Source organism: Macaca nemestrina, chromosome 15, assembly GCF_043159975.1.
Source record: "Macaca nemestrina isolate mMacNem1 chromosome 15, mMacNem.hap1, whole genome shotgun sequence".
In the NCBI taxonomy this organism is placed as follows: Eukaryota; Metazoa; Chordata; class Mammalia; order Primates; family Cercopithecidae; genus Macaca; species Macaca nemestrina.
The window spans coordinates 8277859-8564158 of NC_092139.1; the positions used below are offsets into that span (position 1 = coordinate 8277859).

Genomic DNA, 286300 nt, shown 5'->3' on the forward strand with positions numbered 1-286300 from the left:
AGGATAAAGAACATGTCATCTAATCTGGGAGCCCCTGGTTAGCACATTTGTCTCCAAAACTCCAATGGCATAGAATGAATGAATTCTTTCTCCCTTTTCTTTTTTGTTAACTTAAAATAATAGAGACGAGGTCTCACTGTGTTGCCCAGGCTGGTTTCAAACTCTTGGGCTCAATCAGTCCTCCCGGCCGAGTGCGGTGGCTCAAGCCTGTAATCCCAGCACTTTGGGAGGCCGAAACAGGCGGATCACAAGGTCAGGAGATCGAGACCATCCTGGCTAACACGGTGAAACCCCATCTCTACTAAAAAATACAAAAAAATAGCCGGGGGAGGTGGCGGGCACCTGTAGTCCCAGCTACTCGGGAGGCTGAGGCAGAATGGCGTAAACCCGGGAGGCGGAGCTTGCAGTGAGCCGAGATCCGACCACTGCACTCCAGCCTGGGTGACAGAGCGAGACTCCGTCTCAAAAAAAAAAAAAAAATCAGTCCTCCCGCCTCAGCTTCCCGATGTACTAAGATTCCAGGTGTGAACCACTGTGCCCGGCCTCTCCTTTTTTTTTTTTTTTTTCCTTTTGAGACAGAGTCTCGCTCTGTCGCCCAGGCTGGAGTGCAATGGTGCGATCTCAGCTCACTGCAACCTCTGCCTCCCGGGTTCAAGCGATTCTTCTGCGTCATCCCTATTTTTTTTTTTTTTTAAATCCAACTATTGACAAATGTAACTGCTAGTTTGGTAGAAGGAAAAATCAATATATGGAACCTTTGAAATGCAATGAGTGAAAGGACTCTTGTGAGAGAATCAGATGACTCTAGAATACACCCCTCCTAATTGAATCATTTTACCATTTAAAAACTATCATTAAAGCCATCTTTTGTAATATATCAAAGATAAAAAGCAGTTCTGTATCTTGCACAAATAGATACTATAGAGAACAAGAGTTTGTATGGAAACGACGTCAGCATCTTATCCCAGATTTCCCTAGCTCCGTCATCCACCCGCGGCCATTGCACGGAAGCACGAGCTCATCACATACTATTTTGTAGCTTTCGGTGCTCTTCTCACCACCCACAGCTCTAGAGGACGTGAGAGGGGCAAAAACAAAACCATCACTGCTATGGCTGCTGGTCTCACATTCACTTTTTCTTCTAGTGAAAAAAGAAGCAAGATCTCAAACGTGGAAGTTCTTTTCTTCAGAATACTTTTATTAGTTTGCATACAGTTTGTCAACACTCAACTTTTTTCTCTCCTACTTTGACACACAGATCCATTCAGCTAGAGCTTTCTTCTCCCCATATGTCATAGATCGTGACACGGTGTGGATCTGTGGGCGTCCCTGACCTTCGAAGCTTGAGGTTACTGACATTGCCTGTTGCCATGGCACCTTTAAGACTCCGCACTGTGGACACAAATCTCACAAGCTCCACCTCGAGTTCGTGTAAGGTATTGAATGTACAGTCTTTGTTGAGGGAAGCATTTTGTTTTTTCTTTAATAGAGAATGAAATTGGCCGCCTCGAAGGCCAGGACTCTGCTTCTGTCAAGAAAGATACTCAAGGTCAGTAATATTGTGAACTTGGCTGGTTTTGACACAGTTCATGTTACAACAGCAGACCTGAGTAGTTGCTAGGAAGTCCATACTGCCCACAAAATTGAAAATATTCACACCCTCCCCGGCCCTTTACAGGAAGGGTTTGCCGATCCCTGCTCTCATCAGTTTGGACACAGTATTATGAAGTGCTGGGTCTTTCTACGGGATAACACACTTTCTCTCCCCTTCCCTTTCTATCTGAAAGAGTTGTTTGTGGTCACTCTGAGGACCAGCTCAAACTACCTTACACCTTTCTCTCTTCAGCACAAGTCTCATATTTTGTTGGGATAATGATACCATTTCCATTTAGCTCAGGATTTCGTAGTAGTCAAATACTAGCAAAAATTTAAAAAGCAAGGGACAGTGAATCTGGCCCTGCAAATAATTTTGACCTTCTGAAACACACCGTAAGTTCTTGAATCTATCCTACATTTGAAAAAATCCATCTAACCAGAAAATCTGTGAGCCAGTAAGCAGAGGTCATCTTCCACTGTTTGTCCCAGTATCTGTGGATCTGGGGACTATTGTCTTCACGAAGGATACATCAGGAAGTGAATTTGCCAGCTTTGCCCAGGACCATGAGTTAGGTTCATTATATGTAACAGTCCCGCCTAGACTCACTAGAACATCCGTTTCCCTGAGACTCCTGAGATTGAATCAATATGGTGTAAAAAAAAAATGGAGCCATGCTTACCTTATTCTTCTCATTGTCTCTTTGAAACTTAAGTATCACAAACAGCACAACAACAAACAAAAGCCAGAGCCATTTGCTCCCAAGCCAGCCTTGGGCGTGCTCTGGTTGATTCTGCTGAATCCGAAAGTGCCCTCCGTACGGCACCTTCCCCTGGGGTTCGCTAGTTTTCTCTCTCCGAGAAGAGAACATAGAGGCATAGCTGCAGGTGAGGCACAGAAGCAGGACCAGGAACCATTTCAGCGTCCACATGGTAAGCAGAGATGGGGAAGGGAGATGCTCATGATGGGTTTGCTTGCCCTCGCAACTGGGAGACTGGGCACCTGGTGCCAGGCCCTTGGTGATGTCACAGAGGCCCTGAGCTGAGGCCACCCTGGCCATTGTGATGATTTCAGGACAGAGGTTAATGGGGCTCACAGGGGTCACCCAGGAGGAGGACTCAAAGGGAGATGGGGGCATTTCCAGCAGGCAGTGAGAGAGAGAGGATGGGCATGACGGGGTGCCAATTCCCTGCCAGGGGGCTCTTTCCAACCCTGGAGCTTTGCTGGGAGAGCCCATCATGTTTTTGTTTTTCATTTGTTTGATGCAGACATTTTGATGAGCAGAGGGAGATGCCATGTGGCCTGTGGAGCTGAATTAAATGGGAGAGAAAGGTATTAAACCACAGGCCACCTACAAACTCAGAGCCACCTATGTGGTTTTTTGGTTTTGGTTTTTTTGAGACGGAGTTTTGCTCTTGTTGCCCAGACGGGAGTGCAATGGCGTGATCTCAGCTCACCACAACCTCCACCTCCCGGGTTCAAGCCATTCTCCTGCCTCAGTCTCACACGTAGCTGGGATTACAGGCATGTGCCACCACGCTTGGCTAATTTTGTTAGTAGAGATGGGGTTTCTCCATGTTGGTCAGGCTGGTCTCGAACTTTCGACCTCAGGTGATCCACCTGCCTCAGCCTCCTAAAGTGCTGGGATTACAGGTGTGAGCCACCGCGCCCAGCCCACCTATGTGTTTTGTTTGGCCTACATTGTTTTTAAAAATTGTCAGTACTTAAATATTGGGGGGCATTTCACTTTAAAACTCCAAATTCTGGCTTCTTTTGAAAATATGGGAGGTCCAGAAACACTGGGTCCACACCCTCATAGAACCAGTGTCTCTGCTGCAACCAAGTGAAGCCATCCTGTCTGTGGCCATATTCCCTCCACAGTCCCCACCACTCACTGTTACCTCACACCATCATTGATCGTAGCAGTGTGTGCCCACCCTGGGTTAAGAGTATACTTTGGGCCGGGTGTGGTGGCTCACACCTGTAATCCCAGCACTCTGGGAGGCCAAGGCAGGTGGATCACCTGAGGTCAGGAGTTCGGGAATAGCCTGGCCAACATGGTGAAACCCCATGTCTACTAAAAATACAAAAATTAGCCCAGCATGGTGGCATATGCCTGTAGGCCCAGCTACTTGGGAAGCTGAGGCAGGAGAATCGCTCTTACCTGGGAGGCAGAGATTGCAGTGAACTGAGATCGCACCACTGCACTCTAGCCCGGGCAACAGAGTGAGACTCCATCTCAGGAGAAAAAAAACAAGGGTATACTTTGATTAAAATTGTGATAAGAACAGGAAGGTTTAGAGACTAGCACGAGGGGACTGCTCTAAACTAGGTTATTCAGGAAGAATTTCCAGAAAAAGATGGTTGAGTAGAGTGGGGGAGATGATTAGGAGTTGGTGGGTAAAATGGGAAGGGGCTGAATCCCCCAAGTGAGAAGGAACAGCTGGCTTGACAACTGAGGCCAAGGCTGGGAATAAACCTAGGACTCCACAGTATACCAGAACCCATGAGTTCTTTAAAACGACATGAAACAAGAAATCCTGGGTGCTGGAACGCACGGCTTGTACTTGTTCCCCTGGGTCATCTGTAGAGCTGTCTTCCTGAGGAAGGCTCTGATTCGCAGATTTACTCCCGAGGAGCAGAACTTTATGCTGCATAGGAAATAATCAAAGGTCTGCTGGGCACCTTCGCTGTGGCTTAAAGTACTGAGCTCTGTGGAGCGACAAAGTAGTTCTGCAAGGCTATGGCCGGGGCGGTGGCTCACGCCCGGAATCCCAGCACTCTGGGAGGCCAAGGCATGCAGATCACCTGAGGTCAAGGAGTTTGAGGCCAGCCTGACCAACATGGTGAAACCCTGTCTCCACTACAAATAAAAACAAATTAGCCAGGTGTTTTGGTGCACACCTGTAATCTGAGCTACTCGGGAGGCTGAGGCAGGAGAATCGCTTGAATCCAGGAGGCAGTGGTTGCAGTGAGCTGAGATGATGCCACTGCCCTCCAGCCTGGGCAACAGAGTGCGACTCTCTCTCAAGAAAAACCAAAAAATAGTTCTGCAAGACTATTCTAGAAAACCAAAAGGGGAAAATGGTGTTGGGCTGTGCTGCACAGTTTCTTCCCCCCTGAGCGTGGTACAGTGTCGGCTGGGGCTTGGGGCTTCCTGCCAGAGACTGTCTGTGCAGGACGGAGAGATGCAAATCTCCGGGTTGATCAGAAGATGGGCACTTCTCTGCTTACAAGTGCCCACTCAGCTCGGCAGCTACTGCCTGGAATTAGGCCCACTGTAGAGGCAGCTGCCCTGATGACCAGGGGTGGCCTCAGTTTGGAGGTCTGTCCTTGGCATCACGCTGCTCCCTGTCCCCAGTCTTCCCCATTCCAGCAGCTTTGAGGGATGGCTAATTATTTTCAGGGGCCCCCTGTGTCATTTTTTTAGAGATAGGGTCTTGCTGTGTCACCCAGACTGGAGTGCAGTGGAATGATCTTGGCTCACTGCAGCCTCAATAATTTTTAGTTTTTGTTTTTTGGTAGAGACAGGGTCTGGATAATTTTTATTTAGTTTTTGATAGAGACAAGGGTCTCTCTGTGTTGCCCAGGCTAGTCTCAAACTCCTGGGCTCAAGCAGTCCTCCTGCCTCAGCCTCCCAAAGTGCTGGGACTGCAGGCAGGAGCCACAGCACTCAGCCAGCCTGTGTCTCAAGTCGGCTGGGAAGTTTGGTGGCTGTGGAGCAATGGAGCAGTAAGGGGCAAACAGACGTGGTTTACAGGAATGGCCCCAAACAACAGAAATGCTCAGTTTTGCCACGTGATTTTGTTATTTGGAAATGTTCACATCTTTAATGGGGAATCACTTTTTCCTATATGTATTCAAAAGTCTAGAGCACTCTCCAATAGAGCAGAACCAGTGGGAAAGCAGATCAGATCTTTGAGCCAAACTTCTGTCTGGACTGTGGGGTGGGGTGGCATTCCTTTCATTCATTTTGGCATGGCTTTCATTTCATTTGTTGGAACTGAAGTGCTGTGGTGTGGCGGGAAGTCAGGGGCCCCAAACGGAGGGACCGGCTGAAGCCACGGCAGAAGAACATAAATTGTGAAGATTTCATGGGCATTTATCACTTCACCAGTCAATACTCTTATAATTTCCTATGCCTGTCTTTAATCTCTTAATCCCATCATCTTTGTAAGCTGAGGATGTATGTCGCCTCAGGACCCTGTGATGATTGCATTATCTGTACAAATCATAAAATGTGTGTTTGAACAATATGAAATCTGGGCATCCTAAAATAACAGGATTAGAGTGATTTTCAGGGAACAAGGGAGATAACCATAAGGACTGACTGCCTGCAAGGCCGAGCAGAACAGAGTCATATTTCTCTTCTTGCAAAAGCGAATAGGAGAAATATCGCTGAATTCTTTTTTTTTTTTTTTTTTTTTTGAGGCGGAGTCTCGCTCTGTCGCCCCGGCTGGAGTGCAGTGGCCGGATCTCAGCTCACTGTAAGCTCCGCCTCCCGGGTTTACGCCATTCTCCTGCCTCAGCCTCCGGAGTAGCTGGGACTACGGGCGCCCGCCACCTTGCCTGGCTAGTTTTTTGTATTTCTTAGTAGAGACGGGGTTTCACAGTGTTAGCCAGGATGGTCTCGATCTCCTGACCTTGTGATCCACCCGTCTCGGCCTCCCAAAGTGCTGGGATTACAGGCTTGAGCCACTGCGCCTGGCCTGAATTCTTTTTCTTAGCAAGGAACAGCCCTGGGAAAAGAATGCATTCCCAGGGGGAGGTCTCTAAAATGGCCACTCTGGGAGTGTGTGTCTCATGCCGTCATAGATAAGGGATGAAATATGCCCTGGTCTCCTGTAGTGCCCCCCGGCTTGCTAGGATTGGGAAATTCCAGCCTGGTGAAATTCTAGTCAGACCGAAATTCTAGTCAGACCAGTTGTCTGCTCTCGAACCCTGTTTCCTGTTAAGATGTTTATCAATGACAATGCGTGCACAGTGGGACATGAAACCTCAGCAGCAATTCTAATTTCTTTTTTTTTTTTTTTTTTTTTGAGACGGAGTCTCGCTCTGTCGCCCAGGCTGGAGTGCAGTGGCCGGATCTCAGCTCACTGCAAGCTCCGCCTCCCGGGTTTACGCCATTCTCCTGCCTCAGCCTCCCGAATAGCTGGGACTACAGGCGCCCGCCACCTCGTCCGGCTAGTTTTTTGTATTTTTTTTTAGTAGAGACGGGGTTTCACCGTGTTAGCCAGGATGGTCTCGATCTCCTGACCTCGTGATCCGCCCGCCTCGGCCTCCCAGAGTGCTGGGATTACAGGCTTGAGCCACCACGCCCGGCCAGCAATTCTAATTTCACCCTGGACTTGTGATCTCGCTCTGCCCCCATGTGCCTTGTGATACTTTGTTGCCTTTGAAGCATATGATCTCTGTGACCCACACCGTATTCGTACACTCCCTCCCCTTTCAAAATCGCTAATAAAAACTTGCAGGTTTTGCAGCTCGGGGGCATCACGAAACCTGCTGAGGTGATGTCACCCCTGGAAACCCAGCTGTAAAATTTCTCTCTTTTGTACTCTTTATTTCTCAGACCGGCCGACACGTAGGGAAAATAGAAAAGAACCTATGTTGAAATATTGGGGGCTGGTTCCCCTGGTACTGTGGGAAATTGAATAGATGCTATTTTGGAGAATTTCAACATCTTTTCAATTTTCTCCTCCCAGCTCCCTCCTTGGTGGAAAGCAGCTTGGGTCCTGCGGGTGGACAGGGGAGGAGGGAGAGCTAGGAGATGCTCCACTTTCCTCTTGGGCACAGCACCTGAACCCGTGGTCTCGGCGCCCTGGGTGGGAGCCTGCCGGAGCTGCCACTGATTCCTTCATTTGGTAAGGACTGAATGGGGAGAAGGTGCGGTGTGGCCAGGCAGAACTGCGATTCACCTTGCGGCTTTGGGCCTCAGGCACCTCACCTATAAAGTGGGGGATGGCCATCTTCCCATCACAATGGGTGGCTGGGGAGTCCCAAGGGGAGAAGCCTGTCAAGGGCTTGGCTGTTCAGTGAGCCCTACAAGCAATGCGAATGATCAGCCCTCCCCAGCCGCTGGTGTACTGAGGCCTCATGCCCAGCAGGAGCACAGATCATGGATACCTTCTTCCCTCATGCTGGCCAGGAGCCTTGAAGAGTGGTGCCTTAGCAAAATATTAAAGGCTGGCTAGAAATCTCCAAGGAAGCACTGATCCCTCCTGTGTGGATAGTCCTGAGGGCAGCTGGAGGGAAGCCCACAGCCTGTTTATTTCAGAGAGGCCCAAAGCAGAGGACTTTGAGATGCTGAAGTTTTTGTGTTGAGGATGCTGTGACTCAGTTACCAGAAAAAACTGGACACAGTAAATAAACTCAATGCAAAATAAAACTGATTCAGGCTAACATTAAGAAAACTGAACCTGGTAAAAATAATGGTCATTAAAAGAAAAAAATGCCTCACGATGGTAGAAGCTATAATTAGTAAAATGTGACTAAAAGGATTAAGTTTTCTCAGTAAAATTAAAATAGGGAAGAAGAGATAGTGATAGAAAATAGTGTTATCCAATTGAAGAAGGAACTGATTGTTGTGAAAATAAATTAACACAACAGGCAGGGTAGCTCACACCTGTAATCCTAGCACTTTGGAAGGCCGAGGTGGGCAAAGTGCTTGAGCCCAGGAGTTTAAGACCAGCCTGGGCAACATGGCAAAACCCCATCTCTACAAAAAATAGAAAAATTAGCCGGGTGTGGTAGTGTGCACCTATAATCCCAGCTACTCGGGAAGCTGAGGTGGGTGGATCACCTGAGTCCAGGAGGTCAAGGCTATGGTGAGCCATGATCATGCCACTGCACTGCAGCCTGGATGACAGAGTGAGACCCTGTTTCAAAATTTAAAAAAAAAGAAAAAGAAAAAGGGAAATAAAAACAATAAGAAAATGGTTGAATTCGGCTGTATAGAAAATTGGGGAAATTAAATGGCTAATTCAGGTTTGTTCTGGAAAAGTCCATGACAAAAATTCATCACTTAATGTAATTTTTATTAAAATGCTCTATACTCACAATGTCAAAATATCCTTGGGGCCAAACTTTCCCATCACTGTGAAGCCGGGAACCACACAGGGTTTGAGAAAAAGCAGGGCCACACATGGTTCTCCCTTGCTGACCTCTCCCTGGAGTTCTCCCGACGTGTCTGTCTCCCATAGAAGCTGCCTGCTCACCTCCCACCATTCACCTCCCACAGGTCCTTCTCCTGCTTCTGAAGGAAACCCAGGGCCCCGGGGTCTGGTTTAGAGAACCAGTCACTATCTCAGTCATACCACCGTGTGCAGAAAGCCACGCAGAGGCCTGGGGCTCTTGGTTCTTCATTAGGAGTCTCATGAGACGTTCCACTAACTACTGACGTCAACACACATTATAGGCAGATAAAATGCACCTCTTTTTGGGTACAATTCTCCCTTTACCATCTGCTCGAGGAGAGAAGGGTGGGTTCCTCTGACTTCATGGAATGACTTCTATAATCACCAATGCAGTGGCTGCAACGTTCTTACCCAAGCATGAGCAGAAGGTAGAAAAGATAAAAACACAGAGGAAAGAACAGGCAGACCAGCTTTATTTTTGAACCCAATCACTGGGTGCCCAACTAAGACTCTGCTATCTTCAAAATGATGAGATGGGGCAGACTCCCCTAATAGTGTTTAGCTAGACCAACAAGGATCCTGGCTCCTCCCAGGGCTGTAGCAGAGGGACGAGGCTCTTCAAAGCTTCTAGTGGGCACAGTGTATTTGAAATCCATCCTTTCTAAAGCCCAGTTTCACTTGGCCTACTTATTGCTGGTAGCAAAATCATTAGAATTGTAGTCAATACTTGCCAACTCTGCACCAGTGAGGACTCTGGAGTCTCTTGTTACTGCAAGCATAAAAAGTGCAGCCCACAGGGCTTCCTGGCCGTGGAAAGGACCAAATGCACCTGCAGGTGGAAGCAAGCGTGACCTCGGGCCACTGTGCGGCCCCTCCCATGTCCCCCCTGGAACCCACACGCCTCACAGCAAGAGTGACCACACCATCTCGAAGGCTGGCCAGGACAGCTTTATGACACAGAGCTAGAGAGAACACACAGCAGTGCACTCAGAGGTGCACAGCGACCTGCCTACGTGGAAACTAAACAACCTTCGGGGGCAGGAGCGGTGGCATTGTGGGCTTCAGAAGCAGTAGGACGTGTGGGTGACCCAGTGGGCGGACTCCTCCTTGGAGCGCTTGGCGGAGCTGTGAGTGGTAAAGAGGGACTTGTAGGCCTCGGATTCTTCACTGTCAGCGATGGACCTCTTTGTGGCTCCACACAGCGGCTTCCCAGCTTTTCCAGAAAAGCTCTCATTTGTTGCTAGAAAAATGAAGAGTCAAAACTGTCAGGGTTGCGATAAAGATGACTCTAAACTTCGCATCCTCAGAAGGGAAGCGTGTCAGTCACGCTGTCCCAGACGTTCTCTTGCTGGCTGTGTGAGTGCTGATGGACATCATCGAAATTGCCAACTCCAGCAAAGCAGACACAGCACGACACATCTATCATTTACTGTCCCACCAACTACTTGCTCTGTCGCAGACACTGGTCCCAGCCCCACGAATGACTTAGGTTGTCCCAATGAGGCAGGGCCTGCGTTCCAAGGGAGGAAACAGGCACAGGAACCTGAGTGGCCATCCCATGTAGAGCTGGGATAGGAGCCTGTCAGCCTCCCTGGATGCTACTTAGAGCACAAGATCACACATTCTTAACAATCAATCTGTATTTTTCTTTTTGTGAAATAAATGCTATTTTCTTTGAGTTAAAGAGAGTGAGTTTTAGGAGAAACTTTGATCCTTGGTCAAGAGGCAGCAGAGAGGGGACTCTGAGAGCCACACGTGGAGCCCACGAAAGCCCCAGGGGTAAAGAAACTGGGAGCATTCCCCGCAGGCCCTGAGCCACAGTCCCTCTGACAGTCTCTGTAACATCTGAGCCAGTTCTCAGCACAGCCTTTTTTGCTTGGCACCAGGCGCTTGCTTACTCAAAGGAATCTAAACAACTAGCATTTGTGCCCAGACCCCATCAATCCTGCCAGGGCTCCTGATGAGGGTGTGTTCAATATTTCTTAGTTACCCCCCTAAAGAGAGTTCAGTGCGCTCTCTGGAGACATGACACAGGACAGGCTTGGATTTCCCATCCGCCCACTCCCGTGAAACCTGGACTCAGCCACCTGGGTTTCCAGCCTTCTCGAAACAGCTCCCTGTAGCTGCCACAGGACCCACCTGCGCTTTTGGGAGCCAAGTTGTTTTTCTTCTCTCTAGAATCAAGGCTGGTTTCTTCAGGCTTCCCTGTCTTAACTTTTGATGGCCCTGGGGCTTCTGTAAAAGAAACAAAGTAGGCAAAGCGGAAACAATGCAAAACAAAGCATGAACATATTAGCAGATGGCCTTAGAGTCGTATTTTGCTAAAACAAGGATCGCCTGAAGGATCTTACCTTCACTGACATCTGGTTTTGAAACAGACTCTGCTGCCTTGGGTTTCTTTGTTTTCTATAAAAAGAAAGAATGTTGGAGGACGTGCTCAGATTCACTCCACTTCATCGTCAGTATGGCTGCCCATTGTCCCGGGGGCCCTGACTGACCGGCCGATGCCAGTCACATGAGACAGGCAGTCACCTGAAGAAGGCTTTTGAGGTTCTGTAACTCCTGAGCGTTCATCCTCTGCATGTGACTCCAGTCGTGTACTTCTGCCTCACACAAAAATGTATCTGCACAGAGCTGCTCGCTTTTATATTTACATCTCCCAAATCACATTTGCAAAAATTTCAAATGAGGCTGACAGATTTCAGTAATAAGGGCCAAGGTTGATGGTGACAATTGTATACAAAAGCACACTTAAATGAATAACATAGAGTATATATGGGTATGTGAAGTCCAGCCAGCATAAACACGAACTAAACCTTGCACATTCCACTAACTTTTTTTCAGAGTTGTCAAACTGCTTTGGTATTTGTTATTCAAGTATAAGGCCTTGAAGTTTACATTAAAGACAGTTGAGCTAATTCTTCTAAACTCAAAACTACTCCTTTTAGATTTCCAGACACTAGAATGCTGTTACTCATAATAGTTATTTTGATCAGCAATAATAAAATAAACCATTCTACAGTTACACAGCTGTGTTGGAACTGATTTAATCGTAGAAATGACACGTAGGACTATGGTCATTCAATTTACTTTAAAATGCAATTTCCTAAGCATCCAAAAGGTGGCACTAAAGATAAGCAGCCTGATTACTTCAGCCATCCCCCAGCACCGAGCATTAAAGACAGACCTCTCAGGCCTTGAATCTGTAACACATACATGCAATGTGATTTATAACAGAACATAAAGACATTCTGCGCATCTCACACCTGCAATGCGAGCACTCACATCTGTGAAAACTGATACTCGGGCCTTCAAACAAGTAAGAGACCACTGTTTATTTCTAAGCCCTCCATTCATGGCTGAGGTTATTTGAAAAGCACAGGCAAGAAGGAGTTAGAGAGGAAATGTTATATCTTGCTTCCAGCTGCAAGTGTATTTGGGAAATATTGTGGTATCCTGGCAGCAGTAGCTGTGAGGTATTCCCAGAAGCTCTGGAGAATATTTTGCAGAGAAGGGCATGCTAGTCCCACTGTTCTTTCAATTAACTTGGCAGGAAACCTGTGACAGAAAACTCACGAAAGCAAAATGGTCAAAGGGAACATGAATATTTCTAGTAGCTTCCTTTAAAATGCATTCTTTCCCCGTTGTGTGTGTGTGTGTGTGTGTGTGTGTGTGTGTGTGTGTGTGTGTGTGTGTGTGTTTGAGACAGAATCTCACTCTGTTGCCCAGGCTGGAGTGCAGTGTTGCGATCTTGGCTCACTGCAACCTCCGCCTCCCAGGTTCAAACAATTCTCCTGCCGCAGCCTCCAGAGTAGATGGGATTACCGGCGTGCCCCACCACATCCAGCTATTTTTTTGTATTTTTAGCAGAGATGAGGTTTCACCATGTTGGCCAGGCTGGTCTCGAACTCCTGACCTCAAGTGATCTGCTTGCCTCGGCCTCCCAAAGTGCTGGGATGACTGGTGTGAGCCACGGCACCCAGCCGCCCTTCTGTGTTTTTCAAAACTGAGCTTGATCAATGGTAGCAGTGAAGAACAGGGAGATGGCTTTTGGCAACTGTGCTTAATTAAAAACTCCTCAAACTTAGTTTCCCCCTTTTTTTCCCTCTTACAATAATGAAATCATAGTAATTTAGAAAACCAACTTAGAATTAACACATTTTATATAAGATATACATGTATTTACTTTTCAACCTTAACACAGCATTTAAACGGCCAAGTGGCTTTTTTTTTTTTTTTTGAGAGTCTGTCAGGCTGGAGTACAGAAGTGCGATCTCAGCTCTCTGCAACCTCCGCCTTCAGGGTTCAAGTGATTCCTCTGCCTCAGTCTCCCCAGTAACTGGGATTACAGGCACATGCCACTGCACCTGCCTACCAAGTGGCTCTTTAAATAGTTCTTATGAATGCTGTATTAACATCTTATAATATTGCTCCATGCAGTATTTCTACTGGCATCTGAATTCAAAGTTTGGGCACAATTCCTTGAACTACAGAGCCATTTTCAGACATTATTTTCTATGTAAAGTAAAATGATGAAAGGAGAAAATACAAACGCTTTTGGCTCTTTCTGATCATTCTGGATCCATGCGTAATGATAATACTGCTACCATGTGCTCAAGCCTCGGCTTCTTTAAGCCTTACAACCATGAATTACACATTATTCCAGGGTGATACGGTCCTGTCTTATCTGTTGTTATTATTATTATTTTTTTTGAGATGGAGTCTTGCTCTGTCACCCAGGCTGGAGTGCACTTGCGTGTTCTCGGCTCACTGCAAGCTCTGCCTCCCGGGTTCACACCATTCTCCTGCCTCAGCCTCCCGAGTAGCTGAGACTACATGTGCACGCCACCACACCCGGCTAATTTTTTGTATTTTTTAGTAGAGACGGGGCTTCACCGTGTTAGCCAAGATAGTCTAGGTCTCCTGACCTCATGATCCACCCACCTCGGCCTTCCAAAGTGCTGGGATTATAGGCGGGAGCCACTGCACCTGGCCTGTTATGATTTTTTAAAAACCCCAAACCTCTGAAAAATCTTCAGGTACTCCATCATTCTCGCCTCAGACTGGCACTGGTAAAACGCACGCCCACGTGAGGGCAGGCGATTTGTTTCATAATTTTATGTCCTCAGCCTACTGGAGCTCATTTTCTAGTACTTCAAGCATTCTTTTGCCTTAGTTCTGATCACATAAAGTTTTCTCCCTAGCTTATCCTGAACTTAACTTTTTTTTTTTTTTAAAGAATAAGAAACTTGCCACTCACCAAAGGCGTGTATTCCACAGCTATCATCTGTAAACATGAACACGCCCTGCTAGACGGGGAATCGCCAGCGCACGGAAGAGCTCCTGGCGGATGCGCTGTCTGGGGCCTGCTCGCTCTGCCACGTTACTCAGCAATGGCTTCCCTGTTTCTGGGTGCCAGGCTCCCTCCCGGACGCTGAAGCTCCACGCTCCATAAAAGACCCTCCCTCTCCCCGTGAGAGGGCTCAGGAAGGTGAAGGATTTGGCCCCCATTTTTGGGAAGGCTACTCATTAGCTCCTTGCTATTCAAAGTGCGACCCTGAGGAGTTGCATCCACATGCCCTGGGAGTGGGTGAGACGCACAGGCGCCCAGGCCCACCCAGGCCTACTGGAGCCCAGACTGCCAGGGCACTCCCAAGCACATTCCAATCTGGGCAGCAGGGGAGCCTTACATTTGCTGGAATGATGGTAACTTTTCATTTTTCCTTTGTTTTGCAAGCTATGAGACCCGAGTATAAATCAACAGCAACGGTAAGTGACAGCAGCAGCAATGGTGTAGCTGCCTTTCCCCAAGGGCTTGCTGGGGCCGTGTCACTGTCAGTGCTTTACGGCCATGGTCTCTGGAGCTTGCTGACAGCTCCATGCCCTCACATGCTATCACTACCCCACCTCACTGATGAGGAAACTGGGCGGGGAAGAGCAGAGCCGTTGTGCCCACCACAGCCAGGCAGTGCCTGAGCCACAGCTGGAATCTGCTTCTACAGTCCAGGCCCTTCTAGGTTGTAAAAATTGCCTTGATCATGCAAACCCCTAAGTAGCTGCCAGCTCAGTTCAGTGGTTTGCAGTTGGCTCTGGAGCAGAGATGGGTGCTGGGCAGAACCTGAAGACTCCCATTACCTTTTCCAGCTTCGCTCTCAGCCTTCTCTCCTCCATCCTGGCCTTCAGCACATCCACATCCTCCTTGGTGCCATTGAGCACGATGACATCATCCTCCTGGAAGGCAGCCCCACACTGGAGAGGGCAAACAAGAGAGGGCAGATTCCATCACCACTCAGTGGGGAGGTCACGCTTCAGTCCCCCACTCTCAGCCCCAAGCAGTGGCCCCCAGACTCCTATTACTGGCTTTCTGGTCAAAGCCTTGGTTTGGAAAGTTCCTGCACACAGCAAAGGGTCAGCACAGCAGGTTAAGAGTGCTTTCACTTGCAAGGCTGGTGTCTGGGAACCTGGATTTTGGGAGGGTTCCCACCGTTTTTTAACTGACAAGAGTAGCTTGGCTCACGTGCCCAGACCGTTTCTGTGAACAATGTGGTCTCTGCTGACACCTGCCCTCCTTATGGGAGTGTGGAATTCTGGAACATGCTAGGCCAAGGGTATAAAGGCGGCTCTCAGCCAGAACACTGGGTACTGAGTCTCTCATTTGCTTCCCTGGGCGAAAACATCACACGTGTTGCAGTTTCGTTGCGGGGGGAAAGTATTCACTTCGTGCAACCCCTTGAGGGAGGGAGTGCGCATAAGGAAGCCCCACGTGGATCCTTCCAGACTCTGCTACCTGCGCCTTTCCCTGAACACCCAGCTCCGTATCCATACCACACTGCTGCAGTGAATCTCAGGTGAGTACAACCATATGCTAAGTCTCGAGTCTTTCTAGAAAACCCCCAGGCATGACGGCAGCCTTGGGGGTCCTCAACACACTCCGGCAGAACAAGACTGCGAGCAGGGCCCAGGCCACCCTGACAGCATCGTGGTGGTAGAAACGCACACCGCACACACTCAAAGGCATGCCCACACTCACACAACTGTCAGTGAGCGAGCCACCTCGGCAGAGGCTCCCTGTGACCATGCCGTCACTGGTGGGATCCCAGCACTCTTTCTGTTTGCTCCATGGCACTAATCATGACCTGGAGTCTCGTCTTCATCACTTTGTCTATGTGGTCTTCTTCCCTGCTGTGGCCCCAGCAGCTACCCAGTGCCTGGCACAGCAGAGGTACTCAGGGCTGGGGACAGGAAAAACGGGAAAAAACGAGAACCAGGAGTGGAGGTGCCCAGTCGTGCATTTTGAATCGAGATTTCTGCCACCATCTGTCTAGGCCAACTTGCTCAGGCCACACCACCTCTCTGGGCCTGTTTCCTCAGCTGCAAAAATGAGGGGGTCTAAGACTAGGTGTGGTGGCTTATGCCTGTAATCCCAGCACTTAGGGAGGCCGAGGTGGGTGGATCATCGTCTGAGACCAGCCTAATCAACAGGGTGAAACCCTGTCTCTACTAAAAATACAAAAGCTGTGTGTGGTGGTGCTGGGTGTGGTGTGCATGCCTCTAGTGCCAGCTACTTGGGAGGCTGAAGTGAGAGATTTGCTTGAACCTGGGAGGCAGGGGTTGTGGTGAGCAGAGATTGTGCCACTGCACTCCAGCCTGGGCGACAGAGCGAGATTCCGTCTCAAAAAAAAAAAAAAAAAAAAAAAGGGGGTCTAACCCAAGTGCAGTGGTGATCCTGCTCCCTAGTGGACATTTGGCGATGTCTGGAGACATTTTTAGCTGTCACATCTGGGGTGCAGGTGCTACTGGCATCTTGTGGGTAGAGGCCAGGGATGCAGTAAGCATCATACCGTGCACAGGACGGCCCCCAACAGAGAGTTACCCAGCCAAGATGGCCCTGTGCTGAGGCTGAGAAGCCCTGGACTAGGGTTATAAACACCTAAATGTAAAAAAGGAAAGAAGAAGAATTTGTAGGAACACGTGTTTTATAACTAGGGTAGGAAATCCCAACCTTTTTTGCACCAGGGGCCAGTCTCATGGAAGGCAATCTTTCCACAGATGGTGGGTAGTGGCAGGGAAGGTTTTGGGATGAAACTGTTCCACCTCAGATCATCAGGCATTAGATTCTCATAAGCAGCACGCAACCTAGATCCCTCAAGTGCGCAGTTCACAACAGGGTTTGTGCTTCTGTGAGAATCTAATGCCGCGGGTGGAGCCCTGGCACTAATGTTCCCTCGCCCGCAGCTCACCTCCTGCTGCGCGGCCCGGCTCCTAAGAGGCCACGGACCGTCGCCGGTATGGGGGCTGGGGAACTCTGATCTAAAGCTAGTACAGTTAATAAGTTTTACTATGTAAAAAAATTACAAACTTTTACATGACAATGTCACAATAACAACAAAAACATAAGCCAAAGGCTAAGCGAAATATTCGTAGCATATGTAACATTCAAAGGATTAATTTACGGAACATACTCATAGTCACGTAACTTTTTTTTTTTTTGAGACAGGGTCTCACTCAGTCACCCAGGCTGGAGTGCAGTGGTGCCATCATGGCTCACTGCGGCCTCCACCTCCCAGGCTCAAGCCATCCTCCCACCTCATCCTCCTGAGTAGCTGGGGCTATAGGTGTGTGCCACCATGCCTGGTTAATTTTTTTTTTTTTTTTTTTTTTTTTGAGACGGAGTCTCGCTCTGCCGCCCAGGCTGGAGTGCAGTGGCCAGATCTCCGCTCACTGCAAGCTCCGCCTCCCAGGTTCGCGCAATTCTCCTGCCTCAGCCTCCCGAGCAGCTGGGACTACAGGCGCCCGCCACCTCGCCCGGCTTATTTTTTTTTGTATTTTTAGTAGAGACGGGGTTTCACCGTGTTAGCCAGGATGGTCTCGATCTCCTGACCTCGTGATCCGCCCGTCTCGGCCTCCCAAAGTGCTGGGATTACAGGCTTGAGCCACTGTGCCCGGCCTGCCTGGTTAATTTTTGTACTTTTTGTACAGACAGGGTTTTGCCATGTTGTCCAGGCTGGTCTCGAACTTCTGGGCTCAGGTAATCTACCTGCCTCAACCTTCCAAAGTGCTGGGATTACAGGCGTGAGCCACCACACCTAGCCTCGGTTTAAAGATTTCATTGATTTTACCCTGAAGCTGGTAGGCCCTGTGTTATTTAAGACACAGTCCTCTGCCCTCTATGAGTTGGGTGGCCAGTTTTTAAAGATAAAAAATGGAGAAGCAGTGAGCTTACCATTACCATCTTGTCTATGAAACTTCTGTTCTCCCCTACCTGAGGAAGTCTCTTCAAACTTTTATTTACTCTGTAGCTAACTCTTAGAAGAGCATTCTGGGTTTCTGTTTTACATCTTCTGATCTCCCAAACCTTTTCTTAGGCGTGGGGGACGCAGAAATCATGTTCTGTCTCTTAGCTCACAGTACAATGCTCAGGACATAGAACGCTAAGAGCCGGCTCTAAGGAACAGCTTCAGCACCACGTGCATCTGTTACCTAACTCACCTTTTCAAAAAACAGGCTTTCTGAAATCTCATTTACATAACATCATGAAGTGTACAATTCAATGGCTTTTACTATAGAGTTGTGCAACCATCACCATAATCTAATTTTAGAGTATTTTTATCCCTTCCAAAAGAAATCCCATACCCACTGGGGCCCACTCCATTCCCCTTTCCTCAGTCTTAGGCAACCATTAATCTACTTTCCATCCTACAAATCTGCTTCTTCTGGACATTTCTATAAATGAAATCATACAATATCCGTGTTTTTTGTGTGTGTGACTGGACTTTGGCAGAATGTTTTAAAGATTTATCCATGTTATAGTATGGATCAGAACTACATTTCTTCTTATTGCCAAATAAAGTTTCATCTACGAATCAGCTGACAAGAGTTGTTTCCACTTTCAGACTAAGAAATTCGCATGGAAGTCTTTTGTGGACAGTTGTTTTCAGTTCTGTTGGGTAGATACCTAGGGTTGGGATGACTGGTCATAAGTTAACTTTATGTTTAACCTTTGGAGGAAATGCCTTTCCTCAAATGATGAATTTCCAAAGCGGCTGTGCCATTTTACATTACCACCAGCTGCATCTGAGGGTTCTCATTTCTCCACATCCTTACCAACACCTGTCATTGTTTTTCTTTTCTTTTCTTTTTTTAAAATTTGAGATGGAATCTCACTCTGCCGCCAGGCTAGAGTCCAGTGGTATGGTCTTGGCTCAATGCAACCTGGTCTTGGCTCAATGCAACCTCCACCTCCTGGGTTCAAGCAATTCTCCTGCTTCAGCCTCCTGAGTAGCTGGGATTACAGGCACCCACCACCATGCCCGGCTAATTTTTGTATTTTTAGTAGAGATGGCGCTTCACCATGTTGGCCAGGCTGGTCTCAAACTCCTGACCTCAGGTGATCCACCTACCTCCCAAAGTGCTGGGATTATAGGTGTGAGCCACTGCAACTGGCCGTTTTTCTTTTTAGTTATAACCATCCTAATGGGTGTGAAGTGTTGTCTCATTGTGGTTTAATGTGCATTTCCCAAATGACCAGTGATGTTGAGCATCTTTTCGTGTGCTAACTGGCCGTCTGTATACCTTCTCTGGAGCAATGTCTGCTTAAATCCCCGGTCCATTTCTTACTCGTATTATTTGGCTCTTCGATGTTGCATTCTAAGAGGTCTTTATACGGCATATTCTGGATATAAGTTCTGTCTTAGTCCAAGACTGTTATGACAAAATATTTTACACTGGATAATTATAAAGTTTTTTGTTTTGATGAAATTGGACTTACCAATTTTCTCTCTTATTGCTACGTTTTTGGTGTCATATTTAATAAGTCATAGTCTAACCCAAGATTGTGATTTACTCCTGTGTTTCTCCTAAGTTACAGATTTAGGTCTGTGATCACTTTGAGTTTATTTTCACATTCAGTGTAAGGTAAGGGTCCAAATTCATTCTTCTGCATGTGGATATCCAGTTACCCCAGCACTATTTGTTGAAAAAACTATTCTTTCCACCATTGAATTGTCTTGGCCCTTTTGTCAAAAATCAACGACCATACTTGTGAGGGTTTATTTCCGGACTCCCCATTTTATTCCATTGATGTATATGCCCATCCTCATGCCAGCACCACACTATCTTGATTCGTGTAGGTAACGTGACTTCAAAGAGTCACATATTGAGTGGATCAACCAAAATTTATTTTTCTAGTATCTATGAAAAACTCTTATTAAATGTTGTAGTCACAGATATTTGAAAGTATGCCAGATAAGGTCTGTTATTAACTAAAATATTTAGTTACTCAATAAGACACTGCCTTTGAAAAACATCAAGGTAGGCAACCAAATAATCAACAAAATTCTTTAAATAACTGGAACAGTAATTTTCACAGACCTACTGTGCCCAGAGCAATAACAGATATACTATGCCCGGAATCTCTTTTGTAGAAAACATTATCAGCACAAGAAAAGCCATAAAAGTATTTTTCCTGAAGTTGCCAAGGATGTTCCAGCATCTCCCAAATGCACAGAAGATACCAACAACCACCGTTTGCTGGCCGTCCTCAGCCCACGCCTTCGCTGGTTATTTAATGCGGTTCTTGTCTCCAAAAGTGATTTTCAGGTTAGGATCAGCTTCTTTTCTAGGGTGGGTCTGGTCAATTTTCATGACTGAAGACACCTTTTTGACCCACAAATCCCTGAGGGTATGCCACAGAGAAGTTACATGAATGACTGAAGCAGGTGCCCAATCTAGCATTTAACTGGTACAGCCCTTGAAGAAAAGGAGCTTGTTTTTAGCCATCATTGTAGAGAGCTGGGCCTACAGGAGTAACAGCCTGCTCTGCTACAGGAGGTCCCCTGGGAAGTCTCACGCTATGGGAGGTCTGAGTAGAGCTTTCCCGTGGCTCTGGAAGATGGTCTCTTCCTTGGAATGAAAAAGAATCTGCAGGAACAGAACCAGGTGGTAGTTAAGGCCCAGTGGGGCCTGGAGCCACAGCTATGGCATAAAGGGCCAAGGGGTGAGGAGGAGCCCAGCGTCTGCTCCCTGTGGGTGCTGCCCCCACCTCTCTTTTTCTCTCCTCCCGGGTTTGTGCTGCTGCTGCTTTCTATCACTCCTTGCTGCCCCTCCTTCCGACAGTGTCGGGGTGAGCGGTCTCCTTCCTCTAGACCAGGCTGTTCAGAGGCCATGGACCTTATTCTGCACACAAGTGTGCTGTGTTGTGCCCAGACTTATTGTACTTTTAAAGTTGAATCGGCCACTGACAATAAGAAGTTAGGAACCCCTCACATTAGAAATTGAGTAATCTTGCTCTTTCTCTCAAAAATTCAAAAGATCCATTAATCCCAAACCCACATCCTCAAGGGCCTCAGTGGCTTGGACCTTGGTAGGAACTGCCCCTGGAGACTGGGCAGAGTCCTCCCAACCGCTAGGGGCCCCATCACTTGTTCTGGGTAGGTGCTTGACCCGAGAAACCTGAGTGCAATGGTTCATCCCTGAAGGATGAGGGAAAACAAGGGCAGGGGGCTGCCGCAAAGTCACAGCTGGTCCACAGGGACCTGCTCCCCACCTCTTTGGTAAATAACATGTATTATACCAACAGAAAAAACACCCATATCTTCCTGCTAATGCATTTTTCTTGAGTATTGTTATGGTACAGTAGAAATTATATATCCATTTAAAATTTTATCTTCATTCTTTTTATCGCTTGTAACTCAGATGTCCAAAGAATGGGGGAAATGGTTAAAAAAATCATGAAATACATTCCCAAAAAGGAAGATTATATCGTTAGAGTTTGGGGCAACGTGGAAAATGCTTATCATAAGTTAAAGGAAAAAGTAAACTAGTAATTGTATATTTATATTCATATGCCGTCTCTGGATGCTTTTTAAAAGTATTTTTAAAAAGGCCAGTAGGGAAAATGCCAAGAGGGGAACAGTGGTCAAATTAGGAGCAATATGCTAATGCATCTAGATATTTATATCACTTTAACAAATGGAACAGTGGCTTCCCAATCTTTGTCCTTACCAATAATATTAGCAATGAACAGCTGACTGCATGCATCTCTGACCTAGGAATTCCACTTCCGAGACGTGGTCATTCTCTATCACGGGATCCTGTTTTTGTTTCCTGTGCAGTACCCTATGGCTTAGAGTAAATGAGTGTCTGCATGTTTGTACTGACTTTTAAAACAGTGTGTTTCCTCCACTACACTGTTAGCCCCAAGCAGGAGGCATTTTGTCTTCATGTTCCATGGTGGGAGCCTAAGGTTCTGCCCACAATGGATACAGTGAACAACTGCTGAATGAACGAATAAGAAGAGAGCCTAAGGAAGTATTTCAAAGTAGGATAAACGGAGATGAGATTTTAAAGCCAAGCAATTCTCCCAAAACCTTGCATGAAAATATACATCCCCATCAATGAGCGTCCCCATCACACCGTATGTTTTGAAGAAAAACTTATGCTAATCTGAATGGCAAGGGAAACAGCTCCTTTTTGGCTCGGATAAAGAAACATAAAAAAACCCCACTGCATTCACAATACCTGTTTCGTAAATTATCCCTATGTCCTTTTGTTTATTAGGGATTTCATTTTTTAGTTGTTTTACTTTAGTCAATCTGTATAAGGGGTTTATACATCAAACTGATTTACCCTTTGTCCATCTATTACCAATAGAAATGGGTGGCACAGCTCCTCTAGTACATTTGCTTCTTGTGCTGGCATTTCCCGCAGCAATGTGGAAGTGTAACATTTAATGTGGGCAACACTCCCCAGCATTTCCTTAGCTGCTTCTTCCACTGCTGTTTGGCTTAGAACGGCTTCCACCTTCCAGATGTAGAATGTGAGACGAGGTGAAACCCAGCACCAACCCTCGATCCCCAGGAATGGGCCAGTATGAACAGATCAGGCGTCTAGTCCAGGTGCGCCCACAGGACAAATATTATTGTTATTATTATTATTATGAGATGTCACCTCACTCTGTTGCCCAGACTGCAGTGCAGCGGCACGATCCTAGCTCACTGTAACCTCAAATTCCTGGGCTCAAGCAATCCTCCCACCTTAGCCTCCTAAGTAGCTGGGACTACAGGTGCGCACCACCTTATCTGACTGATTTTAAAGAATTTTTTGTAGAGACACGGTCTTGCTATGTTTCCAGGCTGGTCTCAAACTCCCGGCCTCAAGCAATCTTTCCACCTCAGCCTCTCAAAGTGCTGGGATTACAGATACGAGCCACTGCACCCAGCAAGGACATGTTTCAAAACAAGCATTCACAAGATGCAGGAAGAGATGGCACAGCAAGACCTCACAAGCTGGCAATGTGACTTTTCCACACATAAAAGGACCTGACCTTTTCTGATTCTTGCTAGATAAAATCAGAACCTTAACTCACAGACTCTGAACATCACACAAATAAAACGTATGGGGTCTCCCCACTGGAAGGCCACATGAATGCCGCAACCCCTGAAGATTATGGGGACCACATTCTGTCTGTTCAATGTTTCTAATACTCTGTGCTATGGCAACAACATCTGTTCTGCAAAACAGCAGCACGTATCTCAGAGGCAGCCCACGAGCAGGCGAGGAGAATCTGTATTCATCTAACCACACATCGCGCTTAGGCGTCAAGGCACACAGAAGATAAGAAATCTCTACGGTGTGTGATCTATGTCTCTTGGTGCCGATATTCTTAATAGAGCTGTCTGTGGCAAGCCTGCAGAGAGTACCAGCAAGCAGAGAACCTTTAAAACCAGAAAAGGAAAGGATGTTAAGAAGAAAAGTACCCAGAGGTGGAGAAAGAAGGGAAGAGGAAAGCCTAGTGAAGGCGTGTCAGACCCCACCTTCACCACGTGCTATGGCGCAGACTCACCCTTGGGGACGCTACAGAGCACAGAGAAGGCTCAGGCCCTGCGTTGTGAAATGTCTGGATCTTTCTGAATGCTATTTATGGAGAAACAGGATTTTTAAGTGACTTTTATTTATTCCCTTCATGAGAGAGGGTCTGGTAACTAAATCATGCCTCCTGTATTTAAAATCATCTCAAGACTCTGACCCATGAATACCACGATTTCATCCTTGCAGTTTTCTGAATGTGAGTGGCTGTGCGCCCTTCATCTGGGTCAGGCGTCTTCTGTTGTCTCATTTTGTTTTTCAAGAGGGATCCGGTCCCAAGGAAATACTCAGAGAAGCAAAAGCAGCAACGACTTTTCAATCTGCAGGTCAGAACTAACAGGAATTAAACTCTCCAGGGACAGACGGCAACAAAACCTGCCAGGCAACTCTACTCAAGTGACTGAAGCAGGCGCTGCTGCTGGGGAGGAACCGATGGGAGAGAAAGGCCAGGCTGCGCCCTGACACCACCAGGACTCCTACTCCAGGAACCAGGGGGCTTCTCCTGGTAAGCGTCTCAGTAGCTATGCAAGACCCACCAATGGCAAAGGTTAAGCAGATAGGTGTGTGTGTGCGTGTGTGTGTGTGCATGTGCGTGTGTGTGTGTGTGTGTGTGGCAGGGTCTCACTTCTTTGTCACCCAGGCTGGAGTGCAGTAGTGCAATCTCAGCTCACTGCAACCTCTGCCTCCTGGTTTCCAGTGATTTTCCTGCCTCAGGCTCCAGAGTAGCTGGGATTACAGGCACACGTCACCATGCCCAGCTGATTTTTGTATTTTTGGTAGAGATGGGGTTTCACCATGTTGGGCCAGGCTGGTCTCAAACTCCTGACCTCAAGCGATCCGCCCGCCTCAGCCTCCCAAAGTGCTAGGATTACAGGTGTGAGCCACCACGCCTGGCCACAGGTGCACTTTTTGAAGTAAATAATGTTTTTCTTGGCTCTATGTTTTTAAAATATTAGAATATGAGTAATATTTGAAATGTAGGTGTTGCAGGTGTCTTTTTCTCTCAAAAATAGCCCCCACTTTTTGTTTAAGCCAAAGAAAATAAAAGTAGAATATTTTCCCAGTATGGCATCAACTAGATTTTTAAATATAAAATGCTACCATTTGTTAACTCCTTACATGAGAGGCAGATTCAAGATCATGTTCAAATCCTCAGCTCTCATTTTGTAAAATAAAATGTTCTATTTCTTGTGGTTGTTTTGAGTGGATATCTTAAAGTTTTCTTCTTTCCATCAAAATGGCTAAAATAATTTATACATGTTTTAGGAATAAGCTTTTTGTAAAAGGCATCCATTTTACCAGACAGCTAGCTAGCTTTTGAATGCAAAATTCATCCAACTCATATTATCATCTCAAATAACTCAGGAAAACACTGTACTAACATTGAGGCTGCTCTGGACAGCGTTCTAAGCTCCGAGAGAGAGAGACACCACATTTTCGTTGTGCGGCTACAGGGTTAAGACAAGGGAAGAGAGCACCTGCAGTTACGGTTTCGGGGCCGCATTACTCCAAGGGTGAGCACCAGTGAACATGGAGCAGCTCCTAGGGCCAGGCTCAGTGTGAAACTCACATCCTTCACTCCTGCACCTCCTCCCAGTGTCCCTGTGAGGCAGACACTACCATACACCACGTCCACAGTCAAGAACATGGACACTCAGGGAGCTTCCGTTACTTGCCTGACAGATTCTTAAGCACTAGGGCTGTGAGCCTAACACTGGGGCCCTGATTCAAAACCCATTTCCTGAAGCTAAATATGAGGTTCCTAATAAGGTAAATGCAATATTGAGCTTCCCTCAACCCCCACCCTTTTTTAAAAGTAAAGCTCTCAGAAACTTTCTTTGGGTGCTAAAAATCAACTGCTTCTGCTGGTTAAATTAATGTTAATACTTTAAAACAATAATATTCTAGAATATATGGCAAAAGATTTTGAGTTCACCTTTAAAGGTTCCCATCCATTATCTATTTACTCAGAGGAGTTTCCTTTAAAATATATACATATAAAAAATTCAGCAAAAGAGTATATATGGGATGCTGCCAACTCACCCTAAAAAGTCTCTACCACAAATGAAATCCCATCCTAACAAATTCTCAGAGACTATATCCTTCAACGAACTGTTGTGGAGGCAATGTGATATCAAACCCATATTGCTGACTTTTGCTATTGGCTGTGACGGCTTGCTGGGAGTCGGGAGAGGAAGACTGTGGAAGAATTACAAGAAAAGAAGAACACAGGCACTGGCTCTAATGAGAAGAGCAATGCGTTCTGAAACAACTCCCTGGAAGTGCTTTAACCTTGGCCTCAAGACAAAACCTTGGCCTCTGAGGCTGGAAGCGGTTTTGTTCCACTGTACACTATATACACAGAAGGCATGCATTATTATGTTTTTGGTACCATTGTTATGTTTTTGTCTCAAAGGCCAAGGTTTTGTCTTGAGGCCAAACCTCCGCCTCAAGAGCGAAACTCCTCTAAAAAAAAACAAAACAAAACAACAACAACAAAAACCCAAAATAGGCCGGGTGCAGTGGTTCACGCCTATAATCCCAGCACTTTGGGAGGTCGAGGGTGGATCACTTGAGGTCAGGAGTTCGAGACCAGCCTGGCCAACATGGTGAAACCCCACCTCTACTAAAAATATAGAAATTAGCTAGCATGGTGGCACATGCCTATAATCCCAGCTACTCAGGAGGTTGAGGCAGGAGAATCACTTGAACTGGGGAGGCAGAGGTTGCAGTGAGCCGAGACCACACCACTGCACTCCAGCCTGGGCGACAGAGACTCTGTCTCAAAAAACAAACAAACAAAAAACAAAATAAAAGGACAACAGACAAAAAACAAAAACAAAACCAAACCCTTCTTCCTATACTAAAGTCATAATACAGAGGAAGATATGACAAACTACGGCACATGGTTTATCTTTAATCAAAATTCTTACAGAAGTAGTAAAAAGCTTTACTTTCAAGAACATTTTTCTTTCCTATTCAGTTTCTATAATCAGGTTTAATTTATTTTAGAAATCTCATATAAAATGTATAAATTATGATGGTTTCATGTTTATAAAGATAAGTATTACATAATTTATAAGAATGTCTTTAAATTAGGCTATAAGGTTTCATGTTTGGGACAGAAACCATTTACTGAACCAGTGGAACACACTGCAGTCTGACATACCTCGGCAGTGGTGCTTTTTATTTTGGAAGCATGATGGGTAGAAATAAACTGTACAATGAAAATAAATACAACAGCTTTAAAAATCCACGGTCAATGTTAGTAGTTTTTGTTGGCTCAGAGTTTAAGAACACAAGGATAACTAAAAATGCTGCCTGGTTGAGGCGTTATCCAAACAGCATTTGTAAAAATGATGTGGAAAGGCAAGGAACCAGTGTCCAACCTGAGCTCAAACACCAGTCACATGTATATGGGCTTTTGAAAAATAGGAAATAGGAATAACATGCAACTTTTTTTTGTTGTTGTTTTGTTTTTTTGAGAGGGAGTCTTGCTCTGTCACCCAGGCTGGAGTGCAGTGGTGCAATCTCGGCTCACTGTAAGCTCTGCCTCCCGGGTTCACGCCATTCTCCTGTCTCAGCCTCCCGAGTAGCTGGGACTACAGGCACCCGCTACCATGCCCGGCTAATTTTTTGTGTTTTTAGTGGAGATGGGGTTTCACTGTGTTAGCCAGGATGGTCTCGATCTCCTGACTTTGTGATCCGCCTGCCTTGACCTCCCAAAGTGTTGGGATTACAGGCGTGAGCCACCATGCTGGTCAACATGCAACTTTTAATGGAAACCAAATCAAGATTCATAAACAAGAAAAACAAATACTTTCTAACAATATAAAGCTTGACATGTTACCTAATCAATCTTCTTCCCTAAATTCCAAAGAATGATCCTTGCATGTAATAATTACTTAACTGAAACTTTTTGGTCACTTTTTGCTACTGCTACACCTATTCATGTACCTCTGTAGACTCAAGACAGACAACTACATGATTGTCAAATGTTATTAAAGATATCCTTTTTAAATTCTATGACATCTTTCCTAAAAATAATTCAGAAACTCTTTTCTTTCTTTTGGGAGACAGGGTCTCACTCTGTCGCCCAGGCTGGAGTGCAACGGGATAATCAGGGCACCACCACATCTGGCTAATTTTCAAATTTTTTATAGAGATGGGATCTTACTATGTTGCCCAGGCTAGTCTTGAACTCCTGGGCTCAAGTGATCCTCTGCCTTGGCCTCGCAAAGTGCTGAGATCACAGGCACGAGCCACTATGCCTGGCCCAGAAACTCACTTTGACAGGTTTAAGTGTATAATCATAAAATTCCTCTTAATTTGTCACTTCTTTTGTTGGAAATATTTAGTCTTATATGCAGAATAATGGCATAAAATGAACTTTGAATAATGCAGAACAGGACAACGTCTATGTCTAAAATAAATATTTGAGATTTTTCATCTCCCTAAATAAGGGCAATAACATGAAAATATGCTCAACATCATTAGTCATTAGGGAAATGCAAAGTAAAACTATAGGAAACTAACATTACACACTCATTAAAAGGTAAAAATTAAAACATTCGACCACAGCAAGTATGCATGAGGCTATATAATAAATGGAACTATCATACATTGCTGGTATAACCACTTTGGAAAAACAGTTTGGCAGTTTCTTAAAGAGTTAAACACACCCTGACAAACTATAGTGACAGAAGGCATACTGGCAATTGCCAGAGATGGAAAGAACGGATGAAAAGGAGCGTAAGAACACTTTGAGGGGTAAGGGAAATGCTTGTTATCTTCATTGCTGTGATGGTTTCATGGGTGTGTATATGTAGTTTAGTGTACTTCAATAAGTTGGGGGGGAGAGTTACAATACCCTAAATTGTCTCTGTTGTTCTTTTAGGAAGCTTAAAGGAAAAATACTCAAATTATGGTAATAAGAATGCCCTTGGAGCTCAAGATATGAGCCAGCTTCGAGTCACAAAGTCTGGACTTGTCGTGAGCGCAGTCATTTGCATCTTCATTTTTCTTTACTTAAGGAATCCAACTCCTGCGGAACCAGAGGAGGAACCTGTCCATTCAGAAGTAGTAGAATGTGGCTTTTACCCAGATGAACTGTGCTCCGCTTTATTTGAAGGGAAAGGGGCGGCCCCCCAAATTGCAAAATTTTGCAAAACCCCTCATAAATCTGAAATACATGCTCATTTACACACACCAGGAAACTGCTCCAGGATTTCTCGGGGGCTGCATTTCATAACCAGACCCCTGTCTACGGAAGAGGGTGATTTCTCTTTGGCACATATTATAACTATTCATAAGGAGCTGGCCATGTTTGTGCAGCTTCTCAGAGCTATTTATGTACCTCAAAATGTTTATTGTATTCATGTTGATGAAAAGGCCCCAAAGAAGTATAAGACTGCTGTGCAAACCTTGGTTAACTGTTTTGAAAATGTTTTTATTTCCTCCAAGAGAGAGAAGATGGCTTATGCTGGCCTTACAAGACTACAGGCAGATATTAATTGTATGAAAGATCTAGTGCATTCTAAATTTCAATGGAACTATGTCATCAATCTTTGTGGACAGGATTTTCCCATCAAAACCAACAGAGAAATCATACACTACATCAGAAGTAAATGGAATGATAAAAATATCACTCCTGGAGCACTCCAACCACCACACATTAACAACAGATTCAAAGACAAACCACCCCATAACTTAACCATTTATTTTGGAAGTGCTTACTATGTACTTACAAGGAAGTTCGTAGAGTTCATACTGACTGACATCCGTGCAAAAGACATGCTTCAGTGGTCCAAAGACATCCGCAGCCCAGAGCAACACTACTGGGTGACCCTGAACCAACTAAAAGGTAAGAAAGACCCACCGATATGGATGTCTGTGCAGTCAGCAGCAACAGCAGAAGATTTACTTATTTATTTTCAGACGGAGTCTCACACTGTCACCCAGGCTGGAGTACAGAGGCGCAACCTCAGCTCACTGCAAGCTCCGCCTCCCGGGTTCACGCCATTCTCCTGCCTCAGCCTCCCAAGTAGCTGGGATTACAGGCGCCCGCCACCACGCCCAGCTAATTCTTGTATTTTTGGTAGAGACGGGGTTTCTCTATGTTGGTGAGGCTGGTCTCGAACTCCTGATCTCAGGTGATCCGCCTGCCTCGGCCTCCCAAAATGCTGGGATTACAGGTGTGAGTGACCTCACCTGGCCATAAGATTTATTCTTAACTGAAGATTTTTTCAATTCAGCTATGTTTTTTTTGGCTTTGTAAATGTTTCACATTTTGCCAGACCTTCCACTTAGTGAGACAGGAAGTTCTCTGATTTTAGGGGTCTGAAGTTAGCTGAAAGATAACTTATCTTTTGTTCCCTCTCTAGAAAGAAGTACTGGCATTTTGCATTTCCTGAGACTTTGGAAAATTCTGGGCATAAATCTTTAGAAAGTTCTTCATTTATTTGATAAATACTACTGGAAAACTACTAGTGCCAGGCATTGTGCTAAGGGCTCTGTAAGATGGAAAATATTAAAGCTAGTAATGATTTTGTGGCAAATTTGATACTTCAGATGGGTTGTCTGGGAGGCAGAGGGAAATCAGATACTATGCTTTTTTTTTTTTTTTTTTTTTTGAGACTGAGTCTGGCTCTGTCGCCCAGGCTGGAGTGCAGTGGCCGGATCTCAGCTCACTGCAAGCTCCGCCTCCCGGGTTTACGCCATTCTCCTGCCTCAGCCTCCGGAGTAGCTGGGACCACAGGCGCCCGCCACCTCGCCTGGCTAGTTTTTTGTATTTTTTAGTAGAGACGGGGTTTCACCGTGTTAGCCAGGATGGTCTCGATCTCCTGACCTTGTGATCCGCCCGTCTCAGCCTCCCAAAGTGCTGGGATTACAGGCTTGAGCCACCGTGCCCGGCTAAGATACTATGCTTTAAGTGGACTTCAGTATTTTCTTTGTAAAAGGTGGACTGGCTCCTACAGGGAGTGTGGCTTCAAACCTGAACAACTAAGCTCATCAGCCTAGAGAGTGGTGCACGATGAATCCAGTAGACGTTGGTTAGGATTTTTTAACATAATCTCATATCCATTGCAAGTTCTATTTTCAAATAATCTCCAAAGGCTGTTACAGAGAAAACACAATCCAAAGAACCCCAAGAGAATCACAAACAGCACTCTGCATACAAGGGAGTAACAAGGGATGGAGAAAGGGCCGAAAAATGAAATCCAAGTACAAAGATGGCGATCCCCAACCTTGGTCCACCCAGATGCTACCGCCAGTGTAATACACGCTCCCACCCCCAAAAGCACTAGCCTTTGATCAAATGTCACAAGTGAAACATTTCAAGGAAGGTTGGACTTTCCCTTCTACTTTTCTCATTGACTACCTCATCTAGAGGAAATGGAAATGACAGCACAGAAGAACTTGTACTAAAAGAACTGGGAAGCAGATTCCACACTGTATGCTGGTTTTGTTTGCCTCTTAGATGCTCCAGGTGCTACACTAGACGCTGGCTGGGAAGGAAATGTTCGAGCCATTAAATGGAAAAGTGAGGAAGGAAATGTTCACGATGGATGTAAAGGTAAAAAGAAAAACAAAACAAAACAAAAAAGGCTTGAAATTGTACAACTATAAAACTGCTGCCTCAATTCTAGTGGGAAAGACTGAGGACCATGTTTAAAGTAATCTGGAATTAGTGATGATCCAATCAGCATAGGTTGAGTCAATTTTTTAAAAAAATTTTATATAAGATTCATACAGAAAAGTACACAAATCACAAAAAGTATAGGTTGGTAAAATTTCCTACAGTGAATATACCCTCTGCGGCAATAGCTAGGCCCTGCGTGCGTCTCCACACAGCTTCCTACCCAGTGGCAGGAACTAATGCGCAGAGATACAGTAACTGATTTTAACCGTGCTTTTGGGCAGGGACCTCGGGTTTGACTATAGTAGACTAGATATTAAAAATAAACTAGGTTTACCCAGTTTTTCAGCTATTTAAAAGACTGGCCTAAAATAGATTGGAGACAAACAAAAAATGTAAATCAAATACCAGACTAGTTCAAAGACAAGTAAGTCCCACTGCCAACGTGCACAGCCACCCTCCTGACGCAGAGGTGCCAGGTTAGAGGGCTGGAACCATTTCCTAGTGAAGTGGTTTTTTCAAAAGTAGATATGATTCAATTAGGGATCCATTCACACGGTAGAAAAGCGACAGGTAAACAACAGGTTAACGAGCTCTGCCCTTTCTTTAGAAAGCAGCGATTCCCTGTCATTACACACGGGGGTTTGTCAGGACTAGTCAGTAAATGCTCAGAAAAAGCAGGGGGCTCGGATTCTTCCTGAAAACAGGAGCCCCTCAGGTGTGCACATGGCATAAGAAGTCATGACGGGTTGACACTATCAATAATACCTTAATGATTCAGAATTCTGAATGAAATCAGAATGTTTCAACAATGTCTGAAAAAAACCCTAGTTAGTATAAATCCTAACAAAGTCCTCATTCCCTAAAAGTAAACACTTCAGAAAGTTCTTACTGGCTTACTAGTTCACACTAGCTTCAGTACGAAAACGGTTCTCACAGTTAGGCAGTAGCGTGGCCATCCGTGGCCAGCATTCAGAGTCAGCACCCAAAGTAGGCCAAGCCCTGGTGTGTAGGGAAGTGGTAAATCTTCCAGGGTCCCAGCGTTGGGCCTGCCCTCAATCCTCACAGCAATTCTCAGGTAGAAACAATTATTATTCAACCTTCCTACTGATGTGGAGCCCAAGGCTCAGGTAAACGAAGTCAATCCCACAGGCAGAGGGAGGAGGGGCAGGGCTGGGGATCAGACTGGGAGCAACCACCTGCCGCTACTACAATGGGCGAGCTCCCAGCCTGACTCTGCGACTGTGCGTGCAGAGGGACGGCTATCCCATTAGAACCAGCAACAAGGAGTTTATTTTTAATCACCCAAATAGCAGTAACACAGCTCTGAAAATGGTCCATTTATTTGTATTCCCTTCCAGTTCAACTTCATCTGTGTCTAAATGGCACAGCTATATCGTTATAATCAAGGTATAGCTGAGCTGCTTTTCACTTACGTCCTAAAAGTTTCTCCCACTGATAGTCTTCACATTTGTAATCCTTTTTTTTTTTTTTTTTTGGAGACAGGGTCTTGCTCTGTCACCCAGGCTGGAGTGCAGGTGGCATGATCACAGCTCACCGCAGCCTCTACTTGCTGCACTCAAGTGATATTCCCACCTCAGTCTCCCAAGTAGCTGGGACTACAGGTGTCAACCACCAAGCCCAGCTAATTTTTTATTTTTACAGAGATGGGGTCTCACTATGCTGCCCAGGCTGGCCCTGAACTCCTGGACTCAAGTGATCTTGCTGCCTTGGCCTCCCAAAGTGCTGAGATTACACACATGAACCACTGCATCTGGCCCATATTTATAATTTTAAAGCAGTTAAATGTAACTCTACTGAGATTCTATCACATTGTAGCAAATATGTCTATCAGGTAAACTTTTTAAAATCATGGTAACAGCTGCCGCTTATATAGTCTTACAAACAACACTGGACATTTTGTGCATACATCCCCCTGCCCTTTTAAAAACAGTATTTCCTTAAGATAGGTTTTGTTTTGTTTGAGATGATGGAGTCTCGCTCTGTCGCCAGGCTGGAGGGCAGTGGTGTGATCTCAGCTCACTGCAACCTTTGACTGCCTGGTTCAAGCGATTCTCCTGCCTCAGCCTCCCGAGTAGCTGGGATAACAGGCACACGCCGCCACGCCCAGCTAATTTTTGTATTTTTAGTAGAGACGGGGTTTCACCATGTTGGCCAGGCTGGTCTCGATCTCCTGCCCTCATGATCCACCCACCTCGGCCTCCCAAAGTGATGGGATTACAGGCGTAAGCCACCATGCCCAGCCAAGATAGGTTTTTTAAAAGTAGGATTACTGGGCTGGTGTGGGGAAAGAGAGCAGGAAGGAGCTGGGCAGAGAAAGAGCAAGGTTTCTGAAATAAACAGACCTTCCCTCTCACACACACACTGAGGCCTCACTTCTCTGTTTCCTCACCTGCAAAATGGGAGTGATGATGGAATCCACTTCAGAGTGTTACTGTGAGAATTAAAGGGGAGAGCAGAAAGAGCCAGACATGGTTGTCAAAAGCACATAAAAAGTGTCACTGAGTCTCCAAGGAATCCAGTCACCACTGGATTCCAACTCTAATTCCCACTTACAAAAAAAATTTTTTTTTTTTTTAAATTAGAGACGAGGTCTCACTCTATTGCCCAGGCTGGTATCAGACTTCTGGGCTCAAGTCATTCTCCTGCCTTGGCCTCCAAAGTGCTGGGATTACAGGAGTGAGCCACCATGCCTGGCCTGTAATTCCCACTTCAATGTTTGTATCAAATGTTCACTCTGAAAAACAAATAAAAAGCAGTGCCAGGCACAGTGGATCACACCTGTAATCCCAGCACTTTGGGAGGCCGAGGTGGGCGGGTCACTTGAGCCCCAGAGTTTGAGACCAGCCTGACCAACACGGCGAAACCCTGTTTCTATAAAAAATACAAAAATTTGCTGGGCATCGTGGTGCATGCCTGGGGTCCCCCCAAAATATAGAAGTAATGACTTATTTAAAATCCATACCATTCTTATGAACTACTAACAACCAATGAAAAGACTTAGAAGTTCATGGAACTCAGTATCTATCGGAATTGAGATTTTACCAGGTACATGAGTGCTAGCTCATCTCCCTTGTGCCCTTGGTGAGCTAAAATTCCACGATATTCACCCAAAGCAGTAACTAACAAAGACGTTAGAAATCACTAAAAGAATGAAAGCGTCCCTTTCCACCGTAAGTTCAAAATTCACCATAAAAGCCCCTGTCAAGGCGCTCATGGAAATGCTGTTTGATGTGAACTCTGGTGAAGCCGAGGCTCACCAGTGACACTGGACAGAGCACGCGCCACTTTGTGTGTGTGAATAAAATGGGTGAGGAAACAAAGGCAGCTAGGTTTTTGTGTTTCTTTCTGCAGGCCGCTACGTCCAAGACATCTGTGTATATGGACCAGGAGACCTGCCATGGCTCATTCAGTCGTCTTCTCTGTTTGCCTACAAATTCGAACCCTCGACAGACCCGCTTGTAGTTACCTGCTTAGAGCGGCGGCACAGACTTCAAGTGCTGAGGCAGGCAGAAGTTCCCATAGAGCCACACTGGCATTTTCACCAGCAGAGTCATTTCAACATGAGACTGAACCACTAGGGGACTGTTTGCTTTCTTACTGAGTGGTATCATTCTGTTTCCTTGACTTGAAACAAGAGAACATCGAACCAAAGAAAGTGGGAAGATGATTCCTTGATTCAAATTATTCCTAAAGTGAATTCGGAAATATGCTATTGACGAGACTTTACTATTGATTACAGCCCACTTTTATAGCTTTGGGAAAGAAATCACAAGACCAAAAAAACTCAAGCTACCACTGGTGACATACAGCAATGCACTTAGAAGGCCAACTGCTTCAGTAAAAAGCTGCTGAAAACCCCAATTCTCCAAACACCTGGAGGCTGAAGCTGAAATAGGAACGACACAGCCTGTTTTGAAGACTCAGATATTACTGTGTATGAGACACTAAGAAAGAACAAACTCCCAGTGAAAATGAAAACATGCTTATCTCAAACAGTCCTCACTGGCTGCGAGCCATGTAACTCTGTTCTGGTGGTCCTAGAAAAATAATGACGAGCGTATTTCTTTGGGTAAAACGGAACTCATCTGAGTAGAAAACACACCTTGTTAAAAAGGGTGCCCCAAGTGTCTGCGGTCTTGACGTGTCGTCTCCTAGCACCTTCTGTGATGGTGGACATTCCACAGCTGAGCTGTCCAACGCTCACCACAGCCACAGGGGCTCCTGGGCATTGCAGACATGGTTACAGCGACTACAAAAGTGAATCCTTTTTTTTTTTTTTTTGGATATGGAGTCTCACTCTGTCGCCCAGGCTGGAGTGCAGTGGCACGATCTCTGCTCACTGCAAGCTCCGCCTCCGGGGTTCACACCATTCCCCTGCCTCAGCCTCCCGAGTAGCTGGGACTACAGGTGCCTGCCTCCGCGCCCGGCTAATTTTTTTTGTATTTTTAGTAGAGACGGGGTTTCACCATGTTAGCCAAGATGGTCTCAATCTCCTGATCTGTTGATCCACCCACCTCGGCCTCCCACAGTGCTGGGATTACAGGCGTGAGCCACCGCGCCCGGCCCGTGAATCTTTACTTTTATTTAATTTTAAAAAAGTAAGTTACATTTATTTATTTATTTATTTTTAAGACGGAGTTTTGCTCTTGTTGCCCAGGCTGGAGTGCAATGGAACAATCTCGGCTCACCGCAACCTCTGCCTCCTGGGTTCAAGCGATTCTCCTGCCTCAGCCTCCTGAATAGCTGGAATTACAGGCATGTGCCACCACGCCCGGCTAATGTTTTGTATTTTTAGTAGAGACGGGGTTTCTCCATGTTGGTCAGGCTGATCTCGAACTCTCGACCTCAGGAGATCTGCCTGCCTTGGCCTCCCAAAGTGCTGGGTTTACAGGTATGAGCCACTGCACCTGGCCTTAAGTTCCCTATAAATGGGCATGTGTGGCTAATGGTACCATGCTGAACAGCACAGATCTGAGACATGAATGGCCGCGATTATCTCTATTCACAGATCTGGGTCTCCTCCCTTAGAAAGTCCACAACTTTGATGCTACTGCTGCTGTTGTGGAGAACTTTATATATATCCTCTTTCTCTAAAACAGTTCATACAGCATCATATGAAACAAGTGTGTGACTGTTAAATAGCACAACATACAAGAGATTTAAAAAAGGGAACACAGGAACCAGAGGAGAGGAAATTTAAGAAAGATAATTCCAACGCAAAGTGGAAGCACCTCAGTAAATGGAAGCTTCCCATGCATAGAAATGAAGTCTAGTCACTGTGTGAAATAGCCCTGGGAAAACATCATAGCTAGACAGAAGGAAAAGGGATTTGGAAGGCAGATCCCACACATCAAACATCAAGGAACCACAGAAAATTAACACCTTTGTTTAAACAAACCTTTCTTCCCCTTGGATATCTAATCCAAGGAAAGCACATATAGAAACTATTAAGACCTTCAAAAAGAACACAAGAGCCCCATGACAGCACGCCACCGCCTTCCTACACATTTTTACAGGCAAACACAGCACCTCCAAAGGTGATAGCTGGCTACATGCTGATGGGCTGTTCATTCAGAAAGCTCAGATTAGCCACGATTATGTCCCCGGTAATTTATAACTCAACAGCAACTGAATGTAAACCCCATTAAAGGAACAATAAAAAAGCTTACATCTTTCAAGTTACTTAAAACACCAGCCTGCCTTCACTTCATTCCAATGTCAACCCGTGGCACACCCAGTCACATACCGTGAAGGGGCCCGTAAGAGCACCCGCCCACCAGCACTGTTGGGAGGGCATGGGTACTCCTGGGTGGGGAAGCGCTCAGAGGAATGTCTAACACTTTTAATGGATGAGAAAATCGAGGCACAGGGGGACGATGGGATGTTCCTGGGACCACACAGCTGGGAAGGTGGGGCTGGTATTTGGACCAGGCAGCTACACTCTGCAGTGTGCCTGCTGAGTCCCAGGAAGCTACACTGCCTTACCTTACACAAAGAAGCACAAACTGAAACAAACACCTGCCCCCAACAGGCTTAAATGCCATAATGAAGACGTGTCCTGAACAAATCATTTCAGTACGGCCAGGCCTGGTGGCTCACACCTGTAATCCCAGCACTTTAGGAGGCCAAGGTGGGCAGGAGTTTGAGACCAGCCTGGTCAATATGGTGAAACCCTGTCTCTACTAAACGTACAAAAAAAAAAAAAAAAGAAAAAAAATTAACTAGGCATGGTGGTGGGCGCCTGTAGTCTCAGCTACTCGGGCAGCTGAGGCAGAAGATTCACTTGAACCCGGGAGGCGGAGGTTATGGTGAGCTGAGATCACGCCACTGCACCCCAGCCTGTGCAACAGAGCAAGACTCCGTCTCAAAGAAAAAAAAAAAAATCATTTCAGTAACAGCGGGATAAAGTAGAATAATAAAAGTACACTAAATGCACGGTGGAATGCAGCAGCCTGAGACTGGGCTTCAGTGGAGAGTGGGGACAGCAATGGAAAACAAGGCCAAAAGTCAGAGAGGTGGGGAGGCCGAGAGGCAGGGAGGCCGAGAGGCAGGGAGGCTGAGAGACAGGCAGATGCAACAGGCCAGGGAGGCCAAAGGAAAGCAGCAGCCTCCGTGAGCATGAAAACAAGAAGCCTAGGCTCACTCTCCTGATCAGACCCTCAGTGTGTTCATGGGTACAGTAAAAGAACAAAATTAACATGTGAAAGGTGAAGGCTGCGTATTCTGTGTCTTATGTGATTCCTTGACGCTAAATAGTCACAGAGACTATAAAGATGGCAGAAGGCTAAGATAATCTGAAGAAGGCCAAAGCCTGAAAACCAGAATCAGCTGCACTGACCACTTCTGATGACACTCCTTTTCCCTAACTTAACTTTTTCTTTCTGCTCCACCTCCTCCATGACAAGCAGGTAGACAGTGTGAGCATGTATTTTTGGACTTCTGACTTTAAAACATTTACACATCCCATTCGCCTATCTACAAAGCCTAAATAAATGAAGCCACAGAGGTAGCAAGTCCAATGCTACGGATCACAACTTCAGTACTCTACATCTGCAGTGTTTTTTGTTTTTTTGAGACGGAGTCTTGCTCTGTTGCCCGGGTTGCAGTGCAGTGGCGCGATCTCAGCTCACTGCAACCTCCGCCTCCCGGGTTCAAGTGATTCTCCTGCCTTAGCCTCCCAAGCAGCTGGGACTACAGGTGCGCACCACCATGACCAGCTAATTTTTTTTTTTTTGAGATGGAGTTTTGCTCTTGTTGCCCAGGCAGGAGTACAATGGCGCAATCTTGGCTCACCACAACCTCCGCCTCCCAGGTTCAAGCAATTCTCCTGCCTCGGCCTCCTGAGTAGGTAGGATTATAGGCATGCGCCACCACACCCGGCTAATTTTGTATTTTTAGTAGAGATGGGGTTTCTCCATGTTGGTCAGGCTGGTCTTGAACTCCCGACCTCAGGTGATCCACCTGCCTCAGCCTCCCAAAGTGCTGGGATTACAGGCGTGAGCCACCATGCCCGGCTAATTTTTGTATTTTTAGTAGAGACGGGGTTTCACCATGTTAGCCAGGATGGTCTCGATTTCCTGACCTTGTGATCCGCCCGCCTCAGCCTCCCAAAGTGCTAGGATTACAAGTGTGAGCCACTGCGCCCAGTCCTACATCGGCACTTTTCAAATTTTACTGTGCATACAAATCATCCAAGGATCTTGTTAGAATGTAGATTCTATTTCAACTGGTCTGGGGTAGGGCCTGAGAGTCAGTCTTTCTTTTCTTTTCTTCTCTCTCTCTGTTAACTTTTTATTTTATTTTATTTATTTATTTTTTTGAGACAGGGTCTCACTCTGTGTCACCCAGGCTGGAATGCAGTGGAACCATCACAGCTCACTGCAGCCTTGAACTCCTGGGTTTAAGCCACCCACTTGTCCTAGCCTCTCAAGGACTATAGGTGTGTGCCACCACGGCTATTTTAAAATTTGTTGTAGAAACAGGGTCTCCCTATGTTGCCCAGGCTGGTCTTGAACTCCTGGCCTCAAGTGATCCTCCCACCTCAGCTCCCAGAAAGCTGGGATTACAGGTGTCAGCCACTGTGCCTGGCCTTGAGCGGGCATTTCTTAAAAAATAAACAAAAAAAATCTCTCAGGTGATGACAATATTGCAGGTGTGTGGGTCATGCTTTGAGTAACACGCCCATCATTTATTTGGCAGCCTGTAATCACTCTGAAATCAGTGTATTTCTTCGTATTACAAGAAGTGCATAGCACAGTAGGGAATAAAATTAATTGTTTTGGCTAGTGATTTGTTTATAGTAAACACAAAAACACCTAGCAACAACGTCTCTTTGGACCCTGTTTACTGAAATCAATGTGCATACCATGTGTTTTAGAACATGGCGCCAAAGCCATTTCCAACCCTCAAGTCTCTTCCAGTGAACTGAAAAGCCAACTGTTGGTGAAACTGCAGACCGAAAAGTGGAGAAAATGCATACCCAAAATACCACTGGGGTTCCTGACGTTCTTACAACACTGGCTTCTCTGAATTTTAGACATTACCTAAAAAGTGAAAATATTTGTTTTAGACTTTAACACTGACTCCCTTCATTCATGTTTTGTGATGCACTACAGTTCCTGAAACTGCACCATCACTTTTCTTTTTGGCAGAGTTTGGCAGGAATGGTTAGTGTTCGCCTCTTCTTACTGGGCATCCAGCTAGACTACCTTTCCCAAGCTACCCTGCAGGTGTGGCGATGTGACTGAGTTCTGGTGAGTAGAAGCCAAGCGCATCCCTTCCAGGCCTGGTCCGTAACAACCTCCTAAAAGAGATGTTCTCTTCTCTTTCTGACCAAAACAAGAGGTCGGAGCTACAAGACAGCAGCAGCCTGAATCTTTTTTTTTTTTTTTTTTTTTGAGACGGAGTCTTGCTCTGTCGCCGAGACTGGAGTGCAGTGGCCGGATCTCGGCTCACTGCAAGCTCCGCCTTCCGGGTTTACGCCATTCTCCTGCCTTAGCCTCCCGAGTAGCTGGGACTACAGGCACCCGCCACCTCGCCCGGCTATTTTTTTTGTATTTTTTACTAGAGACGGGGTTTCACCGGGTTAGCCAGGATGGTCTCGATCTCCTGACCTCGTGATCCGCCCGTCTCGGCCTCCCAAAGTGCTGGGATTACAGGCTTGAGCCACCGCGCCCGGCCCTGAATCTTTACCTTTGGAAGAAGGCTGTCCACTGGATTAGCCCCTGGAACTTTGGGGTTGTTTGTTATAGCAGTTATGCCAACCCTGACCAAAATAAAAGTTAAGATTTTCCTTATTGGAAAATCTGAAATCTGAAATGCTTCCAAATCTGAAACATTCTGAGTGCTAACTTGGTGTCACAAACGGGGAATTCCACACCTGATCTCATGTGATGGGTCATAGTCAAAACTTTCATTAATGTACAAAATTATTAAATATATTGTATAAAATTACCTTCTATATGCATAAGGTGTATATGAAATTTAAATAAATTCAGTGTTTAGACTTGGGTCCCATCCCCAAGATGCCTCATTATGTTTATATAAATATTCCAAATCCAAATAAATCTGAAATTCAAAACACTTCTGGTCCCAAGCATTTCAGACAAGGAACACTCAACCTGTACTTAGTATTATTAAACTTCAGAAATTAGAAATTAGAAATTGGAGTTTGATTCTTGATAAAAGTATATGAATTCACCATTTCCTCATTTTATAATGTTATTGTTTAGAATTTTGGGTCTAAATAAAAAGCATCTAAAAATTTACTGTAATTCCTTTGTTTTAGATATTAGAATCTGAGGGTTAAAGAGGTGAAGTGATATTCCCAAAGCCAGAGCTGGTGTGTGAGTCCAGACTGTTGTACTGGTTGTGCTATGGTTTGGATGTGTCCACTAAAGTTGATGTGTTGGAAACCTGATCCCTAATCTGTGGTATTGGGAGGCGAGGCATCATGGGAGGAGCTGGGGTCATGGGGACACTGCCTGCACGAATGGATGGATGTGGGAGTGGGGTCCTTATTAAAGGACAAGGCAGGCTCCCTCTTATTCTCGTTCTCTCTCTCCCTCCTTCCCTCCTTCTCCGTGTGATGCATTCATCATGTTACGGCCCAGCAGAAAGGCTCACACCAGACGCTGTTGCCTTGATCTTGGACTTGCCAGACTTTGGAGCTGTGAGGAAATAAATTTCTGTTCTTTATAAATTACCCATTCTTGGGTATTCTGTTACAGCAGCACAGACCAGACTAAGGTTGCATGCATAAATGAATGATTCCTACTCTAATGTGCCACTGACTGTCCCATGCTCTCTACTTTTTTTTTTTTGAGAGAGAGCCTTGCCATTATCCAGGCTGAAGTGCAGAGGCATGATCTCAGTTCACTGCAACTCGCACCTTCCGGGTTCAAGCGATTCTCCTGCCTCAGTCTCCTAAGTAGCTGGGACTACAGGCATGCACCACCAAACCCAGCTAATTTTTGTATTTTTAGTAGAGATGGAGTTTCATCATGTTGGCCAGGTTGGTCTCAAACTCCTGACCTCAAGTGGTCCACCCACCTCAGCCTCCCAAAGTGTTGAGATTACAGGCATGAGCCACCGCGCCGGGCCCCACGCGCTCTGATTTTATTACAGGCGTGAACCACCGCGCGGGGCCCCGCGCTCTCTGATTTTATTACAGGCGTGAGCCACCGTGCCGGACCCCACGCTCTCTGATTACAGGCGTGAGCCACCGCGCCGGGCCCCGCGCTCTCTGATTTTATTACAGGCGTGAACCACCGCGCGGCCCCGCGCTCTCTGATTTTATTACAGGTGTGAACCACCGCGCGGCCCCGCGCTCTCTGATTTTATTTTCTAAATTGTGTATTACGGGTTGAATTACATCCCCTCGCAAAAATCCATATGTTGAAGTCCAAGTCCTAGTACCTCAAAATGTGACCTTACTGGGCAACACAGTCACTGCAGATGTAATGAGTTAAGATGAGGTCATTAAGTCGGGCTCTAATCCAGTATTGGGACTGGTGTCCTAATCAGGGAAAATTTGGACACAAAGACGGACATGACAGAGGGAAGATGATGTGAACAGGGCGAAGGCCGGCTATAAGCCAACGAGAGGCCTGGACCAGATCCTTCCCTCAGAAGAAGCTAACCCTGATGACACCTTGATTTTGGACATTAGTCTCCAGAACTGTAAGACAATGAATTTCCGGTAATCATCCAGCTTGGCTACTTGATTACAGCAGCCCCAGCAAACTAGCAGAGTATTCAACACAGCTCTGCAAAGGCAGCTTTGATGTACAGCATACAAGTAAAAAGCATTCATTATCTCGTTCATTCATTATCTTGTTCATTCTCTGTTGGCAACGGATTTATTTTTAAGACAATTTCCTGAGGTATTCCTGAATTTCAACCAGTATCCTGTCCTAACTGCAGAAGGTTGCAACAGCCAAGGCGGCCTCCATGAGGAGCCAGGAGGAGCCTATGCTGTTCATCACCTGGTCTCTACTGTCGCTGTGCAGTCCTGACACGGCCCTGTTCCTCTTTCCTCCTGCCTCCTTCCCTTCCCTTGAAGTGCAAGGTACAGACTGTTGAAAGCTTACTAGCTTTCAGTAAAATTTCCCAAGCATCAACAATGTGATGTCAGAGTTCCCTCGCAACGCTGTGTTTCCATGGAACAGAATCAGCTTCTCTGTGAAGCTCGGCAGACAGTGTGATTTTACCGCGCACACGTCATCATGGTTATTAGTATGGATGTTTTAGGCCAACCAACGCAAAGGACAACTGTGCACCCATCTAAGAGATGGGCACTATTATGGGCGTAAGAAAAAAACTGGATTGCTTTAGATCAGTAGGTCCCCCAAGCCTGGTTACCCATTACAATGATTCTGAGAACTCTTAAGAACTAGAACTCCTTCTCCTCCTTCTGGTATTCGAAGGTTTCCCCAGTCCAGTCCAACTCACACCTCGGCCTCTCTCCCTCCTCCCGTACCCCACCCCACAGTCCTGACAGGACTAGGCCTGGATCACACCTGCCGTTCATCTCAGTATGGCTGTCCGGCTGCTTCCGCCCATGAATACTGCTGCTGCCCCTCTTCCCCCCACTAACCAATCACAGTCCCAGCAGGACTTACAACAGTGTTTTGAAAACTTCAGCCATTCCCCTGCTAACTGTACTGTCAATATCTTAGTATTTTTATTTAAATCTACCCATTGTTTCTAGTTAATTTTAACCATTAACTTTATTATTATTATTATTTTTTGAGATGGAGTCTCACTCTGTCGCCCAGGCTGGAGTACAGTGGCACGATCTTGGCTCACTGTAACCTCCGCCTCTCAGGTTCCAGCAATTCTCCTGCCTCAGCCTCCCAAGCAGCCAGGATTACAGGCGCGTGCCACCACAGCCAGCTAATTTTTGTATTTTTAGGAGAGACGGGGTTTTGCTATGTTGGCCAGGCTGGTCTTGAACTCCTGACCTCAGGTGATTCACCCACCTTGGCCTCCCAAAGTGTTGGGATTACAGGCGTGAGCCACCGTGCCCAACCTAACAGTTAACTTTATATTCCTAGGATAAATATATAAAAACAGTACTCTTTGCCATAAATATAAAGTTACCATAAAAATGCAGAGAATACCAAACAGTTTTGTGAGATCCTGCCTGCTAAAGCTCTGAGCTTAAAGTCTACTTTCTTAGGCAGTCAAAAGAGTGTTACAGACATGTGAGGATCAAAGGGAGAATTTCTCCTCAAAGCAAGCAGAAGGTCTGAAGGATAGCAAAATGGGCGTCACTGTCCTGCCAGACAACGCCTTACAGAGACACCCAGTGCCTGGCTGTGCGCCTCCCCAGGGCAGCACCGCTACCACCAGCAATCTCTCCATCCCTGGGAGTGCAACCAATAACCATGCTCTTCCTTTGAGGCCCAGAACAAATGCCCTCCCTTTATAAAGCCATTTCTCACCAGCAGACTGAAGAAGGTTCTCTGGCCCCTTAATGCCAGTATCTTTACCATCTATTTGGTACCTGGCCTCAAAAAGCAAAGTAGAGCACGATGTTTCCTATAACTTATGATTCCTGCAGGACCGCAATCTCCCTGAGCGCAGGAACCGTGTCATCCACATCTTACTTTCCCTTGGAATCTATGTCATCATCTTAATACGGGAGACATCATAAATACTTCTGGCTGAATATCAATCGATTCCCAAATGTCTTCTTTGAATTTCTTTTCTTAAAAGAAAGCTTCATAAGACAGACTCCTCATTCTAAGAAGCCTTTATTCACAGTCACCCCAAAGTGGACACAACCCACCGCCCGCACTGACCTCTTCCCCACTCACCTCTGCCTGCCTCTGGGCCTAGACAACGGGAGCCACCCAGTGTCCTCCTCCACGGCTAGGATTTTTAGAATAAAACTAATGCACATCCCATCTGGCGTAAAGCTGCCTTCTGGCTTCCTGCTGCTCTTAGAATAAAATCTGTAAGCCCCAATGTGGCCCCCAGGCCCTGCACGAGGTAACTCCTGCCTAACTCTTCAATCTCATCTATTCCCCTCGCCGGCCCTCCATTCTCACACCTTCTGTTCCCTGAACTCGCAAAGTCCTCTATCACTTCTGAGCTTTTGCACATGCTGTTCCTGCTGCCTAAGAGGCTGCTACTCAGGCTGTGCGCAGCTGGCTCCCTTGTGCCCTGCAGGTCTCAGCTCAAACCTCCAGAGATGCCTCTACCAACCACCACTATGCCAGCCTTTCTCCCTCCGACACATGGCCTCATGTCTTTCCTTCCTAGCATCGGTCACAATCGAGTCTGCCTTGCTCATCTAGCTGAGTGTCTCTCTCTCCAATCAGGATGTGGGATGCAGGAGGGCAAGGGCCTTCACGGATCTTCTTCAGCATGCTATCCCACAGATCAGTGCCTCGAAGAGGCGCCGGCTCCTAACCATCACTTAGTGAAAGCTGCTGGCTTTCACAACAGGGAGCAACAACATAGTGGGGAGGGGAATGAAATACAAACAGGGTTGATACAGGCAAAATACAGTCAGAAGCTGCTGGCATCCATGACATTAAATGAAGCAGCACGCTTTCGATGGGTCAACAGTACACCCAAGCCGGGCGCGGTGGCTCACGCCTGTAATCCCAGCACTTTGGGAGGCCAAGGCAGGCGGATCACAAGGTCAGGAGATCGAGACCACAGTGAAACCCCGTTTCTACTAAAAATACAAAAAATTAGCCGGGCGTGGTGGCGGGCGCCTGTAGTCCCAGCTACTCAGGAGGCTGAGGCAGGAGAATGGCGTGAACCCGGGAGGCGGAGCTTGCAGTGAGCCGAGATTGCGCCACTGCACTCCAGCCTGGGCGACAGCGCAAGACTCTGTCTCAAAAAAAAAAAAAAAAAAAAAAAAACCAGTACACCCAAGACACACACACATTCTGGCTTCAGCAGCAGCAGCGCCATTAAAGCAAAGCATCAGTATTTCCTCTACGTGAGCTGAGGCTAGCTCTCATGTCTAGTTACTTGCCAATCACGCGAGTATTTACTGAGGGCATGCTACATGCCCTGGAGAGAATAAGTCCTGCGGATAAAGAGATGAACAAGCCTTGTTTCCTACCCTCGAAAACTAAGTCCGGTGGGGAAACAGACACACACATATGCAACTACATGACGATGGGAGGAGTGAGATAACCAGGTGCTTGGGGAGTGGAAGGAGATTTAGCATCAGGGAGTCACAGAACAAGTAAGAACTATAGAACTGAGGCTCACGGGGAGCAGGCCTTTCAGGACAGCAGGTCCACTAGAGGAAACTGAGGCAGTGGCACGTTCAGGAAACAGCCCTCGGGTGGTCTGACCCGGACTGGCAGGCAGTAGTCAGGTGATAAGAGGTCACTGGGGTCTGTATTTCCAGCAACCAAGAGCCGTGGAAGCAGAAAAGCAACTTATGAGAGCTGATTTCAGAAAGAACAAATGGAGGGAAAGAACCCTAAACCATCTGATTCCTCAGCTATGGAGAAGGAACAAATGGTATATGTCAGGAACTCACCGTGTGGCAAACTTCCGCTTTTATCTCTTTCAAGGCTCGCTCAGAAAACACACAGCCGCAGCACCGAAGGAAGCAGAACCTGGAGAAATAACCCAGTGGGGAAATGACTATTAATCACATGATCAACTCACATTTATTCGGTTGATACAAAGGCCACGACCCACAAAGATTAAAATAGTTACATTTCACTCCATTAAAAAAAATCAGTACGTTCTCATAGAAAAGGGCCAGAAAAAAAAGAGAGAAATCAGTTATATCCAAAATAAAAAAAAGATCAAAACTGAAACCACAACCATAAAAAGTCAAAAGAACAGGAACTCAGGGAGGAAATATTTTCAATAAATATAAGACTCAGAGCTTATTTTATGAATATTCAAAAAGGTCTTAGACAGCAACAGCCAACATCATAATAGAAAAATGGCCAAAGAGGACTAACATGCAGTTCACACAAAAAATATATAAAGACCAAAGGATTCTTAACCTCAAATGTTAAAAGAAATGCCTTTTAAAACCATGACACATCAATTTTTTATCTATTGGGCAGTAATTCAAGAGATTGGGGCTGGGCACAGTGGCTCACACGTGTAAATTCCAGCGCTTTGGGAGGCCAAAAGTGGGAGGATCACGTGAGGCCAGGAGTCTGAGATGAGCCTGGGCAACATACTGAGAATCTATCTTTAAAAGAAACCTTTTAAAAAACTTAGCCAAGTGTGGTGGTGGGCTCCTGCAGTCCCAGCTACTAGGGAGGCTGAGGTGGGAGGATGGCCTGAGCTATGATAGTGCCACCGCACTCCAGCCTAGGTAACAGGGACAGATTCTGTCCCTTTAAAAAAATAAGAAGAAGAAAAGAGACTGAAAGTATCCAGCTGGAAACTGAGGACACAGGCACATTTGCTGTCAGGTGGATACAACACAGTACAACACTTTATGAAGCCAATTTGGCAGTACCAAATAAAGTGTGACTTTTAAGAATTTCTCCTACAGAAACATGCCCACAAGTGTGCAAACATACAAATGTGTGTTTAGGAAGTTGTGTAGTATAGCAAGGTAAAAAGGAAAGAGTAAGTCACCTCCATGTTCCTCAGTAGAGAAATGGTCAAATAAATTATAAACATCCAAACAGCTATTAAAAAGAAGGTAAATCTGTACTCAAGGTCGCGAAATATGTCCAAGGTAGACAGAGTAGAAGGAAAAAAAGATGTTATTAAAAACATATGGCCGGGCGCGGTGGCTCACGCCTGTAATCCCAGCACTTTGGGAGGCCGAGGCGGGCGGATCACAAGGTCAGGAGATCAAGACCACGGTGAAACCCCATCTCTACTAAAAATACAAAAAAAATTAGCCGGGCGTGGTTGTGGGCGCCTGTAGTCCCAGCTACTCGGGAGGCTGAGGCAGGAGAATGGCGTGAACCCGGGAGGCGGAGCTTGCAGTGAGCCGAGATCGCGTCACTGCACTCCAGCCTGGGCTGGGAGACACAGCGAGACTCCGTCTCAAAAAAAAATAAATAAAATAAATAAATAAAAACATATAATGTGACCCCATGATAGCTTGGGAAGAATATATGTTGATTTCTATGTCTATATGCAGAGGCGTGGAGAAGTGTGGATGTGGGTGTGTGGTGGGGGGCGGGTGGCATTAAACATCAAACAACGAATAATGCCACCACCATGGCTGAAGAGCAGCATAAAGCACTTTCACATTTCACTTTAGGCATTCCTTGAAAAACGCCACAGGACAATTTTTCTCTAATTTCCCGGGGATTATAGCAGACGCAGATTTGCCTAACCAAAATCCAGTTCATAACGCTGCACTAAATTCACTGAATGTTGTTTAGAATTTTTAAAATCCTATTTTATAGATACTTACAAATTATTAATGAGGAAGCTATTTTTCTTTTTACAAAGGCCCAATGTTTTTATTACAGTAAGTTTATTTCTACTTTTCTATATATTTAAATCTTCATTATACAAACTTCATTAAATACAGCTGGTCCTCTATACCCACGCGTTCTGCATCTGTGAATTCAACCAACCCGGATCAAAAATCTTTGGGAGGAAAAACGAATGCATTTGTACTGAACGTGTACAGACCTTTTTCTTATCATTATTCCTCGAGCAATGCAGTATAACAACGATTTACACAGCATTTATATTGTATTAGGTATTATAAGTAATCTAGAGTTGACTTGAAGTATACAGGAGGACGTGTGTAGGTTATATGCAAATACTGTACCATTTTATATCAAAGACCTGAGCATCCATGGATTTTGGTATCCACAGGGGATCTGCAAACCAGTCTCCCACATATATCAAGGGATGACCATATACAAACTAATCCAATCATCAATTTCAAGTGTGGAGGCTCTTATCAATAACAGATGGACAAAGTCAAAATAAGCAAAGCTCAATTCATTGGGTAAGAGAAAAAGGAGAAGAGACTGACCAGCAAACCAAAGGAGAAACAACAGAGGAAGCCACAATCAGAGCAGCAGGCTGCAGGGGACTCCTACTCGAGACCCCACTGTGGAGCTCGTTTCTGCTCAGTTCCTCTTCTGGGGTGAGCTACAGTTTTCTTAAAAACAAGTGGGAAGCCAAACACGAAAGGTTACATATTGTATGATCCTATGCATATGAAATATCCGGGAAAGGTAAATCCATTGAGACAGAAACAGACTGGAAATGGGGAGTACCTATGTAGTGGGCAGAGGGTTTTCCTTTTGGGGTGATAAAAATGTTCTGGAACCAGACAGAGGCGGTGACTGTACAACACTGTGAGTGCACTAAATGCCACTGAAACACAGACTTTAAAATGGCCAATGTTATGTGACTTTCGCCTCAAATACAAACACGTATATGTGTGTGTGTATATATATACATGCATGCGCGCACGCGTGCACACACACACACACACACACAGAAGTGGGACATGGTTAGGTAAATGAGTCTGGTTCCCCAGAATATGTCCTACTTGACCCCAGTGGTGGTTTAAAGAGAGCCCTAAATGGTTTAAATTCAGATTATTTGAAGAAGAGTGTAGTATTTAAAAGCAAAAGGTCCTGGGTCCTAAACTGTACTTCTCTCCAAATTCATGAAGCCCCTAGTTGTTCCATTTCAGAACAGGACAGTTAGTTGCCCTGGCAGAGTCTGCCACATGCAACGTTCCTTGGCACACTGAGAGGGTGTCCACGTACCCCTGTTAAATAAACGGACACCAATGGGCCAGAATGCTCAAGATTAAATACTGCTGGTTCAATAAAACCGTTCTTACTTATTCGAGATGCTTTGCCCCACGCCTTTCCTGAATGAAAGTAGTAAAAAATGCTACCTTTCAATATGTCATGTGTTTGATAGAAGATTCCAGAGGGCAGTCTGGACTACCAGCTACTAAGGATACAGGCATACCTTGTTTCACTGAGCTTTGCAGATACTGTGATTATTTTACAGACTGAAGGTTCACGGCAATCCTGCATCCGGCAGGTCTGTCAGCATCTTCCCAGCAGCATGTGCTTACGTCATGCCTCTGGGTCACATTTTGGTAATTCTCAAATATTTCAAATGTTTTCATGATTACTACATCTGCTATGGTGATCTGTGCTCAGTGACGTTTGATGTTACTTTTGTAATTGTTTGGGGTGCCAGGAACCACACCCATAAAAGATGGTGAACTCAATTAATAAATGTGTGTGTTCTGACTGCTCCATGAACTGGCCATTCCCCCACCTCTCTCCTTCTCAGTTCTCCCTATTCCCTGCGACACAACAATATTGAAATTAGGCCAATTGAGAACTCTACCATGGCCTTTAAGTGACCAAATAAGAGGAAGAGTTACACGTATCTCACTTTAAATCAAAAGCTAGAAATGATTAAGCTTAGTGAGGAAGGCAGGTCCAAGATAGGCCAAAAGCCAGCCTCTTGAACCAAACACTTAGCTAGGCTGTGAACGCAAAGGAAAAGTTCTTGAAGGAAATCAAAAGTGCCACTCCATAAACACATGAATGGTAAGAAAGTGAAACAACCATATTGCTGATAGGAAGAAAGTTTTAGTGGCCTGGACAGAAGATCAAACTAGCCACAGTGACAGATCCTCAAGCCAAAGCCTAATCCAGAGCAAGGCCCTAACTCTCTTCAATTCTAGGAAGGCTGAGAGAGGTGAGGAAGCTGCAGAGGAAAAGCTGGAAACTAGCAGAAGTTGGTTCATGAGGTTTAGGGAAAGAAGCCGTCTCCATAACATAAAAGTGCAAGGTGAAGCAGCAAGTGCTGATGGAGAAGCTGCAGCAAGTTCTCCAGAAAATCTAGCTAAGATCATTAAAAAAGATGGGTACATTAGACAACAGATTTTCAGAGTAGATAAAATAGCCTGTATTGAAAGAAGATGCTACGTAGGACTTCTACCACTAAAAAAGAGAAGTCAATGCCTGGCTCCAAAGCATAAGGACAGGCCAACTCTCGCTAAGGTCTAACGTGCCTGGTGACTTTCAGTTGAGCCAACGTTCATTTACCGTTTGAAAACCCTAGGGTTCTTAAGGATGATGCTAAGTCTACTCTGCCTGTGCTCTCGAAATGGAAGAACCAAGCCTGAATGACAGCACATCTGTCTATAACATGGCTTACGGAATATTTTAAGCCCAATGTTGAGACTTACTGCTCAAAAAAAAAAAAAAAAAAAAAAAGATCCCTTTCAAAATGTCACTGCTCATTGATAATGCACCTAAGTCACAAAAAAGCTCTGATGGAGATGCACAAGGAGATTAAAGTTATTTTCATGGCTGCTAACACAACCACCATTCTGCAGCCCATGGATCAAGGTGGAATTTTGACTTTAAAGTCTTATTATTTAAAAATACATTTCATAAGGCTATAGCTGCCATAGCCTTCTTCTGCCATTCCTCTGATGGATCTAGGCAAAGTAAATTGAAAACCTTCTGGAAAGAATTCACCATTCTAGATATCATTAAAAACATCTGTATTTGGCTGGCTGTGGTGGCTCATGCCTGTAATCCCAGCACTTTGGGAGGCTGAGGCAGGCAGATCATCTGAGGTCAGGAGTTTGAGACCAGCCTGGCCAACATGGTGAAACCCCGTCTCTACCAAAAATACAAACATTAGCCGGGCGTGGTGGCGGGTGCCTGTAATCCCAGCAACTTGGGACGCTGAGGCAGGAGAACTACTTGAACCCAGGAGGTGGGGGTTGCAGTGAGCCGAGATTGTGCCACTGCACTCCAGATGGGGAAACAGAGCCGAACTCCATCTCAAAAAAGAAAAAAAAAAAAGAACAACTGTGATTCATGACAGGAGGGCAGAATATCAACATTAACAGGAGTCTGGAAGAAGCTGGTTCCACCCCATGGATGACTTGGAGGGTTTCAAGACTTTAGTAGAGGAAGAATGCAAGTGTGGTAGAATAGCAAGAGAGTGAGTTAGAAATGGAGCCTGAAGATGATGGAATTGCTGCAATCTCATGATAAAACCCAAATGGATGAGGAGTTGCTTCTTATGGATGAGCAAAGAAAGTGGTTTCTTGAGATGGAGTCTGCTGATGGTGAAGATGCTGTGAATATTGTTGACATGATAGATCTGAAATATTACATAAGCTTAATTGATAAAGTAGTTGCAGCGTTTGAGAGAACTGATTCCAAGTTTGAAAGGTCTACTATGGGTGAAATGCTATTAAACAGCATCACATGCTACATACAGAGAAAACTTTCGTGAAAGTCAGAGTCAATCGATGCAGCAAATTCTATTGCTGTCCTACTGTAAGACACTGCTACAGCCACGCTAACCTTCAGCAACCACCACCCTGATCAGTTAGCAGCCATCAACATCAAGGCAACATCGAGGCTCCACCGGCCAAGATGATGACTCACTGAAGGTTCAGATGATTGTTAGCATTCTTTAAGCAATAATTTTTAATCAAGATAGGTACTTTTTTTTTTTGACATAATGCTATTGCACACTTAAAAGATTAGAGTATAAACATCTTTTTTTTTTTTTTGAGACAGGGTCTTGCTCTGTCACCCAGGCTCTGCAGTGGCATGATCATACCTCACTGTAGCCTTGAATTCCTGGGCTCAAGCAATTCTCCTGCCTCAGCCTCCCAAGTAGCGAGGTCTATGGGGCATGCTACCACGGCTGGCTAATTGAAAAGAAATTTTGTTTTGTAAAGACAGGGTCTCACCTTGTTATCCAGGCTGGTCTCAAACTCCTAGCCTCAAGCAATCCTCCTGTCTCGGCCTCCCAAAGTGCTGGGATTATAGGTGGGAGCCAGCGTGCCCTGATAAAGATAACTTTTATACGTACTAAGAAACCAAAATTTTCTGTGACTTGCTTTACAGTAATATTTGTTTTATTGTGGTGGTCTGGAATAGAACGCACAATATCTGAGGTATACCTGTACTTCTCAAATGTGGGGGAAAGCGCTTAACACTTTTGCTTAGTGAGACATCCTATGAAAAAGCATGTACTAACCCATTCAACTCTTCATATTTTTGAAAGAGGAAAATATACAGGTTGCTTACATTTGCTACACAAAATCTCAACCATGAGATTCCTGGTGCTATAGCCAGGGAATCTGTTACATATTCAAGGTAGGTTACCATTTATTTGAGCCTTGGTTGACTGATTAACCACAGGTTCCATAACTCTGCCTGCTACTGCATAACTTTCAGCATTTGTGACCAAGTGCAGTGGCTCCCACATGTTATCTCAGCGCTTTGGGAAGATCATTCAAGGCCAGGAATTTGAATCCAGCCTGGCCAATATAGGGGGACCCTATCTCTACAAAAATAAAACTTAGTGGCTGGGCGTGGTGGCTTATGCCTACAATCCCAGCACTTGGGGTACTTGGGCAGGAGGATCACTTGAGGCCAGTAACTTAAGACCAGCCTGGGCAACAAAGTGAGATCTCATCTCTACTAAAACCAAACCAAACCAAAACAAAACAAAGGATACAAATAAAACTATAAAACATAATAAAAATTAAAAATTAGTAACTAGAAGGAAATGGGATTTGCTTGATGGGAAACATTTGCCCTTTGCTTTCTGTCCCACAGGAAAAGATGATCTAAGAACTAAACTCAGGTTTCATAAGCGTCACATGAGAACTTTTCAGAATCCCACTTCACTTCAGGTTTTGTTTCCCTACCTCAAGAACAGAAGGCCACAGACTAGGCTAGGTCTTGCAGGAAGTCCTGTAGCAATGGCTGATGGAAATGAATGTGCTCATGACTGAGCACCATTTCCTCTAAGACGCTACCAAACCAAGGACACCAGAAAGAAAGCCACATGATTGCTAAGCTATGGCACCACTGCTACCAAGACCAGCATTATTCCTCCAGCCTCCCACATCATCTGTCCCAGGTGCGTCACTAACCTGTGTCGGCCATTCATCTCCAGGCCCACAACAGGGCAGATGAAACGTGCCCGCTGGAGGTCATCATGTTTGTCACCTTTAGTGTTTCCTTTATCCCCTTCCCAGGCAGGATTATCAGAAAGCTTCAGCTCTGTCACATTCTGGGAAAAACCATTAATATTTTAACAATTCATCTGATAAATAGATCATCCTTTGCCTTAACCACCTAAGTCAACAAATTGTTATTCTAGCCCTTCCCATCAAAATCTCTTCCCCATAGTTACTTTCCTCTGGTCCATAAGAAACACAGATATAATTTTTTTTTTTTTTTTTTGAGACGGAGTCTCACTCTGTCCCCCAGGCTGGACTGCAGTGGCCGGATCTCAGCTCACTGGAAGCTCCGCCTCCCAGGTTCACGCCATCCTCCTGCCTCAGCCTCCTGAGTAGCTGGGACTACAGGCGCCCGCCACCTTGCCCGGCTAGTTTTTTATATTTTTTAGTAGAGACGGGGTTTCACCGGGTTAGCCAGGATGGTCTTGATCTTGTGACCTCGTGATCCGCCCGTCTCGGCCTCCCAAAGTGCTGGGATTACAGGCTTGAGCCACTGCGCCCGGCCAGAAACACAGATATAATATTAAACCATAAATAGAAAACAGAAAACAAGGCTGGGGACATGGTGGCTCACGCCTGTAATCCCAGCACTTTGGGAGGCTGAGGTGGGCAGAACACCTGACGTCGGGAGTTCAAGACCAGCCTGACCAACATGAAGAAACCTTCTCTCTACTAAAAATACAAAATTAGCCAGGCATGGTGGAGCATGCCTGTAATCCCAGCTCCTCAGGAGGCTGAGGCAGAAGAATCACTTGAACCCAGGAGGCGGAGGTGCAGTGAGCTGAGATCGTGCCATTGCACTCGAGCCTGGACAACAAGAGAGAAACTCCATCTCAAAAAAAAAAAAAAAAAAAGAAAAGAAAAGAAAACAGAAAACAAGATCTTTTCAATTCACTGACTAGCAAGTAAATTAGTTATTTCTACTATACAAATTTTTTTAACTTAAGGAAAAGTACCTTCTCACATAAAAAATTACTCCACTAAGAGAAAGTTTTGCATGGGTTCCACCCAGAACGGAATGCTTTCTCTCCTGAGGCTGCTTCATGTTACCGACCATCTATATTTATATAATTGTTGAAAAAAGCAAAACAAACAAAAAATATATATATAAATCATTGAATAGACAGTAAAATCTGAGGCCATGGCCTAAAAGCTAAGGCAGAATATTAGCCAGAAAATACTGTCATACTCCAAGACACAGCCATTCAGGTTTTCAAGAATTTCCAACTTTACAAAGAATTTGATACAATAGCTCTACTTTCGCATTCAAGGCACTTCTTCATATTTAACGAGACCATTTTGACTTCAACACTCTAGAGAGCAGCTGAGTGTCTCCAAAGGCAAATCACTATTCATCCAAATTCAACCTAATTCTCCTGGCTGAGAATCAGCACGTGTCTCAGTGAGTTCTCCGCTCCAAGTATTTGTGGACTATCAATTGACAGTAGTGACAATCCTATGTGTTAGCATTGTTTTATTTGTATCCTTTTTTTTCTTTACCATTGTAATTTCTTGGAGATTTTTTTCTGTTAAAGATTCAACCACATAAAACTGAATATTACATGTATTTTAAGTATAGAACTGTAAGAATTAATTTCAATAACTGCAATTTTTTTCTCATCAGATGGGTAATGTGCTGATGTCACAAGGTTTGAGAGAGGCACATCTTACACATGCAAGTGAAAACCCAATCATAGCACTTATGAACTACTAAAGAATCGTCCATCACATTTTTGATGTAAGACGATTCATACTACCACAGGTTCTTCAGGAATAAATTCTCTTCCACAAGGTAAAAGACCACTAAAATCAGAATAATTTCTACAGCACTATCATTAGCTACATTTCAGAATTACAAATTTGCCTGAAACGAACATATCCTGTAATCAATCCCAAGAATTGGAACAAAAAGCCTAATATAATAATACGAAAGAAAGAAAAAGAAGGCAAAACCTAGAGCCTTAGACTGGGAGTTAAGGGATCTGGTTCTGGTTTAAGTACTTCACTAGCCACGTGGCCTCAGGTAAGTCATTTACAGTGAGATGAAGGTTTGACTAGCCTCATGGTTCTCAAATTCTTCACTACCTTTCTTTTCTCCCACTGACCACATTTAAAAAGCTGTGTCCTCTCAAGAAACTTCCTTTATCAAAAAAACTTGTTTTTTCAACTTTTATGGAAGAACTTTAACTGTCAATCAGAACCTCTAATCACCAGATGGTAACCACATGATTTAACAGTGATCCATAAAATTCTCTAATTCTACAAAAGTACCTTCCAAACCCAAAATCCAAGTAGGTGAATCTTAATTACAAAAATAATGCCTCCCAACATTAATACAGAACATCAAAATTTTCACAGCACAGCACACAGGTGAAATCACAACAGATTTATAATGAAGGAAGTACGCATGGTGGAACTCGTGGCTTGAGATTTACGTGACTTCCCAAGATCATATGTGTATTAGATATTCCCACCCACCCTGGGTGGGAATGGAATCCCAAATTTCTGAGTTCAGTCTTTAACGTGTATAAATTCTATAAAATAAACCTCAGCCACTTTTCAGACCCTCACAGCACTTCAGAATCACTAGTGTTACCTTAATGCTTTTAATGTGAGATGCTGCCTTCCCAAGAGCCTTTTCTGCAGATTTGTCCAAGAGAAACTCAATGACGGCATCTTTGTTATAAAGTCTGCAATAGTAAGTATTAGAATATTATGTCAACAAGCAACTTTCAAATAACCAAAGGAGGAAGAATAAACTGACCACAATCCAAAAGTCATTAACATTTGATAAGAGAAATGCCCTGAATTATTAAAAAGTAAATTTAACCGTTTCAACTATTTCCGAGCATACAAAGAAGGAAATTATTTATTTATTTATTTGAGACAGTGTTTCACTCGTCGCCCAGACTGGAGTGCAATGGTGCAATCTCGGCTCACTGCAACCTCCGCCTCCCTGGTTCAAGCAATTCTCCTGCCTCAGCCTCCCAAGTAGCTGGGATTACAGGCGCCCACCACCATGCCTGGCTGATTTTTGTATTTTTAGTAGACACGGGGTTTTACCATATTGGCCAGGCTGGTCTCAAACTCCTGACCTCAGGTGATTCGCTTACCTCAGCCTCCCAAAGTGCTGGGATTACAGGCATGAGCCAATGCGTCCAGCCAGAAATTAGTTTAAATCAAAGGTGGCAAACTGGCAGTTAGAAGGCTGAATGTAACCTGAACAAGGATTTTTTTAATTGGGAAATTTAATGTATAAGCACACATTTCCTATTTTTCTTTAAAAATTAAAACCAGAAGGTGTGGAATCACTAGGCCCACATCATTGAGCTGTAAAAACTGGCTGGAACTGAGTGGCAGCTCCCGCTTTGGACAGGACACAGACTCTCCAGTATTCTCCATTCCCTGCCATTCCCTCCTGTTCCTCGCATGGCTCCTTCATGTGTTTATGCTTATAACTTAGCTTCTATTGGCCCCTGAGTTTGCTTTTTTTTTTTTTGAGACAGGGTCTCACTCTTGCACAGGCTGGGGTACAGTGGTGGAATTATAGCTTACTACAGCCTCAACCTCCCAGACTCACAGGCTCCTCCTGCCTCAGCCTCCTGAACAGCTGGGACTACAGGAACATGCCACCATGCCAGGCTAATTTTATTTTTTTGTAGAGGTGTGGTTTCACTATATTGCCCAGACTAGTCTCGAACTCCTGGACTTAAGTGACCCTTCCTCCTCAGCCTCCCAAAGTGGTGGGATTACAGGCGTGAGCCATTGCGCCCGGCCCGGCCCGGCCCCTGAGTTTTCAAACCATGGATTAAATAAACCAAACTGACTAGAAGAGTGCAGAACTATGTTCAGAGACAGGGAACGATAGCCTATGCCTCACAAATCTACTTGGGATAATTCACGCTTCATGAAGGGAAAACTGCATTTACACATCAAAATTCTCCTCAAAATCACTTCATAAACTCATCTTCATTAACTGTAAAAACCATACCTGCCAAGTTCACAGGCAACTATTGGTCGTCTTAATATTTCCTGACTTAGAGTACAATAGTTCCATTGGGCTACTAATTCAGCATCTTTGTCGACCTAATAAAAAACAAAAAAATTCAATTAATTTTCATCTCTGAAAGACACATGATTCACAATTCTACATATAAAAGTATATTCGGTAATACCACACTGTAATGATTTTTCTTTTTTAAATCAAAGATAATGAAAATGACATAGGAAGTTGGGTTTTGTTTGTTTTTGAGACGGGGTCTCACTCTGTTGCCCAGGCTGGAGTGTAGTGGCACAATCTTTGCTCACTGCAGCTTCCACCTCCCGGACTCAAGCAATCCTCCCACCTCAGCCTCCGGAGTAGCTGGGACTATAGGTGCACACCACCACGCCTGGTTAATTTCCGTATTTTTTGTAGAGACGTGGTTTTGCCATGTTGCTCTCAAACTCCTGGACTCCACTGATCCGCCATCTCAGCCACCCCAAGTGCTGGAATTACAAGCATGAGCAACGGTGCCTGGCTGAAGTCAGGATTTTAAAAGTCACAAGTAATTGATACTACATCAAATAAAGGCCCATCTACATATGACATGTACAAAGAAAAAGAGTTTATATAAAATTATTAAACTATTCATGCAAGCCACATATAAATATTAACATCTGAATCTTCATAATAAATTAGGGAGGCCATACAAAAGTACAAAAGAGAAAAACAAAGTGTGTTAATTTCTAACAATGGGAAAGCCCCCTCAGTTATGGCAGATTTTAAAGACTTAAGAACTAAGACGACAAGCATTTTTTTTAAAAAGTTCAGAACAAAGACTACATAACACTTCATAAAATGTTCAATTTAACAGAAAGAAGTGTTTTGGGGCTTATTTACTAAGGGATACATCAAACTTTATCTACAGTATGAAAATCCAGACATAAGACCCTCCCTGGCCCTCGAATGACATTTCCACATACATCATATTCCATGTCCTACTCCTTCCCATTCCTGTTTTCCCTTCACTGTTAGACTGCACCACTCTTCCCCAGTCTTCACTGTTAGACTGCACCACTCTTCCCCAGTCTTCACTGTTAGACTGCACCACTCTTCCCCAGTCTTCAAATGCCAAACCTGAATAATTTAACAGGACGGCACATTTGGAAGAAAATAGGAAGAGAAAAGAAAAAAAGACAACAAAAACAATCCCGCTGAATTTATTTTATTAATTTATTTTTTGAGACAGGGTCTTGCTCTGTTGCCCAGGCTGGGCTGCAGTGGCACAATCACAGCTCACTGCAGCCTCAATTTTCCTGGGCTCAAGCAATCCTCCTCCTTAGCCTCCAAAGTAGCTAGGACCACAAGCAAGTGCCACTATTCCCCGCTAACTTTATTTTATTTTTCTGAAGAGATCTCCCTGTGTTGCCCAGGCTGTTCTCCAACTGCTGGGCTCAAGTGATCCTCCTGCCTCACTCTCCCCAAGTGCTGAGTTTACAGGTGTAAGCCAACACACCTGGCCCTCTGAATTTCATTTTTAAAGTAAAAACTGCTTAAGCACTTACTGTGTGCCAGGCACCGTGCTAAGCAGTTTCCATGACTTAACTTTTTAATCCTCAGAAAAACCCTATGAGTTAGTATTTTCACTTTTGTAGATAAGGAAAGCGAGGCACCAAGAGGTTAGGTTATATTCAAAAAGCACCTCAGAGAGTTGGGGACAGGGAGAAAAGTGACAAATCACTCCTTATCCAGGCCTTTAAAACTTGGTTCCCTCCAAAAAGCAGTAAAAAAATGTCTTTACCAGGGTCTCTCTTCTTTTCTAGGGTCTTTCATCTTTTAAGTTTTTACATATCTGTACTGAAAAGACAAGTGTTTTTTGTTTTTTTTTTCTTTTTTGAGACAGAGTCTCGCTCTGTCGCCCAGGCTGGGGTGCAGTGGCGCTATCTCGGCTCACTGTAAGCTCCGCCTCCTGGGTTCATGCCATTCTCCTGCCTCAGCCTCCTGAGCAGCTGGGACTACAGGTGCCCGCCACCACGCCCAGCTAATTTTTTGTATTTGTAGTGGGGACAGGGTTTCACTGTGTTAGCCAGGATGGTCTCGATCTCCTGACCTTGTGATCCGCCTACCTCGGCCTCCCAAAGTGCTGGGATTACAGGCGTGAGCCACCGCGCCCGGCCAGACAAGTGTTTTTTCTATGCTTTCACTCACAACACTCAATACTTCCAGAACACTTCTGACAAAATGTATGGGATTTTCCCCACACCAAGCAATTCTCTGATAGCAGCCAGATGTCTCACAATTAAACTCAACTCTGATACCACCTATTTGGATATGGCCTCAAATCCCAAAGGTTAAGGGCTCAGTCCCATAATACTGTCCCCTACCCCAAATTTAGATGCTAATCACAAGTTCAAAAGTTGTCACCCGTGCTTCTGTCTATAAATCAAAGGCTACCACAATCCCCCACTCAGGTTTGATAATCTGCTAGTGTCTCACAGATGTGGGAAAACGGTTCAGGTACCATTGCTGACTTATTACAAATACATTTTAAGGACACAAATAAATCGCAAGATAAAGAAGCACATAGGGTATAGTCTGCAAGGGTCCAAAGTGCAGGGCTGTCCCCATGGAGCTGGGGTGAGTAACTCTCCTGGCATGTGGATGTGGTTGGCAACCCAGAAAATCTCCAAACCCTCAACTTCTTTATGGAGACCCCCCCATGTAGGCATGATGGATTATTAACTCCATGCCCAATTCCTCTTCTCCCTAAAGGATGGGGGTGAGGTGGGGTTGAAAGTTCCAAGCTTCTCATCTTGGTTTGGTGTTTCTGGTGACCAGTCCCCATCCAGGAGCTCACCAAGAATTGCCTTATTAGAACAAAAGATGATTCTGTCACCCAGGAAATTACAAGGAATTTAGGTGCTCTGCGTTAGGAACCAGGGCAGATTTCACAATACTGATTTGAAATGTAAGCTCCACCAGGGCTAGACTCTGTCTTGTTCACTGCTATATCCCTGGGGCCTACAACAATGTATATATGGTAACCACTTATTAAGCATTTGTTGTGTGAATAGTGACAACAAAAATCCATCCTGCCTAGGCATTCTGGCTTTTTTGAATCGTTCTTCCTTCTTTTCTACCCTCTTCCGACACCTGTTTCTTGTGAAGCCTTTCATTAAGCTACTCCTTTTCAGCCCAGGGCACAAGAAAACAAAACTGAGCTGAACACTTTTTTGGTAAAAGCCAAAAAAGCACTCACGAATGCTAATTATCCAGCATTAGCCTGTTTAAATGTAGGTATGATCAGAGGATACACTTCATCCTCTTGGGTATTCATTCATTCTCACATTCACACATGTATTTTAGGTGTCTATTACGTGGCAGACACATGGTAGGGGTTACAGACAGGACACCCAAGGTTCCTGTCTACGTGGGAAAGAGACAATAAACAAATAACACAGTGGTAGGCACTGTAAAGAAGAGAAGAAACAATATTGGAAGTGAGGCACATTTCAGCTACAGTGGACAGATAACATCTGAGTAAAGAACTGAATGAAGTAAAGAAACTCATCATGTGACAGTCTCAGTGAAGAATATTTCAGATGGATGAATTCACACTCCAAGTTGAAGAACAAGAGGCCTGTTTAGCTAGAACAGTATGAAAGAGGTGGAGAGGGGCAGAAGATGAGGTCAGAAACACAGGCTGGGTCTGCTCACAGCGCCTGATGAGATTTTATTCTTAATGTGATGGGAAGTCACTGGAATGCTTCAAATGCAATTGTGACGTAAGGGGTTTACCTTTTAAAACAAACTCTCTGGCTCCTGAATCAGAATACATGAAGTCTCCACGTGTGCCAGGCACTCTACTAGGTGCTTTACAAATATTTTATCATTAAAAAGTAATTACTAGTGCTAACTTTGAAATTCCAAATAAGTGGATGGGAATCCTGGCTTCACTACCTACCAGCTGTGTGATCTTAGTCACTTTTTAATATCCCTGGACTCAGTGTCCCTGTCAGTAGCAAAGAAATTATTATAATTTCCTCGATTGCTTGTGAGATTAGGGATTACTCACTCATTTATTTATTCAGAATATTTACTGTGCCAGGAACTATGCTAGTTGCAGAGAAAAAAAGGGGCAGCCTCTGCTATCAAGAACTTACCGTCTAGCGGGGAAGACTGATACAAATCAACCACGAACAGCCGTGTGCAGGGTGATAAGACAGTCTATAAAAGGATGTGGTAAGGGAACAGTTTGGGAAGGCTTCTCTGAGCAAATGAAGTTAGTGTATACAAAACTCAATATACACTAGGTATTTGTATTATTGCTACTAGCCGCAGGTAGGGTTCAAATCCTAGCTCTGCCATTTACTAGCTTTGCAACTTTCTCCTTTTGAGCCTCAACTTCCATGTCTGAAAATGAAGATGACAGTATGTAGCCACAGGGCTACTGTGATAATTACATGCGATATCCCCTGTTAAGATTACTGTCCAGTGAATGGCAATAGTCAGCACTCATTGAATGTCCACTCTTAATACTGTTGTTAATTTTGAGTCCTGTGAATGGAATAAAAGACCGCAGCTAGGTCTGGAATCCCGCTGGCTCCCTCTTCTTACTTCCTCTCGTTTCCTGGGGTCGTCAAATTCCCACCACCCCCGGTCCCCAACAGCCCGCCCACATCACTGACCTTCTCAACCTTCTTTGGCCCCTTCACCAGTTCATGCCTCTTGGGGATTGTTCCCCCGTCACAACCCATCGCAGGACGGGAGTCAGAGCCAGCAGCAAAATTCTAAAGCTGCCACTTCCGGGATTTCTGGCGCAATCCTCAGCCACTTCCGGCGCACCACCGTGACGCAACGCTGGTCGCGCCGTAGCGGGGCGGGGCAGCACGCTAGTCCCCACGTAGCGGGGCGAGGCGGGGCGGGGCCGTTGCCAAGTGCCGTTGTCATGGAGAGCGTCGCTTGGAGGCTGGGCGCGGGCGGTTTTCCTTTTTCTCGTGAGACCCTGGGTTTCTGCTGCACAATCGGAATTACTCGCCCACGCTCCGGGAGGGCAGCGAGGGCGTGGGCGGCCCGTGCGCACCCACCGCGCCTTGACCTCTTTGACCCTATCCCACGACAGCTTCTGTGGCTGCGGAGCGGGCACATCCCTGGACTGAGAGCGCCTTGGGAAAAAGGGCCGCCCTCTTGTTTCTGCGATTAATGATGCCTAAGAACGGAATCTGCCGTATTAATGGACATTTTTGTGTTTAAAAAGAGAATGCATCTTTATTGAGCGCCAACTGTGACTCAAGCACTTACAGCAAATCCTGTGAAGTGATGTTACAGCAGATTCTAGGAAGTAAGACCCTCCCTAAGGCCTGGAACTTTCTGGTGTTGCCATGCATATTGTAGATGGCATGTGTGTGAAATTTTGCATACAGTTTGTGCGTGTGTGTATTTCATTCACGGTTTCCTGAAGCCCAGGCTAAAAAAAATTTATTAACAATCAAGTATCATTAATAGACGATACAATAGTTCTTATAAAACATACAGTGACGTTGTTATGCCCATTCCAAGAGACAGGCTGTATTTTATCTATAAGAACACAAATCCCTTGCTAAAAATCCATGATTGTCTGTCGGCTCTTAGGCGATTGCCTATCTAGTTCCTTTAATTATTATAAATATTATGGGAAAGTGCCTATAATCCCAGCACTTTGGGAGGCCGAGATGGCAGGAGCACTTGAGCCCAGGAGTTCCAGGTCAGCCTGGACAACATGGTGAGACCCCATCTTGAAAGAAAAATTAGAAAAATTAGCCGGGCGTTGTGGTAAGCTTTTGTAGTCCCGGTGGCTCCGGAGGCTGAGGTGGGAGGAAGGATTGCCTGAGCCCAGGAATTCAAGGTTGCAGTGAGCTATGATCATGCCACTGCACTCCAGCCTAGGCAACAGAGCATGACTCTGTCATTATGTATGTATGTGTGTGTGTATGTATTTGTACATATATATGATGGGAAAATTTCTGCATTGCCAAGAAGGCAGATCTTTATGATTGGATGTTGCCCTATTGACCTACATGAAACTAAAATGCTGAAAATATTTTTTACTTGGGAAGAGTTGCCCAGAAAATATGTGGATGTGAAAACTTAAAGGGCTATATGTCAGCTTGGGGTACTTGTTACTGTGATTAATGGGAATTTAAAAAAATCCCTTTAATTAGTTGGTCTCTGATTGATTTATGATTTATTTCTATGCTAACCACAATAACTGTAAGCTCTATAAGGGTAGGGATTTCGTTTTTATCTTATTTATTTTTTATTTTTTATTTTATTTTTTTATTTTTTATTTTTGAGACAGAGTTTCGATCTGTTGCCCAGACTGGAGTGCAGTGATGTGATCTCGGCTCACTGCAACCTCAACCTCCCAGGATCAAGCGATTCTCCTGCTTCAGCCTCCCCAGTTGCTGAGATTACAGGTGTCCACTACCATGCCTGGCTGATTTTTGTATTTTTAGTAGAGATGGGGCTTCACCATGATGGCCAGGCTGACCTCAGGTGGTCCACCTGCCTCGGCCTCCCAAAGTGCTAGGATTACAGACGTGAGCCACCAAGCCCAGCCAGGACTTCATTTTATTCCACATTGTATCATCAGTGCCTAGAAGTCTTTGGCACACTCAATGTATGAGTACATTTCCTCAGTAAACCAAAAGAAAGTACAGATTCATTGAGAAAGGGGTCAAAAGCCTAGTTTTGGCAGATACTAAAACTGGTTAATACTATTAGAATTCCATTTACTAGTGAGGAAGCAGAAGCGTGGAAAGATCAAATGACTCCTTCAAGGTCACGTGGCTAGTGAGAGACCCGGGAATGAGTGCTGGGATTAGTTCTTTCTCACAGCAAAGGACAGAAGGTCAGATACAGAACAGCAGAAACACCAGCGAGTTTAGAAAGGCTCAAACCAGTGTTCTTTTCTCATTTGGGGAAGAAAAATAAAAAATAGCGGCTCTAAGACATGACCGTGCATGCACTGAGAGATTTGTAGGCATTCTTTCACTTTGGACTCACAACAACGTTAGAAGTTAGAGGGTATAATGCCTCCTATTTTACAAATGAAAACCCCAAGTTGTCTTCGTTCAGGGTCCCACAGCTGGTGAGTAGAAGGAGTAGAAGATGAGGGGCTGTCTCCCATGAGGCCCATCTGACTTAACTGCTTCTCCAAATGCTGCTGATAAAACCCAGCAGTACAGGCTGTGCTGGTGTTCTAGCTCAGGCAGCTGGAATTTTTCTCTTCCTCATTGGTTTCCTCTTGTAGAATATTGGTCTCTAGGCTGCTCTGTGCCTCAGACTATACACAGCTAGAACTTTTGTGAGGTTTATGATCATTGGTAGCAGATATGTGTTGAGAGCTGGCTGCCATGTCAGGTGCTGTGTTCAGCACTTTACTGGACTTAAGCCATTTATTCTTCCAGCTCTGCTGGGAAGCAGATGTCATCATTGTCTGCTGCTTCTTCCAGTGCCTTGTTGAATGAACTAATAAAGGTTATTCCCTTACAAGCATCTTTGGAGACAACTTTGTCCTCGTCAAGCCATGGATTTTCAGGGAAGCAGAGGAATGAAATGATAAACAAGAGAATCATTACTCTTTAGCAAAACCAGTATTTCTTAACCTTTTGGGAGTCATTGGACCTGTTTGAGAATTTGATGAAAACTTCGTACTAAGTCTCCAGAAAAGTATTGATTAGCCCATATGACATTTCACATAGCGTATACATGTTTGTATTTTACTCACAGCCTTCTGAATCTCAGGCTAAGAACCAGTATTTTAAATGCTGTTATAGTAAGTCCTTATAGTAGGTCTCAAATATTTCAGACTTCTTTTTTTTGTTTGTTTCTTGTTGTTGTTGTTTTTGAGATGGAGTCTCGCTCTGTTGCCTATGCTAGACTGCAGTGGTGCAATCTCAGCTCACTGCAACCTCCACCTCCCATGTTCAAGCGATTCTCCTGCCTCAGCCTCCTGAGTAGCTGCAATTACAGGCATGTGCCATCATGCCTGGCGAATTTTTTGTGTTTTTAATAAAGACAGGGTTTCACCACATTGGTCAGGCTGGTCTAGAACTCCTGACCTCGTGATCTGCCTGCCTTAGCCTCGCAAAGTGCTGGGATTACAGGCATGCACCACCACGCCCAGGCAATTTTTTGTATTTTTAGTAGAGTCGGGGTTTCACCATGTTGGCCAGGCTGGTCTTGAACTCCTGACCTCATGATCCACCCGCCTCGGCCTCCCAAAGTGCTGGGATTACAGGCATGAGCCACTGCGCCCGGGCCGTTTCAGACTTCTGAGCCATGGCAAGTTTGATTTCCTGATAGCTCTGCTCATGTGCTCTTCCATAGCCGCACTTAGCATAACTCATTTTAAGAGTTGGCATTAAACATTTTTTAAACTATATGCTACGCTTTGAATGTGTCCCCCAAATTTCATGTGTTGGAAATTTAATCCCAGTGCAACAGCGTTGGGAGCTGGGGCCTGATAAGAGGTGATTAGGTCCCGAGGGCTCTGCTCTCATGACTGGATTCATGTTGTTATCTTGGGAGTGGGTTAGTGATGAGACAGTGGACTTGTTATAACATTGAGTTCGACCCTCTCTTGCTCTCTTGTCCTTCCACCTTCCACCATGGGACTATGCAGCACAAAAGCCCTTGCCAGATGCAGGCCCCTTGACCTTGGAGTTCCCAGCCTCCAGAACTGCAAGAAATAAATCTGTTCTTATTCTGTTAATGCAGCACAAAATGGACTAAGACAGTAGATATGAAAAATGTTTGAAGAACTTTACAACCATCCTTTAAGGTCAGACACAGGAAGGAGTCCCAAAGACGGTTAAAACAAAGTAGAAAACTGAGGCAAATCCTGAGATAATTCAAGATAAAAATTACTTTTAATTGGCAGTTTTAGGGAAATATTCAAAATATTCTGGCAATATACAAAACTTTGAATGAACTGGCCCCTGGCCACCGCTCCCAGCTAATGTGGGCCACTGTTCCTTTCCTTACTAGGTTCCAGCCACACTAGCCACCCTCCTCTCCTACCTCTGTGCACATGTCTTGCTGATCCTTCTCCAGGGATGCGCTTTCTCTTCATGTGTTCCCAGCTGGCCCCCTCAAGGGATCCAGCCCTCTGCTCCTGGGACCCCTCCTTGGAGCCATCTTCCCTGACCTCTCCATCCAAAATAGCACTGCTCTCTCATCACACTGCCTCCATCTTGCTTTATTTTCTTCTTTGCATTTGTCACACAAATATCATGTTATAAATATAAATTTGGACATCTTATTCACTATGGAGTTTTTTGCATTGATTTTTATTTCTTAAAAATAATTGCATCAAAATATTATTTATCTTGATACGCAGTGTTTTCGGCACTGCCTTACATTTTGCATTCCAGAAGAGCTCCTCTCCACCTCCTGCCTGGTTTTTTAAATCTCCCTCGACTGGAAAGAAAGCGCCATGCTCCAGAGCCTTTGTTGTGTTTCCTGCAGCATCTCTAGTCGTCAGCAAAGGCCTGAACAAGTAGGAGCTGCTCAATGACTATTTGAGAAATGAATGAATGAAAGGAAAAGGGTATTAGCAAGTAGCTTTGATTCACCTCCTTATAAGTGCACACACAAATGGGCAACTTTCAGAGGACTGGGGTGCATCCATAGGGAAAATATAACATTTTTAAAAAGATGTTTATAAAAAACATAGTTGCCACGAAACCACAAACACAACTCCCCACCACTTGTCAAACTGGAAGATCTCTAACATGGGCTCTTCACCACTTCCAGCCTCCTGATGAAATTTGACTTAGTTGAGGTCGAGTTGCTACCACCACACCACCCACCATTTCCTCTTCCTTCCTTGGGAGGAAACCGTACAGAATTCTGGGCATTAAGCAAAAATACTCGGCAAAAAGTTACCAAAAGCTAAAAAATTGTGTTTAATTTTATTTGAAAGTTTTTTTTCAGAAGTAATCATCTTATTAATGAGTAGAAATTCGCCCTGGAATCACTGTTTCAAAAAAAGGAAGGAAACACATTTAGCTCACGGCAGCATTTTTCATTATTTTACACCCAAGTATTTTGTATTTTGTTGACAAAGGTCTTCAATGTGGATTCATCTCAGGAAAAAAAAAGGACTTTTCGTTACATATTAGAACACGATGAAAGACTCACTTATGAACGACTAAGTTAAAGAATATAAAGCATTAGAACAGTGCTTTAGTAGCAATGTAGTAATAATTTAATAAATATATGCCACTGTTATTTTTTTTTTTTTTTTGAGACGGAGTCTCGCTCTGTCGCCCAGGCTGGAGTGCAGTGGCCGGATCTCAGCTCACTGCAAGCTCCGCCTCCCGGGTTCCCGCCATTCTCCTGCCTCAGCCTCCCGAGTAGCTGGGACCACAGGCGCCGCCACCTCGCCCGGCTAATTTTTTGTGTTTTTAGTAGAGACAGGGTTTCGCCGTGTTAGCCAGGATGGTCTCGATCTCCTGACCTTGTGATCCGCCCGTCTCAGCCTCCCAAAGTGCTGGGATTACAGGCTTGAGCCACCACACCCGGCCTATGCCACTGTTATTAAGCATAAAACATAATTTTATCCACTGCAATAAAAATTTATTGTTTGCCTCCTCACAATAGTCGCTCCTCTTTTTAATTTTCTGTTTTTCGAAATGAAGTTGCACTCTGTCGTCCAGATTGGAGTGTAGTGGTGTAATCATGGCTCACTGCAGCCTCGAATTCCTGAGCTCAAGAGATCCTCCCACTGTAGCCTCCCGAGAAGCTGAGACTTCAGGTGTGTACTATCAGGCTCAGCTAATTTTTTTGTATTTTTTTTTATAGAGACAGCATCTTGCTTTGTTGCCCAGGCTGCTCTCAAACTCCAGGGCTCATGCAACCCTTCTGCCTTAGCCTCCCGAAGTGCTGGGATTTCAGGCATGAGCCACCAAGCCTGGCCTAATCCTTCCTTCTTCCAGCAATATTCCTGACTTTTGTTAGGGGATCCTGTCAGGACACAGTTCTCCAAGGTCTCTTGCCTTTCTGCACATCTTCAGAGCAGAGGCACCAATGGCATTTTGTTGTGAACTGTCTTTTAAAGGATGTTGTCTAACCATCTTCCAACAGCCTTGGAAGATAGAGATAATGTCTCCTTCCAGAGCAGAGGTCAGGTTTGTTTGGTATGCAATATATTAAAAATGAAGGCGAGGCACGATGGCTCACACCTGTAATCTCAGCAGTTTTGCAGGCTGAGGCAAGAGAATCGCTTGAGCCCAGGAGTTTGAGGCTGCAGTGAGCTATGTTCGCACCACTGTATTCCAGCCTGGGTGACAGAGCAAGACTCTGTCTAAATATGTGTGTGTGTATATATATAAAATACATATTATATATTATATATCTCACATATATAACATCTATATTACATATCTAACATCTATATTGCATAGCTATAACATATATTACATATATAAATATGTATAAAGATGATGTCTCCCTCTGAGGCCAAGCCTGGTCAGATTTGCTCAGAGCCCTTTGTAAAAAATTGGGGATTCCTATGCTAAGGTTCCTTGGCTTTGACACAAACCCATGTGATCAGCATCCACCTGAGCCTGCCACTGCATCACCCCCTGGGACTTGGGGGACATGGGAAATGATGTGAAGGTGAAGCAACGTTGCTTGCGATGCCAGGAGAAAGAGTCCTTTGTCTCCATGCACAAAAGAACGAGCACTGCAGGCCTGACAAATATCCTTATGAAGGCCTGCCTGCGAGGTTGACCTTCGGTTGGTGCATGGAAACTTGGATTTTGGGAGGGTTCCCACCATTGCCAGAATTTATAAGAACGGTTCATTGTGCCTAAACTGTTCGTATAAACGTGATTCACACTGAACACCTGCTTTCCTTCTGGGAGTCTGGAAATTTGGTACATGCCAGACAGAGGCTTCCCACCTGATCAGCCCCCAGTAAAACCCTGGCTGCTGAGGCTCTCATGAGCTTTCTTGGTTGACAACATTTCACACATGTTGGCACAAGTGTTGCTGGGGCGAATTAAGCGTGTCCTGTGTGACTCCACTGGGGGAAAACTCTCGGAAGCTTGTGCCTGGTCTCCCCTAGATTTCACCCCAGGTACCTCTTCCCCTTGCTGATCTTACTTTGTATCTGTTCAATATAGTAAGTCACAGCTGTGAGTATGACTCTATTCTGAGTCCTGTGAATTTTCCTAGGGACTCACTGGACCTGGAGGTGGTCTTGGGGACCACTGACATAGTCTCTGATCCCAGAATCTCATGTCTTCTCTCCGCATCCACGAAATGGTGACAGGCTAACTTGTTAATTTCAGAGATGAAACCTCAGGCCCATCACAATGCTTGAAAGACCAATCCCGTTACCTCTCAGGACATATGGGAGAGTGTGTGTGGGGTGGGTGGGAATTCCAGATCTAAATGAACCTCGGTGTTCCATGCCCTGCTTACCATGGAGCTTTCGGGAGCAGGCACCTGATCTAAGCCAATCCAAGCCTAATGAAGGTCTTTTCTTCTCCTCTGGCCAAGAATCAAGAAGAGTGTAACCTGGAAAAACCACCTTGCAATCATGGGGGTTAACCCAGAGCAAGTGGGACCGAGAAACTGGTCCTGGATGACACTGTTGGAGCCCCTGAAACCAGCCAGCCGTGCGGCTAGTTTGCCCCTGGATGATTTTAAGATCTATGAGTTAATAAATTTCCTTTACTGCTTAAGACAGATTGGATATGATTTTCTATCCCTTGTAAGAGGAGTCCTAACTGATGCAGATCATGGCTGTTCAAAGAATAGGCCCCCTGGAGGGCCTCTGTCCAATTGTAGAGAACTAAGCCTCACAAAGAAGGGATCATTCTTTTAAGGACCCTGAGACTAACTCAATAAAAATATTGAGAATGTTGACAGTGTTGACATATTGAAAATATTGAACAATATTGAACACTGAAAATATTGAACAAATATTGAAAATGTTGACAGTCTCCCGCAGTCAACATTTTACAAGCGCCTACCAAGGAAAGAGTAGCAGATAGCAGTAGGACTTGGTATCATTTCAGGTGACTTACAGCCTGGAGATGTTCTTCCAAGCTGTAGAGGTGTTTATGCGCCTGGGAGACCCAGACCTTCACTTAAAATGAAGTGATGATGTAACCATGGCAACGTGAGCTGAAGACTCAGCTACAAGGAAAGGAAGAGGAGGTGGTTTGAGTTGAGGGGATGTCCGTGCCACTTTCATATCTGTGCCCAATGATGAGCATCCTGTCCACACCACGCCTTCCTGTCTGCACCACCACAGGTGATAGCTTTGTTTTCCAGTACCAATCCGGTGCCTAAGAGCATGGCCTCTACCCCATCTCCCTGCAGACTTCAGGGAGAAGCACTGGAATGACAAAAGTAAACATTGGAGGCTTCACTTGGGTGACAGAGACTTTTCCAAAAAAAAAGAATGCTGCAAATGATGTTTAAAGTCATGATTGTATTTAATATTATTAGGATGATGCAAAGGCAATTGTGGTTTTTGCCATTACTTTCCATGGCAAAAGCTGCAATTACTTTTGCACCAACCAATATACATTGTAACAGATTTGAGACAAAATATAAAATTTTTCAAACTGAGCAGAATTTATCAACCCAGAATCTGTAATGAATGAAATAAATTAATAGAGAACCCAACAGATCATGTTATGTTGTAAATATAACATCTATCTTTAGGTTAAAGTAACATAGCAAAAATATATATTTATGGGTGCAAGACACATACATAATTTGTACCACTCTCACAGAACTAATTCAATTCAAAACAACAAAGAAACTTACTCTATTTTCTAATGAACGCAATAAAAATTAACCATTTCAAAACAATTTCTCTTGTGCTTCGCCAACTTACGTTTTTCCTGGCACCTGTTATACTGTGTACGTATTTCTTCATCACTTTACTGTCTGACTCCCCTACTAGATTGTAGATTCCAAGAGGGCAAGGCCTCTGCTACACTGTTATGTCTCCAGCACCTAGGACTTGGCATGTAGTAGGCATCCAATAAATAAATGTTAAATGAGTGAATTTAAAACACGTACACGCCGGGAATGGTGGCTCACACCTGTAATCCCAGCACTTTGGGAGGCCAAGGCGGGGGATGGCCTGAGGTCAGGAGTTCCAGACCAGCCTGGTTAACATGGCGAAAACCCATCTCTACTAAAAATACAAAAATTAGCTCTTCCTTTTTCTGCCATTGTGGTGTATGCTTGACTCTGCTTCTTGCCATGTTTTCTCATAAGACTTTCAGGATTGTGATTCCTGACCAAGAAGCGAAAACAAAATCGTCCCACTCCCCAGTAGATTTGGATGAAAACTGGTAATAAAATCAAGTACAACTCCAAAAGGAGACATTGGAGAAGAACCAAGCTGGGCCTATAAGGAATTGCACATGAGACGGCACACACATTTATGCTGTCTGAAGGTCACAGTCATGTTACCACATCAAGGTGAAAATGTCGCCAGTCTCTGGAGAGTTGTACATGTTTTATTGGGAATATATTTTTTCTCTCTGAATCTCTTGTGAATGCCTTGGTTGGCTGGGTTCAGTAATAAATATGTGAGACTTTTCATTTAAAAAAAAAATACAAAGATTAGCTGGGCATGGTGGTGCATGCCTGTAGTCCCAGCTACTCTGGAGGCTGAGGCAGGAGAAATGCTTCAACTCGGTAGGCAGACGTTGCAGTGAGCTGAGATGGCGCCACTGCCCTCCGGCCTGTGTGACAGAGTGACACTGTGTCTCAAAAAACAAACAAACAAAACATGCACACATTTAATTAATCAACATAAAATATTATTTCTATGAAGTCACTTCAAGCTGATACTGCATACTCCATATATGCTAAACTTCACAAGGTCTTTACCTCATATCTGTCTCTCTCTCCTGACCCCCTGTGGGGTAAGTCAATGCCCCAGGGTTGCTTAGCCACTTGGTACTACCAGCTTTGGGTCTTTGGGTACCAGGTCTGTTTCAGCTGATCGGTGTATACCCCGGCTGGCTTTTCCCATAGGACAGAGTTGCACAAGTTGTGGGTGTGAAGCTGAGAGGTGAGCAGAGGAGGAAGGGAGGTAGAGAGTCCTCATCCCAATGTCCCTCTGAACTGCCGCGTGTGTCGCTCCAGCTTCTCAGCCTCCGCCTGGAGGTGCCCCAGCGCGGCAGGGCTTGGGTAGGTGAGCACGGCATTCTTAGTGGCCAGTGCTACGTCCTTGAGCAGGCTGCAGAGGTGACTGCTGCCGCGGAGGATCTCGTTGCGCACGTCCCTCTCCTGGGTCTCCATGCACAGCGTGTCCACCAGCTTCTGGCCCACCATGATGACCAGCTTGCTCTGAGTGATGATCTCCGCAGGCTGGCTGCTGCTGAGGCTGCCATGAAATGCGCTGATGGCTTTGAAGAGCGCCCCAAAGTAGAGCCGGCAATGTTCAGAGAGGCGGTGTTTCCTCTCAGGAGTCTGTTGACTCGAAGGCTGGGGTGTAAGAGGGCCAGGATTCTAAAGAAGGGAAGGAAGAATATAGATAGGAGACTCAATCAATGGGCTGTGGCTGTGTGTCCTTTCCCGTTTTGGCTAGATTTGCAAGACCTTTTATTTTTTTAAAGAAAGCATGGTTTGGTTTGGGAAGCCCAATACTGCAACAGTTGTCTAACAAATTAATGTTTTCAAAGCACTGTAACATATAATATATACAATCTTATATTGTAATACATACATATAATTTTATTCAATCATCTCAATAAACCAACCATAAGAAACCCATTTTAAGAAACACATTGGCAATAACTATAATTTTTTTTTTTTGAGACAGAGTCTTGCTTTGTCTTCCAGGCTGGAGTGCAGTGGTATGATCTCGGCTCACTGCAACCTCTGCCTTCTGGGTTCAAACAATTCTCCTGCCTCAGCCTCCTGAGTAGCTGGGTTTACAGGCACCTGCCACCATGCCCGGCTAATTTTTGTATTTTTAGTAGAGACGGGGTTTCACCATGTTGACCAGACTGGTTTTGAACTCCTGATCTCAAATGATCCGCCCACCTCAGCCTCCTAAAATGCTGGGATTACAGTGTGAACCACTGTACCCAGCTAAATTTTTAACTTTTAAAAATGCAGGAAAACTTGTTGGTGAGTTTTAAAACGTTCTCAAAGAACAGATTTAAAAACATTTAAAAATCCAAAAATCCTCTCTGATTTCAGTATCAGAGGTATACCAGAACCCCCAACATTTCCAGAAGAAACCAAATACCCTGACCTATCTGCCTTAATATTATTATTATTTTTTGCCTTGTTATTAAAATATTTATCATATTTGCTAATAAGGTTTCATCAACATTTTACATTCATGAATTTTATTTTGTGGAAAATGGAACTAATGTCTCCCAAATCCTATATACTCTCAGAGATTTTCAGTACCTAACTTAGTGGCCACAACTCCAGGTAACAATTGAAAGGTGAAGCGAGAAAACGCTGCCTCTGGCCATACCATTAGCACATCAGAGATCTGGAGCTCTAGGTCTGAAACTCGCTTTCTTTCCATTAAATTTCACACTCTTGCATTTACCTATTATCTCAAAATTCACAGGCCGGAAGCATTTAGACAGATATGGCATAAAACTGATTTTTTTCAGGAGGGGGTTATGTCTCCAGGGGCCAGTAGGGTTGGAGGGGAAGTTAGACAAGGAGGAGGAAAGGAGGAGGAAAGCATACTTCGAAGAAGCACATTCATTATTAGAATTGCATATTTGGAAAATGAAAACAATGATTGTCTTTGTCATAGAAAGTGAAGGCAAGATTGAGATGTCAGTTCAGATGAACTCTTGGAAGCAGGGAGTGTAAGAATGAAGCAGGTTGAGTGCAGTGACCCATGCCTGAAATCCTAGCCCTTTGGGAGGCCGAGGCAGGAGGATCGCTTAACCCTAGGAGTTCGAGACTAGCCTTGGTGACATATGAAACTCTGTCTCTACCAAAAACAAAACAAAACAAAAATTAGCTGGGTATGGCGGTGTGGGCCTGTGGTCTCAGCTACTTGGGAGGCTGAGGTGGGAGAATCGATTGAACCTGGGTGGTGGAGGCTGCAGTGAGCCATGATCTCACCACTGCACTACAGCCTCAGCAATAGAGCAAAACCCTGTCTCAAAAAAAAAAAAAAAAAAAAAAAAAAAAAAAAAGGAAGGTAGCTGGGAACGGTGGGAGGCTGAGCACTTTGGGAGGCTGAGGCAGGAGGGTATAATCCCAGCACTTTGGGAGGCTGAGGCAGGAGGGTTACTTGAGGTCAGGAGTTCGAGATGAGCCTTGCCAACATGATGACTCTCGTCTCTACTAAAAATACAAAAATCAGCCAGGCATGGTGGTGTGCACCTGTAGTCCCAGCTACTCAGGAGGCTGAGGCAGGAGAATCGCTTGAACCTGTGACGCAGAGGTTGCAGTGAGCCGAGATCACGCCACTGCACTCCCACCTGGGTAACAGAGCGAGACTCCACCTCAAAAAAAAAAAAAAAAAAAAAGAAGAGCTTAGAAATAATGAGAAGTAATGAGGTAGACATCAGATTATGAGCATCGTAAATGAAAATATTAACTGTAGGGAGGTGAAAAATGTACTATGATTCTTAACTTGGGGTGCTGGAAATGTGTAGAGATAGTTTTGATTAGTGCATTGACTAGGGACTTCTATAGGCAGTGAGCGGGCAGGATTCTGGGATGCTGAATAGTTCATCCCACGCAACGGAGAACTGTCCACCCAGTGGCCAACGGTGCCATGGACCTCCACTGAGAAGTGCTGTCACTCTAAAGCGGGGGCTTTCTAAGTGAAGCCCTTGGACCAGAAGCATCAACATCACCTGCAAACTTGCTAGAAAATGCGCATTACTATGCTCCACCCCAGACCTACTAGATCAAAAATTCTGAGAGTGGGGCCCAGCCATGCAAGTTTTTTTTGTTTATTTGTTTTCTTGAGAGAGAGTCTTGTTCTCGTTGCCCAGGTTGGAGTGCAGTGGCACGATCTCAGCTCACTGCAACCTCCGCTTTCCCGGTTCAAGCAATTCTCCTGCCTCAGCCTCCTGAGTAGCTGGGATTACAGGTGCCTGCCACCACACCCAGCTAATTTTTTGTGTTTTTAGATACAGGGTTTCACCATGTTGGCCAGGCTGATCTCGAACTCCTCACCTCAGGTGATCCACTCGCCTCAGCCTCCCAAAGTGGTGGGATTACAGGCACGAGCCACCGCGCCCGGCCAGCCATGTGAGTTTTAACAAACCTCATAGGTGATTGTGATACACTCAAATTTGAGAACCACTAATCTAAGGCGTACTTAATGTTGGACAAAATAGCATGACTGTTAGCAATATGGCAGGCCCAAAGACTAGTGTTTGGGGTTTGGTGACCTGAGCATCAGGAGGCCTGAATTCTTGTCCTAGGTTGCCTCTGAGAAGGTACGTGACCTTATCCTAGTCATTGGATATCCTTTTCTTCCACCCTCTACCCCATCTGCCCTATAACCTAAGTAAGTTTCCCAAGCTTCAGTTATTCAGGGACAGCCTTTACAACCTTTACAAGTTATACTCTTTCCATTTTCCTCTTAACTTCTACTGGCTTCATTCCTTTTCTTTAAATGGACCCATTGCTTTTACTTACATTAATTTAAAGGAAACCGTGAAAAATGGTAAATGGAAAACTACTGTCATTTACCACAAATAGAAGGAAACCAATAAAAATAAGCACAATGATAACATCTTTGACTTTTTTTTTTTAAAGGAAGAACATCAAGTGTAAAAGAGGTGTTGAAGATATATAAGCCCCAAATCAAGATTTGCTGTTGTAATCAGAAACATTAAATCAGAATGTCAAAGAGCAGTTGAGTCAGTCCTGTTTAGCCCGGTTAGTACCACCCACAACAACCTCGAAGAGCGCCTAGAGTCATTTCATTAATGGTTAATGCTTCACTTCCATTCCCTGGGGTTCGTTCATTAGACTCACTGATCTCCAGGACTCTCTTGCTAAAATAAAGAACAAAGAATCACAAAAACTAACTCTCGCCCATGTGGGTCATGGCTGTAATGTTGAGCTTTCCATAGCATGATGAGACGAATCTAGCAATAAAGCGTATGAATCAGAAGCTTTAGAGAGTGAGTGCTACAGCTTACCATGGTTCCTAAGTCTTTGTTTTCATCTAACCTTTGTTCCAAGATAGGTTTCTCTTTCTTTTCTAAGTTAGGCAATGTCTGAAAAATACAATTCCTTCAAATTACCAAATTGAGTGGTGTTTTACACTACTGTGGAACTGTTTAAGTTCACTTTAGACTTGGGCATTCTTTCTCATGTTTTCTGTTGATGGTTCTGCCTACTGATTCCTTTTCTCAACCATAGGAGACTCTGGCTGCCCAAAGGCTGAATGTTGCCTATCAACATGGCCTGATATGATGACCCACACAGCTTTGTTAGCATTATATATATGTGTATGTCAATTTTAAACATCTAAATTTCTAGAACGTGTTAAACCTCCTACACCACCAGGCATTTCAGCAGAACACAAAGGTTGGGGCCGAAAGCACCAAATTACCTCCTTGACACAGCCCCCAAGTGACTTCTGGGTTCACAGTCCTTGAACTGAAGCATCTTGCTCTATAATGTCTGAACTCATCCAGAAAAGTATTTCTTTCTGTCTTGTCTTTTATTTGTTCTTGAGACAGAGTCCCGCTCTGTGGTCCAGGCTGAAGTGCAGTGGTGCAATCTCAGCTCACTGCAACCTACGCCTCCTGGGTTCAAGTGATTCTCCCGCCTCAGCCTCCTGAGTAGCTGGGATTACAGGTGCATTCCACCATGCCCAGCTAATTTTGGTACTTTTAGTAGAGATGGGGTTTCACCATGTTGGCCAGGCTCATCTCAAACTCCTGACTCCAAGTGATCTGCTCGCCTTGGCCTCCCAAAGTACTGAGTTTACAGGGGGTAAGCCACCATACCCCACCTCTTTTTTTTTTCTTTTCCTTTTTTAGAGACAAGCTCTTTCTCTGTCACCAAGGTGGGGGTGCAGTGGCGCCATCGTAGCTCTCGGTTACCCCAAACTGCTGGTCTCAAGGGATACCCCTACTCAGCCCCCTAAGTGCATGAGCCACCACACCTGGATATTTAAAACTAAATTTTTTACAGCTGGGGTCTCACTCACTATGCTGCCCAGGCTGGTCTCAAACTCCTGCCTCAAGGAATGGATCTTCCTGTGTTGGCCTCCTAAAGCGTTGGAAATTACAGGCATGAGCCACCACACCCCGCCTCAGAAAAGTATTTCTAAGAGTAGCTAAAGTCTGGAGGCTGATCAGATGGTGAGCAATTTAAAAGAATGTTTCTACTTCCTCTTCCGTTGCTAAGAAACACACTGACAATGACTAAATTTATAACTTTCAAAAATGCAAGGAGACTTGGTGGTGAGGTTTTAAAAATCTACTCGAATAGTAGATTTTAAAGAAAGTTGAAAAATCCCTTTTAATTCCAATATCATGGTAAACTTGAACCCCAAAAGTTTTCGGAAGAAATCCAAATCAACTGACCTATCTGCCTATGCTGCCCTATCTTTATCTGACTTGTTAATAAGATTTCATCAAGAATTTTACTTTCGGCTGGGCGCGGTGGCTCAAGCCTGTAATCCCAGCACTTTGGGAGGCCGAGACGGGCGGATCACGAGGTCAGAAGATCAAGACCATCCTGGCTAACACGGTGAAACCCTGTCTCTACTAAAAAATACAAAAAACTAGCCGGGTGAGGTGGCGGGCGCCTGTAGTCCCAGCTACTTGGGAGGCTGAGGCAGGAGAACCGCGTAAACCCGGGAGGCGGAGCTTGCAGTGAGCTGAGATCGCGCCACTGCACTCCAGCCTGGGCGACAGAGCGAGACTCCGTCTCAAAAAAAAAAAAAAGAATTTTACTTTCACAAATTTTATTTTCTGAAAGACGGAACCAGTGTCTCCCCAAAGCCTATACACTATCAAAAGAATCTCAGCATCTTAGTAGCCACTGCTCGAGGTAACAATTGAAGCCCCTCTTTCGATCGCTTGGAACTCTGAACTCACCTGTCCACAGATATTTGCTCTATTTTTCTTTAACAGTTCGGAAGAGTGTTCATCTTCCCTTTGCTTAGTGGAAGGGGTACTCTTTTGGTGTGATTCAGTTTCTCTTTGGGGAGGCTGGATGCATTTGTCACACTTAAATTCTGCATTTGGGGTCAATTGCACGGTGTCTTCCTTTTCACAGTTCCGCTTAAAAAGGAGCCTTCCGTTGGCAATGACAATGGAGGCAAACCTCTTGATGTCTTCTGGAAGCATCCGTGCCACCATGACAAACCTCTCAAGGTCATCTGGGCTGTTCTGGACATTGTCAGTCACAAGAACTTCCAGAGGCCAATTGCGATTATCCAAGCTTTCCTTTGTTTCAAGCAGGATGCGGTAGGAGTTGGAGATTGTCTGCATCTGGTCCCGAATTCTGTTCTGAAGGTTACTGTCAGTGAGGTTACAGGCAGTCCCATGGACTCCTCGGGCAAAATCCAGAAATTCTCTCACAGATTCTTCTATGTGCTCAGTGGACCTGTGGATTGCGTCAATGTTGGCCTCCAGATAGTCTCGGAATCTCCACTTCCTACTGACAAAGAGCATCAGGCCAGCGACGGAGCTGACCACCTTGTGCTGCAGAGACCTCACTGTCTCCTTGGCCACATCCAGGTCCAAGGAGAGCTCCTTTGCTGACTCCTCCGAGGAAGAGCTGGAGGAGGAGTCGGTGGATGTGGTGGAGCACGAAGAAACGACGCTGGCTCTGCTGTCAGAACTGGAACCTGATAATCTGTCCAGTTCAGGAGATCGGGAAGCTGTCCGTCTGGAGAACCACGAGGAACGATGGCCCGTGGGATTCTCTGACACCTCCTTGGCTTTCGCCAGCTCCTTCCCAGCCTGAGAAACACTCGATATTGCTTTAGGGGTGTCATAAATGTTGGGCTTGGTGCTCTGCTGTTCCACTTGGGGAATCAGAAAGCTTGAAGGAACCTTGTAGCCGGCATCTTCATCCAAAGGAAATGTGTCTCTGGGTACAAGAAAGCCGTAAGAAAGAATTTCTGGAAGACCGAGTTTTTTCTGCATGGGCACATTGGTATTCAGTTGTGGAGTGAGGGACCTGGCTCTGCCACTTGGAGGATTGTGGAAAGTGGAGCCGGAACTGGGGAGAGTGTGGGGCCTTGATTCTTCTGCAAAGGTGGGGAGAGGCGTGTTTCTGACGCTGGCCTTTCCTGGAGACACTGGAGTGTCATAAACCCATTCCGATTTCTGCGGACTTGGTAATGTGCCGTAGCCGCCTTTTCTTAAGGTAGTCACTGATATCAGGGAAACACCCTGCCCCTGAGGAAGAACCACACATAGTTGCCCGGGTTAGTAGCTTTCAAAAGAAGGTACGAGTGCCTCGTTTAAATCTCATCGTCACTTCCCCGCTCAAGTTCCTTCAGTGGCTCCCCATTTCCACTCAAGGTCCTTCACAATTCTTTTGAGCCTCATTTCTTTCCACTTCCACCACGCTGACCCCACCTTGACTGCCACCATCTGCTTACAGGTCCAGCCACCCAAGCTGTTCACTTTTCCCTGAACTCAGAACACTGACTCATGCCACTGTACTTCATTTTACCCAAACTGGTTTCTCTTCTCTAAAAGCCCTTGCAACCCTTTCTTTTCCATCCACCAAACTCCTATGCATCCCCCTGACACGGCTGAAATGCCAGCTTTCTTGTAAGATGTTCCCTAATGACCTTGGGTGTAAGCGTGTCTGTGGGACACATGTGGTAGAATCCGATTATAAACATAGATCACACAGATTTCAAATAAAGTCATTCGCCCAATACAGATAAGAGTGTACTGTATCACAGCACGCCCCTGAGGTCTGTCATAATAAGAAGCCATTACACAGTTTTGCTCTGTGCCAGGCACTGTCCCAAGTCCTTTGCAGGATTATCTCACTTAATACTCTCAGCCCATAAAAACGGAGAAGTTAAAAGACTTATCCCAAACCACATAATTAGTCCTATTCCTGAACACCGGCTCAATGAGAGGTTTTACCTCAAATGCAGTAAGGTCTCTGTTATGAGGAATTTGCATTCTAATTTTTGACCAAGCTAATAACATCTTTTTTTCTTTTCTTTTCTTTTCTTTTTAACTTTTATATTTTAGTAGAGACAGGGTTTCACCATTTTGGCCAGGCTGGTCTTGAACTCCTGACCTCGAGTGATCCACCCACCTCAGCTTCCCAAAGTGCTGGGGTTACAGGCGCCTGCTACCACGCCCAGCCAATATTTGTGTTTTTAGTAGAGATGGGGTTTCGCCATGTTGGCCAGGCTGGTCTCGAACTCCTGACCTCAGGTGATCCACTCGCCTCAGTCTCTCAAAGTGCTGGGATTACAGGCTTGAGCCACTGCACCTGGCCCCAAGCTAATAACATTTCTGAGAGGATTTTTATGTGTTCATGACACCGCACCTTAGCACCTCTTCATACTTACACTTGCTTGACCGGCTGGGGGATGGAGTCCTGCCTTCTTGGGGCTGGCTGGTATGTCGTATAGCTGCTGCTTCTCTGGCTCCTGGGGAAAGACCACAAAGGCAGACCACTTGACTGTTTCTTTCCTAATGGCTACACATCACGAACGCTGCCTATTCCAGTGTTTTTCCCCAAAGGAAGACACAAATTCCTGAAGACTTTTTGGTGCTTTTGGTCATGATGCTCTAATGGTGGAAATCTAGGTGACGGGTCCCCAACCTTCCTCGTCTGAGGCAGTGCAGGGGACATTACAGTCCTAAGTTCTCCTCATAACAGGGTATACATTCAACACTGGACTTTGTGCTTTAAAAAGAGACTTCTCGGCTGGGCGCGGTGGCTCACGCCTGTAATCCCAACACTTGGGGAGGCTGAGGCGGGCGGATCACCTGAGGTTGGGAGTTCGAGACCAGCCTGGCCAACATGGTGAAACCCTGTCTCTACTAAAATATAAAAGTAAAAAAAAAAAAAAAAGATGGGCCAGGCGCGGTGGCTCAAGCCTGTGATCCCAGCACTTTGGGAGGCCGAGACGGGCGGATCACGAGGTCAGGAGATCGAGACCATCCTGGCTAACATGGTGAAACCCCGTCTCTACTAAAAATACAAAAAACTAGCCGGGCGAGGTGGCGGGCGCCTGTAGGGAGGCTGAGGCAGGAGAATGGCAGGAACCCGGGAGGCGGAGCTTGCATTGAGCTGAGACCCGGCCACTGCACTCCAGCCTGGGCGACAGAGCGAGACTCCGTCTCAAAAAAAAAAAAAAGATGTTATTAGCTCGGTCAAAAATGAGCCTGGCCAACATGGAGAAACGCTGTCTCTGTTGAAAATACAAAATTAGCCTGGCGTGGTGGCACATGCCTGTAATCCCAGCTACTCGGGAGGCTGAGGTAGGAGAATCGCTTGAACCTGGGAGGTGGAGGTTGCAGTAGGCCGAGATTGAACCATTGCACTCCAGCCTGGGCAACAGGAGCGAAACTCCGTCTCAAAAAAAAGAGAGACTTCTCAACCAAAGGTTGTGGTGGGGCTGGGTGGGGGCAACAGTGCTAATTTAGGCAGTTGCCTAAATTAAAAATGGTAATTTATCTTAAGTTCGTCTTAAAATTAAGCCAGAGGATAAATGAGATTGAGACCTAGTATGTCTTCTTTCTTTTTCTCAGTAGAAATTTTCCTGTGTTTATCACTCATATGTTTTCTGCAAACATCTAATGAGTGCCCACTAATGACCAGACACTAAGCTGGATGACACTGTGCACATCACGAGAGCAATAAAAACAGGGTGTGAAAGACTCATTTGATAAATGTGCATCTTAGCAATGACCTAAGTGCCAGGCATGGTGCTTCCTAAAAATCTGATTGTCACTCCCCTGCTCAAACTCCTTCAGTGGCATGAGATATGTATATGATATAACATATTATATATATAACGTGTACAGTAATTACAAAACATATATATTAGGATACAAAAAACAGGTTACAAATTCCAAAGCAAGGCAAGAGAGCACCAAAACAGGTTTTGCAAATAAAGAGAGAAATAGTTGGACATTGGAAGGTTTCTTTAGAGGGAGTTGGGCTGTGAGTCTCCTGAGGGCTCTCCTCAGATGGGAAATGGGGTGCGGTGTAGCGGGGGTTGCCTTTCACTCCCCAAAAGCAAACCATCAAGTGCTCCCACGGGATCATTCAATGACTTGAGTTGTCTCCCCTGAGCTTGGGGTCACAGTGGACGGGGGCTGACTCTGGCTTGGGAAAGGTGAAGAGAGAGGGTGGCAGCCATGCCCTGGATGGCCAGTTCTCAGGGTCAGAGTGGCACCGTGCTGTGGTTGGCCTGTTCTCAGGGTCAGGACCAGGGGGAGGAGAGCAAAGCAGTTACCTTGGGCACAACATTAAGAGGGCACCAAAAAAACTCAGTCATCAAGGTAAATACTATTTAAAATGCAATATTTAAAAAAATCATAATGCAAAAAAATCATCAACAAAATGTCACACTTTTACATAAAGACAGGGTCTAGTGGGGCTGGGATTAGGGCAAGGTGAGTGAAGTGAGTCATACAAGTGTGTCTTCACTGATCACTTTTGTTTTTTTTTTGAGACGGAGTCTCACTCCGTGGCCCAGGCTGGAGTGCAGTGGCGCGATCTCAGCTCACTGCAAACTCCGCCTCCCGTGTTCACGCCATTCTCCTGCCTTCAGCCTCCCATGTAGCTGGGATTACAGGTGCCCGCCACCATGCCCAGCTAATTTTTGTATTTTTAGTAGAGAAGGGTTTCACCATGTTGGCCAGGCTGGTCTCAAACTCTTGACCTCAGATGATCCTCCCGCCTCAGCCTCCCAAAGCGCTGGGATTACAGGCGTGGGCCACCACACCCAGCCCATTGATAACTTTTGCACCCAAAGCAAGCGCCTGTGTTCCTGGAGTCTATCATGGCAAAGGGAGCTTGTGTGTTTGTCATGGACCAGGCATGGCTCACACAAGAGCTGGAACAAGAGCCAGGGAGGAATGGCTCGGGGAATCTCAGGAGGATGTGGCTGGATGTGGAGGATGTGACCTGCTTGCCCCAGAGCTAAGGGAGGAGCCAGCAGCCAGAGGAGGCGCATTTGTCCACTTGGAAGGACTTGCAGGTAAGAGATGCTCAGCAAGGAGGTGAGGGGTAGGAGGTGGGGGGCAGAGGACATGGCACTTACACGAATGCCCCAGAAGAGAAAGAATCTGCTTGCCACACTGGCCACTGCTATTAGCACCCCTGCCAACAGAACCAGGTGAGCAGGGCCTTTCTCCCTGCCTGCCTCTTGCAGCCTTGCAGGAGTCTGAGACCATCCAGTGAGTGAGAAAGGGTAGAAAACTGAGATGGTGAAACAGCAGATAACTTAGGCAGGCCCAAGCCGGGCAGCAGGAGCTTTGGCTTTAAATGAACTAGAAAGTTTGATTATTGCCTAGACAATTAAATTCCTCAACTGACCTGGCGAGGCTAAAGTGACCTTTTTTCAAATTTTTTATTTTTATTTTTTTCAGACAGAGTCTTGCTCTGTCATCCAGGTTGGAGTGCAGTGGTATGATCTCGGCTCATTGCAACCTCCACCTCCTGGGTTCAAATGATTCTCCCGCCTCAGCCTCCCTAGTAGCTGGGACTACAGGCATGAACTACCATGCCCAGCTAATTTTTGTATTTTTAGGAGAAACGGGGTTTCACCATGTTGGCAAGGTAGTCTCGAACTCCTAGCCTCAAGTGATCCTCCTGCCTTGGCCTCCCAAAGTGCTGGGATTGTAGATGTGAGCTGCTGTGCCTGGCCTCAAGTGACTTATTACCCATGAGTGTCCAGGAAGTCACAGAGCCTGCTTGGAATTCTATTTAGACGGGAACTGTTGTCCTAAATCCTGGCTTCATAGTACAATTACCTGAGAGCTTTTAAAAATCCTCATGTTTGGGCCCCACCTAGACCTGATTCCACAGTCTCTGGGGTTGGGGCACAGGCACCAGGACAGCTAAAGCTCTCAGATGATTTTGCATACAACAGAGGTTGGGAGCTACTGATCTCAATAGCAGATGGGTGGGGAGAACGCCACTGCAGAGCATTTGGGTGGGCTAAGAAAGGAGCAAAGCTATTTTTTGATCACATGAAGCATGTCTTACAAATTTGATGTTCCCCTTATATAAAAACAAGTTAAAAAAAAAACAACTAAAATTTCTTCCCCCAGAGATAATCAATGTTAAGATAATCAATGATAATCCATGTTAAGACTGTGGTGCATATCCTTCAAAACATCATTTAAAAAAATGTGTGTGTGTATATGTACACACACACATACATTAAATATCTATTATAAATAATGGCTGGGCACAGTGGCTTATGCCCATAATCCCAGCACTTTGGGAGGCTGAGATGGGAGGATTGCTTGAGGCCAGGAGTTTGAGACCAGCCTGGTCAACATAGCAAGACCCCATCTCAAAAAGAAAGATAAAAAACATATATTATAAATGAAAAGTAAAAATTTCAAAATATTCAGAACTCAGGTAGTCACAATGTTTACTAGAGCAGGACTGGGCTCCATGGGTAAAAAGGAGGTTATGAAGTTGGCCTCTGAGTGGTGATGTGTATTCTGGAGGCTGAGCCCCTGGCCTCCATGGTAATGCCGAAATGCAATGTGAGTGTGAGGTCAAGAACCCCAGACTCTGGGCGCAGAGGTCTGGGTGATGCGGGGCCCCAGAACAAGGCTCACCTTCAGGACCACGGGGCCCCGGTGCTGGGTAGGCACATCGTACACCTGGGAAGGCAGAGTCGGCAGTGAGGCCCGGGCAGGTCTGGGAAGCGTGATGATGGCCTTGGAGAGAAAGGAGGAGAGCAGAGGAAAAGGAAATGTCACTCTGATGATCACAATCAGGTTCAAATCATCTCCCCAAAAGCAGAGACAGCTGGGTGGACACTGCTGAGGTAGTCACCTGGCACCCCCGATGGCAGGCTCTTCACTCTCAAGACAGCAGGGTACCAGTGGGAGGCTCCCTTGTGGAGGCAGCCTTCCTCGCAGGTGGCCCATGATCTCCTGCATCTGCCTCACCTGGGAAGTTCACCGGAAGCAGGTTAACATGCATATTCTTGGGCCCATGCGGGTTGGACGGAGTCTCTGGGTGTTGAGTGGGGGCCAGGAACCTGCAGTGTTAACAAGCTTGCCAGGTGATTCTGATGTTCTCTAGCAACCAGGAGGCTGTGACTCTGATACTGGGCTATTCATCTGCATTCATCAAGCTAGGCTGAGGCTGGAGACGTGCATGCAATAGGCAGAGGGGACCTTAAGAATGTAAGGTGGAGGGACCAACAAGGTCTGGGAGGAAACTGCGGCCTGAGAGCTGTCTAAGGACTCGTCACCTGGGCTGAGCAAGGGAAGCAGGAGGTGACCAGATGAGCTGCAGCTGGCAGCTTTTGCTGGCAGCAGTGGGAGGCAGAAGAGAACCTGGCAATGTGAAAGTGATGGAGAGGAGTGAGGGAGGGCAGGAGGGAGGGATGGAATGGAAAAGGTTAACAGGGAGCAGGTCAGTTAAGGAGTTTGAATTTTATCCTACAAAGGATGGGATTGACCATCCAATTTATACATGTATACCTTTTTTTTTTTTTTTTTTTAGGTGGAGTTTCGCTCCTGTTGCCCAGGCTGGAGTGCAATGGCGTGATCTCAGCTCACTGCAACCTCCAACTCCCGGGTTCAAGTGATCCTCCTGCCTCAGCCTCCCAAGTAGCTGGGACTACAGGCACGCACCACCATGCCAGGCTAATTTTGTGTTTTTAGTAGAGACAAGGTTTCACCGTATTGGTCAGGCTGGTCTTGAACTCCCGACCTTAGGTGATCCGCCTGCCTTGGCCTCCCAAAGTGCTAGGATTACAGGCATGAGCCACTGCATTCAGCCCCGATTTATATTTTATTGAGAGCACTTGGCCAGTCATTGCTCAAGCCATTTTGGGAAACATGGTCTCAGCCATGAAGCCTGGGTCTGTGAATGGGAACTTCAGATTCAAGTTAGTCCTCCAGAGCTCAATGATGTCAGCTCAATGGTGGGTACCACACTGGGTGCCACAGAGCAGCTTCCGAACCCAGCCAGGGATCCGAGTCCCCTAGGGAATTTTAAAATAATACAGCTGCCAAGGCTCCCACCCATACCTCCTGAACTAGAACGTCTCTACAAGCGGCCTAGGAATGAACGATCTTTTCTAGAGTAGAGGATGCTGTTTACCACGGGCTTAAAGTCTAAGAGGGAAATGAGGTCTGAGCACACCAAGGACACAGGCTGGGAAGCGAGACAGGGCCTGGAAGAGAGGACAGGGTGAAGCTCCAGAGTCCAGGACAGGGAGAATGTACTTCCCACCGGGGTCCCAAGGAGCTGTTGCTGAGTAGGGGGCTTTCTAAGTTGGCTCAGGGGGTGGTTAGGGTTTCAATGTGCGGAGCTGAGGGAGGGGAATGCAGGCGGAGGAGCAGTTTCTGAGGACTGGGTGTCCCGAGGATGCAGCACTGGGAATGTACGTGCTAGATTTATCTGTTTGTTTTTGGTGAGTGGATGCGTACGGCTTGGATGGTAAACATTAGCACACAGTGTAAAACCCCACCCTGCCATTCACCTGGCTAGACTCGCGGACACAGATAAAGAAGCTGCAATGCAAACAGGATGAACATTTCTTCCAAGGACACGCTGCAGCTGTCACATGTCAAAACAGCCCCCTTCGTTGAGTGACGACTGCTTTCTTACTCCCTGAGAAACTTGGTTCCCTAAAATCCTAGGCTCTGGAAGCACAGCTCTCCAAAGTGCTATCAGTAAGAATGAAACATCCCACTCTCGCCTGGGGGATCCGAGTCATTGACAGAGAAGCAGCCTTGATTCCCAGGCCCTCATGTAGCACCTCAGACAAGGGGTTTCCGGGCCCAGCACTTCCCATCTATCTCCGCTTGCTTTGTGGTTCCCAAGGGGAGAGTGGCCCTCGTCCAGCCTGCACACTGCCCTATTTTGCCCAGAGCCTATCAAGACACGGCTTCGCTTAGATTTCACCTAAACCCCGCCTTTCCCCATCCCATCGTGATGCTGTTTTCCTGTTTGTGAGCTGCCTCGTGGTTCCTCTGCTCTGTGATCTTCTTTACGCTCAGTAAACCTGACTTTGTTCCTGGTGGTCTCGGGCTGATTGGTCTAGGTGGACAAGCCCATCAGTGGTTTCCCATTGCATTTTGAATGAAATCCAAGCTTTTTTTTTTTTTTTTCCCCCCCCGGAGACGTAGTCTCATTCTGTCATCTAAGCTACAGTGCAGTGGTGCCATTTTGGCTCACTACCACGTCCGCCTCTCGGGTTCAAGTGATTCTCCTGCCTCAGACTCCCGAGTAGCTGGGATTACAGGTGTCCGCCACCACGCCTGGCTACTTTTTTGTATTTTTAGTAGAGACAGGATTTCACCATGTTGGCCAGGCTGGTTTTGAACTCCTGACCTCAAGTGATCCACCTGCCTCGGCCTCCCAAAGTGGAAGGATTACAGGCGTGAGCCACCGCACCAGGTCAGAAGTCCAAGCTTCTTACCCGGTCTGACAGGCTATGCCCCCGCCAAACCCAGGGACCTTGTGTCCCGGACCACGGGCTGTCACCTCCCTCCCAGTTCTCAGTTATTTGAACACACCAAGCTTTCTCCACCCACAGACCCTTTCCAAATGCTGTCCCAAGGCCTATTCCTCCCCATGGCTTCAGGCCCATTTTATTTTGATGGCTGACTGTGGGGTCCCCTATGCCTATAAGGGCAAGTCCACAGAGCAAAGGGGCTTTCCTGTGCATGACATTTCAGATGGAAGGAAGCCAGAGCCCGGTGCTTCTTGGAAAACGTAGGCCCAGTCCCAGTATGGTGATCAATTAAGGAACACGTTTGAGAAGCACGGTTTCGAAAGGTTTAGGGAGACAGAAGGAAACTCTAGTTCAGGAACTAGTGGATCCAAGAGCAGTTTCACCAGGAAATCTGGCCCTTTTCTCTTGAAATACAAGAGTTCCTTCTAAACTTAAACTGAAATCAAATATGTTCTTGATGTGGTGGTTTTTTTTTTTTTTTTAATTAGGCCAGCACATTATATTAAGGAAGTTGGGATAAAAAATAAAACAAAGCTCAAAATAGTGGTTACCCTAGTGGGGAAGTGACAGAGAGAAGGCACTGGAGGCTTCTGGGGTGCTAGTTTTGTTGTTTCATGGTCTGGATATAAGTTACTGATCTGTCACTGAGCATCTCTAGGTGAAATTTCAATAAAGTATTCATCAGAAAGAATAGTGTCAGTCACAGAGTCAGGTGAAAGAAGATGAAGGAATAAGGGCTCTGTTTTGGGGGGTGATGGAAGTTGTCCTTCATCAGCTGTGTGACTGCACGAGCAGTTTCACCTCCCTGGGAATTAATGTCCTCATTTGTAAAATGAAGAGTTGTTCTAATCTAAAGATATGCAGAGATCTCACCCAGCTATAGAGATGTCTCATTCTGACACATAGACGCCTCTCTTAGGACAACTTGGGAAAAATGACATGTTTCCACCTTCTCGGACGTTAATTTGGGCCCACTCTTAGTCTACAGACTGTCAACACAGATATAAAAAGGAGTCCGTGAAATGCCTCGCAAAAGGCTGTGTTCTAAGCCTGTGAAGTTACCTTGGGAAAACAGTTCAAAACCAGTGGCTCAGAGTTGCCCGGTCTACCACCAGTCACTTCCATTCGGAATGTATTTTCTGGGCAGTTTAGCCTCAGGGTTAATGGTTAGATGACCTGAGCAGGGAGGAGATGCCTGCCTTTTCTGTGGATCAGAAAATCCTTAACTGATTGTTAACTGGTCTTCAAGTTCTTCTAGCTCCTTCCTTCTCAGAGCAGAAGAAGAAGAGAAGTATTTAGAAAAACCAAAAGGTACAACTGAAGGTGATTTTAGAAAAGATGGGGTCCAACCTTCTCCCAATACAGAGGAGGAAGGAGAAACACAGAGGGTGTTGGGAGGTCCCCAATCACCCAGTGCAACATTGGCTGCCCCAGAAGCCAAGTGAGATGGCATTCCTGACTTGTAAGCCACAGACCACATCTCTTGCTGAGAGACTCCAAGCACAGAGAAGGCAAGAAATTAAAAATTATTATTTTTTGAGACAGAGTTTTCCTCTTGTCACCCAAGCTGGAGTGCAGTGGTCTGATCTCAGCTCACTGCAACCTTCACTTCCCAGGTGCAAGTGATTCTCCTGCCTCAGCCTCCTGAGTGGTTCGGACTACAGGTGTGCACCACCACATATGGCTAATTTTTGTATTTTTAGTAGAGATGGGGTTTCACTATGTTGGCCAGGTTGGTCTCAAACTCCTGACCTCAGGTGATCCACCTGCCTCGGCCTCCCAAAGTGCTGGGATTACAGGTGTGAGCCACCGTATCCAGCCAAGAAATTAAAACAATTTTTAAGTAAATAGGCTGGGTGCAGTGGCTCACTCCTGTAATCCCAGCACTTTGGGAGGGCGAGGTGGGCAGATCACCTGAGGTTGGGAGTTCGAGACCAGCCTGGTCAACATGGCAAAACCCTGTCACTACTAAAAATACAAAAAAAAAAAAAAAGAAAAAAAGAAAAGAAAAATTAGCCAGGCGTGGTGGTGGGAGCCTGTGTTCCCAGCTACTTGGGAGGCTAAGGCAGGAGAATCTCTTGAACCCAGGAGGTAAAGGTTGCAGTAAGCCTAGATCACGCCACTGCACTCCAACCTGGGTGACAGAGTGAGACTCTGTCTCAAAAAAAAAAAAAAAAAAAAAAAAAATTTTTTTTTTTAAGTAAATAAATAGGAAGTGAGGGAAGGAAGGGAGCAAACTTGTAGGTAGGGCAGACATGGAGGGAACTTAAGGAAGGAAAACAAGGCAGGAAATTCCCCTGGGGGGTTTTACTGTGGCCGCTTGAGAACCCTGCTCAGTGGTTAAAGGGACCCCCCCGAATTTCCTTGTGGTTTCTGTTGTTTGCTGCAGCCTCCACAAGCAAGGACTCAAATGGTTGATGCACTTAAGGACAAATCTCATTGCTAATGCCCTGATCATTTTTCAAAGTTAAGTTTCAATAGTAAACTCATCTTTCCTTTCACACGGATGTCAATCTAGCAGTTGATAGCGGACTCCACATTTTTGAAACCTTATGTTGTGTTTGGTCAATTTCGTTCATGCAACAGATATTTACTAAGTACCTTGTAGGAGCCTGGCACTGTATTGAGTGGCATGAGCAGGGAGGAGGTGCCAGCCTTTTCTCTGGATCCGAAAACCCTTAACTGGTTGTTAACGGGTCTTTGAGTGTCCTCTGGTCAACCGTCAGAGGACAGCGCATCTGTTTTCCTTTCTGGGAGAGGAAGGAATTGCTATTGATTTTTTTGTTTTTTCCTTTCATGGCTTTGGAAGAAATTCAAATTAACTTCAGCTAATGTCACTTGTTGTTCTTAAAAGAAACCTCAGCAAAGCCCTGCTCTGAGTCAGCTGCTCAGACAGCAGCTGAGCATGCCAGGCCTAGATTGGGGCCAGTTGTTCCAGAAAAGAGCGTTAGTGTCCACCTCGTCGACTGATTCAGAAGGCTCCACCAGCTTCCTCCTGGTGTTTGTAACAAGCGCCTGTGCTGGCAGCTGTTCTATGTAACAACTGTCTGGTTCTATGTCTTGTAGCCCAGGGAGTTAGAAAATGTAAAGTATTCAAAATCTTCTAAGGAATCAACACCTTCCTGTTTGAAGACAACCTTGGAAGCTGGTGTGGAGAAGGCCTGAATGGTGAGTAGCACATTCCTACGGCCCCCACAGCACATGTATCAGGGAGAGTGGCCTTTCCCTGCACACAGACCTTGCCAAGACCCTGTGCCAGAGCTGTGGCCGGGTGGGAAGTGTTATAGGAGCTGACAGCAAAGCATCTGATGGCAGGAAATGCCTGCAGTGACTGAGGCCTGTGCACATCTGCTCTGCATCTCAACACCTCATGAAGGCCAGGGCTTTGGGGGGAAATAGCGCATTCTTTTTCTCCTTCCTTACTTTAATTCTTTTCCTTATTAAAAAAAGTTCTCATTCTGCATTTGTTTTATTATTTTTTAAGACAGGGTTCCGGTCAGTCACCCAGGCTGGCATGCTGGGGCACCATAATAATAGCTCTCTGCAGCTTCAATCTCCTGGGCTCAAAAGGTCCTCCTGCCTCAGCCTCCTGAATAGCTGGGACTATAGGTGCCTGCTGCCATGCCTGCCTAATTATTTTTTATTAGTAGTAGTAAAGATGAGGTCTCACTATGTTGCCCAGGCTAGTCTCAAACTCCTGGGCTCAAGCGATCCTCCTGCCTTGGCCTCCCAAACTGCTGGGATTACAGGAATGAGCCACCAAGCCTAGCCCATTCTACATTTAATGAATGCTCTTTTTCCTCTGTTTTTAAAAATTGATACTTTAGGCCAGGCATGGTGGCTCACACCTGTAATCCCAGCACTTTGGGAGGCTGAAGCAGGAGGACTGCTGCAGGCCACGAGTTCGAGGCTGAAGAGAACTGCATTCCAGCCTGGGAGACAGAGCGAGACCCAGTCTCAAAAAAACAAACCAATTGATATTTTAAAAAATTACGGATGTCATACATGTTCAATATGACATAAAAATCAACTTCCTAATTTGTTTGTTTGTCAGATATGTATCGAACACCTACCCCAGGCCAGACCTGGTCCCAGGTGCTGGGGACACAGGAGTGAATAAAATAAAGGCCCCAGCTTACTGCCCTCTTTCACTTTCTCTTTAACCAGTTCCCCTTTTTGGGGTAACTATCCCTGGAGCGTGTTCTTCTCAGTCTCAGTGTGAGAGCACACATGCATACACACACTCATATACAGAATTCCTTTTTAGAGTTTTTTGTTTGTTTGTTTTTGAGATGGAGTTTCACTCTTGGCGCCCAGGCTGGAGAGCAATGGTGCGATCTCAGCTCACTGCAACTTCTGCTTCTCAGGTTCAAGTGATTCTCCTGCCTCAGTCTCCTGAGTAGCTGGAATTACAGGCGCCTGCCACCATGCACGGCTAATTTTTTGTATTTTTAGTGGAGACGGAGTTTCACTATGTTGGCTGGGCTGGTCTCAAACTCCTGACCTTGTGATCTGCCTGCCTTGGCCTCCTAAAGTGCTGGGATTACAGGAATGAGCCATTGCACCCTGCCTCTTTTTTGAGTTTACATCTGTTTGGTTTTTGTTTAAATAGATCTTTCTTTCCTCTTATAAATACCTCATCTTTTTTTTTTTTTTTTAACTGCATAACAGCTTGCTGTGGTGATGTGCCAAGATATGTATAACCAATCCAACTGTTAATAAATATTTAGGCCTCTTTGAGTTTTCTATGCCATAATGGCTACAGCCTCCTCATCCAGACATATATTTGCCTGCTTGTATATTTCCATAGCAGTTCTAGAAATAAAATTTCTGCATTGAAGGGGATATACTTTTTTTTTTTTTTTTTTTTTTTTAAAGACAGGTTCTCAATGTCACCGAGGCTGGAGTACAGTGGCACAATCATAGCTTACTGCAGCCTCGACCTCCTGGGCTCAACCGATCTTCCTGCCTCAGCCTCCCACTGAGTAGTTGGGACTACAGGTGTGTGCCACTATGCTGGCTAATTTTTAAATTTTTGGTAGAGACAGGGTCTCACTATGTTGCCCAGGCTGGTCCCGAACTCTGAGTTCAAATGATCCTCGTGTCTCGTCCTCCCAAAGTACTGGGAATATAGATAGGTTCAAGCCACCGTGCCCAGCCTGGAATATACATGCTAAACGTGATGTATAACTTCTTGCCTCTGAACCCATGGAAACCCCACCCTGCCGTTTGTCACTGGGAGTCCTGGTGATCCTTCATCCTGTGAAAAGGCCGCCATGAACATCTCCAGTGCCTTCCCACACAGCTCAGCTGAGCGTTCCATTTCCCCCAGACTGCGACCAGCCTTGGAGAGCTGGGGAATCACAGGGGGGGCAAGGGTGTCAACGACAAGCGGGTGGAGGCCGCTGAGTTCTCCATCCCAACCTGGTACACAAGCTCCCCGAGCGTGATCGCCAGCGATCTGGGCTCCCATTTTGCATGTTTGATCTGGAGGACACCCATGACTCTGCATGTTCGATCTGGAGGACACCCATGACTCAAGGGGTAGTTAGGCCCCTGGGTGTTTCCATACCCCTCAACCCATGTCTAGTAGTTGGAAGTATGCGTACCTGTTTTGGAAAGCTGAGAGTCTTTTCACAGATGATTCTGGCACTGGTGGGAGGGTCGGGGAATTCATAGACTTGGGCAGAAGGGGGCTGGGGCCCCTCCACCCAACTCCTCATGTGCTCATAAACGGGGCCTGGAGTGGGAGGGCAGGGTAGAGTGGGCACCTGATAGGTCTCCTCTGAGCTGGCAGGAGCTTCTTCCAGGCCTCTCAGGAATGGGGGGCATGGCCTGTCTGCAGTGACCTCCGTGAGGATTTGGAGGCGGTTGGCAGGGGCCAGACCTTGCCTTCCGTGGAGCAAACACTTCCACCAACCCTCGCTTTCTGGTACGTGTTGCTCCAGAATGGTCAAGATGTCCCCTCTGCTGAAAGCCAGCTCATCAGAGCAGTCAGGGCAGTTGTCATAAAGCGCCCTGGCCAGGAGTGCCTGCGGGTGGAGAGGGGAGAAGAGAATCTGCTGTTAGCACCATGGCCAGTGACCGCTACACCAGTCCCACTCACTTAGAAAGCTTAATGCAAATTCATAATGCCCTTCCATTTCGTTTCTTCCACTCCAGAGGCTCTTGTCCCTGCTCTTTGCCTGATTTGTTCCTTCACATCCTTGGGGTCTAAGTGAAATGTCACATCCTCAGGGCAGACTTCCCTGCATCCTGAGACGAGGTTGCACGGTCCTAATATGCTTTCATGGCCCTGTTTGTTTATGGTTTTGAGACAGGGTCTCACTCTGTTGCCGAGGCTGGAGTGCAGTGGTGAAATCTTGGCTCACTGCAGCCTCGACTTCCCAGGCTCAGGCAGTTCTCCCACCCCAGCCTCCCAAGTAGCTGGGACTACACATGCGTGCCACCACCCTGGGCTAAATTTTGTATTTTTGTAGAGAAGGTGTTTTGTCATTGCTCAGGCTGGTTTCCAACTCCTGTGTCACAGCGCTGTTTTAATTTGTGGACGTCATGACCTTTGCATATATACACATACGTATATATACGTATACAACATATATACATATATGTATGTATATGTATATATACATATACATACATATATGTATATATGTTTATGTATGTACATATGTGTATATGTATGTGTATATATGTATCTGTATGTATATGTGTGTATATATGTATCTGTATGTATATATGTATACACACATATATACATATATACACATACTATATATGATGGGTTGATACATAGATGTACACCACATATATCCTATATATATAGCAGTCCATTATATATTGTGTATACATATGGGTGTCTCTTTCTCTGTCATGTAAGGTGCCTGGCATTTAGTAAGTGCTTGGTACAGGCAGCTGTGACTGTTATTACTATTAGGTCGCTTTTTGTCTGGTTTTTGCTATTTTCCTTCTGAATTGGATTGGCAGTTCTGTGACTGCTGGGCCCACATCTCACTTGGCTATTCTGTCCCCAGTGTCAGGCCCAGGCCCAGGTACACAGAAGATGCTCAATACATGTTCATTAATAAGTGAACGACAAGAGGCTGGGCGCAGTGGTTCAAGCCTGTAATCCCAGCACTCTGGGAGGCCGAGGAGGGCAGATCACTTGAGGCCAGGAGTTCAAGACCAGCCTGACCAACATGGTGAAACCCTGTCTCTACTAAAAATACAAAAATTAGCGGGGCATGATGGTATGTGCCTGTATTTCCAGCTACTTGGGAGACTGAGGCAGGAAAATCGCTTGAACCCTGGAGGCAGAGGTTGCAGTGAACCAAGATCATGCCACTGCACTCCAGCCTGGGCAACAGAGCGAGACTCCTTCTCAAAAACAAAACAAAACGAAACAAAAACTAGTGAATGACAAAAGACTCAGGAGGTTAGTGACTTGCCTGTGGTCACAAAGCCAGGATCAAACCCAGTCTCCTAATTCTCTGACCTACGCTCTTTCAGTAAGCCACACAGTTCTAAAACAAATCACCTCGTTACCAAGGCAGTGATGGCTGAGCCCCCTTCTTGTTTGAACTTTCCACTGTAATTACATGAAGGCAACTTGTTTCTTGAGGTTTTAAAGTAATCACCTTTCCCCACCTTTTTATATCAATACATGTTCATTACAGAAAAAGAGAGAAATAAAAGAAGGAAATGAAAATTACCCATAATCCCAGCACTCAGAGATACCAATTTACACCATTTTTGGTATTTACCCTTCCAGTGGTTTTTTATTTTCTAAATAAATGTAATTACACCTTTTAAACTCATTAACCTTTGTTCACACGGTTCATAAATAAAGCAAAAGTGACCAACTCTCCCATTATATTTGTTGAAAATTATTGTGCTTCTTGCCTAATATTTCTATTCTGTTACATAAATGGAATTGGAAGACCAACTGCTGATAAAAACCGTCTTAACCAGACAAGCAGGTCTGTGTGGATTTGGGGAAACACCACCACAAGTCTATCTAAAAATCGTAAGTAGAATCAGATCCTTCACGCACCCAGAGAGACATTGAACGTCCCCCACAAAATCTAATACAGCTGAGATCCTAGGAGATCATGAACAATTTTTGTAAAGAAAACCTTTTGTTCTTTCTACAAAAGTAATACAAGTTCATTAAAGAAAAAGTAAAAATGATAATGAGCAAACAGAAGAAAATGAAAATGCCTGCAGTGCCACCACCACAGGTAACTGCTGTTAATCCTTTGGTTTTTGTATCTTTCCAGATCTTTTCTTTTGCATAGTTGTCCACATACACACCTACAGTCATTGTTAAAGTTTTAAAACCTAATGGCATAATATGAAACACACTGTTTTATAATCTGCTTTTTTCTCCCACTTAAAAATAAATTGTGGGACCGGGTGTGGTGGCTCACGTCTGTAATCCCAGCACTTTGGGAGGCCGAGGTGGGCGGATGACAAGGTCAGGAGTTTGAGACCATCCTGGTCAATATGGTGAAACCCCGTCTCTACTAAAAATACAAAAAAAAAAAAAAAATTAGCTGGGCGTGGTGGCGTGCACCTGTAGTCCCAGCTACTTGGGAGGCTGAGGCAGAAGAATCACTTGAACCCGGGAGGCAGAGGTTGCAGTGAACTGAAATGGTGCCACTGCACTCCAGCCTGGGTGATAGAGTGAGACTCCATCTCAAATAAATAAATAAATAAATTGTGAGCATCTTTCCATGTCAATAAACATTTTTCTTCAATATCCTTTAAAACAGTGACTTAGTTTTCCATTGTACGGATGAAACATAATTTTTCTTCTTGGTTTTGGACATTTTAGCTAATTGCAGGTTTTAGCTATTACCAACAATGCTGAAATTATCACCTTCATAGCTAGTATTTGCAACTCCCCTTGTTTATTTCCATGGATAAATTCTTCAGTGGGAAGTCGGTGGGTGGAAACCATCAGGGCTCCGGAGGTTGTCACGTTCCCCTCCAGCAAAGTTTCAATCCATTCACACCTCCGCCCACTGTGAATGAGACTGCACTGTTCCTTGTACCCTAATCTACCCTGTGCATTACCTCTTGGTTGGATGATGTATTTGTTTTAAAATCTTTGTCAAGGAAACTTGAAATATTTCCTAGCATATTCTTAGCAACACCCAGACTACTCAAAACTACAGAATCAGCTGCAGCCCTCATGCCGCTGAGGGGTAACTTGCAGGCAACTCGGGGAATGTGTCACCTCCCTGCTGTACCCCACTTTTAACTCATTTTTTAATAGAAAAAAGGTCCCAAAAGGAGTTAGGGGCATATGTATTGTGAGGGGCATTCCTGCCTGTAGAGATTTCCTCTCTTCTCCATGGTGAAGCAGATATCCTCAAGTGAGAGGGAAGATATGAAGCTGTCACTTGTCCGAGCCCAGTGAGTGTATGAGATGACATTGAAAAGCAGAGAGCTGAGCTACAGCCAGTGGACACTGACTGTATGTCCTGGTGTCAGGCATCCCACGGGGTGTCTCTCTGGGTCAGCCAATTATTCCTTCACAGATTCAGCAAACATTTATGGAATGTTTATTACATATGGCACTGTTGCTGTCCTCGAGTTTTTCAGGGACACAAATTTTGATCGTGCCACTCCCCTCTCTACCACCCTTTAGTGGCTCCCTAAAACCCTCTGGACAAAGCCCAAACTGTGCCCAAACCATCACGGCTCTGTGTGATTTTGCCTCTTCCCACGCTTACAGCCTCATAGGTATCACTTCCTCACTGGCCTCCGGGGCACCACCCTTTCTGAGGGCTTGAGTCTCTCATTTGTGCTGTTCTCTCTACCCCAAAGCAGTCAGCAGCTTTCCACCCAGTGAAATCCCACACATCCTTCCAGGCTCATCTTAAATGTCACTTTCTTAGAAAAAGGGTCCCTGACACCCTCTCAACCAAACTAGTTCTCCCCATACTTAGGCTCAACACCTTTGCACATCAGTACTTATCACATTAGGATTCAACTCATCCAGGGTCTGTCTCCCCACAAGAACGTAAGCTCCAGGAGAGTGAGGGCCACAGCCTCTTGTTCTGGACGGCATCCCATGGTCCAGCACAGAGTAGGGGATCTTAGCTCCTTGTTGAGTTAATGAATGAAAGAGAGGCGTGACATAACACCTCCATTTTCAAGTCTTTAAGAGGTAAGAAGTCACAAACACCAAGAGGAGCACTCCTATTTCTGTCTGGAGTAGGGTAAGAGGAAGCTTTCTGTGACCCCCTGACCACACTCTTCGATAACCTTCAGTAAGAACGACCACCAGCATGTCCAGAAGATAAACTTCAAGGCATAACTAGTCTGCACACGGAATCATTATCCCTTGAATGTGTTGGAAGAATGTGAGTGCTGAGCTTGGAGAATCCAGCAGTGATGAAGTATTTAAGGGACTAGAGTTTTAGAGTCTTATAAAGAGTGTTGATTAAAGGTCAAGACTTAGGCCGGGCGTGATGACGCATGCCTGGAATCCCAGCACCTTGGGAGGCCAAGGCACGTGGATGACTTGAAGCTAGGAGTTCCAGACCAGCCTGGCCAACATGGTGAAACCCTGTCTCTACCAAAAAATACAAAAATTGTCCAGCTTGGTGGTGCACGCCTGTAGTCCCAGCTACTGGGGAGGCTGAGTTGGGAGGATGGCTTGAGCCCAGGAGGTGGAGGTTGCAGTGAGCCAAGATTGTGCCACCGCACTACAGCCTGGGTGAGGAAGTGAGACCCTGTCTCACAAAAATAAAAAAAAAAAGGACTTACGAAAGTTACATGCTACTTTGTAGATTTTTTTTTCCAGTTAAATAGACAAATTATTGCTGTTCAGTAAAAAAAAAAAAAAACAAAACGATAATCTGAAAGGTTTATTATCTGAAACGATAATCTGAAAGGTTTATTGTCTTGTAGGTTTGTTATCTTGTAGGACTTTAACCAGTTTCATATTTAGCCTTGCAATCACACTCTAATATTCCTTAATTAAATTGCCTATACCTACCTAACACCTCAATGATCTCTTTTTAAAAATAAATTCATTCAAGTTGGACAAGCATCCTCAATGATCTTTGACCTAGTTTTAACATTTCATTGATTCCCTAGTAATTGACCAAAATTGATTAAAATCTTTGACATGAGTTCATTTTATATTTGCATGAGAGTCATAATTTTGCCTTTTTGAAAATTGTACTTTAACCATCTACATTGGGAACAAAAGGGAAAATAAAAGCCTTTGCAGAGGCTATAATGAAATAATTATGGTATATTTCATCATAATTCCTATGAAATACATTTAAAGCAATCTTTAAAAACCCATCATCCGAAATGTGCTTGCATTTTTCTAGAAATAAGATAGTGCATGTCTTTAGACAGAGCAGTTGTTGCAATATGGCAGCTGCTCTGAAGGGTCCAGATTGAACGTAGCTTAGCTGGTGGATTTGTCTATTGTAAAAGTAAGGATTTTTTCCAGAGAACAATGGGGTTTTTATGGGCATCCACAGCTGTCCAAGATGAACAGCAGCAGTCTTATTCTTGATATATGATTTATTTTGTAATTTTGACCTGCTGTCTTCAGGACAGCAGACCACATCTTCAAAGGATGTAAACTCCCAGCAAAGGAAAACTCTAAGTATGTTACCATAACACGTTTCCCTTCCATATGAATGAAACACTGTATTGTGTTTCATTACAATTGACAGGGGGGTCTCTGGACAGCTCATGCAATCAATTAATTATATCTCAGAGTTTCAGTAGCAAAGACCATCAATATTAATGTTACAAAAGAAGAATGAAATGCACGTGGAAAGTCTTGGGGAGTTCCTTACCTGGAATGGAGGGAAAACGGAATTATATTGAATGAGAACCTATTTTGTGTTGGATGCACTGAAGTCATGATATTACCTATTTCTCTGAAATCTCAGAGACAGACTTCCTTAGCCCCATTTTACAGATGAGAGAACTGAGGGCCAGAGAGATCAATGACTTGTTCAAGGTCACTTAAACTCTAACTGGTTCCTCACATCCATTCTTTCACCTTATAATCCACTCTCCAGACACTAGCCAGAATATTTTATTTTATACACATAAATTGGATCCTATTGGTCTCTTATTTTAAAAATCTCTAATTGCTTAGAACTGCATTCCGAACAAAAGGTCACCTTCCTAGTGTGGCTTCGAGGCAGGATTCGCCTCCCAGTTCGCAGCTCTACCCTCATTCGTTTCCCTCCAGTCACATTGTTTTGTTACTTTTCTCAGGTGCCCTGAGCTTGCTTCCACCTCAGACCTTTCCTTTGCTGTTCCTTCTGCCCAGAACTCTCTTCCACCAGATCCTCCTCCTCTGGTTCTCAGCTCGAGTCACCCCTTTGCAGAGGCTGCCCCTGACCACCCCACTTTCGGCTGTGCTCCGGCTCTTGTGGTCAGGCTGGGCGTGCAGGGAGCACTGGACATTGCAATAGCAGCAGCCAGCACTCATCGTGCACCCGTGTTCCTGGCACTGCACTGAGCTCTTTGTGAATAACAGATGGAAGCAGTTGACAGGCCACTGCAAAGGCATCCAATAACCATCGCAATTGTTGCTGAGGCCACTCACAAGGTATTCTTAAATAGAGTGTTAATTGGAAATATTTGTGTAGAAATTTAAGAGGTGAAGAAGGACATATGTTCACATTTTTGTTCCTTGTGGGTACACAAGCAGTTAGATTCTGGGTACAATGGAAGAACTGTTCTTAAACGATTTCCAAAAAGGACATTTTCCACAAATGCCCATCTTCATACAACAGCTGGGAGAGGGAAAAGGAAAATGAATACGCATTTGGAAGGAAGAACGTGAGAAGGATAGAGAAACAAACGTGAAGAATAAGAGGCTGACTGCCTTCATGGTGATGATAACCTCAGTGCGGAGACCTTTCCACACCTGGCAGATGCAATGTGCTCATCTAAACCCGAGCAGCCGAGGATACAGTGGTCTTAGCTGCACTTGGAGAAATCTGGGGAGCAATTCATTCATTCATTCATTCACCGAGATTGTATTGAGCATCAACTGTATTCCAGGGGCTCTGCTGGAGGCATCGTGGTGAACAAAACTGTTTCGGATCTCATGCCATGTACATGTTAGTGGAGCAGACAAATCCTAATCAAATCATCACAGAAATAAATACAGGGTTTCCACCTCTCGTAAGTGGGATGGAAAGAAAATACAAGAAGTTATGAGAAATAAAATACAGGAAGTTATTTAAAAATATGGGAAGTTATGAGAAATAAAATACAGGAAGTTATGAAAAATTATAAGTGCAGTTGGGAAGTACTGATGGGTGAGGGCTTAGGGAAAATTTACCTGAGAAAGTGGCCATGGAAGCTTCCATGGGGGTAAGGAGGAGTTAGTCAGACAAGGAGTTAGTCAGATAAAGTGTTTTAGATAAAGAGCATTCAGGCAGAGGAAGAGGAATGTGTGGAGGCTGGAGTGCGTGGGTGAGGGGGCGTGTGGGAGTGTGAGTGAGTGTGTATGTGCATGTGTTGGGGAGGCATGGAAAGTTGGAGGAACTGTAAAATGACCAGGTTGCCTGGAGAGAGATCAACAAAGGCCCTGACTCCTAACTTCCATGGCGGCTGCTGTTTATACTTGGTTACTGGGTGGAAAACGGGGTGCATGGAGCAAGTGGAAGCCAGAGAGGCGATTCAAAGCCAATTGTCCGGTCCAGCTGGGAGATGCCTGTGGCTTGGATGAGGGCGGAGGCTGGATTTCCTTAGTTTTGGGGAGGAGCTGGTGAAGGACTGGATGCAACTTGAGGTGAGGCTTGGAGGAAAAGCAGGAACATAACTACAGAGAAGAGAGGGACGCACTGCTGAACGGGCCAGGGAAAGTAAGAAGCAGAGAGGGAACTGGCCCACACACTTTCATCACCCACGGTGGGATAAGAGCCATCAGCAGGTGTGGCAGCTCTAGGCAGGAGCAGCTCAGATGAGCCAGGAGAGAAGCAGCTGCTGCAGCTTCAGTTATGCTGCTTCATCGTCCCTGTTCCTAGGATGGAAATCCCCTCTCTAGGCCGGGGTGGACACACTGCCCGGGTGACTGCGCCCACGTGCACTCGCCCACAGGCACAGCTTGCTTCTCTGCTTTACCTTCAATTTTCTTTCTCTTTAGATTACTCAAAAGAGCAAAGCTGCAGAAACTCAAGAATGTCAGGGCTGGGGGGCGGGCTGGGGGGCTGGTCCGGGGGCGGGTACACTGATTGCTCTGTTGGCCTCATTTTAGTGCTTTGTGGCGCCTGAGACTAGGAGAGATTAATGACCTAAGGTCATACAGCAGCAGGCAGCAGAGCGGGGATTCAGACTCGCATCTATCTGACTGTAGCCTGCTATTGCCAACACTCTGTACGGCCTTCCCAAGTCAAAGTCTGTTTCCTACTCTAATCTGCTAACTCTTATGTCCAAATGTGTGCAAATCCAGAAAGAGCTGGTTTAAAGACAGCTATAAGGAGGAGCAGCAAACTCAAAGGATTATAGGAGCTGCGCGAGAAATATACATGAGTGAGGCAGGCCAGGCATCAGACATTTGGGTGTGGTGGAGGCTGCGGCATGCTCGGGTAGCTCTTAAAAGATCACTCCTCAGGCCCAGTGAAGCATTCTGCTGCTGAGTCCAGCCCGCTGCTGGGGTTTTAGAGGCCCCACCCAGATTTCCTTTGCAAACTGAAAGTTAATAGTCAGGGGTCCTGAGTGTTTCTGCCCAATGCAGGACTCACTGAATGGGCAATCTTTACCCCAAAGCTCTGGTTGAGTCGTCAAGACTGTGTCTAAGCTGCCGCACAGTTTGAGGCTCTCCCTACTCTGTCCGGCTCCTTCCCTCTTTCCTGTCACGGGGGTCAGAGCAGCATCATGGCCCCATCCTGCTTCCTCCTTGTTTTATCTTTCACAGCCCGCCCCACACCAAACTCTTATGCTCCTAAAATTAAAACAGTAGTAACTATGGGATAGGAGAGTAGAGATCATGAGACCGTTTTCATCCAAGTAACCTAGAATATCATTCTTTCTTTGGGAAGGTAAATCATACAATGAGGTCACCAGTGCGTAGTGGGAGGTGGCAAATAAGGAAGTTCCCCAAACTAGTGGTGGAGATGGTAACTGTGAAAGAAGCCAGAGCAGTAAGCGATGTCTAGGCCCCTGCTCTGCACAAAGATGTAGATCTCCAAGGTCAAGAGGGACATTTTTCTTCTACTAAAATCCTTCTTGGAAAAATGTCCGTGTTTCGCATTTCGGCTTCCTTCTCACAGACTCCACGTCTTACTTTCAAGAATTCTTAGTACTCAGGCGAGGTGACGGAATGCTTCCTACTTCCCCTTTGAGGGCCGGGAGAGGACACTTAGTTGTAGAGAAACCACATTTTAAAAAATGCATATACTATAAATATCACAGATCTTTTGATACATGGGAAATGTGAATCCCTGAAGTTCATGAAGGATTTCCATGGATATAGGAGCTTTTATGTTGAGATCAGTGACATATTCTGTTATATATTTTTATGAGGTAGCTGAGCCCAGACTCAACATCAAGAGTGAGTGCAGAATGGAGAAAGGGATCTTTGATCATCTTTAAAGTCAATAGTCTCCCTTTGACTGTACTTGGAAGTATTTCATTTCATGTAAATTCAAATACAGGCCAGGAAAGAGTAAAGCAGAGAGAACAGTGTTATCTGTTGGCTTGTGAATGTTTACTTTCCATCATTTTAAAAGGACATTATGTTAAAAAAAAAAAAAAAGTTTCCAAGAGCATAAGAAAAATCCCCTCACCACCTCCATTTTATCCCAGCCACATTCTCCAAAAAGGGAAGACAAAGAAGGAGGAAGGACAACCTAAGGAAGAATCAAAGTATCTACAGACACTTCTTCTGGGAGGGATTTCTGGTGAGTAATAACATTCTGTGAAGTCACCTCTAAAAGGATGAGATATGGGTTTTTGTTTTTGTTTTTGTTTTTAAGAGACAGGGTCTTGCTATGTTGCCCAGGCTAGAATGCAGTGGCTATTCTCAGGCATGATCATGGTGCACTACAGCCTTAAACTCCTGGTCTCAAGCAATCCTCCTGCCTCAGCCTCACAGGTAGCTGGGACTATAGGCACACACCACCATACCTAGCTTAAGGAGTTATAGCAAAGGTGATCTGGAAAGGGTCCTCACTTTGCAAACCCCACATAACAATCCAGACTTCTCACACGCTCTGTGTGTCAGCTAGTATTATTTTCCTATAACTGATCAAATAAAGGGGAGAAGCTGGCTGGGTGTGGTGGCTCACACCTGTAATCCCAGCACTTTGGGAGGCTGAGGTGAGCAGATCGCTTTGAACACAGGAGTTTGAGACCAGCCTGGGCAACATGGTGAAACCCCATCTCTACAAAAAATATAATAATTAGCTGGGCATGGTGGCACACGCCTGTAATCCCAGCTCCTCAGGAAGCTGAGGCTGGAGGATGGCTTGAACGTGGGAGGTGGAGGTTGCAGTGAGCCGGGATTGTGCCACTGCTCTCCAGCCTGGAAGACGGAGTGAGACCTTGTCTCGGGGGGGATAAAAAAAGAAGGGGGAAAATCCTCTTTAATCTTTTAGATTCAATGTAGCCCCTCATGAAACCAGTCTGTTTGCCCTGAAAGGAGTGTCCATCGCACTCCAGTTATGCAGGAACTGTGTTAGTCTTGTCCACTGTTTAGCCAGTGCCTTGGGAATGAGGATGGCTTGCGGGTTCTCAACTCTGTGGCAGGCACTGGGATGAGGAGTTAGCACTGATAGCCGCATTTGATATCGAAAAAGCCTTATGAAGCAGATACTGTAAGTAACATCTCATTTAGGAGATGAGTAAGCTAAGGCACAGAGACGGTGAGAAAGTAACTTAAGGTAGCTCAGCAATCAAGGGCCAAAGCCAGGATTGGAATACAGGCAGTTTGGGGTCTGGAGTGTGCTCTTTTAGCCTACAAACCACTCTGCTTAGCACGGACTCTATCACAAGACGGTGTGGACATCTTAGCAGATACAGGATGGCAAAGTGCCTCCTGGGAGAGGGAGATGAAGCTGAGAAACAGAGACATTTGTATAATGGAGTACAATGTAGCCATTACAAGAATGAGGTAGAGCTTATATCATTGGAAATGGGACAATCTCCAATATGCAGTATTAAATTTTTAAAAAAGAGCAAGATGAGCATAGGTCTGCATTGATGCTTTTGTAAGTATAGCATCTTTCTGGAAGGTTATGTCACTCACTGAGGGTCCCTTCTGGGTAGGAAACAGGGGTCTGGGGAGCTAGAGGTTTGGGATTAGATAAAAACACTTTGAGTCCATGTTCATTTGTGCAGTTGGAATTTTTAAAACCATGTGTAAATGTTCTTTTTCAATAAAAAAATCTAATTTACAAAGGATTCTGTTCTATTGGAAGAAGAGGACTTCCGCGCTGGTGAATTAAAGCAGCTGCTTGTCATGACCGCGCAAGGCCTTTCTACTCCTACATTAGATAGAAAGGAAGTTTGACTTTGAGTCCATCTTAATCTTGGCCAAAAGCAGTTTGCCACATGCACAAAGATTTCTCACCTCCCCGAACTTCCGGGATGCTAAACATCATCAACTACTTCTCACTGGCCATCCCCCAAAGGGCCTGGACCGTGTACGGCATGGAGGATGCTGAAAGGTACTTGAGTGTTTTTTTGAGAACTGGCTGATTGTGTGAGCATTTACCTCTTCCTTGAGGGCAGGGCCACAGAGTGGAAGCCCACAGAGAGGGCAATGAATGACTGGTAAATGGGATCTAACTGCAGGTGCATTAAGAATCACAGAAGTTTAGACTCAAAGTGTTTTAAAGATTTGTCTGGCCTGGTCCAGGCACGTTGAGGAGGCACTGAGTGGATCTCTAAGCTCCTGGGGGAGGCTCGCTGCCCTTCCTGCTATCCCAGCGCTCCTCGAGCTCTCCTTTGGCCAGCTGCAGAATGATCTGGGTCCTGTGCACAAAGACCCCGGCCAGAGAGGAGGGCCTCCCACGATGGGACATGTTTCCCAAGGCCAAAGTTAGGATGTGCAGTATCAGGACACAGCAGCTGCGTGTTGCATGTGTATGATGTTGGGGAAAACATTCAGAATAACCATGTCCCTACTTTTCTCCTGGAAAACCTCCTACAACTCCTGAAGTTGTGCTGTGAGGTCTGCAGTTGAGAAGGGAGCACCAGGCAACCAGCCATCTCCTCGCTCATCTAACATTCTGTTCTCTCTCCCTTCCTCCCTTCATTTTTGCCAGCTCATTCCTGTCTTCTCTTTGTCCCTTCTGCCTCCTTCCCTCCTCTGTAATCGCCTCCCATTGACATAGATATCCAAGAAAGAACCTGTTATCTTTTTTTTTTTTTTTTTTTTTGAGACAGAGTCTCACTCTGTCACCCCGACTGGAATGCAGTGGTGTGATCTCTGCTTACTGCAACCTCCGCTACCTGGGATCAAGCGATTCTCCTGCCTCAGCTTCCCGAGTAGCTGGGACTACAGTCGCCTGCCACCCTGCCTGGTAAATTTTTGTATTTTTAGTAGAGACGGGGTTTCACCATGTTGGCCAGGATGGTCTTGATCTCCTGACCTTGTGATCCACCCGCCTCGGCCTCCCAAAGTGCTGGGATTATAGGCGTGAGCCACCGTGCCTGGCCAAAGCTGTAATCTTAACTTTTATTTTCCCCCATAAATTGCAGTGGCTTTCCATATCAATATTTACATTTAAAAGTAAAATTCCATAAGTTATGAGGAACTGCCACTTAAAATAAGAAAATGGTATATTTCATAACCAGAACTTGCTCTAAGCATTTGCAAGTAGATTAAACTATCTCTTTAATTTGTCATGCCTAATGTGGTGAGAGAATTAGTTTATGAGGTTGTAAAACTTGAGACAGCTTTGCTTCAGTAATCTGCATCTCATTATCAGAAATATTTTGAATTCTTTTAACGAGGTGATAGCTAAGTGGTTTCTTGCATCATCTCACATAAAGGACAGTTGCTTCTCTTGGAGCTGTTTTAAAAAAAAAAACTTAGCAAAGTAGTTAAGTGAGAGATGCTGAAGGGAAACTGCTGCCTTTTTTTGTGATTAATATTAATTTGCCCAATAGGCTAGGAAAAGAACTGAGTTTCTGCTTCAGCTCTGGTTTTGAAAAAGGTGAAAATTCTTGAATGAAAAGCTCCAGAATGTGCAGAAAATGATCTGAAAGTTATTTAACTGGAAGTGTGAATTGAAACTCCCTTTTCCCAACTACTCTTATATTTAAAGTAACATTTAAGGCCAGGTGCAGTGGCTCATGCTTATAATCCCAACACTTTGGGAGGCCGAGGTGTGCGGATCACTTGAGGTCAGGAGTTCAAGACCAGCCTGGCCAACATGGTGAAACCCCGACTCTACTAAAAATACAAAAATTAGCCGGGCATGGTGGTGCGCGCCTGTGGTCCCAGCTTCCGGGGAGGCGGAAACAGGATAGTTGCTTAAACTCAGGAGGTGGAGGTTGCAGTGAGCTGAGATGGCGCCACTGCACTCCAGCCTGGGCAACAGAGCAACACTCCATCTCAATAAATAAATAAATAAATAGATAGATAAATAAATAAATAAAATAAAGTAATATGTAAGCTTTAAAACAAAACCTAATAGAATAGAATATAACTTTCTAAACAAAAATATAAGGTCTCCCTTTTTGGTTTCAAAACGGGATGCAACTTTCAATTGTTTCCCATGGTGTGACCGTCATTGGGAAACCATCATTACCTGCTTCCTTAATATAGTGGGGAGCACTGGAAATAACAAGCTCTGGACCCTTTTATACAGTTAACTCAGAGTGCCAAGCAATCACATAGTTGTAGGAAATGGATGTCAGAAGACAGAAACTCAGATACTCACATTCACCTTCATCTTGATCCTTTAAAGAAATGATTTTAAAAAGTACTATCCATATCCCGGAAGACACCAGCAGAAGTCGCAGATCGCTTGGAAAGGGAAATCTTTCTGTAGGAGTTTGTGCAGGAATGCTGTGAGGTCTGGGTCTATACTTTCTCTGCAGCTGTCTTTGCCTGTGGATGTGGCCAGTGGATCTCTAAGCTCTTGGGGGAGGCTCGCTGCCCTTCCTGCTATCCCAGCCATGGGGAAGGATGGGCTGGTTACATAATATATTCTCTCCCACACTCCCATTGGTTCCCTCCCATCCAAATGGATGCACATAGCCTTCGTGGCTGGTTTATCCATAGAAACCAGGGACAAAGAAGTGAATAAACCTGGTGAACTTGCATATGAGGAGGGATATGAGAGAAAAAGAAGAACTTTAATGCAAAGAGAGTTCCTTACTTTCTTAACACCTCTAAAAATAATCCTGGAGAATGGCATATGCTGTAAATAAGCACAAACTTTAACTGGGTTCTTGAAAACTTTGAACTCTGACCCAGCCAGCTTTCAATTCTTCCTGATGATTCAGATGAAAAAGCCACACTTTAAAGGAACTTCTACAGCTGTAGGAGGCACTGCCTACTAATGGGGCTTTGAGGAGGAGGTTGTGGTCAGAAAAAAATTCCAAAGCCACCCAGTGGAAATGAGGCATTTGCTTCTCTGATAACTGAATACTGTGCTTTTCCAGTAGGTTTGGGTCTTACCCAGATCGACATGCTTTAATATACTTCCCCTACTCGTGGAAACCTTGCTAAGCTGCACTTAAGGCTTCATTTAATTGGCAATTATTTATCAAGCACCTACTGTATGTCTGACAATGTACACCAGGGGAACAGGTAACCAGTTTCCTTGATCTAAGCTCAGGATTGAAATGACACAATAAAGGTCTCTCAGGCCTTCACATAATTGATTATCATGTCTGTGGCCCAAGATGGGCCCATGTCATACCAGACTGCATTCTCCAACTCAAAGTGCTCCAGAGATCCTAGTGTGTTCATTCACAGCCTTGCCACTGCCTCCCACCGCCAAGTCTATTCCTTGCCAGCGAAGTCCCTGAGTTATTGCTTAAGATATTTGGTTTGGGGAGCTGTTGGATCAAGTTAAGGGGTTGGCAATTTCACCCTTGCACATGAAAAACCCACCGAAGGAGGAGGCAAGTAACAGAACTTCTCTGGGGTTCAGCTTCTTCACCTGAAAGTGAGATAGCTTCACAGGGCAATCGCCAAGTTGCCATCCAGCTGCAAAATCTACATTTCCCATGACTTCTTTTCTTACTCTTACCTCTTAGTTCATGAAAGCCATCCGAGGGATTACAGAGAAAATAACACTCAGGTATTTTTCCTCTCTAACTTCCTTTCCTTTTCTTCTCTCTTTCCTTGTTCTTTTTTCGTTTTTTAAGGAAAGAAGTGAGGAAAAGCGTAAAGAAAGGAGTTTTGTGTTATTTGATGGGTCATAAGCAATTATGCCAACTCCAATTAGAAGAAAACTTTGTCTAAGCATGTGTTTCTCTCTTTTCTTTTCTAGAGACAGGGTCTCACTTTGTCACCCAGGCTGGAGTGCAGCGGCACAATCACAGCTCACTGCAGCCTCGAACTCCTGGGCTCGAACAATCCTCCCACCTAAGCCTTTCAAGTAGCTAGGACTACAGGCATGAGCCACCACACCCAGCTAATTTTAAAAATTTTTTGTAGAGACACAGTCTCGCTATGTTGCCCAGGCTGGTCTTCAAGAGCTGGGCTCAAGTGATCCTCCCACCGCAGCCTCCCAAAGTGCTGGGATTACAGGCGTGAGTTACCACACCCAGCCCCCAGCCTGTGTTTCTAAAGCTTTGTGTGTCTAGCGACTGCCTGCTTCCTGTCATATCCATGTGTCACTACAATTTTTTAGGTAAAATAATAAATTGAGCCAATTAAAAAACAACTCTCCCTCAGCAATGTTACCCATGAAATTCCAGGTTTGATGAGCTAGTTTTAGTTTGTTTGAATGCACATCAAGATACACCAGTAATGTAAAAAACTGTGGTATGCACCACACTTGAAATCCTCTGGAGTGCCCGCAGTCAGGGTCCCTGTAGCGTGTGGTTTTTCCATTGGCTTGACTAGGAAGAATTCAAAGCTGGCTCAAGCTGTTTAATGTATCACAGAGAAATGAGTGAAGGTTCAGGCTTGTTCACCGACTTTTCCATTTTTCTATGGTCATTTTTAGAGGTGCTTCAGGAAAGCAAGGAGCCACTCTGTTGTTTAAGTTTTTCTTCTTTTGTTCTGTTGGTGTGAATTTATTGCAACTCACTAGGTTTGTTTGTTTAGTTGTTAATAATGGACTACACGTAAACCCATCCCAACCCTTATTTGGGATACCCAAAGGGAGCTAAGGGAAAATGTCTTATGTAACTGGCCCTGACTCCCAGTGGCTGGCAATCGCCTCACTTTGGGGAACACCAGTGTAAGAAGGAGCACCTTGAGTTGCTTGTTATTAATTACTGACTCTTGTGCTTCTATTCCCCTTTCAACTGTGGTAAGACTGTCACTTTTGAACCTGGGCTGGGTATGGTGGCTCACTCCTGTAATCTCAGTGCTTTAGGAGGCTGAGGCAGGAGGACTGCTTGAGGTCAGAAGTTCGAGACAAGCCTGGGTAATATAGGGAGAGCCCCTTATCTCTACAAAAAAAAAAAAAAAAAAATTAGATGGGCATGGTGGTGCGCACCTGTAGTCTCAGCTACTTGGGAGGCTGAGGCAGGAGGACTGCTTGAGTCCAGGAGTTTGAGGTTGTAGTGAACTACGATAACGCCACTGCACTCCAGTCTGGGTGACAAAGTGAGACCCCGTCTCTAAAAGCAAATTTCTGAACCCAAAGTGAACATTCCACAAAGCACTTTTCACTTACTGTTAACCGGATGGCAAACACCTCCAAGACACAGAGATGACCTGCTGCTCTCTTGCCTCCTATCCCTCCCTAGCCCCACAAAAGACAGACTGCCTGGGCTGTCCAGAACATGTAGAGCAAATGAAAGCTGCTCTTGATGATAAGGTGAAGCAATTGTTTAAAGGAAAAGAACAATACATTCACTAACTCATAAACCCGTGCAGAAACTCTCTGAGTGGCCAGGTAAGTGGCCTAGAATTGCCTGTGAATAACTTCTTCATGATCCACACTCGTCTCCTAGAGGAGCTTGCTTTTGTTTGTTTGTTTTTGATACGGAGTTTTCGCTCTTGTTGCCCAGGTTGGAGTGCAATGGCGTGATTTCGGCTCACCACAACCTCCGCCTCCTGGGTTCAAATGATTCTCCTGCCTCAGTCTCCCAAGTAGTTGGGATTGCAGGCGTGCACCACCACGCCCAGCTAATTTTTGTATTTTTAGTAGAGATTGGGTTTCTCCGTGTTGGTCAGGCTGGTATTGAACTCCCGACTTCAGATGATTCACCTGTCTTGGCCTCCCAGAGTGCTGGGATTACAGGTGTGAGCCACCGTGCCTGGCCTCCTGGAGGAGTTTTAAGAGTGCGGAGCCTGGCCGGGCATGGTAGCTCACGCCTATAATCCCAGTACTGTGGGAAGCTGAGGTGGGCAAATCACTTGAAAACAGGAGTTCGAGACCAGCCTGAGCAACATGGTGAAAAAAACCCCACCTCTACTAAAAATACAAAAATTAGCCGGGCCCAGTGGTGCATGCCTGAAGCCCCAGCTACTTGGGAGGCTGAGGTGGGAGGATCACTTAAGCCCAGGAGGCGGAGGCTGCACTGAGCTGAGATTCTGCCACTGCACTCCAGCCTGAGCAGGAAAAAAAAAAAAAAAAAAAAAAAAGGCAGGATCTCCCACGCCGAGAGCTGGGGATGCTGTCCCGGGAACAGGAGACCACGCACTGAGCTGAGATTGTGCCACTGCACTGAAGCCTGAGTGGAGGGTGCAGGATCTCCCACGCCGACAGCTGGGGATGCTGTCCCAGGGACAGGAGGCCACGCATGTTCTTCTCAGTGTCGACTCTACTTTTCGCAGGTGTGTGTACAAGGCTGGTCTTACCCCTGAACAAACGCTTTAGGGGCGTTATGTTTGGAAATGGTTCCTAAAAAATGTATTTCCTTCTTTTGCAACTCAAGTTGGAGTGTTCTAATCTCCCCCTCCGTGGCAGCCCTCTTACCAGCCTCCCACCTTCCTCCTTTTAAGCTATTTCCCCTTCAGGCCGATGTCATTTCCTCCCTTAGTCATCGCAATTCCAAAACAGCCCTGTTTTGATTCTACGGTTGCTTCCCCATTCCATTATCGAGTCGGCCAAGCGCCTGTCTATGCACAGACCTTTTACGTTTTGGGGTGATGGTGGCATTCCTTTAGCTTTTTTCCCCCTAAGTGTGCTCTACAGGAAATAAAATGTTCAAAGACTACAGGTGATTAAACAGGGGAACCAATGATGAGTATATGATGAATTTTTTATTAGTCATAATAATTATTTACTACATATGGAGACAGGGGACCAGGCACTTGGCCTTGGTTGCATTTAGAACAATGCCTGGCATGCAGCAGGCATTCAATATTTGTTGAAGGAATGAAAGGTACATTGTGTTCCCGAATCAAACATGGCACACATAAATAGAAGCGATCTACTCCTCGATTTACTATTTGTTATGCTCACAACCACTCCCCACCCCACACGGCAACCAGAGGTCTCAAACACCGAAAGTTTTACTTTTTCTAAAGACAGAGTACATGATTCTCCTTCATGTCCATGGAGAAGAGCAGGGCGCCACCCCAGTGGAAAATGAAGCCACCTACACTGAAGTCTCCACATTGACCAGCTTTGGCTCTTTCCTACCTACAGCCCATTTATTGCACAGCAGCCTGAGTGATCTAGAAAACATAAATCAGACCATGTCATCTCCTGCCTTAAGTGGGTTGGTGGTTTCCTTTGCAATTAGAATGGCTTCGAAGCTCTTACACGGCCGACCGGGCCCTGTTATCTTGCTAACACCTCAGATCTCACTTCCGACCACTCTCTCTCTGTTTACTCTGCTTTGACCCCACTGGTTTTTATATGGGCACTCTGCTATGCTGAATGCATTCCCACTGCAGGGTCTTATCATCTGCTGTTCCCTCTGCCTGGAATGCTTTTCCCATCTCTTGGGTCTTCAGAGTGGCCTTTTCCACCCATCGCCTCCATTAGATCCCCCTGTTTTATCCTCTTTCTGGCAGTTCTCACCACCTGAAACCATGGGTCTATTTACTCACTGTCATGCTGACTCCACTGGAATGTCAGTTCTGTCTTGATCACCCTGAACCCCCAGAGCCCAATACTATGCATTGGGTGAATGGCTGAGCCATGGATGGTGAGCTGTGTTTTCGAGTTGGGTGTTGTATCTGGGCTGTTTTGCCTCATGGAATAGATGAAGGGAGGAAGTTGCTGGGAAATGCTGGAGGGAGGCAACAGGTGTTTGTGACCTTGATTTCAATAGCAACAGCTTGCATCTAAGGCAACATCTGACCATGGAAAAGGAGGGGCCAACTGTCAAGAGAACAGGCTGAGTGGCGGCTTCGGCTGAGGCCAGGTCGGGGTTAGAGAGCTGAGAGTCAGGAATGACCTCTGTTGCCAAACACCTGCTGACTAGAAAGTAGTGCTGTTCCTATCCTCACAGCGGGGCTGCAGCCAGGGCTCCACCTGCACTCCCTGTAACCTCCCATTCATTCACACACATTACCACAAAGCATTTATTGAGCATCTACTTTGTGCAGGCACTGCCGTAGGCACCAGAGATGCAGCACGAAATAAGAAAGTCCAGGTCTGTCCCTCATGGAGTTTTGCTCCCAGAGAGGAAGACAGATGAACAAATAAAGTGAGATAATTTCAGATCTTAATAAATGAAGGTAAGATAGATGAGAGTGATGGCGGTGGGCTTGTGTAGTGGGGGAGGTGATTTGCACAGCATGGTCCAGAGAGGCCTCTGGGTGAGGTGATGCTGGCTAGAGAGAGGAGCATCCAGGACGGGGAACAGCAGGGGAGAAGGGGAAGGAACTGAGGCAGGAGAGCTGCTGGGAGTGGGATCTAATGGGCCCTCAAGGGACAGGTCAGCTTTCCGCACACGATCCCATTTGCCCTTCAACAGAGACTGAGTCTGAAATGTCTTGCTCACCACCTCAGAGATGCCAAAGGTACAAAGAGAACCTAAAACTGCTCTCCACTCACAAGTGAAGCCTCACCAGGCCTTCTTGCCCAGAAGCACTGAAGCAAGCCAAGTCCCACCACGTGGCAGACATTTCCAAGCTACTACATTTTGTCGTGTTTAAACCAATCTTGAGAATGTGGAAGATTTTACAAAAAATTCTACGTGTGCACCTTGATCTTTCTTGAGTGGGTCCGGAACCATGCCACTCAGAGTTGAGATGGAAGAGAGACAAAAAAGATTTGCTCTTTAATTGAGGCTGAATTTGAAACGTGAAAGATAATTAAGCACATTTAAATGTTCTTACAGTATAAATATTGGACCATCCATTCTTCAATAACATAATAAAGATGCTTGCTTGAAAAGTGCCTTCAGAAAACTGAGTGAGCACATAGCTGTCTTTATGAAAGAAAGTACAGATTGTAGAGAAAATACTGTGGAAAGTAGGTTTAAAATAGAATCAAATATCAGAAATTCTCAGAAAATGATGGAAAATAAGTGCCAATGCTTATTTCATTCAGTAATCTTCTTTCAATTCCTGGACATTTACTCCAGTGAGAAAATAATGTTATTAGGGGGAAAAAAGGGCTGTGTATGAAGATGCCAATTTCAATATTACCTGTAATAGCATGTGCGCGCGCACACACACGGAAGTAAACAGAATTTACAGCAAACAGGACTGAATCACTAAAGTGTATTGCAGACTCTATTTTAATAACTTGAAACTACCAAAAATCCAAAATAAGAACTTACATATAATAAACCCACTTATCTGCCTTGAACTAAATTTCTGGCCGGGCGCCTTGGCTCACGCCTATAATCCCAGCACTTTGGGAGGCCAAGACAGGTGGATAACTTGAGGTCAGGAGTTTGAGACCAGCCTGGCCAACATGGTGAAACTCTGTCTCTACTAAAAATACAGAAATTTGCTGAGCATGGTGGCACATGCCTGTAATCCCAGCTACTCAGGAAGCTGAGGCAAGAGAATTGCTTGAACCTGGGAGGTGGAGGTTGCAGTAAGCCAAGATCGTGCCACTGCACTCCAGCCTGGGCGACAGAGTGAAACTCCGTCTCAAAAAACTCCACAAAAACTAAATTCCTAGTATTTCTTGAATGGAGTTGACTAGCTGGCTAGAGTCCAATAAACCAATGAATGAGGTGTTAAATTTACCACCTTTAAGGCCAGTGTTTCCTGTCACTAATATCACGTGTTTTTAAAAAAATGTCCCCTTCTTCTGTAAAACAATTTTTAAAAAACAGAATAAATCGGTCTGGTAATTACACAAAATCTGCTACGCACAAAGGTGAAAGCAGCTCTACTGGCAACGGAGCTACTGGCCGGCAGGTAGAATTAGGAACAGCTTGCCAGAGCAGTCCCTGTTTACCATCCAGTGTACAAAGGCGAACTTCAGTGTTTTCTGAAAGGCTATCTGCGGTGGCCCTGAATGAAAGGCAGGGCTGTTTTAAAGGCGAATGCCCCAAAGCTAAGGACCACTGACATGACATGACCCCCTGAAGCACTGTGCTCCCATTTATTAAGCAATTGAGCAATAATGTAGGCATTAAGATTAATGAGATGGATCAACTGCACTAATATGAACTGAACACCAGTACCTATTGTTAGTTGCTAAAGGCAAGTTCAACAGCTCTTTACTCACAGCTCTCATTTGTGTAAAGCCTTAAAACATATATCTTATAGAAGCATTGATAGTTTCTGTAAGGACACCCAAGAAATGGTTAACTGAGGATGCCTCTGAACTAGGAGCCGACAACTTGGGTGTTTCCTGGTACTCCGTGGGTGGGTGGGGGTGGCCTATGTAAACTGAGATGACATAGGCTGCTACACAAGGGCCTGTGGACCAAATCTAGACAGATGAACATGAGCGAAGAATGATTGTACATATCTTAAGGACTGCATAAACAAACAACAATATGCAACAGAGATCGTATTTGGCCTGCAAAGCATAAAATACTATCTGGCTCTTTATGAAGAGTTTGCCGACCCCTGATCCAAGGGAGAGAATATAATGAGCTAAGAATGGGGCTCTGAGCTTACTCTGCCTGGGGTTGATTCCTGGCCTTGCCACCTACTAGCTGTATGGCCTTGGGCAAGTCAGCGAGGCCTTGTTTCCTTGTCCGTGACAGGGGAATAATATGCTTCATGAGGATGTTGTGAGGATGTAATAATAAGACAATGCAAGTGGAGCACTCAGCACAGGGCCTCACATGTAGACAACTGGTAAGGGTTGGCTACCATTATATATATATATACACACACACACACACACATATATATATTTTTTTGAGATGGAGTTTCGCTCTTATTGCCCAGGCTGGAGTGCAATGGCACAATCTTGGCTCACTGCAACTTCCGCCTCCTGGGTTCAAGCAATTCTCCTGCCTCAGCCTCCCAAATAGCTGGGAATACAGGTGTGCACCACTACGCCCAGCTAATTTTTTTGTATTTTTAGTAGAGATGGGGTTTCACTATTTTGGCCAGGCTAATCTCCTGACCTCAAGTGATCCACCCGCTTTAGCCTCTGAAAGTGGTGGGATTACAGGTGTGAGCCACCGATCCCGGCCTATCTGTATAATATTAATAGCAGAATTTCATGGGGATGCTGGGAATATCAATTACATGTTCTACGCATACATGCATGTTATTTACAAATTGCAGTGGGGCTCGGAGGTGTGCACCTGTAGTCCCAGCTACTTGGGAGGCTGCGGCAGAAGAATCACCTGAGTTCAGGAATTTGAGTCCAGCTTGGACAACAGAGTGATACCCCCATTGCTAAAAATATTATTTTTAAATAACGAAACCCCACCCAATTGTAAAGTGCTACATAAATTATTTAGGCAGAATAAGCAGCACATAAAAAGAAGTCTAAATCATAAAAAAAAATCTAGGCTATTTAGAAAAAAGGTCAATGTTATGAAAGAGAAAAAGGTAGTAGATTGTTCTAGATTAAGAACTGAGAATTGACAAACAATACCTGGATCAGAAAGACAAACACACAAACAAATAACAACAGCCAGAAAAGCTACAAAGGATCACTTTGGAAAATATGAATTGGACTGAATCGTAGAATGGCATTATTAAATCAGTGTGAATTGGACTGAATCGTAGAATGGCATTATTAAATCAATGTGAAATGTTCTTGGGGATGATGATATGTGGATATTCTTCTACGTTCTGTAGATGAATGTCCTTGTTCTTAGGAGACACATAATGAAGTTTAGGGGTGGAGCATCATTGTATTGGCCATTTATTTTCAAAGAGTTTAACAACAATAAAAACAAAGTGTGTTCCAGTGTCTAAATATATACAAATAAATGTACACAAATATGACAAAGTACCATAAACCCATGATCTAGGTGAAAGGTATGCAGGGATTTACTGAATAATCCCCACGCTCCCCATATTTTTCCAATGGTTTGAAAATTTTCAAAGTAAGTAGTTGGGGACAAAATTCTAGGGTAGCTAAGGTATTTACATATAATCTATATAAGAGAGACTATCATGGGTTACTCAGCCATAAATTCCACTAGTGACTTTTACAATTTTTTTCTTTTGTTATTTAGTTTTGATTTTTTTGAGACAGAGTCTTGCTCTGTCACCTAGGCCGGAGTGCAGTGGTATAATCTCAGCTCACTGCAACCTCTGCCTCCCAGGCTCAAGCAATTCTTGTGCCTCAGTCTCCTGAGTAGCTGGGATCACAGGCATGCACCACCATGCTCAGCTAATTGTTGTATTTTTGGTAGAGATGGGGTTTTTCGTCTTGGTCAGGCTGGTCTCAAACTCCTGGTCTCAAGTGATGCATCTGACTTGGCCTCCCAAAGTGCTGGGATTACAGGTGTGAGCCACTGCACCCAGCCACACTAGTCACTTTTATTATAATTAAAAATAAGCATTTATTTTTTTATAAGCAAGCTCCCCATTTAGTACTTGTTTCATTTCTTTTTTACTGTTCTACTTAAAATTTAAAAAGGGCATAGCAAGATGAAAACACAATCTTGAGCTTCACTTTCTTTACATCTGGGTAAATTTTTAAAATATGGTAACCATTTTAACTTTTTTTTTCTGAGATGGGGTCTTGCTATGTTGCCCAGGCTGGACTCAAACTTCTAGGCTCAATTAATCCTTTCACCTCAGCCTCTCCAGTAGCTGGGAGTACAGGTATGTGCCACTGTGCCTGGCTTCTTTTACCTTTCTAAATAGTGAATCTTTTTTGATTCATGACAGGCATGAAGTCTGTCTGAAAGCTCCAGCTTTGCTCACATAATGCACAAGTAAACATGAAAATAACATGTAACTGCCCACTGTGGGCTCAGCACAGGAGGCTACAGGCAAGGGTCTGGGCTCTGCTATTGCGAGGTGAGCACAGAAATCAATCAGAACAGTTGGAGTGGCACTGAGTGTCTTTGGGTTCCAGAGAAAGAAGGAATTAGTGGGGGCTGAGGCAGACTCACATCTTGCTTCAGAAGTTTGCTGGACACAAAATGATGGACGGTGCTGTCAACCAAGTAAGCTGATTTCTACTACAAGGTCATTTTCACCCATCTTGGATGCAAACTGGTAAGGAGCTTTACAGCACATCTATTTCCCACACTTAAACTTATGTTAAACTTTCCAATCTCAAACTCACACGTCACTGGTATTCAACCTTTGCCTTTATTAGAAAGTCACAACTAAAGCTGGTCAATACCCTTAATCATCACAGCTTGCTCCCTGCCAGAGCCCATTCAAACAGCCCCGCATCACTCACCTTGGGCGCACCGTCCACGACGCCTGTTCCCTTCATGTCGGTGATGTGGAGCAGCTGCCCTGAGCTCTACAGCTAATATCTCCGGCTTCAGAGGCAGATTATGCAATGTCACTGCATGCTTCTGGCTGGTTCTCAGAAACTGAATTCTATGGTGCTATCTGACAACACACGGGAAACGATCAAAAAGACTCTCCCAGCAGGCGAACTTTCTGGAAAGCACGATAAGAGTAAAATGAAAGCAGTGAAGGAGGGGAGAACCAGAAATACAAGCCACACTCACGCCTCATTGCCTGACGTCTCACTTTGTCTATAAGTAGAGACCGTCACTCATTTGCTATGTGAAACCACAAAAGAAGAAGAAGAAAAGAAAAACAACACTCTTCTGCTTTATAGGGCGAAGTTCCTACTTTGAAGAGCTCAGTGTATGAACATACAGCATTCTTGTCCTTTGAACTCTGGGGAACAACTCCCACCCGACAGACCAAGCTCATTTCCCTGATGAGAGGCCACTAAGCCAAATTTCCGATAGCGGTCAGCTTTTCTTCCTTCCTGCTCCCAAAAACTTGCCTTATGACAGCCAGGATAAAAGCAGTCAAGCAGGCTGCCTTAAAGGACACAGTCTCCACTCTACCCACCCTGTCAGTTGCGCATTCTCCCTGCTCGGAACCCCGTGCTCACCTCCTGGTCTTTGCTCACGGTACCTAATGATTAACATCTTCTGGGTGCTGGCTCTGCACTGAGGGCTATGCTGAGTCCCACACCTGTATTCTCTCTCTTAAATCAAATCAACCAATCGCGTGTGCTGTACTTGAAACCCCCGCTAGCTCATGCAGTTTCTCATCACTTGCCAACTCTTTCTACTTTCCTTACATTCAGATCCAACCTCTAGAGAGGACCTACAGCATAAGAGACACTGTGCAAAGTAAGTCTGCATTTTTTTTTTTTTTGAGATGGAGTCTTTCTCTGTCACTCAGGCTGGAGCGCAGTGGTGCTATCTCGGCTCACTGCAACCTCCACCTCCCGGGTTCAAGTGATTCACCTGCCTCAGCCTCCCAAGCAGCTGAGATTACAGGCACCCACCACCACGCCTGGCTAATTTTTGTACTTTCAGTGTAGACAGGACTTCACCATCTTGGCCAAGCTGGTCTCAAACTCCTGATGTCAAGTGATCCACCCACCTCAGCCTCTCAAACTGCTGGGATTACAGGTGTGAGCCACCACGCCTGGACCTGGCCTTCATTTTTATTTAGACAAAATGGTACCCATTCTTCCAAGCCAGGCTCAAGTTCCATCCCCAGCCAGCTGTGTCTCCACTCACTGCTCTCTTCTTGTCAGACAGCATCTTTTTATTTTTTATTTTTAAATTTTCTTCTTTTCTTTTACCACGCCTCTGAGACAAGTTCAACAGACAGCCTTAGCGTCTTGTCTTCCGGTTGTCCGGTGTGTAGTCCCCACAAGTCTGGGCACCAGGACATATTTTACCCATTGAAGTAGCTGACTGATTTCTGGCCGAGACAGTCCATATTTTTAAATGTTATCGTTGTTAGAAATTAACTTCCGGCCGGGCGCGGTGGCTCAAGCCTGTAATCCCAGCACTTTGGGAGGCCGAGACGGGCGGATCACAAGGTCAGGAAATCGAGACCATCCTGGCTAACACGGTGAAACCCCGTCTCTACTAAAAAATACAAAAACCTAGCCGGGCGAGGTGGCGGGCGTCTGTAGTCCCAGCTACTCGGGAGGCTGAGGCCGGAGAATGGCGTGAACCCGGGAGGCGGAGCTTGCAGTGAGCTGAGATCCGGCCACTGCACTCCAGTCTGGGCGACAAAGCGAGACTCTGTCTCAACAACAACAACAAAAAAAAAAAAAAAAAAAAAGAAATTAACTTCCAGAGCCAAGTAATTGGCATACTGCAGGTGATAGCAGATAACAGGGAGGGAACAATGACCCCATGGAATGAACACTGTTTGGTTCAAGGAGGAAATCTATAGAGATATTAAGATGTAAATTATATTAATAATAATTAATATATTAATATTATATTAAGATATAATTCAGGTACCTTAAAATTCACTTTTTTTTTTTTTTTTTAGATGGAGTCTTGCTCTGTCACCAGGCTGGAGTGCAGTGGTGTAATCTCAGCTCACTGCAACCTCCGTCTCCAGGTTTCAGGCGATTCTCCTGCCTAAGCCTCCTGAGTAGCTGGGATTACAGGTGTGCGCCACCATGCCCAGCTAATTTTTTTGTATTTTAGTAGAGACAGGGTTTCACCACGTTGGCCAGGATGGACTCCATCTCCTGGCCTCGTGATACGCCTGCCATAGCCTCCCAAACTGCTGGGATTATAGGCGTGAGCCAGCGCACCTGGCCAATTCACCTTTTTAAAGTATACAATTAAGTGGTTTTTAATGCATTCAGAGTTGTCAACCACCACTCCAAAAAGTAATTCTCTTTCAATTCCTGGACATTTACACATTAGCAGTTACTTGTTATCCCCCTCCTCCCCCAGTTCCTGGAAACCACTGTTTCTGCTGTATTACTGACTTTCATTTATGTCTGAAATTCTCTGTAATAAGGAAGGATGGATAAACTTGCCCAAGGTCACATAGTAAAGTAACAGACCCAGAATCTGAATTCAAGTCTCTTAGGAAAGACTACACAGTAACTCAAGTTCAGATGGTTTCCATCAACTTGGCAAACTCCCGGCAGTGATTCTTCCCCATACTGAAGAGCCTGCCCTTAAGCTCATAATACAGATCAGAATGCTATAATTTGCATGTTGTTTTTCTAGGGAAAACAACCCAAACTAGCAAATAAAAGACATAAAAGTCACAGGCTTTGGCCCTGAAAGTATATCAACTAGCTCCCACATAGATACCTAGTTTGATATTTTGTGAATAAGGAACTTGACCTCTCTGTCTGTTATTTGAGGCCTCTATGGTTTTTCTGAATGAAAGGTGTGAGAAACCGCCTTAGACATTTTGTTGCAATCCATTAGTATTTCAAGGCAAATGAGTCTTTAATGTGGACAAACATTGCAAGAACTATTATTCTAGGAAATTGGGTGCTTGCATAATATCCGGTTGTCTGAAGGCTGAAACAGCTGGAGTTCAAGGGAACCACGTCAGGAGGACTCTAGTGAGGTAATCTGAATGCTCTTGGCAAATGTGCTACCAAGAACAGTATTTTGGACTACATTTTCTTTTCTGAGACAACTGAGTCTGACCAATTCACTTCTATAGTGCCCGATACATGCATAGAGAGGAAAATTACTTTTGCATGTTTTTCTGTATGCTTTTTTGTTGTTTTCATGTGACTATCAAGCTCCCTGACTGCTAGCAGTGAAACACTGGGCACTCGATATTTGAATTATAAAGGACAGCTGAACACCAGACTTACAACGTTCAAAACATTAAAGGGTTGGCAGGAAGTTTCAGGCTGTAATCTCATGAAGATCATTCATAAAAATAGCTGTTTTGGTCAAAGCAGAATTTCGTGAGTTGGCCGGACAAGATAGCTCAGGCTTGTAATCCCAGAACGTTGGGAGGCCAGGAGTTCAAGACCAGCCAGGCCAACATGGCAAAGCCCCATCTCTACAAAAAGTACAAAATTAGCAGAACTTGGTGGTGCATGCATATAATCCCAGCTACTTGGGAGGCTGAAGCACGAGAATCGTTTGAACGCGGGAGGTGGAGGTTGCAGTGAGCGGAGATCGTACCACTGCACTCCAGCCTGGGTGACAGAGTGAGACTGTCTTAAAGAAAAAAAAAAAAAAAAGAATTTCATGAATTGCCAACAAATTCACCAAATATTCTGGTGCAGGGATAATACTGGGAGGGCTGGGGAATCTGCAGCCACTCTAGTCATTAGTGATTATTTAGTTTTATCACCCAAGTTTTGACCCCCAGGTTGAGAGGGAAAAGGAATTAGGGCAAGAACTGAAAACAACGATGCAAAGGCAATGCTCTGGGGACAGAGTGGGGACAGGAAGCTGGATGGAAAGGCTGAATGCTGGTGGGACAGCAAGAAAAAGCCAGACAGAAAATGATGCCCCAGGCAAGCGGTCATCACTGGGGAGCAGACAGAGTGGCGAGGAGTTGCTTGGCCAAAAGACACCTGTGAAACAGGCTTCACGGAGTCAAATATCCAGTCAGGGAGCAGCAAAGCCAAGGGTAAGAGTTCAGGTCAAAGCAATTCATGACGAAAGCTAGAGAAACATTCCAGTAGGATGGTTTTCCACAAGTTTTATTCTTTAATTCAAACCGGCCCAGTCCCTTGTGCAAGTTTTTATTTTTATTTTTTTGAGACGGAGTCTTGCTCTGTTGCTCAGGTGGGAGTGCAGTGGCGCGATCTTGGCTCACCACAACCTCTGCCTCCTGGGTTCAAGCGATGCTCCTGCCTCAGCCTCCTGAGTAGCTGGGATTACAGGCATGCACCACCACGCCCGGCTAATTTTTTTTGTATTTTTAGTAGAGTTAGGGTTTCTCCATGTTGGTCAGGCTGGTCTTGAACTCCTGGCCTCAAGTGATCCACCAGTCTCAACCTCCTAAAGTGCTGAGATTACAGGTTTGAGCCACGGCGCCTGGCCTTGTGCAAGCTTTTAAATCCTTGGTCCCATTTTATTTTGATACAGAGGCTCACTTTGTTGCCCAGGCTGGAGTGCAGTGGCTTGATCCTGGCTTACTGCAACCTCCATCTTCCTGGCTCAAGCGATTCTCATGCCTCAGTTTCCTGAGTAGCTGGGACTACAGGTGTGCACCACTACACCCAGCTAGTACTTTTGGTAGAGATGAGGTTTTGCCTTATTGCCCAGGCTGGTCTCGAACCCCTGACCTCAAGCCATCCCACCGCCTTGGCCTCCCAAAGTGTGGAATTCCAGGCGTGAGTCACCACGCCCGGCCCCTTGGTCCTATTTTAGTTACTGTTTTAGTTCTCTGAATATAATCTGTGTCTGGTAATTCCCTAGGTCCCTGCAAGTCTGATTCTGCTACTTTTGCTGATTCTGATCAGGGTGGCTTGTTTCCTCACGTACCTGTGAGTTCGTGATCCTCAGAGGTTTATCTGGGATAATTATTTGAGGACTGGGGTGAGGATGTGTTCTTGCACAGAGAATTTGCGCTGGCCTCTGCCAGATACCTGTGGCCAGCATCGGTTGGAGATTGCTTTAAGATCCCCATTCAATGTTCTCTGAGCAGTACAGGTACGTGAATTGTTCCAAACCCGCATGAGGAACAGTGCGTGGACCGAATTCTCAGGAGACCCTCCCTTGTGCCAACACCAGACACCCTCTCTCTGAAAACCCCTGAGCCAACGCCAAGCAGGCAGATTTCTCGTCTCTTTCTCTGAGGCAAGTTTTTGTCAAGTTCATCCTTTTACTGAAAGGGGCACCTTTGGGGTTCCAGGCTTTCTGGGTCTTGACCAAAGTTCCTACTCCATGAAGACTCCGAGCTTTGACTTCTGCTCAGACATCAGTAGGTTACAGGAACTGACCTACTCGAGTGCTCCAGCACTGCGAATCCTCTGGATTTGTGCTTTGTTCTGCCTCTCAGGAATTCCTTCTTTCTTGCTAGCTCAGCTAACTCTTAGAGATTAAAAACATGTTCTATCCAGGTTTGACTTGAAAGGGCTCTCGAAATATCTGGTTTGCCACCTTTTCAGAAACAGATGCCTCCTGCTTAGGAACAACGGCTTCCTCCCTCCCTGAAGTCTGTTTGTATCATCAGGTGGAAAACAAAGAGCTTTACTGGTTGAAGCGCATGCTGGAGATTATTTTCATGAAGCCCTTTAGTCACAGAAAAGGAAGCTGTATCCCAGAAAAATGACTTGCCCTACTACTTACCAAGTCAGCAACAGAGCTGAGACTGGACTCTCTCACACTGCTCTTCCTAAAGGAAACCAAAATGTAAGCAAAGATAGCATTCTCTGAATAAGCCAAAAAACTGAATTATAGTCAAGTTCTTTAAATTCATAGACAGCAGACAGGCACGGTGGCTCACGCCTGTAATCCCAGCACTTTGGGAGGCCAAGGTGGGTGGATCACAAGGTCAGGAGTTCAAGACCAGCCCAGCCGACATGGCGAAACCCTGTCTCTACTAAAGATACAAAAAATTAGCCAGGCGTGGTGGCATGCGCCTGTAATCCCAGCTACTCAGGAGGCTAAGGCAGGAGAATCGCTTAAACCTAGGGGGTGGAGGTTGCAGTGAACCGAGATCACGCCATGCACTCCAGCCTGGGCGGCAGGGTGAGAATCTGTTTCAAAAAAGAAAAATTTATAGAGAGCAGAGGAGCAAAGATACAGAGCTAAAGGTGATCCAGCTATAAAAACCTGACTTCTGGAACAAAGCACTAAAGAAAGTGTGAACAGTACCAAAGTCATAACTGCTGTTTGAGAACAGATGTTCAAATGTGGGAAATATTCAAAGTAAGTTCCAAAAAAATAAGCTAGCTTATCATTCTATAAAAAGTTTATTTCAGAAATCACATACCTTTAAAAAAAAAAAAACACAGAGGGTATAAGTTCGTATCCTGACGAGATATTATTCATTATTTGAACGGCAGAGTGTTGTGTGGTACAATTAACGAGATGCAGATGCTAAGTCCATACAACATTCCTGGCATTTACACCAGGCTCACGAGAGAGTGACCCTTGAAAAGCGAAAAAAACCCAAAAACAAACAAACAAAACACAAAAAACAAACCCACAGAAAACACCTAAAAAACAAAAACCAACCAACCAAACAAGACACAAAAAACAAACCCACAGAAAACACCCAAAAACCAAAAAAACCAGCTAATTCTGAAACATATAAAACTATCTTGATCTTTTAAATACAGGTCCTGAAATTACAGATCCATTGCTGAGACTATTCCAAAACCTGTAAAACATGGGCATTATTTTAATTTCTGAACAACTGAAAAGATTCAATGGCGTGCCGTGTGGTCATTTCAGTATGTGAGTCAAAGCAGAAGAATAGGGAAACGTTAAATCTCTGCTTTACAGTTTAATAGGTCGAAAGCAAAAGGAAAGTCTGAAAAAAGAACTGGGGAGGTTTGGTTGGTAATGCTTTTGGTAGAACCGGTTATCCTTGTTCCTATTTAGTAGGCGTCTTTTAGTCTTACGAGAGTAGCACCCACAGATGGCCAAGTTCAAATATCAGAATCAGGATGCAAAATACAACTGGAAATTGACACTCACTATGTACCAAAAAATATGGCTCTTTGGAAATCTGAGCTAAAACCCTGTGATGTAACATGTTAAGATGCTTAAGACAAGTTTACAGATCAAGGAGTTAAAATGATCCTCAAGGATGACTAAAGCAGAATTTTTACACAAACAACTTCAATAACTTCCTATAATGGGGCCAGGCATGGTGGCTCACGCCTGTAATCCTAGCAGTTTGGGAGGCTGAGGTGGGCAGATCACCTGAGGTTGGGAGTTCGAGACCAGCCTGACCGACATGGAGAAACCGTCTCTACTAACAAAAAAATACAAAATTAGCCAGGCATGGTGGCACATGCCTGTAATCCCAGCTACTCAGGAGACTGAGGCAGGAGAATCGCTTGAACCCAGGTGGCGGCGGTTGCGGTGAGCCGAGATCGTGCCACTGCATGACAGCCTGGGCAACAAGAGCAAAACTCCGTCTCAGAAACAAAACAAAACAAAACAAAACTTCCTATAATACAAAGCAATTGCTTTTACTTCAATCTATTTACTATTTTTATCAAATGATCCCAGATTATATTTCTAGGTTCTCCTATGCAGATCACAAGGTATTTGTTTTTTGGGATAAATATAAAGCAAAGTTTATGTTTGTACGAGGGGAGTTCAGAGTTCTCTGACTCTGCTAGTGCTGAATCCAGAGAAGTACTGTCATATTCTAAAAAGTTTCAAGAAGGCCAAGAAGGCCAGGTGCGGTGGCTCACACCTATAATCCCAGCACTTTCGGACGCTGAGGTGGATGGATCACGAGGTCAGGAGATCGAGACCATCCTGGCTAACATGGTAAAACCCCGGCTCTACTAAAAATAAAAATAAAAAAATTAGCTGGGCGTGGTGGTGGGCACCAGTAGTCCCAGCTACTCGGGAGGCTGAGGCAGGAGAATGGTGTGAAACCGGGAGGCGGAGCTTGCAGTGAGCTCAGATCACGACACGGCACTCCAACCTAGGCGACAGAGCAAAACTCCGTCTCAATTAAAAAAAAAAATTCAAGAAAAAGAAAACTTGTATCAGTTGGTTAACTGCATAAATCTTCTGAGAATGCAGTTACTATGTGCCCCCATGATGAGAAGTTAGTTCATGCTGAAGAGAAATGAAGATTTAAAACTACCTAAGAATGAAGTCAATCGATACTAATCATTTGTGAAGATAGGCAACACCTGAGAGCAATAGGAAGCTGACCTAATTTGATTAGATCGGATATATTTTCAATTGTTTCTCATCAAATCATAATCTTAACAGAAATGCAGTTACTAAAGACAAGTACTGCAGATATTTCAGGATAATGTGGCGAGTATGTTGAAAGATACTGTTCCTATAAATTGTCAGGAAAAACTGGCCATTAATTTTATTGAAGTGAAAAATATGTAACACTAAAGTTGCAGATCTGAGCTTTATTATCAGAATAACATCATTTCAGGATAGAATTGAGGGATTCTTGAAAATGCTTTTGATATGGCATAAAACTCTGGAGTCTCAGAGCTGCATGCCTACTTATCTGTTCAAATATATCTGGAATGGAAATACACAGAGGGTTTAGCAGAACAAGCAAGAAAGTTGACAAAAGAACCAAATGAAAATTCCTCATGACAAAAGCACTTTAATACCCTATCCTTCTTCAATCAAGAGATCAAAAGAAACGGCAAGTCCTGTATTTACAAAACTGATGAAAATCACACTGCAATAATCAGTGAATGTAGAACTGCACAGATCTGTGTTTCCAGCTTTTTCCACCATGATTGTACATCAAGGTAAAAAAAGATTCTTTTATACAAATCCAAGAAAGATGTGGACAGAGGTGGCAGCAAAACTGCCAAGGATGGTGCACTGACTTACGACTGCAGCTGAGACAGGACGTGGGGGGTGGGCAGAGTCCTCGAGAAAGAACCCTACGGAGAGGGCGGCTCAATCGGTGGTCGATCTCCGGTACCAAAACCGCGCTCTGAAGTCATCGCTGCACGTCATGAAGCCGGGGTTGGTGGGGGAGTGCACTATGCAGCGTACAATGTTGTTGTGCCCCAGTGAGAGCAGGTTTCTCCGCTCAGCTGTTCTCGAGTCCCAGCAGCAAAGACTGATCGTCCTCTCGTCGGGCAGCAACACATAGTCCTCAGTGTGGTTAAACACAGCCTGCGTTCGGTGCACCTGGCGTCCACTTAAACCCGCGCCTGCCACAGAGACCAAGAGGGATAGCTTTCTAAGTCCACATCTTAGACTGTCAGAACATTCTAGCATTCAATGTAAAAGCATTTTAAACCTGTCGAAGCGATACACCTTGTACACTTTCAGAAACTCTAAAAAAGTACAAAAAAGAAAATCAAACCAGGCACAGTGGCTCACGTCTATAATCCCAGTACTCTGGGAGGCTGCGGAAGGAGGGCTGCTTAAGCCCAGGAGTTTAAGACCAGCCTGGGCAACAGACAACAGAGCAAGAGCAAGACTGTATCAGAGAAAAAAAAAAAAAAAAGAGAGAGAGAGAGAGAGACCACCAGATTACCTGAAGCAATACTGTTACTGTCCTAATGTACTTCGAGGCTTAAAAATACATATAAAATTGATGCCACTATATTTTTCTATTATAGTTTTAAACCAACTTTATGTTTAGTACATTTTTCCATGTTTTTTTTAACTAGATGCAAAGTGCCTCATGTTTAGAAGCCCCATTACTTATTTAACAATTCTTTTGTGTGTGTGTGTGTGTGTTTTTAGGCAGAGTCGCTCTGTCGCCAGGCTGGAGTACAGTGGTGTGATCTCGGCTCACTGCAACCTCCGCCTCCTGGGTTCAAGCGATTCTCCCGCCTCAGCCTCCCAAGTAGTTGGGACTACAGGTGCGTGCCACCACACCAAGCCAATTTTTGTATTTTTAGTAGAGACAGGGTTTCACCAAGTTGGCCAGGATGGTCTTGATCTCTTGACCTCGTGATCCACATGCCTCAGCCTCCCAAAGTGCTGGGATTACAGGTGTGAGCCACTGCACCTGGCCTATTTAACAATTCTTTTACTTCCTGACATTTAGTTTATATCAATTATAAGTAATGTTGTAATGAATATCCTTTGTACAGAAAGCTTTATTTCCTTAGGAGTAAATTCCTAGAAACAGAATTACTGAGACAAAGTATATGAATATCTGCTTTCCAAAAGGAAGCCTTTTTATGACTATAAATTACATACTTTAATGTTTAAACTACCAAATAAAGTATAAAAAGGAAAATAAAAACTGCTTAATAATTGCACCCATCCGAGGAAACAGTCAATACTTTGGTGAATACCCTTTCGAAATATCTAAGTGTTAGGTGCTCACTTGTAAATTTTCTTTTTTTTTTTTTTGAGATAGAGTCTCACTCTGTTGCCCAGGCTGGAGTACAATGGTGTGATCTCGGCTCACTGCAACCTCTGCCTCCCGAGTTCAAGAGATCTCCTGCCTCAGCCTCCTGAGTACCTGGGATTATAGGCATGCGCCACCACACAAAACTAATGTTTGTATTTTTAGTAGACACGGGGTTTCGCCATGTTGGCCAGGCTGGTCTCAAACTCCTGACCTCAGATGATTTGCCCACCTCGGGCTCCCAAAGTGCTGGGATTACAGGTGTGAGCCACAACCCCCAGTTTCATTTGTAACTTAAGTCAGAGCATTTGTCATATACTATTAATATTCAAGCATATGTAGTGCAGATCTGTAAAGACAGAATACAGCTTAGTGGATAAAAACACAAACTCTGTGGTCAGATGTAGGTTGAACACTTACTAGTGATGTGACCCTGGGCAAATTACTTAACATCCCTCAGCCTTAATTTTCTCATCTGTTCCACGGGGTAGTTACAGAACCTACCCTATAAGGCTGAGGATAAGAATAAGAGAATGCATGGGAGGCTCTGGAGTGTGAGTGCTCAGCCAATGTTAGCATGCATACTTATTTTTAAAGGTGTACGTTGTCCACAGATGCGTAACAGATTTCCTTAATGCTTCTTATTGGACATCTATGCTGTTTCTAACTGTCAGCCACTCCAAATGATGTTGGGACACACAGTCTTTTATGGGCATGTGCCTGTTTGTCCAATTACCTCTTTAGGTTGAATTTCTAAGAGTAGATATAGTGGGTCAAAAAGCATGTATTTAAAATTTTGATATGATACCAAACTGTGCTGAAATATTTTACCAGCTGACTCTCTGACCAACCAAACATGATATCCTCAAATCTCTATCAATAGTAGATTAATATAAATCTTTAAGACTCCTAAAATCTGATGAACAAAACCAGGTCCCCATATTCATTTATTGGGTCTGCAGCGAGGCTGGCCACCTTTTCTTATATTTCCTGACCATTTTTCTCTTCTGGAGTCCCCTGTCCTTTGGCTCCTTTTCTCTCAAGTTTGGACTCATCTTTTTCCTATTTGAGTTCTCGTTACAGATTAAGATATTAACTCATTGTCTAACATCTGTATATATGCTATAACTACTTTCCCCCAGTCCTGTATTTTAATTATTTATATTGTTTTTATTTTTTTGCAACCCAATTTCTAAAGTTTTCTTGATAGTTTTTCCCTTTTCATCATTTCAGAAACCCTTTGAATTCTAATTAATAATAATAATAATAATAATTATTATTATTATTTTTGAGATGGAGTCTCGCTCTGTTGCCCAGGCTGGAGTGCAGTGGTATGATCTTGGCTCACTGCAACCTCCACCTCCCAGGTTCAAGCTATTCTCCTGCCTCAGCCTCCCGAGTAGCTGGGACTACAGGCGCCCGCCACCACGCCCAGCTAATTTTTGTATTTTTCGTAGACACAGGGTTTCACCATATTGGCCAGGCTGGTCTCGAACTCCTGACCTTGTGATCCGCCTGCCTCGGCCTCCCAAAGTGCTGGGATTACAGGCGTGAGCCACCGTGCCCAGCCCAAATTCTAACTAATTATTAAAACTAGGAACAGAAATCTTAACATGCTGACATGACAGGGGCTTGATCTGTGAAATGAGAAAAAAGGAAAAGGGGAATTTGCACATAAATTCAGCATAATCACATTTTTGAAAAACCACACTGCTATTCCCCACTAAAACAAGCCGATCAACCTCATACTACTATAAAACATCCAAAACATTTCTAGAGTAAATATTTAAGCTCTTGTCAGTAGGCTGGTGTGTATCTGTCCAGATATAGCACACTCCTTAAAATAGTTACAACTTCTATAGGGGGAGTACTTTCACATTTACTCTGATCACTTTTGTATTTTCTTTTTGCAACAAACACAACTATTATAAAGCAGTTCTTTATAATAAATACTTTTCAGAACAGCTTTATACAAGTGTTTCAATGAAGTCACCAAGAATTATGATAAAAATGGCTCTTCCTAAGATTTGCTAGTTGTATCAGAAGTCAGAGAGATGGCTGGGGAAGCGAACTTTGGTTACAATGAGACAAATCTAAGGCAGGTTATGCTGCCCCCTAGTGGGTCAGATGTCACCGACTCTTCAATGCAAACAACACAGTCCAGTCTCTTCCAATACCGTTTTCTTGTGATTTTCTTTGTTATGCTCATGCCAATTTTAGTGTATGATACAAACATATCTCACAATTGAGAAAACAATCAGAAGTTTTCTGAAGGTTTTCTACCAAACAGTCTTTGCTGCTACAAGGAACAGAAGACACAGTGTTTTAACATTCACTATCAAATAACCAGACTTGGGCCCTACTAGTGATAGGATCAATTTAAATAGATTTCATTATAAAAATACTCCACAGGCACTACTGTGAGTAGTTACCAATGAGACCAACATACATTAATGAGAATTCAATGGATGCAATTTTTTTCTGTCTGCTTAGCCTACTTTATATCTGCATTCAGAACTCACGTGGTTTCCATTGGGGGCTAGCTCTGCTCAGGAATGGGATAAGATCTTTCCTCTCAGCCATTCTTTCCCAAACGCATATATTAGTAATACTGAGATCTACTATTGGAAACTTTTCTCTGGATTGCTTTCACTTTTCTGTGGAAAGAGGGCAGGCCAGTCTACAAATGGATCACCAGGTTCTCAAATGTTACTTGCATGGAATCCAGACCTAGTCCACAGTGTGAGGTGCTCAGAAGAGCAAAGAAAGCACAGTTCTATTTCCAGCTCTGTCACTTACGAACTACAGCCTTGGCTAAACGACTTAACCGGTAAGTCTTGGTTTCCTCTTATCTAAGAAAGGGATAACATCTGCCTTGCTCAATGCATAGACTTACTGTGTTGCTGCATTGTGAGGTCCTAAAAGAGAGTTCTGGAAAGTGTGAACACTACAGAAATGTTAAGTAACATCAACTTCTCACTTACCCGTGTATCTGACCAGCGTTCGTCCTGTTGATATTTCCCAAAGTTTAGCTACAGAGTCTTTTCCACTTGAGAGAATGTATTTAGAATTTTTGGAAAAAATGGCAGAACAAACTTCAGCACCGTCGTGTGCTTTCTCAAAAGTTGTGATGCATCGATTTGAAACACCATCCCACAATTTGATGCAGCCGTCCTTGCTTCCAGTTACGTACATATTGGCACTAGAATTGTAATTAACGGAACATATAGCATCGGTGTGTTGATCTTGAGGATTGCAAGACACAAAACATTGAAAGGTGTTGATATCATAAAGGCGAAGAGTAGGATGCTGAGTTCCGACAAGTATAAAGTCTCCAGAAGGATGAAAAGAGATGGAGCGTAACATTTCAGCTTCCTGTTAGGACAGAGACGTTAACACAAGTGATCAACTGGTGAACAATTAAATCCAGAGGAAATGTGGAAAATATCTGGCTGATGAAAAGAATCCATAAAACAATTATTAGATATTACACAGGTATCATAAGAAAAAAAGTGCTTTTCGGAATACATGAAAGTATTTTTTGAATAGATTCCCAAAACTAAATATTTACTGGTTACATTATTCCAAAAACTATAGAAGTGAGCTTCATTATTTACAAATGAACACCGAGTAACACTCCACTAAGGATGGAGTATTATCAGACAATGACACACTCATGCATTGGTTACTGAAGTACAACTTGTACCTAAGAGCTTCTTTCATTTGCTCTAGGGCTGCAAATATTGAGTAAAAAATTAAGTTTTAATTATTTTTTGTTATTATTTAAGTTACTATTATTTATTATTATTTTTTGCAGACACGGTCTTGCTCTGTCGCCCAGGCAAACCGCGCAGTGGCACGGTCACGGCTCACTGCATGCTCAACCTCCTGGGCTCAAATGATCATCCTTGCCTCCACCTCCTGAGTAGCTGGGACCACAGGCGTGTGCCACCATGCCCAGCTGATTAAAATAATTTTTTCGAAGAGATGAGGTCTCACTGCATTGCTCAGGCTGATCTTACACTTCTGGGCTCAAGTGATCCTCCCACTTTGGCTTCTCAAAGTGCTGGGATTACAGACATGAGCCACTGCAACCAGCCTACTCTAATTATCAAACAGACAGAAGCCACAACTAAAACATTAGTATTTCTGCAATGCATATTCAAAATAGGGTAACAAATGTCACCTTGCCAGGAAACACTTAATACTTTCAACTGAATTTTTATTCCTCTAAGTTATACATTAGTGAAGCTGGTCATGTTTTGTTTATAACAGGGATCTGCAACCTTTAAAGAGTGATACGGATTCCAAACCCTCCAGAGGGTCAGATTATAAACTCTGACCAGCCAGAGGGAGCAGGTACATGAGAGCATGTGGCCTATGTGCCAACAAAATCTGATCCATCTGCCATCCGGCATGCATCCTGGTCTGTACTTGTCTCACAGGACGATCACCGAGACTACTTTTACAACGAGAACAGTTGTATAAGAGCTCATTGTATTTAAGAAAAAATGTAAAGCTCCTTTCCAAAGATTCCTACCTGAATGTATTTGAAGGCTCTTTTTGCTGATGGTTTGGAATAATCAAATAATTTAAGAGTATAGTCCCTTGAACCAGAAGCCAGGATCTGTTCTGTGGGGTGGAAAGCGAGGCACGTGACTTCATCCACATGGTCATAAAGAGTTCGAATCACTGGGTGGTTTTCCATATTTTGTTGTGCGGTCTCATTCATCATGACCTAGACCAACAAGAAGAGATGCTCAAGGTACAGAATGTGTCTGAATCCAAGTACACAATCCACAACTGCAGCAAACTAAAGCTGGTTTGAACCATACTCTCATTTTTCCAAAAATGAAAAACAGAAGGCAATCAGTAAGTATGTAACTGGAATTTTTACCTCTATTGGCATGGCACTTTTGGCCAACATCCTCTCTGTGTCAAGTATCTTTATTGAAGCATCAGCAGACCCAGTAGCTATTAACTGTCCATCTCTACTATAGGTAGCTACACGGCATGGTCCTTTATGTGATGTGACATAGCATGTTTCATACTCGGAAGCCTCTGGGGACATAGTCTGAACATCTGCATCAAATTCCAGGTCAATCCCTGTGCCAGGGGCAACAGTATCTGAACGACCAATTGCATACTGAACTGCGGTGTCATCATTTTCCATTCCTGAAAGAAATCAAAATTAAAGGCGTAACAAAACAAGTGTTTTTTTTTTAAAAGGCCAAGATAAAATTCTAGATCCAAACTGGAAAGATGCTCACCAGCGTCAACTTCCTATTTCTTGGAGTCGCGTGACACCTAATGCTTTACAAAACTGTGTATTTTGCCCATGCTATTCAAAGTTCACCACGCTGTGAGGCCACATGGCTCGCTGGAAGTTAGGCTCCAATAGACAAAGTCATTTTCCCAGGTTCTTGCCTCCAGAGTTTACTACTTTATCTACAACTACAGAAACTCAAAAAATAGTTCTGTAGTTAAATTATCCATTTTTTCATTCCAAATTTTAATATTTTTAGGGTTGAGATGTATCAGCAGCTCTGATGCTCATTAAGTTAGCTACATTGTTAACATGAATGCTACTGAAATGTTTTTGAAAGAAAGTTGATATTTAAAAAAAAGGTTTATCAAGAATATGCATTTAAAACGTATAAATAACTTGACAAATCAAATAATATGTTGATTAGTAGAGGAAAAATTAACACTATGGATCAACAAGAAAATAAAAATGACCTTGAATTTTACCACCCAGAGATAGTAACTGTTAACGTATTGGTATAAATTCTTAGGGATCCTTCCCCATGCACAGCTGTTTTATCTTTCAAAACAGTAATAGAGAAATGCTGTGTAACATGTTGTGACTCACTTGTTCATTTAATCAAGCAGAGCAAAAGCGTATCTTGGCTAATAAATATTCATCTATATAATTATGTTGTAGTATTCAATTTTATGGATATCGAAAAATTTACAGCTAATTCCATGTTGTTGGGCATTGCAGTTTGTCCATTTTATTTCCCCAGGAGAAATGCTCACAATTGGCACTGCCACGTCCAAGGGTATTAACCTGTTTGGTAATTCAATATTTTATTGAGTGCTTTCTATTATTAGCCAGGTAGGCTCCAGGATATACTGCTGAATAATACAAGGTCCTGATCTTTACTGAACTTGTAGTCTTTTTTGACAAGGGGGCAGTAGGTGGGAAGTGGGGAGGTAAGGATCATATGGGAAACAATCCAAATGATAAAGGAAATTTCAAAATGACTGTTATAAAACAAATGGGATCACTATGGCAGGGTAACCGGGAAAATGCAGGAAAGGGTCGGATTATTTTAGGAGGGGTTAAGAGAACTCAGAGGACATTTGATGTAAAATCTGAAGGAAGTCAGTAATATGACAGAGTGTTCCAGATAATGTGTACCAAGACCCTCAGGCCAGAACCAGCTTAAGGTCTTCATAATCTGAACTTTGCTTACCCCTTACTTACTGAGCTACTTCCTGAACTCACGCTGAACTACTTACTTACTGAAGTACCTGGCACGTACTAGGCACTAAAACGAAACAAGAATAATCTTGAAAAATTCTGCCATATGCAAACATCTAAAACCTTGCCATGGGATATATGGAATTGTGTTCACAATCTACCTAGTTTGATGAGATGCAGGAGCTGCTCCGAGGGTGCACAGACAGACTGAGGCTTGATTTCATTGATGAGGCCATTGGCGATGCTGATGTAGCCGTCATATAGCAGCTGACTAATGATCAGCTTGTAGAGCTGCTGGCGGTCCTTCAAGCCCACTTTGGTTCTGTACATCTTGGAGAAGAGGAAGACAGTTTCCCTGCCAGCTGCAAAAAGGGAAAACGGATGGTGAAGGGTAGAGGCTCTAGCAAATCACAGAAGGAACAGAGGACTCTTTGGTCAGACTTAATCTTGCAGGACTCAAATCCCATCGCTACCAGCTGCATTGTCTTTGGTCGCTGACCTCATTTCTCTTAAGCCTCAGGTTCTTCAGCTGTTAAGTTACTGGAAGTTAAACAAGGTGGTGCATATAGAGCCCTGAGCACAGTGCCTGGCATACAGAAATTATTCAGGTCATGTTAGCCAATATTTACGGTACAATCCCTCATCGACTTTTCTTCCCCCACCAAACTACCTACCTATGATTTTTGTTCTTTATTGCTATCCCAGAATCTTCCATTTCTTTTGTTAATTAAACATTGACTAGCACCTGCAACATGCAAGATAGCTGCTGTTTTGTCAAGGCCTAGACTGCTGGTTCCACTAGCTGAGCTGTATGTTTACTAATATCTTTTATGTTCATTCTCAAAACCTGTTTTAAGGCAACTGAGCTTGTGACTGTAATTCTATAATCTAATTCGACAGTAAATCAAAATATGAAGAAAAAAAAGCAACTGTACTATAAAAACTCAACAGAGTTAAATGCGTTAGAAAGGCTCGAAGGTGAGCTGCCCAATAAAATCCTGCCAATCAAGGTCAAAACAATAAAAATGAAAAACACAGTAAAAATCTGGAAGGACTGTGCATGCACTGATTTACAAGTGTCTAAGTTTTCCTTTAGTCTTAAGAGACAAAAAAAAACTGTAAATGGTTTCTGGCTTATTCAAAAAAGAACTCCAACTGTTGAACATGATAATCTGCTTACTAAAAATCAATGCCTTTATGTATGTGTATGTTTGAACCAATATTAAAAGGCTACAGGTGTCTGGGGACAGCAATAAAGAATAAAAGCGACCTCAGAGCCTGATTTCTTTTTTCTTTTTTTTCTTTTTGAGATGGAGTCTCGTTCTGTCGCCCAGGCTGGAGGGCAGTGGCCCAGTCTCGGCTCACTGCAACCTCTGCCTCCCAGGTTCAAGCTATTCTCCTGCCTCAGCCTCCCAAGTAGCTGGGACTACAGGCACGTGCCACCACGCCTGGCTAATTTTCGTATTTTTAGTAGAGACGGGGTTTCACAATATTGGCCAGGCTGGTCTTGAACTCCTGACCTTGTGATCTGCCTGCCTCGGCCTCCCAAAGTGCTGGAATTATGGGCATGAGCCACTGCGCCTGGCCCAGAGTCTATTTCTTATACACTGTACGACACTGATGGTGTTAATAATAACCAACAACATTAAGCACTTCCTGCATGCCAGATACCGTCATGCTAAGTACTTTGTAAGCATCAGTTCACTGAATAAAATCATTCAATGTATTCAAGTATATGAAGTAGTACATGAACATAATAAGTCTATGCTTGAGTAGAAAATCCTGGGACACAATAAAGATGATGAAATGGGTTCAAGGAGGTCAGAACACCTACTCAAGGTAAAAAGTGGCTGAGTTACTTATCCAAGGTTAAAAGCACACCAGAATTGCCAACTCCAGAGCCCTGAGCTTAACCACTGAAGGAGTTCAGGAAATGCCAGCCCAAAGCAAGATGCTTTGGCGGGCTGATTACTTTGAACTGAGGGCACTTGGAGAACAGCAGGCGGGAAGAGGCTTTCCCTGTGCTTTCCTTACCTGCCTAAAGTCTGACCCTCCAAAAATACCTCAATTGTCACGAATCCTTATTAACCAGGGAAGATTCACTTAGATCATAGGAACCAGGGAAGATTAACTCGGATCACGAGAGGAGATTAGAGGTTGACACCACCCAGAGGATCACCTATTCTGTCTGCATTAACAAACTTGATTCACCATACATTTCCTCCGTTCACCCTCCCATAACTTGTGTTACAGCTGCTGCTTACCATCCTCCCACCCGCCCCCAACCCTCTATTCATTCCTTTCAGTAGCTCAGGATGCCATGTAAGCTTTAATCATCTGACTTCAACTTCTTAGTCTCGTATTTTGTGGGACTCCTGTACATAATTAAATATCGTTTTTCTCCTATGGACAATGTTTAGTTACCCGAAAAAAATGGGAGATTCTTAAGTACCAACAGAATGAAAATCACAAGTGGGTAGTCTGGCAAAGAAAAGTTGATGAGAGATTCTACTGTTAATATCGTGCTAATATGACTTGAATAATTTCCGTATGCCAGTTCAATGCTTTACATGCACATCCTGTTTACCCTGCAGTAATCTGTTAATTTGTCTTATGGTAATTTAACTCTTAGTCTTAATAAGGTACCTAGAAGGATGGAGGGAAGCCATTTTTGGCTCCCCTACACCACTATTCTATCCGGTCTCTTCACTTCTGAGCACATGTCGGGTGTACAAATATATATATATACACACACACATTTGTGTGTATATATGTATACATGTATGTGTATATATATGTGTGTATATATATATTTTATGGTGGCCCAGTCCTAACTTCTCAACTCCCACAGAACGTTCACTCGCCAGGTAAACAGAAGCCTAATTATCCCCAATTTGCAGGTGAGCACACGGAGACACGAGGACAAGAACCCGATCCAGGACCGGTTACATCGCAGTTGGAAAGGCTAGAACACAGACGCCCCCTCACTATATGCGCCGCGACCATCTGGATGCAGAGGCGAACTAAGGACTGGGTGGGAATGGAAGCGAGGCCCTTTGAGGAAGAGGAGGGGGTGCAGGCCAAGCCGGGCAACTTAGGAAGCACAAAGTAGAGGCGCATGCCATCTTGCTAACTCTGGACTCTTCCAGTCTCGCCCCAGTTGTTTCTGTGGTTTTCGCTAAACGCCCCAGCCGACCGCACCAGCCACTCTCCCCGTGCCCCAGTACCAGCTGGTCCGGTTCTCTCGGTATCCCGCTCTCTCCTGGAAAAATGGAGGCGCGAATCCTGCCCAATCGACCGCTCCGAGCGCACATTCACTGCGCACGCTGAAAGGGCGCCAAGCCGACCGCTGCGCTATCGATCGGTCGCACTCTCGCTTGCTTTTCTCGCCATCTTACTTACTGGCACGTTCAAAAGGTTAGTTCACCCCCTCGGACTTTATCTCCAATGCGACAAGCTTGACGTCAAGGGGCTGCTGCCTCACCGATAAATGGCCGACCCCGGAGAGTACCCTGGGGCTGGCACTGCCACGGGTCTGGCTGGCCGTTGGCTCCGCCACTTCCGGGGTCTCAAGGAGCAAGTGCGCCTGCGCGCGGTGTGCGCCTTAAACGCGACTCAAGGCGTCGGGTTTGTTGTCAACCAATCACAAGGCAGCCTCGCTCGAGTGCAGGCCAATCGGCTTTCTGGCTAGAGGGTTTAACTCCTATTTAAAAAGAAGAACCTTTGAATTCTAACGGCTGAGCTCTTGGAAGACTCGGGTCCTTGGGTCGCAGGTGGGAGCCGACGGGTGGGTAGACCGTGGGGGATATCTCAGTGGCGACGAGGGCGGCGGGGACAAGGGGCGGCCGGCCGGAGTGGCGGAGCGTCAAGTCCCCTCTCGGTTCCTCCGTCCCTGGGTGTCCTTGGCGCTACCCTGTGCCCGCCCAGTGCCTTTGCATCCGCTCTTGGGCACCGAGGCGCCCTGTAAGACACTGCTTGTTACTTATTACAGCTAGAGGTAGAAGGGGTTTGTTGAGCGGTGTTGACACGCGCGGGAGGGGTGGGTGAGCGTCAGATTGGATTTTGTTCTCGGAGATCACCTGGGTAAGAAAAGCACAGAAGGTCGCTGCTGTGTTGGAGTTCACGTTCTAGTGGGTAGGGAGTCAGACGGTAAGCGTACAGAGAACTTGCAACTGGGGTGGGTGTTATAAGGGAAAAGCAGGAGTGCGGTTTAACGGGGGCCGCTTTACACAGAATAGCCTAGGAAGGCCCTTGTCCTGGCTGGATGAGTGGGTGAATTGATGAATGAGAACCTCCTTGCAGAGGCCTTCCCGGTCCGTACTTCTCAGACCGTAGACCTTGAAGTAGTTATATCGGGATAACTTGGAGAGCCTTGTTAAAAATATAGCTCCACCGAGAGCCCGGAAAATCAGAATCTCTGAGGGATAGGACCCAGGTGTCTAGTTATTAGCAAACTCTCCAGATGATTCTTTGATTTCATTGAGAACTAGGGATGCAGACCGGTGCATGCAAATCGTCTGGGGATGTTAAAATGCAGAATCTGTTTTCCTAGACCTGGGGTTGGGCCTCAGAGTCTCCATTTCTAAGATCCCTCTGGCTGAGGTAGACGTAGCCACTGTCGTTAACTCGTAATGTCTCTTCCTCTTCCTTAACCTTCCTTGTCCCTTGAATTAAACGTTTTTCAGCAACCTACTCAATTCGTCCTTCCCTTCATCTCTGCAGACATGCACAGGTCTGAAGGAGGAAGGAATAAACCCGTATAAACCTCCTGTGCTATTAGCCTAACAGCTTTTCTATTCACAGTGGTAGGATTTCTGGTGTGAACTGAATAGATCCTGTGAAAGTCATCTGGTTGCAGATTAGAGTCACCTGAAGGGCAGTCTTATTGGCGTTGTCTCCAGAATTCTGGATTAGAATCTTATTCCATTCTGCTTGTTACTCAATTTCCCTAGAAAGAAAAGTAGAATAAATTGGAGCAAATGCCTGTAGCTTCTGTCAGAAGAATGTTAAATAAATGTTGTTAGGCCTCTGTGATCTCATTAGACTGCTACTTGTAATTGTAAGGGAAGTAAAGCATTAGAGCATGTGTGAAATTAAATGATTAACACAAGTGGGCATTTCCTTGCTGCTGTTTATTAACTTTCTTACCCACTGTTTTTTCATAAGGGCTCCCGCCTGTAGTCTGGGCCTAGCTTCATCATGGAGTTATTTGCTTAATTGTAAAATGGCAATTTTAATTTTTTTTTGAGACAGGGTCTCACTCCGTTGCCCAGGCTGGAGTGTGGGGACATTTGATAAGAAACTTCAGTGAAGGCTGCGCATGGTGGCTTATGCCTGTAATCCCAGCATTTTGGGAGTCCGAGACGGGTGGATCACCTGAGGTGGGGAGTTCCAGACCAGCCCAACCAACATGGAGAAACCCCGTCTCTACTAAAAATACAAAATTAGCTGGGCGTGGTGGCATATGCCCGTAATCCCAGCTACTCCGGAGGCTGAGGCAGGAGAATTGCTTGAACCCGGGAGGTGGAGGTTGCGGGTGAGCCGAGATTGTGCCACTGCACTCCAGCCTGGGCAACAAGAGCAAAACTCCATCTCAAAAAAAAGAGAAACCTCTGTGAAATGAAAGACTGAACTACACACCTGGGGGAAAAGCCTAATAAAGGGAGCAAGAAGTGCAAATGCCTATGGCAGGGGACTTGTTTGAGGAAAGAAAGAAGCCTTGTGTGGCTGGTGCACAATCGAGAAGAGGAGATGAAGTCAGAGAGGCAGTTAGGGTCCATGTTCTGTGAGACTTCAATAGGCCTGTCTATGCAGGTTAGGAGTTTGCATTGTTTTGATTGAGTTGGGGAGCCATGGGGGTCTTCTGAACCAAGGACCAACACATCTGACTTGTTAATGAGATTATTGGCCTCAGTGTTGAGAATGGACCATAACGGGGTAAGGTTGGAAGTCGGGAGGCCATTGGGAGGCCGTTGCAAAAAATTCAAAGGAGAATTACGGTTTGACCAGGTGGTAGTAGTAGAGGTTCTGAGCAGTGATCTTGAAGGCAGAGCCTACAGAATATGCTCGTGGATTAGATGAGGGGTTTGAGAGAGAGAGAAACCTCTTAAAGGGTTATTATGCCAAGGCTTTTGGCCTGAGCAACTGGCAGGATGGATTTGCCATCAACTGGGATGAGGATATCTAGAGACTAGATTTGGGGAGGTGAGAGTGTGGAGGGATTAGGACTTCTGTTTGGGACATGTTAAAATGGAGATGCCTCTCAGATAATCAGGTGCAGATGTTGCATAGAAAGTAGAAAATGTAGATCAGGAGTTCAGAGGAGAGGTCTGGGCTGAAGAATGAATATTTGGGAGTCCTCAGCCTGTAGATGGTATTGAAAGCAAAGAGACTGGATGTACTTGGCTAGGGAGTAATTGGAGATGGAGAAGTCGTTCTAGGCGTGAGCTCAGGGCACACCCATGAACAGGGAGGTGAGAAGTGGAGAAGGGAAGCGGTTCGGTTTTGGATATGTTAGGATTGAGGTGCCTGGCAGACATTTCTGGGAGATCCTGGACAAATCCTTGGATATCCAAGTCTGACAGTCCAAGGTGAGATTGGGGCAGAAGATGCACTTTGAGAGGTCCTCATGAAGGCATTTAGAGCTGAGGCACTCGGTGATATGGATTCCTGTGAAGGTGTAGATGGAGAAGTGGAGGGTCCAGGGACTCATTCTTTAGTCACCCCAGACCCTTGATCGGGCAACAATGAGAGTGACCCAGCAAGGAGGGAAAGATAGGATGACTAGGTGGTAGATAAACCTGGAAGTGAAGTGAAGAAAAAGGTGTAAGATGTGATCAACCTTGTCGGATTCTGCTGAGGATGCAAGTACGAGGAAGGTGGAATTGACCCTTGGGTTTGGCAACAGTAGGTGTCAGCCATGAGCCTGATGATGTGGTGGAGGCAAAAAAGCTGGGTGGGGATGGGCTCAGGGGAGGGGAGAGGAGGAGTAGAGGTGGCAAGTGTGGATGGTTCTTCTGGAGCTTTGCTGTTGGAGAGGAGGGGGTCATGGTTAGCAAAGATAATACAATAAAGAGGACTATTTTATTCTATTTTATTTTTTTTTTGAGAAAAAGTCTCACTCTTGTCCCCCAGGCTGGAGTGCAATGGCATGATCTCAGCTCACTGCAACCTCCGCCTCCTGGGTTCAAGCGATTCTCCTGCCTCAGCCTCCCAAATAGCTGGGATTACAGGCGCCCGCCACCACACCCAGCTAATTTTTGTATTTTTAGCAGAGACGGGGTTTCACCATGTTGGCCAGGCTGGTCTCGAACTCCTGACCTCAGGTGATCCGCCCGCCTTGGCCTCCAAAAGTGCTGGGATTACAGGCGTGAGTCACCATGCCCGGCCTAAAGAGGACTTTTTTAAGGTAGCAGGTATGCCAGCAGGCTGCACAGGGATGGAAGTGATCCGTTAGAAGAGAGATGATGGAGCCGCAAGACCATCAGGAGTGAAGACTCCGTGTGAGAGAGGATGGGATGCAGTGCCCAAGGGGAGGTTGGCCTTGCGGGGAAAGCACATGTCTGGCCCTCCCTCATTAGCTTCGTTTGGACAAAAAGTGTAAAATCCTGTGTGTTGTGGAGGCCTTTTGATCAGGGAACTGTAACGCTGCCTATCAAGCAGCAGCACTTTAAGCAGGTGGCTTTGTTCAAATTAAAGGTTCTTCTTTTTCTTTTCAGGCATCATGGACCGATCTAAAGAAAACTGCATTTCAGGGCCTGTTAAGGTAAATTGAATAATCTGTAATCTCATTCACATTTATAAACCCACATGGAGGTTGGTCTTGTTGGGAATTCTTTCCACCTTTACTTTGGATTATAAATTTAGATCCCTTACTGTGCCCCTGGATATAAATTAGTCACTTTTCTTGTGTTCGGTAACATTTTGCTGATTCTTAGAGTAGCTTTTTGGTTCTGCTTTGTCTTATAATTGGCTGCTTAAGTTTCTATATCCCTCTGTTGTATGCAAGATAATAGTAATAATGCATCCAGCAGGAGTCCAAAACTTTTAAAATTGGCCATAAATATAAAATAATTAGAAAAGGCTACCTTGAATTACTGTTTTTGATTCTCAGTTCCTATGATAACGGCTATTTAAAAAATTGCTCTACATTTAAAATGTTTCTTTATATTTGTCTTGGAATGCCTACTATGTTGTGGACAGTGTACTAATTTCGGGAGTAACTGACTTTGAATTTGGAAGTCTTAACACCCTGTCTTTGTAGAGCACTCACACCATTGAGCTGGGGATGGACTTTTAGGCTTTCATTTCTAGCACTTGCCCCTCACTTACAATGAGCTGTTGAAGCTGGAGGAAATCTCATCCCTCCTACCCCTTTTAGTTTGATTAGCTCAGGGTGTTAGAGTTAACTTACTATTTAAGCTTGTAATACAGTACTTACAGGCGTATAAATAATACATTTCAAGGCTCACGCCTGTAATCCCAGCACTTTGGGATACCAAGGCAAGTGGATCACAAGGTCAGGAGTTCAAGACCAGCCTGGCCAAGATGGTGAAACCCCGTCTCTACTGAAAATACCAAAAATTAGCCAGGCGTGGTGGTATCGCCTGTAGTCCCAGCTACTTGGGAGGCTGAGGCAGAGAATTGCTTGAACCTTGGAGGCAGAGGTTGCAGTGAGCTGAGATCATGCCACTGCTCTCCAGCCTGCGTGACAGAGCAAGATTCCATCTCAAAAATAATAACACATTTTAGTAATAACTTTTTGAAGTGCCTACATTTGTTTCCTTTTTGTCAGTTTTTTGCTCAAGTCCATTTTGTCAATACTTGGAAAATGAAACATTGGTTAATTAACAGTATAGTAATAAGCTTATTGTGGAAAATCCTGGCCATATGAAAACTTAGACTCTTCCAAAACTTCATGAAGATAACCAATGTTGAATGTTTTGACAGATTTTTTTTTTTGGTCTTTTTCTTAAATGTATATTATCAAAGAAATTTAAATGGAACTGAGATTTTGTCATAAAGTTTTTGTATCATAGCTTTTTGCCAAATAACAAGTTAGTGTCTATTTCCAAATTATTGAGAAATTCTAGGGAGTGTTTGTCTCCTTCAGTAATGGATATTTGTTAATAAAGCATGATTTTTAGGGGTGAGGAGTTGGAGGGGGTAGAAAGTATCATTCGGGTATTCTTAGCCACATACTAACTATCCTCTGGAAGTACTGATTAAAATACCTTTTCCCCTTCCATCTCTTATCCGTGACATTCATTATTTTGCTATACTAGAGAACAAACTTTGTGAAATTCTCAAAATATTCATCTTTTGCGTTCACGAATACCAGAAAGTTTATTTTCTCTTCCATTCTAGCCTGCAGCTCCAGTTGGAGGTCCAAAACGTGTTCTCGTGACTCAGCAATTTCCTTGTCAGAATCCATTACCTGCAAATAGTGGCCAGGCTCAGCGGGTCCTGTGTCCTTCAAATTCTTCCCAGCGTGTTCCTTTGCAAGCACAAAAGCTTGTTTCCAGTCACAAACTGGTTCAGAATCAGAAGCAGAAGCAATTGCAGGCAACCAGTGTACCTCATCCTGTCTCCAGGCCACCGAGTCATACCCCAAAGAGCAAGCAGCCCCTGCCGTCGGCACCTGGTAAACTAGCTTTTGAGACTCATTGGATGGTCATTCTTTGTCGTTGTTGCTAAAAAAGCAAGTGTATATTACTTGCAGTTACTGTTTGGAGCCTTAGCTTTTATATCTGTTGAGGATGGGGAGAAAATATGGTGTCTGGGTTGAAGTAACAGTGTCTGCCCATGGGCCAGATCTGTGCTAAAAATACAGACCTGATTCTCACTCCCTTGGAAGAGTGGGGCACCCAGGGAGGACACAGCACCAATTGGTGTCCTTTTGATTGCTTGTTAGTGGGTCTGGATGTAGGGTGCTTGTAGTAAGTGACTTGAGGGACTGAGATCTAAAGTTTGGGGGAAATCCAGAGAAGTGGATGAACTGAGGCAGGCTGCGGTGAGGTCACCATGGGCATTGCTGGCCATGGTAAGGAATGGGGCCTCATCTCTAGGGCATTTGGAAGCTACTGAAGGTTTTTTGAACTTAGAAGGGAACTTTGCCTTTTAGAAAGTTTACTGTGGAAGGCCAGGCGTGGTGGCTCACACCTGTAATCCCAGCACTTTGGGAGACTGAGGCAGGTGGATCACCTGAGGTCAGGAGTTAGAGACCAATCTGACCAACATGGAGAAACCCCGTCTGTACTAAAAAAAATTAGCTAGGTGTGGCGCACGCCTGTAATCCCAGCTACTTGGGAGGCTGAGGCAGGAGAATCTCTTGAACCTGGGAGGCGGAGGTTGTGGTGAGCCGAAATCGCGCCATTGCACTCCAGCCTGGACAACGAAAGCAAAACTCCATCTCAAAAAAAAAAGTTGACTGTGGAAGTACTGAATAAATTGGAGTAGAACGCTGGATTTAGGAGTACCAGACAGGAAGGAGGTTGAGGTCAGAGATGGCAATAACCTGCTGTGTGTGGAGCAGAGTAGATGCTGTTATTTACCAACTGTCGAGTGCTCATTCCCTGCAGGCTCTGAGATAAGTGCGTGCTTCATGCGCGTCATCTCATTCAATCCTTGTAACCACTTCCTGAAGGTAGCCAGTAATTAACTCAGTTTTACAGAGGAGGAAGCTAAGACTCAGAAGCAGTTAACTTATCCAAAGACAAGCCAGGATAGAGAGGTGCACACAAATTTGAGAGCTCATTTACGATGCAGATTCATTAGAACTGGGCAATAAATTGTACCTGAAAGATGAGTAAAGAGGAGTTAGGGATGGTGATTAAATTGATATTAACTGAGTTAGTGAACTGGGGGTTGCGGGGTGCACATGTGACAGGGGCACCTGGAGGAAGAGTTTGGACCTGCATCCAAATATCTGAGCAGACCATCATGTGCTGTTCGAGTTTGCGATGTTGGAGACAGACCGGTGGAAATGTTCCATATGTTCTTGTGGCTAATGAAATAGTTACCCCAGTCCTCTGCTGCACAACTGTTCCTTGTGCATTTTGCCGAATTGGTGGCTTTTATTTTTATATTTCCCCTTGGCAACTAATATAATGGAGGGTGGCTGGCTTATGTTTTGCTACATGTTGGTGATAATTTGTACATAGGGTATAGACTGTTGGCTGGCCCACCTAGTACGGAGAAAAGGTGACGAGGTGGCAGCTTGTCATGTATGGGAAGATTGGTAATTCTGCCACAAAAGTTCTTCATTTGGAAACTGAGGCTTCAAAAGAACCTTCATAGTCTGCCTTTAATTTATCAGAGAGGGACCCGTCTATATATACGTCTGCTCGTCTTTAGAAATTCTGTAAAGACTTCACATGATGGAAGTCAGGGTGTAGTAGTCCTTTTTTTCTATAAGGAAAACTTAAAAAAAAAAAAACCCGGTTTATCATTCTTGACATACCATTAATATTTTGGTGACCAATTCTTTGATTCACCTCTATTCACAGCTTAGCTTATCCTATATCGTTATTCTAAAAACAGGTTTTTAACTTATTCCATATAGAAAATAATCCTGAGGAGGAACTGGCATCAAAACAGAAAAATGAAGAATCAAAAAAGTAAGCTTTTTTATTTACAAAGTTCTGTACTATTCTACTACATTATATCATTTTGTTGCAAATTTAGTTGTGGGAACTCTTGGGGGAAAAAATGAGGCCTTTATTTTCATTTAGAGGATATAAATGTTTCCAGATTTCCAATCTTAAAAAAAAAAAGGAATTTTGTATATTGAGGTATTTTGCTAGGGACTCAAGTGCTTTAAAAAATGGCTTTCAAGGCCTGGTGCAGTGGCTCATGCGTGTAATCCCAGCACTTTGGGAGGCCGAGGTGGGCGGATCATGAGGTCAGGAGATCGAGACCATCCTGGCTAACATGGTGAAACCCCGTCTCTACTAAAAATACAAAAAATTAGCTGGGCCTGGTGGCGGGCGCCTGTAGTCCCAGCTACTCGGGAGGCTGAGGCAGGAGAATGGCGTGAACCCGGGAGGCGGAGCTTGCAGTGAGCTGAGATTGCACCACTGCACTCCAGCCTGGGCGACAGAGGGAGACTCCATCTCAAAATAAAACAAACAACAACAACAAAAAATGCATTTCAAATTTAGAAAAAGTTTGTATGAATCTGTTACAGAAATGTGTGGAAGTTCCTCTCTGTCCTTAGAAGTAACCACTACATATGGTTTATGTGTCTGTGCTTTTTTATTGTATAAAAGTGCAAGTTTTTAAAAAATAGAATATGTTGCAGAACTGTATACTCATACGACTGAGGGTTTTGACAGTGTGATAGTTTTAGTTCTTTGTTATAAAGGTTGGCTCTAATGTCTTCCCCAGGGCTTTTCTAAAATCCTACTGTTAGTCTCTGAACTGTCTGGATTCTAGAATATACTAGGAGGAGCGAGGAATGAACCCACAGACTTTTGCTTCTAGCGGCCTAACAGAGGCTAAGAGTCTAAATCCACTGGTACTCATGCCCCAGCTAGCCTGTGGGCTCCATCCTGCTTCCATTAGTAACAGTGGCTCAGTGGCTCAGGGCTCTGTGTCCACCACCAGAGTGCTTCTCCACCCAGAGAGAATTAGCACCTCTGGGACTGGAGGGAGCGGCTGTGGTTAGTTTGAAACAGGCCCCCAGATGGTCCGGAAGCATTCCTCCCTCTCTGGTCACTTATCCTTTTTATGGTCTTCAGCGTTGTCATGGGCCTGTTCCTCTGAGCATAGTACAGGCTTGGGACATTTCCCATAGAGTGCTTCAGATCTAAAACCCGAGACTGTTCCTTGTCACTGACTCTTCACACCTAACGGCAGCTAGGGACGTCAGGGTTTCATGTTGCAGCAGCTCTTTGATAGTGGTTGTTGCCTTGGTTCTTGCTGAGGATACATATTGAGTACAAGTTGGAATATAAAATTATTTATAGAATGTGTCTACTAATTGAGAATTTGTTAGAAAAGCTTTGTTTTCCTCACATTCTAAAATGTTCAAATTCCTTCCTAGGAGGCAGTGGGCTTTGGAAGACTTTGAAATTGGTCGCCCTCTGGGTAAAGGAAAGTTTGGTAATGTTTATTTGGCAAGAGAAAAACAAAGCAAGTTTATTCTGGCTCTTAAAGTGTTATTTAAAGCTCAGCTGGAGAAAGCCGGAGTGGAGCATCAGCTCAGAAGAGAAGTGGAAATACAGTCCCACCTTCGGTGAGTTTTCAGGTTCATGTTCAAAACAATATTCACCCATGCTGCACCCCTCCCCCTCCTGTAATGTCAGCCTCCCACTGCCCAGGTCCGTGCACTCCCTCTTATGAGGCACTGTCCTCAAATGCGTGGCCCCCGTTCCTCACCTCCCGCTCCCTTATGAAAAAGATTAGATAAGCTTCTGTACCACACTGGGTTATAATCATTCTCCTGTGATTCTCCTATGCTCTTCATGTTAAAATAAAATTGTATTCCTTTTCTTTTCTTTTTTTTTTTAAAGTATAAATTTACTTTTTAGAGGGCCTGCTTTTCATAGTACCACAAAAAATGATTAAACTTGTCATCTTTCAAAGAGCACTTAAGTGCTCTGATCCTGAAAAATCACTTGAGGATTTAATGTTTTGTTAATGGAATAGTTTATATGGGCAAGTCTTTTTGGTGGATAATGAAGGGGAATGGCACCCCTTATTCTGAAGTATGCAGGGGTTGCGAGCAGCCACCTGCAGGTTGACTAGGGCTGATGGGTTTTTGTTTTTCCTTGTTTTCTTTTTCCTTTCAGTGTTTTTCAGATTTGAATCAGATGCTAATACTTCAAGTCTGGCCACATCAGGCCTGGTGTGTCTCTACCTGGCAATACCTGGCTGGGGCTGGGAGGGGCAGGCATCTTACACGGGCTGTGCTTCCCATTGCCTGCTTCCCACTGGCCACAGTCTGCACCTGCCCAGTCTGCTCAGCACCCATCTACTGCCGTTACTGATCACTGCTTTTATCTGTCACAGTGTCTGGGTATCAAACTACTGTGGCAATGCCTTTTTTTTTTTTCCTTTTTTTTTTTTTTTTTTTTTTTGAGATGAGTCTCGCTCTGTCACCCAGGCTGGAGTGTAGTGGCGTGATCTCAGCTCACTGCAACCTCCGCCTCCCAGGTTAAAGCGATTCTCCTGCCTCAGCCTCCTGAGTAGCTAGGATTACAGGCGTGCACCAACAAGCCCAGCTAATTTTTGCATTTTTGGTAGAGACGGGGTTTCACCATATTGGCCAGGCTGGTCTCAAAGTCCTGACCTCGTGATCCTCCCACTTCGGCCTCCCAAAGTGCTGGGATTACAGGCGTGAGCCACTGTGCCTGGCCATGTGCTTTTTTTAGTATGTAGATAATTAATATTCAGCTGAATTTTCCTCCTAAGAATAAAGGTGCCTAAAGGAAGGAAATAGTCTTAACTAAACCAGAGGTCCATTAATACTTTGAAATGCTTGTAAAATGAAATGTGGGTCTATGTATTTTTCTTGGAGTGGGTTTACAGTTTCAGATTCTCAAGTGGAGTTTGGAGTGTGGTTTCATGGTAAACACCACTGGTTTTACATGAAGAGTTTGTTTGACATTTAGTACATAGTCTTCTGTCAGCTCCAAACCAGGTGTTAGAATGTTTATCCTTTGTTGCAGGCATCCTAATATTCTCAGACTGTATGGTTATTTCCATGATGCTACCAGAGTCTACCTAATTCTGGAATATGCACCACTTGGAACAGTCTATAGAGAACTTCAGAAACTTTCAAAGTTTGATGAGCAGAGAACTGCTACGGTAAGTGTTCATTTGTTGTCCAGGCTAGCTGTGTTTCCTGTGTACCTGTCCTCCATAGCAGTGCACCTTTCATTCTAGTAGAGTGGGTGTTGTCTTGACGGAAGGATAGCTTAATATCAAATATTTGAAGTGGAAAAATCAAAAGAGCTTATTTGTACCATATGTACCGATAAAGTCTAGAACCAGGCAGAATGTTGTGTCTGCTTTTGTGCCTAGTTTGCACAGCTGTTTTCTATGGAAATGTATATAATGTATATAGATAGTCACCCTCATTTTCTTTAATAGATTTTTAATTTTAGAATAGTTTTTACTTTTCTTTCTTTCTTTTTTTTTTTTTTAAAGGGACAGGGTCTTGTTATGTTGCCCAGGCTGGACTAGAACTCCTGGACTCAAGTGATCCTCCACCTCAGCCTCCCGAGTAGCTGGGACTACAGGTGCACACCACTGTGCCTGGCTAGGATAGTTTTAGATTTACAGAAATTGTGAAGGCAGTACAGAGACTTCCCATATACCCCACACTGAATTTCCTGCTAATTTTCCCACTAACATCTTGCATTAATATGGTACATTTGTCACAATTGATGAACCAATATTGATATATAACTGTTAAGTCCACATTTTATTCAGATTTTCTTAGTTTTTATCATGATTAAATTGGGCTTATGGGTTTTTGAGGGGAGAGCAGAGGTCAAATGCATTCTTATCACATACCAGGGATGTAAACTCTTATGCCTTTTAACTGTGGATGTCAGCTTGATCTTCTGCCTGAGTGTTTGTCTGGTTTCTCCACTGTAAAGTTACCATTTTCCCTCCTTTCCATACTGTATTTCTTCAAAGGAAGTTACTATGAATAGCCCACACTTAAGGAGTAGAGAGTGGATGGAGTATTTCCATAAATTATCTGGAATTCTGTGCCAGAATAAGGCTGTTCTCCCTTATTTATTTCATCATTTATTTATTTAAAGATGTAGACTCCTGGGTATTTATTTTATCCCTTGAGCTATAATCCAGTACTTTATTTTGTGGTTCAGATGGCTACAACTTTGGCCACTGGGAGCTTTTTTTTCTTTTTTTTTTTTTCTTTTTGAGATGGAGTCTCGCTCTGGTGCCCAGGTTGGAGTGCAGTGGCGCGATCTCTGCTCACTGCAACCTCCGCCTCCTGGGTTCAAGGGATTCTCCTGCCTCAGCCTCCCAAGTAGCTGGGAGTACCGGCACCTACCACCACGCCCGGCTAATTTTTGTATTTTTAGTAGAGATGGGGTTTCACCAAATTGGCTAGGCTGGTCTTGAACTCCTGACCTTGTGATCTGCCTGCCTCAGCCTCCCAAAGTGCTGGGATTACAGGTATGAGCCACCACACCCGGCCTGCTCTTTTTCTTTTACCAGGTTCCTGGGAAAATCACTGCCGTTTTGTCTTGCGTGTGTGTGTGTGTGTGTGTGTGTGTGTGTGTGTGTGTGTTTGTACTTCCTTACTTTTTTTTTTTTTTCTTTTTTTGAGATGGAATCTCACTCTGTCGCCCAGGCTGGAGTGCAGTAGCGCAGTCCTGGCTCACTGCAGCCTCCACCTCCTGGGTTCAAGCGATTCTCCTGCCTCAGCCTCCTGAGTAGCTAGGATTAACAGGCATGCACCACCACACCCAGCTAATTTTTGTATTTTTAGTAGAGATAGGGTTTCGCCATGTTGCCCAGGCTGGTCTCTAACCCCTGACCTCAGGTGATCTGCCTGCCTCAGCCTCCCAAAGTGCTAGGATTACAGGAGTGAGCCACCACACCTGGCCTTGTACTTCTTTACTTTCTGATACAAGATGCTGAAGCCTCATCTTGTATATTTCCTGCTCCTGTCCTAGAATCGAACCATTTCTCCAAGGAGGCCTGGTTCCTCTTCTTGGAGAATGTTATTATAAACCAAGATCTGGGCACTTGTACTCATTGCTACTGTGGTGTCACTACTTCTAGGCTTTCAGCTGACAGAGCAAGGAAATATATGTGGATAGTAATCTGTGTATAGATTTATCCATCTGTCTCTTCATTAAGCATACCATGAATTCATACCGATGTCTTCAACTTGAATCTGTTACCACGTTTCATTCTAACTTCCTCCTGTTTACCTGTAAACTCCCACTCCAAAAGTGAGAAACCTGGATTTCACTGCCCACCATCCTTTTACTTAATTATTCAATTCCAATATACATGTATAATGGTATCGGAATTGTTAACCAGCTGCATGGGAACCAACTTTATCAATTAGAGTGCTTATGTGCACTTCCTTTGGCCTTTGTCTTAAAGACTCCACTAGTTTCCAAAGCTGCTTGGATCAAAACTTTACCCTCACACCCTTTAGTAAGATGGTTTCCTACATTTGTAATGCAGTGAGATTCTTTTGTCACAATCTGCATGCCCACGATGGAATCATTTACATTTTCATATCCTGAGATTGATTTTTGTGTGTTTGCTGTAAAGTTCTATGAATTTTGACAAATACACAATGCCATGTATCCACCATTACGATATACAGAATAGTTTCACTGCTCTTGAAAAATAATCCTGTGTCTCAGCTACTCATCCCTCCCAACTCTTCCATCTCTGGCAACCACTGATCTGTTTACAGTCTCTATTGCCTTTTCCAGAATATCATATAATTGGAATCATAACAGTATGTAGCCTTTTTAGATGGGCTTCTTCCACTTAGCAGTATGCATTGAAGATTCATCTGTATATTTTTGGAGGCATGAGAGCTTGTTCATTTCTTTTTATCACGAAATCATCTTCCATTATTTCAATATATGGAAGTACCTCAGTTTATTCATCTACTGAAGGGTATCTTGGCTGATTCTGGTTTTTGGCAGTTATGTTTTGGCTATAAACATTTGCATGCAGGTTTTTGTGAAACATAAGTCTTCAAATTAGTTGGGCACATATCTAGGAGTGCTATTGTCAGCTTATACAGTAAGACTTTATTTTGCTTTGTGAGGAAACTGTCTTCCAAAGTGATTTTTACATTCTATTTTACATTGCATTACAAATGTAGGAAACCACCTTACTAAAGGGTGTAAGGGTAAAGTGTTGATCCAAGCAGCTTTGGAAATGAGTGGATTCTATAAGACAAAGGCCAAAGGAAGTTCACATAAGCACTCTAATTGATACAGTTGGTTCCCACAGGGCAGCTGGTTAACAATTCTGATACCATTATACAATGGCAATATGGTATCAGAACCAATGAATTGAGATCCTATTGCTTCTCATAGTTGCCAACATTTGATGTCAGTGCTTTGGATTTTTGTTTGTTTTGAGACAAGGTTTCACTGTCACTCAGACTGGAGTGCAGTGGCGTGATCACCCACCTCAACCTCCCTGGCTCAAGCAGTCCTCCCAGCTCAGCCTCCCAAGCAGCTAGGACTACAGGCATGTGCTTCCATGCCTGGCTGATTTTTGTATTTTTTTGTAGAGACAAGGTTTTGCCTTGTTGCTCAGGTTGGACTTGAAATCCTGGTCTCAAGTAATTCATGCCTCCCAAAATATTGGGATTACAGGAGTGAGCCACTATACCTGGCCTAGTGTTTTGCATTTTAGTCATTCTAATGGGCATGTGGTGGTATCTCATTGTTCTGATTTAGTTTCCTAACAACATTCAATGTTGAACATCTTTTTTTTTTTTTTTTTTTGAGATGGAGTCTCACTTGTCACCAGGCTGGAGTGCAGTGGCACAATTTTGGCTCACTGCAACCTCCGCCTCTTGGGTTCAAGTGATTCTCCCACCTCAACCTCCTGAATAACTGGGACTACAGTCATGCACCACCATGCCCAGCTAATTTTTGTACTTTTAGGGTTTCACCATGTTGGTCAGGATGGTCTCGATCTCTTGATCTTGTGATCCGCTTGCCTCAGCCTCCCAAAGTGCTGGGATTATAGGCGTGAGCCACCGCGTCCAGCCTTGAACATCTTTTTATGTGTTTATTTGCCATCTGTGTATCGTCTTTGAGGCACCTGTTGGAATCTTTTGCTTTTTTGAGTTTTAAGAGTTATTTGTATATTTTGGATGCAGGTCGTCTGTCATACATGTTTTGCAAGTATTTTCTCCCAATGCATGCCTTGTATTTTCCTTCTCTTATCTGTGTCTTTCACAAAGCTGTTTTTATTTGACTTTTTTGAGAAAGGGTCTTACTGTGTCACCCAGGCTGGGGTGCAGTGGTGCAATCTCTCTCACTGCAGCCTCTACCTCTTGAGCTCAAGTGATCCTCCCTAGTAGTTGAGACTACAGGTGGGTGCCACCACGCTGAGCTAATTTTTGTATTTTTTGTATAGACATAGTCTCACCATCTTGCCCAGGTTGTTGGGTTGTTTTTTTTTTTTTGAGACAGTCTTTCTCTGTCACCCAGACTGGAGGGTGGTGGCGTGATCTTGGTTCTTAGCTCACTGCAACCTCTACCTCCCGGGTTCAAGCAGTTCTGCCTCAGCCTCCCAAGTAGCTGGGATTACAGGCGTGCGCCACCACGCCCAGCTAATTTTTGTGTTTTTAGTAGAGACGGGGTTTCACCGTGTTGGCCAGTTTAGTCTCGAACTCCTGACCTCAGGTGATTTGCCCACCTCAGCCTCCCAGAGTGCTGGGATTGCAGGCGTGAGCCACTGTACCCGGCCTCCCAGGCTGTATTTTTAATAAAAGTCCAAATGTGTCAGTTTTTTCTTTCATGATTGTGCTTTTTGTGCCTCTCCTTTTTTAAGTGATTAAAATTACTTGTTTTAAGAAGTTGAGTCTTAATTTGGGCCGTTTCTTATTGGATTGACAGCTTGATAAAGCATGTTGGATGGTGGTTACTTTGATTTTTTTTCCGTTTCTTGGTGGAGATCTCTGGGTAGCGTGGACATTAGTTTTCTTTGTTTTTGGCATTGATGTACATGGCATTTAAAATCAAGTAATTTTACTTTCAGTATCTGATGAAATCACACTACTATGGACATATGGCCCTTTGGTCTTGTCTCTGCAACAATGACATGCTGTTTTACACTTAGACTTAATCTTAAATGTTTGTGCTTCTCCTAAGTAGAAACAGATCTCTAATTTACTTTTTAAATATTAGCTAAACAAATCAGCTTCTTATTTAATTGGCAATTAATATTTCTTTATGAGTTCAGCTTTTGGGCCAGCTTTCTCTTACAGCTCAATAAGGAAATCTGTGCTCATTCATGGTAGTGACTGCCTCAGGTGCTCACATTTTACCCTTGGGTTTTTTCCTTGTCATCTTGCTTACGGTGGGTTGGAGTTTGTTGTTTTGGGTCAGTTAATCTTTTTCTTCAGTTTCTGATATTGATATCCTACTTTAAAAGATTCACCTTATATCAACCGTATAAAATTACACATGATACTACTTCTCTGTTTTCTCTCCTCACACCCAAGGCTTCAATCTAGATGGAGTTTTGGTGTGAGCAGATAGCTATTTGAAAGAAAATGAAAGATTATTTCTGTCTAGATTCCTTTGCAGTTAGAATGAATACGCATGTACCTGTTTTCCTTTTCAGATGAATTCAAATAAAACTAATTGTAGTGACACGTCAGTGACCTATCCATACCTGCAGTCTAACAACATGTGAGGTGTGGAGGGAGTAGCAGTGCCAGAGAGCCATGGCGAAACTAATAGCTTCTTGTCTGGAAATGACTGGAGGAGTGAAGTCCATTGCCTCTTGAACTTTAATGTGTGCAATTAAAGCATCAGCAACTCAAAGTCGGTGTAGTCAGAAGAGCAGCTTTCTTGTATTTGACTTCAGTTTATCGTGGTCTGAATTTTGATCTCTGGCTTTGGACTGAAAGAATGAAAAGTGTTTTTTCTGCCAGTGACACTTGGTGTTTACTTATCTGTTTAGTAAACCTTTTTGATGTTCAATCCTGTCTAGCAATTGCTTTAGAAAGGAAACTCAAACTTTAGGCAGAGCTAAATATATTTTTTCAATATTCAAACAGTTACCTGTATGATAAAATAAATTCTGGGCCAGGCATGGTAGCTCACACTGATAATCTCAGCACTTGGAGAGGCCAAGATGGGAGGATTACCTGAAGTCAGGAATTAGCGACCAGCCTGGGCAACATGGGGAGACTCTGTCTCTACAAAAAAAAAAAAAAAAAAAAGAAAGAAACATTAAAAATTAGCTGGGCATGGTGGCACACACCTGTAGTCCCAACTACTCAGTAGGAGGATTGCTTAAGCCCAGGAGTTCAAGGCTGCAGTGAGGTCTGATCATGCCGTAGCAATCCAGGGTGGGTGACAGAGTGAGACCCTGTCTCTTAAAAATAAATAAGTAAATAACATACATACATACATACATACATACTAGATTTGTTGGCTAAATCTTAGAGATAGGGACTGGAAAACTTTTCTTTTTTCTTGCTTTTTTTTTGAGATGGAATTTCATTCTTGTTGCCTAGGCTGGAGTGCAATGACGTGATCTCGGCTCACTGCAACCTCTACCTCCCGGGTTCAACCAATTCTCCTGCCTCAGCCTCCCGAGTAGCTGGGATTATAGGCATGCACCACCACGCTCGGCTAATTTTTGTATTTTTGGTAGAGAAAGGGTTTCACCATGTTGGTCAGGCTGGTCTCGAACTCCTGACTTCAGGTGATCCACCTGCCTTGGCTTCCCAGAGTGCTGGGATTACAGGTGCCCAGCCAGGCAAACTTTTCTTACAAGATAGTAACTTGGCAGGGTGCGGTGGCTCATGTCTGTAATCCTAGCACTTTGTGAGGCTGAGATGGGAGGATCACTTGAGGTCAGGAGTTTGAGACTAGCCTGGTCAACATAGCGAGACCCCCATCTCTATTAAAAAAAAAAAAAAAGATAGTAACTTTAGGAAATAAAATTAACAAAAGGACTGATTTCTTATGTACTTCTATGCTGACTTAGTGTAACCCAAAATTTAACATGCTATTTAATATGTCAGTGCAACTGCTTTTTAGTTTCTGTTTATTGTTCAGGATAATTTCTTTCTCCTGATATTCTTGAAGTAAATTTTTAGCTTTAAACAAATTCTTCTGTCACAGAATGATCTTGGTTTTAAAAAAAGGAATTGACTATACTTGAAAAGTTAATTTTATTTTTCTAAAAAAGAAAAAGGCAGTATTTACACACCTGAATCCTTAATTTGTACCAGGTCTTCGGCACTGCCTTACTTCCTTGCCGCAGGGCCGTTTGTTGCCGTATGGGGGTGTAACTGTTAGGTTGGTGCAGAAGTAACTGTGTTTTGCATTGAAATGGCACCAACCTAAGAGCTAGCTCTAACTAGCTGAATGTCTTTTCCGTCTTTCAACATCACACCAGCTGTATTAGCAAAGCGATAACTAAACATTGGGTAATTTCACTTCATGCTAACCACTATAAATTGGTTCAGTTGATTCTGTGTGTGTGTGTGTGTGTGTGTGTGTGTGTGTGTGTAGACTCATGTATAATTTCTACGATGCTTGCTTCAAAACCTGCAAAATGTGTTTTTTGTTTTGTCTTTTCCTTTTTGAGACAGGGTCTCACTCTGTCACCCAGGCTGAAGGGTGATCATGGCTCACTGCAGCTTTGACCTCCTGGGCTCAAGCGATCCTCCCGCCTCAGCTTCCCAAGTAGCTGGGACTACAGGCATGCACCATCATGCTTGGCTAATTTTTAAATTTTTTTTGCAGAGATGGAGTCTTGCTATGTTTCCCAGGCTGGCTTTGAATTCCTGGGCTTGAGTGATCCTCCCACCTCAGTCCCCCAAAGTGCTGGGATTACAGGTGGGAGCCACTGTGTCTGGCCAAAACCTGCAAACCATGTTAAATCTATGTTGTGTTCCTTTCAGAAGAGATGTCTAATATTAACTTGTGTTATACAAAATCTAAAACACAGGCTTTCAATATTTTTTTAACAGTATATAACAGAATTGGCAAATGCCTTGTCTTACTGTCATTCGAAGAGAGTTATTCATAGAGACATTAAGCCAGAGAACTTACTTCTTGGATCAGCTGGAGAGCTTAAAATTGCAGATTTTGGGTGGTCAGTACATGCTCCATCTTCCAGGTATGTAACTTTAGAGGTGGAAGTTGTTTGGTTTACCAGAGCCCTGGGAGCTAATCATGAGCCAAATATAAAATATTTTAGTGTAGATTTTGTGCTATAAGAGGGGTATGTAGCTAACCCAGAAGTACCTTGGAGTAATTTAGGCTTAATAATAAACTAGGGTTTGCAAGAAAATTTTATTCTGTGGTGATTTGGGGCTATTAACAGTGTTCTAGGCCTAGGGTTAAAGATGCTTAATGTCCTTAGAGGCTAATGAGGGGATGAATGAGTCAACAGATAGGACAAGTATATGACAGAGGTGAAGTGCCCATGTGTTGAGGGGGAGGAACTCTTCACCTCTGCTGCTTCCTGGATGAGGAGATGGGGAGATGTTCCAGAGGACAGCACCGACAAAGGTCTAGCACTCAGACTGCAGGTCATATCAGGGAACTTGAAACACCAGATTAGTTTGGTGGAGCTTTGAGGGCAGTGGTGAGAGATTCTCTTTGGTCTGCCTCTGTCAATAGTAGGGATAGTCCTTTCTTGTCCCCTGTCACAGCTGAAGCAGAGATGTCAATCTCAAAACAATTCAAATCTTAAAGAGCTTTCCACATGAACTACAATATCTTTACTGTTTTAAATTTGAGTTTAAATAAGCTTTGAAACTTCACGTGAAGTGGGGCATTTTAAAGCATACATCTACCGATCAAGGTTTGTCAACTTTGGAGGACTCAAATTATAGCCAGATGACTTAAAAATCAAGCTAGTTAAAAAAAAAAAAAGTATAGCCTAAAACAGATTATATGTGAGGGAGAAATCCTTTGCTTTTGTTACAGAGCACTTCTAACTGTTCCCAGCAATGCATTGAATCTGCTATTGCAGTCTTTTTTTTAAAAAAACTGGTTGTCATTAGTGGGAGCTGTTATCTGCTAAGACAAACCAGAATAAAGAATTATAGGCTTCATGGAATTGCAGAGTTAAACTATTTTAACCGGTTGAATTGTGATAGAAAAGATGGCTTCTTGCTTTTTGAAAAGATTGCTTACATAACCGATAGTCACTTCACTCTGAATCCCAGATGTTAATCATCATCATTTCCTGGTTATTGCCTCAGTTTGAGAACCCGCGATTCAGTCTGTTGGTGGTGATGGAGGGGTTAGATGACCAGAGTGGTAGCTTCTTAATCCTACATCACAATTCAGTAGTGACTGTGTGCTCAGTGGGTGCCAGGCCTGGCTGAACACAGCACCAGGGCTGTGACAGCGTAAGCATCTATGGTGAAGAGCAGCTGGTGACAAAGCAATACGAAACCACACGTACTGTTCTGGCTTGGTGTCTGCTGTCCCCAGCTTTTTTCCAACCTTCATTACAAAAACCTAAACCGATAGAAATGTGGAATTGGTAGTTGATGGCCTACCTGTCTATCCAGTGCCTGCGTTCAGCAGTTTTTCCCATTTAGTCAGATTGGCTGCATCTACTTTTTTGGTGAACACTTGAAAATACGTTGCAAACATCATGATGCTTCAACCTTAAGCACTATAATAGCATGCATTTCCTAAATAAGGATATTCTCCTATATACTTAGAACCATGATCACTCCTAAGAAAATTAACAGCATTGTCAGTATCTAATATTTAGTCCATGTTCAAATTTCTCCTATTGTCTATGACATCTTATAGCTGGTTTGTAAAATCAGAACTCAACCAAGGCCCATGCTTTGTATTGGATTGTCTCTGTGGTCTTAAGCCAGACCAGTCTCCCACTTTAAAGAGGACTTTTCTGATTGTGTTGCCATTTAACTTGGACCTTTATTCCCCATATTTGCTGAAAACTGGAATGGAGGTCTCAGGGCCTGAAGAGATTCAAGTTAAAATTTTTTTTTTTTTTTTTTTTTTGAGACGGAGTCTCGCTGTGTCACCCAGGCTGGAGTGCAGTGGCGCGATCTTGGCTCACTGCTGCAAGCTCTGCCTCCCGGGTTCACACCATTCTCCTACCTCAGCCTCCTAAGTAGCTGGGACTACAGGCGCATGCCGTCACGTCCAGCTAATTTTTTGTATTTTTAGTAGATACGGGGTTTCACCATGTTAGCCAGGATGGTCTCTATCTCCTGACCTCGTGATCCCCCCACCTCCGCCTCCCAAAGTGCTGGGATTACAGGCATGAGCCACCGCGCCCGGCCAAGTTAAATATTTTTGGCAAGAGTACTTCATAGGCCACCCTCAAAATTTCAGCATGTATCTACATCTCCACCCCAGTGCTGTTACAACGGGACAGTTTCTAGTGTCTTGTCATTGCGACCAGGCTCTTAAGATTCTTAGCATATCTGTAATATCCACATGCAGATGTAGAACTCCAAATCGTATTTGCAGAGAACTCTGCATGGCAACTTTTATATGGTAGTGATACATTCAATTTCTTGCATTCTAGATCATTCAGGGAGGTTCTGGAGTTGGACAGATTTCGGGTTAAGCTTGGTGGCTAGCTCTGTGACCTTACACACCTCCCTTCATCTGTTTCCTATGGGAATTTATAATAGTAGCTACTTCGTAGGGCATAGGATTTGGCCCAGGGGAAGTCTTCAGTGTTAGTGGAATCTTCAATGATTTTAGCAGCTGTTGTGATCATAAAACCAGAAGCACATCAACCTGAGCCTCCCTCTTTTTAGGAGGACCACTCTCTGTGGCACCCTGGACTACCTGCCCCCTGAAATGATTGAAGGTCGGATGCATGATGAGAAGGTGGATCTCTGGAGCCTTGGAGTTCTTTGCTATGAGTTTTTAGTTGGGAAGCCTCCTTTTGAGGCAAACACATACCAAGAGACCTATAAAAGAATATCCCGGGTAAGATGCAACTGAAAAGGACCCAGCGCATCTGCTGGAATTCTTTCCTTATCAGCCTGAACTTCAGGCCAAGATCTGAATATCTGTACTGTTTGATCTCTCTAACCTGTGTTTTGTGATGTTTTATCATTTGTTGTACTCCAGGTTGAATTCACATTCCCTGATTTTGTAACAGAGGGAGCCAGGGACCTCATTTCAAGACTGTTGAAGCATAATCCCAGCCAGAGGCCAATGCTCAGAGAAGTACTTGAACACCCCTGGATCACAGCAAATTCATCAAAACCATCAAATTGCCAAAACAAAGAGTCAACTAGCAAACAGTCTTAGGAATCATGCAGGGGGAGAAATCCTTGAGCCAGGGCTGCTGTATAACTTGTCAGGAACATGCTACTGAAGTTTATTTTACCATTGTCTGCTGCCCTCAATCTAGAACGCTACAAGAAATATTTGTTTTACTGAGCAGGTGTGCCTTAACCTCCCTATTCAGAAAGCTCCACATCAATAAACATGACACTCTGCAGTGAAAGTAGCCACGAGAATTGTGCTACTTACACTGATTCATAATCTGGAGGCAAGGTTCGACTGCAGCCGCCCCGTCAGCCTGTGCCAGGCATGGTGTCCCCACAGGAGGCAAATCCAGAGTCTGGCTGTGGGGAAAGTGACCACTTTGCCTGACGCGATCAGTTAAGGAGCTGTGCAATAACCTTCCAAGTCCCTGAGTGAGTGTGTAACTTATTGGGTTGGCCACGCCTGGTAAAGCTGTTGGAATGAGTATGTGATTCTTTTTAAGTATGAAAATAAAGATATTTGTACAGACGTGTATTTTTTCTCTGGTGGCATTCCCTTAGGAATGCTCTGTGTCTGTCCAGCACCCTGGTAGGCCTGATTGGGTTTCTAGTCCTCCTTAACCACTTATCTCCCATATGAGTGTGTGTAAAATAGGAACATGTGCTCTACCTCCATTTAGAGACTTGCTTGGGATACAGAAGAGGCCGTGTGTCTCAGAGCTGTTAAGGGCTTATTTTTTTAAAACATTGGAGTCATGGCATGTGTGTAAACTTTAAATATGCAAATAAATAAGTATCTATGTCTGCGTGGAGTACTGTGTAATTCTTTCCACCATCTGTTCATTGTTGGCCTGGAAATGAGCAGGGGCAGAGAGGAGCAGGTCTCGCCCTCTTCTAGTCCTGCCTCTTCTGGTATCTCCTGTTGGGCGTACTCCTAATACTTCGTTATATATAGTGTTTATATATTTGCCGTCTGTCCATCGACTAAAGATACAGTGAAAGTGACCGTGATGAAGGAAAAGTAGAAGTGCTGAACTTAGAGCTAGTAGAGAAATCTGCTTGCACGGCCAATGCTCAGTGCAAGAAACTGGACAGCAGGTATGTCAGGATATATCGTAACAAAGTGGCCAACATAGAGAAACTTAAAAACACGACTGAGTAAAATTGCAGTTGCCAGCCCTCTTGGGACAAAGGAGCTTCTGGTTCTCAGTCTTGAGCTGAAATGACTTTGACATTCCCAAATAGTTCTTGTGCCACCCTCCCAAGCTATAGTTACTACCACGTGACTAACTTCCCCAGTGTTACCAGTGAGACTTGGGATGTTTCCGCAGACAATCCCACACAAGCAAAGAAAAAGCTCATTGGAGTAGCACATTAATACACTGGTCACAGTGCCACTTCATCAACAACCATGGCTTACCAGAAGGAATATTAAAAAGTTCATAAAGATGTTTCACAGAATTTAAGCTGCTCAGTTTGTCAGATAAATTAGAGAAACAATGGCTTTCATTTTTAAAATAGATCAGTTTTATTCTGCTAGTTCCATAAAAATGTAAACACAAGTGTTCTGTACATCTTGCTGGTGAATTCACATAATGCTTAGTTCCCTGATCCTTTGACCTCCTCGTCCTCAGTTATTTTCTGTTTGGACCACCGGCCACAGGAGTGGAGTGGGGTTGGGGCTTAGGAGAGAGCCATGTGGCTTTTTGGTATGACTTGTTTTATTGCTTGCCCTCTCAGCACACTCCTGTTACTCCTAACACAAAGTTTGAGATTTAAGCCCTTAAACCTGTAGGTTTCATCATCAGCTTTTTCATTTTTTTTTTGCATAGGCATTACTAGGGACGTAAATGGGAGACTAGTATAGAAAGTGGTGAGGAGCCGAAGCCAACAAATTGCTTTAAACACAAGGTGAAAATGCTCTGTTCTGTCCACACAAAGAATCATCTAATACTGGTGTGAGGCATCTCACTTAGCTGTGGAGAAGTCCTTGGAATTAGATCTCAGAAAGACAGTTCTAGCTTTAAGACAGTAAAACCTTTTGGCAGTGGGCTAATTGCCTTAAAGGAAAGAAGAGTTCTATTTGAAAGACCTTGCAGGTGGAGAAACTGTCCTACAAAGATTCTTGGAGATGTTAGTGGAGATAACTGACATGGGTAGGTGTGGGCCAACCAGGAACTGTCAACAGCCTGATCTCAGCAAAACCAGGACAGCCAGTTAATAGTTCCTTCAGTTCTCTGATGGTCACAAATGTAATTTTATTTAGCCTTGTGGAAGTTCTGCAACAAATGTAATTTTAAAGGAATTGAGAGCCAGAAAGATAAATGCAACTCCTTCAACTACGTGACAGGGCAGACTGGTTAATCTGGGTTCCCGGAATGTGGAGCAAGTGCCCTGTATCAAGAGAACGGCCCAGGGGGAACGTGCATGATGCCGAACCCCACAGGACAGAATTACTTCAATCGCCTGTTCCTGACTACTGTAAGGAGGAAGTCTCAGTGTCTCAGTTTGGATCTATGCTTGGATTTCTTTCTTTTGGAGACAGAGTCTCCCTCTGTCGCCTAGGCTGGAATGCAGTGGTGTGATCTTGGCTCACTGCAACCTCTACCTCCTGGGTTCAAGCAATTCTGCCTCAGCCTCCCCAGTAGCTGGGACTACAGGCGTGTGCCACCATGCCCGACTAACTTTTGTATTTATAGTAGAGACGGGGTTTCACCATGTTGGTCAGGCTGGTCTCGAACTCCTGGCCTCAAGTGACCCGCCTGCCTCCACCTCCCAAAGTGCTGGGATTACAGGCATAAACCACCGCCTCTATGCTTGAATTTCTACTCTTAGCTAATCTCTCTAACACACATGCCCTTCATTGGGTAAAGCTGGCTCAGCAGACTAATTACACCTGCCGTGTAATACAAGCCCCTCTCTGACTTGTATTATCTCATAGTTGCCTTCCATTTGTGACAAGTGCCACGAATATTCCTTTTTAGGAAGTGATACAAAATGTTTTTTTTTTCTTGAACAGGATTTTTAACTCAATGAGACAGTGTAAACATGACAATTCTGGAATGTCTGAAGTTTGAGATAAAGATTGTCTAAGGAAAGCTAAGATTGTCTTAGCTGTTTATGTGTGGTATCCAAATTGCTCTGGAACGTGGGCATCAGGAACCATGGTTTACCTAAACAGAGGCAAATGACGCTGACCTACTTTAATGAAATCTCAGAAAAACCATCTGGAATCAGCCCCATCATGTCCAGATTGGAAGGTGTTTGGGGATCAATGAAACATACCAGAAATACTCTTCTTCCCCCCAAAACAAACGTCATGAATGTCAAAGTATTGATGCTAATTTAGATTGTGATTACGTATTAAGTTTTGCTTCATTAACCGTAGCACTGGCCGCTGTTTTGCAGAACGCTGCATATTAAACTGTAGGCAGCTGACAACAAATATCAGCGGAAGGGGGTATTTAAAAGCCAGTTAAATCAATCATTGCTTTTTAGGAAACTGAGCCAAGATGAACCCCCTGGAGCTTTTACAGACAGACCCTCGCCAAAATCTCCCACAAGGAACGTTTGTAGGCTATTTTGTTTTGAGATGTTAACCCATCTGTGATGTCTTGCTGACATTTTAGATTATACATACAAGCCCTATAATGAATAGCATTCACAAAATGTATGAGGCAAAAAATTAAAATTGTTCAAAAGCCTGATTTTTGCTGGCAAAGTTTATCCATGAGAACATAGCAATTAGCCCCCTGCCTCTCCAAAAGAAACCCTACAACCCTAAAACCAATCCAAACTGTGTAATTTAGAAGAAATAGGTTTGCAGTGTGTACGACTGAAGAGTTCATTAAGGTTTTGCAGCTGGAGGTTTAAAAAACCCCACTTTTCGAAAATATCTGACAATCAAGGGCACAGAGACTAGCGTCATGCTGATTCTCACTGGCGCAAACAGCTTGTGGATTGCATAGGCCACCACAAAGGTACTTGTGCCTGCTGCCATTTTTGACTGTACCAGGGACTCTTTAAATCCGAGTTTCAGCAGGACTGCAGACATGTCCACACCACTAGGGGGGAAGAAGCAAAGAAAACAATTGTTACAGCAAAGGATTAAACGAAGAAATTGGTTTGATTATAAGATTTACAGTATTTTTAAAAATGTAATGAAGTAGCTGAATGAATAAAAGTCTTAGCGTCCAGGTGCAGTGGCTCAGGCCTGTAATCCTAGCACTTTGGGAGGCTGAGATGGGAGGATCACTTGAGCTCAGGAGTTCAAGACCAGTCTGGGCAACATAGCAAGACCCCTGTCTCAACAACAACAACAAAAAACATAAAATCAGCCTGGCGTGGTGGCTCATGCCTGTAATCCCAGCACTTTGGGTGGCCGGGGGGGCGTGGATCATGAGATCAAAAGATTGAGACCATCCTGGCCAATATGGTGAAACCCTGGCTCTACTAAAAAGACAAAAATCAGCTGGGCTTGGTGGTGTGCGACTGTAGTTCCAGCTACTTGGGAGGCTGAGGCAGGAGAATCACTCGACCCCGGGAGGCGGAGCTTGCAGTGAGCTAAGATAGATAGCGCCACTGCATTCCAGCCTGGCAACAGAGCGAGACTCCGTCTCAGAAAACAACAACAAGAACAACAACAAAAAACCCATAAAATCAGCTGGGTGCAGTGGTGCATGCCTGTAGTCTCAGCTACTTGGGAGGCTGAGGTGGGAGGATCACTTGAGTCCAGGGAGGTCGAGACTGCAGTGACCTGTGATCGTGCCACTGCACTCCAGCCTGGGCAGCAGAGTGAGACCCTGTCTTTAAAAAAAAGTCTCAGCAAACACGTTCTTATTCACATAGAATCTTACATGACGGTAAAAAACAAATATTAATTAGTGTCAAAAATCTTACCTTGACACAACCATGTAAAATATGCCCAAGGAGATTAATGAGATTCCAATGTGCAGTGACACGCCGACAGTGCCATACTCTTGAAAAATCTTTTTCAGTTGCTGTGACTTGCTTTGCTTTTTCTCCTCTGTGCAACTGACGCTGCTGCCTGTTGTCTCTGTGGCCTGGCTGGGATCCTGTGTACAAATCAGAGAAGAGGTGATGCTTTAGGGCAGGCATGGGCAGTCATTACTGGGTTTTATACGCGCATGCAATGTTATACTCTTTCCTGCTGGATGAGAGATCAGTTACCCCTTTCCTTTTTTTTTTTTGAGATGGAGTCTCGCTCTGTCGTCCAGGCTGGAGTGCAGTGGTGCAACTGCGGCTCACTGCAACCTCCACCTCCCTGGTTCAAGGGATTCTTTTGCCTCAGCTTCCCAAGTAGCTGGGATTACAGGCGCACACCACCACACCCAGCTAATTTTTTGTATTTTTAGTAGAGATGGGGTTTCACGGTGTTAGCCAGGTTGGTCTTGATCTCCTGACCTCGTGATCCACCCACCTCAGCCTCCCAAAGTGCTGGGATTACAGGCGTGGATCAGTTACCCCTTTCTTACTCAGTGAGCCGAGTTTGAGCCAACTTAGTCACCAAGTGCAACGCAAGCCTGGAACTAGGTATGGCTGGCAGAATGATGGCTCCAAAGATGTCCCAATCCCAGGATCGGTGAATATGTCACCTTACATGGCAGAAGGACTTTGCAGATGTGATTAAGGGTCTTGAGATAGGGAGATAATCCCGGATTACCTGGGCTACATTATTACCAATGTCATCACAAGGGTCCTTATAAGAGAAAAGAGGTAGGCAGGAAACTCAGTGTCGGGGAGGGGGTTGTGAGGACAGAAGCAGAGTGAGAGATCCGAAGATGTGCTGCTACTGGAGCTGCTTATGGAGGCAAGGGCCATGAGCCAAGGAATGCAAGCGGCTTGAAGCTAGAAAAGGCAGCACATGGATTCGAGCCTCCAGAAGGACCCAGCTCTGCTGAGACCTTGACTTTAGTGCATTAAGACTCATTGTGGACTTCTGGCCTCCAGAACTGTAAGATAATAAATGTGGATTGTTTTAAGCCACCAGGTGTGTGCTCATCTGTCACAGCAGCAATAGTAACTAAAACACCAGGGCTCACAAGCTTGGGGACAATGATCCTTTAACAAGCATTTTCTCTGAGCCAGGCGGTCCTCCGACACTTTCTCCTTCCATCCTCACGCCAACCTTCAGAGGTAGATACTACTGCTTTTCCCACTTTACAAAGGAGCAACACAGGCTTGGTGAGGTGAGGTCACCGGCCTGAAGTCACCAAGATTAGAGCCCAGCCCTCCAAGTCCACAGCCTGCACATGTGACAACCATGTTATATGCCACCAAAAAAGGACGGCGTGCACAAAATTAATGCAGCAAAAGTGATGGCAGATGTACTCCTACGATCAAGATTTACACCTGACATCTGAAACACACAAAATGGGGGTGATTCTTGCACAGTACTCTACCAGGACTTGTACAGAAATCACGGATTGCATGGGACATCTGTTAACAGTTATTGAGCACCCACCAAGCCTGGAATGTGTGGGAGAAACAAAAATCCCAACACCACCCGGATTAGGGGAGGGAAAAAACCGCTTCTCAGTAAGAGAGCACTTTAATCAAAAGACTTCTCTAAGGACAGTCCTGAGGCTGGTCCCGGCAGGTGACGAGCACCTGGCTGTAAGTCAGCTCTTGTTATGGGCTCTGCAGCTGGCCCACTTTTACCCTGTTATTTTTAGAGGCATAAGATGTTTTAGAACATTGGAGGAAAACCCTCAGTGTCCTGATGACAGGTCCTTTCTGCTGAGCCAGGAGCTGAGCTTACACTTCAAAGGTGTCATTTCATAAAGCCCTCACTGCCTCATGACCCGGGAAACTTTGTCGCTCCTGTTTTGGCAGATGGATGACTGAGGCTCAGAAGGGAGGGATGGCTAACTGGCAGCATGGACTGGTGACTGGGCTGGTGACCACCAGGCCTCAGCCTCTGTGGTACTCAGCAGGCTCCCCTTTCCTGTCCTGCCAGAATGACCATTCTCAAAGGAAGGCACTTTTCCAGAACGTCCAGGCTCTGGAGGGGAGGAGGGAAGATGTCATCAGCCCCTTTCATTGGCCAGCTTATGTGACCTCCCGTTTCCTCCAAGCCTTCTGACTAGCCCTGCCACCCCCGGCCAGGATGGCTGTGGAGAGCATCGGTTCTCCCTGATAAACAAGCCCTCACCCTCCTCCAGCTGCTGAGGGAGGCTGCAGAGGGGGGAGCAGCCAGGCGGTGGGGACTGATAGGAGGCCACCTACAGCCCCTCGCAGGGCCAAACACCCATGCCCTTGATACCTGGCCCCACTCTGTCCATTCAGTGGACCGAGCGCAGCTGTCTCTGAGAGGGCCCTTTTCTTTGTGGTCTTTATTTTGGCAAAAGGCCTTTTGGCCAAAAAATAAAAATAAAAAGGCAGCGAGGATTCCAACTATAGAATGAGCAGCATCTACTGCAAGACTGTGGTAGGGGCAAGACATTCGGACACAGGGACAATCTCGGGTTAGCTGGCACCACGGCTGGTTTCTGACATTCTAGAGAACACCCGGTTACTGGACAATTTTCTTCCTTTTGTTTTGGTAAAAATACCCGTCTGTAAGCACTGTGAACCACGCATTTTCTTCCTAATCTTTGGGGAGACTAAAGAAGCTAAAAGAAAAGAATTTATGAGGGTGTGACTTGCAGGCAATGGAAAATTTTTAGACATTCATTTCTTCATGAAACACTGCCTTAAGTACCCGGGATGTGTTAGGCACTGTACTGACTGCACAGGACGACGTGACACATCTTCTGTCTGGCCATTCCAGATGAGTGCAGAGAAGACCCACAGCCATGGGGTGGAAGGAGGCCCAGTGGAGGCATCGGAGGCCTCACAGGTGGTTAGAGAGGGCTTCCTAGAGGCAGGAACAGCTGGGCTGGGCCCTGAACAATCACCAGGAGGTGGCACGGTGTGTGCAGAAGGTGCCCCTCTGGAGAGGATCCCCAAGACCTGTGTGCCACCTGTCGGACTGGAGAAGGCAAGGAAGGAAGCCGATGTGGGCAGGAGGCCTGGTGAAAGCCTGGGTCCAATCCCCATCCGCTCCTCACTGAAAAGCTAGGGAATGCTCAGGAGATGCTCGCTGGGCCGGCGGCACTACGCTGAGGCCCGCACCAGCTCATGGAGTTGTCTTCCAAACTCTTGCTGGGAAGGCGCTATTTTTGGCCCTCTAAAAGGTCAGAAAACAAGCTCAAAAGCCTTCAGGGCTCGGTCTGAGGTCACCCGGTGGTCAATGGAGGGCCCTGTCTGCACCCAGGCAAACAAAGAGGCTCCAGACTGCGAGGCCGGACGCGCTCCGGGCTAGACGCCGGCTCCGCGCGTATGGGTTTGCCATTCCTGGACCGCCAGGCTTCATTATTTACTACTATTTTTACTGAAAAAGACCCACTTGGAAGAAAGTGATAGATTTCTTGAAAGGAAAGCTGCTATGACTGCTCTGAATGAAAATCAGTTTTCACTTAGCACCCATGGAAGGTGACAGAAATGAAACATAACAAACAGCACTGTGGGTTCCTTGGCCGCGGCTTCCCTGGGGACGCCTGCTTTTCGAGTTAGATCAAAAGGGAGGAGCTGCGAGCGTCGGGAGGTGTTCAAAACACAGCGAGACTCAGCCAGACCCAGCCAGAAGGCCTGGACAACAACCCCGCGGGCAACGTGAGGAAGTTCAGACCAAGTCCAGGCCCATCTGCAACTCCGTCGGCTGCGCCCCAGCCTGGCTGAGGCTCTGCAGACCCGGGGCTCGGCCGAAGACTGAGCGACCTTGCGTAGAGCGCCATACCTTCCCGAGCCTCAGTTTCTCTGGCTGTCAACTAGGAGGAATGCTTCCTTGGCTTGTAGGGATTTGGGGTTTCGGGGACCCTGGAAGGGCTCGGTCTCGGGCAGCTACAAGTGCAAAGGCGTCCTTGGCGGAGGCGGCCGGCCCCGGGCGCGGCCCTGCGGACGTCTGGGGACCTGGACATCCCCCGGGATCAGGGTCGGGGTGGGGTGCTTACCTGGCGGCCGCGGCAGTCCCCGCGCGCCGTGCGGAGCAGCCGGGCGTATGGCCTGGGCGGCAGCAGGGCCAGGGCCAGGGGCGGCGGGGCGCAGGGGGCAGTGGAGCCCAGGAGCCAGGTGGCGCGAGGCCGGACCCGGGCGCCCACCCTGCCTGCCGGGCCCAGTAACGCCAGCAACCCGGCCATGGCGCGCAGCTAGGCGCGGCACCGGAGCCGCTGACTGGGGGCGGGTGGGCGGAGCTGACCCGGCGAGGGCCCTCCCCGGCCCCGCCCGCCAGGGGCGCCGCGGCGAGCGCGGTGGGCGGGGCTGGAGAGGCGTGTGCACATTCCCTTGGCTCACCCTCTAGCTCCCCTCCTCGGGAGAGGGAGTCTCCTCCGCCCCGCCTCCTCTCCGCTCACCAGGCCCGCCCCTTTGGGGGCGGGTGCAGGTCTTCGCAGGGTCTTGGGCTTTCTAACTGCGGAGTGTAGTTCGCGGGTTTCCTTATTCTGCGGGCACAAAGGTGGGCATAGGGCCGTGGCTTATGAGCTTTCCTCCCTGCAGAAATGCGTAAAACCTGAAAAAGATTATAGATATGTTTACGTGTTAGCTCCAAAGAAGAAAATAAATATGAGAATTGACATTAGTACATGTTTAATGAAAAGTTCTGTAAATGACCCTCATAGATTGTTGGCGTGAATGTAAAGCGAAAGATGGTGTGGCAGTTTCTTAAAAAGTTAGACATACACTAACCATATAACCCAGCAACTCCACTCCTCGGTAGCTTCTCAAGAGAAACAAGGGCTCGACACTCAAAGACTAAAATGTGAAGACACCAACGTTTGTAGAGAGCTTATAAATATTAGTCAATAATTAGGAATGTCCATAAACTGGGACACACTGTGGCACAAGCCTTCAATGGAACGCTTTGCAGCAATGAAAAGGAACGGACTACTGATACATGCATAACATAAATGAATCTCAAAGCTCTTATGCCAACTGAAAAACTCTAGGCACAAAAGTCACGCATTGGAGGATTCCACCTACACGAAGTGCCCAGAATAGGCAAAATCACAGAGACCTAAAAGATCCGTGGTGGCCTAGGGCTGGGAGTGGGAAATGAGATTGACTGCCAAGGAGCGGGAGGAACGTCTTGCGGGTGAGGGAAGGATCCTAAACCCAGATTGTGGGGATGGTGGCAGCTGTGCAACTAAAACTCGTGGGTCAGTACACTTAAAATGGATGAATTTTATGCTATGTAAATTATACTTCAATAAAGATGTTCCGGCTGGGCGGAGGGGCTCATATAATCCAAGACCGTTGGGAGGCTGAGGTGGGAGGATCACTTGAGCTCAGGAGTTCAAGACCGGCCTGAGCAACATAGCGAAACCCCGTCACTACAAAAATAAAAATAAATTAGCCGGGTGTGGTGGCACGCACCTGTAGTCCCAACTACTCGGGAGGCTGACGCAGAATTGCTTGAGCCCAGGAGGTCCAGGTTTCAGGGAGTCACGATTATGCTACTAAACTCCAGCCTGGGCGACAAAGCGAGACCCTGTCTCTCTAGAAAAAGAAAAAGAATTAGATTTTACAAAAGATGTAACATTCTGTTAGTCAACTGCAATTCAACTCAACCAAGCTCTTACACAGGCAAAGAAATGATATGAAACATATGTGCATTTAAAAATGTTTATTACATAAGATGGAGTTATAGCTGTGAAAATAACAGGGTCTGTTGGAGGGAGGTCCCAAAGTGCCCCTGGATGAGAGTGCTTCTGTTTAAGTGCCTGCAAGAAGTTGGGGAAGAGTGCTTACAGGTGCAGATTGTCTGTCAGGTTGGCCCTATCAGTCCAGCTGTGTGATTTGGAACTAGTGACTCAACCTCTCTGAGCCTTGGTCTTTTCATGTGTAAAATGAAGATGATAATAGTTTTCCCCCATGGGATTGTTGAGATAATTCTTTGACACAGTTCTTGGAAAGGGCTTTGCTCAGTGCCTGGTGCACAGAGAGGGCACACACGTTAGCTGTGATGTTGTAGAAACAGCTTGCCTGAAGCCCCTCTGTCAGCCGGTGACAGTGCCACCTCCAGATGGCATCTGATCTCAAGTTCCTCACTGTTCCCATCATTTTCTTTTTCTTTTTAGACAGAGTCTTGCTCTGTTGCCCAGGCTAAAGTGCAGTCTTGGCTCACTGCAAGCTCCGCCTCCCGGGTTCACGCCAGTCTCCTGCCTCAGCCTCCCGAGTAACTGGGACTACAGGCACTCGCCACCACACCTGGCTAATTTTTTGTATTTTTAGTAGAGACGGTGTTTTACCATGTTAGCCAGGATGGTCTCGATCTCCTGACCTCATGATCCGCCTGCCTCAGCCTCCCAAAGTGCCCACGATTTTCTTGTCACCAGGCCTTCTTCATTCATTTAAGTTACCTGCCTGGGTTTAAAGGGCAGTTGAGTTTGTGATTCATGCTCTACGCTTATTAGAGAAGAGAAAAAGATAATTTTGTTTTTCCCTTTAAATTTGACGGTAAATATAATACTGTAATTATAGACTTTAGGTTATTTTTTTCTTCTAAATGTGAAGAAACTTTTCCTCTTAACAAAATGTATTGGAGCTGCTGTCTGCCTGAACTTGTGACAGTTTTGTTTTTTTTTCTTATGATGTCAGCTCTCTTTGTCTCTCTGGAGCAGCAGCTCATGCAGGAGCTATATTTATTTTAATTTCTTCATTTTCATGAATAGATAATGTATTCTCGTGGTTCAGATTTTTAAAGGTACAAAAAGTCTACACAATGACAAGTTTCCTTCCTATCCCAGTGACCGGTTCTCCTCATTTTTTTCTCTCTAGAGGCAAACACTGTTACCAGTTGCTTGTGCATATCCTTCTAGAGAATTTTACACGTGTGCAGGCAAATTCCCACAAATGGTTTTCATCGCTATTTTTACCCAAGTGGGGCATAGTATACACAGTGTTCTTCACCTGGACTTTTTCGCTTCCAATATATTTTAGAGTTTTCCGAATCTGTACACAAAAATCTTCCATATTCTTAAAAAAGTCTGCTTAGCATTCCAGTGTATTCCAGGGTGCTGTAATGCATTTAACCAATCCCTTGTGGGTGGACAATTAGGGTATTTAGGGTATTTTCCAGTTCTTGTGATCGTAAACCATGCTGTGATGAACCAGTGGGTACTTCTATCATTTGCCTTGTCTAAGTATACCTATGTAATACATTCCTCAAAGTGAAATTGCTTAGTGAGAAGATATGTGTATTTGTAAATTTAAAGAAATGGCAAAATTTCACTCCATAAAGGTTGCAGAGTACAGCAAATGAGAGGGTTTTTTGTTTGTTTGTTTGTTTGTTTGTTTTGAGACGGAATCTTCTCTGTTTACCGGGGCTGGAGTGCAGTGGTGTGATCTCAGCTCACTGCAGCCTCTGCCTCCCAAGCTCAAATGATCCTCCTGCCTCAGCCTTCTGAGTAGCTGGGACCTCAGGAGTGTACCACCATGCCTGGCTAATTTTTGTAATTTTAGTAGAGACGGAGTTTCACCATGTTGGCCAAGCTGGTCTCAAACTCCTGGCCTCAGGTGATCCACCCGCCTGGGCCTAACAAAGTTCTGGACTTACAGGCATGAGCCACTGCGCCTAGCCAAGAGTGTCTATTTATCCTGACTCTAAATGGTGTCTTTAGCAGAGAAATGTAGGACCAACTTTTATGTTCTTAACTTGAGAATCTGACATTAAAGGCAGCCATGTAAGGCCAGGCGCAGTGGCTCACGCCTATAATCCCGGCTCTTTGGAAGGCCGAGGCAGGCCGATCACCTGAGGTCAGGAGTTCAAGACCAGCCTGGCCAACATGGCCAAACTTGGTCTCTACTGAAAATACAAAAAAAAAAAAAAATTAGCCAGGTGTGGTGGTGCATGCCTGTAATCCCAGCTACTCGGGAGGCTGAGGCAGGAGGACAGCTTGAACCTGAGAGGCGGAGGTTGTGGTGAGCTGAGATTTCGCCACTGCACTCCAGCCTGGGCAACAAGAGCAAAACTCTATCTTAAGAAAAAAAAAAAAAAAAAGGTCTTCATCCTCGTCATCTTTGCACTGAGTTGGCTGAGGAGGAAAGGGAAGAGGAAGGGTTGTTCTTGCTGTCTCGGGGTGACAGCGCCTATAGTGACAGCTACTCTGGAGGCTGACGTGGAAGGATTGCTTGAGCCCAGGAGAAGAGGTTGCAGTGAACTATGATCACACCCCTGCACTCCAGCCTGGGTGACAGTGAGACCCTGTCTCAAAATAAAATAAAATGGTACAATAAAAAATAATAATTAAAAAAGCAGGCAAGAAGTGCCTTTTAAGGTATTACAATATGAAGCTGTTTTCTTCTTTTCGTAATCTCTCTCCCTTGAGTTGTCATGGTGATTTTTACTGCCTATTTAACAGTGTCCTTCTATTTTTTTTTTTGAGATGGAGTCTTGTTTTGTTGTCCAGGCTGGAGTGCAGTGGCACGATCATGGCTCACTGCAACCTCAGCCACCCTGGCTCAAGCAATCCTCCTGCTTCAGCCTCCTGAATAGCTGGAACTACAGGTGCATGCCACCATATCCTGCTAATTTTTTTAGTTTTTATACAGATGGGTGTTATGTTGCCCAGGCTGGTCTCAGGAACATTTTTATTCCAATTCTCCTTCTCTCTTTGTCAGGTTCTACAGTAACCGTTCCAGATGAGCTCTGCCCTCAGGTCCTCCCTCCTTCCCTGGTGCCTTCCCTCTCAGCGCGAACCCTCACTCCCTTCTCCTCTGGGGAAGCCGGAGACTGACCAAGGGGATCCACCGTTCACCCCCATACTTCCCTCCAGCCACCCCTCCCCTCCTTCCAAGACACACCCAACCACCTGTGCCCACATGTCACTTCTTGCCTCCTCTCTGTTAGTTTCCAATCTGCATTCTTTATTCCAAACCCCTACTGCCCTAGCAGTGGATAATACAGTAAAAGGAAGGCCTTACTGTATCAAGATTTGGTGGTTAACATCCTGGCCTTGGTGTGAGGTACACTTGTCTTAGAACCCGGCTCTGCTCCGAACTTCAGCTAAATGACTCAAACTACCTAAGTCTCTGCTTCCTCACTTGTGAGAGGTACAAATAATAATACTTATCTCAAAGGGTTGCCAGAAGGTTAAATGAGATCTCATGTCTAAGTGCTTTTAGCACTGGGCCTGACACAGGGCACAGGACTCAAGCCATGGAAATATGGCTAGCGTTGTTTCGATATCTTTGTTTGGCCAGCCGTTTCTGTCGATGGAGAGTGCACCTCCCTCCCTACTATATTAGAGTGAGGCTGGCAAACCCCAGCTCCCACATGACCTCTAGTCATGGGGATGAGCACATGACCAAGAACACACCAGAGCACCCCATGTCCTAAAGTATCCCATGGATAAAAATGGGGTCGTGCTGTACACATGTGTCCTAACATAACGTTTTCATTGTATATTTATTTATTTATTTACTTATTTATTTTTGAGACCGAGTCTCACTCTATCGCCCAGGCTGGAGTGCAATGGCATGATCTCGGCTCACTGCAACATCTGCCTCCCAGGTTCAAGCAATTCTCCTGCCTCAGCCTCCTAAGTAGCTGGGACTACAGGCACCCGCCACCACATCCGGCTAATTTTTGTATTTTTAGTAGAGATGAGGTTTCTCCATGTTGGCCAGGCTGGTCTCCAACTACTGACCTCAAGTGATCCGTCCATCTTCGCCTCCCAAAGTGCTGAGATTACAGGCGTGAGCCACCGTGTCCAGCCTCAGGTTTTACTTTAAAGATCACGAATGTGTTTCCTGTCAAAACAATAATTATAGGACATGATTTTAAAATCCGTAGACATTTTGTCATATGGATGCACCATGATTAATCTAATCTCTGGTGATGGATATATAGGTGACTTCCTCTGTTTTTTTCTTTTTTTTTTGCTACTGTAAGTTGAAATTAACTGTCAAATCTACCAGACTTTGTCCAGTCTCCATTTTTCATGACGTTTTATAATAACAAATCCTGTTAGTAATCCTCTTCTTGAAATATTCTTGTTCATGTATTTATTCATTCATTCACCACATACTTGCTGTGTACTGATCATGTGTGTGGTTTGTGTCCATCACGCAATACCTGCTCATTCTTCTCCCTCTGTGGTTAACTGGCAGGGTCTTTGGAGCAAATAGGTCAGAATTGCCTTCCAGAGGGCATAACTACTGGCTGAGTGGCCATATGGAAATGATGTAAACTCCTTGAACCTCAGCTTTCTTTCTCTGTAAATATACAAATAATGACAAGTGCCTCAGTGACTTCCTGCAAGGATTAAAAGCAATCCTATGTGTGCAGGACAGGCAGGATATCAGTACTTGCAAGGCTCTCCTCCCTGTCCCACTTCATCCTTCTCCACACAAATGGCCTTGTAAGCCACACAGAAGGGAGGAGGGCAGAGGAGGACACCTGGAGTCCAGGCCCATGCAGACCACTTCTCAGTTGGCCACTGTGGAAGCACCAGCAATAGGTCTCTTGTAGAAGGGAAGATGTGCATTAATTCCTTTGTTCAGCAACTATTTTTTTTTTTTTTTTTGAGACGGAGTCTCGCTCTGTCGCCCAGGCTGGAGTGCAGTGGCGCGATCTCGGCTCACTGCAAGCTCCGCCTCCTGGGTTTACGCCATTCTCCTGCCTCAGCCTCCTGAGTAGCTGGGACTACAGGCGCCCGCCACCGCGCCCGGCTAATTTTTTGTATTTTTAGTAGAGACGGGGTTTCACCGTGGTCTCGATCTCCTGACCTTGTGATCCGCCCGCCTCAGCCTCCCAAAGTGCTGGGATTACAGGCGTGAGCCACCGCGCCCGGCCTGTTCAGCAACTATTTTTAAAAATTTTTTTCACCTCCTTGTGGTCAGTGTGCAATTCAACAACTATTCACTGAGCATCTGCAATGTGCTAGGCACAAAAGAAGACAGAGCAGAAACACAGGCCGGGGGCCCTCGTCCTCCACACGACAAACAAAAAGAATGCTTGAGCTTCTCCATTCCCAGGACAGAGGACTCACCCTGCCCCTTAAGCTGGTGTGGAGAACATCGCCTGTGATAACTACCACCGCCCACTTTAGGACAACCCCTTTCTCCTCCCGGCCCGTCCTTGTTTGCACTTGGACTGATTTGGATGTTTTCCTTCATTGCTTTGGGAGAGTTGTGCCTAAGAACATTGGCCGCAGGGACAGACCTGAATTGGATTCTGCCTTAGCCACTAACTCACTGTGGCACCTTAGTAGATCCCTTTGCCTCTCTCAGCTTCGTAGTCCCTTCTCTGCAATAGCGATGGTCATAGCACACACCTCCCAATGCTGTTGTGTGGCTCGCGTTGGGTGACATCTTTAGTGTGCATAGGCTAATGCTTGGCACTCGGTAGGAACTCGGAAAACGTGACTTAGTTAGACAAATTCTGATTCCTCTTGGCCAGGTTCTTGCCTGGTTGAGTTTTTTCCTTTTTGTTTCCTTGCTTTGGGGCTAAGGGCATTTTATGGCTTGGGGTTAAGAGCTGAGACTTTGGGGTCAAGGCCATCTGAGAGTGTGTAGCCTCCAATAACGATGTGACTAGAAAGTCACTCAACATCTTGGGGCCTCTGTTTTCTCCTCTGTAAACTGGGGATATTAATAGTACCCACCTCATGGGGTGGTTGTGAGAAGTAAGCGAGTTAATGCACCTAAGGTGCTTGGTACAGGGCCTGGCGCCCACACTGCCTTCTGGAAACTAACCATAGAATGTGCTATAACCATTTTTGGTTTGCTTCGTTCACTCATACTGAGAAGAGCGTGGAAGGTTTTGGGGTGGGTGCCGGGGCGCAGTGCACAGGAACTGAGCTGTCCAATTCGATGAGCCCGCTCAGGGAGAGATGCTACTTATAAAAACACCACTGTGGCCAGGGTGCAGTGGCTCATGCCTGTTATCCCGGCACTTTGGAGACTGAGGTGGGCGGATTGCTTGAGCTCAGGAGTTTGAAACCAGCCTGGGCAACATGACACAACCCCGTCTCTACCAAATATACAAAAAATTAGTCTGGCGTGGTGGCAGGTGCCTATAATCCCCAGCTACTAGTTACTTGGGAGGCTGAGGTGGGAGCATCACTTGAGCCTGAGAGGCAGAGGCTGCAATGAGCCGGGATGGTGCCACTGGCCACTTCACTCCAGCCAGGGTGACAGAGGATGCTCCATCTCAAAACCAACCAAACAAACAAACAAACAAAACCAAAAAACCCAACCCCCCACTGTGAAAATTGGTAGCTTATTGGAGGATTGAGGTGCTAATACGGTATTCTGACAATCTTCTCTGCAGTGCTTTTGAGATAAGGGATCAATTCTCAGTACTTAGAAAGGACCTGGGTAACTGGGAGTGTGAGTTCTGAAGGTATTCTTTCTTTTGTACGATATCTGCAGAGGCTGCTAATGACAATGTCTGAAGTAGTTACTAATAACGATCTAAAGCATACTGACTCATGTCTGAGAAGCATGGCGATTAACAGGAAATAAAGTCCATATCTGTAAAGCAAACCAGTTCCTGTTCTATTAGCAATTGTAGAGCTTTTAAAAGCTCAATTGTTTTTTTATTATAATACATGAAGCTTGCTCATTGTTAAAGAGAAAATTCAAACAACATTGGGAGTCGGTTTGTTTATTTATCCCATAAACATGTTTTGAGCGCCATCTCAATGCCAGGCACGATGCTGGGGACGGCTGTGAACAAGAAGGACAAAGAGCCTGTGGATCTTATGCTCTACCAGGGAAGAGATGTTGAGGAAATATAATGAAAGACAAAAATCCCCTGCCAAGGCAGGAAGCCCTTCCGTGAAAGTAGAAGAGAAAGAACACAGTGTTATCAGTGAATAAATATTAAGCCAGAATGCAATGCACGTCACTGGCAATCTGCTCAAAGGCTGCAAAGACAGCAAGAAATCTCACCCTTTCATGTAGCCAAGCAGATACGATCCATTATATCCGTGTTCCCGAGATCAACAAAGCCTCAAGTAAGGGGATTTGACAGCACATTTGCCACACATAACTTATCTTACAATCACTTGGTAATTGGGGTGGCCGATTTGTGTTTGCTAATTGTCATTATTCAAAGGAATAATACACTTCTTATACCTCTGTGACAAGGACGTAGTTATAACTTGCAGCTAGTCACCTAAATTTAATTCTAGACTGGAAGACAGGAGGATGACCTTCCTTGATGTTTACATTTCAAAGTGAAGGCTCTTAGACCCGTAAGAGAAAATTCCTGGGTTGTAAAACCGGCAGGACACTTATCTAGCCTTTAAAGCGATTTACATCTCAAAAGTCCAGAGGAAGAATGGATCATTACATGTTTTCTCAAGGAAATGCTCTATGAGAAAGAGGGGGTCTTTTTCTCTTTTTACATCAGAGAAAATTATTTTATTTTTCTTTTGCAATTTGTATTCACCCTTACAGAGACAGGCATTAAACAAATAAATATGTGCTATAATGAGGAAGCTGAGCAAAGGCCCAGAGTGTGACAGGAGATGCTCCGAAGGGCAGTCAGGGGTCTCACTGAAGAGCGAGCACCACTTGCCCAGAGCCTGGAGAGAGGGACCAGGGGAGGCGCCAGCAGTGGCCAGTCAGCTGCTTGCGATGTGTGTTTCCAGCCGTGTTGCTACATATGAATGATCATACCTGGTTGTTGCCGTGTTTGATTTTCCCCCCAAATGGGATTAAAACATGTTGATCTGTATTCGCTTATTCACCCACTGTCCTATCGGGATATCTGTCCACGCTGGTAAAGGCAGAGGGGCTTAACCTTTCTTTCTTTCTTTCTTTTTGTTTGTTTTGAGATGGAGTCTCCCTCTGTCGCCCAGGCTGCAGTGCAGGGGCGCGATCTCAGCCCACTGCAACCTCCGCCTCCTGGGTTTAAGGGATTCTGCTGCCTCAGCCTCCCAAGTAGCTGAGATTACTGGCACGCACCACCATGGCTGGCTATATATATGTGTGTGTGTGTGTATATATGTGTGTGTGTGTGTATATATACACATATATATACACATATATGTGTGTGTGTATATATATACACAAGAGAATTAATGGGTACATGATGGGGTTATTGGGGGGATTAAATGCATTCACACATGTAAGGAATATATGTATTGTATTTTCAGTAGAAACGGGGTTTCACCATGTTGGCCAGGCTGGTCTCAAACTCCTGACCTCAAGTGGTCCACCTGCCTCAGGGGGATTACAGGCATGAGCCACCTCACCTGGCAGCTTAATCTTTCTTTACATGGCTGCCCTGCATTGTGCTAGAAATGGTTCATCCCTTTCCTTAGTGGATGAACGTTTAGGCACTGTTGCCTGGAGGGTGACGGCATGAACACTGGAGTGAAGCTCGGACTGAAACTCAAGTTGCACCACCTGCTTGCTGTGTGACACTGGGCTGGTTACTTAACCTGTGCCTCAATTTCCTTACGTGTGAATGCATTTAATCCCCCCCATAACCCCATCATGTACCCAGCACCCCATATCCAAGATGGATATAGTAATACTGGGAACATGATGGGATTATTGGGAGGGTTAAATGCGTTCACACTTGTGAAGTGCTTAGGATAGTGCCTGGCTCAGAGCAGACCTGTATTGGTGTTGGCTATTACTATTATAAAATATATTAAGAATTATTGATTGTTAGCATGCGTGATTCTCCTATAAGGGCTTGTAGCTCTCGTATCATTAATTCTCTCACCAAGTACTTACAGAGTCTGTGATCTGCCCGTTACTATGCCAGGCACTGGGTGATGGGGTGGATAGCTTGGCCCCTGCTTTTATGGAGCTTAGAGTCGGGTGTGGATGATGCACAACAAACGAACAGTCAAGTGAGGAAAGCATCATGAATTGTGGTGACACTGGGTGATCAGAAAGGCCTCATCCAGAAGGAAGCACTTGCTGTGTGGAGCGGGAGAAGGAGCTCACAGGGTCTGCGGTGGGAAGGGGCTGCCAAGCATGTGGATGGCATGGGCGCATTTCCAAAGGAACAAGAGAACTTGGCATGTCGGGAGGTGGGGGAAGCACTCTGGGAAGGCCAGCATGGCAACAATGCAAGGAGCATGAGATAGCTTGAAAAACCTGCCGGAAGCCTGATCTGCAGTGCCTCATGGCCATGTGGATTTCAGCCTAGCTGCAGTGGGTAACTGTTGAGGGGTTTTAATCAGGGGAATGACACAATCCAGTGATGCTTGCTGGGTAGAAAATGAGTTAGAGGAAGCAACACAGGAAACGGGAGACCCATTGAGAGGGTTGTGCAGAATTCCGGGTGAGAGAGGATGTGACTCGGGCACTGGTGGTGACAATGTTGATGGCCTGGAGATGGGACGAGGAAAGGAGGACCCACGGAGGCCCTGGAGACTTCACGTCCGAGCACCCAGCTGGATGGTCAGGCATTTATGGGAATTGCTGCCATGTGGAAGTAAATCAAGACTGTCCCTTTGAACAAGTTGTATTCCAGAGTTGGTGTGAGACTTCAGTGGACGTGTCGGGAGGCAGCTAACTGGTGAGAACTCAGGGCTCCAATCTTCTCTAAAACCACATCTTAGTCAGCTCCTCAACACTGTGGGCCAATGCTCAGACCTCAAAATACAGGGACATTGTAAGGTGATGTTGATTCTCAGATAACCAGGGAGTGGGGTATATCTCTCTGTGTGTGTGTGTGTGCGCGCGCGTGTGTGTATGTATGTCCTGTCTCCCATTTATCCTCCAGCAATTTGGAAGCATTGCTCAGCAACCTCCCTCAGTCAGCCTCACGAGGTTGCAAAGGGCAACACCTGGGAAAGCATCAGGTTTGATCACAAGCGTGGTGACCCAGGTCAGTGTTGGGGAGAGAGATGGCTTGGAGCTCTGGATTCCAGCTCGCCCCTGCCCCCTAAAAAAAAAATCTTACTGGTTTCTCGGTGTGGCAAGTGAGTGATCTGAACTCGTCAGTTCCACTCAGCTTCTCCATGTTCTCTCTGTAAGATGGGGACAAATACCCAGGGCCACCCTGCCAGCATGGCAATAAGGAATGTCATAGAAGGGTGTTGGTGGGGGTGGTGGGACAGGTGGAGAAGAAACAAAGCCACTTGATTAGTTTAATTTCTCCTTTTTAATAGATAACCAACAAAAACAGCAGGAAGTGGGGAGAGATTTGGTCTGCCAATATCTATACAAGAAGAAAACCTGGCATTTGAGTTCTGGTCCTGCTGCTTGCTTGCTAGTGGACCTTGGATTAATTACTTAATATCTCTGAGTTTATTTTCTTATCAGTGAAATGGGGATAACAATGTTTTTGACTTTATGGGAATGCTTGACATTTAAAAACGTTCCAGCTGGGTGCAGTGGCTCACACCTGTAATCCTAGCACTTTGGGAGGCAGGCGGATCACTTGAGGTCAGGAGTTTGAGACCAGCCTGGCTAACGTGGTGAAACTCCGTCTCTACTACAAATACAAAAATTAGCCAGGAGTGGTGGCGCATGCCTGTAATCCCACCTATTCGGGAGGCTGAGGCAGGAGGACTGCTTGAACCCAGGAGCCGGAAGTTGCAGTGAGCCGAGATTGCGCCACTGCACTCCAGCCTGGGTGACAGAGCAAGATTTGGTCTCAAGAAACAAAACAAACAAACAACGTTCCATACACGGAAGAGTCTTAGTGCTTGGGAGATAGTAAGTGTATAGCCCATGTATCAGCTGTCATTTACTATGATGACAGTGAAGACTACCATTTGTTATTATTGTTATTACATTACTATTATGCAGAGGAGTTTCAGGCCTAATAATAAGAGCTGCTAATCAGGCCTAGTAATAAGAGCTGCACTTTCTATGCCAGGCTCTGAGTGCTTGATGCAGATGGTCACACCCCTATGGTGTTGGAATGATCACCATTTCGATTTTGCAGATGAAGGAATTGAGGCTTGGGGAGGTTAAGGGAGGATGGGGGCAAGGGGGGATTCCTGGGATTCTACCCGACGTGGGAGGCTTCCTGAGCCACGGCTGGCCTGGGAGCTGAGTTTCTTGCAGACCCCATGCCATTCAAACGGTTCCCGTCCGCATTTCGAGCACGCTCCGAGGCTGAGTTGCGCGCTTGTGCAGGAAGGCAATCTGGATCTGATGGTTGCAGGGGACCGCAGAGCTCGACTTCGAAGAAGCGGGTATTAGAGAATCAGGGCTACCCCGGCGTCCCGCTTGGAGGTGAGCGCGGGTCCTGGCGGGGCGAGAAGCGGGTCCCGACACCGGATGACTTTGCACCAGGCGGCCGCGCCCACGAGGTGGCGCCGCAGGCTCTGCCAAGGCTCCGACCGCGCACGGGGAGGCGCAGCTCAAGACTTCGAGGTTTCGCGGAGTCCCAGCTTGTACAGGCAACTCCTCGAGACAACCTCGGGTAACTGATCCTCTGGACCCTTCGCAAGCCACAGATTTGCCTCTTTTTTGGAAGCTTGTCATAAATTCATCAGGCTTGGGCGCTGCAGAGCTAAACAGGGAACTAACATTAACTACTCTTCTATTTTCTTTTTTTCTTATTTTTTTGGTTACATCAAAATGAGTCCCCGTTTATGCACTACGTACGACTTGACACAATATCTTCAAAGAGAAATATGGCAACATAGCAGGTAGTTTTACAGATGGGGAAACTGAGAGATTATGAGTGGAGTGGAACCAACAGAGAACCCAAGGCTCTCTGGCTCGCAAGCTGCCTTTTTCTAAATCTTGAGATTATTGAATAACCTCTCCGTACTCCTGCAGATTCTTGCACCAGCTATTGGCTGGGGAAGGAAATAGGGGAAGTAGAGGGAGAGATGTTCTGAGAAGTGAAAAGTGATTTCTGGGTACGGCACAACAGTTGTGTTCATGGCTGGGAGTGGCTTTGGGATACGTTGAGGAGGGAGCTTATTCTGGGATCAGGAATGACAGGCGCTCCCTTGCCCAAAGGCCCAGATGGTCGTATGAATGAGTGAAGCAGTGAGGACAAGGCTTGTGCAGGAGGAACACACCCTTCTAAGGAGGGCAGCTGCTTCTGGGCTCTAGCGCATGAATACCACTGGCCAGGTGGCCTGACCCACATCCACTGATTTCTTAAGATAACTGTGTGGTTGATTGCAAAAATGGCCACAAATTCTTTCCCTCCCATCCAGGGTGGAGTCTCTTTCTCCATTCCTTGAGTCTGGGCTGGCCTAAGACTTGTTCTGGCCAATAGAATACAGCAGAAATGATGGCATGTGCGTTTGAGCCCAGCCCTCAAAATGTCTTGCACCCTTCTGCTTTTGTCTTTAGAAACTGTGACGTTATGTGAACAAGCCCAGGCTAGTCCGCTGTAAGATGAGACCAAGTAGAGCATCTCAGCCGAGGACATCCTTGACCAGCCAGCCTCATCTGATCTGGCAGCTGACTACAAAGGCGCGGACAAGCACAGCTGAGATCAGCCAGGCTGGCCCCGACCAGCAGAACCATCTGGCTGAACTCAGCCCAAATTGCTGAACCACAAAATCAAGAGAGAGTAAATGGTTGGTCGTTACACGGAAAATGCTAACTGATCCAAGCTGAATATCTGGGTTTTAAGAAGGTAGAATTTCCTGATTTTTAAATGTTGGCAATGAGTTTAAAAAGAAAATCTGCAGGTCAAACCAAATATTTCTGAATTCTACATGGGTCCCTGGCAATCACCAGTTTGCACACAATGCTCTAAAGCAGGGGTGTCCAATCTTTTGGCTTCCCTGGGCCACATTGGAAGAAGAATTGTCTTGGGCTACACATTAAATACACTAACACTAACAACAGCTGATGAGTTAAAAATATCACACAAAAAACTCATGTTTTAAGAAAGTTTACGAATTTCTGTTGGGACACATTCAAAGCCCATGCAACCCTCGGGCCTTGGGTTGGAGAAGCTTGCTATAAAGTCTACAGAATAGGAATGAATCTTGCTTGGCTGCTTGCAACAAATTTGGCATATGTAAGTCTTAGTAAATGAATAAATACTAATAGAATGTGAGTGCATGGAATGATTTCTTGTGAATTCTGCCAAAGTGCATCAGTGTATTTAGGCTTTCCTCTTGGGGTATGTAACCGTGGGTGGCATCCTTTATTCAAGATGATCTCTGGTCCTGTTTAAAAATAGAATCTTAGCCGGGTGCGGTAGCTCACGCCTGTAATCCCAGCACTTTGGGAGGCTGAGGCAGGTGGATCACTTGAGGTCAGAAGTTTGAGACCAGCCTGGCCAACATAGAGAAACCCCGTCTCTACTAAAAATACAAAAATGAGTTGGGCATGGTAGTGGGCACTTGTAATTCCAGTTACTCAGGAGGTTGAGGCAGGAGAATTGCTCGAACCCATGAGGTGGAGGTTGCAGTGAAAGGAGATTGCACCGCTGCACTCCAGCCCAGGCAACAGAGCAAGACTCTGTCTCAAAAGAAAAAAAAAAATAAAGAATCTTTATGCTTTAGTAACTGCAAAGTTTGCTGAGGTCACCCACTGCAGTGGGCCTGGGCACAGCAGAGCTTTAGCTTCTAAACATTGATGTGATTTAATAACTTCAGCTTGGGCCGGGCGCGGTGGCTCAAGCCTGTAATCCCAGCACTTTGGGAGGCCGAGACGGGCGGATCACGAGGTCAGGAGATCGAGACCATCCTGGCTAACACGGTGAAACCCCGTCTCTACTAAAAAATACAAAAAAAAAAAAATAGCTGGGCGAGGTGGCGGGCGCCTGTAGTCCCAGCTACTCGGGAGGCTGAGGCAGGAGAATGGCGTGAACCCGGGAGGCGGAGCTTGCAGTGAGCTGAGATCCGGCCACAACACTCCAGCCTGGGCGACAGAGCGAGACTCCGTCTCAAAAAACAAAACAACAACAAAAAAAAAAAAACAAAAAAAAAACACTTCAGCTGGTGAATAATCAATGGGCATTGAAAAGAGCTGGGAAATGATTATTTTGAACCAGTGTCCCTTAGAAGTGCTAAGCGAGGTAGCAAAAGAAACTAGACTCTTCTTTCACGCCAGTTTTTTAAGATTTCTAAGTTATTTTCTCCTCACTGAAGCTGTTAAAAACAATCTTGGTCCTAAATACTTGACATAATTAAACAGATGTGATTCTCTTAGATTTGCAAAATTAGAAAAAATAAAATAAAAAGCCTAAAAAAGTAGGAGTGACCACTAATACTTTCAGGTGAATTTTTCTCTGGGTTATTCACTAGTGTGTCTTTTACAAGACAGAGAATGGATTGTAATTGTGCATACTTTACACAATGGAGTTCAGCTTGCCATCCTCTAACTTCAGACTTGGAGAATGCTTGGCTCATTTGTGCTCATAAATGCATTCAATGTCATTCCTATCTCACAAGCTGTGATCACTTGAGCTAATGGATTGAGGGAGAGAAGACCTCAGGCTTTGGAGCATGTTTTCTCCAGTTGTGAAGTGGGGATTACCTATACCAGGATTGCTTGGATGGGGGCAGGGAAAGGGCTTCTTCAAAAAGCAGATTCCTAGGTCCAGACTAAAGTCACTGATCCAGAACCCCTGGGGCTGGAGCCCTGGGAACTATGGTTTAACCACTCATTAGGTGACTGTCTGCAGTGTACCAGACCAGTGAGGAAGTAGGCAGCGTGGTCCAAGGGTGAGCTCAGGACAGGCCTGTCCTCTGTCAAATGTCTAACTTAAAGGTGTCAGTTTGATGCTGACCTGTGGCCTAGAATGTGCAGAGTTGGCTTTTCCTTTTGCCTGTAGGATCACAGAGCATTTAGCAGGCAGTTAAAACCATGTCTTAGCATAGGCTGAAAGGACCATCTCTAGTTGACAGTGACCCATCTCTTTTCTTTCTTTCTTTTGTTTTTGAGATAGGATCTCACTCTGTTGCCCATCCTGGAGTGCAATCACAGCTCACTGCACTCGACCTCCCAGGCTCAAGCAGTCCTCCTACCTCAGCCTCTTGAGTAGCTGCGACTACATGTGTGTACCACCATGCCCAGCTAATTTTTTTTTTTTTCATAGAGATGAGGTCTTGCCATGTTGCCCAGGCTGATCTTGAACTCCTGAGCCCAAGTGATCCACCCACCTGGGCCTTTTCAAGTTCTGGAATTATAGGCATGAGCCACCATGTCTGGCCAAGAGAAACCCATCTCTTCATCTGGTTTAGGATATTGCCATTTGGAACTATCCATGCACTATGAAATACAGCCCTTTCGCAAGGTGGCTGACTCCACAGTAGTAAAACTGCCTTTGCAAAAATTGTAACAGTGAGAAAATTATGAGAGTGAAAGAGATCTGATCTAACCAAGTCTCTCTTGTCCTTCAGCTCCAAACTGCCCTCGGTCATTCCTGGGTGTGGGCCAAGCTAACTTTGGGAGATTTTAGCTTATAGTTTAAATGATAATGGTCCTTCCCAAAACAAAACTGCCTTTATAAAACCATTAAAAGGCCACAAAGTTAGGATTTTGAAAGGGGCTTAAATTCTGCTATGATGTCAGTGTAGCTAAATGACAACCAGCCATTGTTCCAGAGTTCACAAGATTTATAACTTCCCCAATTACTCCTATAATAACGGCACTATTGTAGAACCTAAGATTGGCCTTTTAAGATGTCTTTCCAGGGCCAGGCGCAGTGGCTCACGCCTGTAATCCCAGCACTTTGGGAGGCCAAGGAGGGTGGATCACCTGAGGTCAAGAGTTCGAGACCATCCTGGCCAACATGGCGAAACCCCATCTCTACTAAAAATACAAAAATCAGCTGGGTGTGGTGGTGGGCACCTGTAATCCCAGCTACAGGGGAGGCTGAGGCAGGAGAATTGCTTGACCTGGGAGGTGGAGGATGCAGTGAGCCGAGATTGTACCACTGCATTCCAGCCTGGGCAAGAAGAGTGCGAGACTTCATCTTAAAACAAAAACAAAAACAAAAAACGTCTTTTCAGACTTTTGCATTTCTGACGACCAGATGATTTCTGTGATTCCACAACAGTTCAACAGCACCCATTCTCTAGCCCCATGGTCACCAAACTATCTTTAAAAAAACCCTGGCCTCTAAATTTCAGGGGAGGCTGATTTGAGCAATAATTAAACCCTGGTCTCCTATTTAGCCAACTCTACATGTATTAAACTCTTTCTCTCTTGCAATTCCCATCTTGATAAATTGGCTGTATCTGAGCAGTAGGCAAGATGAACATGTCAGGTGGTTTCAGTAAACTGCCACAGTTATTGATTTCTGTGTAACAAATTACCTTACCTTACCATGACTTAAAATAATCCAAAATATTTATTATATTTATATATTTCTGTGGGTCAGGAATTCAGAAACAGCTTAACTGGGTGGTTCTGGTTCCAGATTTTTCGTGAGGTTGCAGTCAACCTGTGGACTACGGCTACAGTTGCCAGAAGCTTTGACTGGGGCTAGATGACTCACTTCCAAAATGGCTTCATTTACATGGTGGGCCAGCTTGCTTGATCCCAGGAGGTGGAAGCTGCAGTGAGCTGTGATCATGCCACTGCACTCCAGCCTGGACAACAGAACAAGACCCTGTCTCAAAAAAAAAACAATGCTGTTTAGAAACATAAAAGCAAAGGACTTATTTTTAACAAAAGTTGTGAAGTAGGTGGAGAAGTGGAGAGAAGGGAATGAGAGTTAGAAGGCACCTTACCAAGGCTGAGGGTCCAGAGATCTTGTGGAAAGTTGATAGAACAAGAAATAGAAGGTGGAGAGTATCATCTTGAGTTCTAAGGTAATCACAGAGGAAGATGTGGGGTGAGATGGGAACCATCTGAGGGGAAGGGGATGGGAGAAAATATGGGAAGGATGGAGGAAGAGGATGAAGGCTCTGCAAGAATGAGGCCAACTCCAAAAAGATTTGAAGAATAGCAATGATCTTATTTTATTTTATTTTATTTTTTTGAGAAGGAGTCTCCCTCTGTTGCCCAGGCTGGAGTGCAGTGGCACAATCTTTGCTCACTGCAACCTCGGCCTCCTGGGTTCAAATGATTCTCCTGCCTCAACCTACTGAGTAGCTAGGACTACAGGTGCGTGGCACCTCGCCTGGCTAATTTTTGTGTTTTTAGCAGAGACAGGGTTTCACCATGTTGGCCAGTCTGGTCTTGAACTCCTGACCTCAAGTGATCCACCTGCCTTGGCCTTCCAAAGTGCTGGGATTACAGACGTGAGCCATCACCTGTAACAGCCCGGCTTGAAGAATAGCAACTTTAAAGTAGTTTATTGTTTTTGCAATTTATTTTAATTTTTTAAACAAACACTGTCTTAGCATTTAACCAGGAATGCCCTAAGAGCTCTTCAAAAAAAAAGTTTAAAGTTATAATTCACATACCATAAAATTCACCCTTTAAAAGTATATGGTTTAGTGATTTTAGTATATAGAAACTTGTACAACCATCACTGTTATCTATTTTCAGAACATTTTTATCACTCTAAAAGAATCTTATACTCATTAATAGTAATTCCCCAGGTTGTAAAATATTTATGTACTTAACATTCATGACAACTTTTTAAGGTAGGGACAATAATGATCTATCTCTTCCTGAGGAGGTACTGGCCTCCGGGTTTGTAGGATGTGGAATTTGGGTTTGAAACCAGGTCATCTGACTCCAGAGCCCATGACTCTATAAAAAACATAGCCCACTACGTTTTTTTCCCCTATGATAAGAATTCATTTAGGCAAAACAAGTAAAGGCATGCCACAGGAGGAGGAGATTCAAAATGGTCAAAGGCAACGTTAGTCAGCAAACAAGAAAATAAGCGTATACAATTTAACCACTATGGGCTGGGCACAGTGACTCATGCCTGTAATCCTAGCACTTTGGGAGGCCGAGGCAGGTGGTTTGCCTGAACTCAGGAGTTTGAGACCAGCCTGGGCAACACAGTGAAACGCTGTCTCTACTAAAATACAAAAAATTAGCCAGGTGTGGCAGCATGTGCCTGTACTCCCAGCTACTTGGGAGGCTGAGGCAGGAGAATTGCTTGAACCCGGGGGTCAGAGATTGCAGTGAACCAAGACTGCACCAAAGCACTCCAGCCTGGGTGACAGAGTGAGACTCCATCTCAAAAAAAAAAAAAAAAAAAACACCAAAAACCAAAAACCAAAAAAGCAAAAAACAGAAAACAAAAACTCTTCTTCCTGTACTGTGTTAGTCCACTTTGCATTGGTATAAGAGAATACCTGAAACTAGGTAATTTATAAGGATAAGAGGTTTATTTGGCTCACAGTTCTGCAGGTTTTACAAGCATGGCACCAGTAGTGCTTCTAGTTAGGGCCTCAGGAAGCTTCCACTCATGGCAGAAGGTGAGGGGGGAACAGGCGTGTCACATGGCACGGTAGGGAGCAAGAGAGAAAGGAGGAGGAGCCAGGCTCCTTTAAACAAGCAGCTCTTGCATGAACTAACCGAGTAAGAATTCACTCATCACCAAGGGTATGACACCAAGCCATTCATGAGGGGTTCCCCCCATGACCCAGACACCTCCCACCAGGCCCCACCTCCAACACTGGGGATCACATTTTCAACATGAGATTTGGAGGGGATGAATACCCAAACTACATCATCTAGTCTTCCCCATCTCTATAAACACCACCTTCAACTACCTGATTTCCCAGGTCAAAGACAGGAGTTCTTTTGATTCTTTCCTTCTCCTGTCCCTAACATCCAACACACTGCACGTCTTGTTGACACTGCCTCCAAGTATCTTTCATCTGTTCTTCCCATCAGCGCTGTTACTACCTTAATCCAAACCATCACCACCTTGCATCTGGGTTTCGCAAAAGCTTCTCACCTGGTCTTTCTGCTTCCATTCTCGTCCCTATCCACCCCAGCCCCCTGTGTGTTCTCTGACAGCAGCCAGAACAAACTTTGAAAAGGCAAAGGCCACTCATTCTGCTTAAAACTCATAAGTAAGATATGGGAGGAGGGAAATTTTAGGATCACAGGCCCTGAGATGGAATCCACAGAATCCACTCCAGTCTGCTTAGATAGGAAAGGCATTTTGTAAAGGATGTTAGGAGGTGCCCAGAACCTTTGGGAGATGACGGATCTGAAGAAACGGGTGTAGGGCTAGGCTTCCAGGAGCTCTGGAGAACTACCTTGACAGAGAAAAACTGCTCATAGCCACACACAGGCTGCCAGGAAATTCATGTTTCTGCAGTGCCTCTCGCTGCCCTGAAAGCCAGAGACACCTCTACCACCATCTGCACTAGCAAAGTGGTTGGGCCGTGTGCAGCCTATTTCCTCACACTGCTGACTTCTGAATCAGAATCTCACATATGTTAACCTGCCCCAGCAGCAACAGAAGCAGGGTAGGTGGGACTCCTGGATGCTACCATGGGAAGGCACGGCTTTCAGTGTAATTGCCTGATGGATCCCCCTCGCCCACTGCACAGGCAGAACTGTGCAAGACAGAAGGATTGCAGTAAAGAAAGAGTTTAATTAATGCAAAGTTAGCCACGTGAAAGGACAGGGGTTTATAACTCGAATCAGTCTCTCTGAAAATTTAGAGACCAGGGTTTTAAAGGATAATTTGGTGGGCAGGGGACTAGGGAATGGGTGCAGCTGATTGGATGGGGATGAAATCACAAGGGTGTGGAAGGTGGTCCTTGTGCCCTGAGTCAGCCTCTAGGTAGGGACCACAGGACTAGTTGAGTCAGGAGTCACAGATCTGGGGCAAGGTCATTGTCTGGAGAAATGCAGAAGTCTGAAAAACATCTCAAAACACACCAGTCTTAGGTTCTACAATAGTGATATTATCTATAGGAGTGATTGGAGAAGTTACAAATCTTGTGACCTCTGGAACAATGGCTAGTTATCATTTATGCCTACATCTTTGCATAACATAATCTCATAATCCTATTCTTGTGGCCTTTAATTAGGTTTTTTTTTTTTTTTTTTTTTTTTTTTTTTTTTTTACAAAGGCAGTTTCAGTCTTGAACAAGGTTGGGGGTAGTTTTGGGAAAGGCTATTGTCATCTTTGCTTTAAGATGAAACTATAGACTAAATTCCTCCCAAAGTTAGGTTGACCTATGCCCAGGAATGAACAGGGGCAGCTTAGAGGTTAGAATCAAGATGGAATCAGTTATGTCAGGTTTCTCTTACTGTCACAACTTTGCAAAGGCAGTTTCATTGATGCAACCTGAAATCACCAAAAGTTGAAAACTAAAATTTTGCCTTGCCACCATTACAAGTAAGTGTGCAAATCATATCCCATGGCCAACAAGCAAACATTTTGCACCAGAAAACAAACCAACATACCAGGTCACCCTGTCTAGTTTTAGCACTCAAAATAAATGGAACTTTGAGGATTTTACATAGGTTATTGCCTCCCTAACAAGATATTTTTTATCATTGATTTTTGCAATACTGACATGGGAAGATATGTCACAACCTTTAGAGGTATAATAATCACCCAAGAAAGTTGCTATTTTTTATTTTCCTACAAAGAAACTAATTTTAAACTTGAAAATCTTGATTATCTTGCGCGATTTTTTTTTATTTTAAATACTTGCTGTGTTTTTACTTGATGAGCTGGAACTCCTAAATCTTAGATTCCTTTGCAACTTATTTGCAAGTTTACTTTTCTGCTTTTGGTCCGAGCCTTGCTTTCACAGTAAGGAAAGTAGTCTCAAGATATTGGGCAGTCAAAGTAGACAGATATTCATTACATCCCTACCCCTGAGGCTCCTTCATTTTTTGCTTCTCCCTCATTGCCTCTCTGTTTTTACTTTGCAGCTTCTCTAATAGGCTTTTTTTTTTTTTTTTTCTTGAGACGGAGTCTCACTCTGTCACCCAGGCTACAGTGCAATGGTACAACCTCGGCTCACTGCAGCCTTCACCTCCCGAAATCAACCAATTCTCCTGCCCCAGCCTCCCGAGTATCTGGGATTACAGGTGCATGCCACCATGCCCAGCTAATTTTGTATTTTTGGTAGAGGCAGGGTTTCACCATGTTGGTCAGCTGGTCTCGAACTCCTGACCTTGTGACCCACCTGCCTCAGCCTCCCAAAGTGCTGGGATTACAGGCCTGAGCCACCATGCCTGGCTATAGGCTTTCATCTTTAAGGGAAAGTGGAGGTGTGATTTAGGCAGGAAATTGAAGAATAAATGCAAAGAGATATGGACTATCCAAGCTTTGAGGTTTATTGCTTCTTCAATTATAACACAAAGTTAATTCTGGCTTGGTTAAAATAGTATGAGCTGAAATCTTGCCTTTTGTGTCTTAATAACACAGAAGAAAGGTTCTTGGTTACTGTAGTTCTGTTGAAGTATATTTTCCTATTGAAAACAATCAGCATTTCATTAAGTATTCTCCCAGACTTCCCCAGCCCGAAGATACAACTGAGATCACATTAATACCAACATACAGATAACAAAACGCCCAGGTCCTACTGAAATGCGGGACATCAACCTTTGTAGCAGATTAGGGATATGTCCTAGAAAAGGTCCCTTATTTTGTCTTTCAGCTTTGACCTTCGGTTATTTCTCTCCTGAACACCCACCACAGCCTTACTGATTTCCTTATCTCCCTCCCTGTTACTCCTCACACAGTTCTTTCTCTAAACTCTTTGCCTTGTCATTTATTTCACTGATTAAAAGTCTTTAGTAGCTTCCCATTGCCTATGCCATAAAGCTCTAATATTTTAGTATAGCATTCATGGCACTCTGTGATCTGGCCTCGGTATACCTCTTCAACCTCCTCACTTATTATTCTCCTTTTGCATATTCTACACTGAGCCTTCAGAACTAATGCAACATGTCAAACATGCCATTCTCTGTTCTGCCTTTACGTTTCTGCATATACTGTTTGCACTGCCTGAAATGCTTTTCATCTCTCATCTACTTGGTAAATTCTTTTTTTTTTCTTTTTTTTTTGAGACAGAGTCTTGCTCTGTCACCCAGCCTGGAGTGCAGTGGCACGATCTTGGCTCACTGCAACCTCTGCCTCCTTGGTTCAAGGGATTCTTGTGCCTCAGCCTCCTGAGTAGCTGGGATTACAGTCGTATGCCATCATGCCTGGTTAATTTTTGTATTTTTAGTAGAGATGAGATTTCACAACGTTGGCCAGGCTGGTCTCAAACTCCTGACTTCAAGTGATCTGCCCGCCTCAGCCTACTAAAGTGCTGGGATTACAGGCATGAGCCACCATGCCTGGCCGACTTGGTAAACTCTCTCTGTACCTTCAAGACTCCTCTGATATCTTATTCTGCCATAACATTTGAAGGCAGAGGCTGTGATGCCTCATGCCACATCTCCTCAACCCAGATGATTTCAGCACCTCTGTGACGGACAGTTCCCTGCAAAAGAAGGCATGCACTACACATATCGGCTTTAGTCTTCCAGCGAATGCAAATGAAAACCAAACCCACTTTATACCCACTAGGGTGTCTATAATAAAAAAGATGAACAATGACAAGCGTTGGTAAGGATATAGAGAAATGGAAGCCCTCATGCCTTGCTGGTGGGAATATAAAATGGTGCGGTCATTTTGGAAAACAGTTTGGGATTTCTTCAAAAGATTATAGAGATAGAGCTATCATATGATCCAGAAATTCCACACCTAGATATATGCCCAAAAGAAGTGAAGAAATATGTTCACACAACAACTTGTACACACATTTTGCTAGTAGCGTTTTTCATAATAGTAAAAAAGTAGAAAAAAACCCTACATGTCTATCAATTAATGAATGGATTAAAAATGTGCTATATCCATACAATTATTCAGCCAAAAAAGGACTGAAGTACAGCACACATTACAAGACAGATAAACATTGAAAATATTATGGCAAGTGAAAATGACCAGACATAAAATGCTAAATAGTGCATGATTCCATTTATATAAAAATTTAGAATAAGCAATGCTATTAAAGACTGAAAGTAGATTAATGGTTCACAGGAGTTGGGGGAAAAGGAAGATGGAGAGTCACTACAAATGAGCATGATTTTTCTTTTCCTTTCCTTTCTTCTCTTTCTTTCTTTCCTTTCTTCTTCTTTTCCCCTTCCTTCCTTCCTTCCTTCCTTCCTTCCTTCCTTCCTTCCTTCCTTCCTTCCTTCCTTCCTTTCTGACAGAGTCTCACTGTCACCCAGGCTAGAGTGCACTGGCACGATCTCAGCTCACTAAAACCTCCACCTCCCAGGTTCAAGCGATTCTCCAGCTCAGCCTCCCGAGTAGCTGGGACTACAGGTCCACACCACCATGCCTGGCTAATTTTTGTATTTTTACCAGAGACAGGGCTTTACCAAGTTGGCCAGGCTAGTATCGAACTCCTGACCTCAAGTGATCCACCTGCTTCGGCCTCCCAAAGTGTGGGACTACAGACATAAGCCATCGCACCCAGCCTTGAGGTTTCTTTTTGTTGTGATGAGAATGTTCTAGAATTAGATAGTGCTGATGGTTGCACAACTTCGTGAATATTCTAAAAACAAATGAATCGTACATGTTAAAAGGGTGAATTTGATGCTAGATGAATCATATTTAATAAAAAAAGAAGTACCTTTTCTTACCTTTTTTACTTTGACCCTTGCTTGTCAGCATGCTTCACTTTCCTGAATTGCTGAGGCTGTTATTCACATGAGTTTTCCAAAGGAGCTGGGCATGCCCCAGTGTCGGAGTGGGCACACCTGCAATAACTTCAACTACTCTGATATCTTAGCTTCTTTCTGCAGAGAACAGCCTTTGTCCCAGGTGGAGCTAAGATCTAAGACACGGAGATGTATTGTACCTGGATAGAGGAGAGGTGCCCGGCATCATCTTAAAGGAAGTACCTATTTCACTTTGTTCCCACACCCTAAATGATACCTGGGGCTCCTGGGTCAAACAATAGAATTTTTCTCTGCAAACCCTTGGGGGGAGAAAGGAAGCTCGTACACAGTCCACTATGACTCTGGGCAATTAGGAGCAGGAAAATGATGTAAAACTCAAAATATGTACATTGCCAAATTGAAACCTCAGATAATGAGGGTACAATGGCTGTATGCTGTAGTGGCGAGTGCAGGCTTTGAGACCATGAAGACTTAGGTTCACGTTCTAGCTTTCCTATGTGATTTCACTTAACCTCAGTTTTGTTGTTAGGAAAAATGCTACTTACCTTGGAGAGTCTAGGAGGATTAGAGACAATGTATAGAGCCGCATATCACAAAGCTGGCCCTCAATGAATAGTAGTCAGGCTTAATATAAAATATAAAGTTACAATGACCTCGTGGATCTGATCTATTAAACCTTGGGCTGGAATTAATTTGGAATTTGGTAGAAAGCAAAGCAAGAAAATTTCATTTTCTAAAGAACTTTCTAATGAAAGGGAACTCCCTAACCTGTGAGACCGTGAGGCCGGGGAACTCAGTGCAGGGTAAATAGACTTTTTGCAGAAAAACATGAAAACCCTCTTAACATTTAAATGGTACAAAGCAATACACTTTGTCTCTCAGACAACCAAAAAGCTAGATTCCACTTCTATGTAGAAAAAAAATGTGAATGTTCTTCAGGGAAGGCTTGACATTAATGCACTGGTATATCAGGGACCACATTTCTTACCCCCAAATCCAAACCAAGCACCTTGAAATGCAGATAGATTCAAAAACCTGGGTTTAGTAGCCACAGTTCAAAAACCATTGCTAAACATGTACCTTATGCTGGACTTTGCTGTGAGGCTGAGTGCAAAGCCTGTGTGTAGCCTGAGTGCCCCTTTGAATGTGACTCAGGTGTGCCAGTGATAAACCTTGACTTTGTTCTGATTCCACTTAATTTCTAGTTTAAGACCCGTTGGTACCAATGTGGTAGAACATTGATCTCTTCTGATGTTGTGTCTATGTTTCTAGGGGCTTACACAGCACTGAGCAACTAAACTTTGCAGCTATCTGGCTCTGGGTGCCATTGTTCATTTGGGTGCCCTCTGAGACTCCCATTGCCCCTTGTTCTGGTCCCCAGGCACTGATGCACACAGGTGACTGCTGTGCTGTTCCTCATGTCTGGCTGCCAGGCTTCTTGAAATCTCTTCTAACCTCAATGCCACTCTTGAAGGTTTGGTACTCAATGTGCTGTTTATGTGTCACTTTGGGTACCAAAATAGCCACACTTCTAGATACCCCATGTGCCCAGATGGTCCAGGAACCAGTCCTTCCCTGTTCTCTGAGACTGTTCAGATATGAGCACCAGGCACCTGCCCCTAACATTTGTGTGGCCATTTGAATAAGACATTTGTCTAGAGTATAAATGGAGATCCATATTCTGTACATCTATATGTTTAATAGTCATGCATCAATTTGACAGAGTGCTAAATAGAACCCATCTGGGCCTTCACTTTGACAAACACACCTCCATAATGACCTAGTAGGTAAAGTTTAAATTTAGAGTTCTTGGACTCCTCAGAGTTTCACCCCGGACCTTGGCAGCATGAGGAGGGCTGGCCCCTACCCTTGGCTCACCCCGTTTATCTTCTTCTTCTTTTTGAGATGGAGTCTTGCTCTGTCACCCAGGCTGGAGTGCAGTGGCGCGATCTCAGCTCACTGCAAGCTCCACCTCCTGGGTTCACACCATTCTTCTTCCTCAGACTCCCGACTAGCTGGGACTACAGGCACCTGCCACCATGCCCAGTTATTTTTATGTATTTTTAGTAGAGATGGGGTTTCGCTGTGTTAGCCAGGATGGTCTCGATCTCCTGATCTTGTGATCTACCCACGTCGGTCTCCCAAAGTGCTGGGATTACAGGCGTGATCCACTGTGCCCAGCCACACCCTGCTTATCTTCCTGCTCTGCTCTGCATCATGGGCAAGCTTGGACATGCACATGTAAATACATGGATCAGCAGGCACACTCAAGCTTCATCCATACCCCGTACAAATAGCCACCCCTTTGTCACCCTATACATTAGCATGTATCAAACCCAGGAAAGAGATCCATTCAGTCTTTGGAAGTGGGTGTGGGTCATTTGGCAGGTAATTCTGGACCCAAGTAACTAGAAAGGGGTTCTTGAAGAGGGCTCTGGGTCCTGGGAGGGTACATCCTCTTGGTTGCATGGACACCTCTAGTGGAAAGGGGAATATGGGGAGGGTGGAGGAAGATGAGAGCCAGGCTTTCTAAAGCTCTGGGATTGTGGCAGAGGTTTCTTTTGCCCAAGTCTTGCCTAAATGGAGGACACATAGCTTCCAGCCTTAATTTTTGGTTGCCACAACTTGGGAGTTGGATGCTACTGAACACCCTATAATGCACAAGACAGCTCCCACAACAGAGAATTAATCTGGGCCAAAATGTTAATTGTGCGATAGTTCCAAGGTTGGGAACAGGTTCCCTGTCTTAGGAAAATTACAGAGATGACGTATCTTGCAAATGCACATTATCGCAAATACCTTTGTGCCCTGTAATTTTCACACCCACAGCCATGTACACATCTCAACAGTTTTTTCACAGAACTTTGGAATTGGAGGTGAAGTCATCACCAGTGATGTGGTTATAAAGAGGGCCTTCAATGTGTTGAGAATGGTCTTTCAAATCCCTCCACTGCCCACACATACCTACTACTTGCTTCCTTGGGTTCTTTCATCTTGCTGCAAAATTATAGGGACAATTTAGGGAGCGGTCAAGCCCGTTCCTTAGCCATTGCTTAGAAGACCCCTTCAAAAGGGCTTAACTGAGAAGAATGAATGAAGAACCTATGCACAATGCTATGGGCTGGGTTGAGGGAGCCAATATAGGATGTCCCTCCCAGGGACTCTTTATAGGAAACTTTCAAAATGCTTCACTCGGGGGTAGAGGAAGAAATGGAGAACTGTCTCCATGAGCAGGGCCTGCTTGGCAGATACTGTATCTGTAGGGCTGTGGCCACTGTCAGACCAGAGCCTAGGAAGGTGGGGAAGGGGAGTGATGGAATGAATGGTGTCCCCTCAAATTTGTATGTTGAAGTCCTAGCCCTTTGTCCTTCAGAATGTGACTGTATTTAGAGACAAGGTCTTTAACAAAGTGAGGGAATTAAAAGAAGGCTGTTAGAGTGGACTCTAATCCAATCTGCCTAGTATCCTTATAAGAAGCAAAAGAGGCACTGTAGACAGAGGATGACCCTGTGAAGGGGCAGCAAGAGACATCCACCTGCAAGCCAAGGAGAGGGGTCTCAGAGGAAACCAACCATGCCAGTACCTTAATACTGAACTTCCAGCCTCTTGAATCATGATAAAACACACCTCTGTTGTTGAAGTCCCATGGTCCATGGTGCTCTTAATACTGAACTTCCAGCCTCTTGAATCACGAGAAAATACACTTCTGTTGTGGAAGTCCTGTGGTCCATGGTGCTTTGAGCAGACCAATGTGTGGGGAAGAAATGCCCTGGCCACTCTTTCCTCCTGCTGCTGCCTCCCGTTGGCCACTCCCAGCTGGAAACCAGGGTTAAAGGGAGCTTGGGCAAGACAGTCCTTAGAGGTCAGCTCCTAGGGTACAGAGCAGGGTGGAGAAGGTGAGAAGGGGATGTGAGCAGGAGTGAGAGTAGACAGCCACTAGCTCGAGATGCAGGGAGGGTCACTTGCAAGCCCATGGAGCAACCAAACACCAAAGGAAAAACCTCAGTTCCCAGAGCAGGGAGCTCCAGGTTATTTTGGTGCATGCGCTGATGTTTTGGAACAGTGGCAGGTTGAGCACGGGATTCTAGACATTCCATTTCTCTGAAAAAGGCTCCTTTTATTTCTTCTTTTTACTGAGTATCTGTGTAACATTTTGTCCAAAGAAAATGTCCTGTGCCTTAGAAATATATTTTAAAACTGACCTTCTAGAGGACTCTCTAACCCCTGCATGCTTCCTTGTCTGTAAGGAATAGGTCACATTCAAGCAAAATGCTCCATGAACACCAACCTGAACTTTCCTTTCACAATCTGGAATTGAACATTCTCTTGTGATTGACCTTTCTTCTGATATTCTGCCACGGAGCAGGATGAGGAACCCCATGGAGCAGATGTGACATTTAAGATCAAAACACCCTTGTTCCTCCTTGTGTTTGAAATAGGGGAGGAAGGGTGAATGTGAGAGGTTGTTTTGAACTCAATGCCCTCACTGACTTCTGTGCTGTTCCTTGTAGTTCATTAGGAAGGTGGACTCGGTTTTGCTAAACACGTGTATTTAAAGAGAAAATTCAGAGAAGAATCTCTCTTGGGGGAATGAGATTCTAAGTGTGCAGGGACTTGCTTCACTGTGCCGTTTAGAAAATTCTTTGATGCCTGTAGGCTCTCTTCACTGCTTGTTCCTCATTAATATCACACACATACAAAGTAAGAGAAACCGTGATCTTTATTTTTCTTTAATTCAGTAATATTTTTGATGAAAGAAGCAGCATTCTTTCCTCTCCAGCCTTTTGTAACCACAAAAGTGGTGTGGCTTACTCCTTCTGTTCCAGCAACTTTCATTTTAAATGTTAAATACCATGGTTTAGATTGGAATTAGTTTTGCATCCCAAGGTGAGAGAAGACAGAGAGTCCCCATTTCAGATCAAATCCAGGTGTTACCACAGCCATACGCTTGGAAAAATGTACTTGGCAAGTTTTGCAGAAATCAACATGGCTTGAGCTTTCAAAGCCTTTTCCCAGCCCCAGTGGTGCCTGGAGCCAGAATCACCTTGTGGTAAGCTACAGAGTCCTCCTGCCTCCTTCTCATTTCTCCTGAAACAGAGTTGATCAATTTCATACAGGAAAGGAAGGCAAGCAGAGCATCCTGGTGTGCACTTCCTTGTTCCAGCAAAAGTCTCTGAGGCTCTCAGACCATGTTTTAACATGGATTAGGCACTGCTGTGTAGGACTCGGTGGCTCTCACTGTGTGAGTGTGGAGAGGAAGAGAAGCTGATTTTGCCCCACAGTAGACATTTTGGAAGTCTGGAGACCCATGTGGTTGGTACAACTTGCAGGGGTCATTGTACTGGCATCTGGAGAATAGAAGCCAGGGATGCTGTTAACACCCCACAATGCACAGGACAGTCCCCACTGTAGGGGATGATTGGCCCCAGATGTCAATAGTGCCCAGGTTGAGACACCCTAATAGGACTGCCAGTGTGGCAAGCATGCTCTTGCAAGTTGGAATTCCACTCGAGGGGAGATCCTTGCTATGCCCTTACCTACAATCTCCTAGTATTTTAGTTTAAATATTTAGTTCTTTTGAATGCCCATTGTGTACTGGGCACTATTCTTAGTGCTGAAGACACAGCAGTGAACAAGACAAGGTCCCCATCCACACGGAGTCCATGGTGTGCAGGGGAGCACTTTTTGTCTAGTGGGGACTCCTTCTTGTAAGCTGCCTCAGGTTCCTATCAGCCAGATGTCCCTGACCCTCTTCTTCTCAACCTGGACTGGGCATGGACTAGATGCTGTGAAGACTGAGAATGTTTGATTTCCCCAGAAGCCTTTTCATATATATATATATATATATAATTAATTATTTATTTTTCCATAAGTTATTGGGGTACAGGTGGTATTTGGTTACATGTAAGTTCTTTAGTGGTGATTTGTGAGATTTTGTCGCACCTTTCACCCGAGCAGTATATATACACTGCACCATATTTGTGATCTTTTATCCCTTGCCCCCCCAACTCTTCCTCACAAGTTCCCAAAGTCCATTGTATCATTTTTATGCCATTGCATCCTCATGGCTTAGCTCCCACATATCAGTGAAAACATACGATGTTTGGTTTTCCATTCGTAAGTTACTTCAGTTAGAATAATAGTCTCCAATCTCATCCAGGTCACTGCAAATGCTGTTAATTCATTCCTTTTTATGGATGCATAATATTCTTGTGTGTGTGTGTGTGTGTGTGTGTGTGTGTGTGTATATATATATTCCACAGTTTCTTTATTCACTCGTTGATTGATGAGCATTTGGTTGGTTCCACGATTTTGCTATTGTGAATCATGCCGCTATAAAAATGCGTGTGCAAGTATCTTTTTCGAATAATGACTTCTTTTCCTCTGGGTAGATACCCAGTAGTGGGATTGCTGGATCAAATGGTAGTTCTACTTTTAGTTCTTTAAGGAATCTCCACACTGTTTTCCATAGTGGCTGTAATAGTTTACATTCCCACCAGCCGGGTAGAAGTGTTCCCTGTACACCGCATCCACGCCAACATCTACTGCTTTTGGATTTTTTGATTATGGTCATTCTTGCAGGAGTAAGGTGGTATCGCATTGTGGTTTTGATTTGCATTTCTCTGATCATTAGAGATGTGGAGTATTTTTTCATATGTTTCTTGGCCATTTATATCTTTTTTTGAGAGTTGTCTATTCATGTCCTTAGCAAACTCTTTGATGGGATTTTTTTTTTCTTATTGATTTGTTTGAGTTTGTTTTAGATTCGGGATATTAGTGCTTTGTCAGATGTATAGATTCTGAAGATTTTCTTCTGCTCTGTGGGTTGTCTGTTTACTTTGCTGACTGTTCCTTGTGCTGTGCAAAAGCTCTTTAGTTTAATTAGGTCCCAGCTATTTATCTTTGTTTCTTGCATTTGCTTTTGGGTTCTTGATCATGAAATCCCTGCCTAAGCCAATGTCTAGAAGGGTTTTTCCAATATTGTCTTCTAGAATGTTTATAGTTTCAGATCTTAAGTTTAAGTCCTTAATCCACCCTGAGTTGATTTTTGTATACAGTGAAGAGGAGGGTACAGTTTCATTCTCCTGTATGTGGTTTGCCAGTTATCTCAGCACCATTTGTCGAAAAGAGTGTCCTTTCCTCACTTTATGTTTTTGTTTGCTTTGTTGAAGATCAGTTAGCTGTAAGTGTTTGGGTTTATTTCTGGGTTCTCTATTCTGTTCCATTGGTCTATGTGCCTATTTTTATACCAGTATCACACTGTTTTGTTGACTATGGCCTTATCATATAGTTTGAAATCAGGTAGTGTGATGCCTCCAGCTTGGTTCTTTTTGCTTAGTCTTGCTTTGGCTATGTGGGCTCTTTTTTGGTTCCATATGAATTTTAGAAATGTTTTTTCTAATTCTGTAAAGAATCACAATGGTATTTTGATGGGGATTGCACTGAATTTGTAGATTGCTTTTGGCAGTGTGGTCATTTTCACAATGTTACTCTACCCATCATGAACATGAGATGTGTTTCCATTTGTTTGTGTTGTCTATGATTTCTTTCAGCAGTGTTTTGTAGTTTTCCTTGTAGAGGTCTTTCAACTCGTTGGTTAGGTATATTTCTAAGTATTTTATTTTATTTTATTTTGCAGCTATTGTAGAAAAGGTTGAGTTCTTGATTTGATTCTCTGCTTTTGGTATTAGGGTGGTGCTGGTTTCATAAAGTGAATTACGGAAGGTTCCTTCTTTCTCCATCTTGTGGAATAGTGTCAAAAGGATTGGTACCAATTCTTCTTTGAATGTCTGGTAGAATTCTTTTCTGAATCATCTGGTCCCGGACTTTTTTTTATTGGTAATTTTTAAATTACCATTTCAATCTCGCTGCTTGTTACGGGTCTGTTCAGGGTATCTAACTTTTCCTGATTTAAGCTAGGAGTGTTGTATTTTTCCAGGAATTTATCCATCTCTTCTAGGTTTTCTAGTTTATGTGCATGAAGGTGTTCATAGTAGCCTTGAATGATCTTTTGAGTTTCAATGGTTTTGAGTTTCAATTTCCAGGTTTATTCCACTGTGGTTAGAGAGAGTGCTTGGTATAATTTCAATTACCTTAACTTTATTGAGGCTCGTTTTATGGCCTATCATATGGTCTATCTTGGAGAAAGTTCCATGTACCGTTGAATACAATGTATATTCTGTAGTTGTTGGATGAAATGGTCTGTATATATTTGTTAAGTCTATTTGCTCCAAGGTATAGTATAAATCCATTGTTTCTTTGTTGACTTTCTGTCTTGATGACCTGTCAGTGGAGTATTGAAGTCCCCCACTATTATTGCATTGCTGTCTATCTCATTTCTTAGGTCTATTAGCAATTGTTTTATAAATTTGGGAGCTCCAGCGTTAGGTGCGTATATGCTTAGGATTGTGATAGGAGAAGGCCTTTCACCATTATATAATGTCCCTCTTTGTCTCTTTTAACTGTTGTTGCTTTAAAATTTGTTTTGTCTCTTGCTTTTGGTGTCCATTTGCATGAAATGCCTGTTTCCTCTCCTTCATTTTAAGTTTATGTGAGTCCTTTTGTGATAAGTGAGTCTCCTGAAGGCAGCTGATAGTTGGTTGGTGAGTTCTTATTTATTCTGTGGTTTTGTATCTTTTTTTTTTTTTTGAGATGGAGTCTCATTCTGCCGCCCAGGCTGGAGTGCAGTGGTGCGATCTCCATTTACTACAAGCCCCGCCTCCTGGGTTCACACCATTCTCTTGCCTCAGCCTCCTGAGTAGCTGGGAGTGCAGGCACACACCACCACGCCCGAATAATTTTTTGTATTTTTAGTAGAGATGGGGTTTCACTGTGTTAGCCATGATGATCTCGATCTCCTGACTGTGATCTGCCCACCTCAGCCTCCCAAAGTGCTGGGATTACAGGTGTGAGCCACCATGCCAGGCCAGTTCTGTATCTTTCAGTGGAACATTTAGGCCATTTACATTCAATGTTAGTATTGAAGTGTGAGGTGACGTTGCATTCATTGTGCTTTTTGTTGCCTGTGTACTGTGTTTTTTTTTTTTTTTTTTTTTTTAGCTTTTTAACATATATTTTTGTTTTATAAACATATATGTTTAACATATATTTTGTTTATATTTGTGTGATTTATGCTTTAAAGAGGTTCTGTTTTGATGTGTTTCCATGATTTGTTTCAAGATTTAGAGCTTCTTTTAGCAGTTCTTGTAGTGGTGGCTTGGTAATGGCAAATTCTCTCAGCATTTGTTTGTCTGAAAACGACTATATCTTTCCTTTGTATATGATGCTTAGTTTTGGAGGATACAAAATTCTTGGCTGATAATTGTTTTGTTTGAGAAGGCTGAAGATAGGGCCCCAATCCCTTCTAGCTTGTAGGGTTTCTGCTGAGAAATCTGCTATTAATCTGATAGGTTTTCCTTTATAGGTTACCTGATGCTTCTGTCTCACAGCTCTTAAGGTTCTTTTCTTTGTCTTAACTTTGGATAACCTGATGAGGACGTGCCTAGGTGAAGATCCTTTTGTGAAGAATTTTCCAGGTGTTCTTTGTGCTTCTTGTATTTGGATGTCCAGGTCTCTAGGAAGGCTGGAGAAGTTTTCCTCGATTATTCCTCAGAATATGCTTCCCAGGCTTTTAGAATTCTCTTCTTTCTCGGGAACACCGATTATTCTTAAGTTTGGTAGTTTCACATAATCCCAGACTTCTTGGAGATTTTGTTCATATTTTCTTATTCTTTTTCCTTTGTTTTTGTTGGATTGGATTAATTCAAAGACCTTGTCTTTGAGCTCTGAATTTCTTTCTTCTACTTGTTCAATACTATCACTGAGACTTTCCAGAGCATTTCACATGTCTAAAAAGTGTATCCAAAGTTTCCTGAATTTTTGATGTTTTTTATTTAAGCATCTATCTTCTTGCATATTTCTCCCTTCACTTCTTGTATCATTTTTTGGATTTCCTTGCATTGGGCTTTACCTTTCTCTGGTCCTTCCCTGATTAGCTTAATAACTAACCTCCTGAATTCTTTTTGAGGTAAGTCAGGGATTTCTTCTTGGTTTGGATCCATTGCTGGTGAACTAGTGTGACTTTTTGGGGGTGTCAAAGAGCCTTGTTTTGTCATATTACCGGGGCTGGTTTTCTGGTTCCTTCTCATTTGGGTAGGCTCTGTCAGAGGGAAGGTCTAGCGCTGAAGGCTGTTGTTCAGATTCTTTTGTCCTGTGGGGTGTTCCCTTGATGTAGTACTCTCCCCCTTTCCCTATGGATGTGGCTTCCTGCGAGCCAAACTGCAGTGATTATTGTCTCTCTTCTGGGTCTAGTCACCCAGTGAGTCTACTCTGCTCCAGGCTGGTATTGGGGGTTGTCTGCACAGAGTCCTGTGATGTGAACCGTCTGTGGGTCTCTCAGCTGTGGATACTGGGCCTGTTCCAGTGGAGGTGGCAGTGGGGTGCAATGGACTCCATGAGGGTTCTTAGCTTTGGTGGTTTCACGCTCTGATTTTGTGATGGTTGGCCTCCTGCCAGGAGGTGGTGCTTTACAGAAAGCATCAGCTGTAGTAAAATAGAGAAGGACTGGCAGTGGGCGGGACCCTAGAACGCCCAAGATTATATGTTCTTTGTCTTCCACTACCAGGGTGTACAGGGAAGGACCATCAGGTGGGGGTGGGGTTAGGCGTATCTGAGCTCAGACTCTCCTTGAGTGGGTCTTGCTGTGGCTGCTGTTGGGGGTGGGGGTGAGATTCTCAGGTCACTGGAGTTGGGTACCCAGGAGGATTATGGCTGCCTCAGATGAGTCATGCAGATTGTCAGGGAAGCGGGAGAAAGTCAGCAGTTACAGGCCTCACCTAGCTCCCACGCAAACCAAAGGAACGGTCTCACTCCCGCCGTGCCCATCCCTCCGCCCCCAACAGCCCTGAGTCTCTTTCCAGGTGGAGGGCCTGATGGGCTTGAAAACTTTCCCCCAGGCTACCCAAGTCCCAGCTGCGAAAGAGAAGGGCTTGGTTCTTCCCCAACCTGTGGTGTCCGCACACCGGATTTGCATCCTCCCCGAAGTTCTGGCCAGGAGGCTTCTCGCCCTGTTCAAATTGTTACAAAGTTCAGCTGGAGAAGTCCTTCTCCCTGTGGATTTTTACCTGCTGCTCCTCTGATCACCCTCCCGATGGATCCTCATGGTGCCAGGCAGGAATGACCTGCTAGGGGATGCAACAACCTCCCAGGGCCTTTCCGCCACTTCCTCTACCCCTGTATTTTGCCCGGCTCTCTAAATTGACTCAGCTCCAGGTAAAGTCAGAAACTTCTGCTGCAAACAGATCTTCAGCTTATCCAGTGGGGACGTGTGTTTGGAAGAGGAGGGTTTCCCTTTCCCGCTTCCACGGTTGGAGCACTCACAGTGTTCGGGGTGTCTCCCGGGTCCTGCAGGAGCAGTCTCCTTCCTTCAGAGGGTCTGTGGGTACTCTCAGAATTGCTGGTTTGTTCTTGCAGTCAACCTGGAGCTAAAATTCACAGTGTAAGCCTCTGTAAGCTGCTGTCCGGAGCTGCAGTCTAGTCCTGTCTCCCATCCGCCATGATGTTTTTCTTAGTTATATATTTTTAATGTTATTTTGGAGTAAGTGTACAATTTGATGCTTCAATGCATATATAGTTGTGTAACGACCAAATGAAGGTACTTAGTGTGACCATCACCCCACGCACTTATTTCTTTGTGGCAAGGACATTTGAAAACCTCTCTTATAGCTGTTTTGTAATATACTGTACCTTGCCGTTAACCCACTGTGCAAAAAGGACCAGAACTTATCCCTCCTATGTAATTACAGCTTTGTACCTGTTGACCAACCTCTCTCCTCCTTACTTCTCCCCTCCCCTGGTAATTACTGGTCTATTCTAGTCTCTGGTAATTACTGGTCTATTCTCTTTATTCTATGATAGCAACTTGTTTTTGTTTGCTTACTTGTTTAGATTCCACGTATGAGTGAGATCGTGTGGTTTCTGTCTTCCTGTGTCTGGCTTATTTCACTTAACAGTGTTCTCCAGGTCCGTTCATGTCACAAATGACAGAATTTCATTCTTTCTTTATGGCTGAATGGTACTCCATTGTGTATGCGTGCCGTATTTTCTTTTTCCTTTCCTTTTTTTTTTTTTTTTTTTTTGCCTGACGGATTCGCACTCTGTCACCAGGCTGGAGTGCAGTGGTGTGATCTCAGCTCACTGCAACCTCCAACTTCCTGGTTCAAGGGATTCTCCTGCCTCAGCCTCCCTAGTAGCTGGGATTATAGGCATGCACCATCACGCCCAGCTAAATTTTGTATTTTTAGGAGAGACGGGGTTTCACCATGTTGGCCAGGGTGGTCTCAATGTCCTACCCTCATGATCTGCCTGCCTCAGCCTCCCAAAGTGCTGAGATTACATTTTTAAAAAAATCTATTCATCCATTGTTGGATGCTTGGATTGATTCCACATCTTGGCTGTTGTGAAAAGTGATGCAGTAGACATGGGAGTGCAGACACCTCTTCCATGTACTGATTTCCTTTCCACTGGGTATATACCTAGTGGTGGAATTGCTGGATCATATGGTAATTCTAGTTTTAATGTCTCGAGGAACCTCCATACAGTTTTCCATAGTGGCTGTACTAATTTACACTGCCACCAACGATGTGTCAATGTTCCCCTTTCTTCACATCCTTGCCAATGCTTGTTTTCTCTTATCTTTTTGACTATAGTCATTCTAACTGGAGTGAGGTGGTGTCTCATTATGGTTTTGATTTATGTGTCTCTGTTGGTTAGTGATGTTGAACATTTTCCCAGATACCTGACATCTGAATGTCTTCTTTCGAGAAAGGTCTATTAAGGTCTTTTCACTCATGTAGAAATAGGGTTATTTGTGTTTTTGCTGTTAACTTCCCTATATATTCTTGATGTTAACCTCTTGTTAGATGTATAGTTTGAAAATATTTTCTCCCATTCTGTGGGTTGTCTCTTCACTCTGTTAATTGCTTCCTTTGCTCTGCAAAAGCTTTTTAGTTATAGGTAGTCCTGTTTGTCTATTCTTGTTGTTGTTGCCTGTGAAGAGGCCTTCTCTTGAAGATTGGAGGCGTTGGAGAGTAGTGGGAGAAACCTGGTGTTTTGGAGTCAGGTGAAAGTGGGTTCCAATCTTGACTCTTCTCTTTACGCAGCTGTGTAGTCTCTAAATCTCTCTGACTCTCACTTCTTCATCTGTAAAATGAAGCTACTAAATCTTTTTACCTTGGTGGGAAATGACCAAGACGTGAGTGGAGCTAGTCTGGGATTCAGAAAGCATAACTCTGTAATCTCACCTTGCTGGTCAGCAGCAGTCATTTATCCATTTTCTTTTTATTATTTATTTATTTATTGAGACAGGGTCTTGCTCTGTTGCCCAGGCTGAAGTGCAATGGTGCTGTCATGACTCACTGCAGCCTCAACCTCCTGAGCTCAAGTGATCCACCTACCTCAGTTTCCCAAGTAGCTGGGACTACAGGCACATGCCACTACACCTGGCTAATTTTTTGATTTTCTGCAGAGACAGGGTCTGTCTTTGTTGCCCAGGCTAGTCTTAAACTTCTGGGCTCAAGGCATCCTCCTGCCTTGGCCTCTGAAAGTGCTGGGATTACAGGCACGAGCCACTGGGTCTGACCCATCCATTTTTTTATTGGGTGCTTTCTTAGGCCTGACACTCTGATAGGAGCTGGGAAAGTAGATATTGAAGAAGGTAGACGTGATCCTGTCCACCACTGGTGTTTACATTTTAGTGATGGGGACAGAGGTGAATAAAGAAAGAAGAAAATACACAGTCTGTGTTCAATTCTCATGAGTCCTACGAAGGAAAGAAACAAAGCGCAGGGACAGTGTATGAGAAAGAGGGATGGAGTTTGTAATTTTCCTTGTGCTATCGGCCCAGCTGTGTGGCTCCATGGTTTCAATTTTCAGCCTGGTTGTGGTGGCTGCCTTCCTGCCTATGTCTCATTATTGTTGAGCTCAGTAATTTAAGGGAGGCTGTCTTCCTCCCAGGCTCATCCCATTGATTGGCAGTCCCTCCTCCTCTGCAAACTGGGAACTCATAGATTCACAGAACCATCTGAAAATCTCTCCTGCAGCTCAAGGGCACGTGTGTTAGTTTTCTATTGCCGTGTAACAAATTACCACAAGCTTAGTGGCTTAAAACAACCCTCATTTATTAGTTCATAGTTTTATAGTTCAGAAATCTGGCCCAGTGTGACTGGGTCCTAAATACACAGGCTGAATGCAAAGTGTTAGCCTGGATTTCTCTTTGTGAAATGTGGCTCTGGGCCACAATCTTCTTCTAAACTCAGTTGTTTTTTTTTTTTTTTTTTTTTTTTTAGTTTTTATCAGCTTCTTTGAGTTATAATTCACTTACCATCCACCCATTTAAAGTTTATACAATTCAATGGCTTTTATTATGTTCACAGAGTTGTGCAACAATCACCTCAATCAATTTTAGAACATTTTTATCCTTTTAAAAATAAACCATGCACTCTTTAGCTGTCATGCCCCAGGCCCGGCATCTCCCTGCAGCTCCAGACCACCATTAATCTGCTTTCTGTCTCCACAGATTTGCCTATCCTGGCATCATACAGTATGTAATGCTTGGTGATGGGCTTCTTTTATTTAGCATGATATTTTCAAGGCACATTCATTTTGTAGAATGTATCAGTACTTCATTTATTTCTTAAAAATTATTTTAAAAAATTGAGATAAAATTCATATAATAAAAAAATAACTATTAACTATTTTAAAGTGTTCAATTTTGTGACATTTACTTTCAGAATATTTTGCAACCATCCCATTGCCTTTATCTCGTTCCAAGATATTTTCATCTGTACAAAAAGAAACCCCATCCTCAGGAGGCAGTCATTACCCATTTTTTTTCCTTCCCCCGGTTCCTGACAACCACTAATCTGCTTTATGTTTCTAGGGATTTATCTGTTCTGGATGGAATAATACAATATGTTACTGTTTATGTCTAGTTAATTTTTTTCCACTTACTGTAATGTTATTGAGGTTCATCCATGTTGTAGCATATATCAGTATTTTATCCTTTTTTGTGGCTGAATAATATTCCATTGTATGGATATGTCACATTTTGTTTATCCATTCATTAGCTGATGGACATTTGAATTATTTCCACCTTTTGGCTATTGTGAATAGTACTGCTGTGAACATTTGTGTGTAAGTATTTGAATATCTGTTTTCAGTTCCTTAGGGTATATACTTAGGGGTGGAATTTCTAAGTCATATGATAATTTTATATTTAACTTTTTGAGGAACTGCCAAACTATTTTCTTCCAAAGTGACAGCACCATTTTACATTTCCACGAGCAATGTGCAAGAATTCCACTTTCTTTACATCTGTGTGATCACTTGTTTTCTATTTTTTAGGTTATAGCCATTCTAGTGGGTGTAAGAAGGCATCTCTAATGACTAATGATGTCGTGTCATAAGCAATTTTCATGTGCTTATTAGCCATTTGTGTATCTTCTCTAGAGAAATAACAATTCAAGTCTTTTGCCCAGTTTAAAAATTGGGTTGTTTTTCTTTTTGTTGTTAAGTTGCAATAATTCTTCATATATTCTGGATACTAGACTTTTATTAGATATATAACTTTTAAATATTTTCTCCCATTCTGTAAGTTGTCTTTTGACCTTCTTCAAAGTGTCATTTGATGAACAAATTTTTTAACTTTGATGAGGTCCAAATTATCTATTTTTCATTGTTGTTTGTGCTTTTGTTATAATTTCTAAGAATTCATTGCCAAGTCCAAGGTCATGAAGATTTACCCCTATGCTTTGTTCTGAAAGTGTTATAGTTTTATCTTTTACATTTAGGTCTCTGACCCATTTTGAGTTAATTTTTGTATATGTTGTGAGGTAGAGGTTCAAATTCATTCTTTTGCATGTGGATATCCAGTTGTTCCAATTTTATTTCTTTTTAGTATAGAATGATATTTCACTGTATGAATGTACCATGATTTATTTATGCATTCATCATCAGTTGATGGACCTCTGTATTGTTTCTACTTTTTGGCTATTATCAAAATCTGTGAACCTTCCACCCCATACCTCCCCAGTACTTTTCTGGAGTAGAACACAAGTGAGAGTTTAAGACAGCCTGACGTGCAGGCATTTGGATATTTTGGGGGCAAGGGGTCTGGTGCCTTCTCCTTGCCTAGGGGAGCCTGAAGGCAGGGAGCTGTCTAGAGCAGCTCCAAATGGTGGGAGAAAGAAAGAAAAGGTAGCAGAGGAAGCTCCCTACACTTGCTAAGGTTGCTGGGACTGTAATGCCCATTTTCCCATGGGTCAAGAAGATGCTGTGGCAAGCAACTGGCTGTGAGCCACAGTAGGATGTCAGTCAGGGCAAGGGACTCCAAAGAGTAACCTTAAGGCAAGAGTTAAGGGAGCCTACAAGGTGTAGGCCAGAAAGTCATAATCTCTTTTAGGAAATGGTGCATTATCAAGGGGTCCTAATAAAAGTTAGAGGGAGCATTTTAAAAATAATTCTCTGACATGCTACCTGACGGAGCTGGCATTAGGATGTCCACCTCGACAGGTGTATTAGCCTGTTTTCACACTCCTGATAAAGACATTCCAGAGACTGGGTAATTTATAAAGAAAAAGAGGCTTAATGAACTTACAGTTCCACGTGGCTGGGGAGGCCTCACAGTCACGGTGGAAGGTGAAAGGCATGTCTTACATGGTGGTAGGCAAGAGAGAATGAGAACCAAATGAAAGGAGTTTTCCCTTATAAAACCATCAAATCTCTTGAGACATATTCACTACCATGAGAAGGAAATTGTCTCCATGATTCAATTATCTCCCACCGGGTCCCTCCCACAGCACATGGGGATTGTGGGAGCTACAATTCAAGATGAGATTTGGGTGGGGACACAGCCAAACCATATCACTGGGACATTTGAGAGTCAGGAGGGAACTACGAATAGCATCTGCTAATAAAAAGCCAGTATATTTCCTTTGAACCCATTCTTCCCTCACCCAGGAGGATGTTTCTCAAGAGAGAGGGTGGAATAAGAAGAGTGGAAACAAACTTTGTCCTCCTCCTTCCTCTAAGGTGCAGGACCAGTGCAATGATGGCCATGGTTTGGGGTCTGTTTCAGAGTCCAGCAGTTTTGTCTCAGGTGTTCAGAGGAGGAGATGCTGTCTTTCCCATGATGGGATTCAGGTCCGCAGTTGCTGGAAACCATTTTTCATGAGAATGTCAGTGTGAAGAACGGCAGAGCCAAGAGATGGGGGGAGACCATTCCTGGATGGTGTTTGCTTGACACCTGAATCAAAATGTGCCTGATGGATGATCTATCTCTGAACTTTTATTTTTTCCTAAGCCAGTTAGAGTTGAATCTTTAGTCCCTTGCAACTCATGGACAGAATCTTGTCTGATCCATCTGGGTTCAAATGCACTTTTCTCCCCATACACTTTGTTTAATAATATTTCTTGTTTATTCTTAGATGTGCTTGGTGCCATGTATCCAATTCTGAAAGCATGAGTTGTTCTACTCAGAATGAAGGGAAAACAGAAGGGTTAGACCTGGTCTCAATTTGTGTTAATAAGCAACTGCTTTGGCAACATTGGAAATTGTGATTCGATAGCTCTTCCCTGGAACTAGTTGACATGAGAACGGATTCTGACCTTGACATTTTTTCTTTTCCCTGGGGATTTTGATCCTTCACATTTTTCTCTCTGTTCTGGGTTGTTCATATGAAGTTCCTTTGGAACTGAAACAAACTTCAGTTCTCATAAGGTATTAACAGTGGGGTGTCTATCCGTTTAAAATAATGGGGTGGAGGAGTTATTGTCAAGAAAGAGTCCCTCTTAACAGATGAGCATTCTGAAGGCTAACCTGTGTGCCTGCCTTTGCTTTTTGGCTGGAGGTAAGTGTGAATGTGTGTTAGACTGTTATTTTTTATTTGAGAATAATTTGTGGAAAGAACATGGACTATTTAAGTCAGGAAAGATTTAATTACAATGGATTTCTTTTACTAAAAAAAGTAATAGTTTGAGTTCTGAGAAGTATGTGTTAGTATTATTAAAATACTTGGTATTTTTGCTGGTGGAAGTGTAAATTGGTAGAGCTTCTTTGGAGGGCAACTTGGAAGATCTATTAAATGTAAAATGCACATGTCCTAGGGACCTGCAATCCCACTTCTGGGAGCTTTTGCTACAGATATACTCCTAAATGAGCATAAACAGTGACGTTCAAGGTTATTTATCATAACATTTTCTTTAATGGCAAGAGATGAAAAGATCCCTAAGTATTAATCAATAAGAGCTAGTTAAGTGAGAAAAACCAAGAACCTACCTTCTGTGCAAAAATTAAGGGACACCCCTCCCTTTATCTCCGGGTGTCTACAGAAGGACCTGTTGGGGTGAATGCATCTGGTCATGAGAACTGAGATGCTAGAAGAAAGGAGTGTGCCATCCAATACCCTTTATCCTCTTTTATTTTGGTGTTTTTCTACCTTGTATCATCTGTTCAAAATAATAACAAATATCTAGGAAAAATTTAGTTATTTTCTTATTTTTAAATGTCTTTTAAAAAAAGAGATAGGATCTTGCTATGTTGGCTACGTTGGTCTTGAACTCTCAGCCTAAAGCAATCCTCCTGTCTTGTCCTCTCAAAGTGCTAGGGTTACAGGCATGAGCTACTGCGCCCAGTCAATGTAGTTATTTTCAACTTTGCCTCATGGCCCAGGTTTCCTGAGCAGGTTTACAGGTGAGCTTTAAAGAGGAGGGCCTATGAACCTCCAGGAACGATCTATGCAGCCATATATGCCTAGGTGCATTTCCAGGGGATGTGGTCTATCATTTCCATCAGGTTCTCAGAGTGGCCCAGGATCCCCAGAAGGTTAAGAGCTGCTGCTTTAGAGGAGAATTATTTTTCATGCCAAGCAGGATGAATTTTTATAAGCTGGAAATCCTAGTTCTGACTTGTGACGGGGCCCTTGGCAAATCACTTCCATTTCACTGAGCTTTAATTCAAGCTAACTTAGCCCAGGAATTAATGCTGAGTGGGAAAGTGTCCTCAATATACTCTGTTGATGGCTTAGTTCAGACACTGTGTCCAGGGTGTCCTGGAGGGACTGAAGTTTAATTGCCAGTGAACGGGAATATGGAGTGGAGGACCAGCTTTGGCATTAGATGAGAGTCCAGATCAAATTCTGGAGTTTGATACAAAAAGCAATACAAAATTTTAAAAAGATGATGCAGTTCTATATTTATTGTGCTGTGCCTGGTCTTAAGTGGAGCCAGTTAAACAAATTTCATATGTATTTTTCCATTGTTAAATCTCACACATTTTACCCTTTGGAAATTTCCTTCCATCCTGAAGAATGAATAGAAGCAGCCATATATATATATATATATAAAATGTGTGTGTGTGTATATATGTGTATATATGTATGTATATATATGTGTGTGTGTATATGTATATATAGCCTTCTTATCCTTGAGATTTCACTACCTTTATGTTAAAAGTTGTGTATAATTGTTAAAATCTATGAATGAATGAAAAGTGGATGTAAATTAAAAAAAATACAAAAGAGTAGGCTGCTGGTCGACTCATTGCCCCAGGAAAGGGCAATGCCATCCCTTTACTTGCCCAAGACAAACCCTTGGGGTCACCCTGACTCTTCTTTCTTTCACATCTCACCCTACCCAATCCTCCTGATTCTACCTTCAAGATATATTGCTATTGATCCCTTCTGACCCTGTGACTGTTCCTTGAATGTGACAGAGAGTATCCTGCCTCAGGACCTTTGCACTGGCAATTTTCTGCTGCCTGGAACACTCCCCAAATATCCCCATCTCTCACACCGCATCATCCTCAAATGCTAGAGCTAAAATGTCATCTCAGTGAAGTCTTCCCTCATATCTTGTTAAAATCATAATCCTGACTCTTGCTGGCTGCCTGGATGCCCCTTCTATTACTTTACTTTTTCTATGAAATTCATTACCTTCTAACATGCTCTATAATATGCCTGTTTATTATTTTTATAGCCTGGTTTCCCCAAGTAATTCTACTTGGGGAAAATCAAGGAAGGCAGGGTTTTTCCCCTGTAACCTCAGTGCCTAAAACAGTACTTAGTACAGAGTTGATGCTCAGTAAATATTTGTTCAATGAATGAATGCCAGGCACCATGCTAAGTGCTTTGCATTCATTTATTCATTTAATCTTCACAGTGGCTCTTTGAGGCATGTGCTATTATTATTCCCATTTTATAGATGGAAAAACCGAGGCCCTGAAAGGGTAATTTGCCAAAGGTCATTAGTTACTAAGTTGTAGAGGTATGATTTGAAGCAGGCACTCTGGCTCCCATTCCAGATGAAGGTGCACATAATCCAGGTGTACCTAGGGCTTGTAACTATAGGTTGCTCACACTATACAGCCCAGGTTGCCACAGGCTGGTATAAATCCCTGGATATACCTGGCACAAAATTACCACAAGAAATGAAAATCCTCCAATATAAATAGTATTGATAACAATGTTATTTGTTACATTTGAGTGTTGAGCTTTAGATCAGTATTTCAGTTTTCAAAAACTCATCTTTTGCTTTCAAGAGGGGAAGATCTAGTAAGTAAAACTTTCTTCAGGAACCCTTGTGGTGAAATACCACTCAGACCATTGTATGTCTTAGGCTGTAGATAAACCTAAAATTTTTACAACAGATTTTGACACAGGAATTAGGGCAAATATTGAACAAAATATTGAATCAATTTCTATAAACTTGGAACAGCAGGTTCTTTGCAGGAAAATCATTTCTATTTTGTAAGAACTGTTTCTCGATGGGCAGGGATGTTACAAATTCACTTCTACAGTTATTTGAAAACATCAGTATTTATACTGATGTTTTCCATACTTTAGAGGTAAATTTATTATGTGAACTAATCCTATAATAAGCTAACATTTATTGAGCATTAATATGTGTCAGAGACTGTGCTTTATGTATCTTTTTATCTAATGATCAGAATAGTTCTCTGACAAGGTACCATTATTATCCTAATTTTACAGTTGAGATGTGCTAGATTTTCCCTGTGTGCCTCTTAATCCCATAATGCTCTTGGTCCTGGCAGGACGACCTGTATGTGCTACGTCAATCATGGCCCTTAGTCCCCTGGTTTCCAGCTGGGTTTGTTCAGTGGGAGCCATCAAGAGATTGAAGCTCGAGCCACAATATCATGTGATGGCAGACTGAGCTCCTCCCCTTAAGTAACAGCACCTGTCAGGTGGCACTGACATCCGGTTTTGGGTCTCTCCAGGTTCTGGGCCCCACAACCACATTCCCCTTCAGGTCCAGGCTGGGGATGGCTTCCTGCTATTTCCAGCTCCTGGGGATTTCCCCACTCCTTGTTGGTTTTCCTTAATTATGGCCACGCCTTTGTAAGTCAATCCTTTGTTAAATTCTTTTTAATTGTCTCTCTTGAGCATGCCATTTATTTCATGCCTGGATCCTAAGTGATAGGCAAGATATAACAAAGGACTTTTTAAAAAAACAGTTGCTTCTCTTAAATGCCTTGTCTATATTTTGACTTTCATCATATTGTTTGATATTTATCATGTCTTGAGAATTTCTAGAAGCAAGAGCTGGGTTAATAATGAAGATCCCTCCCTTGGGTACTGAGGACATGGTGGTGTTTGGTTTTGTACTTTACTTTTGAATTTGATTATAAACTATAGGATGACTTTTTATTTCTAAATTATGCCTCAAATCTTAAGTGAATAGAACATAATTTCTTTGCAAATGTCAGGCTGAACACGTACCTTTTATTTTATTTTTTTCAGCCAGTTCGTCTGCAATTTTCTCCTGGACCACCCGCAGTTCATCCTTGTACCCTCTAACTCCCATGACTTGGTAATAATTGGAAGGCTAGTACTGGGCTCAATCTTCCTTCAAGTCATTAAGCAGAATGAAAAAATGAAACCTAAGCCAGATACTGTTCCAGTGCTTTTCAAATCTCAACACATTTACTCCTCATAACAATCCCAAGAAGTGGACATTATCATTGTCCTAATTTTAAAGGTGAGGAAACTGAGGAGCAGAAAGGCTAAGAATATTCCCCAGGGTCACAGGGCTGGTAGATAGGGAAGCCAGACCGCCACCGAAATCTTTTTAGTTTCTTTACTGTATTACTACATTGAATTGCAGGATTTCTGTACTCAAATACGAATGGGAGCCTATTTTGTGCCAAGAGCTGTGCCTGGGAGACTGTAAGCCCTTTGAGGGCAGGCAGGCTCCGGGTCTCACTCATTCTTAACATCCTGTGCTGCCCTCAGTCATAGTAGGACCAAAACAAATGCTTGTCAGACTCTTCGCTGTTGGCCTTGGAGGACTTTTTCTCAACAGGTCAGGTTGCCTGTCCCAGCTACTTATATATGATTTTGAAAGCAAAATCGTTCCAGAAACCTGCCTGCCAAGCTCCTGGCATCTGCTCCCTCCTCAAGCCCATTTCCCATTATCCTGGTCAGTCTCACCAGGAAGCTATTGATTATTTTTCTTCCTGAACATATGAGGCGCTTGTAGACAAAATCTAATTAGTAGACAAAATTAGAACCCTGCAAAGAGGGACATTATGACTCTATCTCCTGAGGGGGTAACCCAGCTTGAGTGAGAGACCACCTCCGAAGAGCTGGGCAGGTACAGCACACCCAACGACATGTTCCCTGACCCACGGAATGTCCAGAGTTCAAAACACAAATCATTATTCTTTCATAAGCTCAAATCCTCAATCCCCCCACTATGTAATGCAGTGAAATTGCCTCAAGGCTATAAATTGTTGAAATTAATTGGTTAAGGTAATCCCCATAACCACTTACGAACCATGTTCTCGTTGAGGAAATAAAAGGCACACTGGATGCATAATTTAATAAAAGTGGCTCCCCTTCAGGTGTAGAAGCAGCTGTACGATCCAGCGAGGCTCTGGTTTAACTTTTGCATTTTGCTTAATGACTGTTGAATCCACTCAGTCTGGCGCTGGCCTCCCAATTATTACCAAGTCGTGGGCGTTAGGGGAAGGCGCAGGGGGAGCGGAAATGAACTGTGAGTGTTTCAAGGAAAAATTAGAGAAGAACTGGGAGGAAAAACTATCTGCCAAAGACACTTCTGCAGGCTGGTATTTGCAAAGAAATCATTTTCTGTTTGTTTAATCAAGTGTTTAATTTTTTAAAAGAAGACAGAGAAAGCGAAGGGAAACTGAACTATTCTCTCTCTACCAGAATTAGGGCTGGGCGTTTGGGCACATACTTCATCTCAGGGAGACTTCATCTAGCTGAGTGGATGGGACAGATGTAAATGAAGAGGAATTGGAGGTGAATTTTGAGAGGCAGTTAGGGTTTGGGGCCCAGTGCTGGGAGGGCGGGATCATGGGCTGGTAGTGGCTTTCACAAGGGGAAGAAATGGTGCGGGCAAGGCAACTATCAGGGAAGCCTGGAGACAGGGGTCCCTAGCGACTTCTCTGTGCCACGGGTGATGGAGAATTGCTCAGAGCAGTGGGAGTAGGGAGGAGCCACCACATTTGCATTTTTGCAGCAGGGGTGGAGAGCTGACACTGCCCAAATTGCTTGAACAGAATAGAAACAGCGTTAGAAAATCCATGGACTAAAGTCAATCAGCAGCAACCTCCCAAACCCCACAGGCATCTTGCTATCATTCTATCAGTGTTTATTTTTATTTTTTTTTAAATTGTTTTCCTGGAAATGCTAGGTGCTTTGAAAAGACATTTGAGAAATAAAGGAAAGAAGGAAACAAAATACCCAAATTCTAAGACCTAAACACAAACATGCCCACATTTTGGCTTTTTTTCCCCCCAAATATAGTTTGTTTTTACACAGTTGGTATCATAGCACATGCGCAACATGGTGTCCTCATTTTTCACTTATATCAGGTTATAAGCATTTCCAACTTTTCACATATGCATTAGAACTATTACTTGTAGGGGAAGGATAGTATTCTATCCAGTGAATGGATGAGAATTGATTTCATGATTTCTTTCCTTGTTCTACGTAGATTAGTTGTTCCTCATTTTCTCTCCAAATATAGCAGCTCTTGTCAACATTGCCTTTGTGCATGTTCTCTGAAGTTGTTTTTCTTTGGATTTTGATTGCACTCATCAAATGGCAGAGTTGAAAGCCAGAAAAAATGAGCAAATAGCAAGTTATCTAAATACAAAAAAGAGCTTCTTGGGAAAGAGGTGGTCAGGCACTGACGAACAGTTGATCAGTTTTCCTTTTTTTTTTTTTTTGACACAGAGTGTTGCTCTGTTGCCCAGGCTGGAGTGCAGTGGCGTGATCTCTGCTCACTGCAACCTCTGCCTCAAAGCGATTCTTGTACTTCAGCCCGAGGAGCTGGGATTACAGGTGCGTGCCACCACACCCAGCTACTTTTTATATTTTTAGTAGAGATGAGGTTTCACCATGTTGTCCAGGCCAGTCTTGAACTCCTGACCTCAGGTGATCCACCTGCCTCAGCCTTCCAAAGTGCTGGGATTACAGGTGTGAGCCACCACACCTGGCCTCAATTTTCCTTCTGTAAAACATGTCCTGCAAAAATCAGCTTGTGTCAAGTGCCAAGCTGTGTAATGATAAAGGGTGATAGGAAAGAATAAATGTCAAAGACGGTTGAAAATTTTGGCATTTTATTTTACTGCACATCAATTTTCTCAGAGCCTGTAATGGGGGCAGTGTGCCCTTATACATGTTTTGAATTCATTTTAATTTTTTTATCTTTTAAATATATTTTAACCTTGCAGAACAAGGTGAACTCATAGGCAGTATGCCCAGATTCAGCCTGACTTTTCAATATCAGTGGCATCCAGAAGTTCTTTCTGTGATGATGGAACTGTTCTCTGCACTGTCCAATAAGGTAGCTACTACCCAAGAATAGCTGTTGAGCACTGAAGTGTGGCTATTGAGACCAAGGAACTGAATTTTAAATTTTAACTTAAATTTAAACAGCCTCTTGTCTATCCTAGACAGGACAGGTCTGGAGGAAGATGTAAACTGACATCTGTCTCCAACGGATCTGTTCACAGAATCTTTCTTTTTCCCTGTGGCATTTCTGGGGAAAAGAGCATGTTTCCCAGGACACACCCTGGGGAAGCTGGTGCAGAATATTCCTCCTTGTAGGAAATTTGAGAATCAAATATCTCTAGGAAAAATAAGAGAAATCGAGAAGCAAAAATGAGCTCTTTCAGTGTAGGAACTTGGTTTGTTTTTTATTTTAGAATATATTTTAGAGACGTGGTCTCACTCTGTGGCCCAGGCTGGTGTGCAGTGGTGTGGCCATAGCTCAGGGCAGCCTTCAACTCCTGGGCTCAAGCAGCCCTCCCATCTCAGGCTCCAAAGTAGTTGGTACTACAGGTGGGCACTGCTACACCCAGCTAATGGATCCTGGCTTCTTGTGTTCCAGGTGCTGAGCAGAGCTGACACACAGCTGATGCTCAGTGAAGATTCAAGAGATGAAATCATGGTCCCAAAGATAAGCAGAAGAATTCTGATCAGAACCCACGTCTCCTAAAGCCCCTATTCAGTTCTTCCCACTTGCTGCTGTTCAAGTATCACTTCTTCTTTGGCCTTTCTCAAGATATTGCTCTTTGTGTCCCACTCAGTGAAGTTTTTCCTATTTTCTGCGTTCTTATGGTGTTTTGTTGCCATAAGCTCTTCTCTACTTTCATGTGCCTTTCTCTAGTTTTCCGAACAGCTCTTTAAATAAATCCTCTGTCCGTGTTTGCTTCTCTATCTTTCACAGCAATGGGCATGTTGGGTGGGTAGATAGAATGTCATACTCTTCTGCTTGATTTCCTTATGGGAGGTTTCCAAATTCAATCGACTGCCAGGAGAAGCAGGAATAGGTGACTTTCTTTCGTGAATGGTGCTTTGAGCTCTGCGGAGATGCCTGCTTTTGTTTCTTTCTCTTCTATATTATTACAGCTGCCTTAGCTAAATCAAGTCTTCTTCCAGGTCACACATGGTCTAATGACTCTTTGAGGAGGCAAGAGTTTAAAAACATTTGAAAGGCAGGGAGGGCATGGTGGCTCACACCTGTAATTCTAGCACTTTGGGAAGCTGAGGTGGGCAAATCCCTTAATCCCAGGAGTTCGAGACCTGCCTGGGCAACATGATGAAGCCTTGTCTCTACAAAAAAAAAAAAAAAAAAAAAAAGTCAGGCATGGTGGTGCATGCCTGTGATCCCAACAACTCAGGAGGTTGAGGTCGGAGGATCACTGGAGTCCATGGGATTGAGGCTGCAGTGAGCTGTGATTGTACCACTGCACTCCAGCTTGGGCAACAGAGCGAGACCATGTCTCAGAACAAAAAAAGTTGAGATCATTTACTGACACGGGAAATCTTTATCTTTTTTTCTGGATATAAGGCCATGGTTGCTCAAGTGCTTCAAGGAATGGTGGGTAGGAAAAGGTTGATAGTAAGTTCTTGAACACCTGGGAAATTCCAAGAGTATATGTTAAGAATGCATTTAGCTGCAAAGAGAAGGTGGACTACAGAGGGTTGAACTAGTGGGTATTATTTTCTCCCATATGAAGTTCAGAGGTAGAAGTCCAGATCCAGTGCTGTCAGAGACCTGGGATTTTCCTCCCTTTCTGCTCCACCATTTCCAGAATCTTTGTTTTGTTATAACATTTGTCACCTCCTAATTGCAATGTGGCTGCTGTACCTCCAAGCATAAATTCCACGTACCAGGTAGAAAGAAGAGAGATGAGTAAATGGGCTTTGTAACTTGGGTAGTTCTAACTTAGTCTTTCTTTGTCAGAAAATCAAAAGGTTTTCTGGAGGTTGCCCTAGAAGATGCTTGCTTACATTTCTTTCACTGGAATTGGATTCCACAGTCATCTTTAGGCAAATGGGTGGGCAAAGGATATAAAATTATTATGGCACATTTAACCAATCATGATTCACCCTCTGGAACTGGGATCAAGACATCTCTATGGCTATCAGGGGAAAAAAAGTCAGGGGTGGGGAGAATTTGTTAGCAGGGAAGCAATGAGAGGAGTGGATATTGGGAAGGAATCTTCCAATTATGATTGGATGGAAACTTCCATGATGATTATAACAGATATCTCTTGGGATACATTCTTCCCTTTTGTCCCTTAGGTGGATAGTTCTCAGGTGCATTCTGTAAGACTTCTAGAAAGGCCCCTGAGTGGAGCAACTGGTCACCCCAGCAGTGGACACCTCAGTTACATATTTTTGTACTGACTCTTTCTTTGTCACTGTTTGTTTCCTCTGTCCTTCCTTTTACTCCCTGATAATCTCACTCCTAAATAAACTACTCATGTATCAGCTTTCATCTCAGACTCTGATTCCAGAGGAGTATAGGCTGTGACACTAACCAACTGGACTTCTGGAAGGGAAGGAACTAGAAGGGAGATAGAGATGCTTGGTGACAGGACCTTGGGAACAGGAGGGTACGGATCTCTACTCTAGTATCAGGGTACCTGCTCCTATCACCTCTCCAGTTGCCTTGTTTGCTCTCTGTTTCAGAGATTGCCCACTGGAATACAGGAAGGTCCTATAAAGAGGTGAAGTAGGCTGGTACAGACATTAAAGAGTGGGCGGGGACTGTGGTGATCTGGAGAACACCTGCCCTCTCTAAAGGGGGCAGCCACTAGAAATTTGCCTCTCTTTCATTTTGTTATAAACATTTTCAAATTGAGATGCTATAATTATTATTTTACTATCTGATTTACCACATAAGTATTCATCTATCCTTGCATTTACCTACCATTTCATTTTATTTTTGGATGCATTTCCAAGTATGTTGCAGATATCAGTACACTTTGCACCTGCACACTTCAGCATTCTTGTCATTAACTAGAGCTCAATATTGATTTACAGTTCTCTCCTCCCTTTTTGGACTTAAAATATATATAGGTGAAGTGTATATATTTTAAATATACCATTTAATGAATTCTGACAAATACATGTATCTATGTAACCCAAATAGATGTCAAGATGTAGAACATTATAACTACCCTAGAATTTCCTTCATTTGCCTTTCTAGTGTCTCCCCACCCCTACCCCACCAGGGATAATCACCATTGTCTTTTTCTCCCATATAGTTTTGTTTGGCCTGTTCCTGATCTTTGGGGGAAATCATCAGAAATTTGATTTTTTTTTTTTTTTTTGGAAATGGAGTTTTGCTCTTGTTGCCCAGGCTGGAGTGCAATGACACGATCTCAGCTCACTGCAACCTCTGCCTCCCAGGTTCAAGGGCTTCTCCTGCCTCAGCCTCCCAAGTAGCTGGGATTACAGGCATATGCCACCACGCCTGGCTAATTTTGTATTTTTAGCAGAGACGAGATTTCTCCATGTTGGTCAGGCTGGTCTCGAACTCCTGACCTCAGGTGATTTGCCCGCCTCGGCTTCAAAGTGTTGGGATTACAGGCGTGAGCCACTGTGCCTGGCAGTAATTTAATTTTTTACATAAATTAATTTTAAATGTTGTTAACTAATGCAAATTATATAAAAAACATTGTGTGACCAAATAAATCACATCTACTAGCCTGATGAAATCAGCAGGTTGCCAATTTGTGCATTCACTACACTCTATTTATATAATGTGTACCCAATCCATTTCCATGCCAATGTAACTTTAAATTAGGGATGACCCATCCAGGCTATCCTGGTGTACCATTTCTACACCAGTCTACGTTATTGCATTCCCAGCTATGCGCCCACAGTGAATTGTAATATTTCCCCCTATTTCCTAGTTCACATTCTTGAAGGTAGTCTTTGGTTGGTCCACTTCATTTTTTCATGCCAGACTGTGGTGTCCACTGCTAGGCAGCTCCTGGATTGGCTGCTCTTGTGAACAGTGTTTGCCAAAGGTCCAATCAACCGTGGCCATGGAGGTCATGTGATATAGAACATGGCTGCCTACGGGCTGCCCTTAATAAGGGATCTTCTGTTCAGGGCACAGCTGCTTAGGTCTGTTTGTGGCCTGCAGAGGCAAAGTGCTTGAGTTGTAGCAGCAATGATAGCGATCAGTCAGGTAGTGGAAAACTTCGTTTTAAGGGCTGTATAACACTCATCCTGTGGATGGATCACAACTAATTTAATTTTTACTATAGTTGGATGTCTAGTGTTTTTGAATTTTTAAATGATATACACCGATATGATGAGCTTTCTTGTGCAGAAATCTTTGTTGGCATGTCTGATTAATTTCTAGATACAGAGTTGCAGGAGCAAAGTGTATGCATGTAAATGCTTGACCAGTGGATAGTCCCATTAGCCACAGAGGGATTTAGAGCAGGTGTTAAGCTTAAAGCTCTGAAGTCTGCTGTGAAAATGAAATGAGATAGCAAATGTAAAACATGCATCACAGTATCTGGTATATAGTAGGTGCTCAGTGAACAATAACCGGTATTCCCATTTCCCTATGCCCTAGTCATAAGCAGACACTCTTATTTAAGAAAAGTTGCCAACCACCAAAAAGTGTTACCATTATTTTTCACTTGCATGTTTAAGGCTTTTTATTTGTAGATGAGCTTGTACAGTAGTCAGAGGCTTATTTGCCTATTCAAGTGATCAGGACCATTTTGGATATTTTCTTTTATTTATCCTCTTGTTCAAGAAAGAATAGGGAAGAAGAAGGAACACATCATATTTTTGAGATACATGTGTGCAGTCTCTATTTTTAGCACTGTTATGGGATAGGCATTACTTTTCCATTTTATGAATGAGGCAGCTGAAGAACAGGGAGGATAAATAATTTGTCCAAAGTCATACTAGTAAGTTGGGGTCCGTCTGCCTTCAAAATCTGTTCTCAGTTCTGTATTGTGTTGTCTTTTGCCCTTGATCCTTTTGGAGGGAACGTGCGTATTAGTGAATTGGGTGTCTGCAGCCTTCTACTTGTTTGTTTTTTTCACTCTATGGTATAGCAGGTATAGCATTGTAGTAAGAGCCTTGTGTTTGCATCCAGGCTCCCACACTTACTGGCTGTGTAAGCTTGAAGGAGCCACTTCCTTTTTCTAAGCCTCAGCTTCCCGCTCTGTGTCCTGAGGATAAGAAGAAGTACCTCCCAGCATGCTGAATGAGATAACGTGTGCAAAGCACTTAGGTCAGTGCCTGGCATGTATTAATAATTCCATAACGGGATAATAGCGACAATAATAGGTGCACCCTTGTTGCTGAGTTGCCAAAATAATCGAATTTCTTTTACACTTGGAGTTATAGACTTTGGAATCTGGAAAAGTTACTGTTATACTGGTGGTTTCTGAGGGGTTTGTCATCTGTTTTGTGCAAGTGTGTGTGTGTTCCCAGCATTCTCCCATCCTTTTCTGTCAAGGCATCCTTTGCCTCTCCTTTGTGGCCCACCCAATCATTCTGTGGACTTCTGTGGGGCCACCCATCACCCTGCTCTCTCCTGGCTACAGAGGCTTGGCCAATCCTAGGATGCCATGCTTCTGATAACAGTAATTAGTCCAACGGATGGGCACTTGACCTAAATGTGTCCAATCAGAACATTTCTTGGAATAGACTTTTGGCATGGTTGAAAGTTCTCTTCTTGTGGGAGCACCTAAACTGGTGCTGTAGTCCTGCCTCAGAATGAGCCTTTCTGCATGAGAAGAGGATGAGGCAAAGAGAATGACTGGCAATGTTGGCAGAGACAGTCTTATCATAAGTCCATGACTTTCCAGCAATCTTCCTGGATATAAGAGCCTTCATGTTCCTTTGTGACTTAAGCTAATTTAAATAGCATTTCCAAAAGGAAGCTGTACAAATCCACCACATTTCTCAGTCCTTAATTACAAGCTCTGGGCCGTATTTTGGCCAAGTCCACATGGTTCTTCTGGTGCAATTATACAAAAAAATTTATTCTAAACATACGTGTATATCTCTTTCGTTTTCCTGGCAACCACCAGGGATACTATTTAGGCACTAATACTCTTCTCCTCTCTGTTTCTCAAATGGTTATATCTTTCTGGCTTTGGAAGGTAAAGTGGATTACCCCAACACATCAAAAAGCAAGCATGTGACTTATTAAATAGCTATTGAGAGCAGTTTGTCTTGCAGTTGATGGAAACCTGCCATGGTACAGACGCAGCACCCTGAAACTTTTCCACCAAGAATTAGAGGCACTAGCAAGAATTCACGCTGGAGTTAATTGGGGTCTTCAGAGGTAGGAAAACACTTCCTGGAATAAAGGAGTCTCCTCCTGGCACATGCCTGATGAGCTGAGCTGGGATGCACTTGTTCAAAGGGGTGCGTGCCTTGGCAAGGGACCGTAGCAGATGGCGGAAGAGTTAGGGTCTGTTGGTCTGTAGATAGTATCTAATTTGGAATTAGGACTCACTGGCCATTTTTTTTTTTTTTTCCAAGAAGGTTCCAGGAAGGCTCATTTTTACCCTTTGAGAATTTTGATCCTTGACATTTTCCAGGTTGATGTTTGAGTTCCAGTTCTATTTTCTGTTTTCTTATTTATGGTACAATCCAAAAACTGTTGAACCGAAGGCATCTTGTTTATTCCACAAATGTTTACCGCATACCTCTGTTATGCCAGGCCCTCTCCTAGGCCCTGGGGAAGCATGACCAAGGCATGGCTTTCATCCTAGGGAAACACTTTTCAATGGCAAGGAGGGGTGTGTGCACCAATGGTCAGTAGGTTGTGGTTAGTAGGATGATGGGTTTTTGGCATCTGGTATTTGAGATTTTGCTTTTGTGATTTCCTGCCATCTATGCTTCCTTTTCAGGTTATAAGCTGCTACTTTCCTTTGGGACCTCATATACTCCAACTTTCAGATCATGTGGCTTGGATGCGGCTGGCCCTCCTGTTTAGATGAAAGGGTTGGCATATGACTTAGGTGTGGCCAGTCAAAACATTTTGCCTCCTGATGCAGTAATTGTTCCAGGATGAGAACACGGTTTAAGCCAATGAGTGTCAGTATTGGGCCTACTACTGGGACCATCACAAAAGATAGGCATCTTCCTCTGGGGTGGGTAAGCTGGAAAGATGGAAGCCTGAAACTGCTGGCAGTACCCTTGCTTTGGCAGGGGAGAGGTGCCCGAGAGTGACACCAGCCCCAGAGGAAAAAGCAGAGCTAAGAGTGGGAAGAGGCTCCTGCTGAAATCATCTGTGTTCTTGTTTCCAGCTGTGCCTGAAGTCAGATCTACCCCCTGGACTTTCTCTTCAATTTAAGTCATTTTGAATAGTGTTTCTGCCTCTTGGAATCTAAAGGATCCACATGAATGGCATGAAGTTGTGTGTCAGGTGCTATGAGGCAATGAGAAGGAAGAAGAGTATGTGTACCACTGTCTTCCTGGAGGAAGTGACACAGGACCTGGGTCTTGAAAGCCCAGTAGGACTTAGCCAGCTCAAGGGGTTCTGAGCAGAGTGAGCCACATAAGACATTACATAGGAGCATGACAGCTTATGCTGTGTTTTGGAGATCAATGCAGTTCATTGCTATTGGAGTGAGGTAGCGAGTAGTGGAACATTAGGTGGATGAATAAGTGTCACTAGCACCATCACTAAGCTGATGTGCAGTAAGTACTTTCTATTTATCCTTCAGGCATTGCTGTGTACTTTACCTGGATTTATCTCATGTAATCCTTTCACAGCCTCTTGAGGCACACACTATAGTTATCTCATTTTACTGATGAGGAAACAAGCTTGGGGAGGGGCTAAAATAATGTGTCCAAAGTCACTTAGCTAGGAGGTGGTAGATGCAGAGCTTATGAGAACCTAGGGGAGACCTCAGAGGTTCTTTGCTAAATTTTGATTTTATGTTCAAAAGATTTTTCATCCATCCTCCCATTTCTGTTCTAAGATTGGACCATCCTCACCTTTTGTTCATGTTAGCGTCCATTCATTCCAAAACGATGTGAGCACAATTAGTCCCAAACTTTGACTTGACAGCAAACACGTATATAGAATTTCAGAGGGAATGTCTGGAGTTTCTGTTTGGATTGTTCGCCTTGCTTGGGATGAGATAAAGCAGGTGGCAGTGCCTGCATTCTGAACGTCCTGTGCTGACACAGTTAGGTTATTGCTGCTACCTGAGAGCAGTTGTGCTGCCCACATGAGTGACGGCAGATCTGTGACACAACTCTTGGGCTCTGAGAAATTAGTGTGGTCTCTTCCTGGCTGATCCTCGTGACTTCACCCCGCATTTTGTTCTGAGCCCTTGATGGATTCAGTTCTGTTTCCAGTTCAGGAGCCTACATATTTCCCCAGGATGCAGGGAAAAGGTGTCATTTTCCCTCCCTTCTGATAGTGGCCCCTGTGTGTGAAGCTCTGCCTCCCCTGGAGGGTGGTGTCATCAAAAGCTTAATGGTTAAAACACTTCATACTCAATAATCAATAATCCAACACATCAGAGGGTAAGTAGGCTTACAGATTAATGGGTAGTAGCTTAGAGAGGGTGGGTGTATTAGTCTGTTCTCATGTTGCTGATAAAGACATACCCAAGACTGGGTGATTTATAAAGGAAGGAGGTTTAATTGGCTCAGTTCCATGTGGCTGGGAAAGTCTCACAATCATGGCGGAAGAGCAAGGAACATCTTACATGGCGGCAAACAAGAGAGAATTTGTGCAGGGGAACTGGCCTTTATAAAACCATCAGCTCTTGTAAGACTTATTCACTATCATGTGAACAGCATCACTATCATGTGAACAGCACAATTGAATCCGCCATGATTCAATTATCTCCCACCAGGTCCCTCCCAAGATAGGTGGGAATTATGGAAGCTACAATTCAAGATGAGATTCGGATGGGGACACAGTGGCTTTTGTGAAGGAATTTTAGGCCATATTTGTCTTATCATGCAAGAAAAGGGGGATAGGTTCACTTGTTTTAGGGTTCATTGGTTTTTTCCAGGAAGGGATTTTTATTACCTTTCTTGAGGCTCTGTGACCTCAGAACAAGGCAAATAGGCTGCAAGGCAATACTTGAAAAATCAGAGTTAAAACTAGAAGGAAAGATGATCCTACTTGAGCCTTGTACAAATTCTGTAATGTAGATACAGTAGGTGTGGCCTTGTCTCTGTTTCACAGATGAGAAAACTGTGACCCCCAGAGGCTTAGCAAGTGCCCATGGTGCACATGTAATAACCAGCAGGTGTGAGATTTCAATTCAGATCTTCATATATGGGTTCCAAGAGCGTGAATCAAGAGCCATTAGAGTCAGGGCTCAATTTGTTTCCGTATTTTGGAGAACGGGGACAGGACAAAGCATATGACTCTTTGCTTCAAGTCTAGTTGAAGAGACAATGCTTCTGGAAGGAAATTCAACAAATACGTCAGTCAAATAGTTCCTGAATCCAGAGCATGTCCCAAGGAGGGGACTGGTAACTAAGTGAATGGCACAGGTTTTTACTTCCAAATCACCCCAAACTTATTGGGAAAAGCTATGCCTTAGTCAGGGAGCTATAACAAAATATTTAGGCTGGGTGGCTTAGAAACAATAGAAATTGATTTCTCCCTGTTCTGGAATCTGGGAGTCTGAGATCAGGGAGTCAGCATGGTCAGGTTCTGATGAGGACCCTCTTCCAGGTTGCTGACCCCAGTCTTCTCATTGGAAGGAGGGCTAGAGAGCTCTCTGGAGTCCCTTTTGTAAGGATACTAATCTCATTCATGGGGGCTTTACTCTCATGACCTAATTATCTAGACCTACCTCCTAATACCATCACGTTGGAGATTAGGGTTTCAACATGGATTTTGGGGAACACAAACATTTAGTTCATAACACATGAATTCCCTTACACCTTTTTTTTTTTTTTTAATTTTGAGACAAGGTCTGGGCTCTATCACCCGGGCTAGAGTACAGTGGTGCTATCCTGGCTCACTGCTACCTCTGCCTCCCAGGCTCAAGCCATCCTCCCACCTCAGCCTCTCGAGTATCTGGGAATATAGGTGTTATAAAACCACCCAGCTAGTTTTTATATTTTTTTGTAGAGATGAGGTTTCACCATATTACCCAGGTTGGTCTTGAACACCTGAGTTCAAGTGATTTGCCTACCTCGGCCTCCGAAAGTGCTGGGATTATAGGCATGAGCCACCAAGCCTGGCCCCCCCTTTACCCATTTTGAGGTTGACATTCAAAACTTTTATTTGTAGGTTCAAATCCTTGCAAAAAATATTCTGGAATATTATAAATATTGACATTTTAAAATAAAAAGTTGCATGTTTAAAATATTGTATCCAATGAGTTCAAACCCATCATTATTTAAAAATGTATAAAAAGTTATTTAAAATTTTACATAGTCTCTGTTTTTCTTTGAAGTTACTATTTTAAAAATTTCCATACAGAGTCTTACTCTAATGAAATTGATATTTATGCTTCAAAGACTTTTACTGATTATTCTGTTATGATTCTCTACAAGCAAACATACACACACAGACACACACACTCACACACACACTCACACACACACACATTGGAGATGGTATATAGGTTTTCTGGCACCATAAGATTTTTAGTGCCTAAAGAAATTCTTCTAGATTGGATTTGAAATTCAATTGTTATTAATATAATTGAGCCACATAACACAAATTCATTAACAATGTGAGAATTTTTTTTTTTTTTTTGAGATGGAATCTTGCTCTGTCACCCAGGTTGGTGCAATCTCTGCTCACTGCAGCCTCTGACTCCCAGGTTCAAGCGATTCTCTGCTTCAGCCTCCCGAGTAGCTGGGATTACAGGCACGTGCTACCACACCCAGCTAATTTTTATATTTTTAGCAGAGACTTGGTTTTGCCATGTTGGCCAGGCTGGTCTCGAACTCCTGGCCTCAAGTGATCCACCCACCTCGGCCTCCCAAAGTGCTGGGATTACAGGAGTGAACCACCACACCTGGCCAAGAAATAATTATTAAGCGTAAACGTAATGTTTTATTAGACTACATTGCTTAATAAGATGGATAGAGCTTCTTAAAAAAGTCTGTTCAAAAGGAGGAAATTACTTATTGTTCTAATGATACAGGGATCAGCATTAATTCTGTTCTTACTCTTCATTTTTATAGCTGTAAATGCTGAGAAACCTTGTTCACATGTGAATAAATCAATAGACATGAAAAGAATTTTGTTACAGGAAAGACACTCAATTATTTAAGCTCCTCCTGAGCCAGATGCCAAAAATCACATGGCAATTCACTGTAAAATTTATTCTTGATAATCTATGAGCTGACAGATCAATTAGGTCTTGCCGTAATATTTTTGAAAGCAAAGAATTGGAAGCTATTGGAATTGTGGAAGGATTTATCCCCTAGACTGTAGGGTTATTCATTTTCTCAACACTTAACTCCAGTATTTAGAAATATCCTTTTGTGTGATGCCTTTGGAGCTTTTGGACTTGGGGACGATACACCATAGTAAAATTCAGGGTAGGGAGAGGTAGGCTGTGTGTGTGCATGCGTGCGGGTGTACATGCCTGTGTGTGTAGAAGCAACAGGATAAATATGAAAAGGGAGAGAGGAAAAGTTGATACAGGATTCTTAAGCACTCCTGGGCAGCAGGAATGTTCTCAGGTCAGTTTTAGAGTGAGCATGTTTGAGATTTGAGAACCTGGAAACTGACAATTTGAAAACTATTCCTTTGCTGGGTGTGGTGGCATGTGCCTGTAGTCCCAGTTAGCTATATCTGTAGTTCCAGGAGGCTGAGGTGGGAGGATCACCTGAGCCTGGGGAGGTTGAGACTACTGTGAGCCATGATTGTGCCACTGCCCTCCAGCCTGAGTGATGGAGTGAGACTGATAGGGTTTGGCTGTGTATCCCCACTCAAATCTCATTTCAAATTGTAATCCCCATGTGTGAAGGGAGGAACCTAGTGGGAGGTGATTGGGTCATGGGGGCAGTTTCCTCCATGCTGTTCTCTTGATAGTGAACTCTCACAAGATCTGATGGTTTTATAAGTGTTTGACAGTTCCTCCTTCACATGTACACTGTCTCTCTCACCTGGCACCATGTAAGATGCCTGCTTCCGCTTCCACCATGATTGTAAGTTTCCTGAGGCCTCCCCACCCATGTGGAACTGTGAGTCAGTTAAACCTCTTTCCTTTATAAATTACCCAGTCTCTGGTAAGTTCTTTATAGCAGTATGAGAATGGACTAATACAGAGACCGTGTCTCAAACAAAGACCCCAAACCAAACAAAAATAGCAAAACTATCCTCAAGGCTGACTCCAGAGTCTTCATGGTGTGCGTACTCCAATTTGAAGCTTGCTGCTACAGGCAACATGAGTTCAGGCTGAGTAGACCATAGTGGGTATGGGGAATGGGAAAAGATTTGCCAGGCAGCTGGGTTTTGTGGATACCCAAGTACAAGAGGTCCAATTTGGACAGCAGGGAGGGGGAGAGACGTGAGCTTTAGAGTGAGAGCTCAATTCAAATCCTGGCCTCATCCAGTGGGTGCAGAATCTTGGAAAGTTATTCACTTTAATAGGCTTCTGTTTCTCACTGAGAAGTGGGGATAAAAATGATATTTGCAACTTTAAGCTCTTTGCAAGATCCCACAGAGACAATGAAAGACAAGGTTTCAGGCTAGCATAGTCTTCAGGGCAAGAGTGGTCCCTGTGCCCAGCAATGTCCTCCCACTCTCATGGTGGGGACTACATTGGGGTGAGGAGTCTGTTGAGCCAAGGGGACATGCCTACCCTAGCCCATGCTCTCTCTTTTGTGCTGCCTTCCAGTACCAGGACCCTGGAAGGAATTCCCTCCCTCTAAGTCCCTATGTCGTCTCCCAGGGCTGCACGTGTCTCTTCCCTGATCCATTCTCCCAGAGTGCATCATCCATGGGTGCCCCCATCAGCCTGAAGAGTGGCTAAGGCCTGTCAGGGTGCAGGACTGAGTCAGGGGAAGGAAGAACAGGGGGTAAGGTTGGGGGTGTGGTCAGTGTTGGTGGGGGGCAGTGGCACCTCGTGAGCAGAAGTTTTAGGCTTGGGTGGAAGGAGGTGAGGGAAGTCTCACGGCCTGATGTGGGGCTCTTCACTGGTACATGGATCATGGGGGTGAAGGTGGGGGAAGAGATGAATCTTGGTGGGGGATGAAAGACCTCCCCTCTCAAAATGAGGAAAAGAACATGGTTTCTGTGAGTTTCACAAGAAAGTAGAAGAGGCCAGATGTGACCTGGTGAGGGATGGTGGAATTCTTTGCAACCCCATCTTCCCATTCCCACTCCTGCCCAAGAGGAAATCATTGTCTTTGGCAGAATATGCAATTGATGTTGAATTTGTACTATCCACAGTTATTTGGATGAACTGTTGCTTCACACATGTGTTTTTGTTTTCATTTTCCATTTTGTTGTTAGGTGGGTATGTTTGTCAAGGTCAGAGAATAGAACTAATTTTATTTAACGATTTCTTACCCTACTTCGTAACATTGAAGTATTGAGACTTATGTATGTCGACCTCAATTTGTACCCTTGCTCCAGGTCCTGCCAGTGTTAAGATCAGTACTGTTTCTGCTGCAATAAGTATTTTCTTAAACACACAAACAAAACAATAAAAAAATAAGAGGTGGGCAGGTTATATTAAAATATGTCATTCCTGGCCGGGCGCAGTGGCTCACACCTGTAATCCCAGCACTTTGGGAGGCCGAAGTGGGTGGATCATGAGGTCAGGAGATCGAGACCATCCTGGCTAACATGGTGAAACCCTGTCTCTACTAAAAATGCAAAAAATTAGCCAGGCGTGGCGGCGGGAGCCTGTAGTCCCAGCTACTTGGGAGGCTAAAGCAGGAGAATGGCATGAACCCGGGAGGTGGAGCTTGCAGTGAGCTGAGATTGCGCCACTGCACTCCAGCCTGGGTGACTGAGCGAGACTCTGTCTCAAAAAAAAAAAAAACAACAAAAAAAGTCATTCCCATATGGAGGATCTGCTTCTTCTGGGGGTCCAGCATCACTGTACTAGGAAGAACAGGCCAGACTTGCCTAGTTCTTAACCTTGGCAGCTCATTGCAACCACCTAGAGAGCTTTCCAGATGACTGGTGACTGCGTCCCACCCCTGGAGGTCCTGATTCATTGATCTAGGGTGAGGCCAGGCATCCAGCTATCTAAAAGCTGCCAGGCGATTACAATGTATAATCAGGACTGGAGGAACCCTCGATTGGGTTGAGATAAGCTGAGTGAAGGCTTACCTTTTTCAGGTGGGTTGTGTTAGGCCTGGTGAGAAAAACAACTGGTTCTCTTCTAATCTGGACTTTTTGACCACTGTAACTGCCTTTCAAACAACTGCCTACTAGTTACGCTGCCAGATGTTGTTTAATCTCTGTACCTCAGTTTGCCCATTGATACAATGGAAGATAATCATAATTTCTTACCTTTTGGGGTTGTCCTGGGGATTAATAAGATAATTTGTAAAATGTTTAGAACAGTTGTTAGCACTGAGCCGAAGCTACCTGGCATTGCCTAAATAAGGGCTGATTTGTTCCTGATGCATTCAATCTGAGACATCCCTTTGTGGACCATCGGTCAGGGACAGATGCCCGGTATTCTTTAGCTAACTTTAGCAAAGGTACACAAAGTGGCTTGTTTCTGGACATTTACCCACAAGGAAACAAACAGACCACACAGTTCCATCTGTACCAACTCAATGATGTTGGATATAAAAGGAGCATTAGGGAGCAGAACAACATGTAATTAACCAGATAGGCAAGATTGTTGAGTTCAGCATCAGCTTTTATTTTTCTGTCTATTTTGGGTGGTGATGATGGAGTTGAAATATCTGGAACAATACAGAGAACGTCTGTGCTCATACAAGGAGTGCTTTTTCTCCCTAAGTCAGGGTCAGCTTCATGGGCATCTGACCTGCACAGTTGCTTAGGGGTCTATGTTCAAAGGGGCACTTGCTCTTGGTTTAATGCCCTGCTATGGCCATCCTGAAACTCTTAAAAGTTTTGTCATTGAACTTGTGTTTTGTAAGTGAATTCTGATGGCACAATGTTGTATGCGCAGAGGAGACACCTGCAGTGTGAGTATACATTGCAGTTCCTTACTGCTCATTTGCATATAGCTTTCACGATGCCCTATGAGCTCAGGATTCCAGTGGGCCCACCCCTCATGGAGTTCAGTGAGATTCAAAGGATACAAGACAAGCACCTTGCATTTTTGGCTGAAGGAACTGGGACACTGAGAGCCTTGAGAGGTTATTGTTTTTTTTTTTTTTTTTTTTTTTTTTTTACTTGAACTAGAACTTGCCTTGAAGGCAGTGTTGTTCTAAGAAGCAAAAATGACATCCTTTTTTACTTCTCTGTACTAGCCAACCACTTATGCTGAAGATGAAACAGAAGGAGAGGAAAGATAGGGCAACCCAGAGCCCCTTTTCCTTTAACTTTTTCCTTCCTCGTAAGCCAAATGTAGACAGTGTTGGTAGGATGTGCAAGTATCAAGAAGTGAAATAAAGTTATTGGTTCAGTGTTTCTAATGTGCTGGCAAGAATGAAATACATATGCACGTATGAACTACAAAATACAAATTGGGTAATCTCAGTGACACTGCACATGAGTTAAATGCTCTTATGTTTGCATTTGAACTGGCGTTGCACAACATAAACCTTACAATTCATGCTAACAATTTATTTTTTTCTTAGAACAATATTAATTAGCAAATAAAAGACACCAGGACAAATTCAGAGGCCATGGAGAAAAGGAAACAGCTTTCTCTTCTGTTACATTTAACAGCATTTACCCCCTACTTTTTGGACAAGGCACCCCACCTTTTCATTTCCCACGGATCCTGAAAATTATGTAGCTGGCCCTGTCAGAATTATGCTAGAAGAGGTCATTTTCCACTGGTGTCTTTCTGCATTGACTTCAAAACTGTTAAGCTCCTCTTAAGCAGCTGTGCAAAACAGGTTTCTGAGTGAAGGCTTTTGGAAGTGCCTGTGGTGAACATTGTTTGGCGTCTCAGCATCTATTTCTTCACTTTTCAATATTCTTTTGGCAGTAAGCTCTCTACTCTCTGACTGTGTGCTTCAGTGGCAGGGCTATACCCACAGGTCAAAGGTGGAGTGACCTAGAGTTAGGTCAATCACTGCATCACAATATCTTGGTCTTACTGATTGGTTCAGAGATGGGCATGTGACCCAACCAGAACCAATGAAATGCAAGGAGTCTCAGGCTGGGAATCCTGGGAAAGAAACTAGGATTCATATTTGAACCTGGAAGCAAGTTGGCTAAAGGTTGCTACCATCTTCCTGCCAGGCATAACCTGAGGCAGAAGCCAAGTTATTGAGATGGAGAGAAACCAAGTTTCTGTTAATATGATGATGTCTGAATTATTTGCAAATTGAACATAAAGCCAGATCTATCCTTTTCAGTTAAACAAGCAATCAAATCTCTTTGTGTTTTAGCTGTTTTTTTTTTTCTGTTATGTGTAACTCAGAGAATCCTAATAGATAAATGACATGTGCTAAATTATTGAGTTAAAATACTCTTTGATTTTTTTTTCCTTTTACGGAGGGTCTCACTCTACAGACTATCCTGGAGTACAGTGGCATGATCACAGCTCACTGCAGCCTCAACCTCCTGGGCTCAAGCAAGCCTCCTACCTCAGCCTCCCCAGTAGCTGGACTACAAGCATGCACCACCACACCTGGCTAATTTTCAAATTTTTTGTAGAGACAGGGTCTGGCTATGTGGCCCAGGCTCATCTCAAACTCCTTGCCTCAAGCAATTCTCCTGCCTCAGTCTCCCAAACTTTTGGGATTACAGATGTGAGCACCTGCCCCTCTTTGATTTCTTATAACTTCTGCAAATAAGATAATAACTTATACAGATAAGACAACAATGGATAATAATGGATGGGATAATTTTTTGAGATGTTAAATTTAGAGTTTATTTCTTTTTCTTTTTCCCTTTCCATCTCCCATTCAGGTAGAGAGCAGCTTTAGTGTTTTTTTCTTTGGGGAAGATTTGCGGTAGGCAGGAAGCTGAACCTGCCTGAAAGTCACTTTTCTTCCTGGAATTTTTTTTTTTTTCAAAGCCTAAGTAAGACAGGAGTCACAAACTGGGCCCCATTGGGCTTGTTGTGGCTTATGAGGCACTTTTAGTTGACTTATATAGTATTTTAAAAATTGGACAGTTTCACTCACACATCTGGATTTCTGAGATCTCCAGGAAAATCAGACTACCTGGCAGCTCTCGTCCTAGCATTCCTGTGTGATAACTCCGGGGGGGTGCAGAGTAGCTTGCTTCTTGAAATGGGTCGTGTGTTCTCTAGTTTGCCACAATCTTACTACTTCCTTTTGCTTTATTCCCTGCAGATTTTATTCATTTACATACCTACCAGGGCCCTGAGCTCCCACGTGGCTACCTGCCTAAGCCCATGCAGAAGAATGGGGTTTGAGGAGGGAGGGAATGCTGATGGGAGAGATATTAAAAGAGATGAAAGAATTTCCCCAGATTTACAGAGAAATTCCATAGGCTGGAATTTGTTTCCTTCCTTAGAAGGAAGATCTTAGAGAGGAAGTATCTTCCTTCCTTGGAAGATCTTAGATGCCTCCCCGTGTTTACCCAGGGGAGGCATATCCTTAGCAGGCGGCTATCAGCATCGCCAGAGTCCTGACCCTAAACTTGGGATGGAAAAAAATAGAGTGAAGGAACTTGAAGACACTGGGAACTGAGAATGCTCTTCTCAGCTGCAGCTACTGTAGACAGATGACCAGTGTCCTGGGCAGCTTCCCAGTTGGTTCTGATAAGGTCCTAGCCCTTGTGCACGGCCTTCAGGGTGCGGGTAATGGTGGTCAATGGTGGTGGTTTTGGTGAAACACCAAGAACCATCAGGACTGAATTTCTTAGTCCAGCAGAATGAAGGCTTGGTGTCAAAATCAATTTATGGAAGATAAAGAGATACACTATTTTTGGATATCTGAGTTTTTGGAGATGGAAAGCCACTTGAAATTTTAAAAATCCCCTTCTAGTTTGGAACTTAGCATGAGACAGACCTGTGTTGAAATCTCCAGTTCTTGTATACAGTAACAAGCTATACAGCATGCGCTAGGTTTTCAGCCTTCTGTAACTCAGGTTCCTTATTTGTAAACTGGAATTTGAAGCCCCTTCTTGGCCTGTGGTAATTCTGGGGGTCGAATGACATAATAAAACTGAAAGTATTTAGCATTTTTTTTTTTTTTTGAGATGGAATCTCTTTCAGTCACCCAAGTTGGAGTGCAGTGGTGCGATCTCGGCTCACTGCAACCTCCACCTCCCGGGTTCAAGCAATTCTCCTGTCTCAGCCTCCCAAGCAACTGGGATGATAGGTGCATGCCACCATGTTTGGCTAATTTTTGTATTTTTAGTAGAGATGAGGTTTCACCACATTGGCCAGGCTGGTCTTGAACTCCTGACCTCAGGTGATCTGCCCGTCTTGGCCTCCCTAAGTGCTGAGATTACAGCCATGAGCCACTGCGCCCGGACATAGGTACATATTTTTATGAAGTAATTATCTCATAGTTACATGTTTAGTTTGTACTTTTATACTTAGTATACAAGTTTTTCAATATTGTTGCATAGTGGTCATAGTTATCGCAGTTAATATTTGCACACTGCTTCTCTGAATTGATGTAATAATAATAATAGATTAAATCCCTCCTCTTAGTCTCAAGCAATGAGCTAGGTTCTTTAAATATATCATTTGATTTAATCTTCTTTACAATAGTATTGGTTGGTGTTCATTGCATTTATTTTTGGAGTTACTACCTGTGATCGCGTGTTAGAGAGGTTATTCTGCTAGTATGTCTTCAGCCCTTCTCTGTCTCTGGCTCATTTCCATTTGGCAGGGAACAGTATCTAGCTAGACTTTCATAACACTGCTTATATTTATTATATTTATTTTTGGACTTACTGTCCTCTTCTGACATAACCAGGTGGGCATTTCTACTACTTGCCCATATCTGGTTCTCCTTTACTTCTGGGCACACAGCCTGGAGTTCTGGGTTCCCATAGGACTGCTGCACTGATGAGTTTTGCCTGAACTGTGGTGTAGACTTTGGGTACTCACAAAATACACTTCTGATGTGTAATGTCACTGGGATTCAGGATTGCTTGCTTCTGCGACAAAAGCCCACATATCCTGACTAATGCGGCAAGCAGTGCGATTTTTGCATTGTTAGGTACAGATATCCATGTTCCATTTAAAAATATTTAAGTTCACAAAGGTATCCTCTTCCTAATTTTCAGTCTGTGTTAGGACAGGTTGTATACCAGTATGATAGTCATCCTGGAGGTAATAAAATCATAACTGAAATTTGAGAAAACGGGTTTAATGTCTCACAGTAGAAGGTACAGAATGCTCAAGGAAGGCTTGGATTTAGGGTAGATGTGCATTGCTTTTAGTTCTTTTTTGCACATTTTCTTAGGTTAAATGTGGGTTTCTGGGAGGCAGCGAAAATAAATGATGATAGGGAGAAAAGTGGCTGAATCTGGTTAAAGGTTTAGGGAAGGAATGAAAGCTACAGTGAAGTTCTGATAGAATGAGATTTTATTGAAAATGCTGAAGAGAAGGATTAGATGGATAGGCATAGATACAGATACGATTCTTTTTGCTGGTGCTTACAGACAGGCATCCACTGGGCTTTTCTATAATTCGAGTAAAATTGTGCTTGAATGCAGAGGGAAAAACTGTTCTTCAAAACAGAGGCTCCCATGTGGCAGAGCGCAGGGAGGGTCCCTGTGCCTGGTGGTGGGAACTGAACACCTGGTGTTCAGTTCATGGTGACATCTGTGAACTTGTGTGGTCAGAAAGCGAAGTGCCACTGGGATTCAGGATTGCTTGAAGGTGAAGATTTACCCAAAGATTCTGGATGCGGGCAATGTGCGATAATATTAAACAAAATGGCCCGTTGGGGATTTTTTCAGTTCACCACACCGTCTCCATGCTTTGGGTGAATCATACCGACTTGTGCAATTTTTGGCCAAGTTGCCTTAGGTAATTTTTACATAATATTTATAAAACCTTCCTGTAATTGTGACTCATGGTCATGCTTCTACTCAGAATTTTGTTAAAGCTAAACATTTCAGGGAAATAAAGAAGGCCTGAGTGATGTGGAAGGCTTTCAGAGAACTCAATTAAGTAAGGCAGGATGGTCAAGGCTATCATTTGCTGCAAATGCCCTTAGTCACCAAAGCCAGAGTGACAGAGATGCTAATTACATTTCTTTTACATTTCCCCTTCATTTGTTTGGAATGAAAAAGCAATCATATATACATATTTGTCAAAAGTGTTCAAATGTTACACAAATATATAAAGCCAAAGTGCCAGTTTTCTTACCTCTTGTCTGCCCGCGACTCCCAACCCGTAGATGTGACCACTGTTAATTCTTTAATATACATTATTCTAGGACTTTCTTTATGAACGTATACTCTTTAGCTAATTACAGTTATGTTTTTGTTGTACTAAAATAATACATGGTCAGAATGAAAAGTACACAGAAATCTTAAAAAATATATTCCCAACATTTTGTGTGTGTGTGTGCGTACATATATATATATGTATATATGTGTGTTTGTGTATATATATGTATATGTATACACACACACACACACACACACATATGCACTTAAAAAAAAGTGGTATCATAAAATGACCCTATGGGCAGTAATACTTTTATCATGTTTTACAGATGAAGATGTTTGGGCTTAGGGTAGGGACGTTGAATAACCTGCCCAAGATCACACAGGTTACCAGTAACAGAGCTGAGATTTGAACTCAGGTTTGTCTGACTTCAAAGCCTGTGTCCTTGGTAACTATGTCATCCTGTTGCCCTTTCTGTGTCAACAAACAGATGCATTCCATTTTTTAAATAATGCCAGACAATTATCTGGTATAAATGTGCCATTTAAAAAAATCTCACTTGCTGGCTTTTCAGATGAATTGAAAAGGTGAATGTTTGGTAGCTTCTGTTTCTGTATTTTGTTTGAAAAGTCATGATGTTCTAATGCCAAGGGTTCTTCATGGTTCAAGGTACCTCAACTGCTGCTGAAAAACAGAATCCTGTGTTCAGCTGTCCTTCAGGAAAGTAACACTGGCAGATTATATTGTGATATTTATACCGAGGAATGTGGTTTATGAGAACCTGACCCTGACACTCAGTTTTCTTTCCATTTTGTGTTTCTCCTTCCTTCCTTTTCTTTTCCTTCAGCACATTAACCCTACATCTGCTGAGTATAAAGGAAGTGTCTTTAAAAATTTTTTAATTTTCATGGACATATAATAATTGTACATATTTATGGGGTATAATATGAAATATATATACATTCATATATATATTTATGAAATATTTCACATATGTATTTCATATATATATGAATCTTTGCCGCCTCAGCCTCCTGAGTAGCTGGGACTACATGTGCGTACCACCACACCTTTTTTTTTTTAATTTTGTAGAGATGACATCTCACTGCTGGTCTCAAACTTCTGGGCTCAAGCAATCCTTCCACCTCAGCCTCCCAAAGTGCTGGGATTACAGGTGTGAGCCACTGCACTAGGTGGCTTATTTCATGTAACATAATGCTTCCCAGGCTCATCCATGTTGCCAAATGACAGGATTTCATTATTTTTATGGCAAATTATACTCCATTTGTGTTCATATACAACATATTCTTTATCCATCCATCTGCTGTTAGACACTTAGATTGATTTCATATCTTGGTTATTGTGAATAGAGCTGCAGTAAATATGGGAATGGAGATATCTTTTTGATATACTAATTTCATTTCCTTTGGATGTATATCTAGTAGTAAAATTGCTGGATCATGTGATAGTTCTATTTTTAGTTTTTTGAGGAATCTCCATACTGTTTTCCATAATGGCTATGCTAATTTACATTTCTACCAACAGTGTGTAAGTGTTCTCTTTTCTCCCCATCCTTGCCAACACATCTTTTCATTTGTCTATTCGATGATAGTCATTCTAACTGGAGTGAAGTGATATCTCATCATTGTTTTGATTTGCATTTCCCTGATATTAGAGATGTTGGACATTTTTTAAAGATACCTGTTGACTAATTATATGTCTTATTTCTAATGTCTATTAAAGTCTTTTTCCCATTTTAAAATTAGGTATTTGTCCTATTGAGTTGAGATTTTTACATATCATGAGTATATTACAATATATCACGTGAGCCACCCATTCAGGAATATACCATGAATATATCACAAGAATGTCAGATGTATGGTTTGCAAATATTTCCTATAGATTGTCTCTTTGTTGATTGTTTTCTTTGCTGTTCAGAAGCTTTTTAGTTTGATGTAATGCCATTTGCTCATTTTTGCTTTGATTGCCTGTGCTTTTGAGGTCTTATGCAGAAAACCCTTGTCCAGTTCAATGTCATGAAGCATTTCCCCTATGTTTTCTTCTGGTAATTTTAAAGTTTTGAGTTTCGTGCTTAAGCCTTTAATCCATTTTGAGTTGATTTTTGTATTTGGTGAAAGATAAGTATCAGGTTTCATTCTTCTGTATGTGGATATCTAATTTTCCTGGCACCATTTATTGAATAGACTCTCCTTTTCCCAATGTGTTTTCTTGGCACCTTTGTCAAAAGTTAGTTGGCTTTAGATGCATGGATTTATTTCTGGGTTCTCTATTCTGCTCTGTTGGTCCATGTGCCTGTTTTTATGCCAATGCTATGCTGTTTTGGTTACTATAGCTTTGTAGTATATTTCTTTTTTGGTCAAGAGTGCTTTGGCTATTCAAGGTCTTTTATAGTTCCATATAGAAAGTTATTTTTAATAACATGCTTATGACACCCTAAGGGCTTTAGTCACTGGGTGCTGAGTTGAATATGGGAGAGCCTGTAGAATTTGATCTCATCGCCTTCCACTTTGGTGTAATGGCAAATTTTGTGTGTCAACTTGGCTGGGCCATGGTACTCAGGTATTAGGTCAAACACTACTCTAGATGTTTCTATGAAATTATTCTTCAGATGAGATTAACATTTAAGTAAGTAGACTTCTAGTAAAGCAGATTACCCTCCAATTTGTGGGTGAATCTCACCCAACCAGTTGAATGCCTTCATAGAAAAAGACAGAGGTCCACAGAAGGAGAGGGAGGCTGACCTACTGAAGGCCTTTGGACTTGAACTGCAGCTCTTCCCTGGGTCTCCAGCCTGTTGGACTACTCCACAGATTTTAGATTTGCCAAGCCTCCATGATCGGGTGAGCCAATTCCTTAAAACATTATCTGTCTGTCTGTCTGTCTGTCTGTCTGTCTATCTATCTATCTTATCTATATCTATTTCTATCTCTCTCTCTCTCTCTCTCTCTATATATATATATATATATATATATATATATATCTACTTATACTTCCTGTGAGTTGTGTTTCTCTGGAGAACTAATAGGTAGGGTGACTGTAGAATTTATTTTCCACATTGGGACACTTTTAATCATTGCTGTAATACATTAATTTTAATCTGATCTTCTTATCCCTTGCCCCCTCCCACTTCTGAGTCTTCAGAGTTCATTACATCACTCTGCATGCCTTTGAATACTCATAACTTAAAAGTGAGAACGTATGGTTTTTGGTTTTTTATTCCTTCATAGCCTTTCTTTTAATGTTCTGGAATAATATAGCACCCCCCATCCTTTTTTATAAAATTGTTACTTTTTTGGTAGTTATTTTAAATTTCCTCATGGTTAGATTCAGGCTTTCCATTTCTATTTGAGATACTATATAGTAACGTTGTAACCCTCTCAGATTGTCCCATTTGTAGATACACTATGTCCACCTGCACCTCACTAGAGATGTTAATTTTTATCACCTAGGTGACTTCTCAGCTGAACAGAAACTGTTTTTCTTGTATTAAAGAAGCAATTTGTATAGAGACACTATAAGATCATTCATATATATTGTTTCTCATCAAAATTTTCCCCTAGACTTGGCATTCTTTAATGATTTTTGCCTGAATTAATCAATGATTTCTACAAATCTGCCACTTCCTGCCATTTGCCAGTTGGCAGTTAACATCTTCTGTAAATAAGAACCTCCCCGTGTTAGTTTGTTTTTGCATTGCTATAAAGAAACACCTGAGGGTGGGCAATGTATAAAGAAAAGAAGTTTAATTGGCTCGTGGTTCTGCAGTCTGTGCAGGAAGCGTGGTGCTGGCATTTGCTTCTGGTGAAGGCTTCAGGAAGCCTACAATCATGGTGGAAGGCAAAGGGGAGCTGGTGTATCACATGGTGAGAGGGAGCAAGAGAGAGAAGGGGGACGTCCCAGATTCTTTTAAACACCCAGATCTCACGTGAACTAACTGAGCGAGAACATACGCATCGCCAACAATGGCTAAGCCATTCATGAGGGATCTGGCTTCATGATCCAATACTTCCCACAGGTCCCATCTCCAACAGTGGTGATCACATTTCACCATGAGATTCAGAGCGGACACACATCCAAACCATATTACTCCCCTCTCCTTTTCATTTTTCTTGTATTTACTTATTTATCTTTCTATTTCTCAGCAGTACAGACTCATGGATTCCTGTCTTTCCCAATGGTTTTTAAAAATTCACTATTGTCCTTAATCATTTTGGTACTCAAGTTGCCCCAGATTTACCCAGTGGGAGCTGCTCCTTTTGACATGCCATCATTGTTTCAACCACTTTCTTATTTTCTGTTATAACAAGAGGTTTCAGGTATATCTTGTACTTTCCCTGTTCCAGCCCTGAAATCAACCACTTCACCAAAGAGCCTGGTTTTTAGTGGGGAATGGTTTTTGAGACCAACATTTTGTTTTTGAGATCAGTTCTTAATTATTTCACTGCATTTTCTTCCTTCTCTTCAAAACGATGTATTTACTAGGCATTGTCAGTGTTGTTAGTTACACTAAAAATATTGAAGACTCTTATACATAAAGTATATTGCTTCTTGTCCTTAGAGAAGACTTGAAAAAATTTTTTTCTTTGAGATTTGGTCTCACTCTGTCTCCCAGGCTGGAGTGTAGTAGCACAGTCACAACTCACTGCAGCCTTGACCTCCCCAGGCTCAGGTGACCCTCCCACCTCAGCCTCCCAAGTAACTGGGACTACAGGCATGTGCCACCATGACTGACTAATTTTAAAAAAATATATATATATTTTTGGTGGAGATGCGGTCTTTCATGTTGCCCAGGCTGGTCTGAAACTCCTGGCTGGCCTCAGCTGATCCTCCCACCTCAGCCTCCCAAGTAGCTGGGACTGCAGGCATCATGCCTGGCTAATCTAAAACTTTTTTTTTTTTTTTAATGTAGATATGTGGCCCAGGCTGGTCTCGAACTCCTGGCCTCAGTCAGTCCTCACACCTCAGCCTTCATACCCGCCTGATGAAAACAACTTGAGAGAAACATATTTATAACATCAAAACTTAAAGTTCTTTCATTCAAGTTGTTTTTAAACATTATTACATGTTGCATTCTTGCGAAGTGGCCTTTCAGTACAGGATATCAGCAGCTTTATACAAGTGTTCAGAAAGCAGACACATTTTACTGCATTGTAGTTTTATTCATGCTTTTGATGTTATGTATGTCTGCTCTCTCTGTATAGTGGACATCTTATACAAGGGTATGCTGCTCCACATCTCCTCCCAAGTCCACTTTCAATGGTGTCATGTTAGTAGCTTGAGATCAGCCATGGTGAGAGCATTTGCACAAAAGAAATTGGCAAATGCTCTAAATCAGAGCTTATTTCTCTCTGGAGAGCTGGTGGTTAAACATTTACTAGGATACCACTGCCGTCAACCCAGTCACTTTCAATGATGTGAAATTAAATAATTCAGACTTAAAGCAGTTGAAACTTTAAACTATTTTGAGCCTTGAGAGGCATGTGGTGGCTATGTGGTCTGAGTCACATAGCATGCAGTTACAACTTCTGCTTTTTCCTATAAATGATTAGGAAAGGCCACAGAGATGACACCAAAGATAAGACCCCTTTAGATCATCACCCCTCCTCATGGAATGTTAAAGCAATCGTCCTTGGAATGTAGCAAGCGGTAACCAATCAAATCACTGTAATGTATATATTGATCTCCTGCAGAGAGGGTTGCAGCCCCATTCACTGTCTATGTAAGTAAAACCCTTACTTCCCCACTTTGCAATGCTGACCCATTCTTTTGGAGCCTGTGTTTTCCAGGTGGCCATCCTTAAGCCTGTGCTTGTATAAACTCTGTAATAGTTTCTGAATCTCATTATTGAAAGAATATCAACTGATTTATTTCCATCATAATGTTACGAGATCTTTGGAGTGTTGCTCTTGTGGCTGGAAACCTCTGTGGTCAGTGGTGCCTTTGCCTTCATTCTTGTCCTGCATCCAGAAAGAATGAGGAATGCACACAAGTGGAGGGTGAGCAAGACTAAGAGAAGCTTTACTGAGTGTTAGAACGGCTCAGAGGAGACCCGCAGTGGGTAGCACATCTCTGTAGGCAGGTCATCCCGGTGAGTGTTCAGCTCTCAGCAGAGAGGGTAGCTCCTCTCTGCAGCTGGTCATCCTGATGTCTGCTCTGCTCTGGCTGAGTCCAGGGTTTGTATATCTTCAGAGACAGGAAGTGTTTGCTGATTGGATCATGGGCAGGAAAAAGCACCATGAGTTCCCCCTCCAGTGTGCAGGACTGGCATCCCGGTCCCCAGCCTCCAGGCCTTCTCTGGCCTGAAGGTGGGTCTTCACTGGAGACCCCTCTCCTTCTGCCCAGGAGCCTGTCTGCTTCCCCTTCTGTTCATGATGCTCAGGCTGTTTGTGCCAAGGGGCACCTGCAGGCCAGTGCTGAGCTGCTCTCAGCCCCTCCTCATCTTCCCTCCTGTACTCGTTGAGGCCCAAAGTCTGGAAGGGGCCGGGATGGCAGGAGTCTGGTGTGTCAGTGCTGCCACAAGCATGCGTCCACCTGGCTGTGCTGCAACAGTGCTCAGGCTTGACCCCAACTTTGCTCCCTTATCAGAGTGGGTGCTGGGAGCAAGGAGAGGCCAGGCAGGCCTGAACCAGCGGGAGACAGTGGGGCCTTCCTGGGCCCCTAAGAATACAGAGATGCCTGGGTCTGCAACCAGGCTGAGGCAGCTGCATCTGTACCTCGGGAGCTCCTGCCCCACCAACTTGGAAGCAGTGGGGTTCCCGTTTGTCCCCAGCTCCCAACGGCTCCATGGATTGTGCAGCTCTGGTAAGAAAGAGGCCGCTGACAGCAGGGAGAAGTCAGGCAGCAGGAGCACGCACTTTTGAGCTCGCCAGGACCCCAAGAGCACAGAAACATTCAGGTCTTGAGCCATGCCAGAGCAGCTGCAGCAATACCCAGGGAGGGTGAGGCTTCTGCCTGCTCCGTGGAGAGGGAGGCCTGGCCATGCCTCCCCACTGCAGCTGGTGTCTTGGCGGTGGCCACTCTAGATGGGCCACTGCTGCCATCAATCCCCCTCTGAAGAAGTACATCTCACTGCTGTTAGGATAGGGATGATGGTTGCTCTTAACTGCTTCATGCTGACAGGGGGCATTGTTTTGGGGAAAACAGCAGTCAGTTCTCTCTCAGAGGCCTATCTAAGGGTTCCCAGTAAAAAAGGAGCCATCATCTGAGGCTCCAGTTGCACAACCACTTGAAATTTAATGGCTTCTAGGGGAGAAGAAACACATTTTACAAGGAGGTTAAATATGCGATGGGCTAGAGCTGTTTCACACCGGTGGAAGAAATTGAATCTTCTATGGGGACAGTTAAATTTTAAAAGAGAAATAACTGTTTAGGGGAGTAGATAATCCCTTGGGAAGGGTCCTTGACAAAGATGCCTATGGTGAGGAACAGTACAAAGGCGAGAATAGTTAAGCATAGGATATCCCTGGAGGGTTAATTATTAGCACTTATCTTTTTGCTAATCTTTGTGGTTTTTAGCTTGAAGTCCCTGATTTCTTCACTCCGTACTTTAGGTGCTCTCCTGGGTCAACAGAGGCAATTTCATTGGTTTCCCAGGCCTTAACTCAAGTATAATGAATACAAGAATCTGTTCCAGTGACCTTTACTGCTGTAGGAGTAGAAAAAAGTACAGTGTAAGCTCCCTCTCATTCCAGGCCTAGAGAGGGAGAAAGGAAAGGGAGAACCTTTACAAGTAGTGAGTGCCCTGGGTTGAATAGAGGGGTCCCCAGTTCACGGGGTTGGGCCTCTGATAGTTGTTTCAGTTCCTATTGGAAACGAGCCAAAGAGGTTATATGTTTAGTTAAATCAGAGGTTTCTTGGTCTAGCAAGAAATGATTGGTGAGAAAATGCCATTCATATATCATTTTGGAGGGGCTTAAACCCAGCTTTGAAGGGGTGTTCCTAACAGGTCATTGGGCTATGGGGAGAAGAGTAACCCAGGGGAGATGAGTCTCTTGAGCCAGTTTCCTGAGGTGCCTTTTGATAACATCATTTCTCTTCTCTACCTTTTCCAAGGATTGTGGTCTCCAAGCACAATGAAGATGAAATTTTATGTCTAGTGCCTTTGAGGCCCCTTGCATGACAGCCACCTTGAACCGAGGGGCTACTACCACTCTGGACATACTTAGGAAGTCCAAAGCAAGGCATCATTTTGTTAATGGGTACTTTTATCACCTCAGAGGCTTTCTCTGTTTGACATGGAAATGCTTCTACCAAGTTAGTGAAGGTATCTACCCATACTAGGAGGTACTGGATGCCCCTTGTCTTTGGCATACGGGTGAAATCCATCTGCCACTCTTCCCCTGGGTAACCTCCTATGCTTTGGGTTGCAGGGTGGAGAAGCCATTGATTGAGGGGATTATTTTTAAGGCAAGTCTCACGAGCATTAACGACCTGTTGGTTTTTAGCCAATTTTTACCAGAGAACAACCTTTGGCCCATTTGATAGGTTTTATCCTTACCTAGGTGGAAGACTTGGTGAAGGATTTTAAGGACTTTCCATTGGCTGGAAGCTTGTAGATGAATCTTGCTGTCCCCCGATTGCAGCCTTCCTGAGGACTGAAGGGTATATCCCTGAGAAGCAGCCCGTTCTATCTCCACAGAATACTGAGGTTTTATTTCTTTTGTGTTGCCTTCCCAGATCATAGGGGCCTCGAGTGGATCAGAAATCTGGGGCCCTCTCACTGCTGACTTAGCTGCTTGGTCTGCCAACTTATTTCCCTTGGCTACTTCATCTCTCCCTTTCTGGTGGCCTTTACTGTGTATTACTGCCACTTCCCATGGAAGAAAGACTGAAGATAATAGTCTGTTGATTTCCTGCTGGTATTTAATGGGAGACCCATTGGCTATGAGGAAGTCCCTCTCTTTCCAGATAGTGGCATAGGCATGGAGGACTAGGAAAGTGTACTTAGAATCAGTATAAATGTTAACCATTTTCCCCTTGCTGAATTCAAGTGCTCTCGTGAGGGCAATTAGCTCAGCTAGTTGAGCACTTGCGCCCGAGGAGAGAGGCGCACTCTCAGTAGCGTCATTCAGGGTGACCACTGCCTACCCCGCGTTATGGATCCTTTGCTCCACAAAGAAGCGTCCGTCCATAAAGAGAACGCATCCTGAGTTCTCTAAGGGGGTTTCTTTGAGGTCCTCTCTGGCCTCATAAGTTGGCACTACTATCTGTTTATAGTCATGTTCAAGCTCCCCATCTCCCTCTGAGAGGAAAGTGGCTGGGTTTACGGAGGGAGAGTTTCTTTTTTTTTTCTTTTTAAATTATACTTTAAGTTCTAGGGTACATGTGCACAACATGCAGGTTTGTTACATATGTATACATGTGCCATGTTGGTGTGCTGCACCCATTAACTCGTCATGTACATTAGGTATATCTCCTAAGGCTATCCCTCCCCTCTCCCCCCTCCCCACAATAGGACCCGGTGTGTGATGTTCCCCTTCCTGTGTCCAAGTGATCTCATTGTTCAATTCCCACCTATGAGTGAGAACATGCAGTGTTTGGTTTTCTGTTCTTGCGATAGTTTGCTGAGAATGATGGTTTCCAGCTGCATCCATGTCCCTACAAAGGACACAAACTCATCCTTTTTTATGGCTGCACAGTATTCCATGGTGTATATGTGCCACATTTTCTTAATCCAGTCTGTCACTGATGGACATTTGGGTTGATTCCAAGTCTTTGCTATTGTGAATAATTCCGCAATGAACATACTTGTGCATGTGTCTTTATAGCAGCGTGACTTATAATCCTTTGGCTTATATCCCCAGTAATGGGATGGCTGGGTCAAATGGTATTGCTAGTTCTAGATCCTTGAGGAATCGCCACACTGTTTTCCACAATGGTTGAACTAGTTTACAGTGGGGAGGGACAGGTTCTTAACTGGACTGCTCAGCTGTGCTGTGCACCTTGGCTTCTGCTGTCTTCTGTCTCTGGAGCCCTCGGATCTCGTTTTCCTTTCTAGGGCCTCAAACTGAGGCTTGGGGGGAAAAGGGTGCCTCAGAAGGATGTATGGACTCATTAAATTAGTCCCAGGTGGTTCTTGCCAAATTGTAGCCAGCAACGGGTGGGGCAGCCCCTCTGTTGCTTCCCTATCATAAGCTGTGGGGCCATGTCCTCCTCAACCAAGGGAGATAAAGGGAGTCCTGGGAATTGGGGTCCTGGCCCAACAAGGTGCCTCCCAAAAGGACAAGTTAAGTGCAGGGGAGGGGAAGATGCCTGGGGAAAAAAAGCCTCTTGCCCTATGCATGTGAGCTCCTTCAACAGGGGAAAGAGAACTCTCAATTGTTATATACTCCTTCTAAGAAAAGGCAGACACCTCATTGTTCTCATGTACACTCCTGATGACTAAGCCGAATACTCATTCTACCCCATAATATTTCTGTCATTTTCAACAATATCCTTAACATTTAATATTGTATGTAAAGAAGAAGAATTAGAAACCATGATAACCGCAAAAGAAAGAAAGAAAAAATGATAGGTAAGATGGAGCTCCTAGTGCTGACACCCTAATGGGTGGCTGGGGACTGGAGTTAGTCCAGGGGCATTTGGATAACACTGAGGTGTAGCCTCAGCCAAATACCCTCAGTTGCCCTACCCAGGACCTCTTTCTGGTCCCGTGCTATGGCTAGACCCTTGTGAAGAAAAACTGGGTTGGAACAAAGCCAACATTCCCAACCCCTGAGGGGAATAGGGGGTTGACAGTGTCCTCCCCAGCAAGCCTGTATTCTGTGTCTTGTGCAGCACCCACACTAGTCACTTTTAACTGGCTGACAGAGGCCTGGTATTTTTATTTTTCTTTCATTTTGACTATGGTGGAGTTTAGAGACTCCAAAAAGCAAAACAAAACAAAACACAAAAACAAAAAAAAGGACAGGAAGCAAATCTGTTTTTACTCAACCTTCTGCAGATCTCAGACAAGCCCCCATAAATGGTACAGGATTTTTGGGGTGTTGCTGCTTTTCTGGCCAGAAACCTCTGTGCCTGATGGCGCTTTTGCCTGAGTTCTTATCCTGCATCCAGGAAGAATGAGGTATGCAGACAAGTGGAGGGTGAGCAAGACAAAGAGGAGATTTATGGAGTGTTAGAACAGCTCAGGGGAGACCCACAGTGGGTAGCTCCTCTCTGTAGTCAGGTCATCCTATTGAGTGTTCAGCTCTTAGCAGAGAGGAGGCCCTAGAGTGGGTGGTTCTTCTCTGTAGGCAGGTCATCCCAGTGAGTGTTCAGCTCCCAGCAGAGAGGGCAACTGCTCTCTGCAGCTGGTCACCCAACATCTGCTGCTCTCGGCAGACAGGAGGCACTGGAGAGGGTAGATCCTTAGCCCCCTCCTAGCTTCCCTCCTGTGCTCATTGGTGCCCAAAGTCAAGAGGGGGCCCAGGTGGCAGGGGGCTGGCATGTCAGCACTGGCCCAAGCGTATGCCCACCTGGCCAGGCTGCAACAGTGCCCAGGCTTGGCCCCAACCTTGCTCCATGATTGGAGAAGTTACTGGGAGTGGGGAGAGGACAGGCAGTGGGGCAGGCACTTCCCAGCCTGCAGTGGGGAGGGAGCCTTCCCAGGCCCTCAAGAGCACAGAGAGGCCTGGGTCCACAGCTGGGCTTGGGCAGCTGCAGCTACACCCAGGGAGCTCCTGCCCCACCAACTCAGAAGGGGCAGGGCTCCTACTCATCCCTGGTTCCTGCCGGCTTCATGGAGTGTGCAGCACTGGCCATGTCTCTGAGATTGGAAAGGGCACTGAAAGCAGAGAGAAATCAGGTAGCAGGAGCAGGTACTTCTGAGTGCAGCGGGGAGGGGGGCCTCCCTGGGCCCCCAAGAGCACAGAGACACCTGGAGCCACACCAGGGTTGCTGCAGTGGCACTTGGGGAGGGTGGAGCTCCTGCCCGCTCTGTGGAGTGGGAGGTCCAACTGTGCCTCCCCACTGTAGCCGGTGTCATGGCAGTGGTCACTCTAGATGGGCCACTGCTGCCATCGGTAACTCTGATCACAATTGGTAGTATTCTGTTTCGTTATTTGGTGGCTTAAGATTCATGAGCGTAGAGCCCTTCTCTATCTTCTGCATGCTCTATTCCCTGGTGTAGGAATTGGTGTGGGTAGGTGCTCAAAAAATCATTTGTTAACAAAAGAACTAAGAGTTGCTTGTAATAAATGCTAAAGCCATTCAGAGGAGGAGGAGCTGATCACTGATGCTACTGTAGTCAGCAAAGTCTTCCCATAGCAGAGGGCTTTCCAGGGAAAAGCCAGTTCTTAAGAAAGAGAAGGGATTTCTTTGTAGTTCAAAGTCACCTCTGAGTTTTCTAGGAAAAGTAGTTCTACTGGGAAACTCAGCCAGGCTATTTAAAAATGTAGTTTTGTTTTCAAGGTAAATTTGATTTTTTTTTGAGATGGAGTCTTGCTCTGTCATCAGGCTGGAGTGCAGTGGTACGATCTCGGCTCACTGCAACCTATGCCTCCTGGGTTCAAGTGATTCTCCTGCCTCAGCCTCCCAAGTAGCTGGGACTACAGGCATGTGCCAGCACGCCCAGCTATTTTTTCTGTATTTTTAGTAAAGACAGCGTTTCACCATGTTGGCACGCCCAGCTATTTTTTTCTGTATTTTTAGTGAAGACGGGCTTTCAGCATGTTGGCCGGGCTGGTCTCAAACTCTTGACCTCATGATCCACCTGCCTAGGGCTCCAAAGTGCTGAGATTACAGGCGTGAGCCACTGTGCCCAGCCGATTTTTTATTAGCTTTCTCTTAAGAGGGATTCAATGTGGTAAGCAGTAGGATTTCCATTTTCCATTAAAGCACAAATGCCAATAATTATAAATAGAAATGTGTTGTAAAAATGGCCTTTCTTTGCACTTAGTGAGCTGTCACTTTCTTTTATAGTACATAAAAGCACTTTGCCAATTTCATTTCAAATGTTAAGGAACAGCAAAGGGGTTAGTAAGTGAATCATTAACTTGCTTATGGGGTCTGGAGCCATGAATTTGGCACCTAATAGCTGCTTTTGTCAGTGCTTACAAAAGAAAATGTGTTAGTGGCTATTGTGACACATCATCAGAGTGGAGGCATTTTCTTAAAACTATTAAGTTATTCTCAACTGTATTTGTTTTAGTCTTTCAACAAGAGCAGAGTTTATCCCACATCCCGCAACATGGGAAAACACCAGATTTAAAATGCATATAGTTCTGAATTCAAATCCCAATTTCAATTTACCATGTGACCGTAGGAAACTTACAAAGCCCTCAGAGCCTGAGTGTTCTTACTTACTGAAGGCGAGGAAGCACCTGCTGGTCAGAATTGCAGGGATTTGATGGAACATACATTGCAAGCTTCCACTACAGTGCCCATAGATTCACTTTCCTCTTTCTCATTCTGTTTAAGGTTATCAGCTCTTGCTGCATTATGGTTTTTTTTTTTTTTAATGTAATTGTTTGGTGACCATCTAATGTGGGTTACAACAGCATCTTGTTCCTGTGCTCCCCAAGGCCCTTGAAGAAAACAGGAATTGTGAGTTTTCTCCTGCTGAATGGCAGCCTGTCCGCAGATCTACTTGCTATGAGTTGCCTTCTTCATTCAATACTTTTCATTGAGTGCCTGTTCTGGGCCAGGCTTTGAAGCATGCCTTGGGAGTCATTGGGGAACAAAACAGCCAGGTCACTACTCAGAGGGCTCCTGGTCGCTGGACTGGGCATCTTCTGTTTGTCTGCCAGACCCGTGTTCCCCACTCTGCACCTGCCCACTTCCCTGGAAGCCTGACCACATCACAGGCTCCCTTCAACTCTGGCTTCAACAAAAGCCACATATTTATGTCTTTCTTATAACCTATCTTGCCCTAAACATGTCCTACTCTTTTTGTCCATTTTATATACAGAATTGTTTCTTTATATATTAGTTAAAACTTTAACTCTTAGTAACCCTAATTCCTGGTTAAAAAAAAAAAAAAACAACCCTGGAAGTAAACAATTTTACTTGTAACAAAGTAAACAAATTTAATTGTTGTACTAGGTGCAGAGCCCAGGATAGAGGACAGAGTTGTGAAGACAATGCCTGGAGGACTTGACCCCTCCAAGCATGTTGCCCTCTGGCTTCTGATAGGACTCAGCCCATGGCACAGGAGTGGAGATGTGAGGGGGAGGGATGAGTGAGTGAGGTTGGACAATGAATTCCTCTGGCTGCCTCCTTGTATCCCCACAGCTCTTTTGAAATCAGCCTTCTCTAACATCTATCTCCTTTCAACTTTATTCTTTGTCTCCTTGGGCTCAGTGCCTTGAGTTACTGCCATGTCTCTTGCGGTTCCCCTATGATGCAGGATTTTTTGCTCCTTAGCTAAGTCCAGGTTATAGTCTCATGACTGGGAAGAATTAGGCATGTGGTCACCAAAGAGTGAATGGAGTACAATTTATTAAGTAAAGGAAAGCTCTCAGCTACTCAGCTAAGAGAGGGGCCCTGGAAAGCAGGTTGCTGGTTGCCCCCTCACAGTTGAATACAAGGGCATATGTGTGTGTGTGTGTGTGTGTATGTATATATATGCTCATATGCTGATGGGGCTGGGTTCCCTATTTGTATAAGGCGTAAATTCTTGGTGGTGTCACCTCATTCCCCCAGTGCACATGCAGACCCTTAGTCTGCTGTGAGCATGCTTAGGCAAGCCCCCTGTGCAAGTTCCCTTATCTGCACAAAATATCTGCACAAAACATCTGCTGTTGGGTGGGTTGGAGGTTCCCCAGGGACCCAAGTTGGCTAACTCCTTTCACCTACACCTACACTTTGTAAATAATACCTTTGTGAATAAATTCTATTTGAATTAGCTTAATTTAAAAGGCCCATCTGTTTCCTGCTGGGGTCCTGACTCAGTTGGAAGTAATAAACACCCACCCTAGCCCTGATGTGCAGTGAGATGTGTGTTACCAAAGCAGGATTCCCTATATTCAGTGCATTCATAGGGTTTCTTTTCTGTATGAAATCCATGGTAGTGTGTAACGAGGGATGAATTATAGCGAAAGATTTCTCCATGTTGATTACACCCACAAGGACTTCTTGCAGTATGAATTCTCTGATGTACAATGAAGTGTGTGTTATTTTTGAAAAGAAGAAAGGTTTCCCACATGATGACATTCATAAGGTTTCTCCCATGTTTGAATTTTGTGACACTTAATGAGATGTGATTTCTGGCTATAGGCTTCCCCACTTTGCCTGCAATTGTGGGGCCTCTTGCTCTGGTAAAGTTTCCTTTCTTGAGTAAGAGTTATGCTCTCATTAATCTCTTTTCTCAGATTCATTACTTCCATAGTGCTTGTCTCCGCTGTGAATTCTAAAACATATGATGAAGTTTGACTTTTGACCTAAGGCTTTCACATAATCATTACATCCAGAGTTTTGGATAATTACATTCAACATTGGATGAGCCATAGCAGAATGATTTATTTGTCTCTATCACACTGAGATGACTTTCTCCTTGTACAATTTCCCTTATGATTACCTAAGTCTAAATTATGTTTCAAATTTGTTCTAAGTGAATCCCGTTGATGGCATTTTAGTTCTTGGAGAAATAAGTTTGGAGGTTAAACCAAAATGTTTTCAACATTATTATATTCATTGTGGATCACCTTAGTTTGGATTTTGCTGTAGGTGAATGTCATGTGTGTGGAAAGGCTCACCTGTTTCCTATCATCAATCTGTCAAACCATCATCTTTGTGTGTGTATATATGTGTGTGTGTGTGTGTGTGCACGCTTGTGTATTGTTTTTCTAAAGTAGAATATAATAAAATCTTCATGGTGAATCTTTCTACTTATGTAAGAATAAACCCATCTTGAAAAATGCTTTGCCCCAGGAGTTTGAGACCAGCCTGGGCAACATGGCGAAACCCTGTCTACTAAAAATACAAAAATTAGCTGGGCATGGCAGCACATGCCTATAGTCCCAGCTACTCCAAAGGCTGAGGCAGGAGAATCACTTGAACCCAGGAGAGGAAGGTTGCAGTGGGGTGAGATCATGCCACTGCACTCCAGCCTGCATGACAGAGCAAGACCCTGTCTTGAATGAATGAATGAATAAATGAATTAATGAATGAATAAATGAATGAATGAATAAATAAATAAATGCTTTGCCATGGAGTTGCCTGTTTAGTTACAGCCTTCTCTTTAATATACAGTCATCTCAAATGAAAGTATCCTCACTCTCTCTTGGTTCTGAGAAGGAACATACTGGACAGAGCTTTTTTGGAATTTCTCCCTTTCATCCATAGTTTTCTTCCTTGTTCCAACTTCAAGTTCACATGTAGTTTGCTGTTCAATAATCCATGGAGACTTGGCTTCTTACGTCAACAGCATGATATCTCTTTTTTTTTTTTTTGAGACGGAGTCTCACTCTGTCACCCGGGCTAGAGTGCAGTGGCCGGATCTCAGCTCACTGCAAGCTCCACCTCCCGGGTTTACGCCATTCTCCTGCCTCAGCCTCCCGAGTAGCTGGGACTACAGGCGCCCGCCACCTTGCCCGGCTAGCTTTTTGTATTTTTTAGTAGAGACGGGGTTTCACCGTGTTAGCCAGGATGGTCTCGATCTGCTGACCTTGTGATCCTCCCGTCTCGGCCTCCCAAAGTGCTGGGATTACAGGCTTGAGCCACTGTGCCCGGCCAGCATGATATCTCTAGAGGGCCTTTGAACTATTCCCCGACCCTCAGGCGGAATGCATAGCTACATTTGTGATTGTAGCTGATGCCTGGTACTTGATTCTTTCAAAGTCTTCTTGGGAAAGAGCAGAATCCAATAAAAGCGGAGCTGGCTCATCCAACATTGGTTAAACCCTGTGTCATTACACAGGCTCTTAGGCTCTCGGGAGATGGAGACACCATGGAAATCTTCTTTCCTTTGGGCGCAATGATCAAGGACAGATTCAGGCCTCCAAACCTTCTGAGACTCTTGGCTCTGCCCTGAAGTCTTGCTGTAAGTCTCCAGGCTGAAGGGTCTCCTTTATAGAAAGATTCCTGCTCCTGACCTCAGAAGAGTCATGTTTTTTTTTTTTTTTTTCTTTTTTCTTTTTTTTCTGTTGAGCTGTGACTAACACCTGCTTCAGGCCCTGAACCCAGAGGAGGCGTTTTCCTGCAGCCACTCTACAGTCCACCCTGGGCACATGCCATGCAGTGGCTCGTGCCATTTGCCTTCAGCAAAGTCAGACTCAGGTGGCTGTTGGGTATACTCTCTATCTTCTAACTTATTGCAGGTGAATATGTTGCTAAACTTTCTGCCACTACAAATCATGGCTTGTCCTTTCTTCAGCTTCCAGTATCGATTTCTTCTTTGTTTTTCTAGACTCTATTTACTGCCTCCTTGAAGCCTTTCTGGCCTTAGAATAGTGCCTGACACCTATATAGGTGTTAGATATTTTTTCAGCCCAGCAGGTAAGATACAGAATTGGTCTAAGAATGGGGGTTCAGATGACCTTGACTTTATGTCTCTGGAGCACCCCAGAATTCAGCCTACAAGCTGAAGATGAGCCTGGCACAGTGGCTCACACCTGTAATGCCAGCATTTTGAGAGATCAAGGCAGGCAGATCGCTCGAGCCCAAGAGTTTGCGATAAGCCTGGGCAACATAGTGAAACCCTATCTCCACAAAAAGACAAAGTATTAGCTGGGTGTGGTGGTCCGTGCCTGTGGTCTCAGCTACTCGGGTACTTGGGAGGCTGAGGCAGGAGGATCACCTCGCCTCGGTGAGTCGAGATTGTGCCAGTGCACTCCAGCCTGGGTGACAGAGTGAAACTCTGTCTGATAAAAAAATAAAAATAAAAAAGCAGATAAAGTTCAACCTAGGGAAACGGAGAACTCATGAAGGTCAACCCACCTGCCTGAAGTCACATATTTGGTTACTGCCAGACCTAGGGCTAGAACCCAGCCTCCTGGTACTAGTTCTATTCTTATCTCCTCTCATTTCTGCATCTCCCATCTTACCTCGTTTTGTTTACAGATAAATCCCAGAAGAGAAATCCTTGCCTCTGAGGGATGCAGAATTTTGGGAAGAGCTTTCAAAATAGAGCACAAAAATGAGAATTTGCTAAAGAAAAGCTCAGAGATTACCCCAAAATGATACCCCCAAATGATGCCTGTACAAGACTGCAGGAGGGTTCTAAGAGTGGTGTTAACTCTTTCTGGTCAGCACGTCTTCCTTCAGGCAGGTATCTTTGGACACTTGAGAAGGAGGCGAAGCTGCAGACTCCAAATGACAAGGGTCGGTGTGTCTCAGATTTAGCATCTCTGCTCACAAAGAGTTCACTTGATGCAGTGGTTTGCTCTTCTAGTTGGCTTTTTTCCCTGCACAGAGTGTTCAGGGCCGAGAAGAGCAAGGCACTGGAAACTCAGAACAGCTTTTGAAATTGATCAAAACACCAAAGGCAGGACTTCATTGGCTTAAATGGCTAATGGTTCGTGTGACAATTTCACTGGGGTAGGACAGCCTGACCTTTCATTTTGAAGAATGTATAATTACTAAGCTTTTTTTCCCCAAGCAGCAACAGTCACTTCCTGTCCCATTTAATTTAATTTTTTTTGTGTGTGTATGTACCGAACATCGAATCATTATCCAGTCATAGGAAAGTAAAGCTAGACAGATTTTCGTCTTTCTTTTCAGAAGTTTGAATTTATCCATTAAAAGGGTGTGTCCATCTTATCAAAATTGCTCTTGGATATTAGGCAAACATTTTAGACTTTGAGGTTTGGTTATTTTCTTTTCTAAACACGTTAGTGTTTCCTTTATTAAATGGCGTATACTTTCAAATCCTTCGAAAATGTGTTTTTATGATGAAATGATGGCAATCTCCATGCCCCGTTTGACTCCTCGCATCGGAAACAGCTCAGGCTTTCACCTCAGACCTGGGTGTGCATCTTGGCTTTGCTGCTTTCTAGCTGTATGACCCTGGCTAAGTTACCTGCCTCTCTGAGCCTCAGTATCAGCATCAACAAAATGAGGAGAATTTCTGTGTGTGTGTGTTTTTTTTGAGGATTAAATAAAATGAAAAGAGAAAATGGCATGATGAACTTGATTGGTACAAATTCAGATCTCTGCAGATAGTTTAGCACAATGTCTGGCACCTGAGGGATGAAGAGGATTTAAGTAAACATGAAATTAAATAAGTTTGTCACTGTAAAGCACCTGGAATGGTGCTTGGTGCACGGTGGCCTCCCAGCACATACTAATTCTCTTTATTGTTAGAGTCAGTACTGTTTGCCACAATCCCTCACCTCAGAGAATAGAAAGATATCAGAATCATATCTTCCTAGCTGTTGTGGGAGCTTTAATACAGTACCAAGTCAAGTGCTGCGGGAGTGACATGGCTGTCTTTGAGCCTTGGTTTTCTCCCTTGTAAGATGGGAATGTTATACTCTGTTTGCAAGGTTGTTGTTGAGATTAGACGTAACACCTGAAAAGAGTCCAGCACAATGTGGTTGCTTGAGGAATTATAAATATTAACACTAACAGATGTTTCTTGAGCAAAGATAGAGCATGCATTAAAATATATATCTATTTTTTCAGCAAGAGATGCTCTAGGTTCCTCTTAGGTGCACCAGTGTGAGGTAAGAGGCTCCCTTGATCAGGGGAAAGGGGAAAACAGTTTTTGTAGGACTTAACAACCTTAGCAAGGCTGATCTGACTTTTGGAATACAGAGCTTGTGGGTGAGAGGACCAGTTAACATAACACGCCAAGGGGCTTCTGGAAGGGAACAGGTTGACAACACAGTTGCTTCTCCCTGGGATTTTTTTTAATGCAATGATTTTTATGTATTTTTATGGCCAATTACAGTAAAATCTAACAAATTCCATGATTATTTTGAGAGATCTTTATTATAAACAGGAATAGATGGATAATGATGGCGCATAGATCTCCACAGAATGATCAGGAAGATCTAATTATATTCAACAATGCCTTTAACTAGTCTAACAGGAAAATAAGATACAAGTGTGGAAGGCTGTCAAGACTATGACATGTGGAAAGGAGTGATGCTGTTAATAATCACAGAGCTGGCCATCTCACCTGGACTATTACCACTGCCTCCTAACTGGTCCACCTAAGTCATCATTCCTACACATCCAACACATTGTGTTACTTCACTGCCCAGATTTCATTTTTGGCATTCCATCACTTACAGAAATCCACCCAGAGCCCTCGGGATGCCATGTAAGGTCCTTCTTTCCCCATGACGAGGCACTGTCTGACTCTCCAGTCATGTCACTCCCTGATCCTAAACAAGCCCTGTGTGCTCCAGTCCTACGAGCTGCTTTCAGTTCCCAGAATGCAGCTCCATGTGGAAACTGCCCAGGCTGCTCCTGGGAGGCACAGAAGGAGTACAGCGAGGGCAATCAAACAGCCAGCCAGGGCATGCCTGAGATTTCAAGTTAGAAAGACTTACTGGGTTTGGGGGGATGGGTTCCCACTAAGACCTAAGGACAGGGGAAATAAAAGTGCCAAGAAATAATAGAAAACAGTTGTGGGGATGGAGTTGCTTGATTTAGCAAATCAAAATATATCTCACTTGAATCACCTCATTAATTTCCTTTGTAGGGTTGCCAAATAAATGACAGTTTTTTAGTGTACATCCTGTGCAATATTTGGAATATGCTTAAACTATATAAGATGATGATTTGTTTATTTGCAATCAGATTTAACTGGGCATCCTTTATTTTATCTGGTGACCTATATAGGGGTTGAATGAAATAGCCTGTGGAGGTTGGGTCTGACATGGAACTGGGAGTAGGTCTGAGTGGTGGTTTTAGGTTGCCAAAAAGGAGGCTGAGCTGTGGGAGGTTTATGCCCTGGATATCTGCAGCTTCAGTAAGTTTAAGGGGCCTGGCCATGATGTACTGGGAGTCTGGGCCACTTTGGGGTGGCCCATTACATGTCGGGGTAGTGGGATTCTTGCTGTGGTTGTCCCTAGTCTTAAAAAGCTGGGACCTAATTTGTTCTTGGAGATGGATATGAGCAGAGCTGAACTTTCCCTCTGTGATCCTAACAAAAGTGTAAGGTATTGGAGTGTCTTCAGAGGGATGGTCTGGACATCCTGCTAATACGGGTAGGTGGGTCACTGACCATTGCAATGGAACAACAGGCACATTATCTCATTTCATTTGTCTTTTAGCTGTTAGAACAACTTTGTTGAGGTATAATTTATTCCTATAAAATTCCCTCATTTTGAGTGAAGGGTCAATTATTTTTTAGTTTCTTACTGAGTACGGCAGCCATCACTACATTCCAGTATCAGGACATTTCTACCACCCCAATAAAACCCTGTTCATAGTTAATCCCTGCTGCCTCCCCCAGGCCCAGAAAAACCACGAAACTACCCTCTGTCTCTATGAATTTGTCTTTTCTAGATATTTCATAAAGTCATGCAAAATCTAGTCTTGTGTGTGTCTGCCTTCTTTCACTTAGTAGAATGTTTCTGAGGATCAGTTGTGTTGTAAATGCAATCCAGTCCTTTTCATAGCTGAATATTATTTCCTCATATGGATGTGCCACATTTTGTTTATCCCTTCACCAGTGAATGGACATTTTGGCTTTTCATTTTTGGTTATTACAAAAATTCCTACTAGAAAATTTGCACAGGCTGGACGCAGTGGCTCATGCCTATAATATCAGCACTTTGGGAAGCTGAGGTGGGAAGATCACTTAAGGTCAGGAGTTCGAGACCAGCCTGGCCAACATGGTGAAACCCCTTCTCTACTAAAAATACAAACATTAGCTTGGCGTGGTGGCAGGCACCTGTAATCCCAGCTACTGGGAGGCTGAGGCAGGAGAATTGCTTGAACCTGGGAGGCGGAGGTTGCAGTGAGCAGAGATTGTGCCACAACGCTCCAGCCTGGGCAACAGAGCAAGATTCCATCAAATAAATAAATACATAAATAAAATAAAAAAAGAAAATTTGCTTGCATACCTTTTTTGTTTTTAATAACCTGACTATGTGTAAGTTGGAGTGGGAAAGGAGAATTTTAAAATTGAGTAAAATTTGAGGAAATGGTTCGCCTGTTTTTATTTCATACTACTGCTTTAAGAGTTAAGCTACTATTTACTTATTTTTTGATTCATAACACACATCCACTTGATTAGTTCTGAGCTGTACTGTGGCCCAGAAAAATCAAAGCTTCTGTCTAGTGGTATTATGAAACCAAGGACAAGACTAGGCATGAGAAACAAACCATTTAGCAGGCTAGCTTATGCAAGCCCTTAAATGTTAGAAAGAAATAACTGAAAAACCCAACTTGTAGGAATACTCACTACAAAACTAAGCATTTTTACTATCATGTGTGTCTGTGGTTTTGGATATAATTTTTAGAAGATGGTTTAGTATTTTAAAATGGATGTACTAAATTGCTATCTAGAAATTACCAGCTATATTTTAGAGCAAGCAAAAGAACCCCTGCAGCCCTGCAAGAATGAGTGGATTGTGCAAATAAAGCCTATACAAGAGTCAAAGTGTTGGGGACTAAGAGAGTAGAAGAGGAGAGAAAAGTGCACAGTGACTGGCTTTGCTGGCCTTTTCTTGGAATCAGCACCCAATTCTCTTGTGTGAGACATCCTCTTCATCTCTGCTGGTCCTTGTGGCTTGGGTGTGGCTGTTGCCCCATCACCAGCTCCAGGGTGTGGTTGTATCCTGACCTGAGCGAAGATGCTGCTCATAGTGATTAGTTCAGGCTGGCATAGATTTGAGCTAGCTGGCCTAAAGTTTGTATTCTTTTTTTGAGGTGGAGGGACACGAATAGGGAGACTATTGGGAAAGACTAGCTGGTTTTCTCCTGGAGTTGGTGAGCTGATGGCAAAAGTAACCTGTTAGAGAAAAAAACAAAAGAAGGGAATATTCTTGGGACACACAGAAGGAAAGATTTCTGATGATGTCATTTCACTACATAGATGTAGCAGGGCCTGAATAAGTACCCCCTCTCCACACTGTTCTGTTTTTTGCTCAAGTTCGAGATGAGATTTTGTTGCTTGCAATGGAAAGAATCTTGACTCTGCTTGTGTCTGGAATAAATAGGGGTCATCAGAATTCGATTTAAAAGAATGAAAGTGACATGCTGTCTCTTGTTCCTCAGTGTTGTGGAGGAAGTTCTTACCTGCTCAAGTGTTTCTGGCTGAGTTTTAGAACACGGAAAACAATTTCTTTGCCTTTGCACTAAATCTTTGCTTCCTTTTTTTGTTCCCCATTAGGAAAGTGATCTGAGATTGGGAGGGAAGTCTTGGTTAATATAAAACCTGCTTGATAAGATGTTCGTATCACCTTCAGAGTCTGTTTACCTACCCAGTGTCAGCTGGTAAGTACTATAACCATTTGTGTTACAGATGGGGAAACTGAGGCACAGAAGTGCTGAACGATTGGGTTAAAGAGACACAGTGAACAGGTCAATCTGTCTGTAGCTTTCTGTTCCCTTTCCCTGCAAACTTTTGCTTTAAAGAAGAATCCAAACTAAGGAGTGCCACTTTATCTGCCCTGCAGACTTTGTGAGGACCGAGCTCTCTCATTCTCTGCTGCATTCAAAGCACCTGGTCCATGTTGAACACTCAACTTGTGTTGACAGAAGAGAAGGAAATTCATACTTGGAGAAGAAGAAAGGGTAGGCTCAGAAAGAAGGTACAGATTTTATGTGCCAAGTAGGATAGTTGAAGCCTAACATCGTCTGAAAACAAGCAATTGCAAAGTTGGTGATTGCCAAATTGGCTTGAAATTGCAGATAAGATATACTTGCTAAATTGGCTTGAAATTATAGATGAGATATAAGTTCAAAAAGATAAGGTTTTATCCTGGCAGGAAAATGCATAGGAATGATGAATGTTTGCCGAGGAGACTGCTGGGACTTTTTATCCGTGATACTCACCATGGTCCTGAAGCAAATGATTCTTCCCATTTTACAGAAGGGAAACCCTTGGCTTAGTGGGATGAGCATTGCCCAGGACTGATGGCAGTCCCATCCTGAGCCGACAGATGCCATTTCTCCAAAGTGTCACATTGAAGCTTTTGAAAAAATATCCCTCCATCTGGTCTGCACTTCCCTCCAATTAAATCAAATGCTCTGAGGGATAGGACCTAGAATCACTATGTTTAAAGTTTTACAGTTGCCTCCAAATTTGAGAACCACTTCTCTCAGTGGTGCTAGTTCACCTAGAGCCAGTGCAAATAGTTCTGGGTGCCTTGACTCACCCTCACTAGCCATCCTGTCTTCCCATTGCTCCATGCCTTGCTTGCTTGACAGCTCAGTTTTCCTCTTTTTGGAGTTTTCTAGTGGGATTTTGTATGGATGGAATCATCTCAGACATGGGTGACTCAGAGAGTGGACTGTTTGCTGGTGATTCATGCTCATGTCTGGAACGTTGATAACTCCCCTAACTGCATCATTTCATCCCAAACAAGTGGGTGCCGTGGAGAGAGACTGCCAGAGCAGAATGAGAGAGGGGAGATGGAAACTAATCCCGTATGAAGAAAAATGCAAGACAATTTCATTTAATTATGATCCCTTTTGATTTCCCAAGGCATTTCCTTTGGTCTTACAGGATTGAGTGGATACAGTTGCTTTGGGAAGGAGCATGTTAGCTATGACTTCCTGCTGTGGGTTGACTTGTCCTCTGTTCTGCTGTCTTGGTTGTGGGAGGCCTCGCCACGCTAAGCATGGGCCTCAGAACAACAGCATTGGCATCAATGGTGTCTGCTAGAAACGTGGAGTGCCAGGCCCCACCCCAGGCCTGTGAATCAGAATCTGCATTTCAACAAGATTCCCAGGGGATTTGGGTACATATTTCTATTTAAGAAGCCCTGTGGGTTGTGCCCAGAATGTACTGTGGTGACCCACTAATATTCTTTCATGATATTATTAGCAATAGTACGAATACTAATGGATGCTAGGCACTGTGCTGAGAGGCCTTATATGTATTAGTTTGTTGAACTATCTAAACAATCCTTGACCTAGATGTTAGCATTATTCCCATTTTTCTTGGGGAGGGAACAGAAATAAATGGCCCCATACTGGTGAGAGGCAATGAGAAGCAAGCATGATCCCAGATGGAATTCAAGTCTTGCCCTCTTCTAAAATTCATGGTAGCTCTATGTTACACTGCTCATCTTGTTGAATGAATTAACTAGGAAGTCTCAAGTTGCCTTCATTTATTCATCTGCTCAGTCCTCAGACATTTTCTGAGTCTGCTTTGGACCAGGTTGTGGGCCAGGCACTGGGGTGAACTTGGAGAGGAATGAGGTAGAGCCTGCTTCCTCATGGCCCTCTCAGTGTGGAGGCGTCACGGGAAGATGGGAGGGAAGAGGAGACAGATATAAATATTGAACATCTTCTGCTTCCTCTGGGCACCTGTAGTTTATGTTGTCCGCTAACCTTGAAGTTGAACTCAGCCTGTTGTTTCTATCCCAAAGACTAAATCCATTGCTCTAAGCACTGGTGACTCATGCATTTTACTGAAGGTTTTGTGACGAGAGAAGAGGTTTCTTTGCACCCCATGCAGCAAGCAGCTTAGGAGACGTCACCACGAGACTCCTAAGCCCTCCTCATTTCTTTTCTCTGCTTTCCTCCATGCAGCACTGAATCACCGTCCTCTGCTTCCTTCTGCAAAGACTCTGAGCTTTTCACTGGCTGGTCCATAAACCCTGGAGATGCAGCCTCTCACTGAGCATCTCAGAGCCTCCACCTATTGGAAACCTGTCTTTCCCTAGCCATTCAGTTTCCAAGAAAACCTAGGTTGTCTTAATGTTATCATATTTTATAGTTACCATAGCACGTGAGAAGTGGTGTGGTGCAGTTCCATCCAGAAATCATGGGGGTCACCAAAAAGGAGGCCAGTGGCTAACCATAGTAGAAATTCTGTTTCTGTTGTCCAGTTTTCTACCTTCCTTTTCATACTTTAATTAGAAATATTTCAGTGAAGTTCTGCCTGTTTATTCTTAGTATAAATAGGATGGCAGATCAGAAGTTACTTTAAATCGTCTACTCTAGGAGTTTGCTTTTGTTTATGTGGTTTTTAGCTAATTCTTTTTGCAAATGTGTAAACTCACTATGCAAAGCAGATCAAGATAGAGGTGGTCTCATTAAGCTTGGAGCCATTCTTCTCGCTCAGGTTCCCTCTATCCTCCCCTTTCCCTGACCTGGTTTCTTCTCGTCCACCTTAACTATGACACTGGCCTTTGAAGAATCAATAATTTGGCCTCTGTATGCGTCAGAATACTGTTGGTTAAAAATGACAAATAGCTCAGTAACTGAAATTCTGGACTAGCTTCAGGCATAGCTGGATCATGGTGCTGAAATGCTAGGATCAAAAATCTCCTCTCTTTCTTTTACCTGCTTTCTTTGATGTTGGCTTCATCCTCTAACAGACTGGTCCCTTACTCCTTAAGCCTCAGGTAGCTTGGTAACCAAAGGCCTGGGGGAGGAGGTCCTCTCTCTGTCTTTGTATTTCAAGAACAGTACTACTGAGTCTCCCTGGGCTGCCTTAGGTCATGGACCTGGCTGCTGTGGCCAAGAGGTAGAGGACTCCAGTTGGTCAGTTTGGGCCGGGCACTTGCATTGGGGCTGGTGTTGAGGTGGAGTTTGTTTCATCTGAAACACAGTGCTGTGGCAGCCGTGACCTGTGACCGCCACAGACAAGGATGAGAGTAGAAAACCACACATTGGATTCAGAATCCAGCTCTGCTAGTCGCATAGATGGTATAACTGAAACCCACAAGATAACAATAGACTTGCTCATGTCATACGAGCCTCGAGCCATGCCTGGTCCCAGGCTCTCCTGAATTTCAGCTCGGTTTCCTCCGCTCAGCACCCCCATCCTTTCAGGGTGAGGAAACAGCTTCTTCTTTCCTGATAAACACAGTCCTTCACAGCCACTCTCTGGTAGTTACCCTGAGGACCACCTGTGACTTTGCTCTGTGTTCTTTCTGATGCCGAGTGGGATGTGCCAGCCTCTTCAAAATCCAGCACACATCACAGAAGCAATGAGGACAACACTAGGAAGGATTCATTCCCCCTAATAAAAACAAACACGCTGGCAGGATTGTACATGTATCTATTTCGGTGCTCAGGCCTGTGTTCTATAGCGTGTTGAGAGAAATGAACTGATTATTGGGAGATCTCATGGGAAATGTGTGTTTCTGGCTTGAGCAGCTCACATCATTAGCCAAATTCTTCACTTCCACTCTGCGGAGAGCTCTGGGGGTATACACTTGATTTCAGCATGGCCTAATTAACAAGATGGCAAAATGGAGCATTTGAAAGAACATTTTGTAAGTTCTTACAAAGTTTTCAGAAACAAAAGCTTAATGAATGTTCACAAGTGGATAGAATATAGAATGCTACGAAGCCCCTGCCAAAGCCCCTGTTATGCCAAATAATGAAGAATTTAATTATAAAATAAAATTCCAATTTAGCAGCTGCTGGATTCCCACTTAGCTCATGAGAGCTTACTTTGCATCACTTCTTAGTCTAAGAGTGACAACCTTGCACTTGTCCTTGGTGACTGTTGAAACAGAGGCTGAAATTCTTCCAGAGAAATCCTGACCACCGAGGAGATTCTGTCCAGGGTTTGCTTATAATCTGTGCTGGATACAGAGAGCATTTATTGTGTGCCTTTTATTTCAGCTGCCATGTGGGATCCTTTGCATTGATTTTACTTTGCTTTTTAAAACAGGTTTTAAAGTGCAGTCATTATTATCCCATTTTACAGATGAGGAGGCTGAACCTCAATGATGATCACACAGCAAGTAAAAGATGCAGGATTTGAACATGGGTCTGCCTGACCTCAAAGACTGGAAAACAAAATCAGAAGGGAGCTCTAGGCCATCAAGATTTTCTTTTTGCTTCTGTGCCGTTAGTTGCAAACCCCTGGGTCAGAGGTCCATGCTTACATTTGTTGATTTTTTTTTCTTGAGGCAGAGCCTTGTTCTGTTGCCCTGACTAGAGTGCAGTGGTGCAGTCATGACTCCCTGTGGCCTCCAACTCCTGGGCTTGTCAAGCAATCCTCCCACCTCAGCCTCCCAAGTAGCTGGGACTACAGGTGTATGCCACCATGCCTGGCTATATTGCCCAGGCTAGTCTGGGACTCCTGGTCCCAAGCAGCCTTCCTATTTTGACCTCCCAAAGTGCTGGGATTATAGGAGTGAGCCACAAACCTCACTCAGCCATTTGTTGAATTTATCAGTGCTCTAACATGCTTTCAATTTTTGGTTAACAGCCCGGTAGAAAGGAGAAGTTAGAAGAAAAATGAAATGGTGTAGTAACTTCTCTGATGGGGAGTCTCTGGGGCCTGAGGAGCATTGCTGAAACCATTTTGCTCATCCAAGAAAGCTTGGTTTAAGGTGACCCATGTTAATGTGACACATAAGGCTTAACATGCTCCCTTTGCTCCTTTGAATTAGTGGATTATTTAACCTAGTACAATAGCACCTTTTTCTGAGCACTATTTTCCAGGCATATGATTGGATGTTCACATACATCACCTTGGCAGCCTGCATAAAACCAGGCCCCCATGTGGTTCAGTCCCAATGTGGCATCACAGTCAAAGAAATAAGGTGGAGGGGAACAAAATGAGGGTAATACAGGAAATTTCATCCCCCTGAGAACATTTGGCAATGTCTGGAGACATTTTTGCCATGTGTTATGATTTGGGGAGTTACTGGCATCTCATGGGTAGAGGTCGGAGATGCTACTAAACATCCTACAATGCACAGGACAGCCTCCTACAACAGAGAATCACCTGGTTCCAAATGTCAGTGATGTCGAGGCTGACAAACCCAGGTGAAATGCAGTGAAAATATTTTCAGCACTTTCTCCAGAGAATGCCAAGGGGTCAGAGAATACCTGCCAATTGCACAGCCAAACTGCTTGAGAATCCTGACTCGATCTATCCTTCTCTGTGGACCCATCACATGGATGGCAGCTTCTCTCTTGCCCCAGTCTCAGTGGGATCCTTGACTTCCTCTCCTCTCCTGCCTTATTTCTGGGCCTTTCTCCCCTTCTCCTCTAATGGTTTTATTTTGAGTGTAGGTTGTCTTGAACTTCAATTTTTCAAACATTCCTTTTCTGAATTTTAAAATGCCTATATCCCATTAATTGAATTTTTTTTTCCTTTGGAGACAGTCTTGCTCTGTTGCCCAGGCTGGAGTACAGCGGTGCGATCTCGACTCACTGCAACCTCTGCCTCCAGAGTTCAAGTGATTCTTGTGCCTCAGCCTCCTGAGTAGCTGAGATTACAGGCGTGCTCCACCATATCCAGCTGATTTTTGTATTTTTTAGTAGAGACGGAGTTTCACCATGTTGGCTAGGCTGGTCTTGAACTCCTGGCCTCAAGTAATCCACCCACCTCAGCCTCCCAAGGTGCTGGGATTACAGGTGTGAGCCACTGTGCCTGGCTTTATTTAATTTTATCCTAGTCAACTCACTTCTTTCTTTGCAGGCACCACTCAAGTCTCATGTTCAGCAATACTATTTTTAAAATCATGAGTTTTATAAACAATATAATATACATTCAGACATACATATTATGTTAATACACTTTAAAATATTCAAATTGTTGTTTACTTGGAAAGTTATTCTGTGAAGGAAAGTGGGCATGTGTTGATATGGGTACCCATCACAAACCATCTCGTATGCCTCAGTGGAATTCACTTTGTACTTGTAGAAACATTAGGCTCAACTTTCGCCTTCTCCTCTCCTTCCCCTCATTAATAACTCCTGTTTTCAGGAACCTCGGAGATGAGGGGCAGGAAAACTGCAGGCAATGTCAGAAATGTCTAGAGTCCAGCAAGCGAAGGGGAAAGGGGACGTGAAGTTCATGTGCTAATTATTTTGGGACATTGTTATGCTTTACTGAATCATCACAACTGCTTGCTGCCATGTAAGTAGGTAGAGCTCCCACTTTGCCGACGAGCCAATGAGGCACCCAGAGGTCAGGAGACGCGCCTAAGGATGCACAGCCAGCACTGCCTGGCTCCTCCTCCAAAGCCTTTTTTCCCTTGCTGCTGCTACTGCCTTGGGCGTCCTTGTGTGTTGGTTTTTATCTACATCTCTGATGATTAAAGAAGAGTGAATTCAATGCATAAGTGCTTCTTTAAGACTGTAGGATTAGTGGTCATTTTCCCATCATCTCAGCTCTGCCTCTTCCCTGCTGAGTAGTATCGGTCAAGATGGTCAAGATGATTAACATCTGTCATCCACAGATTCCTTATCTATAGGACAAGGGATAAAAGTGCCTGCCTTATGGGGTTTTGGCGAGGATTAAATAAGTTAATATACCTAAGTGCTTAGTAAAGTGTCAGCCACATAATAAACACCATATAATGTCTTTTATTATTATTTTTATTGATTTGGCTCCTAAATAAGTGCTCTTAGATGTGAAAGGTTGAGTTGTCTAATTGAAGGGTTTCTCTTTTATTCTTCACTTTGTTATCTGGTTCTTCCGAGTTTCTAGATTTGCATTGGTTTTTGGATGATCCAACATTAATTTAAGGTAGCTGACACCCTGACATGAAAGGATGTCAGGAGCCGGTGATAGGGCAGATGTGTAAGCTCCTGAGGTGTTGATTTTTGTTATTCTCTAAGGATAATAGTCAGTACTTGTTGGTTTTGGTGGTTTTCTGAGTTTGGTGGACGTCATACACTGTGTATACCAAACTCAGAAAATCACCTGTGGATTTTAAAATTTTCAGATATCTGGAGATGATTCTGATCTATTGGATCATGAGGTTCAGGCAACAGGCTGTCTTTCTCCAACTTCACATGGTGCTGACAGTCACCAAAATTTGAGAATCTCCAGTGTGCTATATTGTCTTTGGTTAGACTTGAGCTCGTATTTAAATGTATTAATAAAGTGACATATTTTTATTGACCATTTTTATCTCCTAGGTACTACTTTCTGGTGAGAGAGATTGATGAGAATAAATCAAATAAATTAACAAGAAAATATAAAATAGCAATAAGATCTGTGATAAAACAGTGACTGTGTGAGTGACTGAGGTCCTCCTTTAGAGAGAGTAGTCAGGGAAGGCCTCTGAGGATTTGGGCTGGAGGCTAAGAAGAAGCCTGTGCCAAGAAGATCTGAGGTAGAGACTCGAGGCGGGGAAAACAGTGGTTGCAAAGGCCCTGAGGCAGAGAGGAGCATATGGCAAATAGGAGTCTGGTTTGGGGGCGAGGCAGAGGCACGGTATAAGGGGAGGCTGGATAGTTATCAGAAGAGATCAGATGACTAGAGCTTAGTAGGGCTGGGTAAGGAACTGACCTTTTATTCAAAAGGTCATGGGAGACACTGAAAAGTTTTGAGCAGAAGTGCAATATAATCTGATTTATATTTTTAAATAATTGCACTGGCTGCTATGTGGCGAATGGATTTTAGTGGAGGTGAGGGTGAATTAAAAAATGTTTTCAGCCGGAGAGGCTATAGTATGTTTTAGCACCCAGCCCTGTGGAAGGATTTCAAAATTAAAATCAAAAGTTCATCCTAAATAAGGACAGCAGGCAACGACGTCTCAGGACTCAGAATCAAGTGCTGCAGGGATTCTGTCTTGGGGATGGGGGTGAAAAGCGACAAATGAATTAACAAACGAACTAAAATCATGGTGTGCTTTTACTTCCAACCATTAAGCATTTTCAAACATGACTGTCCTGCCGCTTGAAACATCTGGTGAGTTCCCACTTGAGAATCTGAGAAAGCATTCGGGGAGGAGACAGTGGCACCCCAGCATTCAGGGTTGTTCACTAGAGAAACGGATGTCTCTGTAACTTACCTCTTTGATGCACTCCCCAGGGCTACTCACAGACTTTGGAAAATTTATAGCAAGTTAAATAATTAATTGTGCCTTTTGATTTTTATGACATCTCTCTGGAAACTGCTGGGAACATCTGAACCTCTGTGTGGTAGAAACATGCATCAGATTCTCTCTGCATGGCAACACATGGCTCCCAGGTCACTGGGTCCCAGCTCAAAGGTCCCTGTGTCTTCGCAAGAGGTGCTAGGACACTGGGTTAGATTTGGGGGTGGGGGCTGGTCAGCCTGAGTTCGAGTCTCCCTATCTCTACTTGCTGACTGAGTTCCTATAGACAGGCTCTCTGAGTTTCACATCCTTCATCTGTAAAATCAGGATAACCATGGTATCTACCTGGTAGGGTTATCACGAGGAGCAAATGCCTGTGAAGTGCTTAGCACAGTCCCTGGTGCGGGGTCAGCATTCTAGGCAGAAGAGTACTTTTACTTCGCATAATACTCATTTGAAAATCCTCTATGCCCTTGCTCTTTAAGATGGGGTCCGCGAACCAGCAGTCACATCCCCGAGGAGCTTGTCAGAGTTAGAAATGCAGACTCTTAGTCCCCACCTTGGACCTGCCAAATCGGATTCCGCACTTGCACAAGATGCCAGGTGATGCTCATGGGCCTTCCAGTTTGGAAGTGCCCCTGCAAGCTAGAACATACAGGGAGGAGAGGGGGATCAGTTTTGATGATGAAAACCTGTTGGCAGCAGCATATTGGTGCAAAAGGACATCAGCCCCAGGATGCACAATATACCATGACCCTAACTAGCTGGGCGTTCCCGGACAACCACATCACCCCTCCAAGACCAAATTTCTTCATTTGTAAAATGACTCACCTGTTTTAGAGGTTTGCTAACGGGATAAAATGAAATAATGTGAAAATTGATATAAGAGTGAAAAGTAAGTTATTTTTGTCTTGTTTACATAGAAAAAAGACACCGTAATCCCTATAGCTACTCATATCACTTTCAAATAATTAATTCCCCCTTCTCTACATTTACCCACTGAGTGGCCATAGAAGAGTCCTGTGATTTAGTGTCTTGATTAAAATAATGGGGAATGACAGTGGCCCGGGAACCACAAACCTGGTATTTTTGGAAACTAAATGGGAGAGTTTTGTAGTCTGGCTAAAAGGCATCGCCCTAGAAAAGACTAGCACTGTGGTCAATGGAGCTGTTTATGCCGCTTACAAAGTCATGACTGAATTGCAGTGAAACATACCATGGCCGTGTGCAGGAGTCACCAGAGTGATTCCAGGTGGTATATTTCAATGTAGCACACATTTAGCAGCCGTAAAAGCTTTTTATTATTTCCAAACATCATAAAGCAAGAAAGGAATGGTTTTGCTTACATTAGCAGAAAATCTTCAAGAACAAAAGAACCCCAAGGTATGCTAGCACAAGATAAACACACAATTGCACCCCAACACACAGCTTAATATAAGAATTTGTGATGGGTAGATATGGGCACAGCCAGAAAGCACAAACTGAAGTTATGTAGGGCAGAAAAGGATCTGACAATGCCAGCTCTAGTCAGCCAGTCTCACCCTTTGCTCCCAGGAAGGAATTCCTGTAGTTGATAAGGTAGAGACATTGATAATAGGGTCATCCAACTTTAACACAAAAGGGGAAAAGAACAAGCAAAAGGGGAAAAGAACAAAAGAAACCCTTTCTCTTTCATAGATAATATTGAAGAAGTCCTGTTATAGAGATGCAATTGCTATAAGCAAAAACAAGGGCTCCCAAGAAAGCCACACAGTAGTTCTACAGTTTCTCAAACTATCTTAAGCTACAGTAAAGCAATTTCTTGTGTGTAAGATACACACACACACACACACACACACACACATGTACTGTACACTCAACCCATGATTTCCTTTCTTATTTTAAAGGCTAAAAGTAAATGATAGAAAAAAAGAAGTTATTTAAAAAAGAGTAATTTATACCCTAAAATAGCAAGCTATCAAAATATAAGTACACAAGTATATTCTGATTGTCCAAAACACTTTCTCTCTTTCGTTAGAGTTTTGAAGGTTGTCTTAGACTTAATCCATAAAAACAAAATAACGACAAACACCAATGCAACAACAGAAAAATAGAAGTGGGTTCCATCCTTATGCTACCTTTGGGGGTGGGGACAACTGAAGGGATATGGGGGTAAGAAAAGGGGAAAACAGCATAGCATTGCTTCTTTCACAAAGGGACAGTTGTCTAACTGCAAATACAATAATAGAGTAGAACTCGGTCTCCTATGGAGTTATAAGTGCAAAGCTATCTATCCCTGTAGCTGGCAGCAGGAGGTCGTAGCTGTAACAGGTTTGCTTGCAAGAGATCTCAACCACCCTTATTGTTCATGAGAATCCTTCAGTCTGGTCTGACCTGGAGCGTGAAGACGTGGGTGTGGAGCAGATGAGCAGACAGGCGTCACACACTCTGGGTGTTTGGAAATGAGTGCAGAGAGCACGCAGAGAAGCCTTCGCTGATTTCTCCCAGTGACTATTTGGGAAATCAGAGTTTGTGACTTCCCCATCTTAGAATCCTTTCAGAGAGTCTGTTATTCACCATTTCCCCCTTTAAAAGGCTTTGTAAACTTAAAAACAAACGACAAGTACAATCATGGCTGTTAACACATTTTTACATCTTCTAAGTATTTTTTTTTTCTTTCTAAACATCTTGGGTGGATGGAGGGTCAAAAGTGACCCGACTGATGATCATTTCCATGGCCCTGCATCCTATCTCGAGTTCATGCGCTTGCAACCACAGAGAATCTCCTTAAAGGTGTTGCGCAGTTCCGGGCTCCGGAAGGCGTAGATGAGCGGGTCGATGACGGAGTTGCACATGATGAGGACCAGGTAGGTGTTGAAGTGGGCAGTGTAGCAGATGCAGTAGGGGTTGGTGGGGCAGGTGATGATGAGGACCAGGTGGAGGAAGAAGGGGGCCCAGCAGAAGATGAACACCCCCAGGAGGATGGTGATGGTGACTGCCCCCTTCATGCATGAGTGTTGCTGTGGGGCCACCCCGTCGGCAGGTGGCAGTGCTGCTATGCGCTTGACATGCAGCCGCGCAAAGAGGAACATGTGCACGTAGAGGGTGCCCATGAGGAGCATCATGGCGAAGAACATGGTGATGAGGCACACGATGACCATCTTGCTCTCCGAGTAGACAATGAACACCACGCCACAGATGCCGCAGCCGACCCAGATGGCCACGATCGAGGTGAGGGCCTTCCTCACAGTCATGATGCTGTGGTAGCGGAGCGCGTAAAAGATGGTGACGTACCTGTCGACAGCGATGGCCAGGAGGTTGCAGATGGAGGCCACCAGGGAGATGCAGGTCATGGAGTCGAAGATGTTGTCCATGTACTGGATAAACTGATCCTCCAAGGTCAGGTAGTTGCTGTGGACGATGGCGATCATGATGGTCTCCAGGGCATTGGACAGGCTCACCAGCATGTCGGCCACTGCCAGGCTGCAGAAGAAGAAGTACATTGGGGAGTGCAGGTTGCCGTTCCTGACCACGGCCAGGAGAACCAGGATGTTTTCCAGCAGACTGACGATGCCCAGGGCCAGGAAAACCTCGGGCTTGATGAAGACCTGCTCACAGAACGGGCTGCTGCTCTGGTTGCTGAAGAAAGGGGCTTGGAGGTGCTCCGAGCCATTAGGTAGTGTTGGCTGAACAGAGGGCAGGCAGCACGAAGCATTCATTGCTGACAGAGGGCTGATCTGAGCTGGGGCTCCAGCAGGGTCCGTAGGAGGGAAGACAAAATCTCCCTCCAGATACTTCTTTTGGATGCTCATTCAATCTGAACTTAGAGTTTGTTCTCCCCTAGAATAAAAGGATGTCGAAGGTAGAGAGAGAGAGATGGTGAAAGAGGGTGGAGGAAGAGACAGAGAGAGAGAGAGATACATACAGAGAGAAGAGGGAAGAGAGAGAGAGGGAGAGTAGCTAATTAGTAGCTAGCATGCAAGTTCGTAGCTTGGAGACATGCGGAGAACTTTGCTGTTCCCGGAGGAGCAGTTTTGACCTTGTTTACATAGAAAAAATACATCATAGGGTCTCTTACCAGCAAGTCTTCCTTCTGTTTCCCTCTCAGCCCTCTGTTTGTCTCTCCTCACTTCCCCACCTGGGAACAGAAAACCTGCCACCGGTTGCTACAGTTACAGCTCTTTTCATGGCAAGACAGGGGATGTGTTACTTGTCGCTAGAAGTGAAGGGAGAACGCTCAGGTTTTTTTATATTGGCCAAGGGCAAACAACTCCTACTTAATCTTCGGTGCAGCAGAATGACCACTGAGCATCGGGCACCTCTCTGACTGACAGCAGGTGCCTGGCCCTGAGGATTCTGCAGGGAGATGAAGAAGCAGACTGGTGCCCTCTGCAGGCCACACGGCTGCCTGCTTGCTGGCTTGGCCGAGCCGTTTGTGTTTGTCATGGAAACTGCCACAGGCATCCACTCGTCTGTTCATTTGTTTGTTTATTTGTTCATTTATTTGTTGTTGTTGTTTAGCAAACATTTATTGAGCACCTACTATGTGTCAGGTCTCTGCTGAGTGCAGGAAACAGAGTGGTGAGCAAGACAGCAGCCACTATCTCAGGCTTTCCCGAACTCAGAGTTTGGGGTGGAAGAAGAGGAATCAATGAATGCTTGAATCAGGAAAGTCCAGGAAACCAGGGATGCAAAGAGGAAGAGCCCAAACCTGGACTGTCAAAGTTCCTGGAGGAAGGAGCACCTATGATTTGACTTCAAGGAGGAAGAGGCCATATCCAGTTTGGGGTGGGTGGTGGGGTGGGGCTGGAGCTGGAGGAGGTAGAAGAGGACTCCAGGCAGAGGGAATCAAACGTCTGCAGCCTGGAGGCAGAGAGCACGCTGGTCATAGGAGTCATCACAGATTGTGGATGTGGAGATCCCACCTGACCCACGGAGTCAGAATCACCCCGGTGTAAGACCTGAACAAGTGTGTTTGCAAGTTTTGACAGCTGAGCTGGGGCATAGTCGCAGTTGAGCTCCACTGAAAAAGAATCTTGGGCTTTTGAAAGTGCTGCAAGTAGTCTGGTCAAAGCATGGAAATAGGAGACACGGTCTGAGATATGAGGCTGCACAGGTTTCTGAAAAAGCTGAGAATTGCCTGAATCCTGCAGGACAGCCTCAGCCAGATGTGGGAATTTGGACAGTACCTTGACAGCAGTGGGGGCTGTGGAAGAAACATAGGTAGGGCAGGAATGAGATGGGGTCTGTATTTTAGGAATATTCCTGGTTGCAGCGTGGAGAATGAAATTAGAAGGAATGAGCACATAAGCCAGGGAGTCCGGGGCAGAGGGTGCTGCAAAGACCAAGGGTGAGATGATGGTGGCCTGGAGCAAGGGAGTGGCCATGGGGACTTGGAGGACTTGGAGGGTGGTCAGAGAGATTCAGGAGGTTGGATAATGTAGCTTCAAAACTGATGGGTTATGAGATCATGGGAGAGGGAGCAGTCAGAAACACTTCTACTTCTTTCTTATATAATGGGGAGGATGGCGATGTTTTAAGCTGGAAAATGTGAAAGGCAGAAGTTAGCAGGTGGCCTACTAATGTAGTGTTGTTCTTGGAAGTATGGTTTAACGCTTGGTCCATGTTAGATCTGATTCCCCATATAGATCATATGACCTCAGAAAACACTGAGTCGTCTCACCCCTACACACACACACACACACACACACACTCTCACTCTAGATGAATTGATCCATCTGTCCATCTAACTATGTATATGTGTGTAGGTGTGAGAAATATTAAAAATATGCATATGGAAATAGAAGAAAACTTAGGATCCTTGGGGTGGAAAGATCTTAAGCAAGATGAGCAATCTAAAATTTAGTATGGAAAAACACCCTGAAACTAATTTAAAAGAAAAACAGGATGAAAACATTTGCTATAGGTAAAGTTACTATCTCTTACTACTTTCACATGAATTAGAAAAAGATAATTTACCTCTAAGAAAATTGGGCAAAGGATATAAATAATACTTTACTGAAGAGGAGATGCAAATGGTTAATAAACATGAAAAGATGTGAAGCCGTCTAGGAAGTTGGGGAAATGCCAGTCAAAATAAGATTTTAGTATCATTTTCCCAGCTAGATTGACAAGAGATAAAAAGATGCTAAATTCAGGTGAGAATATTGGGAGGACACTCTCATGCATTTCTAGTGTTTGTGAAAAGTTTCACAATTTGACAGTTTTTACTAAAATAAAAAAATGCATGTCGGTATGAGTTTCAGTCTATGAACTGAGGGGCATGAGAAATACTTTTGTTTATTTGCTTTTTCAAAAAAATATTTTTGTCAAGAGCATGAGTTTAAGTTGCCCTGAAGATCAACAGAGCAACTTAATTTCTGATGTCAAGCCACTATTCTTCCAGGTTGGAAAAAAACACATTCTTAATCCTTTTGGGAACTTCTCTTACCCTTGGGGTCACATCCAGTCTGTGGTTTCAAGAGCATGAGTCATACATGCAAAGCTAGATTATAAGGCAGGGACCATTTGTTATCTACTAGGTCTTTTCCTGCTCTGTGCTTGGCACGCACTGAGCACTGAACACCTTTTCTTGCTTTCATTCTTGGTTGTGTGCATCCTTCAAAGAGAGCAGATGGGACCTAGTACTTAAAACCTGTGTCCTCAGAGGTATCGTCATCACTAATGAGCGTTTATTTGGTCTTCTCCAAACACTACTTCCCACTTTCCTGGGGGAGTTGCACAGATGCAGCATTACATTTTAATTGAATCTTGTGTAAATGAATTGGCTTTATTATTAACAATTGTAAGACATGACAGTCTCTGTCAGTGTTTACCGTATGTTGTTGGCATATGTGGGGGTGTCTGTTTTGAATCAGTTATAGTAAATGTAACAAGAAGATTATTATTCTAGGAGATAATCCACCCAGGTGGTCTCTGTGCCTGAAAAGTTCTTCCTCAATTTTGTGCCTGGTACACCTCCTTATTCTTCAAGATCCAGCTTAAATGTCAACTATTTTTTACAGCTTTTCTTAAATTTCATACACTAATTTACCACCCTCTCTCCTTGGTGACAAACTGACAGGGTTCAGCACTTCTTCCTCACTCTCAAAAGTACAAACAACAAGGGGAAAAAATTGTGGACTGGGTGCGGTGGCTCACGCCTGTAATCCTAGCACTTTGGGAGGCTGAGGCGGGTGGATCACCTGAGGTCAGGAGTTCAAGACTAGCCTGGCCAACATGGCGAAACCCTGTCTCTACTAATAATATAACAATTAGCCAGGTGTAGTGGTGCGCACCTGTAATCCTAGCTACTTGAGAGGCTGAGACAGGAGAACTGCTTGAACCCAGGAATCGGAGGTTGTAGCGAGCTGAGATTGCACCCCTGCATTCCAGCCTGTGCAACAGAGTGAGACTCCATCTAAAAAAAGAAAAAAAAAGAATTGGACTTTCTCAAAATTAGCAACTTTTGTATTTTAAAAGATGCCACAAAAATAAGAAGAGAACACAAAGAATGGGAGAAAGTAATTACAAATCAGATCTCTGATAAGGGACACGTATCTGGAATACATAGAGAACATTTACAATTTAATATAACAAAAAGACAAACAGCCCAATTTAATGATAGGCAGCAAAGGATTTGAGTAGACATTTCACCGAGGAAGATATGTCCAACAAGCAGATGAAAAAAGACTCAATATGATTAGTCATTAGTGAAAATGCTAAAATACACTAAAAACCATTGAATTGTCCACTTTAGGTGAATTGTATGGTATATTGACACTATCTCAACAAAGCTGTTTTAAAAAATGACATGCAGAATATTGCATAATTAAGGGTCACATCCATGCCACGAAAAGGGGGACAGTTTGGCCAGTGGTCATGTTAGAGCACAATGATTAGATTTTATTATAAATACGAACTTTTCATGAGGGGGAGATGCTGCTGATGCCTGTGTCCCTGCACCCAGCCTACCTCTGATTTCAGCCGCCATTTGCTGGACAGCTCCGCCAGTTCCCTGTGAGCTCAGATTCAACTTGCACAGCCAGAGTGCCACTTTAAGGGTGACAAACACATTCTGCCCCAGAGTCTTCCCTGGTGTGTGTGTGTGTGTGTGTGTGTGTGTGTGTGTGTGTGTGTAAAATTCCTCATCTGATAAAGTTCAACCAGGAAACGAGGGGGAGTAAATGCCCCCCCGGGGCAGTGCTCAACTAATGAGAGCCAGAGGCAATAGATACATTCTTCAGCTCCCCCATCCTGCAGGTGGACAATGGAAGATGCTGTGTGTGCTTCCCAGATATCCCCTCAACACCCATCACCTACTGCAACATGCTTGATAATGTGTCTTATAACTGGCTTTTGCTCCGTATCCATCTCATTCTCTCTAAGCCCTCATGCCTGTTTCCTGGGATTGCCTCTCAGATAAATTACATGCTCCCAAGTCCCTGTAACAAGTTCAGCTTTAGGGGAAAAGGGTCCAAATTAAGGACTACAAAACACCTCCTGCGCACCAGGCTTCTTTGGCATACTTTTTCCCTTGCTTGATTACTTATTCCTAGAAGGCAGGGCTGTGGGTTGTCCACGCAATACCTATTATCTTCTTCCTCACTAATGGACTCCTGCTTTACTGGGGCAACAGCATGTCCAGCTGCCACACTAATGTGCCAGCCTTCCTTGAAGACCAAGTGGCTACATGATCCAATACTTGACAGTGAGGTAAGGGAAGTCTTCTATGGAAGTTCCGGGGAGGCAATTCAAGTAACCCAGCCAGCAAACCTCAACTGGCACAAACTCTTGTGCTCTTGACTGTTTCTCCTTTTTACTGCCTGGAATGATGATGTAAAGGTGGGAGCTCTATCACTCATTTTGTAAGTCTGAAGACAAGGGCCAGATCCTATGAATGTAGAGCCCGAACCTGAAAGACCTCTGAATCTCAGATGACTTTATAGAGAGGTAGTCCCAGCCCTGAATTGCTTACCTTTAGGTTTCAAGTTGTATCACAGAAAAATAATCCTTTATTTGTATAAGCTCTCATTATGTGGGATTTTCTGTTTCACGCAGCTGAACTCAACTTCTGGCACAAGGCCATCTTTAGCTCTGATTTCTGTCAGAAACATATCAAGTGCTTAATACGTGTCTGAAAGGAAGAAGCCTTTAGCTTTCTCTATTTTGGTTTCAGACAATCTTAATTGTGTAAAATCCCCGTAGACTCTACTAGTTAGATAGAAAAGGAAGCGACTGCATTTCCTCAACTTTCTAATTGTATCTATAATTATTTTGGCTATTAGACTATATAATGCTTATGGGCAGAAATTGACTTGTTCATCTTTATATGCCAGCACCTAGCACAATACTTCTATATCCTTAAAGGAGATACAGTAGGCAGCTTCAAAGTACTATTGCACTACTGCCATTATGGAAAATAATTGGGAAGTTTCTTTAAAAGTTAAACATAAATTTACCATATGATCTAGCAATTTCTCCCCTAAATATCTACCCTAGAAAAAACATATGTCCACACAAAGACTTGAAAGTGAATATTTATAGTAGCATTATTCATAATTGCTAAAAATGCAAACAACTTAATGTCCATCAAATGATGACTAGACAAAATATGGTATATCCATACAATGAATCACTATTAAACAATAAAAAGGGATAAAAAATTGGTACATGTGCCATATGAATGAGCCTCAAAACCATTACATAGGTGGAAGAAGTCAGACACAAAAGACGACATACCGTATGCCACTACTTACAAAAAATATCCAGAGAAGACGAATCTATGGGGACAAGCAGATAAGTAGTGGCCTGGGATTAGAGGTGGAAATGGGATTAACTATTAATGGGCATTAGGGATCTTATTGGGATGACGAAAATGTTAGAAAACTGGATTATGGTGATGTTGCACAACTCAGCAAGTTTACTAAAAATCACTCATTTGTATCTTAAAAATGGGTGAAGTCTATGGTACGCAAATATACCCCAATAAAGTTGTTAAAACATGTAACTGATTATATTCCTTGTGTCTTTAACATATTAGAGTCACATAAAGAATTAATATGCTAAATTGATTGAGCCATTCCACAATGTATATGTATATCAACACGTTATACACCATAAATATAAACAATTTTCACTTGTCAGTTAAAGTAAGAAAAAATGAAATAAAGAATTGCCAATGATGTATCTTTTCACAGTGTTGACTAGAATGACATCCTTCTGAAAGCACATAAAGTTAACACTTGTGAAACGTACAGTACGTACAGCCCATTTCCAACCTCCAGGCCCTTCTCTTATTCCCTGGAAGTTCTAAGGACCCATCCAAAGCTAATGACTCTTGAGAGCTCTAGGTTGTGCAGCTCATGATTGAACATCCTCTCAGCTTCCAGTCATCATTAATTGTTCCTTTAACCTGGACTGACATTTTATTCTTATAGTTACCAGCTTTGACTTCATTCCCTTTTTTTGAAGCCTACTTTAGAATTTTATGCTGTTGATTGCTCTTGCCACCCGTAAAAGAAAAAGTTTCCAGTTTTCTTATTTTCTTTTTCTAAGAGACAGTTTAACTAAAATGCATTTTAAAAAGATTACGGCATTATTCTTTTTAGGAAGATGCCATCTTGAAATTACTGGAATAGGAGAGCATGCCATTATCTCAGGGACTTCTCAGATCAATTTTCTTTACCCTAAGTTAGGGTTAATCGAGTGAACCATTTTTGAAAGTTGAAGCCTCTTAGTGGACATTTTCTCCAAAAGTATTAAATGAATTAGTTGCTCTTTTAAAATATTGCCTGAGAAAAGATGGGCTGAGACCTTGATGTGCAATTGCTTATGTCTCTCCCATAAAAACCTCAACCTCTTCTTTTTTTCTCAAATATTATTCTTGTAGCTCTTTCTCAACTTTCTGCCCCCTGCCCCAACTCTCCCCAGCTGAAGTTCTTGGAAGAATTGTCAATAGTGGCTTTCTCTGTTCTTTTCCATTTTACTCTTCAATCCATTCACTTTTGACTTCTGCCCTGGTCACTCCATAGAGACAGGTTTTGCAAGGGTTACCTGGTGAACTTTTGTCAGTAAATCCTATGCACATTTTCCACTCTTGCTTGAGTTGATTTCTTAGCTAAACTTGGAACTCTTGACCACTCCTTCCTTCTAAATCCACTCTCTTCACTTGGTTTCTCTTGCACCACATTCCCCTGGTTTCCCTCCTATTGCTGTGGCTGCTGTTTCTCACCCCACTTTTTCAAGTTCATTCTTTTTACCGCACCGTTAATTATTGAGGTACCTTAGAGCTGACTTCCTTCAAATTTGCCTTCTTTTTTCAGTCAATCTTTTCTTCCTATGTAGTTTTATCCTTTCCACCACTCCGATGTTCAGCTATATGTCCTTGACTTTCAAATTTATTCCCCTAGTGCAGCCTTCTCCGAACTCAAGACCATTTCTCTAACTGTCATCTCTACATGGATAGTCCTGACTTGCATGTCTGCCACTGAATTTGTGTTATTCTTCCTTATATTTGATTCTTTTCCAGTGTTCCTTTTTCTGTGAATGGCTGTACCATCCATCCAAGTGAACAAATCAGAAAGGCTGGCATCTTGAATACCTCCTTGTCCCTCACTTGTAGTATTTAAGCTATCAGCAAATGCAACTGGTTTCACCTCTGAAATTGCCTTTGATTTCATCTCCACCATCTCAGCTTAGGCTGCCATTATATCTTGCCTAGACCCCCTAGTCCTCTGCTGGTCTCTCCTTTCCTCTTCTTGCCCTCCTTCAATTGTTTTCTAGATGTGGTAGCACAGTGCTGTATTCCAGACACAAATGTGATCATGTCACTTACTGGCTTATAACTCTCCAATGTGTTTTCACATTTCTCAGGAGAAACGTAACTACCTTTGATAGCCAGCAAGGCTAGCAAGCCTTTCATTGTCTGCCCCTCCATCTGTCTTGTTACATGCAATTCCCCACCTACATCTCCATATGTCTGCACTCTCTAGACATCCTAGCCTTCCATCAGCCCTTGGAGCATTCTGGTCTTCTGTGGAATCTTTGCACAAACCTGTCATAGATTGAGAAGACCCCCACCTCCCAACCCCACTTGCTTCCTGCAATGCACTGCCTGTGTATTCTTCAGATGTCAGCTCAAGGGCTCTTCCCCTTGATTGTCAAGCCCCTACCCTTGACCCCAGCAGCCACATACTCCCTTTCTGAAACAGCTAGGTCATCTTACTTCTTACCTTCATGTGCTCCCATAAGACCATGTTTCTCTCCTAGAGACATATCTCAGTTAAGTTTTAGCCTCACCAGTATTTGGTTAATGTAATGTTCACCTATCATTCATCAGCTCCATGGGATCAGAAAACAACCCGATTTTGGCCACCTATGAGTCCTCAGCACCTTGCACATATGTGTATTGGGCACAACTAGTGGCTGAAAAACTAATCATAACAGCTGGGGTCAGGGTGTAACAAAGAGTCCTGATAGCACCCAATGACAATGCATGGGGTTGTCAGGAGCCTGGGCAGGTGGAAATAT

General features: G+C 44.2%; 8 protein-coding genes, 1 long non-coding RNA gene and 1 other non-coding gene across 22 annotated transcripts; 3 read left to right on the forward strand and 7 right to left on the reverse strand.

The window, feature by feature from the left end:
- Positions 1–1177: 1177 nt before the first annotated feature.
- Positions 1178–2844, reverse strand: LOC105470626 (protein FAM209A-like). Its single transcript, XM_011722786.3, has 2 exons — positions 2277–2844; positions 1178–1528 (listed from the first exon to the last, which is right to left on the reverse strand). Exons 1-2 carry the CDS (start codon positions 2832–2834, stop codon positions 1265–1267), a joined length of 822 nt encoding a protein of 273 aa, XP_011721088.2. The 5' UTR covers positions 2835–2844; the 3' UTR covers positions 1178–1264.
- Positions 2845–9181: 6337 nt separating this feature from the next.
- RTF2 (replication termination factor 2) lies at positions 9182–62552 on the reverse strand. Of its 2 annotated transcripts, XM_071079128.1 has the most exons (10): positions 62403–62552; positions 57724–57818; positions 56329–56422; positions 53643–53782; positions 52449–52544; positions 46275–46353; positions 14866–14979; positions 11082–11136; positions 10870–10965; positions 9182–9970 (listed from the first exon to the last, which is right to left on the reverse strand). In XM_071079128.1, exons 1-10 carry the CDS (start codon positions 62469–62471, stop codon positions 9792–9794), a joined length of 1017 nt encoding a protein of 338 aa, XP_070935229.1. In that variant the 5' UTR covers positions 62472–62552; the 3' UTR covers positions 9182–9791. The 2 variants fall into 2 exon arrangements, with proteins under 2 accessions (XP_070935229.1, XP_011721087.1); XM_011722785.2 differs by lacking the exon at positions 52449–52544.
- LOC105470624 (beta-1,3-galactosyl-O-glycosyl-glycoprotein beta-1,6-N-acetylglucosaminyltransferase 7) lies at positions 12431–37414 on the forward strand. Of its 4 annotated transcripts, XM_071079126.1 has the most exons (7): positions 12431–14221; positions 14468–14499; positions 15422–15578; positions 20154–24100; positions 28493–29458; positions 31076–31171; positions 34610–37414. In XM_071079126.1, the coding sequence occupies exons 5-7, from the start codon at positions 28552–28554 to the stop codon at positions 34834–34836; spliced, it is 1230 nt and encodes a 409-aa protein (XP_070935227.1). In that variant the 5' UTR covers positions 12431–14221; positions 14468–14499; positions 15422–15578; positions 20154–24100; positions 28493–28551; the 3' UTR covers positions 34837–37414. The 4 variants fall into 4 exon arrangements, 3 of the variants coding, with proteins under 3 accessions (XP_070935227.1, XP_070935226.1, XP_070935228.1); XR_011613221.1 differs by having other exon boundaries at positions 12431–14499; positions 30711–31171; positions 34610–34627; XM_071079125.1 differs by having other exon boundaries at positions 12431–14499.
- On the reverse strand, positions 55351–55451 carry LOC112424755 (small nucleolar RNA U13). Its single transcript, XR_003015660.1, has one exon. It is a non-coding gene; the product is annotated as a small nucleolar RNA U13 (small nucleolar RNA).
- Positions 62553–62683: 131 nt separating the features above from the next.
- Positions 62684–67004, forward strand: LOC139358423 (uncharacterized). Its single transcript, XR_011613222.1, has 3 exons — positions 62684–63055; positions 64052–64169; positions 66745–67004. It is a non-coding gene; the product is annotated as an uncharacterized lncRNA (long non-coding RNA).
- A 3528-nt stretch (positions 67005–70532) lies between these two features.
- On the reverse strand, positions 70533–120848 carry LOC105470627 (Cas scaffold protein family member 4). 4 transcript variants are annotated; one of them, XR_980638.3, is made up of 7 exons: positions 119206–119863; positions 93973–94395; positions 85503–85604; positions 81260–81340; positions 78804–80114; positions 72628–73251; positions 70533–71110 (listed from the first exon to the last, which is right to left on the reverse strand). XR_980638.3 is itself a non-coding variant. In XM_011722789.3 (7 exons), exons 2-7 carry the CDS (start codon positions 119239–119241, stop codon positions 72844–72846), a joined length of 2361 nt encoding a protein of 786 aa, XP_011721091.2. In that variant the 5' UTR covers positions 119242–119414; positions 119884–120848; the 3' UTR covers positions 71187–72843. The 4 variants fall into 4 exon arrangements, 3 of the variants coding, with proteins under 3 accessions (XP_011721091.2, XP_011721093.2, XP_011721092.2); XM_011722789.3 differs by lacking the exon at positions 70533–71110 and adding an exon at positions 119884–120848 and having other exon boundaries at positions 71187–73251; positions 119206–119414; XM_011722791.3 differs by lacking the exon at positions 70533–71110 and having other exon boundaries at positions 71187–73251; positions 94135–94395.
- Positions 120849–127792: 6944 nt separating this feature from the next.
- On the reverse strand, positions 127793–139793 carry LOC105470629 (cleavage stimulation factor subunit 1). 3 transcript variants are annotated; one of them, XM_011722793.2, is made up of 6 exons: positions 139630–139793; positions 136389–136589; positions 134638–134915; positions 134281–134478; positions 132725–133115; positions 127793–128583 (listed from the first exon to the last, which is right to left on the reverse strand). In XM_011722793.2, the coding sequence occupies exons 2-6, from the start codon at positions 136555–136557 to the stop codon at positions 128324–128326; spliced, it is 1296 nt and encodes a 431-aa protein (XP_011721095.1). In that variant the 5' UTR covers positions 136558–136589; positions 139630–139793; the 3' UTR covers positions 127793–128323. The 3 variants fall into 3 exon arrangements, with proteins under 3 accessions (XP_011721095.1, XP_011721094.1, XP_070935230.1); XM_011722792.2 differs by lacking the exon at positions 139630–139793 and adding an exon at positions 139455–139593; XM_071079129.1 differs by lacking the exons at positions 136389–136589; positions 139630–139793 and adding an exon at positions 135011–135355.
- A 74-nt stretch (positions 139794–139867) lies between these two features.
- Positions 139868–162979, forward strand: LOC105470630 (aurora kinase A). Of its 4 annotated transcripts, none has more exons than XM_011722795.3 (9): positions 139868–140014; positions 143946–143992; positions 145594–145870; positions 147791–147845; positions 149273–149464; positions 150900–151038; positions 158921–159069; positions 161714–161888; positions 162033–162979. In XM_011722795.3, the coding sequence occupies exons 2-9, from the start codon at positions 143951–143953 to the stop codon at positions 162213–162215; spliced, it is 1212 nt and encodes a 403-aa protein (XP_011721097.1). In that variant the 5' UTR covers positions 139868–140014; positions 143946–143950; the 3' UTR covers positions 162216–162979. The 4 variants fall into 4 exon arrangements, with proteins under 4 accessions (XP_011721097.1, XP_011721096.1, XP_011721100.1 ...); XM_011722794.3 differs by having other exon boundaries at positions 139871–140000; XM_011722798.3 differs by having other exon boundaries at positions 139952–140376.
- A 2359-nt stretch (positions 162980–165338) lies between these two features.
- LOC105470632 (family with sequence similarity 210 member B) lies at positions 165339–171408 on the reverse strand. Its single transcript, XM_011722799.2, has 3 exons — positions 171190–171408; positions 167075–167250; positions 165339–166239 (listed from the first exon to the last, which is right to left on the reverse strand). The coding sequence occupies exons 1-3, from the start codon at positions 171373–171375 to the stop codon at positions 166023–166025; spliced, it is 579 nt and encodes a 192-aa protein (XP_011721101.2). The 5' UTR covers positions 171376–171408; the 3' UTR covers positions 165339–166022.
- Positions 171409–275082: 103674 nt separating this feature from the next.
- On the reverse strand, positions 275083–278072 carry LOC105470633 (melanocortin 3 receptor). Its single transcript, XM_011722800.2, has 2 exons — positions 277848–278072; positions 275083–277609 (listed from the first exon to the last, which is right to left on the reverse strand). Exon 2 carries the CDS (start codon positions 277579–277581, stop codon positions 276517–276519), a length of 1065 nt encoding a protein of 354 aa, XP_011721102.2. The 5' UTR covers positions 277582–277609; positions 277848–278072; the 3' UTR covers positions 275083–276516.
- Positions 278073–286300: the final 8228 nt, after the last annotated feature.

Coding starts and splice junctions, on each gene's coding strand:
- LOC105470626 (XM_011722786.3), bottom strand. CDS start 2,834: ATGATGGGCTCTCCCAGCAAAGCTCCAGGGTTGGAAAGAGCCCCCTGG. Junction 1,529..2,276: donor GAGACAATGAGAAGAATAAG/GTAAGCATGGCT, acceptor CTTTCTTGACAG/AAGCAGAGTCCTGGCCTTCG.
- LOC105470633 (XM_011722800.2), bottom strand. CDS start 277,581: ATGAGCATCCAAAAGAAGTATCTGGAGGGAGATTTTGTCTTCCCTCCT.
- LOC105470632 (XM_011722799.2), bottom strand. CDS start 171,375: ATGGCCGGGTTGCTGGCGTTACTGGGCCCGGCAGGCAGGGTGGGCGCC. Junction 167,251..171,189: donor GGGACTGCCGCGGCCGCCAG/GTAAGCACCCCA, acceptor ATTTGTACACAG/GATCCCAGCCAGGCCACAGA. Junction 166,240..167,074: donor TTTTACATGGTTGTGTCAAG/GTAAGATTTTTG, acceptor CTTCCCCCCTAG/TGGTGTGGACATGTCTGCAG.
- LOC105470624 (XM_071079125.1), top strand. CDS start 28,552: ATGAGCCAGCTTCGAGTCACAAAGTCTGGACTTGTCGTGAGCGCAGTC. Junction 29,459..31,075: donor GACCCTGAACCAACTAAAAG/GTAAGAAAGACC, acceptor TTTGCCTCTTAG/ATGCTCCAGGTGCTACACTA. Junction 31,172..34,609: donor TGTTCACGATGGATGTAAAG/GTAAAAAGAAAA, acceptor TTCTTTCTGCAG/GCCGCTACGTCCAAGACATC.
- LOC105470629 (XM_011722793.2), bottom strand. CDS start 136,557: ATGTACAGAACCAAAGTGGGCTTGAAGGACCGCCAGCAGCTCTACAAG. Junction 134,916..136,388: donor CCTGCATCTCATCAAACTAG/GTAGATTGTGAA, acceptor GATTTCTTTCAG/GAATGGAAAATGATGACACC. Junction 134,479..134,637: donor AAAGTGCCATGCCAATAGAG/GTAAAAATTCCA, acceptor TTGTTGGTCTAG/GTCATGATGAATGAGACCGC.
- LOC105470630 (XM_011722795.3), top strand. CDS start 143,951: ATGGACCGATCTAAAGAAAACTGCATTTCAGGGCCTGTTAAG. Junction 147,846..149,272: donor AAAAATGAAGAATCAAAAAA/GTAAGCTTTTTT, acceptor ATTCCTTCCTAG/GAGGCAGTGGGCTTTGGAAG. Junction 149,465..150,899: donor GAAATACAGTCCCACCTTCG/GTGAGTTTTCAG, acceptor CCTTTGTTGCAG/GCATCCTAATATTCTCAGAC.
- RTF2 (XM_071079128.1), bottom strand. CDS start 62,471: ATGGGTTGTGACGGGGGAACAATCCCCAAGAGGCATGAACTGGTGAAG. Junction 57,819..62,402: donor GGCCAAAGAAGGTTGAGAAG/GTCAGTGATGTG, acceptor GTTTTTTATTAG/GTCGACAAAGATGCTGAATT. Junction 56,423..57,723: donor GTTGCCTGTGAACTTGGCAG/GTATGGTTTTTA, acceptor TTACTATTGCAG/ACTTTATAACAAAGATGCCG.
- LOC105470627 (XM_011722789.3), bottom strand. CDS start 119,241: ATGAAGGGAACAGGCGTCGTGGACGGTGCGCCCAAG. Junction 81,341..85,502: donor GGGGCCCCGTGGTCCTGAAG/GTGAGCCTTGTT, acceptor GTCTTTCCCCAG/GAGCCAGAGAAGCAGCAGCT. Junction 73,252..78,803: donor GAGCAAATATCTGTGGACAG/GTGAGTTCAGAG, acceptor TCCCTTCTTTAG/AATCCTGGCCCTCTTACACC.